We start from the raw sequence: 284,458 nt of genomic DNA, 5'->3' as shown, positions 1-284,458 counted from the left end.
AATCATAAGATTGTATAACTCATCAATATTCAATAATGCTTTATCTTACATATAAGCAAATGGGCAACTCCATATGCGGTGAAATATAGAAAAGTATCTTCCAGTATTCTTTCCCTCACTAACAAACCACAGCATGCGACATTTTCTCCCAACCACGAAGTCTCAGCTTTAGGGTTAGCAGGGCTAAGAACTGCATTTTTACTGGAAGTAATTTTAACTTAATAAAGTGGAAAGGAATAGTTTAACTTTTCTTCTAAGTGGAAAGGAAGGCTCCTGGGAGGAGAAAGCAAAGGACCTTCCATCAGTCTGTCACAACAATTGACTGGATTAGTTAATTATCAGAAGAAGCCCGGATTCTAGTAAGAAGGAAGGAGAAATGAGGGGCAATTGACAACAAACAGAAAAAAGCCAAAGAGAGGAAAAAGGCAAAGACAAACTTGCCTCTCACATTTTCACAAAAGAATCTCTTCATCATCTTTAGTGGGAAACTGAATCTGTTGGCAAATACAGGGATACTTCCACTGGTAGCTGCCCAAGAACTCGGTTAGTTGTAATAAATTCTGCCTGCACAGGGAGTTATTCAGAATGGAACAGAGGCGTTCAGAATTCCAGCATCAAACAGCAGGGCCCGGATCTGAACCAAAGCCAAAGCACACTAGTACGTTTTAAACGGGACTGCTGAAGTGTGGGTAGGAAGAAATCTGCACATTTACTACATCATTGTGCTGTCTTTTCCAATTCCAGCTGGCAAGAAAAAGCCCTAGAATGCTGAGCCCTTGGTTACTAAGACGGGTGTGTCTGACCAAGTCCCTGTATCCTGAGGACACACACAAGGCATCTTCTCTGAAGGAATAAAGAGCCCCACAGGGCACAGACACTTAAATGTTAAGTAAGTAGAACATGCACATTTATCATCCAATTGAATCTTTTCATTGGTAAACTGATCATATTTATTTTTTTCATCTGAGATAGACCCAACCAGGACCCTGGAGAACAGTGGCCCACATTTCTATCATCAACTTTCTACTTCAAAGCACTACTTCTCAGGTGGTTCATGGAAAAGGTCCATGTAAATAGTACACATGAAGTAAAGGAGCTGGAATTTTAGCCACTTTTCAATTATGTCAAGTAGGAAATGCAATCAACTGTGTATGTGAAAAAAAAAAAAAAAAAAAAAAAACTACGTATATATTCAAAAACTTGTCAAGCTCTTCTATAGCCGTGGCACTCATATTTATAAATCAAAAAGTAGGACATAACATACAACAAATTTACCTATATAGGGAAAATGAGATTGAACACTTAAAATTCAGACAGAATGGGAAAAATTTTAGATACCAGAAAATCTTTGACTTGATTTATTTTTAGTATGACAAAGTAGAAAAGGTCAATAGCATTTACTATACATTTATTCACAGCACATGTTTTACTAAAATTTTAAATCTGTGCTAGAGTCAAATTCAGGGTGTTTTCAAAGGAGAATTTTTGAAACCTGGATTATTGGCTGAAACTCAGAAATATGCCTAGAAATACTATTTATACATATATGGTATTACATATGTATAAATTTTAACTGTTTTAAAAATAAATTAAAATAATGGGTGACTTGTAATAAGAGCACTTGTTCAAATTTTCTGTAGTAAACTTAAAATTCCCATAACTACTTAGTTCATATGATACTTTTTGTTAGATAGCAAAATTGTACATACACATATATTAATTTACCTTTACCCTACAGGTATACTTAAAATTCCCAGCTGTATTAACATATTTTAATTATTATTTCTATTTGCTTAATATATTCAAAGGGAGGAACAGATGTGTAAAAATAAATTTATTCTATGATCATCATAATTAGTTGCAGCAACCTTTCTAATTCCTTAAGATAAAGAATTGCATAGTTTTGCAAGCTTTGGAGACTGTTTTAAATCACTGTTTATAATATGAAAGCCTAAGGACAAATCAGATCCCTCCCCAAGTGTTTATTAAAATAATTTATCATAAAATTCCAATTAAAATAAAAATTTAATATCTTAAATAGTTATTGTTGTGCATATTTACTCACTTGATTATAATCACCCCTTTCTGACAAACTCATTAACAGATTATGCTGATTACATAAAGCACCATATTTTTTATACAAGTTAACAGTGAATTGCTATTTTAAGCATATATAAACAGAAATCCTAATATGCTGTATCTCTCATTTTTCACATTGACATATAGATCAAAAACATCCATCAATTTCTAGGGCTCAGCATATTTAAGTAGGAAAACCTGCTGGTGAGAGCATTCTGGATATTAAAACTAAATAAGCAAGATATTGAAGTGAAATATTCAGGAGCTAGTCTAATGAGGAAAATAGCTGGATGTCATCATACATCCAATATGGGAAAGAAGGTCAGAGCTAAATCAGTAATTGCTTCAAACTTTTCCCTTAATATCCCAGTGATTTGGTGATGGAGGAATGAGAAAGCGGACAGGTGACAGCATTTTATTTATCACGTTCATGTAAATAATATAATCAATCTGGGATATGCGTGAACTTGCACACACATTTCTCTTTTCCAGAACCTTATGCAATTCGAAGATCCTCTTCAAAACATTTATATACAGATTCCATTATGGATGCTCCCTAAGGATGTAGTTTCTACTCAGAAAACAAATTTCTGAAAGGTACATTTAGTCATTCAAGAAATATTTACTAAGCGCCTACTATGGGCCGCATGCAGCCTAGATCCTGGGGACACAACACAATTCCTGCCTTCACAGACCAAGTGCCATGAATGGGGACCTCCTGGGAGCAGTGGGAAGGCATAGAAGATCCACCCATTCATAAGGCATAGTTCTGTCCAGTAACACTCAGGGAGTTAATTGGGTTATAGTAACAAGACATCAACGTATGTCTAGTCTCAAGCTTTCATTTGGTACTTGGTGTTTTCCCATTACCTTTACATCTAAGTTTTAACAGCAGGCTAAAGCTGTTGTCTTCTTTGTATGTTGGTTGGATTTTCTTAAACATGTCAATTATTTTAGCAAAAAGGAAATGACATTGAAATTAAACTGTCCTCCTTTGTGAATTCCTAGATGAAGGAGGGCCTATATCACTAACACGGATTACAAATTTCATTCCAGATTCCCAATGTAGGGGAAAAAGACAGAGGAAAAAGATATGGAATATGCATCTAAGCAAGTACATATCCACAGCCTAACGCAGCTCACATTTGTCTTATACTGACCTGGTAAGGAGGTACTATTGAGCAGAAGAGACAAACCACACATCTGACTTTAAGGGTAGGGGAGGGGAGGGAATCTACTGCAATGTTTGTTCTGTTCTTTTATTTTTTAACACTTTTTCTGAAGTATAGCCTGTCAGTCACTCTCCTTTCTCCAAGAAAAGAGCATAACCAGAAGGAAAGCTCAAACTGGAAACCACCAGGACTTAGAATCCTGAGGAGAATCATCCTACAAGGTCCCATCGAGCATGTTCTACTACACCTTTCCAAACTCCACAGTGTCCTTTCTACACCTTATCTTTCAATATCCTGTCTATCATTTTCCAGCAGTAATAAATCTTTTATTCTACTTCCCAGGCATGGATATAATTAATAAACTTCACTGAGCTTCGGTCAAACTTTAACCAACAATCCTGATAACAGTCCCCTTTTCTTAGTCAAATCATTCACAAAACTCAATCAGGATCATTCTTCAAAAATAAAACAAAACAAAACAGAAAACCATTATATATCAGAGAGTCAAATGCTTTTTTAAGTCAAGATGTATTTGGTGACACCAGGAACAAGCAGCTATGAGAAAAGTGTATCTATCGGGTAATATTCCTCCCACCAAAACCATCTTGCAGTTTACCCATCTTATTATCTAAATGTTTACAAACTGATTGAGCATATTTATTTTTATTCATTTGAGTGGGAACGTAACACATGACAAACCAAACAAACATTTACTTTAACCTGCAGGTTAACTAATCCTAAAAATCAGGGCCATGATTACTAACAATTTATAATATTAAGAGGTAATAGAATTCAAGTTTAAAGTCTACTGGACATTCCAATCATTTACATCATAGTTGTTATAGTTTATTATGGTACTTTAATATGAATGATGATTTTGTTTTTAATATTATATTTGTGAACACATTTTAGTAACATGGGAAATATTTATAATACATCTTTAGCAAAAAGCATGATGTGAAATATTTTATAGCATCCCAAATTTGTAAATCTGTGTATGTGATTATCTCTGAATGCACATTTTAAAAACATATAAATTTATTTCTAATTTCTAGCCACAAAAAATAGAAGTCTTTTATTAAGAAAGTTACTTTGTTGTAGTAATTCTTTTACAAACTTTGGTTAGATATCCTAGAACAGTATAACTATCTATAATAATAAAAGCATAATATGCTAACTAGACCAGACAGCCAATTGACCCTCCAGACATCCTTCCAGATAAAGCCGCAGCAGCGGGGACCGAGGCAGAGATAGTTAGGGGTGATCAGACAGGCAGGCGAGCAGTTAGGGGCGATCGGGCAGCCAGGCGAGTGGTTAGGGGTGATCAGGCAGGCTGGTGGGCAGTTAGGAGTGATCAGGCAGACAGAGTGGTTAGGGATGATCAGGCAGGCAGGAAAGCAGTTAGGGGCATCAGTCAGGCAAGCAGAGTGGTTAGGGGTGATCAGGAAGGCAGGCAGAGTGGTTATGGGCAATCAGGCAGACAGGCGAGTGGTTAGGGGTGGTCAGGCAGGCAGGTGAGCAATTAGGGGTGATCAGGCAGGCAGACAAGTGGTTGGGGCCAATGAGGCAGGCAGGCAGAATGGTTAGGGGCAATGAGGCAGGCAGGCGAGCAGTTAGGGGTGATCAGGCAGGCAGACAAGTGGTTAGGGCCAATGAGGCAGGCAGGCAGAATGGTTAGGGGCAATGAGGCAGGCAGGCGAGCAGTTAAGGGTGATCAGGCAGGCAGGCAGGTGAGCGGTTAGGAGCCAGCGGTCCTGGATTGCAAGAGGGATGTCCAGGATTGCAAGAGGGTACAGACTGGGTTGAGGGACCCCCCCCTCCTGTGCACGGATTTCGTGCACCGAGCCTCTAGTTAGTATATATAAAGTACAATTGTAATAAATAAAAATAAATCCTTAAAAAGGAGGACTTGGCAAAGGCATTTATGTCCATGATCTTTGGCAAGGACTTTAAAAGGCAGACTTATTAGGTAAGGTGAAAGAGTTGCAGTGGGAAAAGTAAGGTCATTTTCTAGTCTGGTGAAAGTTCTAACAGCATTCAATGTTTTACAAAAAGGAATTGGCATTGGCAGCTTCATTAATTAAGCACTTTATTAGCTGGAGTGAGAACTTGATACTTCCAGGAGCATCCTTCAGTGAGATTTCTCACTAGGGCAGACAGCCCCTTGTTAGCAAATCATAGTTGTGGCAATTCTCACATATGTGTGAAAGTCAGGCTTGTCACCATTTAATGAGGTGAAAGTACCACCACAATAAACTAAGGAGACTGGAATTCAAACAAAGAATACTAGTTTAGCTAAGCAAACACAAAACACCAGACAAGCTGAATCTAGTGGCCCAAATAGATTTCCCTCATTAGAAAAGCTGAACATTCTTCACAATGCATGCTATAATTGTAGGTTATGGCATATACGAAGATATATTTCTCCCATAATGTTTAATGTATCATATCTGAAAGCTCTTAGTAAATTGGTTTTCTTAAAATATTCTTTAAGAAATTTAGATGTTGCCCTGTGCACCAAAAGGTTGCCGGTTTGATTCTTGATCAGGGCACATGGGCTCGTTTCTCTCTCCTCCCTTTCTCTTTCTCTCTAAAAATCAATTAAAAAATCTTTCAAAGAAAAACAAGAAAAAAATTTAGATGTTATTTTTTCCAACAAATGTATATTATTATATTTTATTATTTATACATGTGGAAATATATAGGTATATATTTCTGAAGTTCAGAAGATATCTTATGCCTGTAGCATCCTTGTGCCTTGGCCCCAGGGGGGAATAGGTGTCTTGATTACTTGAGTTTTCCAAACTCAATATTTTCAATTTGATTCAAAAACTTCCCTCAATAAATACAATTTAGCATGTGAGTCTATAAAAATTATGCATTCACATTAAAAGGAGTTTGCAAAATAAAATATTTATATTATTTTGTTTGAGAGATTATGAATTTTATTATTATTACCTAGAGGTCCAGTGCATGAAATTTGTGCATTGGTAGGGTCCCTAGCAGCTGCCAATTGCCAGCTGGGTACTCCCTCCCTCCCCCCAGCCAGCCCTGCCCCCTGGTCGAACTCCTGGACGAACTCCTCGTCGAGGGGACAACTTGCAAACTATGTTTTTATTATATAGGATTATTTTAATAAGAATAACTTTTCAAATAGTCAAGGATGCAATATAATGAATTCAATGCATATGCTATTTAATAAATCTTGAATATTGGTGTAAGATATGGTGAAAGGCTCTTATCTGATTTGAATGCTATTAAAATAGAAAGAAAAAGTAGTGAGTGGAAGTGAGCATGCAGTCAAGTTTGTAGTTCTAATCCTACATTACAAAATAAATACTTTTCAAAATTTCCAACATAGAGCCAAAAATGTAGACACTTGTTACCTGCCCATCCTGTTCAAAGTTATTTCTTCTTAGTTATTAATCTTTTTAAAATCTTTATTGTTGAACGTATTACAGATGTCCCCTTTTTCCCCATTGACCACTTCCACCCCGCATACCCCGCCCCCTCCCAGGCCTTCACCACACTATTTTCTGTGTCCATGGGTTATGCATATATGCATACAAGTTCTTTAGTTAATCTCCTCCCACCCACCCCTGCCTTTCCTCTGAGATTTGACAGGCTGTTACACGCTTCTATGTCTCTGGATCTATTTTATTCATCAGTTTATTTTGTTCATTAGATCCCACATATGAGTGAGGTCATGTGATACTTATCTTTCTCTGACTGGCTATTTAGCTTAGCGTAACACTCTCCAGGTTCATCCATGCTGTTGCAAGTGGCAAGAGTACCTTTTTATAGCTGCATAGTATTCCATTGTGTAAATATACCACAGCTTTTTTATACACTCACCTACTGATAGGCACTTGGGCTGTTTCCGGATCTTAGCTATTGTAAATAGCACTGCTATGAACATGGGGGTACATCTATCCTTTCTAATTGGTTTTTGGGGGGATTTTTATGATATATTTCTAGAAAGAGGATCACTGGGTTAAATGGAAGTTTCATTTTTAATTTTTTGAGGAAACTCCATACTGTTTTCCATAGTGTCTGCACCAGTCTGCATTCACACCAACAGTGTATTAGGGTTCCTTTTTCTTCACACCCTCACCTACGCTTGTCATTTGTTGATTTGTGGGTGTGTAGTTTTTTTTTTTTGGGGGGGGGGATGGTTTAGTCTTTATTTATTGTTAATTTTTTTTATTGTTGAAAGTATTACATATGTCCCCTTTTCCCCCATTGATCTCTCCCACCCTCCCCTGCCCCCCATCCCCAGCCCAGGCCTTCACCCACCGACATTGTCTGTGTCCATTGGTTATGCTTATATTCATACAAGTTTTTTTGGTTGATTGCTACCCCCTGCCCACTCTTCTCTGCCTTCCCCCTGAGGTTGGACGGTCTGTTCGATGCTTCTCTGTCTCTGGATCTATTTTTGCTCATCAGTTTATGTGGTTCATTATATTCCACAAATGAGTGTGATCATGTGATACTTCTCTTTCTCTGACTGGCATATTCCCCTTAGCATAATCCTCTTGATTTGTTGATGGTAGCCATTCTGACAGATGTGAGGTAACACCTCATTGTCGTTTTAATTTGCATCTCTTTGATGATTAGTGAAGCTGAGCATCTTTTGCCCATCTGTGTGTCCTCTTTGGAGAAGTGTCTGTTTAGGTCCTTTGCCATCATTACTAATCTTGTATGCTTTCTCTCCTGGAATGTTCTATAAGTTTCCAGGGAAACTTCACAAATAAGAAATAGTACTAACGGAAAGAAAAAAAAAACTCTCTCTCATCATAAAAAGAAAAAAAATATATTAATTGATCCCTGGCCTTTGATTCCTGAATATTTTCTGGAAATCCTAACATGAAATTAGAAAATGTTTTTTAAATGAGGGGATGTGACAGCAACAAATGCCTGTGAGGATGTGAATGGAACAGAAACTCTCTTTCATTGCTGGTGAGAATGCAATTTGTTTCAGCCACTTTGGAAGACACTTTGGCAGTTTCTTGCAAAACTAAACATACTCTTACCACAGGATCCAGCAATTATGCTCTGTGTTATTTACCCAAAGGAGTTGAAAATTTATGTTCACACAAAAGACGGCACATGAATGTTTATAGCAGCTTTACTCATAATTGCCAAACTTGGAAACAACCAAGATGTCCTTCAATCAGTTAGTGGATAAACTGTGGTTTATTTATTTCATCCAGAAAATGGAACATCATTCAGCGCTAAAAAGAAAGAAAGGAAGAAAAAAAATACCAAGCCACAAAAAGACAAAGAGTACCTTAAACATAGATTACTAGGTGAAGGAAGCCGAGCTAACATGGCTACCTACTGTATCAATCCTACTGTGCAGCATTCTGGGAAATTCAAAACTATAGAGATAATGAAAGGATCAGTGGTTGCCAGAGGTTTGATAGGAGAGAGGGACGAATAGGCAGAACACAAAATTTTTAGAGCAGTAAAACTTACTCTGCATGATGCTATAATGGTGGGTATATATCATTATACATTTGTCCAAACCCATTAAACATACAATACAAAGAGTAATGTAAACTATGTAATGTAAACTATGGACTTTGATAAGAATGTGTCAATGAAGTTTTCATAGATGATAACAAATGCCCCACTCTGGCATGGAATGTTGATGGTAGGATGGTATGGCAGGCTGTGTGTGTGTGTGTGTGTGTGTGTGTGTGTGTGTGTGTGTGTGTGTGTGTGTGTGCATGCACGCAGGGGGCAGGGGAGGAGGAAAGGGAGTATGTGGGAACTTTCCACTAATTTTGCTGTGAACCTAAAGCTAGTCTAAAAAATAAAGCCTCTTAATTGAAAGCGAATAAGCACTGGGCTGACCTACAGAACTTAAAGCCCATAAAGGATATTCAGAACATGATGTGGATGAACACACTGCCTAATCCACCTACTGACTAGGTTCTGACAGCGTGTAAAACGTGCAGTGACTGAGAGCAAGTCAGCAGGCAGTAACCCCACACCAGGTGGGTCATTCTTAATACAATTAAATTATCATATATACACAAAACCAAAACCACTAAACAAGCATTTAATGTGTTAAAAAGCTACAAATAAAAACTGGAAATAAGCCGAGGAAGTGAAAGAACAAACAGATTAAATCCAGTTCCTAAAAGCAATATCTATCTTAGAGAATTAACACTAATTCTTGAAGTGTCCTGCTGATTTCTATTGATTGGGGAAAACTTCAAACATAAGTAGAAAATTTTGATGGCAAAAAACCTCACCTGAGGACAATTTTTTTTTTTTTTTTTTTTTTTTTGGTATAGCAAAGGTGGAAATTTATTGAAGAACAAGTACAGACTCCCACATGGGGAGAGGGAAAGAGACCCACAGAACTGACTCCCATGTAGGGAGGGGGAAGAGTCCCCCTGAGGACATTTTTAAAAGGAGTTGAGGGGGCTTTTTCTTTCAAGAGCAAAATTCATTTTTTTCTGTAAGGCTATTGGAAGCCTTTATTTTTCACGTAGTTTCACTTTATTCAACCACACCAAACAATGCTTCTGAGCTCAACTTTTCCAACTTTAGTAAAGAAAAGCACATGCTGAGTCTTAGTCATAGCTTTGAATTCATGCTTGTATTCCTCCTGTATACCCCTTGGAGTGCAAAGGAAAGTTTTCTATTTCTTTGGAGAAAAGAAAAATTTGTTTTATTTTTTAAGCCAGTATCATCGAATAGAATCGTGAGGCAGCAAGCTGTATGAAAAGTATAAGGGAACAAAAGAAAGGCAAATAAAAAAGATAAAATCAATTTTTAAAAATTCTAAATAAAAATGTGGAACATAAAAGCAGTCAATGAAATTTCAACAAACATTTCATTCAAGGCTTGAACAAAAAAGAACAACCTTTAACTGGCCAATCTACACAGAAAAATGTGCTCTGGCACTGAAAGTTAAACGAAGCAATTGTTGTCATTTGGGGAATTTACAGAACTTTTAAGATTTTGAACCAAGATGAGTCAGTTCTTTGAAATTAACAAAGACTTATTGAAGCCACAGATGAGATTTACTGAGCTGAGGAAAATGTATAAAGAACAAATTTATTCACTCAGTAAGTGACTTCTGTAGCATCTTCTATTAAAGGCTTTAGGATTCATCAATGCACAGAGATTCCCATCCTGCTCACCAAAAAAAGATAGAGGTTATGTTCTATTTGGAGGGAGGCAGAAAAATGAACACTCAACATTAGTAACTATATGTAAGAAGTTGAAAATTCTACAGGAAACAATGAAGCAGAATAAGGGTGAGTGAGAAACAGGTATTGGGAGGAGAAAAAGGGTTGCAATTTCCATAAGTGAGTGGAGGGCAGGCCTCCTTAAGAAGGGGGCATGTGAGTACAGATCTGAAGCAAGAAGGAAGGGGGCATCCTTGTAAACAGCCAGTGCTAGAGGCCGAGGTTGGAGCATGCCTGATGTGTCCTGGGAGGGTCCCCGTTCAGGAAGTTTATGGTTACTAGGAAGGCCAGACGTGTACCCTGAAAATAAGAGATCAATCACGGACTAAATATAAAAACAAAAACAATCAAGTTTCAAGAATGAAATAGACTAACTCTCAGAGGATTTCTGAAAGCACCGAGAAAGAGATGAGACTTTAAATGGTCCTTGAAATGTTTCTCAGGATTTTCTTCCCACAGGAATAAAGTCAGTGATCATAAGCAGTTATAAAAGATACAAAGCAGTTACAAAGATGAGAGATCACATCCCACCAAATGTTTTAAAACAAAAATGTTAGGTGATGCTCAAGTCTCTTGCATTCTAAAATAATTCAGCCCTTTGGCATGCAACCTCACCTAGGGGTGGGCCCAGCCCTTCCTTCTAGAAAGTGAAATCTACTCTGCTGTTCTTTTCCAGCCTTCCACAGTTCCTCAAAAACCTCTTGTCATACATTTCAGTTATTTATCTTGCTCACTTTTTGTATTTGATCTGATTAAATATGGCCACCATGCAATTTTCTTCTCTGCTTGGTCTCTTGCTTCTCTCCTCCTACCATTTTGTTCTTTCTTCCTCCACCAGCTCCATAAACACCGGGCTGTGTTCTCAGCTACTAGTTTTCTTCAGTATTCACTGTCTCCAATGTGCCTTCTCCCATTCTTTCATTTATTAAAATACTAGTGGCCTGGTGCACGAAATTTGTGCATGGGGGGGGGGGGAGTGTCCCTCAGCCCGGTCTGCACCCTCTCCAATCTGGGACCCCTCGAAGGATGTCCTACTGCCAGTTTACAGGGATCGGGCCTAAACTGGCAGTTAGACATCCCTCTCACAATCTGGGACTGCTGACTCCTAACAGCTCACCTGCCTGCCTGCCTGATTGCCCTTAACCACTCTGCCTGCTGGCCTGCTCACCCCCAACTGTCCCCCACTGCCAGCCTGCTTGCCCCCAAATGCCCCCCACCAACCTGATCACCCCCAACTTCTCCCTGTGCCAGTGTGCTTGCCCCCAACTGACTCCCACTGACGTCCTGCTTGCCCCCAACTGGACCCCTGCTGGTCTGCTTACCCCCAACGGCCCCACCCCCCACCAGCCTAATCACAACTGCCGTCCCATCCTAGCCTGATCACCCACAACTGCCCTCCCCTCTTGGCCTCTAACCGCCTCTACCTCGGCCCCACCATCATGGCTTTGTCCAGAAGAATGTCCGGAAGGTCTCCTAGAAGGTCTCCCAGTCTAATTAGCATATTACCCTTTTATTAGTATAAATAGAGGCCTGGTGCACGGGTAGGGGCCGGCTGGTTTGTCCTGAAGGGTGTTCAGGATCAGGGTGGGGGTTTCCTTGGGGTGTGGGGTGGCCTGGGCAAGGGGCCTGTGGTGGTTTGCAGGCCAGCCACGCCCGCATGGGGTGAGGGTCCCTGCTGGGGGGTGTGGCCAGCCTGGGTGAGGGGCTGAGGGCCGTTTTCAAGCTGGCCACATCCCCTTCAGGGTGGGGGTCCCCGCTGGGGTGCCTGGCCAGCCTGGGTGAGGGGCTGATCGCTGTTTGCAGGCTGGCCAAACCTCCCAGCAGGGACACTTACTCCATGGGTGGGTGGCCAGCCTGGGTGAGGGGCTGATGGCTGCTTACAGGCTGGCCACAGCCACTTCATGGTGAGGAAGTCCCGCTGGGGTGCCTGGCCAGCCTGGGTGAGGGGCCGATGGCTGTTTGCAGGCTGGCCATGGCCCCCAGCGACCCAAGCTCCCAGCCCCTCCTTTTTTTCTTTCTTTTTTTTTTGTTTTCAGCGCCTCCTTGAGCGGAGTCCAGGGCCGGCTGGAAGCAGGATCTGGGATTTATTTATCTTCTATAATTGAAACTTTGTAACCTTGAGCGGAGGCCAGGGCTGGCTAGGGTGGGTGAGAAGCTTGGCTTCCTCCATCGCTGGGGGCAACCCAAGCCTCCTGCTTGCTCCAGCTCCATGGCCACAGCCATCTTTGTTGGGTTAATTTGCATACTTGCCCTGATTGGCTGGTGGGCATAGCAGAGGTACAGTCAACTTGCATGTTTCTCTTTTATTAGTGTAGATATTTTTATTGATTTCAGAGAGGAAGGGAGAGGGAGAAAGAGATAGAAACATCAATGATGAGAATTATTGATTGACTGCTTCTTGCACCCCCACAGTGGGGATCAAGCCCACAACCCAGGAATGTGCCCTGACCAAGAATTGAACCATGACCTCTTGGTTCATAGGTCAATGCTCAACCACTGAGCAACACCAGCCAGGACCATTCTTTCTTAAAGCCACTCAAACCAGGGTTTCACTCTGCTATTCCACCTAATTTACTAGCTAACTCAGGGGTGGGCAAACTTTTTGACTCGAGGGCCACAATGGGTTCTTAAACTGGACCAGAGGGCTGGAACAAAAGCATGGATGGAGTGTTTGTGTGAACTAATATAAATTCAAAGTAAAGGAGTGGAGGGGAGAGCAAGAGAATCCTCCGCTCTTTCGGCTCTGCGGGCCGGATAGAACAGCCGAAAGGGCCGGATCCGGCCCGCGGGCCGTAGTTTGCCCACGGCTGAGCTAACTAATAGTTTCCAGTTTCCCCAGACAACCTAAGTTGTCACAACTTAATAGCACCCCTTTTCATTTTCACATTTGCTATCTCTATTTGGACAATGAAATATATAGGCTCCCTATCTATGACTCCCACTGAAAACTCCCATAGCCATTTCTCAGTAATTTAGTTATCAATCTGTGTTCCAACACTTTCTAAAGCACCTCAGCAAACTCACAGGTTCCCAAGGGATATTTTAAAATTTTGAGGAAACACATCTGTCAAATACACACAAAGTACTAGCTCAAGTAGGTTTACAGTTCCAATGTTGGTTTACAATGCTTTTCTTTCAATGATGTCACATTTTTGCAAATCTTGGTTTTTTGCTGTTTGTTGTGATAAAAATGTAAAGACTGCAGAAATCATTGTGGACATGAGTGTGATGGTGTCCAAAGATATTCCAAAGTTAGAAGTTGTGTAGTACCCAACAGATACAGTCCATCAAAAAATAATTGCAGTTATTTAAGTATGAAACTAAGCATTACAGGTTTTTTCCTTGTGCTTGTGTGCATTAGGTTTTCAATTTTCCTAAGTTGATAAGACACAAATATTTATTAAGTAGCTTGGGCAAGACCACTTAAACTTAATAAGCATAACAGGTATTTCTTTTGGCCTAGGATGGCCATAAAAATGTACTGAGACTCTAGTCTGGCCAGTGTGGCTCAGTGACTGAGCATCAACCCAGGAACCAACAGGTCACTGGTTCGATTCCCAATTGGAGCACATGTCCAGGTTGTGAATTAATCCCCATTCTCTGGTTTTAAATACTTGCATGCATTTCTGAACATGCATTGACTTAATATTTTTAAATCAATTTTGCAATGTCCTAAGTATAAACATGCACCACTGATTTTGAACTTAATACACTACATTGAGGCTTATTAAAAATGTGAGTTTTGGCCTATTTATGTATTCAATCGAAAACTGTGTGCACCATTAAACATTTACTTAATCAAATTTTTGAAAGTTGTAAGAAGGCTAAAAATGACTAGTCTGTATGCAAGAACTCTAAAATATCATAAATATTAAAGAAACATCCTAGGATACATCAAATACACTACCAGTCTAAGGGAAATGCTAAAACAATTAAGAGGGATTATAGGTAGATAGAGAAAAATGATTAAAAATTAGAATACCAAAGTACTGTATGTAACACATATAGAACAAAAGTATCAGATTAAAGCATATAAACAAATTTCATTACATGTAAACACATATCATAGGAAATGTGTTAGAACTGTGAGTACTACAATGAATTGTCACACATTCTCATCACGATAATCAGACCATTTCAAGTGTTTATCATATTAGAAGAAAACTAATTCTTATATATTTTTTCAATGTATTTAGTCACAAGGACAGACTTTGACCAATCCTATATAATAAAAGGCTAATATGCAAATTGTCCCCTCAACTGGGAGTTCAACCAGGGGGCAGGGCCAGCAGGCCAACCGCTTGCAGCCCCTCCCCACCATCGGCCCCGCCCCCGACCTGCCGGCTGGCTGGACCCCACGTGTGCACGAATTCGTGCACCAGGCCTCTAGTCTATATCATAAAAGGCCTTGCAGCAGGCGGGGCAGGGTGCGAGCTAATCGTGCCGAGTGCTACTAGCAGCAGAGAGCTATGAGCAGCGATGGGCAGGGTGGCCTGCTGAGGCAAGCAGAAGCGAGCTACTTGCACACGCTGGGCCTCTAGTACTTTTATACTAGTCAGAATGGACTTATAAAAACAAAGCAAAAACAAGACAACCATCACTAAATCTTTTTTTCTTAAGGAATCATCACAGTCCAGTGTAGGTTACATTTAATGCCAGTGTGTGACATATAATAGGCAATGAATGTGTGTTTAAAGATTGAATGAATTAATAAAAGGAAAAGAGAAGGAAGGGAGGAAGGAAGTCCTGTCAGACTTTGCTCAAACTATTTAACCTATCCCACCTCAGTTCTCCCATCTGTAACATGGAACAATAGTGACCAGCCTCCAACCCAGTGTCTACAGTGATTAAAGTGTAATAACATAGGTATGGTATATAACATAAGAATCTGTTATTGTATGTGAGAATTGACTCATGCAATCAGGAGAGGCTTGAGGCACAACTCAAATTTTCCTTAGCTATTCAACTTCTCCCCTCTCTTACTGCTATTTTTCTCTCGTTTGCCTAACTAACAGCACACATGTAAAGTTCCAGTAAATCTACTCTATGTTGGCTTCCTATTAGGAAGAAACTTGTATCATCTGATACTGCGTTTCTCACCAGGTGAAGAAAAATTCAACCAAGCAGAATGGAGACAGCATTTGACTTGGGCATGAAAGAAAGATATCAACAGCTAGAAAATGGGGGCAAGGTGGATTTCTGCTTATTACAGGAGGTACCTGGCAATAGTGTATGGCCAGGCTGACACACATCAGCAAATTAGAATGAGTACTGGATTAAGTACTGGGATGAGATCCGAATTCTAGCTCTGCTACTAACTGTTCTGTGCAATTTTTAGTAGGTTACTTAATTACCTCGTCTTCACATTCCACATATGTAGAATAAGTAGGTTGTCCTGAGTAAGGTTTTGCTATTCTTCAGCTGTATAATTTTATGGAAGAACAAAACTATGATCATAGGGCAGAACTGCTCTTTAGGAAATTTGCATTGAACAAGGAGTCCTTTAGAATGACATGGCGGAAGCGCCTTTAGCAATTTTATCTGACATCCAAAAACTGACTTTAACTGTCAGAGTAGGAAAAGGCTTGTGTTAATCAGTTTGGGCTGCTATAATAAATTACCATAGCCTGGGTGGTTTAAATAATAAACATCTATTCCTCACAGTTCTGGAGGCTGGGAAGCCCAAGATCAAGGTGGCAATGAAATCTGTGTCTGATAAGAGCCATTTGCAGATGGCCATCTTCTTGCTGTATCCTCACATGCCTGAGAGAGGGGAGGGTATTGGAAGGGGGCGGGGGGAAGGGGAAAGAGTACTTGAGAGAGAGTTATAGTTCTTTCTCTTTTTATAAGGACACTAATCCCATCAAGGCATCCCCATCTCCATGACACCATCTAAACCTAATTAATTCCCAAATGCCCCACTTCCAAATACCATCACATTTAGGAACTGGGGTTTCAACATATGAGTTGGGAGGGACAAATATTTAGTCTATAGCAAGGTACCTTTGAGGTACTCACAGAGTTTCCAGCTCACAGTTCCTTCAGGATCTTCCTGAGCCCTTCCAATGGAGTTCACATCTATGACTGAGTGAGAGGAGGAGTATGAATGCTATTCAGTTCAGTATAACACAGAATACTGATGGGAAATTCTTGCCCCAGAGCTTCCAGCCAGGTTGGCCAAGGCTTTGCCAGGCCTGCATCACAATCAAACCTCATGCTCTGCCCAATCATGCTTTCTCCCCCTACCTTCCACAAGTGTTCTCCCTAATAAGCACTTTGCACCTCTGATACCATCTTAGTGTCTAATTCCACTAAGCTAATCTGCAATAGTTGAATGAGACAAGTGCAGTTAGAGACAGGAGACCTACCCCTTGCACAAGACAAAGTGATTTAGACATTTGAGTTCCTCAGAAGGAATGCGATATCGCTACTTCTTTATCTGATCTGAAAGATAATCTCACTATGGTTTTGCCCAATAACCAAAGATTATGCCCATTGAAGTCTCACTGAAGGCTGTTGAGAGCAGCTTCCAGGATTAACCATAGAAGTCTCACTGAAGGCTGTTGAGAGCAGCTTCCAGGATTAACCATACTTGGCATTTGGATACCATCCCATTTCAAAAAAAAACAATGGCAATTTATTGTATTTGTAACTTTGATTTAAAAATCCTTTGTAGCTCTATAATTGTTGCTATAATATTGCTACTCTGTCTTTTATTGGGCGTTCATACCAAATTCACCCTACAATCCAATTTTAGCAAGATTAATCCCTCTCTGCTCTATCAAACTAAGGAACATTTACCATCACTGAAGATAGTAGAGGATATTACTGCCCTCTAGTGGAAACACTGGAGACTATTCTAAGACTATCTCCCAAAGAATGGAATTTTCACAGGTGGACTCACAAGCAGCTTGAGGGGGAAAAAAAAGAATCCAGAAAACTATCCTCATTTCTGAGTCTTGACATTCAGTTGGCTGTATTTGCCTAATTTCTATTTTATCCCCTACTTTCTTATCTGTATCACAAATTCACCCATTGTCAAATCTCTAAATCATTGATCCATCAGGACATGGACCTCACCACCCAATGTATTTAACAACAAAACTTCCAATCTCCTTTTCCAATAAGAAAAGAAGATGCCCTGGCCGGTTTGGTTCAGTGGATAGAGTTTCAGCCTGTGGACCAAAAAGTCCCAGGTTCGATTCTGGTCAAGGGCATATACCTTGGTTGCGGCCTCCTCCCCACCCAGGCAATGGTCGGCTGGTGAGGGAGGCAACCAATCGATGTATTTCTTTCACATCGATATTTCTCTTTGTTTTTCCTTCTCTCTTCCACTATCTCTAAAAATCAATGGAAAAATATCCTTGGGTGAGGGTTAACAAAAAAATTTTAAAAACTTTTAATGAAAAGAAAAAAATACACGTAGAGATAGCAAAATATTAAAAATAAGTTGTATAGACAACCATTTCAACTTTAGTTCTTCAAATGAATTCTGTTTTCTTGGATATGCCAATAGATAAATATTTGAGTTGCTATTGCTTTCCCCCCTCTCTACTGTATAGTACCATTAAAATAGGGAATAAAAATAAATCACTTATGTAACTACTTGGTGTAAATTCTGAGTGCATATATTTTCTTTGTGTGGGGGTGAAACAGCATAAAAAGCCATGCTAATAATTCTATTTTAAAGAATTTCTGTTGATTTCTTCTGTGTACTCTGTCTTCTTAGTATAAAGAGAAGATTAGTAAGCAATCATCCCTTAAATTAAAAAGAAATCTACAAAAATGGTCAAATCAGACTACAGACTAAGGAGGCAGATGAACTTGGGTTTCAGCCTTGACTCTAGTTCTTAAACTTCTCTGAGCTTCAATTTCCTCTTTTGCAAACTGGGAACAATTGTACTTTAAGGAGTTGTGATGAGGATTGAATGAGATAATGTATGCAGAGCTTAAACCTGCTACATATTAAATGCTGAGACATTTGCTATTATTCTAGTCAACTAAAAAAAGAAAGCATTTATTTTAAGTAAGTCAAAAAGTTCTAACTCTGTTGGGTCTAGGCAAAATTCACCCTATCTGATTACCTATTAAGATCTCCTAAATAGGTCACTTTTCAAGGAGAACCCTCCACCTGCTCCAGTTCTTTTCCTTTTGAAACCAGTTGTTGTTGTCAAGTCCTTGGGGCACATGCCTATTCTCACTTCCAAGCCCCACCTCGAGCTTGACCTCTCAGAAGATTTCCCAGGCCATTTCCTTGATCTCCTCTCCTCTTCCAACCACCCATACGCAATGGTAGTCCATCTCCCTTTAACTGTACTAGTAAATTGTTTACAGTGAATATTGTGTCCATCCAGTCGTGAATGAATGAATGCAGTTTCCTATTCAGTGAAAACGTTTGCCTAAACCTCTCCATTAGGTAGAAAAAAATGTCAATTAGGTAGAAAAAAATTCCCAAAGGATTCAAATATGGAACTGAAGAGAACTTGATTTCTGAGTCACTGAACCTCCTCAGCCCACAAAGATGAATAGAATAATTTTATCTAAAATAATCAGTCAACTTAATCAGGGGTAATCCAATCAGAACCTCTTTGCTTAAGCTCCTGAGAAAGGCAATCCCATCCTTGGAGATTCTGAGACTTTGTCTCACCAGGTTATTATGATTTGTGTCACTCAAGAAAACAGAGTCATAACATATCAATTTTATCACAAGTTTACCTATCTCATGCCTAACTACAATCAACATATCATATTTCTACACTCTATCAGTTTGAAGAGCTATATTCTTTAAATAATTATTAGAAATCAAGTTTAAAAATAACTAAACATTTGAAGTAGCCTATTACAATAATAGTAAAAATAAAATCCTCAAAGGCTTCCAAATACTTAGGAATGTAATTTTTCTGCATTAAAACACCATAGGCCTTTAGACTATCATTATTTCTGATTATAGAAATTCAGCTTTTTACTCAAACAATGAATATTTGTACATGACAGATACTGAAATATTAAATGGGGGTTTAGGTGATAATTCCTAGAGATCTAGCAATAAAAGAAGGGAGGAAATTTTAAAAGAAAAGAAAAAAAAATAAGCCAAATTGTTCATGATCTTCCTTCTCTTAGACAAATACTTTTTTTCAAGCCCATTCCTTAGCCCAATTTACATAGCAAATAAAATGTATTTTTTTCCTGAAATGTCCTTAGTAAACCTAAAGATTTTCCTTGTTTACTTGTCTTTAAAGAAAAATATTATCCAACTTTGGGCAAAACACACTTGATTTTGAAAAGCCTTAAGAGAACAAAGTTACCATTTCTTGAGTATTTTGTATAAGTCAAGTAGGCTAAGAATTTTACAAGTATTATTTGCTTTAAACCCCAGAACAGGATTCAATCAAATAACATTTCTATTCTATTGCTATATTTATTTCACTATCTTAAGGAAGAAAACACTGAAAGACATAAAAAGTTGTAGCTAAACTCAAGTGTATATGATTTTATTTTATTTTTTTTAAATATATTTTATTGATATTTTACAGAGAGGAAGAGAGAGGGATAGAGAGTTAGAAACATCGATGAGAGAGAAACATCGATCAGTTGCCTCCTGCACACCCCCCACTGGGGATGTGCCCGCAACCAAGGTACATGCCCTTGACCGGAATCGAACCAGGGACCCTTCAGTCCTCAGGCCGAGGCTCTATCCACTGAGCCAAACCGGTTTCGGCAAGTGTATATGATTTTAAACACTAACGGAGAGCTTCCCAGAGTCAAGCTGTATGCCAAACAACCCACAAATTCTACCAATACCCAATGATCCAGCAGTAATGTCCATCCCATTTCCCCCTTTTAATGACCCTGAGTTATTTCCAAACAACAAAGACTGTATTTCACATTAGTCTGATTTACAGGTTTCAGAAAGAAAGATTCATAAAGTTTTAGGTAGAAGTGAAAGCAACCCTCTAAATCTCAGTTCAAAATGATTTTCTGGAGGAGCTTCCATTTAAGATCACCATTTAAAAAAACAAAACAATTTACAATATACAGGCAAAGACAAAAATTGAAATATAGATTTCCCATCTCCCCCATCTCCTACCTAGAGTTTCTAGACTTTAGAATCAAACATACAGAAGACCTTACATTTTAGGTAAATAAGAAATAATATTTTAATGTGAATATGTATACACATATATACCTATACTAAAAGAATCATTCATTTATATGAAACGCAAATTTAATTGGGAATTCTGTATTTTATTGGGTTACCTATTTCTACTCTACCCCCAGCCTCACATCAACTTGCTCAGCAGAGCTCTCCACCTGTTTGTCATTCGGGTTTCATTCAATAATGAGACTCACCTAATGACTCTTTTTCCTTTTCCCATCAGTGACAAAGGGCACATTTGGAGGAATATTTACAGATCGATCATGGTCTATTAGTTGACTTAGACAGCAGAACTAATACACCGACAGGGTTGGGAATCCCTGTATTTCATTAGTAAACTCTGGTAAGGAGAAAAACTATCCTATTTAATAAAGAGGGGATATGCTAATTGACCGTCACACCCTCACAAAGATGGTGGCGCTCACAGCCAATAATAAGGGAATATGCTAATTGACTGCCATGCCCTCAAAGATGGCAGTGCCCACAACCACAAGATGGTAGTGCCCAGTCCCCTCAGCTATGCTGGGGCGGCAGGCGTACGGTATGGCCGGGCCCGCCCCAAGGCAGGTCCGGCCACTCCACATGCCTGCCTTTGGAGTCCCCCAGTCCCCTCAGCCCCCCAGCCACCCAGAGCTGGCCTGAGGCGCAGGGAAACCTCAGATGGCAGCTACCCAGTTGACGCCTGAGATGCAAGCAAGCCTTGGATGGTAGCTGCCCAGCCGATGCCTGAGGTGCAGGCAAGCCTCGGATGTCAGCTGCCCAGCCATCCAAGGCCACCTAAAGCTCAGGTCACCAGGGCCAGCCAAGGCTTGTGCTGCCGGCAGTGGCAGCAGCAGAGGTGTGATGTGGGCATCACCTTGCCCTGATCGCCAGGTCACCTCCCACCCCTGAGGGCTCCCGGACTGTGAGAGGGGGGAGGCCGGGCTGAGGGACCCCCCCACTTCAGTGCATGAATTTTCATGTACTGGGCCTCTAGTTTTTTATAATATTCAAGTTGAACTTATTTATGTGTTCTACTATCACATCACCACAAATGTAATAAAATAAAGCCAATGTTTTATTGGAAGGTACACTCCAGTCTAATCAGAAAATACACTTTTAGTGGAAGGTACACTCCAGTCTAATCAGAAAATAAAGAAAAAAAAGGTTTGGTAAGTTGACTAAGCTACTCATATTTTTTAAAACAGTCTTTTAAACATAGATCTCAATACAAGTTTCTAAAAATGTAGCTGGTCCCTGACTGGTTTTGCTCAGTGGTTAGAGTGTCAGCATGCAGACCAAAGAGTCTTGAGTTCAATTCCCTGTCAAGGGCACATACTTTGGTTGCAGGTTCGATCTTGGGCCCTGATCAGGGCTCCAGCAGGAGGCAATCAATTGATCGCTCTCTCTCTCTCTCTCTCTCTCTCTCTCTCTCTCTCTCTCTCTGTCTCTCTCTCTCTGTCTCTCTCTCTCTCTTTTTCTCTCTGCCTCCTCCTGCCCTTCCACTCTGTCTAAAAATCAATGAAAAAAATACCCTTGGGTGAGGATTAAAAAATGTTGTCCAACACTGAAAGATGCGCTTTTATCTTGCAGTAGTGAAATGGTCATCCTGTATTTCATCTGGCTTTGTTGAATAACAATGCACAAAAACTCATCAAATCCAGATTTTTAAAAAATGACTAAAATTGACGTGATTTGTTTATTGAAGAAAAGGTAATTTTGGTTTCAGAAGATAACATTAATACAAATTTATATTACTCTTTTAGTGATAAACAATTCTCAAAGGAATCAAATTTCCTAAGTAAATGTCAAGTGTGTTCTCTAAAGCACTATTAATCAAATTATGTAATTAAATATATGCTGCACTTTGACATATTCGATGTTGGACCATTTTACAAACTGAAGCTCTCCTCCTGAAGAATATGAATGAGTAAATGCAAAGTAGCAAGACCATTTTGATGTGGTTTAATGTAAATGTCCTCAATGTTTTAAAGGGGCACCAGTAGCACATCACTTTTAATGCTTGTACTATTATATAGATCTGTGCTGCTCAGTTGAACAAGAATAGGGAGGACCTCAGTGAGACCTCCATCAGCTAGTAGGCTAGGATGTTAAATTAACTACAGCAGGTGTCCTAGTGAGGTTGAGCTGCTATAACAAAATATCATAGGTTTGGTGACTTAAACAGCAAACATTCATTTCTCACCGTTCTGGAGGCTGGGGTCTGCAATCGGGGTTCCAGAACGGTCAAGTTCTTGGCAAAGTCCCTCTTCCTGGTTTACAGATCATCATCTTCTCGCAGTGTTCTCATGTAGCCGAGACAGCTAGCTAGTGCTCTGGCCTCTTCTTATAAGAACTCTAACCCCTTCATGGGGTCTCTACTCTCATGATTTAATAATTACATCTCAAAGGCTCCCACCTCCAAATTGAGGACTATGGTTTCAGCATATGAATTTGGGGTGGTGGGGGGTGAGTAGGGGAGAAGGGAAGCACACAAAGATGCAGTCCATAGCAGCAGGTGTTATAAGCGTGATAACTTAAAATACTTCAGCACAGACAATGTGATATTCTTCATGTATTAGTTTACGTGACACTGTGGGAGTAGTTTATTGTCCTAATGAGGAAGGTACACTCCAGGCCTGACCAACTAGCATTTAATGAGAAATATCTGTGCTCCAGAGGTTGCTACTCCAAGCCTTTCTGATATCATTATCTCCAATCAATACCAAAGGCCTGGTAAATTAACATAATGAATGCTATGGTAGAAAAAAGGCTGGTGAAGATTTGTGTCCCTTTAATCAGATAACAGATATTCAAAATAGAGTTCTCAGTAATGAAATCAAATACATAAATTGGCTAAAACCATTTATATCTATTTGAACTCTCAAATAAATATGAAAATCTAGTGAGCCTTTCACTTTCCAGAAAGGCTTCCAAAGATTGATTCTATAACAGAACTGGGTCCAACCACTTTGTTTATAGAGTCATATTTCTTGATGTCCATTATAAATCTAACTTCTGCCTTTAAAATACTGTCACATTCGCCTTGAGTAAATATTTCATGCTAGGTCTTGTCAGAATACACAAAAGAACAGAGAGCTGCAAATTCATTAAGCCTATGGAATGAATTGTCTGAATTGTTTTATGTCTGCTTATTATTAAACTAGAGGCCCTCAGCCCAGCCTGCACCCTCTCCAATCTGGGACCCCTCAAGGACAGTCGGACATCCCTCTCACAATCCAGGACTGCTGGCTCCCAACCACTCGCCTGCATGCCTGCCTGATTGCCCCTAACTGCTTCTGCCTGCCATCCTGATCACCCCCTAACCACTCCCCTGCCAGCCTGATTAATGCCTAACTGCTCCCTTGCTGGCCCGATTGGCCCTAACTGCCCTCCCCTGCTGGCCCAGTCACCCCTAACTGCCCTCCCTTGCCAGCCTGGTCTCCCCTAACTGCCCTCCCCTGCAGGCCTGATTGCCCCCAACTGCCTTCCCTTGCAGGCCTGGTCCCTCCCAACTGCCCTCCCCTGCAGGCCTGGTTCTCCCAAACTGCCTGCCTTCCCCTGCAGGCCTGGTTGCCCCTAACTGCCCTCCCCTACTGTCCTGGTCACCCCCAACTGCCCTCCCCTGCAGGCCTAGTCACTCCCTACTGCCCTCCCCTGCAGGTCTGGTCCCCCCCCAATTGCCCTCCCCTGCAGGGCTGGTCTCCCCCAACTGCCCTCCCCTGCAGTCCTGGGTCCCTTCAAGTGCCCTCCCCTGCATGCCTGGTCCCCCCCCAACTGTCTTCCTCTGCCGCCTGGTCACCCGTAACTGCTCTCCCCTGCAGGCCTGATTGCCTCCAACTGCCTTCCCTTGCAGGCCTGGTCCCTCCCAACTGCCCTCCCCTGCTGGCTTGATCGCCAACAACTGCCCTCCCCTGCTGGCCATCTTGTGGTGGCCATCTTGTGTGTTGGAGTGATGGTCAATTTGCATATTACCTCTTTATTATATCAGATGTTTGTTTAGTGGGTGGCTGAAAGCATGACAGCATTTGGTCTGTTTGCTTCCTTTATAACTTGATAGGGAGGTGGGGAGGTGAAGGATTTAGTTAACCCTGGCAACCTCTAAATATTGTTAGGTACCATTGTTTACCAAAGAAGATCTCATGGTTGCATTTGACCAAATCGCTTAGGTCAAGTCATAGCAACAGACCTGTATACAGATAGGACATGTGGACTAGAATTTCTGGGATATAAGGAGATCCTAATTCAAACTATCAGTTTCCTTCTTTTCCCAGAAGGTCTGATAATCTGTCCTTGGATTGTAACCTAAATATCCCCTAGTCTCTGCTGGACTTCCCCAATAGCTTAAAAACAGGGAAGGAAAACCCCATGAAGACTTAAAGTCAGCATGGGTTCAATTTGCGTTAAGTCAGTACATAATGACTTAAGGCAGTACACAGTGAGACAACATAGTTAGGGTATGCAAAAGTTTGCATGAAAAGAATCATCACTCGCCCTTTCTATAATCTTTGTTCAGTGTTCTATTGGGTTTTGTCTTCTTTCTTATTTACTAAGAATTTGTAAACTCTTTCTGGTAACATTCCTCTGGTAATTTTACATTTATTTAAAGAAGAAGAAAAGAGAATGGGGGAAAAACTTAAAGCTCTCAGTTATCCATCATGAGCAGTAAAGCCATCCTTAGATGTAAAAAAGCAGGCGATTATGAGAAAAATCTTGCATTTTCCAGTATTCATCCCCAAAACATCATTTCACCCTTTGGAGTACTTCCCCTTCCTGCAGGTCCCCTGTAGAGGGTGCAGGGAAAGAGACGACTTATCAGGCTGTCTGTTCCCTTCAACTCTATTCTTAAAAAGATAAAATTGAGTAAAGCCAAAAAAAAAAAAAAAAAAAAAATCACAGCAGCTTTGGAAAGGAATGGAGGCTTCCCCAGCCACATTGGAGTCCTAGCCACGGAGAAAGAAAGGAAGGAGTGCCCTTTGTCTTCCTAACCAAGGACAAAAAGCTGTGCTGAACTCCTCTAACTCCGTCTTCTTTCTGTTTTTCTCAGTGGGAGCTGGGGGAGGTGAAGAGGAGTGTATCATAGCATCACCATTTTATGGATTCCTGTCACAGTCTTCTCCCAACCCAGAGACGATCCGTTATCTACTGAAAAATGCTACATTGAATTATTCTGCTCCACACCCAATGAACCCCTTGGCACATCATTCCTAATTTAGAGTCTTTCAATAACTTCTCAAGAATGTGCATAGTCTTAAGAATAAAAATGTAATTCCTTCATTCAGCACTCCATGCCTCTCACAATCTGGGCCCTAACTACCACGCCAATCCTGGCCTCTACTCCATCCATCCTCCTCCCCCATCAGAACATATTAGCCTTTGGTTCCGTAGAACCACCACAGACACCTAAAAATCACATTGATGCACATTTCTCTGTCTTCATGCATGGGTTTGTCTGCGCTGCTTGGAATGCCTTCTTTTTATGATAGCCTTCGTTCTTATTTATAATATCTAAGTGACTCTAAGTAACAGAATTTTGATCCTTGGGTCTTGGACATTTGAACTACCTACGCATCCATATTTATGGTTAATATGTAGTCACTACAGAGGGCCTTACAATTCCTAGAGTGTTGCTGAGCTCTTCCCAGTATTCCAAGTTCTCAGATAGCCTTTCTATTTCAGCATCAGGAACACGCTTCCAGGCCATGTTATTGCTCTGATGGGTCTGCCTGTCAGATCCAAGCAGCAGTTTATTTTCAAATTATTGTGTGAGGACAGGATGATAGAGGAGAAAGGGAGAGAAGGAAAAGTAATCAGACTAAGTACTCAGGGAACAAATTTACCTGGAGGCTTTTCAGGTTATGGTCAAAGTGGCTGAAAATTACCTCAAACTTTCTTAACCACGTTTTATTTCTCCTAACTTTTGAAATAAAGTTTCCCCATTTTTTACTTTGAATTATGCAATGTGTTTGGAAATACTTTTCATGGAAGGTGTAAAGAAACAGTGAGTGTGTGTGTGGACTTGCACACACACACACACATCACTACTTCTGAATGTAAGCTATGAACTATTGTATATTCAGAGATTTCCAGAACTGGGTCTCTGAGAAAGGAGATGGTGACCTATACAGTATAAAACCCTTACCGGTGGCTGACCTTACTGAGCCTTATCCCCGAAGGTATTACAGGTGCAGCCTGTGTGGGGAGGTCAGCACAGAACAGTGAATGCTTTGAAGGATGAGCTTCCCGAGGGCTCTGCTTGCTTCGCCTCTCTACCTAACACATAGAGGTACACAGTCATATCCGTAACATACAAATGTATGTTTGGGTGTATTAGATCCCATCAGGGCTCTAAAATTTGCTCTCAAAAGCATCTTACACTTTAATATTAGAGATCGTGTCTATTTTGTCCACCATTTTACCCCCAGGGACCTCCCACAATGCCCCCTGCCTGATGAGGATTTATTGGCTAAATGAATGAAATGGGGAGCACATTGATTGCTACCTCAGAATTCTAATCCCTTGTATTTTATTTGTCCTTTTTTATGCTATGATATCCATGAAGGATTTATTGATCATTGGGCAGTTGTTGGTATTTTTAAGCTGCATTGTTTTTATAAAAGCAACACAAACTCATTTAAAAAATTCAAACAAAACAAAAAACACAGGTAAGAAAATTTAAAATAACTTGAAATTTATCAAACCAGGTCTATTGGTGAGCATTTTTCCAGACATCTCCTTATGGAAATACATAAATATGTAATATATCTTATATACATGTTATAGTTATATCTGTACTTATAAAATGTACTAGAGGCCCAGTGCATTAATTTGTGCATGGGTGGGGTCCTTCTGGGTGGCCTGCAGGGATCAGGCGAAACCCGCAGTCAAATGCCACCTGCAGCTCCTACCTGCCACTCCCGCTCACTGTGCCTGCCACAGGCTCATGCCCAATCAGTCCCAATCAGGAGAGGCTCACACTGCTGCAGCAGTGCTTGCCAGCATGAGCCCTGCGTCTGGTGCTCTCCCAAGAGGAGTGGCCTGCGGGATCAGGCTGAAACCGGCTCTACGACATCCCCCGAGGGGTCCTGGATTGCAAGAGGGTGCAGGCCAGGCTGAGTGACCCCACTGGTGCATGATCAGGCCAGGGAGGGACTGTGGGAGGGCTCCAGGGCATGTCTGGCCCATCTTGCTCAGTCCCAATCAGCCGGACCCCAGCAGCAAACTAACCTACCTGTCGGAGCATCTGCCCCCTGATGGTCAGTGCATGTCATAACAACTGGTCGACCAGTAGACTGTCTGTCCCCTGGTGGTCAGTGAACGTCATAGAGAGCAGTTGAGCAACCTTAGCATATCATTAGCATATTACGCTTTGATTGGTTGTTTGGTTTTTCTGCCATTCAGTCTATTTGCATATTACACTTTTACTACATAGGATTAGAAAAAAAATAAGAAAAAATAAAATATAATGTATTAAAGAGCACTTACCTAGATACCTCTTTATAGAAAATATATAATTATATAAAATATGAATTGTATAAAAATACATAATTTTGTCTAGGTATCTATGGAAATACATAAATATTCTATATAATAAAGAGGTAATATGCACATTGACCCTCACATCCTCACAAGATGGCTGCCTACAACCAGGCCAACAGGGGGGTTAGTGAGGGACAACCAAATGACTGAACAAGCAGGCTGCATGGGGTGACCAGGCAAGCAGCGGTTGGGGCGACCTTGCCGGCAGTGGGGTCAGTTAGGGGCGACCAGGCAGGCAGACAAGTGAGCAATTAGGAGCCAGTGGTCCAGGATTGTGAAAGGGATGTCCGAGGGGCCTAAACCGGCAGTCAGACATCCCCCAACGGGTCCTGGATTGGAGAGGGTGCAGGCTGGGCTGAGGGGACCCCCCCCCCCCCCCCGTGCATGAATTTCGTACACTGGGCCTCTAGTATAATTATAAAAATACCATTTTTCTAAGAATCAATGGGATTCTTCTACTTTATATATTTGTTGTATATTTTTTTCTCAACACCATGACTGGACATATTTCCATGAAAATAAGCAGGACTTGTGGAGCATAATCATTAAGGACACTTCTCTGTGTGTCTTAGCCAGTTCAGGCTGCTGTGACAAAGTCTTCTATGGTGGCTTAGAAACCACATAAATGTATTTCTCACAGTTCTGGAGGCTAGAAAGCTTAATCAGAGTTCCAGCATGGTCCAGTTCTGGTGAAGCCCTTTTTGTGGTACCAACCTCTCATTGTGTCCTCACATGGCAGCAGCAAATGAGCTCTCTGATGTGTCTTTTATAAGACATAGCCCTAACTGGTTTGGCTCAGTGGATAAAGCGTCGGCCTGCGGACTGGGGGGTCCCGGGTTCGATTCCGGTCAAGGGCATGTACCTGTGTTGCGGGCACACCCCCAGTAGGGGGCGTGCAGGAGGCAGCTGATCGATGTCTCTCTCTCATCGATGTTTCTGGCTTTCTGTCCCTCTCTCTTCCTCTCTGTAAAAAATCAATGAAATATATTTGAAAAAAAAAGAGAAAAAAAAAAAAGACATAATTCCCATTTATAAGGACTCTACCCTTATGAGTTTATAATCTCCCAAGGCTAACCACCTAATACAGTCACATTGTGGTTCCAGGTTTCGACATATGAATTTGGGAGGCACACACATTCAGTCCATAGAACTGCCCTAACAGGCTTCCTTGCAAAACAGTGGAGGAGCCTGGGGTTGGTTTTAATCTCTCTGAGACTAAGTGTCCTCACTATGAAACAAAGCAGTCCTTGCATCTACCTCAGGATTTTTGTGAAAATCCAATGAGCTAATTCCTAAAAAGTTTCTAACACAAAGATGCACAGTTTTCACCAAAATAAATTATTAGCCTGCATTTTTAAAAATAATTTTTTATTGATTTTTAGAGAGAAAGGGAGAGAGATAGATAGAAATGTCGATGGGAGAGAAATGTGCCTCCCTCCTGGGGATTGGGCCAGCAACCCTGGCATGTGCCCTGACCAGGAATCAAACTGGTGACCTCTTAGTTCATGGGTTGATGCTCAACCATTGAGCCACACTGGCCAGGCAGCCTGCATTTTTTAAAAGGAATTAATGGTATCACAATACCTTTTAGATTAGTTCTCATTTTACAATTTTAATTTTTATAGATTTGAACTCCCAGCTATCAGCACAAAGAGCTTCAAATCTTATCCTATCTAATAAAAGAGTAATATGCAAATTAACCATCACTCTGTTACACCCCCAAGCCACGCCCACAAGCCACACCCACCAGACAATCAGGAGTGAATATGCAAATAAACCCAGCCAAGATGGCTACGGCCACAGAGAACAGGAGGGAAGCTTGGGTTTCCCCGGCAATGGAGGAAGCCAAGCTTTCCGCCTGCCCTTGTTGGCCTAGGCCTCCACTCAAGGCTACAAAGTTTCAATGATAGAAGATACATAAATCCAAACAGAAATGGCGGCAGCCACGGAGTTGGAAAGAGCAGGAGGCTAGGGTTGCCCCCAGTGATGGAGGAAGCCAAGCTTTCCGCACACCCTGGCCTGCCCAGGCCTCGCTTAAGGCTACAAAGTTTCAATTATAGAAGATACATAAATCCCAATAGAAATGGCTGCCACCACGAAGCAAGCAGAAGGCTTGACTCTGCTCCAGGCTACAAAGTTTCAATTGTAGAAGATAAATAAACCCCAGATACCAGGGCCTCTGCTTGGGTTGCCAGGGGGCATGGCCGGCCTGCAAACCACCACAGGCCCCTCACCCAGGCCCCCCCCACACCCCAAGGGAACCCCCACCCTGATCCAGGACACTCTTCAGAGCAAACCAGCTGGCCCCCACCTGTGCACCAGGCCTCTGTCCTATCTAATAAAAGGGTAATATGCAGATTGAACATCACTCCAACACACAAGATGGCTGCCCCCATGTGGTCAAAGATCCTGCCCCCATGTGGACACAAGATGGCCACCACAAGATGGCCAGCAGGGGAGGGCAGTTAGGGGTGACCAAGCCGGCAGAGAAGGGAAGTTGGGGGCGACCAGCCCTGTAGGGAAAGGCAGTTGGGAGGTACCCAGGCCTGCAGGGGAGAGCAGTTGGAGGGGACCAGGCCTGCAGGGGAGGGCAGTTGGGGGGGACCCAGGCCTGCAGGGGAGAGCAGTTGGGGGTGACCAGGCCTGCAGGGGAGGGCAGTTAGGGGAAAACAGGCTGGCAGGGGAGCAGTTAGGCATCAATCAGGCTGGCAGGGGAGTGGTTAGGGGGTGATCAGGCTGGCAGGCAGAAGCAGATAGGGGCAATCAGGAAGGCAGGCAGGCAAGCAGTTGGGAGCCAGCAGTCCTGGATTGTGAGAGGGATGTCCGACTGCCCGTTTAGGCTCGATCCCGGTGGGCAGTCGGACATCCCTCGAGGGGTCCCAGATTGGAGAGGGTGCAGGCTGGGCTGAGGGACACACACCCCCGTGCATGAATTTCGTGCACCGGGCCTCTAGTGTCTAATATAATGGCTACAAAAGAGAAAGCTTTGACAATGGTATTAAGTGTGAAATATGATAGGATTTTGAAATTAAAGGTTTTTTTGGTTGAAAATGAGAGATATCCAATTTGAAGTAAAAGATGAGAGAATTCTGGTTTGTGTGACTGGTAAGGTCTCCATTTTCTGTCTTACCTCTTTGTTGTCTTCATCCCCCCAAAAATGGAAGATGGCTACTAACATTTCTAGGTTTAGATTATCCTTACAGCTAACCACTAGAGTAGAAATAGTATTCAATGTAATGATGGTTCCAGGACCACTCAAAAGGAGGTTTCCAGTTAGCTTAATTTAATTCATGTGTCAGTTTCCTAAAAGGGAGTGTATGAGTGTTTTGTGGGCAAAAGTCAGCCTAACCTAACCCATGTGAATGGCCTAAGAATTGAAGAGAGGTGGTTTCCCAAAGACATAGGGGGCAGACAAAAACTTACCCACCTCAGAGGATCCACCCAAAGGTAATATACTTCAAAACACAGAAAAATTACTGAGACATTATGAGATAACGTGATGTATGTGTGTGTTATTTTTAATAAAAATGCAAGAGACCCAATAAAATAGGTAAAAATTGTATGGCACTTATCACGTGTCTGACTCTGCTCTAAGAATTTGCTTATCATAACTCATTTAAGCTTTTCAGCAACAACAGGTAAATTTCCATGTGTCAGATGGGGAACTAGAGGCACAAAGGGATTAAGTAAAGTGGTAAAGCAGGGATGTGAATCTAAGAAGTCTGGCTCCGGATGCATGCACTTCACCGGAGTGCTACATAGTACTTCTTTTCTGAAGTTGATAGGAAATCCTTAGGTGAAATTTAGCTAGATCTGCATTAATAGCTGTGCTGGTTGTCTTCCATTTGCCACTCACGGTAAAGGTCTCCATCTACTAGCTTTCTCTGGGTTCTTCCCCTTGACCCCTCCCTTTGCTCCTTCAAGTCTAGAAGTAACTTCTTGCTGGCACTAGCCTCAAGGTATTTCACTATCCCAGTTGCTGTCCTTAACTCCGCCTCACAGCTTTGTAGAGTCCCTTTATTAAACCTCTCAGCACTGAGCTTGATGATGCCATCTTTTTCTTTCTAGTTCCTGGCTGATACAATAGACAAAATTCTAATAATAATAATAATAATTCTTTAATAAGTTATTAATTACTTTTTTTAAAAAATATATTTTATTGGCTTTTTACAGAGAGGAAGGGAGAGGGATAGAGAGTTAGAAACATCGATGAGAGAGAAACATCGATCAGCTGCCTCCTGCACACCCCCCTCTGGGGATGTGCCCGCAACCAAGGTACATGCCCTTGACCGGAATTGAACCTGGGACCCTCCAGTCTGCAGGCCAACGTTCTATCCACTGAGCCAAACTGGTCAGGGCAAGATATTAATTACTTGCATTTGAAAAAGGATACATTACAGAGCTCAAACCTAACTTTTCTAATGAAAAGAGAAACCATTTTTATATAAAATGGGAGGAACCTAAATTTAAGTATCCAAAACACACATTTGTTACAAGAATTATTTTACTATTTTGTGATGGGCTTCCTGGGGTTAATAGACATCTTTTTTCAAAACACAGCCCTCCTTTGGGTGGGGTTGCTACATGCACAAATTAATTTAAATCGTATTAATCGTATTATACCATAACCTCTGACACTAACACTTTATGGTCAAACAGAAGAATGAAATGGACTCTTGCTTCTAAATTTTGTGTTTTGGTAAACCACAGGATGGACAGTTCTTAGAGCGATACTGAGAATGGACTTAAAGCAGTTGGTCATGCACAATTCTCAGCTTTTGTGTCAGAGAGAGCTAGCCACCAAAGATACGTGTTCCCCTTCTACAGGGTTATTGGTTATTGGAGGAGGTTATTGAAGGCATTATTCTGGCCGGAGACTACCTTCTTTAGCCCTTTTATATGTGGGTGGGTCACAGCTTATTTTTGACCAACAAAATGCAAACAGAGGAAACATTTGCCATTAAATACCTCCCACGCGATTCCTCTTTCTGCTCACTGAATGTTGACATCACTGCAACTTGAAAGCTAGGTGCTCTCAACCTTGTTACCAGGTTATAAGAAAAACAAATCTTAGACCAGATCCTGCCACATTTATTAAGCCAACATTCCTTGCAAGCAGGAACAAAAACAATTCATATAACTTGTTTTGTAAGCTCAAGAAAGTCCCAGATCTTTGTCCCTTTACATATTCCACATATTCCAACCCCCACGTCGTTGATTTTTTTCTATTCCAATTTATTTTTATCTCCTTTGACAATATATAATAGGTATGTCGCTCTTGTTGGTTTCGTTTTTTCCAAGGGTACACATCATCTGTATATTGTATTGTGTGTTCACCATCCCAAATCAAGTCTCCTTCCATCACCATTTATACCCCTTTACCTCCTCTACCTCCCCCACTCCCCTTTCCCTCTGGTAATCACCATGCTGTTGTCTATATCTATGAATTTTGGGTTTTGGTGTGGTTCTTTTGTGTTGTTTTTTGGTGTTTTTGTTTGTTTGTTTTGTTTTGTTTTGTTGTTGCTTTTGCTTAATCCCTTTACCTTTTCTACCTAGTCCCCAGCCCAACTCCCCTCTGACAATTGTCAGTCTGTTCTCTATCTATGAGTCTGTTTCTAATTTGTTAGTTATTTTGTTCATAGATTCCACATAGAAGTGAAATCATAAGGTACTTGTCTTTCTCTGACTGATTTATTTCACTTAGCACAACGCTCTCCAAGTCCCACTTTTCATGAAAATTTTATTCAAGGCAGTCACAACAACATTCCAGAGCAGAATTCTTTTTCCCTTAGGGGCAGCATCAGGTACTCAGAAATGCTCCCCATCAGTGGCTGGACACAGGACCACTCAGAGCTCAAACCTCCTACAGGTCTGGGTTATCAGATTTGCTGGATTACTGCTCTCTGTTTATGCATGAGTATATCTAAAACAGTTCAGCCAATCCTCATATGCACTTAACTTCACCAATTAGAGCTCATTTGCAACATTTACCTTTCTAATAACCAAGCCATCAATTTCACCAATTAAAAACTCATTTCTGACATTAGTATGCAAATGAGCAGAGCTTCAAATGTCAATCAACTTGCTTGATCAGCACCTCTAAAGTGTGGCCTTTTCTAATATTATTTTAGCTGATGAATCTTGGACTGAGCCCTCACATTTTGAAAGAGTTGTAGCTTAGCCTAAGTATTCCTAAGTAAACTGCCGATACCCTGACAGTGATGTAACCAAGCCTGAAGATGGAATGTAAGTCTGAATTCAGGCTCTGCCATAGATCCTTCTCTGGCACACTGCACTTGGCTTAGCATACTGCTTACAAGGCTATACCACAATTGTGTAATTGCTACTTTCTAACTAGACTGGAAGGAAAGCAAACACTGTGTCTATGCTGTTAAGATTGCTCTTCCCTGGGACCTACACCTGGCACATTTTTGAATGAAATTTCTGTGAACTGAAATAATACAGGAATGTCCTCCCGAGTAAGGGAGAAATTAGGGAAGTATGCACATATCTTTCCCTAAAATGTGCCTTTCCTGTACGTTTTCTTCTTAAATGGGGATACAGTACAAAGGATACCAGTCTGTGGTCTAACTATGGTTAAGTGTTCCTTAAATATTTAATGGAAGAATAGAATGGATTCTGCCTCTATTTTTGCCTCTATTTTTCTCTCCTTTCACCTTCATTGAAATAAAGCTGCAAATTTTACTCACAGCATACTGAAGCATGCAAAAAACATGGTAAGGTGGTGGGGCAATGGCCTGCGGCCTTGAAGTTCTCACTTCCTGTGGTCTGGAGTCTCCATGGCTCCCCTCATGCTCTCAGCACTTCTCCATGCTTCCCACTAGAGAAGCGATTGTCAACAGTGTGCTGCAAGCATTTGTAATACCTAACTGTAACATGCAATACCTGACTATTTAGGCAGGGGCTCTGACCTCCTTTCCCTTCTTAGAATGACAGATAAAAAAGGTAACAACAGCCATCTGGTGTGAATGAATCAAAATTATTCCTATTTTTCGGTGTGCCGCGGGATTTTAGTAATTAGTTTATGTGTGCCATGAGATGAACAAGGACGAAAATGGCTGCACTAGAGTAAAAGGCACTTCTCAGTCTCCTGCATGCCATTTGCAGGCCGTGGGGAGCAGGTATAGCCTCGGGGAGGATAGCCTTAGTCTCCCTTCTCCTCAGATCTGCACTCTCACTCCATCGATGTTGGATATGGTACATCATGGATATGGTACAAATGCACAAATTCTCCCGCAGGCCTGCCTCCTCCCTCAGGCTAGGCTTGGGAAAATCTGCCCTCATTCCTAGTGTTCCTGACTTCCCAGGGCTTTTCTGACACTTCTACCTCTCAGACTCATTCAAGGTTGGACCTGACAGAGGGAACAATGCCGACAGGAGGCCTGCCCTCTCGCCCTCACAGTCCACCGCTGGCAAAGGGAAGCTTTTCTCTCTCACAAAGGCATGCTGAGTTTTTCTTTCCTGTTTCCTTTCTGAGCTCACTTATTGCCTGGATTCATTTTTGGCATCATCACCCGGGAAAATTTTGAAAAACCGACGTGGACAAAAGATTACTGGATGTCTTTCCAGTGGAATGCTGAGCTGAACATTGGCTTGCACCCTTGTCTTTGGCTACTCTGCAACTTTGTCAATGGAAGAAAACTGAGATTAGTTATTCTTGCCCCTAGAATTACAAATTAATTTTGACCAGTTTGATTTCCATCCTGTAGACACAATTATTCCAAACATTGTATTTTATTGTCCTGGAGGTTATTATAAATCTTGCATCTCTTAGCAAATTCATTTCAGCATTACGATTATCTATGTCTTCAGTTTACCACTTGAGTCAATAGCATCGTACTATTTATCTAAAAAGTTAGTAAGTTAAACGAGCTAAGAAATTGATAAAGTATTTGACATGTGTGTATTTCATATTTGTATGGGAATTATTTTACCTATTGAAAGTTATATTTTTGCATTATCTCTTACCTTTTCCACATAAGTCAGCAACCTCAGTGTCAGTTTCTCTTTTCTTCAATCCCCCAAATTCAGAGTCACCAAGGCCAAACACACCTGCATGTCTAATATTTTCAGATATGCTTGTGGCCTCTCCATTATCTATTTTCACTGTCATATTGTTCATTCTAGCCCTCATCTTCTCAATTTAATTATGCGTATGTCCTCAACTCCAATCTTTCTGTTAAAAATCTAAATTTCTCACTACTGAAGTGATCAGTTTAATATGCAAATTAGATTCTACTACTCTGATGCATTAAACACTTCTTTGTTTCTTCTTTGCTCCAACATAAATAAGCTTCCCTGATCTGCTCTGTTCCCCCCCAGAAAGCTTTCTCTCTCCTGATATCAGCAACACTGAATTATGTTCATTTCTCTGGGAACACACTTCTACATTTTTACCAGTCTGACTTTTACCACACTCTGTTTCAAGCAACCATATTCTTTGTCTAGGTCACACATGAGACGGTAAGCTTCAGAAGTCAGTAATTGGACATAAATTTGTATTTGTTTTCTACTGCTGTGTAACAAAGGATAATAAATTTAGAGGCTTAAAACAACACACAGTTTTTAATCTAGCCATTTCTGTGGGTCAGGAATCCGAGCTTGACTTAACTCGATCCTCTGCTGAGTGGCTCACAAGGCGGCAATCAAGGTCTGAGATGGCCTGACTGGGAAGGACCTGCTCCCAGGAGAAAGTCTCCAGATGGAATCTGCTAGCAAGACGGAGCATCATATAACTAACGTAATCACTATATTGTATTGTTTGAAGCAAGTCTTGGAATGGGCACTGATGTTTTCCTAGGTTAGCTTTTGGTTGAAGACTATTTAAGGGAAGGGTGATGAGAGGAGATGGGTCGGAGATGACTTGGGTTTTTGTTTGTTTCCAGACATTTCCTTTAACACTGTCACCTTAGCACACAACAGAAAGTCTCCCTGACTAAGTGGAGTGCTTTTATAGGAGGCGCACACGTGTGTGTGCATTTTTGTGCGTGTGCGCGCGTGTGTGCCTGTGTTATTATTTAGCAGCAGGCCAGCCTCCCTAGCTGCACCACCCACCTTTTTTTTTTTTTTTTTTTTGCTCCACTCTGTCATACAAGTGCTTATTTGGGTTGGGACGATAAAAAGGATCTAGCTACACACTGCCTCGTGCATCTACCTTGCCAGCTAGTCTATGGGAGTGCCAAGTAGAGTTCAAAGATATTTTCATGGCCCTCCCACATTTCAGGACCTGGCTGTTTCCAAGGAAGTCTTGCTGCTATATCCCCTGAGGTTATGCAAACCACTTTTGGACATCTCCCAAGGTGCAACTTCCCTTCTCTCTACCTGCCTCGGTGTAGCTGTGTTAGAAGCCCTTCTTTATAGATTATAATTGAGTTCAATTCTTACAGCAGCACAAAGATGCCTTTACTCTGTCACTTTGAACTGAAAGTCATCCCCGAGGGTTTTTTGACACGTTACTACCCTGATGGACACCCAGTGGGCCTCCTCTCAGTCTTACACAGCCTTTTCAAAATCTGATCAATACCCTTTGGCCATATCTCCCTTTACTCCTCCAAACACACAGAGTTTATTTTAATTCCTATTCCACTTCCATTTTAATAGACATTTGATTGTACAGAGCTACTGGCTGATGCCTGACTGTGTGATGCTCTTCCCACTTCACTGCCTATGTCATGCTTGTGCATAGAATGTCTTTCTCCTGTCCTTCCAAATGGCCACTTCAACACCCAGCTCAAGTGTCACCATCTCTGAAAATTCCTTTTTGCATCCCCTCCACTCAGGCTAGCATGTCTTAAAAACAATTTCCTCCTAAGTCAATCATCAGCTTATGTATGTGTCTTTCCTAATAGACAGTGAGCTCCTGGAGGGGAGGGAATTGGTCTAGTATGTTTTATATCAGCAGAGCCTGGCATAGGGCCTGGCCATAAGATGTTCTTAGTAGAAGTATGTTTATCATATTCACTAAAAGCACTTACAAAAGCCATGTTTCACAGTGCAAAGACTCATTTTTAGAAAACACTACTAGAGACCCATGCCAGACTGACATTCAAATTAATAATTCATCAAAAAGTGTTGTCATTCAGTCTATAATACATAATTTATTCCCAAGGATATTGTGGACTTGGCCAAATAAGTTGAAATAAACATTTATCTGAGTCACTCCCTACTTTGTTACCTGGTTAACCCTAACAGTAAGGAAATGAACTTAATTTGGAAGTATTTTCCACATTGCACCCATGTAGAGCCCACGTAAAAATTGCATGTGATGGGTTTCTCTGTCTAGAATCACTTCCTACTGACTTGTGGTAATTTCTACTCGTTTATTTGGTAATAACTTCTCTCCCCTGCCCCAAGCATACTGCTTTTGTGGAGGCAGCCAGCCTGGCCCTTCATCTCCTTGTCATATGATTAGGTCATGTCACCTCACAGCGCAGTCCTAAGGCCCAATCACATGGCTCGGGTGGATCAGTCACCAGCCTTTGTGGGAACTGGCTGGGATGAGGCAGTTCCTGCGTCATAATCCTGCACTGAGGAAAAGCTCACAAACAGAAAGAAAACCAAAGCAGTAACAAAGGTAATATTTCAGTTCTCACTTCACGTTGCTGAGATCCAGGTTCCTGCAAGATTTCCTTCCTTCCTATGAGCCAGCCTCTGTGCTTCTTTAGAAGAAAAAAAAAAAAGCTATGTTTTCCTTAGGCTGGTACATATTGGATTTCTGTCACTAGCAATTAATTATTTCCCTGAAGGACAGCAGTGGAATTATTTTCCCAGATTTATCTTTTTCAGTCTGCCAATGAACTGCTCCTCTCAATTTCGACTCTACGGATATAGTCCCTAACATACATAACTTCTCCTTTGATTCACATTTTATAGTTTGAGAAATATAGACAAAAATCAAAATATGTACAATGACTTCAAAAGTAACTAGATATACTCCCATTAACGTTCTTCATATATAAGCAGGGAAAGTTGGGAATGAAGATTTACATCACAAATGATATTTTAATCTTACAAGACTATTATTGTAGTTAATTACTATTAATTCCTTTGAATAGCAGTTTCTGCTCAGATATCTAGCATATTTGGCTAACTCAAACTTTTCAGAAATACTTGAATATTTTAAATAAGCATGAAGAACACCTATGAATTGCTAGATAAGAACAAGAACCTTAGTCTTTCCTTGTATCATTCACAGATAAAGCAATATTTTACAGACTAAGCTCTCACCATGATCATATAACCAGGAGTAAAGTAAAATCAGAGATATTGACATAGTTTTTAAGCCATAATACAATTTCATGGAGAAAAAAATATTTCAGACAAAAATATTGCAATATTTCCAAATGTTTAATAAAATTTAATATTCAAGAATTTATTTTTTAAAATTCTAAAATAGGTGGAAAATTTTAAGATCCTATTTTAAAGTATACTCTTATTTATAATCTACATATTATATAGTTTTTTCCATTATTAGTGACAAAGTTCTACCAAGATTCACACATATAGTCCTGTTAAAATATGTCCAACAGCATATGAATAAGTTAAATAGAAAGGCAAGTACATCCTTCCATTAAAGGAAAATGAAAGTTAAAGATAAAACAGAAATAACTCCATTGGAAAGAAATATTAAACTATATTTCTATGAGAACATTAAAATTTTTCTTAGCATGAAAGGCATGCATAGAGTTAAAAATTAATTACATAATTAATTACTAAAATTTTAGCACAGATTATAGGCAGCTGCACAAGTTTGAAAATACAAGAAGTAACATTATCACAAATTGTTGTCTTTGCTAGAAGATTAAAGCCAACATTTCATTTTAAGAACATTGCACCCCCAAATACTTTCTTATCTCAATTTTGTCATTATAACATGAAAAGGAACTTGCAGAATCAGAAACCTATTTAAGGTTGATTTAAATGCTAGACAAGTGGGTTACAATTTGATCAATAGTCTCAAACTATTATAATATGCAAATCATCTGAACAAGCTTTTTTTTTTTTAAAGTTTCCAGTGCTTTTCATTGAACTCATTTGTCTTTTTTCACAAAAAGCAGACATCTTATAGTTCAAAAATTTTAAGATGCTTTTGATAGACTGAGACATACTCTAAAAAATGAAAGAAAAAGTGAGAAGTAGTATACCAAGAGTTAAATGTAGATGTAAAACCAGACATTCATATTAAGATTAGCATTGTATACAAGTATTCTAGATTATAATTTATAGTTAGGTACACTTTCATTTATTCATTCATGTCAGCCTCATAAGTAGAGCAAAGTGCTAAATGTCTTTGCATCAAGTACATAGGGTCAAACACTGAAAGGATTCAGAAGACTCCTGAAAGTTTCAGAACAGGTCTCCTAACATAGCCACTTAGGCATATGAGTTATTTTGAGCTGAAGTCAATTGAGACCCTGCAATCTCATAAGAAACATTTCCCTCCTCCCTTAAAGAATTTAAATTATGGGCCCTTGCCCTGAATAAGAGTTGTCACCAGAAATAACTTATGACCTATCTATAGTGCAGGGCATAGTTCTAATCACTAAGCATCTACTCTTCTTATTGTCTTGCCAATGATCTTCCTCCCATCTGAAGCCCATGGCATCTTACTTCATCCTTAGCTCTGAATGTCATATATACTTAAATTTCCCTTTCTGTCTCCAAGTCTCTAATGTCAGATCTCCAACTCTCTCCTGTAAATGGGATTCCCATATATATCTATGCAATTAAATGTGGTTATTATCTCTTGTTAATCTGTCTCAGGTCTATTTGATTTTGAGACCAGATAAAAGAACCAGGAAGAGAAAAGGAAAATTTCTTCCCCCCCGACACTCCATAGAGTTTATTCATGTAAGGCTTCAATAAAGGTAAAGAATATGGTACAGCAAGGGACACAGTGCCCAAGCCATCATCAAGGGTTCAGAGACCTGCAGGCACAGCCCTCTAGGGGGCCTTTCTCATTAGCACAGGACATAACTTGATTTCAGGGGAGCTTAGGCCCAAGTTTGCAATGGGATCTTTTATACCCTGCTGGTCACATAGCTAAGCCAGGCTGGCCAATGTTTACTCTAGGTAAAATCAATTCATACATCCCTCAACAGAGAAGATAAGCCAACCCAGATGCTTCCAGGGTTGTTTTCAACATTAAACCGCACATTATAAATCACTAACTAGTCTATATCATTCTTATCTTGCCTTATCAGTACCAGACTTCCACACATTCGAAGAGATAAGCAGAGAGTTGTCTCAGTCCTGCTATAAACCCAGCCAATCCTACTCAACACACATAGACTATTATCACAGCAGTCAGGACTACTTCCTTTAGAGTTTAATTAATATCTTTATTTGTGCCTCCTTTGACAGAGGTTTGAACATCTCACAAATGGTGAGTTTTCCAAATTTTTACAATTGGTCCTTTATAAAACAAGATATTAAGGATTCAATATTTGAAAATGGTGATTGTATCTGCCAGCTTTCTGACCATTTTAAATAAAGTTTTCATACATGTTTTTTAAAAAAGGTTTCAATATAAGCATATAAGCATATGATAAACAAGCAAATCCTATTTGAGAAAAATTCAAGTCTCAGTAACTGGAACATTTTAAAGAAAGTTCAAGAGTTACATAAACATCCCAATCCACAAAAAGAAAGCTTTATACATTAAATAAAAGTGTAACTTTTGGACTAAATCAACACAACAAAGTCATGACTTACACAATTTATTTCTAGACTCAGAATTATCTCCCCAATATTTTATAATCATTTTAACAAATGCTTATAAATAATCATTTATTTCTAGTACATAATATACAAAGAAACATTTCAAAAGATAAATTGAAAAATAACCCCATCATCTGTATTTTAAATTTCTGGTTATGTAAAACCTGACTTTTCTCATACTTTATTGCTTTTCTAAGTTAATGTACATATTCTATTCTTACCACCACCACCCAAAAAAAAAAAAGCAAATAAGAAGATGATTAGGTAATAAGCATTGATTGGGTAATAATCATAGACCAGTGATTTTCAACCTTTTTTATCTCATGACACATAAACTAATTACTAAAATTCTGCAGCACACAAAAAAAATATTTTGTAATTTTTGCCAACCTGACAAAAGATAGATATAATTTTGATTCATTCACACCAGACAACTATTGTTGTGTTGACTGTTGTCATTTTTTTATTTGACAATCTAAGGGAAAAGAAGTCAGTGTCCCTGACTAAATAGTCAGCTATTGCATATTTTAAGAATTTTTGTAGCAACACCACTGTACTGTGGCACATCAGTTGAAAATCGCTGTTCTAGACACATAGATATGAACTACAGACTGATAACTTCTTCTACTATATACTATTTCTGCAAATAAGTCAAAGTTAGTCATCTACCATCCCAGATTTGCTTATTTCAATGTTACCAGACATGCCCTAAATATAGATCCTCCTACACTTGCCCTGCAATCAGATGCAGTGGTCAAAGTCATCCATGTGAGGTTCAGACTGAAGCAAATAATTCTGTGTGCTCAGTGCTCCAAATTCCAGCCATCAAATTGTAGACAGGTGAGATCACATTTAACACAGAGAACTGACATGAGGAATCACAAAAAGGCACTATAAAGCTGGGTGTACAAATAGGAGACAAGGGACTATCCAACTCAGTGGTTACAAGTCTGGCTGAGCACTTAAAACACACACACACACACACACACACACAGCCTTTTAAAAATGGTGATGGCCAGGCCACTGCTTCTAGCTGCACTGAACAACTCCAAGGGGCACATGCGTATAATTTTGATGTGAACAGAGTGCCATGAGATTGTGCATCCCTACTGAGCCCCACAAGAACATTTCTGAGAATCGCGATGGAGCTTTAGCACTTTTTAAAAGATGATTCCAATACACAGCCAGAGTTGAAAGCTACCGTTCAAAGCCATTTTTTCCCATAAGCTAATTATATGCCTTTGAGACTCATGTTGAGATCATTATTACTTTCAATATATGCGTGCTGAGAAGCTTCTTTCTTCTCCATTAATAACCTGGGTAATTTTTTTTAATATGTCTAACAATCATCTTTCCCTTGCAATGCAAGAACATTTGCTTTCATTCCTACTTTCACTTACCTTATTCTATCATCCCCAAAGATTAAAGAAGCTAGTTGAACCACACATTCCTTTATGCAATTATATAATTTTAATTCATAACAATATTAGTCATAATTACTATGTGACTTTTACATAGACATGCATGCTATTTTTCTAGATACTCTGCACATCCCAACAATTCTATTTAGGAAATAAGCATAGCTGGTAACAAATGCATATTCTAAAACCAGTGTAGCCTGCTTAAAAATAAGAAAAGAAGATCTATAGGAGTGACCAAATTACTTGTTAACTAGTGGTCCAGTGCACGAAATTCGTGCATGGGGGGGTGTCCCTCAGCCCGGCCTGCACCCTTTTCAATCTGGGACTCCTCGGGGGATGTCCAACTGCCGGTTTAGGTCCGATCCCGGATTGGGCCTAAACCAGCAGTCGGACATCCCTCTTGTAATCTGGGACCGCTGGCTCCTAACCGCTCACTTGTCTGCCTGCCTGATGGCCCCTAACCACTCTGCCTGCCAGCCAGATAGCCCCCAACTGCCCACCTGCCAGCCTTCTTGCCCCCAACTTCCCCCCTTGCCAGCCTGATCACCCCCAACTGCCCTCCCCTCCTGGCCTGATTGCCCCTAACCACCTCTGCCTCAGCCATGACATCATGGCTTTGTCCAGAAGGACATCTGGAAGGTCTCCCGGTCTAATTAGCATATTACCCTTTTAGTAGTATAGATAGAGGCCTGGTGCACAGGTGGGGGCTGGCTGGTCTGCCCTGAAGGGGGTACTGGATCAGAATGGGGGTCCCCGTTGTGGGGCGTGGCTGTCCTGGGTGAGGGGCTGAGGGTGTTTTCAGGCTGGCCACACCCTCTTTAAGGTGGGGGTCCCCACTGAGGGCATGGACAGCCTGGGCAAGGGCCGTTTGCAGGCTGCCATGCCCCCATTGGGGTGAGGGCCCCCGCTGGGGCTCATGGCCAGCCTGGGTGAGGGGCTGAGGGCCGTTTGGGGGAAGTTTGCAGGCCAGCCAAGCCCCCGGCTTTGTCCAGAAGGACATCCAGAAGGTCTCCAGAAGGTCTCCTGGTCTAATTAGCATATTACTCTTTTATTACTGTAGATGGGTAATCTGGGTGTGTGTCTCTTTGTTCAATCTGCCTCAAAACCCTTCTTTGGAGACATGACCTATCCCCATACTATGTGTGTCTGCAGGGACTGCTCATCTCAGGACCATTTTCCTCCCACTCCTCCCCCACCATCACGAGGTGAGGATGTGACTCAATCAAGGCAGAGTTGAACCTTTAGCAAAGATTCATTAGGACAAAAGGCAGCTAGAGTTGAGTCAACTGAAGGAAATGCCCTAGACATAGTTTAAAAATCTCTGCCATTTGATCCCTTAAACTGCCCTGGCAGCTCAGAGTTCCTTCTTATTCTATGAGAAAACAAGTATGATTTGAACAAATTACTTTTTGCCTAAGTTAGCTAAAATTGATTTCTGTTCTTTATAACTAAAGGATCCAAAGTTAGAGAAATCGGTACCAGTGTAGAATTCAGGGAAAAGAACCCGAGGAGTGTATATAGCAATTGAATTTACTTATTGGGCTGAGTTGGGCCAGGTGTGAAGGGGAAATAGTAGCCATTGTTTCAAAGTGGCAAAACCACTGCTCTCATCTCAGACAATGACTCATTGAGTAGGAAGCTGTATCAGAACAAATAGCTCTACCATTAACCAAAATAAAGGGGATAAGGAGATTTTAGACTGCTGGGGGAAACGATGGACTGAACTTAAAGAAAAGAAAATGAAAAGTTCTGATCTTAAAACCCTCCCCTTGAGGCACAGAATAGAATTCAGGGCCTTATCATAATCTGCAAGTCTCTCACCAACTGCCTCTAAATATGAGGTGAAAGAAAACCAAACACACACACACACAAATAATGCTGAAGGTTTTCAAGTTGCCCTCAGGTAAACTAACACAATCTCAACAGATCACTTATATAAACATTTGAGCACTAGTCAGGAGAAGGGAGATACTAATGATTTTAACACCACATCTAAAAAGAATTAGAAGAAATGGAGAACTTCAAAATCACAAATCCCTCAGAAACACCACAGGGCTTTCTTTGCCTAAAGTGACCTTAACACTCTTTCAGGGGACATACATTTATAAATTCCACTGTGTCCCTCCTTTCACTACTGCTCTAGGACACAGCACAATCCCTCAACATAGATCTTCTTTTCTTATTTTTAACAAACTCACAGACAGAGAAAGGAAGAGAAACCTCATGCCTAGAAGGAGCTGAAGAACTACACTAACTGATATGGTTTTGATTTTGTCTTTATTTTTAATCTAGAGAATATTTGTGATAATGGTTTTCAAACGATCTTGACTATTTTGGATTGATCTTAATCCAAATATAATTTTGAATTGGTAGAGTTGAATTCATTAGTATTGATGTAAGTACCCACGGCTACACTCAATGTGCCAGCTAATGCATTGAGTCTGGTGTTATCAACTTGCCTAATACTGGTTCATGCCAAGTGACAGAGAGAGACCAGAATTTTATTTTGTTGCAATGAAAAAGCAATTCAATTATTTCAAAGACTGGAATGCTAGATTTATTGAGCAGTTCACCCATTTGCCCTTTAATCCTTGTCCATTAGAACCCAAATCAATCTCCATTCATTCTTGCTGTAGAAAGACATTGGGGAGCAAACACCAGTCTTTTAAATGTTAATTACTAGCTGTGATATTTAGACCAGTAATCTATTCAAGAAGTGCAGCAAATGAAAAGGATTTTCTAATATCATCAAGTTGCACAGGAGCCTGAAATGACTAAAACCAGGTGGCATCATCAACATAGTGGGCAGTGGGACAGGTACAGTAATCAGATGACAGCAAACATTAAGATGAGCTCCCTGACTTTGGCTAAAGTGGGAAGCACTAGGAAGGAAATCAATAAGCAATCACCAAGGTCATATTTAATTTGTTAAAAAACAAACAAACAAACAAACAAACAAACAAAACAGCCCTGGATGGTGTGGCTCAGTTGGTTGGGCATCATCCCATGCACCGAAATGTTGCCAGTTCGATTCTCGGTCAGGGCACATGCCTGGGTTGCAGGATCGATCCCTGGTAGGAGGCAGCCGATTGGCATTTTGCTCTCATATCAATGTTTCTGTCTCTCTCTCCCTCTTTTCCTCTCTCTCTAAATATCAATAACAATATTTTAAAAAAGAAAGAACCTACTCAACAGCAGCAGGATAAAGTTACCCTGATATGCCATTGCCCCTCCTCTCAAACTAAGCCCTGAGTCAATTCCCAGGCACAGAGGCCCTTACGTAAAGGGGACCTGGGTACACTGAGAGAAGACCACAAGTTAGCACCATTTTGTACGCTTGCATCTTCCTCCTAACCTTCTCCACAGGAATGTGTGGCCATTTTATCTGGGTAACTGTGTTTCAGAAAAAGGGGCCCATTCCAAACTCTTTTAAGGGTTATTGAATATAGGCTCTAAAATAACACTAATGTTTGGGGATCTATAGTGTCACTGTATGCCACACATCAGAATGGAGGACAAGTAGTATTCCAAACTGATTTTTGCCTCACAGTAGACCCAAGGATACCCTAACACCTTCACTAATTGTAAAGTTTGAATGGTATCTTCAGCAGTTAGTGCTACTTCAACATTGGCTCCCTGACCTGTAATAAGACCTAGTATAAAAGAAAAAGCTATGTGAAAGCCACTGTCGATTCTTTTTCCTATCACAAAAGCCCACACAACCACATTAATTGAAGAACTATAAAGGATTAATGCAATCATAAAAACTTAAAAGATGCCCAGGATTGTAAGTTATGTCATATGCTCCATTAATTATCCATTTTAGCACATGCAGAACATGTATGGGCGTGGAAAAACAGCAGCAACTTATCATAAGTGAAATTAGGCTGTGACACCAATTGCCAATTTGGTCTTTTTATTGCCAGCAACAGACTGAATATGTGGTATCTAACCTCCCATATGATGGTATTAGGAGTTAGAGCCTTTGGGAGATGATTAAGTCATGGAGATGAAGCACTCATGAATGGAATTAATTTCCTTATAAAAGAAACTCCAGCGCAGCTGGTGTGGCTCAATGGTTGAGGGTCTACCCATGAACCAGGAGGTCACAGTTCCAGGTTGCAGGGTCATCACTGATGTTTATATCTCTCTCTCCCTCTCCCTTCCTCTCTCTAAAATCAATAAAAACATATTAAAAAAAAAAAAAAAACTTCAGAGAGCACCTTGCCTCTTCCCCTATGTGAGGTTACAGTGAGAAGACAGCCATTCAGGAACCAGAACACCAAATCTGGCAGCAACTTAATCTTGGACTTCCCAACCTCTGGAACTCTGGGGAATAAATTTTTGTTGTTTTTGTTTGTTTATTTGTTTGTTTTCAGTTTTATTGAGATATAATTGACATATAACTTTATGTACGTTTAATGTGTACAACACGATGATTTGATACACTTACATATTGAGAATACCACAGTAGGATTAGTCAACACATACATCACTTCATATAATTATTATTATTTTTTATGGTGAGAACATTTAAGATTTACTCTATTAGGCACTTTCAAATATAAAATATAGCATTGTTAATAATAGTCATCATGCTGTACATTAGCTCTCTAGAACTTAATCATCTTATAACTGAAAGATTATACCCTTTGACTGATATGTCCCCATTTCTCCCACTCCCTAGCCTCTGGCAACCACCATGAGTTTCTCATTTTTTTAGGCTATAATATAAATGATATCATACAGTTTATGTCTTTTCCTGGCTGACTTATTTCACTTAGCATAATGCCCTCAAGTTTCATTCATGTTGTCACAAAGGCCTGGGTTTTCTTCTTTTTTGTGGCAGAAAAATATTCTAATATATATATATATATATATATATATATATATATATATATATTCTATATATATAATTATCACATCTTCTTTGCCCATTCATCTGTTTATAGGCAGTTAGACTGTTTTTATATCTTAGCTACTATGAATAATGCTGCAATAAAAAATGGGAGGGCAAATATCTCTTTGAGATTCTGCTTTCATTTCCTTTGGGTACATACCCAGAAACTAGATCACTGGATCATACAGCAGCTCTATTTTTTATTGTTTAAAGAGTGTCAATACTGTTTTCCATAGTGGCTGTACTAATAAATTTACATTTCCACCATAAAAGTTCCCTTTTTTCCACATCCTCACTTGTTATTACTTGTCTTTTGATGATAGCCATTCTAACAGTTGTGAGGTGATATCTCAATTGTGGTTTCGATTGCATTTCCCTTATAATTAGTGATGTTGAGAACCTCTGCATGTACGTTGGCCATATGTATGTCCTCTTTGGGGAAATGATTTTGCAGTTCTTTCTTTGGCCATTTTCTAATTGAATTGTTTTTTGTTAGTTTTTTTTTTTGGGGGGGGGGGGCTTTGCTATTGAGTTTCTATGAGTTCCTTATATATTTTGGGTGTTAACCCCTTATCAGATATATGATTTTTAACTATTTTCTTCCATTCCAGAGGTTGCATTTTCATTTTGTAAACTATTTATTACGCTGTGCAGAAACTTTGTAGTTTAACATAGTGCCACTTGTTTATTTTTGCTTTTGTCCCTTTTCCTTTTGATACCATATCCAAAATATCATTGCCAAGACCAATGTCAAATAGCTTTTTCTCTATCTTTACTTCTAGGACTTCTGTAGTTTCAGGTTTATTAATAAGTCATTAATCCATTTTGAATTAATTTTTGTAAATGTTGGAAATTAGGGGTCCAATTTCATTCTACTGCATGTGGTTATCCATTTTCTTATTGTATGCTCTTGGTTCCCTTGCCAAATATCAGTTGACTTTACATATGAAGACTTATATGTGTGCTCTTAATTCTGCCCCATTGGTCTAGTGTCCACTTTTATGCCAGTATCATACTGTTTTCATTACTATAACTTCGTAGTATAGCTTGAATTAGAGAAGTGTGATTCCTCCAGTTTTGATCTCCTTTCTCAGAATTGCTTTGGGTATTTGGGGACTTTTGTGATTCCATATGAATTTTAGGATTTTTTTTTCTATTTCTGTGAAAAATGTCATTGGAATTTTAATAGGGATTTCATTAAATCTATAGATGGCTTTGGGGTATATGAGTGTTTTAATAATATTAATTCTTCCAATCCATAAACACAAAATATTTTTCCATTTATTTGTGTTTCTTTCATTAATGTATTAAAGTTTTCAGTGTACCAGTCTTCCAACTCCATAGTTAAACTTATTTCTGAGTATTTTATTCTTTTTGAAGTAATTGTAAGTGGGATTGGTTTTTAATTTCTCTTTCTGATGATTCATTATTCATATGTAGAAATGCAACAGATTTTTGTATACCAATTTTGTATCCTACAACTTTACTGAATTTATTAGTTTTAACAATTTTTTGTTAGAGTTCTTAGGTTTCATTTCATATAAATTTATCTCATTTGCAAGTAGTGACACTTTTACTTCTTCCTTTCCAATTTGGATGATTTTTTTTCTTTCAAAAACAATTTTTAAATTTTATTTTAATTGCATAATAGCTCTGATTAGGATTTCCAATACTATGTTAAGTAAAAGTGAGAGCAGGCATCCATATCTTGTTCCTGTTATTAAAAGAAAAGCTTTCAACTTTTCACCATTGAGTAAGATGTTAGCTGTAGGCTTTTCATATTTGGCCTTTATTACATTAGGGTACATTTCTTTCATTATCAATTTGTTGAAATGTTTTTTTGTCATGAAGGGACATCTTATTCAGGCATGTTGCAGATGTCACTTTCATACATGTATGTTGTTTTATAAGCCACCCAGTCTATAATATTTTTGTTATAACAGCCTGAACAGACTAAGACACTGCTTTAAATTAACACATTGCCTAGCAATTGATATGTAGGAACAAACATACAGGATGCATATTTCCCTTTTTGAATAAATATTTTCAATAAAGGCTGGCTTTCACCTGCCAGAGACAGTAGTAGACTTTTACACACACACACAGATACACACACACACACACACACACACAATATGTATCTCAGTATATAATCTATTCATAAATAGGCACTACCTGATCCTCATAACCAATGTGGGACAAGTTCCTACAGGGCTTTAAAGCATATTTTTCCAAGTTAATATTCCCTATGCAAGGTATTTTGTTTATGTTACTTGCTCTCTGGCCCAATTTCAATTGGGACCCCTGATAGATACATGTCAGAGCTAGGGATAGTGTAGGTGAAAGCCAAGGGCTTTTCTCATACAACTTTGCATGATGATAAAGATTAATGGAAGTCTATAGCTACTCTCTACAAGAGAATTGCAAGTAAGTAACCCTGTTCAACTGCCTTCCTAGCTAAAGTCAAGGGGAATGTGAGAACGAGTAATAAAGGTCAGAGTCATTCATCCCAGCTCAGACCTCACAACCAGTTCCAGAAACAAGATCTGTAGGTTCCCCTTCCTTGTTTATCTGAGACTGAGCACATACTATTACACGGTTTTGCTTTTATCACACAGTATTTCTAATAAACCGATTTTAATTGAACAACACTCCCTTTCTCTCAAATATCTCTAAATTTCCTTTCTCGATTTCAAAAGTCATTTGCATTTTAATCTTATCTCCAAGACATTTGACAACCTTGTACGTAAAAACCCATAATAGTCTCCAGACAGATGATCTTGTAAATATCTAGAACCACCTTCATTCCATCTTACTTAAGCATAAAATTTGGGTGATGAATGCAATGAAATGTTCACAAGTAACACAGGACATTTAAAATTAGGACATTTTAAAATGTAACAGTATATCCTTAGTTAGACAAGACATTTGAAAATATATCTCTGTCCGAAAGGTTTCTGTTGATTAATGCAGATAAAATTTTAGCTAGGAATAATGCCATGAAAATGACTCAAGACATCTGCCCTTCAATGTTCATATTGACCTTCTTGGAGCACTAATAGAAAGTCTGTGAATAAGACAACTGAAGAAAAGAGTAGGAAACTTGTTTGGAGACCTCTTTTTCCACTAGCAGAAGATGCTGAGAGGGAGTCCCATCATGTCTTACAGGTTACGTTAAGGAGTTGCAATTGTAGCTATTGAAGCTGTGGAGCCGCAGAATACAGCATGAGTTATCTTGATCAGATTTTTGGCTTAGAAATATAACTCTACCAAAGCATTAAAAATAACTTGAGAAAGGAAAGCTAGAGGCAGGGAGAATAATTAGGAAGCTACTGAATTAGTTTAGCAAGAAGATTGGGGGCCTATGTCAGTGAAAGAAGTGGGGATGCAGAAAGGGCCAAATTTTTGCTACATGAAATAATGACTGTGAATTATCTTATAATAAACGTATTACTCTTATATGTCAAGATGTCAGAAAGTAGTGAACAAACTATATCCAACTTCTCAATAGCATTAACACTTTCAAAGTTATCAATCAAATCCCTCTATTGACACATCACTTTTAAAGGACTCAACTATCCAGAAACCTCATTGATCAGAAACTAGTTTGTAGTAAGAAAATATTACAAGTAATTTTTAAAGGCCTCTGAGTGGCCAAATGACATGGCACAAAGTCTATTTAGTAAAATGTATATACACAAAGGGAAAGTTTTCAGGCTTCACTTAGAAACTATTGACCCTTTTTATAGCTTTTCAAAAGAGCAGTTGCTATCTGGATTCCATGTCCAATTGAAATAGGAAGTCAGAAGCCCAAAACTAATACTTAGAGTAAAGGGTAAGGGTAGAATTAGGATTGGGGTTAGGGTTATGTAGGTAAATGACTGAAGGAAACCCGTATAAGTCAGTAAGAAGACTGTGACAAAATAGAGAACATGTGCCCCATCTAAAAGCAACAGCCACTGCTCAGCATCAGCCAATTGTAGTCAAGTGAAAGTAAAAGCTAAGTTCTATCTAGATCTCCTAATTTTTTAAAAGAAGTTAGAAATTTAGATTTGACAGAAATCTCACCAATTATAATGCACACAATGTGCTCAAATTGTTTTTAGTAAGCCAAACAGAATATCTCTGTGATATATTTGAGGGCTGTAGGCCCACAAAGTACCAAGCTGTCTAGAGTTATCTCATCTAAGGACAGAACACCAATCCCTTCAATAAGAATACCAGTGTGTCATAGTATTCCACAGTACTTTTTATTAGTTGATGTACAGATTTTCATAGCTACATATGTGACTTGTCAGTGAATAGTAGGATAAAAATATAAGAACAGTGCAGAAAAAATATCTGAAGGCATAATATCTAAAATATTATTCCCCCAAAAGACATTGAAACATTAATTCAGATATCCATGAAGTTCAATGAATAAATTAAATTAAATGGGATGAATTCAAAGAGATCCATGCCCAGACACATTATAACAAAAATGGTGAGCACCAATACAAAGAGAAAATCTTTGTTAACCACATTGTGGATCGGTACCCTTGAAATCCTGCTTTGACTACGCTGTTTTCTGCCTCAAGAGGCTATGAAACAAAACAGCTGAGCTCTAAGTCGGGTTATTGATTTTACCGATCTGATGCAGGGAGGAAACTCCATTCCCAAAACTCTGTTGGTACAAACTACCTCTAATTTGTCAAACTGTCCAACCCCAGATGTATGTTATAGAAAAGAAAGCTATATCAGACTTAGTTTGGATTGAGAAATCCATTTCTCTCTGTTCACTCATTTATTTTACTTCCCCGTGCCACTTATACATTTCAATTACATATATATATATATATATATATATATATATAATGTTGCTTTACAATTTATCTTATTTGTGTATGTTTCCACAAATTGATCAAAAGCTATTCCAAAGCAATAATCTATCTTGTATCTCCTCATAGCATTACTGTAAGGAAAATATTGAGGAAGAAACACCCAAAGTCAACTTCCTAGCGAAATACTGACAAATGCTTCTGCTTAGGATGAACAACTTGCTACATTCATTTTCTTTATCAAGATTTAATGCAGATTGTAAAGATAAACCACTTGTCTTTTTTTAAATCTAGAAAGTACAGGTAATTATTCTTTGATGTAAAGTTGCTATGGATTGTGGGCAGAGATTATAGCCATTAAGAGAAATAAACAGAGCAAAAATGTTCACCAAAAAAATAAAAATAAAAAAAAAGGCTGTCAAGATATGGAAGCAACTCAAGTGGCCATTGATAGATTAATGGATAAGAAAACTGTGGTACATAGAGATAATGGAATATTACTTGACCATAAAAAAGAATGAAATATTACCATTTCCAACAGCATAGATGGACCTATGCTAAGTGAAATAAGTCAGACAGAGAAATACAAATACCATATGATTTCACTTATATGTGTAATTTAAAGAACAATATAAACAAACAAAACATAAACAGACTCATAGATACAGAGATCAGACTGGTGACTGCCAGAGGGGAGGGAGGTTAGGGGCTGGCTGAAAAAGGTGAAGGAATTAAGAAGTACAAATTGGTCGTCACAACACAGGCATGGGATTGTAAAGTACAGCATCGGGAATACGGTCAATACCATTGTAATGACTATGTGGTGCCAGGTGGGTACTTGTAATATCAGGAAGGACCACTTTGTAAAGTACATTAGTGTCTAACCACTATGCTACACCTCAAACTAATACAAAATAATATTGAATGTAAAGTGTAATTGGGGGGAGGAGTGGAAAGAATGAGTAGGAATCTGGATCTGCACTACACTTCCAAGAAAACACTCCGACCCAGCTCCTCACAGTCACCCAGATACATAGTGCTTAAGGCCACCCCTCCCTTCTGCACAGGCCATATCCTCTGGAGCCTGCTCCCCAATGCTGGGGTCAGTTTCTACAACCCCCTCCGTCTTCCCCAGGTTCACGCCCCTATCTTCTTTGGCACACTCCAGGAAGGCACCATCCATCATAATCTCTTTCTTCCCCACTGTCATTCCTTTTGTCTGTAATTACACACTCGCATGTACTGTTCATCAGTTTCCATGGTACCTCTTGGCCAGATTTGCTTTTGTGCAAACGGATTTCGACCCCATCTTCCAAGGATTGTAACATAGGGAAGTCATTGCAATGCTCCGGGCGTCCATACACACCTTGGAAGATGCACCAGGAATAATGTTTTAATTGGAAGATTTGAAGTATATAGACCCACGATACTGGAGATGAGAAAGTCATGTAACTCATTAAAAATTTATCCTTGCATTGTGATAAGAATACTTAGCAATGAGATTTTCCCTCTTAACAAATGCTTTAGGTGTACAATACAGCATTAAGCACCAGATGTGGGATAGTTTAAAAGAGGACCCGAAGAGCTGGACAGGGAGGTTAAGCAGCAGGTTCCAGGGACTGTGTGAGGCTCTCAGGAACTTTATCAGATTCCAAAAACTGACCACCCACTCACGATCATTCTCGCCTTTGTCTCGGAGTAACTGAGGGCCAGCAGCTGTGGGGTCCCCACTCACCGCAGAGCTATTGGGGGGTGGAGGCTGACATGAGGTGAGGGTTGGGGTGCAGGCAGCCCTCTATCTGCCTGCCCTTCCTGCGGGAGGCACACAGGAGTAGGGAGAAGGACAGGAGTAAGGAGAAGGCAGCCAGGATCCCGGCACCTCACCGCGTGCCCTGGCTGTCAGGTTTCACCACCTCCACGGCCAGAGGCCCCAGACCCCCAGGACTTGGGGAGAGGTGGGTCTAGGTGACCAAACCAGTTTCCTAACCCCACGGGACAGCCTGGAGGACTGCTCCCCACCAACTCCAAGGCCTCCACCACCAAGGTCCTGGGTAAGGGTTTCTGGTTTGTTTGTTGTTTTCCCTCCAGGCCTGGACTCTGTTCAAGCTGGAGTGAAAGAGAAAGGCACCAGCCAACTGCAGTGAAGGGAGCTAGTACCCACCCACCTCCATCCCCAGCCCTAAGTCCAGAGCGGGCTGGAGTCAGACAGCCTCTGATGACCCCACCAGACTGGATGGAGGGAGTGCCACAGCTTTCTCTAGTTCATCCTGCAGCCTTGCTCCTGTCCAACCCCCATCCAAGTCTCACACAGGCGACCTCCTGGTCTCAGGGCTGGAAACACGGCCCAGCACCAGGGGGATCAGACAAAACACAAGGGGAGGTCGGATCCTGGTCTGCAGGTGGGCGCTGGGGACCAGCGCGGAGGACACACATTCAGAACAGTCCCCAGCTCACGAGTGTCGCCTTCTTACAGCTGCCTCCAGTGTCTGCTTTAATGCCAGGGGAAGAATGGATGTCTCTGAGGTCATCTATTATATTCCAACCATCTTGACCCAACGCTCTCAAACTACCGCTTGAAATGCACTATCAAAATTTGAAGGCCAGAGTTGTAAAAGTCTATGTTCTCCCTAGCCAGCTTGGCTCCGTGGAGAGAGCCTCTGCCCTGGGACTGAAGGTTGCCTGTTCGATTCCAGTCAAAGGCACATACAGCTGGATCCCTAGTGGGAAGCAACCAATGGATGTGTCTGTGCCTCTCTCACATCGATGCTTCTATGTGTCTCTCCCCCTCCCTTCCACTCCCTCTAAAAATCAATGGAAAAATATCCCCGGGTGAGGATTAATAAAATAAAATAAAATAATAAAATAAAATAAAGTATATGCTTTAGAGTAATATTTATAATCCACTCAGAGACACTCGCTTCTGTCCCACTTGCTACTCCACCTATAAGACCTTCTTCTACTTCTCTCCATTTCCCCCAATTTAGGCTTCTTATTTAAATTTGTTCTGTGACAAAAGTGCTGATGCACATGGCTCAAGATTGGTCATGAGAAACTGGGAAATTTATTTCCAGTCTTTGTGCTTCATTTTCCTTATCTAGGCAACATGGATAATAACAGTACTTAACTCAGAGGAGTGTCATGAAGATTTAGTTAGAGCTTGGTTAGAGCTAAAATTGCCTGGCACATAGCATGCACTCAGAGCTCACCTCCTCATAAAACTATAATGTACCACAATGAAATGAGCTTTAAAAATACTATTTTTTATTATACTGCCTAACTGTCTATTAGAGATGGGTGGAAACTAATGTTAGTGGATAGACACTGGCACTGGGAAATCTGGGTTACAATTGTGCCTTCACCTCTTTGGGGAGATGTGACCTTGGATAAGTCCCTTCACTTTCTATATCTCAATTATTTATTCTGTAAATTGAGAGAGTAACAGTTGTTGATGAGGACTACTAATAAATGAGTTAACACTTGCAATTAATTTACAATATTTACTATCAAAGGTATAAACATGTATAAAATGTAGAATTTTAGCATTTAACCAGATAGATTTTGTCACTCAAATTGTATGCACATTTGTCAGAAACTCAGTCTTCTTATAAACACTTCTAGCTACATTTACATTTTGCTGTATAAATTTTTGTGTTGTTTCCTTTCAAAATGCAATTTCAAGAACTTAAATATGATGGTTACTGATGTTTTCAATAACTGGAATGAATAATTTTGGGGAAAAATACTGAATATCAAATTATACTAGTTGAAAACTAATTGACAGTGTCAATTTTTTTCAAATTTTATCTATAAAATTTACATTTTACATCTTTGGGGAATCTATTCAATATGCAATGAATGTCTCCCTGTGCCTCATATTCACTTTCTTTAAGAAGGAATATCTTCTCCTTGCTCAATTTTATTACAGTCCATTGGGGTTTCATATTTATTATGAAATATTTCAGGCATATAAAGGAATATGAAAAATAAGACAAAGACCATGTTCACCCAACAGCCATTTTAAGAAATAATGTACTGCCCTAGCTGGTTTGGCTCAGTGGATAGAGCGTCAGCCTGTGGACTGAAAGGTCCCAGGTTCGATTCCATCCAAGGACACATGCCTGGGTTGTGGGCTCGATCCCCGGTAGGGGGCATGCAGGAGGCAGTCGATCAATGATTCTCTCTCATCATTGATGTTTCTATCTCTCTATCCCTTTCCCTTCCTCTCTAAAATCAATAAAAAAATATATTTTTTTAAAAAAGAAATAAAGTACTTCCATGAAGCCCCTGTGTAGCCTTCCTGGGTGGCTCCTACCCACTTACTCCCATCAACACCAAGAAAATATTACCTTGAATTTTTTGTTTACATAATCAAGTATTTGTTTATACTTTAGCATATTGTATGTCTCCCAAAGTATATATTTTATAAGTTTGGCAAGCTTTTAAACTTCATGTAATAGAATAATTTCTAGATATTCTTCTATAACTTAGTTTTCCTTCCTCAAAATTATATTTTGGAGGTTCATTAATGTTGAATGTATCACTAGGTCACCTGCTTTGACCACTGTATATAGGGTTCTGTCCAATGAATATTTAACACTTATCTATTCTCCTACTAGATGCTTCCACAGTATTTTGCTTTTTAAGAAAAAAGCTGAGAAGATCTTTGTGCTTGTTTTCTTGGGCCAAAAGTTCCTCGAAGAATTTCTGTTTATATTTTCTGAACTTGAAAATTATGTTGCCCAAAAAGAAAGTTTTCATTTTTCCATTCAAAAAATGTTCAGTGAATACCCTGAACATAGTGGGCCTGGACTCTGTCCTCATGGTGCTACTGTGGGATACCAGAGGAGATGCATACAATGGTAAAGTTTTGTGGTAAGAGATATCAAAGCCTTATTTGACTCTGAAATTATATGATTTGGAGATCAGAAAGATTCTATTAACCAAAACGGTCTTACAAACAAAACATTTTTCCCTTTCCTTCAGGAGCACTTAATTATTTTAAATGGAACCAGAAAATGAGTCAATGAGTCAGAACTTAATGAGACAAAGCAATACAGGATATTAAGCTCTTACTCTCCATTAAGAAAATAATATGCAATTCAGACAGAAAAAATATGCAATAGGGAGTAAGCAAATAATTGGTCCAAGAAAAATAACCTCCATGAAAGATAAATAATAATAATTTGAACAGAAGGAAACAATGTGGGTTGTACCAAAAGCTCTTACAAAAGAAAAAAAGAATGAAAAAAACAAGCTTGAAATTTTAAAGGGGAGAATAGGCAGCTAAAAGTAAAAAAAAAAATCTCATAAATTCATAAATCAGGTGGCATTACAAATAATGATTCTCCATAAATCAAAGCTATTAAAAAGTAGAGGCTCTCTGAAATGATAAATCAAAGACATGCTACGGGGGCTCAAAGGTAGATGTAGAACACTGTTACACATGGAACCATTTCCACTCACTGTGGGAGGCCAGCCCAGGAAAGGGGAAGCAGAGGTACCCATCTTTATAAGGTTTCAAAACCTTGGTTAGGGAAGGAGATGTGGGAGAATTCGTTTTTCCATCCCTTCAGGATCCTCACCATTTTCTTCCTCCTGGTACATAACCATCCATTTATTGAATATATATTTATTAAACCTCTCCTCTGTGCCAAGAGATGTACGATGAATACAGAAGTGAACGAAGCTGAAAACATACCTGCTCTATAAGCTTCCATTGTAGTGAAGTAAACAAACCTAAAAGTAAGTAAGTGCATAAATAAGTCAATTTTAGAATTTGCTAAGAATTATAAAGAGAACAAACAGTGTGGTGTGATAGTGTGATTAAGGGAGGTAGACACAGGAGAAAGGGTGATCAGAGAAAGACTCTTTGATTAACTTAAACTGAGACATTAGCTACAAGAATAGGCCAACCATACACAGAATTCAGGAAAACATTCCAAGCCAAAATAGATGAACATAAAATGCTTGGAGGGTATAGTGAATTTGACCATTTTGAGGAACAGAACAGACAGCATTGTGGGAGTCAAGGGAGATTTTTATTTTTTAAGATGGGTGATGATGTAGGATGTTTGTGTGCTGATGGGAATTACTCACTGCAGGGGTGATGTGGGGACTAGTGTAGATAACAGAAACCCCTGTGATAGGATCCAGAGCACAAGTAGAGAAATTTGATTTTAGTAGAATCTGGGGCCCTTATTGCAATCTAACAAGAAGAAAGGCTCAGAAGGTTTGTAAAATTGCATTTAACTTTATGAGTTTTGCATTGGACATAGGAGGGAACTCCCCTCTGATGTCTTCTTGTTTGTCCAAATCTCTGTAAGGCAAAACCAAGGCAGATTACAAGCTTTTGATGCTGCCTCTATCTCTCCTGGCCAGCAGGGTTTAGAGGCAGTGCTTGCCAAGATCCCAGAGTCTAATCACTAGCTGTGTGGTGTCAAGAGACAGAGAACAGGATACCCATTTTGCTGGTGTAAATCACAGCTGTTAAATTATGGGATCCTCTTACAGTAGCAGCTTTTAAAATCATGGTAGTGATGGTGTTATTCTGGAGCTGGTACTTTCCAAATCTGAGGACAACAGATCCTTTGCATTCAGCCCAGTTTTGGTAGTCAATGTTGAAAGTTTAATAAATTGTTTTTATTTCCAGACTCCCGATGATTCCTCAAATTATTTGTCACTCTAGAACAGTGGTCAGCAAACTCATTAGTCAACAGAGCCAATATCAACAGTACAATGATTGAAATTTCTTTTGAGAGCCAAATTTTTTAAACTTAAACTTCTTCTAATGCCACTTCTTCAAAATACTCGCCCAGGCGTGGTATTTTGTGGAAGAGCCACACTCAAGGGGCCAAAGAGCCACATGTGGCTCGCAAGCCGCATTTTGCCAACCACGGCCCTAGAATAAATTCCTCCTGCTTAAATGACCTAGCGGGGATTCTCTTCTCTGGCCAATATATTCAGAATCCAAGATCAGTCATTCACAAGATAATAAAGTCACTCAGAATATGATAGGGATGGGGAGCAGGGGAAGAAAAATGTCAGTATAAGAATGTAAGGAATGTGTTGGTTTGTGGATGGCAGCAATAAGGAATGTTTACAGCTGATCCCATGACATGATATGAATTTCAACAGACAATGGCAAACAAGTAGAACATTTATCCTGCTTCCTGCCTCTAAGTTACATAGGTTTCTCAGAGAGAAAACTTCCTTCGCTTGAAATGTATCAGAAGCTCTCATAAGGAAAGGGGCAAGAGGGATTTCAGAAAAGGACAAATACAGGAGACTTTACTGTTCCTGTACCCTACAGTTTAAGAGGTGATAGTGAAAGGATTTTAGAGGGAATAGGAGATATGGGGATTTAGTTATGAACAGGGGTACACAGAAATTATATTCTGTGGGGAATGGATGATCTAGGAGCCATGGACTTCTCCAGATAACCAAGCTAGATCTATGGTGAGGCATGAGGGGGTTAGTCTTGATCAGTCTCTCAAATGAAGAAGGAAAACCAGTTCAAACTCATCATCCTGCTGTCCTTGATGCTGAGGCTGTGAGAAGTGCAGCCTGTTCTTGATCTGGAATTTCCAATGTCTTAAATCAATAAATGTATTTTCACTGTAACTCCTTCCCTAATCATTAAAGGTAGACTAGACTTCCTTTAATCCTGTTTCCCAGATTAGCACAAGTCAACAAGGAGCAGAAGGCTTCTTCTGAGTGAGAATGCCTTTCACACATCAAGGGGCTCTACAGGAGCTCCCACTGCACTGTGAGCTTCCAGAGACCAGAGAACCTGCTCTGTTCATCTGAGTGTTCCTTTCCTACCCTTAGCAACCACTACCATATCTGACATAGAATGAATGTCCACTAGTTCTTTGTTGAATGAATGAATGAATGAATGAATGGGACAATGAACATATTAGCAGAAACTCCCATCTTAGAAAAAAATAAGGTTGATTAGCATTAGGCAAATCTATACTCTTTTTTTTTTTTTTCTTCCTCACCTGAGGATGTTTTATATTGATTTTAGAGAGAAGAAGGGAGAGGGAGAGAAACATTATTGTGAGAGAGAAACATTGATTGGTTGCCTCCTTTACACATCCCTACCAGGCATTGAACTGGCAACCTAGGAATTGAACCCATGACCTTCCAAGTATATGAAAAGATGCTCCAACCGAGTCATATCGGCCAGAGAAAAATTCTAAATTTTAAATAGACTCTTTCTCCATTTCCAAGTCACTCTCTTCTCAAAAGTTAGAGAATTAGATAAATAAATGCCAAAAGGCAACTAGAGAACAGGAAGCAAGGCAGGTAGGAGCAGGATCTTAAAACAGTGCTCTATACAGCTCGAGTCTAAATACCTAACTAACTTCTTACTGGGTTTTAGATTCCAAGGAGAACTCACATAAATGTTTTGGCTTATAAGAAAAGATCCCGAGACACTATTGCGTGAGACACCATTGCGTCGGAGACCGAGGCACGGCGGGTGACTACTTTCTTTTCATAAACTTCATTTCGTTTTAACTAGCAAGAAGAGAGTCCTCTTTCCGTGCCTAGCACAGCCATGGCTCGTGGTCCCAAGAAGCATCTGAAGCGTGTAGCAGCTCCAAAGCTTTGGATGCTGGATAAACTGACCGGTGTATTTGCTCCTCGTCCATCTACCGGTCCCCACAAGCTGAGAGAATGTCTCCCTCTCATCATTTTCCTAAGAAACAGACTTAAGTATGCCCTAACAGGAGATGAAGTAAAGAAAATCTGCATGCAGCGGTTCATTAAGATCGATGGCAAGGTCCGAACCGATGTAACCTACCCTGCTGGTTTTATGGATGTCATCAGCATTGATAAGACAGGAGAGAATTTCCGTCTGGTCTATGACACCAAGGGTCGCTTTGCTGTTCATCGTATAACACCTGAGGAGGCCAAGTACAAGCTGTGCAAAGTGAGGAAGATCTTTGTGGGCACAAAGGGAATCCCTCATCTGGTGACCCATGATGCTCGTACCATCCGCTACCCTGATCCCCTCATCAAGGTGAACGACACCATTCAGATTGATTTGGAATCTGGCAAAATTACCGATTTCATCAAGTTTGACACCGGTAACGTATGTATGATCACCGGAGGTGCCAACCTGGGAAGAATTGGTGTGATCACCAACACAGAGAAACACCCTGGTTCTTTTGACGTAGTTCATGTCAAAGATACCACTGGTAATAGCTTTGCCACCCGGCTCTCCAACATTTTTGTTATCGGCAAAGGCAACAAACCATGGATTTCCCTTCCCCGTGGAAAGGGTATTCACCTCACCATTGCTGAAGAGAGAGACAAGAGACTGGTGGCCAAACAGTTGGTGAAATGAGCTGACGTGACATTAGAAGAGTCTTTGTACTTAATTAAAGATAATGCAGCATGGGGGCGGAGAGGGGGGAAGAAGATGGGGGAAATGGACATGCCCACTAATATGATAATTCATAACCTAAATTTCATTCCCTTTTCCTGTGGGACTTAACAGCTAAATAAGTATGACAGTCCTTTATCCTAAAGTCATTTTCACTTCAACCTCTTCCTTTTTTAATATACCTGAGTTAGTTCATTGTACTTTTCAGTTTGTAACCAGCTATCTGCTCCTGAAAAGCTCTTATTTCATTTATTTGTTTATTCCCTTTTAGTCACATTTCTTACTTCCTATCTCATAGCTGCATAGGCAATTACTCTGATGTATTGTCAACATATATTTTAATTTGTAGGTTTCTAGCAAAATAAGGAGTTTTGTTTTGACTTTATGTAATTATAATTGAAATGCAAATACAGATTTTAGTTAATAATGTATTAATATTGGTTTATTAAATGTAACAAATACACCATACCACTGTAGGATGTTAGTAATTGGTGAAACTGTTGCCAGGTACATGACAGCTCTGTACTATCTTAATTTTTCTGTAAATGTAAAATTACTTAAAAAAAATAATAATAATAAAAAGAAAAGATCCCATCTCTTTTAAGCTTCCTTGACCTGTGCAGGAACATTATACTGAGACTGTTACTAGTTGTATAAAAAAAAATAATAATAATCTTGCCTTAACCGGTTTGGCTCAGTGGATAGAGCGTTGGCCTGCAGACTCAAGGGTCCCGGGTTCGGTTCTGGTCAAGGGCATGTCCCTTGGTTGCGGGCACATACCCAGTAGGGGGTGTGCAGGAGGCAGCTGATCGATGTTTCTCTCTCATCGATGTTTCTAACTCTCTATCCCTCTCCCTTCCTCTCTGTAAAAAATCAATAAAATATATTTTTTTAAAAAATCTGAATTATTCCAAGACTTCCCCTTAATACAAAATGGTGACAGAAGATGTCACTGCTCATTGTGCCTTATATAATGGCTGTCAAGTAATGATTAATAACATTCTTCCTAATAAGGTAAAGTACTTCTATTTTGAAAAGCATGAGCATTTGGCGCCTGGCGAGACTGTCACAGAGGATGTGAATTGAAAACACAGCCATCTTACAACTGCATTCCATGACACACTACAGAACTTCTGAGGGCCTCACGCTCTTGACTCAATGGGAATTCAGAAAGGTAGGCATATTGAACTAAGCTTAATGTTTAAATTTTAAAAATATTTTCTCAACAGGAAGAAGAGTTTCCATGGGAATAGATAGGAGTTGGTGAAATACTCTTCTAAGTAGTTTAGAAATGGAAAATCAAGCATAACTTTGGTGCTTCGAGAGAAGTTTAGAGCAAAAGGATAATTTTTCTCTTTTAGCATTCACTCAGATGCCCATAAATGTGAAGCACTTTGTCTGCCAAAGCCTCTGCTATTACTAAAGCAAAATACCATGAGCTGGGAGGCAGCAGGCCTGAGAACCATGGTTACAGGGGTGACTTGTGGCACATGCTTCAATGAAACAAAGGAAATCCTCATGGCGGTTAAATAGAACAGCACTGGTGGCTCTGTTGGCGCACATTTTGAGGATTACATTTGCTATCAGGGACCTATATTGGGGAGTTACCCACAGAAATTTCTTCCCCTGGCTCAACCCCTAAATATTCTGTTCTGCAATAGAGGTAAAAATCCTGGCGTAACTATAAATTTGATGTTGAAGTGTTTAAAAAAATGCCAAATTATAAAGGTAAAAAGCCATCCATGCCTGCCCAGCATTTCACATTGACAGTTTCTTGCCCTGTTTTTGTGAATAGAAGGCTAAAGAAAAAAAGAACATGTGGATTTTTTAGATCAATAGACCCATGGAGAATCACATGGTGGAATCATATACTGGATTCCAAAACCCCTGAAATCTAAAGAAGTTGCCCCTGGCAGACCCTCTGACACACACAAACAAAGGTCCATTAGGAGTAAACACTGCCTATGTGACTTTTTCTTCAGGAACACATATTTTTGGATACAAAATATGTTTTCCTATGCATCAAGGCAATTAGCAGCATGGCAACAGCACATACAGTGGATTAAAAAATGTCTATATATTGGCCTACCAGATCAAAGAAAGTTTTAGAAAAAATCAATCAGGCCCAGAAATATTAGAACAAACATAATTTGCCATTAATGAACAGAGACATGCAGAGGAAAAAGACCTTCATGCAAGAATTAGGATGCCTTGAGGGAATAGTAGTCCAAGAACACAGCAAAGGATTGTGAGCTCTATGGGATGAAAATGGGGTTATCAACTAAAACAAGCATTAAGACAACATGCTGAAACACGATGGTGGGAAGGGACTTGTACTCTAACTCAAGCTGGGCTTTTAGAGATATTTTTTCAAATGGAAGCTGAAGTAGCCCAGGCCCACACTGACTGCCAAGTCCCAGGGGATCTATTTCTGGAAAACATTTAGGCCCCTTAATCTATGGGAGTTTCTAAGTAGAGAATGTAATTTATATTGGTGCCCATTAACTGCTTTGCTACCACAAACAGCAGAATAAGACATACTCAACTGTACAATTTGTGGGGATAGGAAATAGATTCAAATTTTACTTGTGCACTCCTAATAGGAAGTTAATGGGCCATCATAAAAGGCCATCCCATTGGAAGCCCACTTCAATTCAGTCCTGTGATATGAAGGAAGGTATCTGGTTATGAGTTTGGGATACTTAGAATCCCAAACTCAACCAGACATGGCTTTGGTTTATACCTCACTACACAACCATATTTTGTATGGGAAAGGATCATATCTGCAGTGAGGAGGCAATAAATACTCCAATCTCAACTTATGAGTTGTTTTATAATATCTCCTATATCTGTAATCATATTGTAAATTATTGGTGAAGTCAATTTCATAGTTGTCAATAAGGCCTACAATAATACAGATAGTAATGGTCAGATGTGCCTGGAAATTGAGTTTAAACCTCTTTAGGAAGATAATTATCATGAAGAGGAGTTCGTTTTAATTATTAATCAGTTAATTGTGGTGTTGAATCTATCTGTTCAATCTTATTACAGAGTCCAAATTACAGTAGATAAAAGTAGTAAGAAAAATGCTAACTGATGTAAAAACATGAGGAAACTTGTAGGAATTTTAAGATGGTTTAGCTGTCTTTTTAAATAGGTACCCAAAATAAGGAGTCATTTGCATGTTACAGATTTAGCACTTTACTGGATTATTGATGTGCCTCTGGTTTTGTGGAGGCCCAGAGGTTTTCACAGGAACAAATGATTTCACAATAGAAATGTACCTACTTAACCAACTCACTATGAAAGACTCACTGTGAGAGGAAAAGGAGCCAACACAGGCAGATTTCAGGCCTCCTGGTTTTCAAAGTTTTGTAAACATGCTGGTGATCTTTCAAGAACTGGAGACAAAGAGCATCCTGTGTAATCCAGGAGTGTGAGGACAAAGACACCTGAACTTGAGATTGCTTCAGAACCTTTCAAGGCAGATTGTCTCCTGCTCTTGATGCATTATATCCCTAGCCATTAATAAAGTGTTGTGTGAGTGTAAACTGTTTAAGTCCTGCTCAGCAGTCAAACCCTTAAGGTAATTACTGTAGTGCACAATTAATGCATCACGGAAATAGGCTGTGACATTCTAACAATTGAAGTAGAAGCTGTAAATGTCAAACTTGTAAATATTTTTATTTAAACAAAGTAACAGAACTACAATATTTTTTAGACAAAGTTAATACTGAAAACCATACTTCAGTATAGCAACACTCACTGTATCTTTATCTGCCATCAATCAGGTAGATTATATTTTAAGCATTTGAAAAAAAATCAATACAACTGTCCTATAACGGTAAACCTCTAAATTTTGATTGCATTTCCAATGAGTTGTAAATCTTTAATGAAATTATTCATTGACGAGAGCACCAAAAACTCTTAGCTTCTGAAGTTTTTAGTGATTTTCAGTTCTTAGAACCAATGCTTGCAATAACAGTTTAAAATGTCTTCCTAAAAACAAAGAAGAACTAAACAAATTACACAATAATAGCTTGAATAGTGTGAAGATTTGATTTGGAACTTATATATTGGAATATTTCAACAGATGTGGAAAATCTTTGATAGAGTTCACTTTTATTGAATAAATTTACTTTCTGTACTGAACAGAACAAAAAAAAAAAAGACTCATGAATAAAAAAAAAATTATACTGTGGTGTTTTGACTCGTAAAAATATTCCATTAATCCAGATCACCCCGTCAAGTGAAAAGGAGCCCAATTCCTTACATGGCTGCCTGATACCTGAAATGCAACAGGGTTCCATTAAGAAGGAAGATGGCTGAGTACAGAGGTAATAGCTACACAGGAAATCAAGAGTGTCTGCTACATTTCTTAACTCCAAAGGAAGTACTCATGTAAGTCAGCACCAGGAATATTTGAGAGACCAAAATGGGGGAAACGTTAATATCAAACATTTTAGGAATTTTAATGACAAATGAATTCTTTCGGTCTCTGCTGGTACAGACTCAGGTACAGAAATTTAGCAATCTTTGCTCATATTTCTAAATCAGTGATTGCTTTCTCATCTGTGGTCTTTATTGCTGATTCATTAAATACACTAAATTTTTTCAGATGTCAATGATAATTTTCTACCTCCAAATGATTAAGGTTTTCATCTTTTTAAATTGCTTCATTATCTTGAGTATCATTTATTATGCTTCACTTATTCACATAAATTTATTTAAATATTTTCATAAATTATAAAAAGGTTTTAATATAACAAAAGCATGTGTTACTCTGGACATACTTTTCTCAAAACAAAAAGCTAAAGGTATTTTTAAAGAATTAAAATCTAATAAAATTCTGGTAATAATTATAACTCACTCATAGCATTTACTATATGCTATGCATTATTCAAAGTTTTTATACATATCAATTCATTTAATATTCCCCAAAACCACGTAAGATAAGTAATTTTACTATTATCATTTTCAAGTGAAAAAACTAAGAAACAGATTAAGTTACTTATCCAATGCCAAAACATTAACAAGGGTCAGAGGTAGGATTTAAATTCAGGTAGCCTGCTTGCAGAATCCTCTACTTAATTAGCATAATCGATAACAAATACTTCTTAACATATATGGTGGGGTCTTCTATGAACATTAAATAGTTTCTTCCATCTGAAAAGTTTTATTTAAATAAGTTTTAAATAGTCTGTTAGAAAATATCTTCAAGTGACTTGCCATCACCTAATAGTAACTTAATGACCATTCAACACATTATTTTAGAATCCCTTCATTGAATGGCTCTGTGATTAAGTTGGGAAAACTCTATTGGTCATAAGGAAATGGCTATATTTATCTCTTGTTGTAATAGAAATTCCCAGGTAATTAAAACATTAAAAACAGACATCAGTGAGATGGTGGTATAGGAAGTCTCAGCCCTTGTTCCCCTATAGAAACACTTATTTAACAAACATATACCAGCGAAAATATCTTTATGAGATTTCTAGAATTCAGTTAAGAAGTTGCAGCACCCCACACTAGCACAGAGCTAAGAATATCCACATTGAAATGGGTAAGTTAATAAAGGAATCTTTTCTATATAATTGATTTGGGATCCTTTTTATTTTTGCCCAAACAATTTTCCTTTGTCTTACTTAGACACCATGTGTGTTTTTCATGGGTGTCTTGCTGTTAGCATTACCAATGAAAATTAATTTTATAAAGTAAAAATTTTCTAGATGTAATTTACTTATAGGATATTTTTCCTTACATGATATTACCTTACTATCCCCCCTTTTTTAATTAATGGAGGCTTTTGTAAATTTTATAATGCAGTCTTGATAACTTTAAACTTTAATTTTTTGCACAAAAATATGACTGCTTTAGTTTCATTGCATGTTCAGGAATTTTACCATGAGATGAACTACCAATAGAAATTTTAGTTACCACTTTAGGAACAGCTTTTTGTCCAGTACAATGAAATTTTCTTGAATATTCACTTATTTCAATTAGCCTATTTAAATTAATCTGAAAACTTGATTATTATTTTACTGTCAAATTTAATACTCTACCAACAATCTTAGTTTACCCTGTAAATATTAGTGGAAAGGATTATTTGCATTCTTGAGTAGGCCCTGAGCATTCCTGGTGCTAGGCTGGATTTAGATATAGGGCAGCTGCTGTCGGCCAAGTCTCTGTCTGTTACCTGGGTCCCAATCTGAGCTGGGCCAAGTCACTGTCTGTCACCTGTGTCCTGATCTGAGCTGGGCGTGGGAAGCAAAGCAGCCATGGGGGCAGGAGACCTCCCTCAGATGGGGTGAGGGTTCAAATAAAAATAAATAAATAAATATTTAAAAAAATAAAAAAATAAAATGTAACAACAACAACAAAAAAGAAAAGGGTAAGAAGAGCAATTTCAGCCCCTTCACACGCCAACACAGCTCACAGCTCAGCATCAGGAAAGAATGCCTCTACTCATACTTCTCTGGCGGGGCAAGTATGGAGAGAGAACACCCCCATTCATAACCTCTCTGGGTGGGACATATACAGAGGGAAGCTTGCATCCAACATTTTGGCTTTTCAAAGGGCTTCGCAAGAGACTGATTTCTGGCTTGGTTCACTTAGACCACTGGTGAAACTAACATTGTTTGGGTGCCTGGGGCCACTGAGAACAAATACGAGTGGAGAACACCTGACTGCAGCTAGTACAGCCATTACAATGGGGAAAAGATAGTCGGTTCAACATATGGTATTGGGACAACTAGATATCCACAGGCAAAAGAATGCACTTGGACCCTTACCTTACACTATACACAAAAGTAATACTCAAAGGCTTAAACATAAGTCCTGAAACTATTAGACTCCTAAAAGAAAACATAGGAGAACAGCTGTATATTACTGATCTTGGCAATAATTTCTTGGATATGACAAAAAGCACAGGTAACAAAAGCAAAAGGAGACAAGTGGGACTATTTCAAATTAAAAGCTTTTTCACAGTAAAGGAAACAACAGAATGAAAAGGCAACCTATGGAACGGATCAAATTATTGAAAACCATCTATCTGATAAGGGGTTAATATCCAAAATATAAGAAAATGCCCAGCCAGCATAGCATTGACCTATGAACCAGGAGATCACAGTTTGATTCCTGGTCAAGGCACATGCCCAGTTGTGGACTCGATCCCCAGTGAGGGATGTGCAGGAGGCAGCCAATCAATGATTCTCTCTCATCATTGATGTTTCTCTCCCTCTGCCTTCTTCTCTGAAATCAGTAAAATTATATTTTTAAAATATATAAGAAACCCATACAACTCAAGAGCAATAATAATAATAACCTGAATTAAAAATAGGCAAAGGATTTGAATAACATTTCTTCAAAGAAGACATACAAATGGCCATCAGGTATATGAAAAGATGCTCAAGATCACTAATTATCATAGATATGGAAATAATTAAAATCACAATGAGGTATCACCTCACTCCTGTTAAGATACTCATTATCAAAAAAAAAAAAAAAAAAAAGAAAGAAAGAAAAGGAAGGAAAAAAGAAGGAAGGAAGGAAATTAGTGTTGGCAAGGATGTGAAGAAATTGGGACTCATGTTCACTGCTGGTGGAAATGTAAAATGGTAGGTCTGCTATGTAAAACAGTATTGAAGTTTAAAAAAATTAAAAATATAACCACCATATGATCCAGCAATTCCATTTCATGATATTTATGCAAAAGAATTGAAATCAGGTTCATGAAAAGATATTTGCTCCTCCCCCATGTTAATTACAGCATTATTTACAATAGCCAAGAAGTGGAAACCTAAATGTCTGCCAATGGATAAATAGATTAAAAAATGTGGTATATACAATGAAATACTTTCTTTCAGCCATAAAAAGAAAGAAATTGTGTCCTAAGCTACCATACAGCTGAACTTTGAGGACATTATGCTAAGTGTAATAAGCCATTCACAGAGGAGAAATACTGCATGAGTCAAATTACATAAAATATTGAAAATAGTAGAACTTACAGAAGCAGAAAGTAGGATGATGGTTGCAGGGCTAGGGCAGGAATGGGGAGTTGCTGTTCAGTGGGTATAGAGTCCCCTGTTGGCAGAATCACCCAAAAGAATGGAGAGATCAGTTAGCGTCAAAGCTGGTGTAATATTGAATTGTTTCAAAAGCAACATATAATTGATGCCAAGTAAAAGCACTATTTACCCATTAAAGTATGGCACTATTGAATAAATGAAGTACAACTGAAACATTAAAAACATAAAAGGAATAAAAGGAATGATTTATCAGAAATAAAACACTGAACTTATATTTGTTTTAATATATTTTTATTGATTTCAGAGAGGGAGAGAGAGGGAGAGAGAGATAGAAACATCAATGATGACAGGGAATCTCTGATCGGCTGCCTCCTGCACGCCCCCTACTGGGATTGAGCCGGCAACCCGGGCATGTGCCCTTGGCAGGAATCAAACCTGGGACCCTTCAGTCCGCAGGCCAGCATTTTATCCACGGAGCCAAACCGGCCAGGGCAAAACACTGAACTTTAAATCAAAAGCTGGGTTTTTGCAAGTAACTTGTCAAGTAATTTAATCTCTCAAAATCTAGTTCCTTAAAGTCACCTCGTCCCCCAGCCTCCGTGTTCAGTCTGGTTCTGGTCCGTTGGCTCCTCTGCCTGGGATGCCCCTCAACCCACTCCCTGGTCTGGGAAACCTTCCCTGCACCCAAAGCAGGGTATGTCAGCAGTCTCAGAGTTCATCCACATCCGTAATTCCTTCCCAAGTTTTTGGTCACATCTGTGTGATTTCATTCAACTTGAGAAGGAAAAAAACAAAACAAAAAAAAAACTAGGATTAAAAGGGCCTCTTCTCACAGTTTGCCTTAGGAAAGGTCAGCCTCTTCTCAAAATAGGCTAAACGCCTCTTAGGTTTAGCCCATGAAATCAAAGAGGAATTATGTATTCAAGGCACAGCTAAAATTAGATCTCAGAGTTCACCATACTGAAATGGTAAACAAACAGAAGACCAGAATCAAGAAATAGACATTAAGCAGGAACATGATTCGGCTGACCAAACAGATGGCCGACAGTTTTCACTCTCATTTCTTATTGGGGCACAGGGCAGAGATCCAATCAAACACTAAAGTAAAATGCAAGGGTTCCAGTACTCAGTGGTGTAGGATAAGGTGTGGGCCTGGGCTCTCCTGGACTGGAACTAATCCAGTGGAATTCAAGGGGCTGATTTGATGGAGGGCCAGGCATACTGGTTGATGCGTACAAACCTCAAAACGGACTTTCTCATTTAAGCTCCACAAGTGTCAGGGCTCCAGTCTTTTCTTGTTTTTCCTGTTGTATTTCTGGCTCTTATACTCTTACTACCTGGTCCCTTATTGATACTCAATAAATATTGGTTCAATAAATGTATATTTAACTTGCAAATAAGGTTTGAATATTGGCTCTTAATAAGTGTGTTCCTATGATTAATCACTTAATTTCTGAAGCCTTCATTCCCATATCCTTGAAAGGGGAATGATAATATACCTCTCAGATACATATGAGGTTGAGATAAGTACCTAGCAGACTACATAGCATATAGAAGTTGTTAAATAAAATTGATCTGTCTGCCCTTTGCCTTTAATGCACTGTTCTAATTATTGTGACTATTATTTAAAGCAATATTGTGATTTTTTAAAACATAAAGATGATCCTTTTTTAGGATATTTGCTTAGAGCAGTGAAAAATTCTCTCAATTCTTTCCCATTTAAATGAATTTCAGTTGTGGGAAATTTTAATATATTTATTTATTTACTTCTTTTTAAGGAAAAATAAAAATATACTATTTCTAGATAAGATTTCTTAGTTTGTTTAATTTTTAGCATTGATTTTATTTATTTTCATTTTTTAAAATATATTTTTATTGATTTCAGAGAGGAAGGGAGAGGGAGAGAGATAGAAACATTAATGATGAGAATAATTGATTGGCTGCCTCCTGCACGCCCCCTTACTGGGGATCCAGCCCGCAACCCAGGCAAGTTTCTTTGACTGGAATTGAACCTGAGACCTTTCAGTCTGTAGGCCAACGCTCATCCACTGAGCCAAACCAGCGAGGGCAGCATTATTTTTCTTATCCTTTGAATTCCTTGTAAAATCCCTTTTTGTGAGCAAAGAGGCCAAATCCAAGATACCCACTGGCTTCTGGCAAATGGTGTAAGTATAGGATTCCAGAACTGTCATCATCACTCTCAGATGAATCTAAATTTATCTACATATGCATATCTCTCAGTCACCTACAAACTGATCTTTGCCAGTGGCAATCATAACAGAATTCAGGATTGCTGACGATTATTTTGTCTGTGTGGCAGCTAACACTGTGTAAGTGTGCACTTTCAAAGTAATACTTGGGGGATTCAAAAACAATGATGAATTCACAGCTGTATTTCTTTTTGTACATAATTAGAGCCTTGAGAAATGATCCCTTTTCATATGAACAAGATTCTCTGCAAGAAAAGACAGATGGAGCCAAGAAGGCAAATAAGAATAGTGTGATTTGACAATGATCATTGCAACATGCATCATATAAATGTATACAAATCTTTCCCAGTGTGGGTTGTAAAGTAAAAGAACTATGTGTACTGTGGTAAAAAATTAAACTCCACATTTCCCAGAAAAATATTAGACTTGCATCATATTTTAAAATTTAAACAATGTTATTCAAGACATTAATAAACTTAAGAATAATTATTCTAAATATAAGAATGACTGCTCTGCTAATGATGGTCTTGTCTAGCCAATGCACTTGCCTCTACTACTTAGATTGTAACAGGGCTCTGCTTCTCTCCTTACATCAGAGAGCAGGTGCCTGGGCTAAGTATTTTTTACTGCAGAGGCTGGCTCAGGTGTGGTTGCTAACAAGGTGGACAAGTCAGAAGCCATCTCTGGCTTTTTCCTAAGTGTATTAGCAAAATAGAACCTCCTCTCCTTCTTGGGACACAGGTGTCATAGTCCCACCCATGAAATGGGATGAATACAGGACAAAATGTGAGAATTCTCGAGGTCAACTCCAATGTTCAAGTCCTGAGTCTTCCCAGTGCTGCAGGTTCCAGGGGCTCCACCATCAACAGTATGAGCTATCCCAATATCATTCTAATAAATCTTCCATTTTTGCTAAAACCCATTTGAGCTAGATTTCAGTGCTTACTAATAAAGCGTGTGTACAAGATTGCCACAGCTGTGCCCTGGCTCTTGGAACCAGTTACCTTTCAAATTAATGGGTCATTTTGTATTTATTGGTTTGAAAACTAAAGCGTGGTGGCTTTCTGTATTAGTAGTACACAGAAGCGAAGTAGATCATGCTGTCTTGCCAATCAAATGAAGAAAATTGGTTTGAAATATTTTTGCCATAGAAGAGACTATTTGAAATTTATCATGCATTACAGGAAATGGGACTAGAAATAACTCCAATTGATGTCATCTTTGTGTAATTTTCATTTCTGCTCCCATTTCTCTAGATACTATGTCAAGAAAAGAGAATAGCTGTAATCTTTCAGAATACAACAAAATGCCTGTATATTTTTATTTGGATGTGCAATCCCCTGTTTTCTTCTAAAGTGAGTTGCCCCTTGATAGAATGCCTTGCTTGCTGAACTGGATGATAAACAGAAAAATGCAGGAGAGGACAACCTAAAGAGAGATGGCACAAGAGCACATCTGGAATAAACAAATGGCTGTAAGCAACAAAGAAAGAGAGGCTAGGAGGCCATTGGTAGACCTGTGGTTAAGGTGGATTTGGGATAAAGAAGAATTGCTACAGGAGCTTGGAAATGTTGGATGGGACTTTGACCAGGCATTGTTAAGTATAATACAATATTGCACCTCTTTCTCATTTATTTATCCAAAACATTCTCAGTAAAATCCATATTCCTTGCTAATGCTTTGTGGAGTTGGATTTGCTTTGCAGGTTGTGACAAAGTGCCATTTCCTGATTCAGTGTGGTCACAGGGGTGGGGGGACGACCCAAAGGTTTCCCATAAAGACTTGGTCACATCTTTATTCAGTTGTAAATCATAATTATCCTATCTAATAAAGAGCAAATATGCAAATTGACCATCATGCTGTAACAAGATGGCTGCACCCACAGCAGAGGTGGGGATCCCGTCACAAAAGATGGCTGCGCCCACAGTGGAGGCTGAGTTCCCCTAACGAGCCTTAATGAGCAATCAGCAGGGACCTGAGGCTGTACCCCCCCCCCCCGGTAGGGCTTAACAGGGGACCTCAGGCCATGTCCCCCACCCACGGGGCTTGACGGGGGACCTCAAGGCATGCCCCCCGCCCCGGCCCGGGCCAGGGGACCTCAGGCCGTGCACCCAGCCCCAGCACTAGGCCGGGAGACCTAAGGCTATGCCCCCTGCCTGGAGGGGTTTCACAGGGGACCTCAGGCTGTGCATCCTGACCCAGGCCAGGGGACCTCAAGGCACGCCCCCTGGCCCGGGCCAGGGGAACTCAGGCCGCGCCCCCCACCCCAGTGCTAGGCCAGGCGACCTGAGGCCCTGCCCCCTCACCTGGCAGAGCTTGACAGGGGTGGGGCCAGCTGGGTCTGGATGTAGCCCAATGTGGGTAGGGCTGGCCAGGGCTGGGTCTTGCACGATTTTGTGGCGCATGTGGGTGGGCGGGGATTTGACTCTGGTTCCCATGGTGCGCCCCAGACTCTGACAGGAGGAAGCTTTTCATATACATTTTACTAATTTTCTTTCATTTCTGACACTTCTATTATAGAGAAAGGGCAGATAGCAATATTAAAATATTTCATCTAATTAATTCCCTTTTAATGTGCACGATTTTCATGCACCGGGTCACTAGTTCTTAATAATATAATAATCACTGCATAGGTCTGATCATAAGACACTTACAACACTTCCAACTTAAGCTCCACATTTTTGAACTGTTTGTATTAAGTATTGTCAATTTTTGAAGGGAGGAAAATTAAGTGACTGTTCTTTGGTTCTTTGAAATGGGGGGGAAAAAAACAACATGCTGAAGGCACCACCTACAATCTTGAAGTGAGAAATAATCTATAAAGGATTTTACCCTGGAGACTTTGTCAAAGGCTGTACTTCTTAAAGACACTAATTTAAATGATCATTACAGCAAAGTGCATTTAATTACATATGGTAGCAGTAGCTTGTGTCATTTATTTGTAAACAAGAACACCATTATGAAGGTGTCTTTTTGCCCCTTCTCTTTCCCGTGGAACTCAGCACACATTCACACAGTCACAGTATACTTAGCATCAATTCTATATACCAAGTGGTTTTTAACGTTTCTGGGAACAATTGTAGGGCCATATCCTAGCGATGAATGGTGTAACCATTCAGAAACTGGAAAATTTCACTTAGAATCAGGATCTTGAACAGGGAAGTTACAATAAGAGTCTTGGTCTTTGCCACAAATCTTTCTATCTCTGCCCTATTTTTCTCTGGTTTCTTTCACAAACTGGGGAAAATAAAGAACCAAACCAGGAGTTCCTGGAGGATAGAATGATAACTCAATTACCATTGCATCTTCTTTTTCAGGAATACTTTTTAAATATTACCTGACTAAATGTGTTGGTGATTCAGTAAAATTTGTGCACATTAAAAGGGAATTAATTAGATGAAATATTTTAATATTGCTATTTGCCCTTTCTCTATAATAGAAGTGTCAGAGATGAAAGAAAATTAGTAAAATGTATATGAAAACCTTCCTCCTATCAGAGTCTGGGGCACGCCATGGGCTCCAGGAATTACCCTACATTCTATTCAAACTAAGAGATGGACAGATAGATATGGAAAGAGAGAGGCTCATAATTTATATTATAGAATGAGTTGTGACAGGAAGCTTTAGATAGCATTGATATCTCTATGGAAAACCTGATTATCTTCTTTGAGAAGTTTAAAATATTAGCATTAGTTTTTTTCCCCTTTTCTCCTTTCTTCACCACAGTGAAAATATACCATAACCTGTGCCATAAAAGTACAGGGTTCTGAGTAATAATCAGTAATTTGAATACTAATGTTTCTCTATGCTATATTTATAGGATATATATATCCTTGGTTCAAATAATTCAACCCTGTAAGCAATCTAGATTTCAATAAGTTTCAGTAAAATTATGTAAACAGCTAGAAGCTCTCCAAATCCAATAAATAATGATATTTCTACAAGTGCTTTATACTATTAATAGGCTTAGCCTTAACTAGCCAATTGTTACAAGGACCATGCTGTTGTCATAGCAACTTTGGAGAAGGTCATGATGAATGGCAAACTGAGTTTGTGGTAAGCTAAAGAGATAATTTAATAGTGACTGCAGTGATGCCTGCTGGGAGGACAATGTCAAAACTTAGGAGACTGTGCTAATTTCCCAGGTGGTAGGCTTAATCTAATCAAGCTAAAACAGAATATATCTGAACATATATTCCTTTCATTCACTCCATTATTACCTACAGCTTTGTTTTAAATAGTTGAAGCTGGTAGTATATGAATAACATAAACTACATTTCTACACTTTCAAAAAATTTTTTTCACTTTCTTCCAAATGTGGGCCAATACATATCTTTATTTTTCCTATTTATAGTCACTGGTCTAGAGAAAGCCCATATCTTTCATTTATAACAAAAGTCTCCACTGAAACAATTATCTTACATGTGGCACATGGGAACTGAGCACAGAGTAGCTTCTCTTCAAATGTGTCTCCTTATTACTTCAGAAAATGAATATCCTTTAGCTTTTATTCAGCAAGAATTCAGACCAAGTGCACAAAAAGGTAGAATTATATTAGATGCAATAAATGTTTTAGTAATGATGATCTAATCATTAATAAATTGGCATTAAAAATGAGATCTCATTATTCCATAGGCCTTGCTTTTATCCTGGAAGTTATAGCTACTGACATTTACTGGAGTCGCCTACAGAATAATGGAAAACAATATAGAATATAACAACATAGTCCACTTTTCTCAACTAGAAGAGTCCCTTAAAAGAAGTTGTATGTCCCATTTGAATTATGTGAAATAAACAAAAATTCATATTTTGAAGTCCTAACCCCCACTACCTCAGAATGTAACCTTATTTGGAGATAGGTGGGAAAGGTAATTAAGTTACAGTGAAGTCTTAAGGTGAGTCCTAATTCAACACAACTGGCATCCTTAGAAGAGGAAATTTGGACACAGAAACAAAACTTAGACACAGGGAAAACAGCATGAAGACCCAGTGAGAAGGTGGCCGGCCATCTGTGAGCCAAGAAGAGAGACCTAAAAAAACAAACAAACAAAAAAAAAACAACAACAACTCAGCAGACACCTTGATCCTATAACAGCAAGAAAATAATTTTTTGTTGCTTTAGCCACCCCATCTGTGGTACTTTGGCAGCCCTAGCAAATGAATATACTTGGTAAATGCATTGTTGCCTTATAAAGGTGGATCCAATTTTTATGTGTTCCAGTAAACAATTTTCATAGTTTTAATGCATTAAGTCAGATTGCGAAAGTAATATTATTCTTACTCCTAAATTAGGAAAACAGTTAGAATTATATCTCTGCATATTGGAAAAAAACACATATCTAAAGAAGCGTTGTATTCTTATTTAAGGACTCCAACTGGCAACATAATTCAGATGCAATTAACAAGTTCTTGGAGAGCATAGATGTGGGTGGTGGTATCTAAAGGGAGGCTTTTTGATGCTGAGCTGGAACCAGGAATAGAATTCTTGTATCTCATTGTGAAACCGGAGACAGCAATATTAATGGAAAATTCTTGAAATAATTATGGGAGACATGGTTTTTTTATGTCTTATGTGAGTAGCTTAAAGTATTCATTTATTTCCATGTGATGAATCTCTCAAATACATAAAATCATTTTCACCCCAAAAAAGGACAGTCAACAGGTCTATTTCTATGTGCAGCATTTTTTGTTTTCACTAGTCAGAATATTGTTTAGTCAAAGTTTACAATCATTCCGTCTCAAGGTATATCAAAGCCAAATAGATGAAACAAAGTAAAATGTAAAATTATTTTAAAATGTAATGGTAGTTCCTTGCTACGAAGATGAAACTGTCTGAATCTACCATCACAGAGTCAGCCCTGCTAACTAACGCACCAGGCTAGAACAAGCTTCCACCTTCTCCATCTGATCCCCACAGCCCTCATGGGAGATCAGGAGTTTATCTCTTTGCCACAGGCTCCAGGGAACATTTAGAACTGGACTGAGGCAGCAAACTGAAAACAAAGGAATGGAGAGAATCCTATATAATGAAGAGCTAATATGCTAATTAGACCAAACAGCAGAACGACCATCCGGACGACATTCTGGACGACCGTCCTGACCACCTTCTGGATGAAGCCGGGCTGCGAGGGGCTGCGAGGGGCTGCGAGGGCTGGCTGAGGCAGCCGGGGCTGCAAGGGCCCAGCCCCTTGCATGCATTTAGTGCATCAGGCCTCTAGTATTTTCATAATGAACAATGAGTATCTCAGCCTTCTTCCCCAGACCTGCTCCCAGAACGACTGTGCAGGAGACCGTAGAGTTCTTTTTCGGAGAAACTGAACTGTCTCAGATGTGTGCTAGGCCCCATGGTGGGCAAGCTGCCTGATCACCTTGGAGTGAAGTGCACCAGTTAACAAGCCCCATCTCCACTCACAGGTCTTCCAAGGCGCATCTTAGTCGTTCACGCTTAAATATGAATGGTTAGCTACGGAGCTACCAGACAGACATTTGAGGAGGAGCTTCCAGTTGAAGGAGAAAGGCCAAAACAAAGAGGGGGAAGAAAGGACCTGAAGAAAATGATGACAATAAATGAAGGAAAAGAAAATTTCAAAAAGAGGAAAAACCTATAATCATATCCTTGGAGAAGAGAAGATGTCATGCCCGTAAAACCAAAACAGGGGTGAATAAGAAAGAAACCAACACTGGGCAAGAAAGAGCCCTGGTTTTAAAATATAAGAGAACTATTTCAATAGAAAGATTGATATATAAGATCAAGAGAAACACACTGACTGGAGTTCCTCGATGGTTACAGCATCAGCCCTCACACAGAAGGGCCACAGGTTCCATTCCCCATCAAGGGCACATACTTGGGTTGCTCCCCCACCCCACTCCCGCCCCTGCAACCAGTCATGCATCTCTCTCACATCAATGTTCCTCTCTCTTTCTTTCTCTCCTCCCTTCCGCCCCCTCCCACTCTCTCAGAAAAGAAATGGGGGGAAAATATCCTTGTGAAGATTAACAAAGAAAATCATCAATAAATAGAAAAGTAACAGAAATTAGAAAATTATACCAAGAGAGGCAACGTCTCAATATGACTTCCAGAACAGGAAAACAAAAGAGAAGAAAATTATCAAAAACAAAAGACAAGAAATACTTTCCAGGGCTCAGACCTGGGCTGGCAACCCCACACCCTCTCCCGTGAGCCTATTAGGGCAGGTGCTTTACCACTGTGTCCCTCAGTTTACCTCTGTAAAAGGAGGGCAATGACAACACTTGTTTGAACTGGGATGAGGATTCTTACATAGTCTGACACCCAATAGGCATTCAATGAAAGCAGCACAACACATAGATGCCTGAGGACTTTCGGGGTTGGGTAATTCAGAGGCAGATAATGAGCTAACCGGGTCATTTCTGCTTTGGATCTAGTTGAGAGGCTGAAAAGTATATGTCTACAGGTCAGCTGGCAGACTTAATGAGTTAGGAGGGATGGATGTTGGAATGAAGGCGTGCCCTGGCGGAATGACCAGGACTATGAAAACGTGCCACCTAAAAGGAGCAAAAACTTTTCAGCAAAAATTTGGCCATGCAGAAATATAAGCCTTCTAGATCAGATTCACTTTTTTTTTTTTTAAGATAACCTGATTTTCTAATCATCTAATTTAAGTCATAACAAATTTGCAAATCATTATGTAAGCAAAACAAGACCCATCTTCAGCAGTGTGCAGCCCACCGCTTCCGATTTAGCAGTCTCTGAGGATGTACAGCCTTGAGCAGCCATTATCCCTCAATCTTTCTCTGTGTGGCAATTAATAAAAGCATCATGCCCAGTAAAAACATCCTTATTACTGTCCATAAGAAGGACTATCGCATGAGCTGTTTATTTATTGGTACATGAAAGTAGCTCTATTTGAAGTTGATGGTATTAAAGAAAGGGACACAGAATCATTTTCAGGATTTGTAAGTACCAGGATTCTTTAATATGCCAAGCACTGCTTAATGCTTTTTAATAACTGAAGAGTTCATTGATAATCTTACTTCTTGGTATAATTTTCTCCTATAATTCTGACATTTACTGAAAAGCAAGATTTAAGCTTCTGTAATCATAGATAATCTTTTAAGTCCTCTTCTAAGGTCATTTTAATATGTTTTTGAGATGTTGCAGCTAGTTGTTGAAAATACTTAAAGTCACAGGCAATATGTACAACAGATGGTAAATAAAGTAAAACACTGAATAAGAAATAATTTTCCCTTGACCTTGTAAATTTAACTCATGAAAACGGAGAAAAATTGAATATCTAATTAAGAGCAATAAATTACCACTTCTCTGTCCACCATTAAATAAAAATATTAAAATAGTTAATACCGGCCCTGACCAGTTTGGCTCAGTGGATAGAGCATCGGCCTGCGGACTGAATGGTCCCAGGTTCGATTCCAGTCAAGGGCATGTACCTTGGTTGCAGGCGCATCCCCAGTTGGGGGTGTGCAGGAGGCAGCTGATCGATGTTTCTCTCTCATCTATGTTTCTAACTCTCTATCCCTCTCCCTTTCTCTCTGTAAAAAATCAATGAAATATATTTTAAAAAAATAGTTAATACTGTATGTCAACTATAACTTTAAAATAAATAAATAAAACAAATATAGTAAAAATGTATTTGAGCTGAATTATAAGGACCAATCTCTAGAAAATAGTTCTGTCTATGAAACATAAAAACTTTCTTTTTTCTTTTGTTAATCCTCACCTGAGGATATTTCTCCCATTGATTTTTAGAGAAAATGGAAGGGAGAGAGGGAGGTGGGGGAGAAAGACAGAAAGAAAGAAGGAGAGAGAGAGAGAGAGAGAGAGAGAGAGAGAGAGAGAGAGAGAGAGAGAGAGAGACGATGTGAGAGAGACACATCAATTGGTTGTCTCTTGCATGTGCCCCAACCAGGGTCAGGAATCAAACCTGCAACCCAGGTATGTGCCCTTGACCAGGAATCAAACCCGCAACTCTTTGGTGCATGGGCCTATGCTCTACCACTGAGCGACACCAGCTCATAGCTAAGGATGAAATGAAAGTGAATACCCATTCTAAAAATAATTTTAGAATCCTCAAATAGATAATTATCATGCAAAGTATTATGCAGACATGAAAAAGTATCTCTGAACACTTAAAAACATATAAACTAAAATCACAAGATAACCAAACATTAGCAGTAAGCTACTCTCTAAAATCCTAAGTGCATTCATAAAAATCTGTCTTCTAGCATTCTTTAAAAAGTATTATCACTCAATATGGCCACTTGTCTCCATTCAGACTTTTTAGAACAGAGATTGTCCATTTGCTTACTGTAGTCTAATAACTGCTTTCTCTTCCTCCTACTATGGTAGAGTTGAGTTGTTGTAATGGAAGCCACATGGCCAACAAAGCCCAAAATATTTACTATGTGGTTCTTTATAGGAAAAAATGCCGATCCTTACAACACTAGGAGCATATATTAGGGCAAAATTTATTATTTGTCCCTTTTGGTACATAGAATCCTAAAGAACAGGAACACTACTAATACTTCTTTCATATAATCCATGGCATTTAATTATTGGGCCAATAGCCTCTTTTTTTAGGACAAATGATGAAACTTCTAGGTACATGGGAAATGACTACTGTCATCTGTCTGTGGCCAATATATTTTTCAATGGGTTCCCTATGAAATACCATAATGATCTGGGAGATGTGATCTATAACAGTGGATTTCAGCATTTTCTTACTGTGGATTTCTTTTTTTCTCAAATAAAATCTCACTCTGGAATGCCAACGTACAGAACAGACAAGAGCAATACTGTCTGCAGTTCCTCTGAAGGGAACCAAAGGTCTGCCACCCCAAAATATACTTTTCAGGATACTGATTTTAAGCTGGTTTTTAAGAAACAAAAAGACTAAGAAAGAACCTTTGACCCTCCCTTTTCCTGCCTAAAAGAAAGGCCTACTTCAGGGAGTGAATCTTAGCGTATTTGCCTGAGCATTTTGAATGACATGTGGTAGACAAAAAGGATCCATGCTGAAGCCTGTTCTGGATCCCTCGACCCCCTCCATTCCCTATTGTTTCTGGGTTGCTTAGCAGGAATCTGTTTGAATTGCCTATTTCTCCTTCAAAATCCTGGATCCCTGCCCTCCTTCTCCTCTGTCCAGAACCTCAACTGCCCAATGCCTCTTTGGGCCTTAGTAGATCAGCCTAAAATGTACATTCATAAAATAAACTTTAGACATTTTCTCCTGTTAATCTGCTTCTGTTGAATCTAATTATTAGACCAGCTAGAAGAACTGAGAAGGTGGGAGGAAGAAAGTTATATATATATTTTTAGCCCTCATCCCTCCATGGTTTGGCAGAAAGAAAGGAAAAAAAAAAACAAAACTCCAGAAAGTCATGAATGTTAGAAAGCATTGCTTGCAATGGACTAGAAAATTGCGAAGTTATTATGGGCAATAGAACTAGATCATAAACAGAGAAAAATAATTAATTACTTTCTTTTAACTCATTGTCTTCTAATAAAACTTTACAACAGAAATTGTCACATAAGGAGGCAGTATATTTTAAAGGATATTCTCATGGAACTCAATATATTTCCCACTAACTAGGACATGGCCATGAGGGCCGAAATAACCTAAATCATTCTGCCTCATTAACCCTAATACCTAACAGGTCCCAGCATTTTGCAACTCAACTAGGCAGTGTTTATTGATTATAGGTAAACTCTAGTCACCACCAAAGAAGATAGCCACATTTGGTTTATAGTTTAAAGCAAACTTAATAAGCTAAAATAATCAAATCCTCAAGATTTGAGAAGTAAAACACTGACTATTGCAAAGGCAACCCTATATAATAAAAGGGTGATATGCAAATTGACCCTAATGGCCGAAGGACCAGGAACGACCTGTCGCTATGACACACACTGACCACCAGGGGGCAGATGCTCAATGCAGGAGCTGCCCCCTGTGGTCACTGTGCTCCCCAGGGGGAGCTCCGCTCAGCCACAAGCCAGGCTGATGGCTGCAAGCACAGCGGCAGTGGCGGGAGGGCTCACAGGCTGCCAGAGGGATGTCTGACTGACAGCTTAGGCCCAATCCCCTGGGGAGCGGGCTAAGCCGGAAGGTGGACATCCCCCGAGGGGTTCTGGACTGCGAGGGGGTGCAGGCTGGGCTGAGGGATCCCCCCTACCCCCCGAGTGCACAAATTTTCGTGCACTGGGCCTCTAGTCTTACTATAAGTGAGCACCTTGAAGCAATCACAAAAGTAATTATTTAGGATTTTTATCATTCTTTATTTAAATTTAGAGAGTCATTGCATTTTTTTGTTTGTTTTTTAATTTCTTTATTGATTTAGGTGTTACATATGTGTCCTGATTCCCCTATTACCCCCATCCCCCCCACTCATGCCCTCACCCCCCTGTTGTCTGTGTCCATTGGTTAGGCTTATATGCATACATACAAGTCTTTTGGTTGATCTCTCCCCCTTACTCCACCCTCCCCTACCTTCCCTCTGAGGTTTGATGGTCTTTTGCATTTTGAAAACTGTTTTCTTTCTATGCATACATATGCAAGCCATACATAGTCCTATCCCAATACACCTTGTTTAATCAAGTGCTATGTAATCAGGATGTATGTGTCTGTTACCGGAAAGGGGACCTGGCCCTGAGCAGGTCTGCCTAGGGCCAGCCAGTAATGTGTGGGTTCCTGACTTCGTGCAGAAAAGAATTCACAACACTAGGCTGGCTGACTATGAGGGTACGTTTATTAAAGCTGAGGACAGTGGAACAAAGGAAGGACTTTGCAAAGAACAGCAACAGGAGAGCCTAGGCTGGGCTGCTTTGGTTCTCTAGAAATGTTATAGGAAAGAAATGAGATGAGGCCTGACTGCTTTAGCTCAGTGGGAAGTCAGAGAAAAGGGGGCCTTGGAGACAAGGTCAGGGTATTAGCCCGGAACTTGCCCATTGCTCCCCTGGTTGCAAGTCTCATGGGGTCCCATAGAGTTTAGGAGATGCATGTCTGTAGGGAAGAAGAGGAAGGGAAAGGCATGGGCTTGCGAGAGAGAGAGAGAGAGAGAGAGAGACAGAGAGAGAGAGAGAGGACACTGGGTTTTTTGTCTTGAGGTTTTTTATCTCTCTCTCATAGGAAAGAATCTCAGAGATGGTCTCAGGGGAGGGTTTCAGCAAAATATTCATTAGTTTTCCAGTTGTGCCCTTTTAAGGTCATACTCTCCACTGATTGGTCAGCTCCAGGGCAGGGGTCATTAGTCATTGCCTGCGGTCCTGGTGTCGCCCACCTGGTTTTGCTGCTTTTCTGGGCCTGGAGCTGAAATACAACTGAGACCTAGATGTTATCTCCAGGGAGCTGACCTTCTGTCTCTGCTGTAAATTGCTCGGCCAGTTTGTTCAGCAGTCTGTCTCAGTTTCCCCATTCCACTCGCCAAGGAAATTTCTTAACTTCTTAAGCAGGAGTCTTATGTCTATCTTGCTTTTTCCTGCAATGTTTGAGTGAAAGGATAATATTCAAAAGAAGTATCCAATGTCTAAGGGGAAAAGAAAGTTTTGTCTAACCTAGAAGATAGATATGCTCTAATTACATAGAGTTGTCTGCCCATGTGTGCTGGATTTTGCAAGACAAATCCCAGCCACAGAGCCTGTTTCCTATACCCAGTCTACGTCTCTGGGTATTGGCTTGGCATATATTTTGGTTGTAGGCTGCATGACATACTCTAAAGTCAGATGTGGCTCTGAATCTAGGCTCTGCCATGAAGAAGTGAAGGAACCTCATGCTTCATGATTTTTATCTTGCTCATGTGGAAGGGGGAGTCTATGGGAAAACTTTTTTCATAGGGCTGATAAGAGGATGTGATGAAGCAGTGTGTGTAAGCACTTTGCATGACCCAGGAAAGGTAGACAAGGAGAAGGAGGTAAGCATCTTCTCCTTGACTCTCCTGCCCCATTTGCCCTCTGAATGCCACGCCTGGCGACCTGTTAGGGCTCTGGCTCTGTCCTACAGTCCAGTCTGGAACCTGACCATTCACATCTCAAAGCAAAGCTGCTGTTCACACTGAGTCAGAAAAAAGTCAAGACCTGTTGTGGAGAAAAGCGATTCAGAAGAACAAATAAACACCAGAATGGGTCTACTCGACGTTCTGGGACTTCCGTGAGGTAGAATCCCAAGTAAAAGAATCACTGAGACACTATAAAAATTATGAGATCCTAGAGGGCAAAAGTCAGAGTCCTTCATCATCAGATAAAGCAAAATGAGCACCAGAGGAGGAGAAACAGCAGATCGTTTTAGGGGATGAAAGGAAGCTTTAGGAACTCCACTATGCCCGGAGTAAAAGGTGGACATGGCGTCCTGCCCTTCTGAACTGGGTTGCTTCCACGGCACAGGGGAAACGCCTCTTCACATGCATTGCAACTCTTCTGGCGCTAGGTACTCTACAGGCAGCACTTATTCCAATTTAATCAGTAAGTACTGTAAGCTCCTTAGAGTGGGAGTCACATGTTCCCTGCCTCCTCCTTCCCTCTCCACTTCCTGAACTTGTTACAGAGCTCAACACTCAGAATAAAAGATACTTATCCAGTGGAACACGAAGTTCTTTAAATTCAGACATGAATTATGTCCCGCTGTGGATTTTGTACACAGGTAATAATGCCTATTAATCCTGAGATTTAAAAAACTAGCAAAGTCGGGATGGGTATAAAACCTGAAATGTGAAGTGGAGGGAATACACCAGGGAAGAGGATGTTTTAATCAGACAGGTACAAGTCCAAATGTCTTCTTGCAGTAGAAGAGCGGAAGTCAAGCACAGAAATGTCTTTCCAGGGCTACTGTTTTTTAATTGAGGGATAATCGACTATATTAACTTCAAGCATACAACACAAAGATTTGATATTTGTATATACTGTGAAATGACCACCATAATAAGTCTAGTTAACATCCGCCACCATACATGCTTTCTACCCCCGCTTGTGATGTTTCCAATGCTATTTTGACCCTTACACAGATCCAAGTTCAACAATGCCCAGTGCCAGCTCCACGGCCATCTCAACAATGCTGATTCTGGGAGCATGTGGTTCTAGTTTGTTATTCTGATACTTGAGGGAGAGTGTCAAAATTCTAAATCACACCCTTATGCAAAGTGGAAGACAAGCAGAGGAGAAACCTTCCTTTATCCCACAGACCAGATCATTTTCCCCAAGAACTTGATATACCGACTCCTCTTTAGCTTTTTGAAAATCTCATTAATAACGTTGATTTAGGCTTTCCCATAACTTCTTTTTTATCTGCCTTTTTCTCACTTTTCTAGACCAGTGGTTCTCAACTCCGGCTGCATATTTGCATTGCGTGGGGGGCTTTTAAGAAATACCAACATCAGGGCCCACCCCTGGAGGTGGTCTGAGTTAATTATTGGTCTAAGATAGAGCCTAAGCTTCCGAATTTTTTAAAGCTTCCTACATTATTCTTATATTTGACTAAGGATTAAGGAATACAGCTCCGGCCAACCTCCTTGGTACCTAGAGTTTCAATTACTATTTGTATTAACCCCCAAAACTGCGGTCCTCAGCCCCACCTTGCCTCTAAGCTCCAACCTATATTTGGCATCTCTTGCCCTGCTGGACCACAAGGTCCATGAGGATAAGGATCATGTTGGTTTCCTGCTTGCCTGTTTTATCCCAATGCCTGGCACATGGAAGATGCTTATTTAATATTTTCTGGTTAATTAATTTAACTTGTTGACCATCTTGTAGCATCAAGGAAGTTAACATCTTCTGGGGGAAAACAAAACTCACTTTTAGCTATAACAACATCCTTCATTGACAAGAGTGTGAGACAACCCAAAGGATCCAGGATGCAAATGTATCTAAATCTAATCCAGAATCTGCGGCCAGGGTAAATCTTTTCTCTCTCTTCTACATACACAAAACCAAGATATTAATGGCATTTCTCTAGTTGTATTCCAAATATGTTTTTTTTAATATCCTATCTAATAAAAGAGTAATATGCAAATTAACCATCACTCTGCTACACCCACAAGTCACGCCCACAAGCCACGCCCACCAGCCAATCAGGAGCGAATATGCAAATAAACCTAACCAAGATGGCTAGGGCCACAGAGAGCAGGAGGGAGGCTTGGGTTTCCACGGCAATGGAGGAAGCCAAGCTTTCCGCACACCCTGGCCCACCCAGGCCTCACTTAAGGCTACAAAGTTTCAATTATAGAAGATACATAAATCCCAGTAGAAATGGCTGTGGTCACGGAGCAAGCAGAAGGCTTGGCTCCACTCCAGGCTACAAAGTTTCAATTGTAGAAGATAAATAAACCCCAGATACCAGGGCCTCTGTTTGGGTCACTGGGGGGCGTGGCCGGCCTGCAAACCACCACAGGCCCCTCACCCAGGTTGCCCCATGCCCCAAGGGAACCCCCACCCTGATCCGGGACACCCTTCAGGGCAAACCAGCTGGCCCCCACCCATGTACCAGGCCTCTATCCTATCAAATAAAAGAGTAATATGCAGATTGACCATCACTCCAACACACAAGATGGCTGCCCCCATGTGGTCAAAGATCCTGCCCCCATGTGGACACAAGATGGCTGCCACAAGATGGCCAGCCGGGGAGGGCAGTTGGGGGCAATCAGGCCTGCAGAGGAGGGCAGTTAGGGGTGACCAGGCCTGCAGGGGAGGGCAGTTAGGGGAAAACAGGCTGGCAGGGGAGCAGTTAGGCATCAATCAGGCTGGCAGGGGAGTGGTTAGGGAGTGATCAGGCTGGCAGGCAGAAGCAGTTAGGGGCAATCAGGAAGGCAGGCAGGCAAGCAGTTGGGAGCCAGCAGTCCTGGATTGTGAGAGGGATGTCCGACTGCCTGTTTAAGCCCGATCCCACTGGGATCGGGCTTAAACAGGCAGTCGGACATCCCTCGAGGGGTCCCAGATTGGAGAGGGTGCAGGCTGGGCTAAGGGACACCCTCCCCCCCACCCCCGTGCACGAATTTCATGCACCGGGCCTCTAGTATATATATATTTTAAAATATTTTTATTGATTTCAGAGAGGAAGGGAGAGGGAGAGAGAGAGATAAGAATTATCAACAATGAGAGAGAATCATTGCTTGGCTGCCTCCTGCACATCCCCCACTGGGGATCAAGCACACAACCGGGCATGTGCCCTTGACCAGAATCCAACCTGAGACCCTTCAGTCCGCAGGCCGATGCTCTAACACAAAGCCAAACCAGCTAGGGCCAAATATGTTTTAAAGACAAATCATCACAATTATACAAAATTGCTTTGAACTATTTAGGAAAGCAGTGCCGTGTCATATTCATTAAAAACTTCGATTCTACTTCAAGATTATTTGTAAAGAAAATGAGTTCTCGACCTAGTTACATTTTTAAGATGAGCTATGTCTAGAAAGTTAAAGTTCAACCCATTATCATTTGGTTTTTAAAACTACCAGTCAAGGAAAGAAATACAACTGAACATTTTTTATGCATGCAACATCTCATCACTTTACCACATGCATCTTTTTTTGTTGTTGTAGTTGTTGCTATTAATCTTTACCTGAGGATATTTTTCCCATTGCTTTTCAGAAGGTGGGGAGGGAGAGGGAAAGAGGAAAACTGGGGGAGGGGGGAGCAGTGTGAGAAAGAGAGAGAGAAACATCGATGTGAGAGAGACCCCTAGACTGGTTCCTTCCTGAACTGGTCCCAAACGGGGGTTGAGGATAGAACCATAACCCTTCAGTGTGCAGGCCAATGCTCTAACCACTTAGCAACACTGGCCAGGGCATGTGCCTCTTTTTTAACTAAAATTTTCATCTGTTCACAAAGTCTTTAAGTTAAAGCCACTTGCAGGATGTGCACAGAAATGAAAAAAAAAATGACAGAGTGATCTGGACATTTTGTATTAATCTCCTACCTCCTCAGAGAAAGGGAGCAGGCCCCTTCATAGCCACTTCCTCCTGAGAAAACATTTTAAGCACTTACCATATCATAATAAGGCAGGCCTACTTGGCCACAGGGAAAAAGGCCCAGCATCAGTAATTACTGTGGAGTGCACTGGGTAATTACAGGACTCCTGTACTTTCACCAGAATAGAACTTCTAATTTTGTCAAAAGCCTAACTTTATAAAATCAGAAATGGTTACCAAAGAAATTACACCAAGTGGGTAAAACCTTAGGCTGTTGAAATGTAAAAGAGCTACAAAGAACTTTTGCAACGGAAAAATAGCCTTGAGACGCTGGTACTCTGTTGCTTCATTGGGTACTCTTAGCATGTCAGCACCACTCAGCCCGTTGGCAAGCCAATTTCCTTCATGCATTGCACACCAAGTTGTTGAAGAACACATCTGAAATCCTCGCTGGTTTCATTTCTTTGTTTTTAAAAATGACCAAGGTGATATTAATCGTAAAATCCTATCTTTTGTTTGTTTCATTTTTTTTTTCCTCTCTGACTCTATGTTATGCTCTATTAGTCCAGGAGAGAAACACACACACACACACACAAAAAAAAAAAAACAAAAAAAAAAAAACACAACAGAAATCTTTAGGTAGCTAAAGCAGTCACTCATTAAAAAATGAACCCAACAATGTAAATGAAAATTCAAGCTTCCTTAGCCCAACAATGTCACACTTGATAGAAATGTCCCTGGTGTCATTGCTCCTTGGCTTAAATTGGCAAAACATTTGAAGCTAATTAAAGGAAGAAAATTTTGTTCAACCATAATGCCACTTATTGAATGGCATTATGATGTACCAAGCACTGTGCTAGTTCGTTTACATATATTATTTATTATCAAAGCCACAATCACAGCCCTGACCGGTTTGGCTCAGTGGACAGAGTGTCAGCCTGCTGACTCAAGGGTCCCAGGTTCGATTCCAGTCAAGGGCATGTACCTTGGTTGCGGGCACAGGCCCAGTAGGAGGTGTGCAGGAGGCAGCTGATCGATGTTTCTCTCTCATCGATGTTTCTAACTCTCTATCCCTCTCCCTTCCTCTCTATAAAAAAATCAATAAAATATATATATTTTTTAAAAAGCCACAATCACAGAATTAGATACTGTTTTTCTAAATTTCAGAGGAAGTAATTGAAACTTGGAAATAAAGTCGATCCCTCTAGTCCCTTGTTTCTCAAGGGGGTGGGTCATGGATCAGCAGCATTGGCATTTTTAGGAGCTTATTAGAAATGTGAAATTTTGAGCTGCACCACAGAACTACTGATCAGAATCTGCATTTTTACAAGGGCCCCGGGTATACCTTAAATTTTGTGTATACCTTAAATGTTAAGGCCTGTTCTATCTCAAACACCTGGGGAGTGACTGAGACAAAAACCTAACCCAGGTACGTGTGTCTCCAAAGCCTGTGCTTTGCCTCTCATGCCACATTGCCCCTCTAAGTGCCATCTTCATGGTGCCAGCATCCCTGCTCGCCACCCTCCGCCTAGAAGCTGCTTCTTGGGAGAGAGCTGAAGGCACCTGGTAGGTTTCCATCAGCTCCCAGGGGCTTTAAGCACTTGGCCCCCAGTTAAGTGGACTTTCCATCTCTGCGCACCTCACTTCCGGCGCAGACCCGTGATTTCCCCTGGGAAAGTAAGAGGAGCTTTCATATCCCATTTCCTGTTGCCCAGAATCATCTGATGAGGACAGATGGGCATCCTTCCAGCCCCTCCGAAAGCCTGAGAGAAACAGGGTGGCTCGCCACTTTTAGATTTTTAGTTTTGCTCTTTTTCAGTTTCGTTTTCCTTGTCATCGTGGCTCAGTGGGAACTGAATCACTGTACACGCAAATGGCTGTGATTGCTTAGGAAATGCAAATGAAGAGCTATCGTCACTCAAACCAAGTGGTGGAAAGTTTCACAAGGAGAAACCTTTTATTTGCATAAAAATTTTCACTTCTTTATTCCATGACCATAATTTTTTAAACCTTACGGTAACTGTCACTACATTTGATTAGTTGTGAAAATAGCAAAATCAGGAGAAATACGAAGCTGGATTGGCGTAATTGCCGATCACACAGGTTTAAACATCTGAGAGTCATCTATAATGTAACACTGAGAAGTCTTCACTCGCTGCTCTATCCTCTCCTCTCAAAACAGAACAATTCCTTATCCAAGAGGGATGTAGTGAAGCATGCCCACCGTGAAGAAACCAAATTGAATACAAATAAGGGACTTTTCTTTCTGAAAGCAATCTTAGCAAAAATGAAAGTAAAGCTACCTTGTCTGGGTATTTAGAGCAAAGAAAATGTAGTCAATTAGGAGAAAAAAGTCAGCGATTCAAAAAATAAGCATATACTGGGAAAATAAAACTTCCCTATCCAGTTATTCATACAATTTTAGGGAGCCATCTGATGATAACCCATTTAATAAAACCCATTTAATAAATGGATTAAAAAAATGTGTGTGTGTGTGTGGGGGGGAGTTATCCAATATGGAACAGGTATGGTCTAATTACATAAGATCTATGGCTCAAAAGATAGAAGGAGGTGTGGTTGAGAACCTGGGAATACTGAACAGGACATGGGAAATATAATGCAAGGTCCTACACTTATCTGAAATACAGTGATCTTCCGATGATACTTTCTTTTCCACTATGATTCCCCAAATCCCACTGCCAGATGATGGCTAAAACTTCAAGGCTGGAGTTAGGACCACTTCTCCTAAATTATACCAGTCAGCTGCCTGCATGGGACCTAGAATGCAAAGCTGGTCAATGATTCAGAAGAATTGGACTCTGAATGGAAAAATGTTTTAGCAACCCCATTTATTTCCCTGTGTTCCTTTTTATGTATACACAGAGTGATATATGACCCCCCCAAAAAAGGTCTAAATAAGCCTAGAATATTTACTTTCAATTAGTACAAAGTACATATTCTATGAATAAGGTGTGCTATGGTTTAATGGGCTTTGTTGTTTCTTTCTTAACGCTGCATGTTACAATTCATGGCATTTTAATTTTGATGAAACGTGGTAAAAGGAGGATGTATCTCGCAGAATTGCGTTGAGGATAACACATGATATGAAAGGCCAAGCATGTAGATTGTTAAACAAATATTAGTTTTTAGTGATTTTTTTTATGGAAAGTATATAAATTGAAGGACTGCTTCACAAATGTGTGCTCCCTTGCAGTCTTATAATTCATGTTAAATACTGAAACATCTTTAATTAATTTGACTATTGTGGTTCTTTAATTAATTTGACTATTGTGGTTCTTTAATTAATTTGACTATTGTGTTAAAAATGTGTCCTTTATTCTTTGGAACTCCTCGCTACAAATGTTGGCTTACTTAGTGACTGGCTTCTTTGAATAAAATGTGGCAGAAGTGACTGTCTGTGACTTGGAGGCTAAATAACAAAAGACATTATGGTACCCTCTTGCTCTCTCTCTTTTGGATCAGTTGCTCCTGGAAGCCTGCTACCATGTCATGGGAACATGCTAGCAATCCTATAGAGAGGTCCAGGTGTGAGGAACTGGGGCTTCCTGCCAATAGTCATGTGATTGAGCCATTTTGAAAGTAAGTCCACCAAGCCCAGCCAAGCCTCAGATGACCGTAGTGCTGACCAATGCCTTCACTGTAACCTTGTGAGAACTGCTGAGTCAGACCACCCAGAGATGCCTCTCCCAGACTCGTGATTCTTAGAAACTACATCTATACTTATAATCTATACTTATAATAGGGTAATATGCAAATTGGTCTGGGACGCCATCACGTGACCGCTGAACAGCAGGAGGGTGGGGCAGTGAGCTACAAGCGGCGGAGAGCTACAGGAGGGCAGGGCAGCGAGTTACGTGCAGCAGAAAGCTACGAGCGGCAGTAGGCAGGGCTGCCAGCTGAGGCAAGTGGCAGAAAGCTGCACAGATTTCTGCGCAGGGCCACTAGTGTCATAATAAATGTTTGGCTTTTTAAAGCTAGGTTTGGAGATCATGTGTTTTACAGCAATAAATAGAAAATGCAATTATTTTATTCCCTTTATATCAAAACTGGAGGAGGAAAAGTTTCTGGCATCCCTAAATTGACATTTCTGTGCAAAGAGGTTGACTACATTTTCTAGATATATTGCATTCATGAAAATGAGTGTTACTGCTAAATCTTTTACTCAAGAAAATATACTATACATCTTGTGAGTCTCACTTTTCCATTTTAAATAGAAGCCTAAATCTTCCTGCTTCTTTCATTATAAAATAATCTCTCTTCCATTGCTGATATTTCACACAACATTTACTAAAAGATCTGCAATTCATAAAGTAATAAAGGCCATCAATCCTTTTCAAAATCTCAAACTACCCTTCAGAACATTCACTCAGCTCCTTTATTAATTTTGTAATCTTGGCTTTGAACATTTCTCAGTTTTCCACCTTTTCAACAAATTCTTCCAAGGTGGCAGAGCAAGCCACTGCTGACCCTCTCTTCTCTCTTCTCCCCGCTCCAGCCAAGGCCAGCATTAGGCTCCCCTGAGTATGTGATTGCATCCCTATGACTCACACCCTCAACACATTTAAGCCAAGAAAACATGACAGTGACAGTGACAGCAACAATAAAACAGTGGTAACCAGAGCACGCACTGACTCTACTTCCGAAAAAACACTCCATCCGTGAGTATTGAATACAGAGGATAGAGAGGGAGACAATGTCTCCTGCACCTTTGTCAGGTGGATTTGTCATTCACATTTATCGCTCCTCCTCCTCCTCGCTGTCTATCACCTGACAGGGATCAACTTAGAGGTCAGATCTTCAGGCAAAATCTTGAAGTCAAATCAGCACCCAAGTGGCAAAAACTGCCAATGCATAGTGCTGGCTGGCTTCCTGGAATCTGAATGAGAGATTGAAGCCTTAGTCAATTACAAAGTGAGGACAGGAAAAATTGTAATAATATATTTCATAACTGGGCTGTTAGGTGTCACAGGGACCTAGGAGCATCTGGATTGCATATTAGAAAACTGTCGCCCAGAGAGGTCTAATGACTCACCCAAAGTCACAAGCTGCTTAGTGGAGACCGACCTTAAGGACATAACTTTCTGACCCAGTGCACTTCCTCCAGCACAGCTGTATCACACAGTTTTGATAGACCTATTTTATTGATTTTGGTATGCTTCTTTTATTTCATTAAAAGAACAATAGACTTTGAGCATGTTTTCCTATGTCTCTGGGCCTTCTGTATGTCCTCTTTCGAAAAGTATTTATTTAGGTCCTTTGCCCATCTTTTGATTGGGGCGTTGATCTTCCTTTTGTTAAGTTGTATGAGTTCTCTGTAAATGTTGGAGATTAAATCCTTATCTGAAATATCATTTGCAAATATGTTCTCCCATGCAGCGGGCTTTCTTGTTGTTTTGTTGATGGTTTCTTTTGCTGTGCAGAAGCTTTTTATTTTGATGTAGTCCCATTTGTTTATTTTCTCCTTAGTCTCCATTGCCCTAGAAAAAGGAGACATATGTAAAACTTTAGACAATAAAGAAATAAAAAAAAACACGATAGGCTCATGTGGAAAACAATTTTAAAAATAAATATATGATCCCATTAATATAAAATTTTAAAACAAATCAAAGATATATGTTAAGGTTTCCTAAGCAATGAACCTATAAAAGTATGGATGGGGAAAATTCAGACCAACCTCAGGATGCTGGTAGTTTTGGAAAGTGGGACCAAAAGGGGTTAAACAAAAGCTTCAATTACTTCATCAACACAATATATGTTAAGGGAAAGAAAAGATTTGCAGAAAACATGGCTCCCCAAACTCTTTCTATCTTTGGGGAGTTCACTTTCCTTTTAAGGTTCTCTATGCATCTCCATATATTTTAAATAGTTCTTGATTAAAACAAAACAAATGTTGTTATATACCATAAAAGAACGTGTCCCTCCTACCCCAGACCTCACCGTCCCTCAAAAGTAATCTTGAGAGAGAAACCAAGATGGCGGCATAGGTAAACACCTAAACTGCTGCCTCGCACAACAATTTCAAAACTACAACTAAAAGACAGAACGGACACCATCCAGAACCACAGGAAAGCTGGCTGAGTGAAAATTCTACAACTAGAAGCAAAGAGAAAAGCTCACAGAGAATTGGAGGTACGGCAAAGGGGCTTTGTGCGCGCAGAGAGGAAGGGCGGCTGAGAGCCTGGCTGACTTTCTCTGGCAGAAGGGGGAAGGAAGCCTCCGACCACACTGAATCCCAGTTAGGTCTGAAGGCGCGCGCGGGCCAGTGCGCACAAAGGCTGCGGAAATTGCCACAGGCTTTCCCTAGTGGAAGGGAGTCAGAGGATTCTGACTGCACTGAGCCCCAGTTCTGACTGCAGTGAACCCCAGTTCCAGGCGAGCCCCTGGGGACCCACACTCTTGTGGGGGGAGTCTGGACTCTCGGGCGGAGACTCGGGAGCCGGGGAAGGCAGAGGACTGAAAGTGCGCATGCGCGTGCCAGTGCGCACAAAGGCTGCGGAAGTTGCCACAGGCTTTCCCTAGTGGAAGGGAGTCAGAGGATTCTGACTGCAGAGCCCCAGTTCTGACTGCAGTGAACCCCAGTTCCAGGCGAGCCCCTGGGGACCCACGCTCTTGTGGGGGGAGTCTGGACTCTCAGGCGGAGACTCGAGCTGGGGAAGGCGGAGGACTGAAAGCGCACATGCGCGCAAGGGCAAGGCTGACAGGAAGCCAAGACTGAGACTCCACCCCATCCAAGCTGAGCACAGAGGCTATTGCAATTGGGCAAGTCTAATCCTATAAGGCTGTCTCCAGCACCGAACTTCTCCCAGCATAGACACAGCTGATCCTTACAGCCAACTGGCCCGGAGGTCAATTCTTCCCAGTGATACCAACAACAATAAAGGCTTAATTACAACAAGGCTGTACACACAGTACACAAAGGGGTGCACCAAGAGTGTCCACCTCAGGTTAACTGGGGAAGCAGACCCACTGGGCCATATTGGAAACCTAGCACAAATATCTACCTTACCAACTCAGGGAATCAATGAAAATGCAAGGTCAAAGAATCAGATCACAAACGAAAGAAATGGAGGAAAACAAACGACTGGATATAGAATTCAAAACCACCGTTATAAGACTTTTTAAGAATATCCTAGAAAAGGCCGATAAATATAACGAGACCCTCGAAGATATGAAAAAGGACCAACTAGAAATTAAACATACACTGACTGAAATAAAAAATATTATACAGAGACCCAGAAACAGAATAGAGGAACACAAGAATCAAGTCAAAGAATTGAAATACAAAGAAGCAAAAAACACTCAACCGAAAAAGCAAAAAGCAAAAAAAAAAAAATCCAAAAAGTTGAAGATAATGTAAGAAGACTCTGGGACAACTTCAAGCGTACCAACATCAGAATTATGGGGGTGCCAGAAGAAGAGAGAGAGCAAGATACTGAAAACCTATTTGAAGAAATAATGACAGAAAACTTCCCCCACCTGGTGAAAGAAATAGACTTACAAGTCCAGGAAGCCCACAGAACCCCAAACAAAAGGAATCCAAAGAGGACCACACCAAGACACATCATAATTAAAATGCCAAGAGCAAAAGACAAAGAGAGAATATTAAAAGCAGCAAGAGAAAAACAGTTAATTACCTACAAGGGAGCACCCATACGACTGTCAGCTGACTTCTCAACAGAAACTATGCAGGCCAGACGGGAGTGGCAAGAAATTTTCAATGTGATGAATAGCAAGAACCTACAACCAAGATTACTCTACCCAGCAAAGCTATCATTCAGAATTGAAGGGCAGATAAAGAGCTTCACAGATAAGAAAAAGCTGAAGGAGTTCATCACCACCAAACCAGTATTATATGAAATGCTGAAAGGTATTCTTAAAGAAGAGGAAGAAGAAAAAAGTAAAGAGAAAAATTATGAACAACAAATACATATCTATCAACAAGCGAACCTAAAAATCAAGTGAATTAAAAACCTGAGGAACAGAATAATCTGGTGAATATAATAGAATCAGGGGCATATAAAGGGAGTGGACTGATAATTCTCAGGGGGAAAGGGGTATGGGGGGTTCATGAAGAGAATGGACAAAAATCATACACCTATGGATGAGGACAGTGGGGGGGAGGTAAGGGCAGAAGGTGGGGTGGGAGATGGGTGGAGGGGAGCTATGGAGGGAAAAAGGAGAAATAATTGTAATAATCTGAATAAAGATTTATAAAAAAAAAAATAAAAAAAATAAAGATTGTTTAATTAATACCAAAAAAAAAAACCAAACAAACAAAAAAAAAAGTAATCTTGAATTAAGTTTGTCATATATTCTTTTTTTAAAAAATATATTTTATTGATATTTTACAGAGAGGAAGGGAGAGGGATAGAGAGCCAGAAACATCGATGAGAGAGAAACATCGATGAGCTGCCTCCTGCACACCTCCCACTGGGGATGTGCCCGCAACCCAGGCACATGCCCTTGACCGGAATCGAACCTGGGACCCTTCAGTCCGCAGGCCGACGCTCTATCCACTGAGCCAAACCAGTCAGGGTGTCATATATTCTTTCAGAAGTTTTCTTTATATATGTAAATTCCCTTGAAAAGATGCAAATGAAATAATAAATATATACAGTTCTTCATTTTGCTTTTTTCATTTAAACAGTACATCTTGCAGATTTCTCCATTTGTAACCTCATCTTTTTAATCGCTTCAAAATATGCAACACTCTGTCTAGCACAAGTAAGAAAAGCTACAAAGGAAACAAATTATATGAGGCCTGTTCTGTTCACTTTACAAATTGAAATGTTATATTAACACAAATGGGTGCCATGACAACCCTTAGTGGTTAGGCACAAAATAGGGACAAACCATTGCATTCTGAAGAGATATAGATATTCAAGACACTTTCATTTGTACTAATTTTTGTTATTTTTAAGAAACTTATTTATTTAATCTAAATCATCAGTCCTGTGGGCCTAACGTTGTTCATAAAATCCTTTTAATGTCATGGGACCAGAAATAATGGGCTTCTTTCATTTCTGATATGTGTTTTCTTTCTTTTTTTCTTGGTTGGCCTGGCTAGAGGTTTACAGGTTATTTTTAAAGGAAAAAAAATCATCATAACATCTGTAATACGTTGCTACTTTCATTTAGCTATTTTACTAAAAACAGTCTCCCTTTCAAGATGAAATATGAACTTTTAAGTAATTTTGAGTTTCTATGTTAATAATTAATAAAAATTATAGGTGGTGAAAGGTAAAATTAAGAGAAATTTGCTTTTTTTCATTTTTACAAGACAATTATATCCCTCAGTATTGCTGTTGAAGAGAACACATATATGTATATTAAAATCTCTCTCATGTACATATGATAGGAGAGTTCTCAAATGTCTGCAACAACTGTATTAGTTGAGGGTTTATTATCATTTAAACATGCTTACAAATGAGATCTAGCAGCAATTCCAAAAATAGAAAGTATCTATTTGAATACCAGCTTTTAGTCAAACATAAAGAGCATAATTGTGTGGCCACAGTCAAGGACAGACCAGTGGAAAACATTAGTGAACTTTCCAAAATGCTTACCAAGGCTGCTGAAAGCTTAACAAATGCCTTCTGGCATTGAATTCCTGGCACCTTTTATAAACACATTTCCATCACTCACGCTGGATGCAGTTATTTTGCATGGCTTTTGCCATCAAGAGAGAGCAAACTGAGCAAAGATGGCTGGAATTATAAGTACCTTTATTGTTTATGAGAAATCTGGAGGTTGTTGGTTCTGGAGACAATTCCATGGCTTAAGGGAACACTGGCTCTTTCATTTGTTGGCTGTTGCCCTGTCAGGGCAAATGGCTACTCAAAATAGCAAGAAAGTGTCTGCAAATGAAAGCATCCCAGGCAGAAGGGACAAGGCAAGGGTGAGAGGGCTTTTCCTTGTACAGCTTATGCCTTTGTCGGGGACGAGAGGAGGGAAATCATTCTCAGAAGCACTTAGTAGGCTTCTTCTGATTGAGTACTGTCTAAAACAGGATCACATGCCCTCCTCTCAAATAGTCATGGGACTGCCATGTTACCACTCAAACAAGATTCAACTCTTAATGCTGTTGGGTGAGTAACCAACAGTGGGTGCCATATTTGCTCTTGTTAAAACTATAATTTAAAAAGTAGAGTTCCACCATAATGCTCTCCACTAAGTACATAACCATTAGTGATTAACCTCTGAAAAATTCTACATCTAATAAAATCCATGGGTTGCTTAAATGATGAACGTTCATGTTAATGGAATCCAAGTATAAGGGTAAATGGCACAACTTGGGCCGGTACTTCTCAGCTGGTTGAGTGTTGTCCTGTGCACCAAAAGGTCATCAGTTTGATCCCAGGTCACCAGTTGGATTTCCAGTCAGGGCACATACTCTGATTATTGGTTTGCTCCCCAGTCAGGGTGCATAAGGAAGACAGCCAATCGATGTTTCTCTCACACATTGATGTTTCTCTCTCTCACTCTCACTCCCTCCACCTTTCTCTCTCTCTCAAATCAATAATAACATATCTTTTTTATAAAAAGAGTAAATGGTACAGGATTCATCATTTCTACAAGATGCCTAGAAAAAAAAAAAGCCAATCATCCAATAAATGTACCAAGTACCAAAATAATAAGAAATTGATCATGTGAATCTCAAAAATGAGTCTTGTTATACAAACAAGTAAATACTTACATAGTCAAGTTTTACCATTGAGAAGACAAGCCTTCGTTCAAAGAATTTTTTGAATAGGATGATCAGAGATGAGTACAAAACTAGTATTTTCAGCACCTACTAACACTAGTAACTGTGATTGGCTCTTAGCAAGTGGTGCTCTTTTAATCCTCACCATAAACCACTGAAATTGGATTAGTTCATATATAGAGGAGAAACCTAAGGCTCAGAACCCTGAAGTAACTTATTCAAAGTCATCAGTAACAATGAAGCAAGGATTCAAACCTAGGTTTCTGCCTACTGCCCTACCCTGATCACATACACAAAGGATGTTATAGGTAGACCAGTGTTTCTTGCATATGTCTAGACAGAATGGCTTCCAACGTTTTATAATTCAGAAGGGAATTGTGTCAAATAAAACGTCACTGCCATTTGCTCCTGAACATGACAGAACGTGAACACTGAACACCAACACAAACATGACTCAAGCTCCATTTGACTGAAAGAAGCTGGGAAGTAGCTGGTGACCACAATAGCACAGTGTGCTCCGCCAGGACCTTCTTCAAAAGGTCAGGCAGCAGCTGAGGCCATAGTGGAAGTTGTTTGAATACTGAAAGTTAGGAGGCTTGAATCCTAAACCTGTTTCAACAGTTCACTGGACAAGGTGTCTTGGTGTTTCTGGGCTTGGTGTTTCTATCTGTGAACCTACATGGTTGAAGAGATGGTCTCTAAAGAAACTCTCTGACCCCAATTCTCTGTGATTCTCCGACGCCAACATGTGCAGCCGAGCAACAGAGGCTTCTACCTCCAGTGCACGAAACCCAATTCCGACGCCGTTATCAAATGGCAGGCAAGAGTGCTTTTTTTCTCATTCTCCAATTCAATGTTGTTCTATAAAGGGAATCAACCTGAACTTTAAAACTAGGTAGAGAAAACAACTAATCAATAGTAATATATTACTTATAATTTTTAGCAGCATTGTGGTAGAGTCATTTTATAGCTCTATTTTAAACCCATGATCCTATTGAAATATTGAATCGTCCTGGAAAAGATTTTTGTTTTTCAATAAAAAAGTTTCTGCTATAAACAAAGGATTTTTTGGTGAGGATAGGTTCTGCGTCAGTGCTGGCTGCCATGGAGACCACAGGACAAAAATACCACATACAATCTAAAGCAACAACTGGTAATCCCTGTTGGGAAGAATATTTTTCTTTCCTCTACAAGCAGTGATGCAGCAGTGGGGAAAGGGAGGCATGGTTCATAGAGGTGCTGCAAACAGGTCCCTGTGGGAGGCCCAGAGCATGAATTTGGAGTGTGGTACCTATCTTTCCAATTTTTTGCAATCACCAAGCAAAATAAAAGTTGACCATTACAGAAGGAAGCTGCATCACGGGGGAAAGCAGGTAGGTGCCCTTTGATACTGCACTGACCTCATTACAGAAATAATTGGTCCTTGGAATTTAAAAGAATGAAGGAGGAGGACATTCATTTCAGAAAACGAAGTTCCCCACGTTCCAGGTGCCATGCAACCCAGGTCTTCTCCCCAGTCCTCCCTGCATTAGTTCCTCCCCTTCTGTTAAAACCAAAGGGGAATAAAGTTCTGAGTTTCCTCTCCCCTCCAGATATAGCAATAGAACAAACCTGGCTGCATGTTGGACTTATCGGGGAGCCGTAAACGTTACTGACTGCTATCTGGGTCTCATCCCCAAAGACTCTAATTTACTCTCACTTTGAAAGTATGTAAATTTTAAAAAATATTCAAATACTCAGTCATTATAATAGAGTCCAAAATTTATTCACTGTGTCTCAGATGTGCAAAAGAAGCACCGTAGTTAATGTTTATTTCTACACCTGAGTTCACTTTGTTCTCAAGTCTCATTTTCACTAAAATATTGACAAAGTTATTTCTGTTTCTTTTGGTTTTAAATAACCACTTGGTTGGGGATGCTCTCTCTTCTGAGAAAAATTCTTAAAGTATCAAAGTTCAAATTTCTTCAAAGACTTTTTTCTTTTCTCTCAAAGTAGATCCATCCTACCTCTGTTTCTGCAAATGGCATCGAGTTTTGAGAGAGAGAGTTAGCCCAGTTTGGGAAGGGAGAGCGACGAGAAGGTGGCCACTAGTGTTATTATCCTCTTTAACATCCACCTGATTATGATTCCTGGATACCATTAAGTTGCATATGGTTACAAAACAATTCAAAACAAAGACTATAAAGTAGAATCCAAGAAACTTTCCAAGACACATAGCAAAAAGACAGTGCCTAGTAACGTGAAAAAAACAAATACAGGATTTGGTAAGAAGTTCCCAAAACTAAGGGAAGTCCCAGAGAGAACGCAAAATGGAGGGGAGATATTTTCCAAAGAATAACAGAAAAGGGATATGCCAGCAGCAACAAAAGTTAGCATATTCACATTAAAATAGCCTCTGAAAAGAAATGGAAGAATATACGTATATGTACTAGAGGCCCAATGCACGGATTTGTGCAACGGTGGGGTCCCTCGGCCTGGCATGTGCCCTCTCGCAATCCAAGACCCCTCGGGGGATGTCGGACTGCTGGTTTTGGCCCAATCCCCACAGGCCAGGCCGAGGGACTCCACTGGTACATAAATCTGTGCACCGGGCCTCTAGTATGCATATAAGATCTTTGGTTAATTTCTTCCCGCCCTTCCTCCTCCCCTCTTCCCTCTGAGATTCATCAGTCTGTTCCACATTTCCATGCCTGTGCATTGAGCGTCTGCCCCCTGGTGGTCAGTGCACATCATAGCTACCAGTCAAATGGTCAAATGGTCAAATGGTCACTTAGATTTTATATATATATATATATATATATATATATGGAATTTCAGACTATCAATAATAAAGTGAACATTTTAAAGAAAATACGTTATCTCCAGTAACAAGGAGAGGCATTAATATTTCTTGTCACCAATAAAATATGATAGAGAAAAGTTATGACAATACTTTCAAACTTTTGAGGAAAAAAAAGTATTTTCAACTAAAAATTCTACAGCAAGTCAATTCAATAATTAAGTGTTGTGATATTTGATAGCCATAGTTAGAATAGACTCAGAAGTTTTCCTTCAATCCATCTTCTCTTTAAAAATTTTCTTGAGGATTAACTCTAGCCAAAGAAGAGAGTAAAGCAGGGAATGAAAATATAGAGAATACTAGATGATAAAACTAGGGAAGGAAAGTCGCAAGATGACGAGGCCTAGAGAGCCACCCATCTATTTTGGAGAGGAAATAGGACTCCGAGAGGAAGGATTCTAGGGAAAAAGAGGGCAGCTAGAAAAAATTAAGCATATGACAAAGGCAAAAGTAAGGGGGAAAGAATATTTAGAAACACCAGGAAAAACGAGGGGGGTGGGAGGAGGCACTACAAGAATATCAACGTCCAGATTAAAAATGAAATTAAAATTCAGTATTATTTTAAACAACTGGAACCAGATCTTTGCAAGAGGAGAAGAAATGTAATCTTAGCATCCTCTAGACATAAACTGAATTTTACTTATATTGTTATAATAATATTATTTTCTGAATCATTGTCCAGCATTAGATTTAACATGGGGACAAAACACAAAAGACTTGGGTGTAGTTTCTAAACAGAAAGCAAATTTTAGTAACCTTGATAACATAAAAGCAGAACCCTAGTTTATATCAAGTAGATCAAAGAGGAGAGAAGAAAAACAGACAAAAGGAGGATGCTGATGTTTTCATCTTATATAATTGGGGCTCCAGGACACACTATGGAAGGTAATAGAACAAGAAACAGGGGATTGAAGTTGCTATATAAAGTTACAAAGTTAAAGAGAGGAACAACGAGAAATATAACCATCGGACACAGGCAGGAGGAAGGGGGGCAGGACCAGAAGGCCAGTGAAATCAAAGCTCCATCGTTCACAGTGGAGACTCCTCAACATTATTGATTTTATATTTTTATCTAAATTGATAACCATCTATTGATAAAGTAAAAACAAAGATATAATCACACTTTTTTGGTTTACTGAAGTAATCACCAAAAGATAAAAAGAAGTTATCTAAAGGGTTTGCCTCTGGTGTATGTTTGGAGAATAGGCAGGGTCAAATAAGAGTTTATTGCTTTTCATTATATGATAAGAAATTAAATTTAAAAAAAAATTAGCTTTGGCTGGGTAGCTCAGTTGATTAGAGCATTATCCCTATACACCAAGGTTGTGGGTTCAATCCCCAATCAGGGCATTTATAAGAATCAATTAGTAGAACAACATCTCTCTCTCTCTCCCCTCCCCTATTCTCTTCTTTCCTCCCCCACTCCCTCCCTCCTTCCTCCTTCTCTCCCTTCCCCTCTCTCTCTAAAAATCAATTTTAAAAAATTAAATTAGTCAAAAGGAAAAAACAAAATGAAAATTAATAAGAGAAAATGAAGAGTTAAATGAACTTTCAAAAAAACAAACAACTAAGTGTTTTCTATGGAGTGGATGATAGAGTTTTGCCTTTTAATGCTAATTTCTTTAAGAGTTCCCTGCTGATTTCTAGTGATTGTTAGAAATATCAGTCTGAAGTAGAAAATGGTAAGGGTGAAAATAAACTTTGCTTACTTCCACTTCAAGCTATTTTAGGAATAAAGATGCAGGTTCCTTTTCCACGTGAAAGAACAAAATCCATCTGCTCCATAGGATTACTGACAGGCTTTCTCCTAACATACGGGGTTCATTTTACACAGCAGCATGAAACTAAAATTCTGAGGTTTATCAAGTTTTCTACCTTTTATTTATTTTCTTCTTTCTTTCTTTGGAGAAAAATACACGCTGATTCTTAACAAAGATTGAATTCCTCCGTGGGTTCCCCTCTATTCCTTGGAGGGCAATTTTTTTAAAATTTCCTTTGAGGATATGTTAGTGATTTTAAATTTTTCTATTATCTAGAATCATACTATCAAGAAGTACAGCATAGCACATACAAATGGGGTATTAGACATAAAAATTAAAAGACTAAGCAAAAAAAATATATGTCAGTTAAACTCTGCAATGAAAATATTATAGACCACAAAAGCAGCCTGATCTTATTTTAATACTAGAGGCCCAGTGCACGAAATTCGTGCACGGGTGTGTGTGTGTCCCTCAGCCCAGCCTGCACCCTCTCCAATCTGGGACCCCTCAAGGGATGTCCAACTGCCCGTTTAGGTTCGATCCTGGGGACTGCTGGCTCCCAACCACTTGCTTGCCTGCCTGACTGATTGCCCCTAACCGCTTTTGCCTGCCAGCCTGATCACCCCCTAACCACTCCCCTGCCAGCCTGATTGATACCTAACTGCTCCCCTGCCAGCCCAATTGCTCCTAACTGCCCTCCCCTGCAGGCCTGGTCACCCCTAACTGTCCTCCTCTGCCAGCCCGGTCACCCCTAACTGCCTTCCCCTGCAGGCCTGATCATCCCCAACTGCCCTCCCTTGCAGGCCTGGTCCCTTCCAACTGCCCTCCCCTGCAGGCCATCTTGTGTCCACATGGGGGTGGCCATCTTGTGTGTTGGAATGATGGTTAATTTGCATATTACATCTTTATTATACAGGACTAGAGGCCCGGTGCATGAAATTCATGCACAGGGGTGTGTGTCCCTCAGCCCAGCTTGCACCCTCTCCAATAACTGCCCTCCCCTGCTGGCCCGGTAACCCCTAATTGCCCTACCCTGCTGACCTGGTTGCCCCCAACTGCACTCCCCTGCAGGCCTGGTCACCGCTAACTGCTCTCCCCTGCAGGCCTGGTCACCACTAACTGCCCTCCCCTGCAGGCCTGGTCACCCCCCCACCTGGCCTCCCCTGCTAGCCAGGTCACCCCTAACTGCCCTCCCCTGCCAGCCTGGTCACAAGTAACTGCTCTTCCCTGCTGGCCTGGTTCCCCCAAACTGCCCTCCCCTGCCGGCCATCTTGTGGTGGCCATCTTGTGTCCACATGGGGGTGGCCATCTTTGACCACATGGGGGCGGCCATCTTGTGTGTTGGAGTGATGGTCAATTTGCATATTACTTTTATTAGATAGGATGCCTCTTGGTTTGTCAAGGCCAGAAAATGACTTTTAATGACCAATCTGGGAGGGGGAAAAGTACTCTGACATGAAAGATTGAAAAGCAATTGTCAGTAAGTAATGGATTTTATTTTATTTTTAATTTAGGTTCTTAGTCAACCCAACTTAAGTTCTTCAGTTCAAGGAAGAGCTCTAGAGGCAATTCACTAAGTCCTGACCAAAGAAAATCCTGAAGGAGCATAAGAATGAGTTTAAGAGGCTAACAATGTTATTGAGAAGACTAGAGGCCCAGTGCATGAAATTCATGCACGTGTAGGGTCCCTAGGCCTGGCCAGCATCAGGGCCTATCAGGTTCCCCACCTCCCCGCCTTCTTCCCTCACTCCCTCAGTGCCTCGCCGCCACTGCTGGTCGCCTGCCATGTCCCATGCCACTCCCTGGTGGTCAGCACACGTGATAGCGAGCTATCAAACTCCTGGTCTCCCGGTTGAACTCCCAAGGGGACACTTTGCATATTATCCTTCCTTTTATATATATAGATGATATTTATATGCTGATGAAAGGAGAGAACAATTGAAGACTAAAATACTATATTGACTAGAATTGAGCCTTAAAATGCCTGGGACTTAGGGATATATTTCTGAAATACTCAGCAAGAGACAGGAGTGACGTGGACCCTAGAAGCACTAGAAAATTCCACCCCACCTCACCTTACCATGGTAAAAAGTTAAAGAATATAGGCAATTATACAGTCCAGCACAATCAAAGCTAAGAGACCAATCTTGTTAGAGTAAGAAACATTAAGACCTCATATCTCTCATGTCCTCATGTTCTACTCTGCAACTCTCCAGCTATTGCCCTAATGTATCAGCTTGATTCACAGGCAAGGTCTGCAAGCCATATTTCTATTTCCTCACCTCTCTTCCTGATCCTGTTATTGCAGTGCAACAACCCCCACCCTTTCTGCTCCCACCAAGGTTACTAGTAGCATCTTGCTGGCCAAATACAAAATCCCTATTTGCCCTTATCTTACTTGATATTTCTGTTCATTTGGGATTATTAGCCACTCCTTCCTTGAAATTAAATTTCCCTTGACCTGGTTTCTTTTTTGCTGGTCCTAGGGGCTTAATCACAAGGAACAACAACAGCCTGTAATTAATTGGAATTGAGAGTCTGGGGCCCTATAGTCACTCATTTGAAAAATAATTATTAGGATCCTATGGTGTACCAGGCACTCTTACAGGCTCTGTGGACACAACAGTAAATGAAACAGTCAATACTATATCTCATGGAATTTACATTATAAAGAGGACATAGAAAAATAAGTAAAATATTTAGTAGACTAGAAAATGATACCTAGATGAATAAAAATAAAGCAGGGAAGGTGAAATAAGGAGTTTAAGCATTTGGGGTTGTAATTTTAGAGAAAGTAGTCAGAAGAACTTCTGGTTGGTTTAATAATCAAATTGACATGAGCCAGATTAACAGGAGGAAAAAAAAAACTAATTTATTTCATACGTACATCCAGGGGTTCCATAAGAATATGGAACCCAAGGACAAATGGGGCAGTTGAGGTTTAAATGACATTCTGGACTAAGAAGAGGGAGGCAGTGGTCTGGTATTTCAAGGTGAAAGTAGACAATTCACAGATGATGAGAAAAAGCAAACATTTTGTAAACAAATTTTTGCCTGGCCACACAGAAACAATGGGGCACAGAGGGAGGTCTAACAACAGACTTGGCTAAATTGCTCCCTGTCTGCCATACTTAGTTCATATTACGCTAAGCTGATTTTCCTTTCTGGAGCCAGTTTTTCTATCTGAATTCTTCTAGGCAGGTAAGAGGGAGATAAAAGGCTCCTCTTGAGTCTTTTATTCCTTAAAAAATAACCAGCTTAAAATAATCAATACCCCCAAAAGGCATATTTTGTGGTGGCAAACTCTGCTTCCCCTCAAAGGAAAATATTTACATTTGTTGAAAGAATGCATATGAGCCGCTCATTGATGACTCCCCAGTGTGTAATGTCAATCTGATTTCTTCCCTGAGCTTCAGAATTAATCGAACTGACTATGTTTCCGTTTAGATGTCCCACAGATACCTTAAAACTAAATCTATGCAAAAACAACTCTTGATATTGCTTTATAAACCAGTGCTGGCCCCTCATTTCTGTTTCAGTGACTGGAAAGATCATTTACCTAGGCATCCACATTAGAAAACTGTAAGTCACCCACACTCCTTTTTCCACAGTACTTATATTTCATTGGTTGCCAAGTCTTGCCATTCTCCTACATGCCCCTCAGCTTTATTCCTGCTACCTTTGTATTAAGTTCAGCGCCTCAATTTTTATTTCAAGAGCCTCATAATTACTCTTCTTGATTCTATCCTGGCTTCCTTCAATTTATTCTGTTCATTGCTTCCAGAATAATCCTCCTGAAAAGCAAAACTGACCCCATCGGCCATCCTATTAAGATTTCACATGGCCCCTTTCAACTTCCACAAGGATCAAAAACCAAAGACCAGTCCAGTCTGTGTTTAGTTTGGCCTATACATGTGTTACATACATTTGAATTTGTTTCCAACATTTAAAATTAAAATATTTTGTGTATAAATCTGCTTGAAAAAATCCAAAGCTCTGGTAACACTGGCCACAATTGTCCACATAGCAGCAATGTAGAGCTGAATACCACCTATTTCCTGTGAACTGGGAATGTCCTGAGCTTCACTTTACTACAGTCTACCCAGCTCACATGGTTCACATCGACTATAGGATTGGATCTACTGGGCAAAAAGGTAACTTAAAATACCTTAACATGGAAAATAAAGCTGTCTGGATATGCTTCCACGGGGAGACCTTTCTGGAATCTTTCCTTCCTAATGGTCCCTCACTTCCTAATGCCTATCTCCTACTGACCTCACAATATATATTTTAATCATGACAAAATAGCTGCAGTTCTCCAAACACACCATGACCTCTAGTTTCCCTCCAATTCCACACACTGTTCCTTCCATAAAGGACTGCCCTTTAAACTCCTACTCATCTGGACAACTCTTTATGTATATATTTGTATTGATTTCAGAGAGTAAGGGAGAGGGAGAGAAAGATAGAAACACCAATGATGAGAGAGAATCACCAACTGGCTGCCTCCTGCATACCCCACACTGAGGATCGAGCCCATACATGGGCATGTGACCTGATCAGGAATCAAAACATGACCTCTTGGTTCATAGGTCATTGCTCAACCACTGAGCCACACCATCCAGGCAAGAAGAGACAAATCTTGATGGGCCTGTAGGTTCATTTCCTCCAAATATGGGTAGATTATCAGGAAGCTGGCTCAACAGGGCTGAGTTAGCACAAAAAACTACCAGTTGCTAGGCTTTGGAAACTGCCTTTTACTAACAATGTTATTTTCTTACTATTGTTACATAGTCACGGGCACGCCCCCTGTTCCTTTGACCCTATAAATATGTAGATTTATGGGATTGGAACCCCTTTCAACTGGAATGTTGGCCTTCATATGTGTAGCCTAGCATTGACCTAAACCAGTGGTCGGCAAACTCATTAGTCAACAGGGCCAAATATCAACAGTACAACGATTGAAATTTCTTTTGAGAGCCAAATTTTTTAAACTTAAACTATATAGGTAGGTACATTGTTATTAACTTAATTAGGGTACTCCTAATTTTGTGGAAGAGCCAAACTCAAGGGGCCAAAGAGCCACATGTGGCTCGTGAGCCGCAGTTTGTCGACCACTGACCTAAACTATCTATATATACAAAAGCCTAAGCAACCTGTCAACCAAATGACCAGTCGACCGGTTGCTATGACGTGCCCTGACCACCAGGGGACAGACACCCAATGCAGTATATGCCCCCTGGTGATCAGTGCACTCCCACAGCGGGAGCGCTGCTCAGCCAGAAGCTGGGATCATGGCTGGTGCTGGTGAGCGCAGCTGCGGCAGTGCGAGCCTCTTCTGCCTCTGCAGCAGTGCTACCGAGCTGAGCGGCGGCAGCAGCAGGCACAGCAGGGCCAGGATGAGTGGGAGCAGCACCCAGCCCCAGCTCAGGCTCCTCCTAGGCTGCCTGACGCCTCACACACTTCCCTTGGGGTATGTTGGACTGCTGGTTTTGGCCCAATCCCCGCAGGGCCAAAACCAGAAGTCCAATATCCCCCAAGGGGTCCAGGATTGTGAGAGGGTACACAGGCTGAGGGACCCCACCAGTGCACGAATCCATGCACTGGGCCTCTAGTGGGTCAATAAAAGAACAGCCTATTGCATGTGCTCTATTAATTCTGCTTGTAAGTCCCCACCACCACCACTGATACACCCTTTAAAATATCTGCTCCATGCAGTGCTAATGGTGTATATCCATAACCCTTGGCATAACACCTTGAATTTCCTGCCCAGCCTTTCTTGATTTATAAAACTTTTCATGACTTCCCAGCTAGAATGGCACTTTGCTCATTCTGACTTCACTCTATACTTAGAAGAATTTTCACCACTATTGTAATTCTTTGTGTGAGTTAGTACTTTATTCATCTTTCTAACATTACACCAGGCACAAAACAGAAGCTCAATAAATGTTCACATAAATTAAATGAATAATATCAACGAAGTCACTCTGATAACTTATAAGACAAAGAATTATTCATAAGACAAAGAAGTGAGTCTTTCCGTCTAATTTAATAAGATCTGCAATAAATAATATTGTTTCACTTTTCTTCATCTTTTAGTACCACATATCTTTATTTCTCATGAAACAACTTCACTGAATTGTTTTTTAAGACTAATTTCAATGAGATGCCTATACAGTGCTCAGCAACAGGACACTATACCAAGGAGGCATCATTTAAAGTGTTGGAAAACCAATCCTAGAGCTGAAACAGTGCACAGTACAGGGTAGCACTGAGTATTAATTGAATGAATGAATGAATGAATGAATGAACCAGTGAATAAGTGAATTCTGGTTCTGCCTATTATTTCTGGGTTGCCTCTAAGCCTTTACATTCACTGTTTTATCTGAAACAATCTTTCCCCAGAAATCTTCCCTAGGGCTCTGCTCAAATGTCTTATCATTGAGAAGCCTTCCCAGAGAACCCAAATGAAATGGAATCCTGGCATGCCCTTTCCCTCTTACTATACTTCCGTCCTCCCATCTACCACACTGTACTGCTGGTTCTCCTCTAGCTGAAACTTAAGCTCAAGAGAACGGGGACTTTGCTTCATTTGCTTCTGTAGCTCCACTCAGAACAGTATCTACATAAATGATTCTTGAAGGATCTTGCCACATCTCCTCTTGCTCATTTGTAAAGTAATGGGGAGGAAAGAAAAGTACTAATGCCTTTTAGATGAAACTTGATAGGATCCATTTCTCCCAGCTCGCTGTCCATTGAATGCAATCATGAGCCTCCTTGTTTTGTATAACTAAGTCCAAATTCTGTGCTGCTGGATAAAGTTGGTTAAAGGTGCCCCCTCCATGTCATGCTGAAAACCTCTTCCATAGAACTACCCTGGACTGTCCAGGTGGTAGCTAAATCCTACAGTGGGAATGGATTTGTGTTTTCGTAGAATAAAGACTGTTGTAGCTGTGATGAATACTAAAGTTCACCTGGACCAACTGAGTCATTTTACAGATGTGGACTGTGAAGACCAAAGGGGCCAAGTGACTTAGCTAAGATGACACAGAGTTAGTGACGGGGCCAGGGGGCGGAAAAAGCCCAGATAACAGGATCCTAATCCACACCGGTCACATTCGTTGAAAGGGCAGAGCCAGAATTCAAATGTCGTCCCCTGATTCTGAGTCCTTCTACCATAACACCGTGATGGCTCGTCCATCTAGCTAAAGGCCAAGCCCATTAAACTTACCCAGTGGAAACAGTTTTATTCTTCCAGCAGCCAAATCTCTTCTGACAAGCTAAAGTGGAATTAGTGACAAAACAGCCAGAATTCATTAAGAGTCTGAGTTCTTCAGAAGCAATTCTCCTTTGTTCTCTGTTCAGCAATATTTGTTCCTTATGGTTTCATGGGACGTATAATTCTTGCCAAATCAAAGTCCTCAAACATCCTAAGGCTGCCAGACAGGAGACTGAAGAATTATGAATTTTCAGGCTTAAGATAGCTACTCAATTTAACCAACTGCAGCAGCTGATTTAATCAAGTGGTTGCTCTGGTTTAAAAGACTCTAGCTCTGTAGAGGCTATTTCACTCTCCCTGCTCTGTCATCTGCTAGAATTTGGCTCCAAATTTACCCTAATGTCCACTGGCAGTCAAAATTAATCAGTTCTTCCCACTCACACCCACTTCAAGTCCAAAAAAAGAATGATAAATTCTCATATTCACAGTACCAGCATTGTAAAGGACATTACTCTCCCCTGGTGGAAACACTAAAAAATGCTCCTGAAAATGTTCGCATAAAGATTAAAATATTTGCAGGACAAGAACACTCTTCACATCCATGAGCTTTTTATTTTCAAGGCTGCTGCCTCACTTCATGGCCTTGAAACCTCTCACCTGGGCTCCTCCCACACTCTCCCAGTTTTCCTGTGCACACCACCTGTTCCCCTTAAATCCTGACCTACCTCTACCGCCACCTCATGGCCAATAGACGCAACTGTGCTCTCCTTTGGTTCTCTCCATGCCATGGCCCGTCTATTTGAGCACTTATCACTTACAGCCTTCATTTTTCTATGTCTATCTTCTCCTGCTTCCCCGGGGACACCTGCTTGCACCTTGACTTTGCAGGGGGCCCTTCGCATCTGCAGACTCAACACAGGCTGAAAACAGCATTTTGGATTAGCGGCTGGGAATCTACGTTGGCAGTGCAAAAGCAGTTTTCACGCTGTGGTTAGTTGAATCCTGGGATGCGGAAGCCGTGGATAGGAAGCCACGTATTTATTGCGGGGGAAATCCCTTATACATGGACCCGCACATTTCAAAACCGCGTTGTTCAAGGGTCAACTGCACTTTGAAGACAGTTTTTAGCTTGACCACGCCTCAAATTCCTTCCAACTGCCTCTTACTTAATGCGTACAGAGAAGCCTATTTCCTGGGTAACATTGTTTCAATTAGGGTAGTTTCAAGGGCTGGAAAAGAAACCCCAGCTCAGACATGCTTATCAATAAGAGTAGCATCTCACAGAATGGGGAGGGAGTATCCCTGATATGGGCAGACCTCAGGTCAGCCTGCTCCGGCGTTCATGTCACTGCAATCCAAGCATGTCAAACTCAAAGGCTACCACAGACCAAACAAACAAGGTTTAAGTTTTGTGGGCCACAAAAACCCAAAAGATTCAATTTTCATAGAAATGTAAGTTTATTTCGATAGAGACATGCTGAATACAAAGGGCTGAAATAAATGAGTTAATCGTTAACATAAAATAATAGAACATTTTAATTAAAATTAATATTTTTTCTTGTACATTAACTTACCAGATACTGAATAGCTGCACAAATTAATAAACGTAATGCAAATAAACCTATATTTCTTGTTCTCCAAAAGGAAATATTTCCTGTTGTGCACACCAAATAATTCAGCACAAGACTAGTGACCTGGCAATCGGCTGCTAAAATATTCGCTGCTAGTATTAGTGGAGAGAAACGGTGCGCCTGCAAGGGATGCGTGTAAGGGAAATGAATGCAACACGATTATAGAAATCAGTCCTTAGCGAATGTTGTAGTTCGTTATTACTAATTATGTATAACAGGATATGGTAAAAATTAAGTTACAAAATTTTTATTAAAACGTTTCTAACATACCGTTATATTGGCTGGGCCGCAAAAATATTTGTTGTGGGCCGCATGCGGCCTACAGGCCTGGAGTTTGATGTGCTTGTTATAGTCATCCCTTTGTGGGCATAGGTGGCTTCCAGCAGCACCTGCAGCTACATTGCTTGCTAAATTGCTTGCTTATTAATTGCTGGGGCGGGGGTGGAGGGGGGGTGTGCCAGGAGCTCCTCCAGTCTCAGTGTAATGGACCCAGGAACTAAGTCCAGGTCCTTAGACCAATAATCACCGCCAGGAGAACACCTGGTTTTGATTTAGTTTAAACCGGATTTCTGACCCACACTACAAAGGGGAAGAGATCGGCTTAGACCTGTGCTTCTCAAAGCCCTTCACCAGGGGCATCAGCATCACCTGGGAACTTGTTAGAAATGCCAATTATTTCAAATCAGAAAGCCTAGGGGTGTGGCCAGGCAACCTGTGCCTTGACCAGATTGCATGCTGATGGAGAAGCACTGGCTTAGTCAAATTGGAACAATTCGTGGGGTTTCCCTGAGTCACATGGACTACGCAAGAGTAGAATGAACTCCTGAATTATAAAATCTGAGAAAAATGTACTGTGTCTTAGAGTCTACCCAACTTGAGACTACCTCTCCTCTCTAAGTTAGGTTGTACTTTAATACATTTTTATTGTATGTAATAAGATGAACTTTTCAGAACACTGAGACCAGTCCAATAGTTTTCATGTACTGGTTATTCCTTATCAAATGCAATGTAAAAAAAAAAAAAAAAACTTCCTAGCTATTAGTTTTTTGCTACCTGAAGATGGGAATCTTTAATTATTCAAATGACCTGCCAAGATGTTATTGCTCACACAATGAGGGGTCACTTGACCACTTCTCACCCCCCACCCTACAGTTAGCCCCTGCAAGGAACTACCAGACTTGTTGCAATAAACAAAGGCAGTGTTCCTGGCCTATGAAATACTCTCCCTGAGGCAGAAATGATGGGCTCAAGGAGAAATCCAATTACAGCCTTTGGCTTACTTAGGATACAAAAACATCCAAGATGTTTCTGACCCATTTCTGGAAAACTGCACATCAAATATAGCAAGGAAATAATAATAATATCAAATAAAGGCGCTTTAAGCACAGTATTGCAGGTGCATTTATACTCAATCCAAGCAGGTAGTCACCTAGTAAGGGCACAGTGATCTTTTTTTTTTTTTTTTTTTTTTTTTTTTTCAAATACTAATACTCTTTATTTTTTTTTTTCTTTTCAAATTTTTATTAAGGTATTATATGTGTACATATCTTACCATTGCCCCCCACCCCCACCCCACTCCCATACATGCCCTCACCCCCCAATGTTTTGCATCCGTTGGTTACTCTTATATACATGCATATAAGTCCTTCAGTTGATCTCTTATTTCCCCCACCTCTCCCTAACCTTACCCCTGTAATTTGACAGTCTGTTTGATGCTTTACTGCCTCTGTAACTATCTTTTTGTTCATCAGTTTATAATGTTTTTCATTATCCCCAAATGAGTGGGATCATGTGGTATTTTTCTTTCATTGACTGGCTTATTTCACTTAACATAATGTTCTCTAATTCCATCCAAGTGCCTACAAATGGTAGTAATTCCTTCTTTTTTACGGCAGCATAGTATTCCATTGTGTATATGTACCATAGTTTTCTGATCCAGTCATCTGCTGATGGGCACCTAGGCTGTTTCCAAATCTTAGCTATTGTAAATTGTGCTGCTATGAACATAGGGGTGCATATATCCTTTCTGATTGGTGTTTCTGGTTTCTTAGGATATATTCCTAGGAGTGGGATTACTGGGTCAAATGGGAGTTCCATTTTCAGTTTTTTGAGGAAACTCCATACTGTTCTCCACAGTGGCTGCACCAGTCTGCATTCCCACCAGCAGTGCACGAGGGTTCCTTTTTCTCCGCATCCTCGCCAACACTTGTCGTTTGTTGATTTGTTGATGATAGCCATTCTGACAGGTGTGAGATGGTATCGCATTGTTGTTTTGATTTGCATCTCTCGGATAATTAGTGACTTTGAGCATGTTTTCATGTGTCTCTTGGCCTTCCTTCTGTCTTCTTTCGAAAAGATTCTATTTAGGTCCGTTGCCCATTTTTTTATTGGATCCTTTATCTTCCTTTTATTAAGTTGTATAAGCTGCCTGTAGATGTTGGAAATTAAACCTTTATCAGTGATACCATTTGCAAATATGTTCTCCCATACAGTGGGGTTTCTTGTTGTTTTGTTGATGGTTTCTTTTGCTGTGCAAAAGCTTTTTATTTTGATGTAGTCCCATTTGTTTATTTTCTGTTTGGCTTCCATTGCCCTAGGGGCAGTATCACTGAAAAAGTTCTTTTGGCATATGTCTGAGATTTTGCTGCCTGTGGATTCCTCTAGTATTTTTATGGTTTCCCGTCTTATATTTAAGTCCTGTACCCATTTTGAGTTTATTTTTGTGTATGGTGTAAGTTGGTGATCTAGTTTCATTTTTTTGCATGTATCTGTCCAATTTTCCCAACACCATTTATTAAAGAGACTGTCTTGACTCCATTGTATGCTCATGCCTCCTTTGTCAAATATTAAATGCGCATATTGGTTTGGGTCGATATCTGGATTCTCTATTCTGTTCCATTGATCTATATGTCTGTTCTTGTGCCAGTACCAGGCTGTTTTGAGGACAGTGGCTTTGTAATACAGCTTGAAATCTGGTATTGAGATCCCTCCTACTTTATTCTTCTTTCTCAGGATTGCTGTGGCTATTCGGGGTCTTTTTTTATTCCAGATGAATTTTTGGAGAGTTCTTTCTAGGTCTGTGAAATATGCCGTTGGTATTTTAATGGGGAGTGCATTGAATCTATAGATTGCTTTGGGTAGTATGGACATTTTAATGATGTTGATTCTACCAATCCATGAACATGGTATGTTCTTCCATCAGTTTACATCTTCCTCTATCTCTTTTTTCAGTGTCCTGTAGTTTTCCGCATATAGGTCTTTTACCTCCTTGGTTAGGTTTATTCCTAAGTATCTTAATTTTTTTGGTGCGATGGAAAATGGGATTGCTTTTTTAGTCTCTCTTTCTGTAAGTTCATTGTTGGTGTATAGAAATGCCATAGATTTCTTGGTGTTAATTTTGTATCCTGCTACATTGCCGAATTCATTTATTAAGTCTGTTAGTTTTTTGATGGAGTCTTTCGGGTTTTTTATGTACAATATCATGTCATCTGCAAATAAGGACAGCTTTACTTCTTCTTTTCCAATTTGGATGCCTTTTATTTCTTCTTCTTGTCTAATTGCAGTGGCTAATACTTCCAGTACTATGTCAAACAGGAGTGGTGAGAGTGGGCATCCCTGTCTTGTTCCTGTTCTTAGGGGAAATGGTTTTAGTTTTTGCCCATTGAGTATGATGTTAGCTGTGGGTTTATCATATATAGCTTTTATTATGTTGAGGTATGATCCTTCTATTCCCACCTTGTTGAGAGTTTTTATCAAGAAAGGGTATTGGATTTTGTCAAATGCTTTTTCTGCATCAATTGATATGACTATGTGATTTTTATCTCTCAATTTGTTTATGTGATGTATCACATTTATTGATTTGCGGATATTGAACCATCCTTGCATTCCTGGAATAAATCCTACTTGGTCATGGTGTATGATCTTTCTGATGTACTGCTGGATCCTATTTGCTAGAATTTTATTGAGGATTTTGGCATCTACATTCATGAGGGATATTGGCCTGTAATTCTCCTTCATTGTGTTGTCTTTATCTGGTTTTGGTATTAGGGTGATGCTGGCTTCATAGAAGGAGCTTGGAAGTGTTCCTTCCTCTTGAATTTTTTGGAATAGTCTGAGGAGGATAGGTTTTAGTTCTTCCTTGAATGTTTGGTAGAACTCTCCTGTGAAGCCGTCTGGCCCCGGGCTTTTGTTTGCTGGAAGCTCTTTGATGACTGCTTCAATTTCTTCCATAGTTACTGGCATGTTGAGATGTTTAGATTCTTCCTGATTGAGTTTTGGAAGGTTATATTTTTCTAGGAATATGTCCATTTCCTCCAGGTTGTCCAGTTTGTTGGAATAGAGTTGTTCGTAGTATTTTTTAACAATCCTTTGTATTTCGGCGGGATCTGTTGTTATTTCACCTCTTTCATTTCTGATCTTGTTTATTTGGGTCCTCTCTCTTTGCTTCTTGGTGAGCCTGGCTAGAGGTTCATCAATCTTGTTTATCCTTTCAAAGAACCAGCTCTTGGTTTTGTTGATCTTTTGTATTGTTTCTTTGGTCTCTATGTCGTTTATCTGTGCTCTGATCTTTATTATTTCCTTCCTTCTGCTTACCCTGGGCTTTTCTTGTTGCTCTTTTTCTAACTCTTTGAGTTGTTGGGTTAGGTAATTTATTACCCCTGTTTCTTGTTTTTTGCAGTAGGCTTGTAGAGCTATGAACTTCCCTCTCAGGACTGCTTTCGCTGTGTCCCATAGATTTTGGATTGTAGTGTTTTCATTGTCATTTGTTGTCATGATGTTTTTTATTTCTTCTTTGGTCTCTCTGGTAACCCAGTCATGGTTTAATAGCATGCTGTTTAGTCTCCATGTGTTTGATTTCTTTGGGTTGTTTTTATTGTAGTTGATTTCCAGTTTTATGCCACTGTGGTCTGAGAAGATGCTTGATATGATTTCTATCTTCTTGAATTTGAAGAGACTTTGCCTATGTCCCAACATATGGTCTATCTTTGAAAATGACCCATGTGCACTTGAGAAGAATGTATATTCTGTGGCTTTGGGGTGAAATGTTCTGAAGATGTCAATTAATTCCATCTGGTCTAGTGAGTCATTTAGGATTGATGTTTCTTTGCTGATGTTTTGTTTAGAGGATTTGTCCAGTGGTGATAGTGGGGTATTAAAGTCCCCTACTATGATTGTATTGCTGTCAATCTCTCCCTTGATATCCTCCAGGAGTTTTTTTATGTATTTGGGTGCTCCTGTATTGGGTGCATATATGTTTACCAGAGTTATTTCTTCTTGTTGGATTGCTCCCTTTAGTATTATGAAATGGCCTTCCTTATCTCTTGTTATGTCCTTCAGTTTGAGATCTAATTTGTCAGAAATAAGTATTGCTACCCCAGCTTTTTTTTCAGTTCCATTTGCCTGGAAAACCTTTTTCCATCCCTTCACCCTCAGTCTGTGTGCGTCTTTTTTTCTGAGGTGGGTTTCTTGTAGACAGCAGATATATGGGTCGTGTTTTCTTATCCAATCCGTTACCCTATGTCTTTTGATTGGGGCATTTAATCCATTTACATTTAAAGTTATTATTGATAGGTACTTATTTGTCGCCATTCCTATTCTTTACCCCTGTGTTACTTCTTCGCTTCCTGTTTCTTTCTTTCTTTCTTTTTTTTTTTTACAGCAGACCCTTTAGCATTTCTTGCATTGCTGGTTTGGTGGTAATAAATTCCCTTAGTCCTTTTTTGTCTGTGAAGCTCCTGATTTCACCTTCAATTTTGATTGACAGCCTTGCTGGGTACAGTATTCTTGGATTCAGACCCTTCCTTTGCATGACTTTGTATATTTCATTCCATTCCCTTCTGGCCTGATGAGTTTCTGTTGAGAAATCAGTTGCTAGTCTGATGGGGGTTCCTTTGTATGTAACTTTCTGTCTCTCTCTTGCTGCTTTTAAGATTCTTACTTTGTCATTGGTGTTTGCCAATTTAATTATAATGTGCCTTGGTGTCGGTCTTTTGGGGTTCATTTTGCTTGGGACTCTGTGAGCTTCTTGGATTTGTGTGTGTTTTTTCTTCCCTATATCTGGGAAATTTTCTGTCATTATTTCTTCAAAGAGGTTTTCTATTCCTTGCTCAGCTTCCTTTCCTTCTGGAACCCCTATTATGCGGATGTTGTTTTGTTTCGTGTTGTCCCAAAGTTCCCTTAGACTCTCCTCCTGCCTTTTAATTTTTTTTTCTAGAAGTTGCTTTTCTTGGGTATTTTTTTCCATCTTGTCTTCTAGCTCACTGATGCGGTCCTCTGCTTCTTCTAGTCTACTCTTGATGCTTTCTATTGAGTTCTTTACGGCAGCGATGTCATTTTTCATTTCTTCTTGGTTCTTCTTCATTTCCTCTTGGTTCTTGCTCATATTGTCGAATTTGTCTTCCATTCTTTTCAGCCACCTTATGACCATTTCTCTGAATTCTTTTTCTGGAAGGTTGCTTGCCTCCATTTCGTTTACTTCCTTTTCTGGTGATGCCTGCTTTTCTTTCATATGCGGGCTGCTTCTTTGTCTCCCCATGGTCTCTCTTCTCGGGGTGTCTGGTTATGTAGTTCTCTCTCTCCTGGGTTGATTTAAAGGCACAAAATACAGCACTACCAGGTACAACTCACAAGGCACTGAACAGGAATGTATTCACGATATTAATAACCTCCAATAAAGGTGACCACCATAGAAAGGCAAATTAGGTGATAGGAGAGAAAGAAGAAGAGGAAAAAGGAAAGAAAGAAAGAAAGAAAGAAAGAAAGAAAGAAAGAAAGAAAGAAAGAAAGAAAGAAAGAAAGAAAAAAGGAGTGTGAAAATGAAATTAGGAAAAGGGAAAGTAAAGAGAAAAAAAAAAAGTAAGAGAGACAAGAAAGTGACTAAGAGAGAAAGGGGAACAGACTATATATATTGGGGATAAAACTCCAATAGAACAATCACTAATCCCAGAAAATGCCAGCAACAAGTGCCTGGGGATTAGTACAAACTACCACACCAACTAATATGGAGTGAGGCAAGGGAAAGCTGAAGCACAAAACAAACAAAAAAATAAACAAAAGAAGAATAAGCAAAACAATCTCACAAAAGAGCATAAAAATTGGATATAATCTACATTCAAGCAAACAACAACAAAAGGACAGAGAGAAGGACAAGTTTATGGATAGCTCAGACAGCGAAGGGAGAGGTGTATGTGGACTTGGAGCAGAGGGTTGGAGATTAGATATGTAAGTAGGGTGAAATTTTAACAAGGGGTAAACAGAAAGAATAGGGAAAATCTAAAGCAGTAAAAGGGTAATATAAACAGGACACTGAAAAGGGGGAGGTTAGGAAGAGAGTGATGGCCTAAAGGTAGAGTTGAGATAGAGTAAAACGATGCTAAAGGAAAGATAAAAATAGAATGTAGAACCCTAATCCCAAAATAAAATGAAGAGAAAATAAAATGACACTTTAAAAAAAAAAAAAAAAAGATAAAATAGCAGTAGTAATAATACGGATTGAAAATAAAAATGTAATCATTAAAAAGGTAAAATCAAGTGATGAAAAAAGAAAAAAAAAGTTTCTTGATTAAAAGATGCAAAAAATGAAAGTAAAAAAAAAAATAAAAAAAATAAAAAAATAAAAGGTAAAAATAAAATGTGAAGTAGTGAAGGTCATTCACTTCCTCTGTTTTTCTGTTTGGCATGCCTGTTTCTCAGTCCAGACAGTATTGCAGTTCCCTGCGATCCACTGCTCTTCGGTGTTGTAAGCCAGTCCTGATTTTAAGCAGGCGGTGTGTCTTAATTTCTCCTATTCCTTTATTTTTGATTACACAAGAGTCGATTTGTGATTCAGCCCCTGGGTGGCAGTGTTTCTGGATTAACTTCCGGGTCTATCTATGGCCTCTCTAGGCAGTGTTAGAGCCTTCTTTCTCTGTGGCACTCGTCACCGGCCTGTGGGAGTGGTCTGCCTCAGAGCTGACTCTCTGATGGTCACTCCCCGCTCCGATCCCCAGGTTCCAGAAAAACAACCTTCCCCTGCAGTCTCCCAGGGTGTCCCCAACTGGGTGATCCTATGTATTGGGCTTAGTAATCAGAAGCAAGAATTTCAAGAGGAAAAAGCCCAGTTGTGCGAACTCCGGGACTCCGCGTAAGCCCAGGCACCCAGGGAACGCAGGGGCTGCGCGTAAGTCTGGACTGCCTGAAATTCTTAGGGTGTCCCTGCACTTCAGATCAAAATGGGTTGCTTTTTAGAGTGCCCTTCTCTTAGCAGCTCTGAGGACCCCTTTCCACAATCACAGATCACGCCAGCCCCTACAGCCACGGATTTTTCTAGGCACAGACTTCCCTGGTCCTCCAGCTCCCGCAAAACGTGCGTTCCTCTCTCCCGCTGGGACCAGAGACCTCACCTTATCCCAGGCGAAATCTGACCTTTCCGTGGTGGAGTGTAGAGCTCCTCTGAACCCGTGAGGGCACAGTGATCTTGACATGCTTTGGAAGGACCTGTAATTTCAGACACTTCTGGAGATTTTTCTGAGTCTCTCACAGGAATGTAAAACAGATAAAGCTACGTTAATCCAAGGAGATGTTTAAACTGAACATGTCAGAAAAAGAAAATGGTCTCCAGTCATTGTTATTTGTTGCTGAAACTCAGTTTCCAACAGATCGTCCTCATTTGTCTTGAGCTTTGATCCAGTTTATAAGCGGCTCTTCTTAGCTACAAATAACACTCTGCCAGGTCAAACAGAAAAAAAAAATTTATTGGAGGTTATCAGGTAATGTATACAGTTTCCGGAGTGGCCAGAGAATGAGATTTGGCAGCTCTGCAACCAGGAACAATGTCCAGAATCGTATTTCACAACTGGTTGCTTCTTCCTGCACTAGGCACAAGCCTCCATGGCTTGTACACCTATACTGACACTCAGACTTCTTCCACTGTGTCCATGCAAAATGGCATTAGCTCCCACCCCCATCACAGGGATTCAATGAAGTGCCAACATTTCTGTGTCCCTAGCTTCCAATTCAAAGTCTGTTGCCAGTGGCTCTAATGGACCAAATCTAAGTCCCCTGACAGGTGCAGAAATGAGAAACTGGCACCTACAGTGAGAGGTGTAATTCAAAAATGGGACTACTCTTAACATAGAAAATTGTTCAAAGGTGCTAAGAAATCCAAGAGTGGTAAATACCTTCTAGATCCAGACTTGGGATCCTCTAAAAGTTTACACTCATCTTTCATTCTACTTTCTCACCATCAGGTGCGGGAGGAGGAGGCAAACACAGCAGTTACACATTGCCCAAGTGCTCACTTATGGACTGCTCACCGACTTAGTGGAAATCATAGAAGGTGGTACCCTCAGTGCCCTGCCCAATGGCTGCATGCTACCCTCTTGAATCCCAGAGATGACATAAGGAAACCTCCAGGAAGCAAAATTCTTTACAGAAAGTTCAGTTATTCATAGAACAGTGAGTTATTAGTCTGAGAGAAATAGTTAATATGCCATCTTGTCCAAATCCTTCCATTTAAATAGCTGACTTTTTGTCATTTTTATTTAAGAGGCATATGTGACAGAAAAACATTGTGGTGCTTCAAATTTAGAATTTTTAATGAAAATTACATGCAGCCAGAATTTCCTGAACAACTAACATTTTTAAGGAAAGAAATGTATTGGTTTTGAATTGACCTTACTTAATGAAGAATGTGTTCATCTTGGGCAGTGGAGATCGAAGAGTCAAACAGCAGGGCTGGCTTTTACTCCCCCATAGGCATCCTCGTTCAAATTAGAAAGCATGCCGCCCTGCCCAGTGTGGCTCACTTGGTTGGTTGAGCATCATCCCATGCACCAAGAGGTCTCTGGTTCTGTTCCTTGCCAGGGCATATGCCTGGGTTGTGTGCTCAATCCCCAGTAGGGGGCGTGCAAGAGGCAGCCAGTCAATGTTTCTCTCTCCCACTGATGTTTCACTCTCTCTCCCTCTTCCTTCCTCTCTAAAATATCAATAAAAACATATTTTTTAAAAAAATTAGAAAAAAAATGTCTTTCTGAATACACTTTTTGCTTCTATATGTTGAAAATTATCATTGTAGTCTTATATTTTTAAGAACAAGATATTTACTGCCATGCACCCTAAACTTGTTTGAATAAATATGTAAGTTTATAATGTCTGGTAACCACTCTCTCTTTGCAGAAAGCCTTTTCTAGAACATATTTTGTTAAATCATTAACTATATGGATATGTATCATTTAATTAGACTGCTCTAACAAGGATCTTAAAATGTAGTAGCTAAAAAAAATAAGTTTTCTCTTCCATGTAACAATCTTGAACAAGGATTGGCAAATTATAGCCTGTGGGATTGTGGGCTTGGTGGAAACCAGGTTAAAAGTGGAACCCAAGCTGAAAGCAAGACTGAGAAAGGTGGACCATACTTTTCCTAAATCTAACACACACAAAGACACAGTACAAGGGCTTGGAGTAATCTGTCACATATGATGTAGTGGACATTTGTCACTGTCTGTCTGGCAGAATCCCCCATAATACTGTACTTTTCCAGTTCTAGGATCTATTTCACCCGTTCTAGGATGTCATTTCTTTTTTGCACTTAACCATCACTGAAATGGGGTGTTTCTGACCATTAGTGACACCTTAGATTTCCCCTATTTCAGGGGACGTGGAGTCAAAAACAAAGCGGGGGAGTAAATGTTCAGCAAATGTTAGCTATTACAATTATGAACCTCATCAAAAAAGAGGGAGCTTAATGGCAGCTGTTACATTTTAAAATTGGTTGAGCATCTCATTATGGTTAGAAACTGGAAAGATAACTCTTACTTTTGTACCATAATGCTCAAATTTAGAAATCTGTACAATTTGTTATGCCTGTAATTTGCAAATACAAAATTCCAGCTACCAGCATCTGCACAATAGTTGGAAAATGAACTCCTCAGCAACATAGCAGAAATGCAACCTATTTATTCTGAGGCTAAAAACAGAATTTAAAATGATTTTGAGGTAAGGTATAGGTGATGCTTAATGAAAATTACTAACAACAGCAAGAAACAACTTTGTTACATGTTGACATTCATTTAAATTTTTATAGAAGAGTCCACATCAGCTGGGAATTAAATAAATAAATATGGACATAATAGACAAAACTTTGTCATTACTCTTTAGATAAAATGCAGAGATTTGAATTTGTAAGAAGAAATGTATCTTCAAAAAAAAGATGCTATCCTGGGCAGATAAGGTATACTGTATGTTTAATACGTAGTGTGGAATAACCCATTTTTAAGTTTTAGAGGCACTATTTTAACTATTTTGAGTTATTGTTAACCATCCTGAGTGGGATCTTCAGGGGTTAAGGCTATATTTTGTTGGTTCGTAAATTAGTCCCTTCTCCCACATGTAGGGCAAGGAATGACTGAAGAAAGGGACAGACCACTGACCCTTCAGTGGGTGGCAAGCTTAATAAGCAAAGGAACTTACATGAGCCTTGTCTCAGGTGATCGCAAGACGAGCAGATCTCTGCCCCAGCCAGCCATAACCTTAACAATTTATACTGAGGTCTTAACTGGGTTCAGTCACCTAACCAGTCTCCATGCTCTCAGCACCTTACTCTCTCCAGGCCACCTCCTTTAACAGCTCCGCTAAGGGAACAGTGGGCAGACCGTTGGGGTGGGCAGACTTACATTGCAAGGGTAGGGGGGCGTGGTGGGGGGGCCACGCTGATTGTCCAGGTCCAGCTGGCAGGTCAACCACTGATCATGTCCTCTCCGTGACTTCTCCAGCATCTTTCAAAATTTAAGTCTTAAGAGGATTGACTCTTTTACATATTCATTTTATTTATTTATTAAATATTTTTATTGATTTCAGAGAGGAAGGGAGAGATAGAAACATCAATGATGAGAGAGAATCATTGATTGGCTGCCTCCTGCATGACCCCTACTAGGGATCAAGCCCACAAGCCTAGCATGTGCCCTAATGGGAATCGAACCATGACCTCCTGTTTCATAGGTTGACACTCAACCACTGAGTCACTGGTCCGGCTACGTATTCTTTTTAATTACATGAATCAAATCAACTCTAACTGGGCCTCCAGCATGTTAAAAGGTAAAATAGACGCAAGCTTTGTGTTCTGCACAAGCAAACCCAGTGCTCAGGACCCCCTAACAGACCTCTAATTGGACTCAAAGGCAGGCTCAGATGCCTCTCATAGGTTCTAAGGCCCCAGATTTTCCCCGTCCGAGAACTTACCTAGCTGTTCTGTACATGCTGGATTTATTCTCTTTCCACTCAAGAGGTCAAGCCTCATTTCAGTCTTGTAATTTTTTCATCCCCATTACCTGGCTCAGTATATGATCACTAAACATTCATTTAATAAAGTAATCGTCAAATGAGTGACTTGTTGAACAGTAGTCCTGTGAAAAGAAAGATTCTGAGAGTACTGAATTTCAAAGTAGCCCTGATAGTGACTCTCAGGTGTAGGCATAGTATCTCCCTTCAGGGGAGGAGGCAAAGTTACAAAGTAGCTGAGTTTCTCTTTTTAGGAAAATCTTTTCTTTAAAACGTTTTTTAAAAAACATTTCACTCTGAAGTGTAACACAATACATAAAAGATGAAAGAAATATATGTGCAGTTTAATATGTCACATGGGACCCAGGTCAAGCATTAAACATTGCTGGTACCCCAGGAATACCTCTACACCCCAACTCACTTCCTGCAGCACCTCCAGTTACCATTCCCTCCACTTCTTCAAGTAACCAAATTCACTATTGTCCTAAATTTATGGGAATAATTTTTATTTGTTTTACCATCTATGTTTAAATGCCTAAATTCTATAGTTTGATTTAATTCCCCCAAATAGTGAGCTTCCTTGGTTCACCAAGATTCATTTATTGTTTAATTTTTTAAGAATATTTCATGTCTAGTGAGCAAAGAAAGGAATGCATATGAAGTGCTAGACAATAACAACAAAAAATGCCTTTTCTTATATCACACACAAGTAAAATAACCTATACAAATATTGGCCATTTTCATCCTATATAATAAAAGGCTAATATGCAAATCGACTGAATGGCTGAACAACTGGTTGCTATGACATGCACTGACCACCAGGGGGCAGACACTCAATGCAGGGGGAGCGCTGCTTAGTTAGAAGTCGAGCTCACGACTGGTGAGCACAGAGGTGGTGGTGGGAGCCTCTCCCACCTCTGTGGCAGCACTAAGGATGTCCAACTTCAGGCTTAGGCCCCACTCCCCAGTTAGACATCCCCCGAGGGCTCCCGGACTGCGAGAGGGCACAAATTTCATGCACCGGACCTTTAGTATAATTAGAAAAAACAATAGAACAAAAATAATTCATAGCAATGTGTTTATTTAAGCCCTAGCTAAGCTTTCATTTACAAGCAAATATTTTCAGGGCGGGGGGGCAGGATTCACAAGACAATATTTTCAAATGTTATACCATCTACATAAAAATTAAACTTGCAGAATTTACAAATTAATATTCTGAACAGACATAAATTATACATCCTTTTGCAAAATCCAATCTACAACATTTAAAAATTCATACAGTTACAATGTAAGACATTCTCTCTTTACATTCTACCTATTTACATAGCTTTTCCCACCACAGATGATACAGTTTTCATCATAGCTACCAAGTTTGCAAACATAGTGTATTTAAAATATATTTAGCAGCATATAAAAAAATTAGATAAAAGGGGAGGAAATACTACTATTAAATAAAAATGAAATTAAAAGGTAATCATAGAAACAACTCCATAGGAAAATAGATCAAAATATATTTCTGTTAGGACATCAAAAATGTTTCCCATCACAGAATATATGCACAGCACTAATACAACAATTAACGGCATTTTAGTCCTGAGCACAGGATATATATAGCACAGCTGCAAAACTTTGGTCAATACAAGTAAACGTCAACATTTAACACAAACTGTTTAACATTCTTTGTTAGTAGATTAAGGTCAATTCCACCTTATGAAAAATCATCAACACTATTCATGTTATTTTTTGGGAACTTTGAAATTTGGGAACCCTCCATAGACTGATATATATATCAGACAAACAGACCACAATTTGACTACATTTCCAATATATTTAAATACGTAAGTCATCTGAACAGACTATAAATGAGTAAACCATCAGTGAGTTGCATAATATTCCAAGTGTATTTTCTCACTGTCACAAAAGCAGACATTTTGTAATTCAAATAATTTGAAAGCGTGTGTTTTTTTAATAGCTAGTCACAAAAATCCAGCCACAATAAAAGTGCGAATCAGGCAGTATTATCAATTATTAGGACATACATGTATTCAGAGATGTTACTATTAAGCACACAGGATTGTACACAATTTTACTAGAATACATTTACATTCAGAAGTTGGATTCAGATATATAGTTTCCTGTTAATCCCATTCATAAGTTTTTGCCTAATAAATGTAGTGTAATATTTTCCATGAAGAATATACAGAGTATTATCACAGTATTCAGTTTATGACTATCTTCATTCATGTTTAATTACTGGCAACATCTTCCCCCAGATCTCCTGTGTCGGAGATCTGACCATCTTGCAAATTGCGAGCCTTCCAAATTCTCACAGTTCGATCACTACAAAATAATAAATTAAAAATGAACATGAGAAAAGAGGCAGAAAGATAAAGAAATAGCTCTTACAATTACTTATCATGGAAACATTTTCTAAATAGGTCTTTAATAGATGTAAGTAAAAATATAGCTTGTGCCATAAGTATATCTAACAGGGCATCATAATAATGATATTAAAAATAGCTCATATTCAATGGACACAGACAGTAGGGGGGTGAGGGCACATGCTGAGAGGTGGAAGTGGCTGGGGAGAGGTCAATGGGGGGAAAAAGAAGACTTATGTAGTACTTTAAACAATAAAGAATTTAAATAAAATAAAAAAGCTGAGTAGAAAACGGAAAAAAAAAATAGCTCATATTATCAAGACTATGTGCCAGGCATTGTTACATGTGCCCTTTAAATACATTAATGCACTTAATTCTCTTTAACTAACATAAGAAATAGATAATGCTATTATTCCCTTCTTATTGATGAGCAAATTGAGGTCCAAGGTTTTCATGTTCTACATTTCCAGATATTTACAACCTACAATATTTATTAAATCTGAACACAAGTAGCTAACATGGAAAAAAATCACATAGGAAAAACTTACTCAGATGCAGTAAAAATGTGGGTGGAATTAACACATATGGCATTGATAGGACTATCATGACCCTTCATCTCTCCAACTGGCACAAAAGTATCCACATTCCAGAGTTTCAGAATGCCCCCTCTGCAGCCACTGAGCAAAACCGGATGGCCTGGCACCACTCCCAGGGCACAGACCCAATCCTTGTGTGCGTTTGGAACTTGCTGAGAGAAATAAGAGAAATCTAAAGCTTAAGGGGACATACATTTTCACACGCAAAAAAGTTACAAACATTTTTATTGATAAAACTCAATTTTTGGAATGCTGAATGGCCTGGAGACTGTAAAAATCATTTTCTATGCAATCACTCTTAGGGACTTAAAGAAATCTATAATTTGCCTCACTAATTATCATCAGTAATATCAGTATTAAAGGCTTATAATGTTAAAAATCTATAGAATCTAAAGGACTTAGAAAGTATACAAAATTTGTCAAACGTTACATCCTCTTCATAGGCAGTAAATATCTCACCTTTCCCAAAATGTATTTAATAAAACAAATTTAAAAACTACAACCTGGCATGTAGACTCTAAGGATTGTCTCATAAAATCACTGACTTAAACTTTTGTAGAAGACAGGAGCTAACCCATCCTTCCTATATAATAAGAGCCTAATATGCTATGTGTCCCATCATCCGGTTGTCATTCAACCAATCAAAGCATAATATGCTAACAATATGCTAAGGCTGCTCAACTGCTTGCTATGATATGCACAGACCACCAGGGGGCAGACATCAACCGGTTAACCAGTCACTATGATGTGTACTGATCAACAGGAGGTAGACACTCTGACCAACAGGTTAGCTTGCTGCTGAGGTCCAGCTGATTGGGACTGAGCGAGACAGGCCGGACTGGCTGGCCAACCTCCCACATCCCTCCCTGACCCCAATCGTGCACCGGTGGGGTGTCTTGGCCTGGCCTGCGCCCTCTCGCAATCTGGGCTAAGGGACCCCCCCACCCCCCGCCAAGTGCATGAATTTCGTGCACCAAGCCTCTAGAATATTATAATAAGCAAACAATAATTACAAGATCAGACTGTACGACTATATTTTATGCATAAATATTTTTATATACACAATATAAATGTCACACCATGAATGTGTGTCTATAAGAGCTTTTGAATGCAATATATCCATCTGTTACTGTTTTTTCTATTAATATTCCATGCTACTTATTTATTTTATTTTGTCTAGTCACAGGCAATAGCAACTGCAATACATACACACCTGTACATATACAGGAGAAAGCTTGAAACTGAGAACAATTTTATCTGTTAGCTAATTTCTTCCCTTGGGAATTAGGGAAATAGAACAATATTTGATTGTAATGACACAACATTTCAATCCAACTAGTGTTCTATAGGAAATGAGAGAACCAACACTTTTAGATGCATGAAGATGTTCCTGTAAGTTGAGAAATCATTTATACTACTTTGACTTTAGCTAAACTCGTTACTCTGTGGAATATGTGTACATAAAACAAAACAAAACAAAACAAAATGAGAAACTATAACAGCTCTACACCAAGACTGATTTTATTCAATAAGCACATACATGAGACAATCCCAGATCTTTTAGTGCCTAGTCTCCTCTTGTTGATGAGGTATTTAACAAATGTCGAATGTTGCCCTTCTCATAATTAGTAACTCAGGTGGGTGAAAGGAAATACTCCTTAAGAGGAAGCCCTTATTAATATTATTCCTAAACAATGAAGATTTACAAAGAGGCTCTTCACATTCTTATATAGACTGCTGAGTGGCTCTGAAATACCCACTCCATTCTGTGAAAAGGTTTTACATTACCTGCAGAAGATCTTTTTGTGCTAAGTCCCATTTCTTGATTCCATTATCTCTGGACCCACTAAATAGGTTATCCCCTTGTATGGTTAGCGCCTCAATGCCATCGTAATGAGGGGGTTCAAAATTGTGGGTGGGACTCACAGTTCCAAGAGCCCCTTCAGTTACATCAAACATCTAAAAAATAGCAAAAAGAAAGCAGTCATCATATTTAACTTAAAATAAGCACAGAAATGCATACACATGTATATTCATTAGACATTTGTTTTGTTAGAATATCTTGCTAAGTTAACTAAATTACCTGGTCTGTTCCACTCAGGATGAACCTGAGTCCCACTTTCACACTATTTTGCTTATGTGTCTCATGCTTACATGCCTTTTAAGAAAGACAATCAATTTTTTTTATGTATAATCCAGTTGAAGGTCAAATAAATAACATAATGGTTATTTAAACACTATTAGAAAGCTCTGGAGTCCTGGTAGCCATTTCAAATTCCCTTAACCATTTATTTTAAAACCTTACTTTTATTTCAAAACCTTTCATTCCCCTCAGTTGCCCTCACCTCTATAAACTGCTGACCTTGTGATTTCCTGAAAAGGCCAGCATGATTAAAAATATATTTTTGGACCCTTTCCTCCATTCCAAAGTTTCCTTTTATCTTCAAACATTCTCTTACCCTTCCTTTCTTTTCAGATGCTAGAGTGTACTTCTTCCCAAGGTTCACATCTTTGATCTGGTTCTAACTCCTCCTACCACCTCCATCAATTGCCACTTCACTCTTCTCCTTACACTTTTCTTCTCCACTAAGCCCATTTCCTAAGCATATAGACATGCTCAAGTCTACTGAATACAAAATCCTCTCCCCTTATTCATTTGATTTTCAAGTCACTAGCCCATTTTTTGTGTCTTACTCAGAGCTACACTCTCTCTTACCATACCCTCTTTTTATTCCTATTGGCTCTTACAGAGCTTTCCCAAGGCTGAGTCCTATCAACTCCTCTCCTTCGGCCATGTCATCTACTTGAACTCCTTGAACATCTGCTTCCATATGAATGGCTTCCAAACCTACATCTCCAATTATAACTCATCATGAACTCTGGGCTTGCCTTTCTAATAGTCTGCTGGCTTACATAAGGATGTCCTCTGTTATTACCTCAAATTTAACATTTCCAAAATCAAACTATACATCTTTCCTTAGCTTATCTGCTAATTTTATAAAATCTGAAGACATAATATGCTCAGTATAAAAGATGGTGACAATGAGACTCAAGTATTAGTTGGATGACTGAATTAAAATCTTTAAAATCCCTCTCAACCTATCTTCTGTCAAAAATGGGAAGATATGATTAAATAAGATGTAAAATCAGGAACTCTGAGTGAGGAAAAGATCAGGAAGAAAAAGCAAAGGCTAGAAATAGGAAAAACGAAAATTGATTAAGAGAAAGGGTGAATGAGTTTGAATACTTCAAACTACAATTCAACAATTCTATTATACACACTTTGATGTAATGATCCTTGGAGCCAGTGATGATTAGATCTTGTCCATTGGAAATCTGATCTACAGTAAGGCACATCACAGGGCCTAGGTGTCCCGTTAACTTTCCTGTAGATTGGAACCTTTAAAAAGAAAGAAAAATAATTTTCTTTGAAAATATTCCTTAGCATGCTGATGCCAACCTTCAATATAAATAATCTATATTCTTTGATAAAATAGTTCACTAATATTTTTATTTTAGCTCCACCTCTATTCAACTCTGTTCAAAATTAGTTTTTTAAAAATAGCCAAAAGAAGTGAAAAGAATCCTAATGATGGTATTCCAAAGCTGATAAATGTCATTTAGGTAGTAAACAAAGAGAAAGCAAAAGTCCAAAAAAATTGCTTATGACTAATTTTAACTCCCAACCCAAGTCCAGAAAAACATTAATCTGTTAAATATCTAAACATGTGATAGACATATTACTGATGTTATTAGATCCAATTTGAAATTTGATTAAAACAACTATATCACTAAAATAATTTGTCTAATAAATAAGAATATAGAGAAAATAAGATTATTTTATTAAACACACACAAATACCCTCACATATACAAAAACACAGATAGGCACTCAAGTATACACATACATACATCTATGCACACATATTTATGTATATATGTACATCAGAAAATAGCTGGTACATGTTATCAGTTATTATAAAGATATGAAAATGACCAGAACATATATCGGGCTGGTAGAAAAATGTATGGTGTCAATCAATAGGAGTGACTGTAAACCTTCATTTCATAGTTCTATCTTAAATCCCACTGCCAGAATGCAGACATGAATTTGGCTTTCGAATATCAGTTTCTTGAAAACTATTCTGTTAGTTACTTTATTAATATGAATCAGTATTTAATCATGTTGCTGAAATCAACCAGGTCTCACAGGATCTAACTCTTCTGCAAAATAAAATGTATGAAGATTTTCAAAACCTGATGTCTTTTCTGCCTTATGTCATGATTTGTGTATCTTCCTCTCTGGTGTTCCTAATATGAGTCAAATGTATTCTCTTCAAGAATAAACTAACTCCTCGCTTTTCTAAGTTTCTTAAACATTTTATTTCTAAAACAGCACTGAGGATGGTGCTGCCCCTCTTTCTTTCTCGATCATCTATCTATAAATTATGCTTGTTATACTTTCTCAGCCGTCTGTTTAAATGTTATAACTAGTTATTCTGAAAGTTTCTCAAATAACTATCCCTTTGATTTACCAGTGACAAAGCCCAACTAGAGGGGAGGTACCCAAATTGCAAACTTTACTCAGTGCCCTGTAACAGCCTGTTTAATGGCCTTTATCCTCCGTTATAACACAAGGTCTCCAAAGGCAGATGCCACATTTGTCTGGTGTCATCTATATTCCCAGGACCCAACACAATGCTGGGCACTGCTTGCTTTAGCTGATGTTGAGTAAGTATTTAACTAACAAGTGAATGTTCTCTTGCTGCCAACATTTTAAGAACTAGAAAAGAAACTAAAATAAATACTCAACTAAAGGATAAAAGCTCCTATTTCACGGCAAATGAAAATCAAATCAAAGATGTATTGCCTTACATTTCAATGTATCAATCTTTTTACTTTTTAACCACTTTATCTTCTTGATATTCACAGAAACCCTTTAAGGTTTTATGCCCACATTTGTTCATTTAAGTCTATAAACTGAAAAATTAGAGATATAAGATGTTTAAATAATATTGCAAAACATAATCCTTTCAAATGTACTGGTAAAACTAGGATGAGAATGCTGGCCTCTTCCTAGAAAACAACACAATTTGTAGACAAATATTAAGAAAAGCTAAGGTTTTAATCCTATTTTTCTTCATATGCTTTTTTCCCCATCAATGGTACTTAAAAGAAAGAAAAAATTGTAAGTTTGCTAAAGAGAACAGAAGAGACCTTTGGGGGTGTTGGGCTGAATAGAAAATCCTATGATTTTCCTATTAACTTCTGGGGTTATAAAATTTAGATTTCAGATGCACTAGTAATGTCTGAATGCTGTATTTTCCATGTGTAAGAAGTACATTGTCTTCTACATTCTACCTTTTAAGATCCCACATTCTGACAGCATTTCCAGAAGCCGCATAAAGGAAAGTGCCAGTTGGGTTCAGTGCAATTTGATTGATCTGGTTCTCTCCGGAAGGAATAGCTACCGTCCGGCTGGTACTGGTAGAACAAACATCTCCAAGAGTAACTTGACCTGAAGATCTTAACAGAGACAGAACAAAACAAAAACAAAAAGTCACCGTTTCTGCTCATGAGTTCAGCTTCAAGTTCCATGAATTCTTGGAAACCTGCTATAAGCAACAACAGCATCAGTGCCCTTTTTGGTCACTGTACACACAGAACCTAGCACTGCACACACACATAGTTGGCACCTTAAATGATTTGAATGAATAAAACAAAATGACATGCTTAAGACTCTTAAAATGCAATTTTATTATTAAGTTAAGAATTACAAGCCCTGAGTCAAGAATGATTAAAATATCACTCAGAAAAGATGAGGTGACAAAAATTAAAAATCAAACAAACAAACAAACAACAAAATCCCTCAGCAAATGAGAGTGTCAAAAAGGTGATTGATTCATTTTTTCTGCAGCTTCCAGAAGCCCCCTGAGGGCCAGGCCAACCAATATTGCTTTTAAAATTTGCCCTTTTGAATTAAAGCCTCTGAGGACTTTTAAAATTATTTTCCATTTTTGTTTACTTTAGCCCATTCATACATGAATTATTTACTATGTGCTAAAAACTCAAACATAACTTATTTTTATTTCCTCTGGTAAATTCTAAAGGGTAAGCATATTTTTAAATTTTAAAACACTCTCTTAGCTAACTTCTAAAAATCAAGTTATAATTAATCTTTTCAAATTTGACTTTAGGGAATCAATTGGATTGGTAAATTTCTAACATCTTTTTTAATAAAATTTCCCTCAGGAGACTTGTATTCAGTACAAAAATTAGTAGTTCTCCAAATACAAATTAGCAATTAAAGGTTAATAATCCCTACCCTACATATTATTAACTCCTACTCTAAATCCCTAATTTTAGTAAAAATTAATCTTTCCTATGCTCCCTTCTCTTATTTATGCCATCAAAGTTCACCCTCAATTTCAATTATAAAACAGTTCATCAATCTTACGGCAAAAAAAAATCATTATTTGCTCCACATTTTATAGACATATATGATAAACATAGAAAACAAACTCATCCTCTAATTGTCCACTATAACCTGCAGTTATGAAATACCAAAGCTAATACTGTAAGTCCCTCCCCAACCCAATAAACCTATCAATTAATCAATACTTGCCAATTAAAGATTACAAACACTTCTTAACTCTCTACAATGGTGATTTATGCCATTTTCCAAGAAGTGTTATTCAGTTGAAGCAAGCAATGTAAGCCATTTAACTACAACACACAGTAAATACTATGAAATGTGATACCTTGTTATTTGGGAGCATGGAAATATAAAATGTATACTTAGTCAGAGATCAAATTATTTACCCCTTCCTGTTTAATACTAAGCTATCATATTTTATTTTCTCCATAGCATTTTTCTCTTTACTTTATCTGTGTTCTTATTATAAACATTTTACCATCCTTTGGAAGTAGGCAGATATCCTCTATAATAAAAGGCTAATATGCAAATCAACCAAACGACAGAACGACCAGTCATCGCACTGACCACCAGGGGGCAGACGCTCAACACAGGAGCTGCCCCCTGGTGGTCAGTGCATTCCCACAGCAGGAGCGCCGCTCAGCCAGAAGTGGGGCTCTCGGCTGGTGAGTGCAGCGGCGGCGGTGGCTGAAGCCTCTCCTGCCTCCACAGCAGCTGGAACCTCTTCTGCCTCCACAGCAGCACAGACAGTCGGACACCCCCTGAGGGCTCCCATACTGCAAGAGGGCACAGGCCGGGCTGAGGGACCCCTCTCCCCTCCCCCCCCCCCCCCAGGCCTCTAGTAAGTAAATAAAAACGCATTTATAGTGCTATCTTTTCTCATATTTTGTAAACAAGAACTGTTCACCCTTTATGCTACTTATCTTTAAGTTACTTACGTCAGTGTTCGAACACATTTTGCTGAATCTCTGATATCCCACACCTTAATATAAGATGTTGACACAGTGAAGACCAGGCTTGTATAATTACAGTATTTTACAGACACGACATTGTTGGGATGACCTCCCAGCGACATTATCTCCTGCCCGGTCACCAGATTCCATACTTTACAAGTACGATCTAAAACAAACAAATAAACAAGGGGAAATACTGTCAATATGAACTAAGTTAGGTTCTCTTAACAAAAATTATTTAAACAATTTCTCTCCTATGAGAAAGAAATGGGATAAGAAAACAGTAATTATCCCATTAATCTGCCACAGGCATCCTGACTCCATCCCTGACCCTCTGAAGCAGGTTCAAGGACAAAGTAGGAGTAAAGGATTAGATGAGAGCCAGGGATGTCTGGTGCATGCATTACGTGGGTATTAAAAAATAATTACATAACATTTTGAAAGTCATATCAAATAAATCAGCCTCTTCAAAACATTCTGCTTTGATCACGTCCCTACCTCCTCACAACACACCGCATGCATAAGCACAGGCACCTTTCTTTTCCAGGGGTCACTGTGTGATTAACTTTATTTTTGACGCACAAACATAAGCCTAAAACTATTCTATGTTGTTTTGTATGTTTTTGGTATGATGACAATCTAATTATCCTGGAGAGATCAATTTAATTGGAGTCATTAGGAAAGTATATTTTCACAGAGCAGATTATTTCTAAAATGGGAACTGTTTGCCATTATTTACAGTTCATAAGTTCTAGCAAGATTCTTATATGTCAGTCATAGATAATGAGCAATAAATGTTTGCTGATTAAACTGAATCTTATAATATCCCTAAATACTAAATAACTTTTACTAGATCCCCAAATTCCTGAACAGGCTTCCTTCTTCCCTTCCTAGCCTCATTGCCTACTACTTCTCTTATGTATATTCTACTATTGAACCCAACTGGATTTCATTTCCAAACATACCCCACTTTTACCTCCATGTCTCTGCTCATGCTATTCTCTAATCTTGGTTGCCAATCCTCACCTGTCAATATGCAAACCATCCTATAAGGTTCATTTTAAATTCCCCCTTGTCAAAGCCTTCCTGTTTCTCACAGATTGCCAAATCTCTCCCTTTTCTGAAACCCCAAAACTCTTGGTGTATAATTCTTTAAAGTGTATACAGTTGAGTTCTAGCTACCCGCAATTGTTCCAAAGGGGTTAAGATTGCAGGTCTGGAGACGAATAGACCTAGATTTCCAATCCTGGCTCTTCCACTTCCTAGCTAAGTTTTTCTGGGGAAATTATTTAATATCTTGAATCCTCAGTTTCTTCATTTGTAAAATTAGGATGTAACATGTATCTCACTGGGGCTGTAGTGAGAATTAAATGAGATAAAATTTTTGTAGTGTCTAGCATAGTCTCTGAAGTATAGTAAGTGTTCAAGAAATGGTGGTTGCCACCCACCTTATTTTCTTTAGCACGCTTTGCACTGTAATGGCCTCTGGTACATCGTTATATAAACTGCACTACTAAGCTCGGGGCCCTGCATGCATTCGGTACCCAATTACCAAACAGAGATGTAGTCTCTCAATATTCTATTTACATAACATCAACAGAGACTTTACTTTCTTCCCAAATATGAGATGATTTTATAGTTTATACGATTCAGTGGCTAAATTAGATGATCTTTCATATCCTTAGGGGTCTTAAGCGGTTTCACTTATTTTTGGTCAAAGCTTGTTAAAAATTCAGTCATTTCAAAAAATCTTAAGTACCCCCATGAAACCACTCCTAGCACCTTTTGATCCGGTGAAGAGGAGGTCATCGGTGGAATCCACACAGAGCACGGCTTTCGTGTGCCCCTCAGCTATGTGAACGCACTGAAGGGCAGAAGCTCTGATTCCTTTTGCAGCAGGAAATGGGTTGATTATGCCTCTGAGTTGGGGGGTGGGGTGGGAACAAAAACAAAGAAATAAAACTGACTTCAGTAGCTATACCATGAGACTAATTTTAGTTTTTCCCTGACTTTAAGAAGTCTTTCTAAATAATTAGTAATAAAATTCAGGCTGCTCCCTCATCTCTTTTTTAAGCCAAAGGACAGAGACAACGTGTGAAGTAGCAATAGTAGCAATGGAATACATCAACTCATTAGGCACCAGCTAACAGCTGCGCTCTATAAAGAGCAAAGCCTATGACACATTTGGATTTTCTTATTAACAATTTCATCTCTTCAGAATTTAATGAAGCAATATTGGGAGCTGTTTGAGTGCTGTGAATTCTGACAAATAAGAAAGTATATAGGGTAGCACTTGGAAGATGTGACTCTGTATCAAAAAGGACATTCTTGAGAAAGTATAACACATACCACCTAAAATACTGAGAAAGCAAATTTCAAACAAATTTGAAAAAAGACAAGATTGCATGGACAGAAATTCTAAAGGGTGAATGGTTTAAAAATACCCAAAACTTAAAACACTAACAATATCAAACAAGATAAAAAGACTGAGAATTAAAAAAAAAAAAAAAACAGTGAGATTCTGTAGGGATCTATCCCATGAGTTTTAATGTTTCTGGAGTTTCTGCTTTATGCTACTGATCTATGCACTATAGAAATGCACAGCTTATCAAAACATCATTCCTATCCTAAAGGAGTTTAATGCAGGATCTGAATTGAAATAATTGTGTCAGGAAGACTAAAGAGAGAATGAATTAAGACATGATAAATATATCAGTCAGAAGTTTCTTTGTTTAGAGCAGGAAGAAAAATTATATTGAAGTATGTCTATTATATAAGACAGATGGCATAATATTAGGACAAATACAGGGGTAAAACAATACTGTTTCTACTTCCCGATGGAAAAAAAAAAAAAAAACAACAATCTTCAAGAGATACAAGCGGCAGAAATGACCAAGAAGAAATACAAGCCCAGACTAAGTAGAACTAGCAAATGGAGACATCTGATGAATTCGGATTTTAAATCACTATATCATAGGTTTTTCAACGTATACGCCTGTGGGGACAAAAATCAATGGAGTACCTCCATTGGTACTCTAAGAAGATCAATAAAGGGGAAATCATGCAGACCCAATTCCAGAAAAGAGGGGAAAAGTGGATTTCAGAAATTAGAGATCAATAAAATTATTATAAACACTTAAAAATAAAGGCTCATCAATAATAGATAAACAAGCTCATTGATCTCATGAAGGAAGTTATTTATAGGGCTACGAGGCAGCAACATAGGGGAAAGTCATATTCACAAGATATGTTGACTTCAACAAGGCTCATGCAGTAAGCCTTTCAAAGGAAATCCTTGTGGAAATGGGTTAGAACAAAACTGTTGTAGTAAGGTAGTTTCAGCAGTGCTTGGAGTCACACCTAATGAGTCAATGATCCTGTCAGTCTAAATGGAGGTCTTCAAAATCTAGTCATGTTTTTTCTAGCCCTAAAGACAGAAATGGTATGTTTACTGCACTGAAATATTAAAAAGTTGGCTACTGTGTTGTATTGCCTAGAAAAAATGACTGAAACAAAATTCATTTATTGTTAAGTATGTATTTAGCATGAAAATAATCACTGAATGATATCCTATATAATAAAAGGCTAATATGCAAATTGACCAAACTGTGAAATGATCGGTTGCTATGACACGCACTGACCACCAGGGGGCAGATGCTCAACCCAGGAGCTGCCTCCTGGTGGTCAGTGCCCTCCCACAGGGGGAGTGCCACTCAGCCAGAAGCTGGGCTCACGGTTGGGGAGTGCAGTGGCAGTGATGGGAGCCTCTCCCACCTCCATGGCAGCACTAAGGATGTCCTACTGCAGGCTTAGGCCCTCTCCCCACGGGGAACGGGCCTAAGCCATCAGTCAAACATCCCCTGAGGGCTCCCAGACTACAAGAGGGCTCAGGCCAGGCTGAGGGACCCCCCTGAGTGCACAAATTTCATGCACAGGCCTCCAGTTTAGACATAAAACTTAAGTCAAAGATATAATGGAATGTTCAAAGTAGGAAAGTGGTGTAAGTGATTTAGTTATTGAATACATGATTAATGGATTGACAATTAATGGTTCCTCTCCCAACATTTTCAGGAGAAAGTAATATAACTGCTATATTCTACCAAGGCCACATCTGGAATGGAGTTCAGTTCTAGTTGCCACATATTCAGCACACTGAAAAACTGGGCACTTTCCAAAACAGTGGAAGCAGAATGAAGGGTCTATAGACTCTATCACATAAGGAACAGATGATGAAACTAGGCCTATTCAGATGATAAAAGAACATTCACTGGAGAGGACACAATAGCACAGTGAAAGGGCTGGATATTTAAAGAATTGTCATGTACACAGAAGAGGAACTATTGGGCTAATTCTGGTATAACTCAGGCGGGCTGATGAAAAACCAATGAATAGAAATTTAAAGGAGGTAAATTTAGGCTCAGAATTTTTAAAAAACTTTATTTTTAGGATCTAGCTAAAATGATTTAAAAAAATAAAAGAAGCACCTCATCACCAGAAATAATACCAGGAATTGTTATCACTAGATATATAAGTACATGGTCTAATGCTTTTAATTGCACACATGTGTCAATCTGAGATTCTTTAAATTAATGCTCAGTAACTTGTTTGTAACATAAGAATTTATGCAGATTAAAACTGAAATGGGAGCAAAACGTCTTCAAACGTCTGACTCTGGCATTTGAATCTCTCTGTTGCTGTTAGGTTGTTAGCTATGAACTGAAGCCATCAAAGTATTGCTTCACAAGTTCACAAATGTGATCTAATGCACAGTCAACTGCTACTGTTACATCTTAAATAGAAAATATATGTGTGCATATTCCAACAAGCTGACTATAAAGATGGGAACAGTCTAAGAGCTGTTTCTGATTTGCATGTAATGACACAAACCATCCTTAGGAAAAAAATCAGTAGCCTCAATTATGTGACACTATGTCTCCAAAAGATTTCCTTCCTTCAAATTATCAGCTTTATCAAAAGAATTTACTAAAGCTTCCCCAATGATATAACACCCAACACAACTCAATATTATCCTTCTTTTTCTAGCATACCTTTTTTTAAAATCACAAAACCTCCCATAAACTCTTTATTTAAAATGCTAAACAAACAAGAAAAGATAACCATACTGACCTCCCACATTTTTTATTGGAAATAAAGAAAAATAATCTCAATGTTAAATATAGCATTTTATTAATTAGACACTGAAAAATGCTCTCAGATATTCATAGTATTAGGGTTAATATATTATATATAACATACATATATACCTTTATATATATTACCTTAACACCAAAGATAATAGAAAAAGATATAGAAATTGGAAACATACATCCATGGTATTTTTTTCCTATTAGAATTAATCTATTCACATTCTGAAATATAGAAATCAACTTTAAAATAATTTCTTTAAGTTAAGGTTAAATGTTGCAAACTTTTAAAACAAACCTGATTTGAAGGAGAGAAAAAAAGTTTATTGTTGTTCCATGCAAACCAGTAAAGTTTGTAATACCGTGAATGAGATTAATTTCATCTCCCTCCCCCTGCCTACCTTTTGGAGGATCTACTGCTGATCAGCAAAATGGCCATAAACAGGGGAAACGAGTGCAAAAAGAGAGAAGACAAATGATAAGTGGGAAGAAGAAATGATAGCAAAGATGAAAGAGAAATTAAGGGTCCAAAAAAAAGAAATCCTTAACATGAAAAAATGCAACATTGTTATTTTTAAAATACCATCAATCAATAGGGAAAAAAATTTTAAAAAGCTCTTCTACATTCTATTTCTTTCTCTCTTTTTTCATACCATAGTATCCTTCTTTTTCTAGCATACCTTTTTTTAAAGTCACAAAACCTCCCATGAACTCTGTATTTAAAATGCTAAACAAATAAGAAAAGATAACCATACTGACCTCTCACATTTTTTATTGGAAATAAAAAAATCACTGAGGAGCAAAATTTCTTGAAATCAGTATTCATAGAACTTAATTACTTAAAAAAAATCTAGGTTACAAATAGAAAACAAATATCACAAGTTTTTATGTTATTATACAAAAAAACTTTGCCACTACTTTTGTCTTAAAGGTGCATCATTAAAATGAGTATGTTAAAAAATATTAGTGCATCTAGCTGGTTTACAACAAGTTATACATGCAACAAAAATGAGATTTGCTTAGTTACTAGGAAGGCATTTTAGAACACCATGAAATGCCAGAATATAGAAAAGATAGAAAGAAAGTACCTGTATACCTCCGACAGAGAGGAATCACTTTCATCAGACCTACAGCGAAAGAGTTAGAATTATGAGGAGAAAGAATACAGATGTCAACAGATAAAGACACTGAGATTGAAATGAAAATCAATAGTATTATTGAAATATAGTAAACACTTCCTTTATTGTGCCCTGCTTCTCTATTTGTATCGGATAACAGCAAATTCAATGTCTAGCTAAGTCAGACAAGCTATTCGATTCTTATGTTTTCTACCAAGACTTTGGGGGGGGGGGGGGGAGGTGGATATTTCTATTACTGATCCACAGAGCCTATCTATCCTTATTTCTAAAATTTAGGTCCTGAAGAGGGACAGTATCAAGTAAGTAAAATACATCACTTCAAGATTCTTCCTATTTAATTGACTAGTACCAGAAAATGTTTTCCATTTTAATAACTATTCAAGAATTTTATTCATCTTGATAATTACTTTAGATTTGGACTCTTTACTACGGCTGTTGCACAAATACATTACATGTTTGAAAGGAAAGCAAATCACTCAATTTAATAATTTTTCGTTTTAACTTATCTTAACAATATGGAATTCTGACCAGGGAGTCCCTCCCTAATAACTGGGGAACTTTAGTAGGATTTTTATAATAGATGACCCACTCCTGTCAGCAGTGGGTCCTATCCCAAAACCTCCATGTCTGGCAGTGAGTCTGGCTATTATGAAAATCTATTTACCTGTAAATAAGTTTGGGGAGGATGAGGGGAGGGTGAGTGCTGCTGGCATGGAATGTAACCAGAAACAATGTGTAGCTGGTGAAACATGCTAGTCTCAAAAAGGAGTCCCCCAAAAAAGTGATCCAGAAGGTGGCTGAGCTTTTGAAAGTGTAGAGTTCAATTATTCTAAGTGACAACTTTCAGAGATGACAACACAGTCAAATTGTTGGTAGCTGATAAAACATTTCAGTACAAAATGTGGAACTATGATGAGATTGTCAAGATCATCAAAAGACTGGCAGAAAATTTTATGACTGTGAATGCATGGTAAAGAAAATTTAGTAATTTTTCATATCATTAGTGAAAATGGACTTCCCAAAAGCATTCCTAATGTTCTTCTACTCTTTTCTCAGTTAAATAAGAGATATGATGTAACAATATTAGAGTCTTTTCAGTAACAGATAACAATTGCATATCTAGATCAATTTAAAAGACATGTCATCAGCTGATTAAACCATATTAAATGTGATCAAGAATTGTATCCATAAATTAGGTAGATTAAAGTTTTTTCAACATGTTATTGTGTTTCTCTAAGTCTACATAGCCATTCAGCATCAACTAAACATGCCGGACATCTTAAACAAAATCCTATAAATTTCAGAAATTGTTGAATTATACAGAGAAATTATAGCATAGAAAACAAATAATTGGGGTGGGAAACTGGATATCAAGTACATCCACATACAATGCTATCATTCAAAATCAAAGCAGATAAGTCAGAGTTAACAAACACTTTATGGCAGCATTGTTAGTATTGAATTCTTGCAAGAGAGATTCTGGCTCAATGTGAGAATACTTTTTCAATGAATATTTAATGAAAATAATATTTTCCACATTCCTCCAACTACCCTTTCCCCAGAACACACCCTCAAACCTACCCCCTTCACCCGTAAGGGTACTTTTTTATTCCAAAAACTATTATTGAAATTTACTAGTGGATTTGTATAGAACAGCCAAGTAATAATAACATGTTCCACATGTAACAGTGATATTGTAATCTGTTCTATCCACCAAAGGTAAAATAATTTGCATCTTTTCAACCCAAGAAGTCTGGATTAGAGACTTTTGTATGCTCACAGAAGCGGAAGAATCCCACAAAATTTAAACTTGAGGTAGTCTCAAAGATATTTCAAAGCTAATGTACTTGTAAAAGAAAGAGCAAGACAAGTGCTGAAAGTGTAGCGATGCAAATCTACAACAGGGAATAATGTTCAGCAGGAAAATAATTTTCTGTAATATTGTCTCTATGGTTCATTTCCTGTTGGAACAACACACAAGCGTTCACAAGTCAGACTCCATCTCCCACACAAAGAGATGGTTACGTGTTTTCTACAGACTGTATTGACAGGTTCAGAATATTGTAATAAATCGTTGGGGCTCTTTTCCATAATGACTTACTTATCCTGCTGAACTGATGTGTTTCCCTGAGAAACAGTAAGACGATTAAACACATTCAGTTCATTACGGGGCCGGCTTGGTGGGGAAGAAGGAGGTGAAAGACTAGCCTCTGAGGTTCCAGAATCTGAGCTACAAGAAAAAAAGAGGTGGCTTTAATTGGTTATGCTTTGTTAGGAATGTTATATGAAACATGCTTTTCTAAAAAAGCTTTTAATTAGAGAAATCCTTCCTTCTTCCCTCCCTTCCTTCCTCTTTTCCTTTATAGTAAGAAAATGCACTCTGAACAATTTAATTTTTTCCCATTGAATTTTGTAACATTGGCCACAAGATGGCACTAAAGAAAGAGTGCTATCTGCTGAACTCTAAAGTCGGTACAAATAAAGCAAGCCAAATTTAAAACTATACAGTTTTAGAACTGAGACCAAGATGTTCATTTTACAGACAAGGAAACAGACCCAGAAAGTTTAAGAGTGATTTGCCTACTCAATTGATTCATTCATTTATATTTAAATTACTTATTTGCTCCATTCCCCCATCTCCCAATCATTCTTGAGAGGTCTGATTCAGTAGCAACAAATTACATCTTTAAACACAGGAAGCAAGGATGATTAGAAGGATAATTTCCATGACATTCACGTCAGCTAAGCCAGTGGTCAAGGCAGAGCGTGTGCATGCTGGCACAGGGAAGGGGGTGGTACAACACCGTCCACTCAGGTACAGAAAAATGTATAAAAACTTATTTTAATATTTACTTTTGTGGTAAAGGAATTCGCTTTACCAACATTTAAATGTAGATTGGCATCGATATTCTCACTCGAGGCTGAGTCAAAGATCCACCTGCCACGTGCAGCGCATTAGGCCACACACAAGGTGGAAGGGTGACAGTGGCCCTCACCCACTCATTCACCTTTCTGCAGGTGGAGGTATTGCAATTACCCAGTGGGTCATCAGGTTATCTTATGTATTGTTCAGTAAATAAACCTTCTCAAAACACACAAACAGCTTTTAAAAGACGCTAGCAGGCGCTCTCTCCCCAGGGAGCACCTGCCTGCCTGCCGTTCCCTTCCCCTCCTCCTTCCCCCACCCCTTATCCCTTCACCTCCAAGGGACCCCAGGAGACTTGCAACCAGAGGGGCACTGGGCAGTGGCAGCTCGTCCTGAGCTCACCCAGGACCTGTCTCCAAGGCCCCCTTTTCTCTGACTTCCCAGGGAGCCAAAGCAGCCCGGCTCTCCTATTGCTTCTTCAAATATGCCCTTCCTTGGCTCCTTGTCTCACTCTCCCGTGTATATTTTGGCTGTGGTCAATAAATTCTTGCTTGTTTTTCCACAAAAAAAAAAAAAAAAAACGATTTTAGCAAAAAAAAAAAACACAAAAAAATTGGGGATAATATCGATTTAAACATAAAAGAACAGCAAGAAAATGGCACAACTCAGACACCCTCCAACACTAGTTTTCTGTCAACCCTGTTAAAGTGGTGAAGTCAAAGTGGTTTTGTCAGATGACAACCAAGATTAATTTCAAATTTTTCTAGAGGACTCATATTTAATAAGTATCTCCTCAAGTGTATATCAATTCTTACAATAATAGGCGTGAATAATTGGAAAATATATGTGTACACATGATCAGGCACAAGTGCTCAATATTTTCACAGGTGTGTGTGAACAAGGAATTTAAAGACCATTTAGCCAAGCCAATAGCTGACTTGATTGTCATGATTAGTCAAATCTGTCATAACCACAGAACCAGCCTAAAATCTGGAAAATAATTTCACTGTTGTCCCTTAGCATCTAAGTGTCGCAGACATTTTATACAATCTAATAGATACAAAGCATGAGTAACTTACTGTTTTTGTTCCTTGGCCTTTGATTTTTCTGCTTTCTCATATGCCTTTCTCCTGGTTACAGGGGAAGGCTCTGGTAGTTTTTTCTCTGATAGAGATGACGATCTGGTACTAAAAATAGAAAAAGATTCCATAGTCATCTAATTTTAAGTATGTACATATAGCTTTATTTGGTAGACATTTAACCTAAATTTTTAAAATACATTAATAACTAGAACTCAAGAAAGATTACTTGGAAACAAAAAATAAAAACTAAAACTAGGATAGGAAAATATTATGAGTTATTTTTAGTTAATGGAAGCTTAACAAGTATATATTTAATTTTTAAATTGGCTACCATTTCAAATATGTGCAAACCGATTATCTTTTAATATAAAAAAATCAATATTATATTGCCAAATAAAATATTTTATTTTAAACATAAGTGTTTAAGTTTGATCAGAATTGCTTTAGTTAAAGAAAATTTGTCATTACAGTTTTGTAAGAACAAAAATATTAGACTATCAGAATATGAAAAACAAGAGATTTAATGAATTACATTTAGACATGGTCACACAAAAAATGCACAATTATTTAAATTAACTACAGTACTTAATTTGTAACTCAGAAATGTTTGTAATTAATATATTCTTGCCTTATAAATTTTAAATGTTAAATAGTAGTTATGTAAGACTATAATTTTTTTATATGGTGTAATACATTTTAATTGAAAAAAAGAATTTCTGCTATTCTTCGCTAGTTATATTAATAAAAAAATACAAATTCACTAAAGAATTAGAAAGCAATATCCCCAGAAAGGGTTGCACGATTCCTATTTGAAAGCAAAAATTAAGTATAAACTTTTTTCTAATTGGAGGAAATCAATTTTTAGAACTTCTGCATCCTTTAAATCATAAGGGCCACTTGAGTAAATTATTTCATCTATATATATAAAAGCCTAAGAGAGCATTACAGCCAAATGACCGGAACAACTGGTTGACCAGTCACTATGGCGCGCACTGACCACCAAGGGGCAGACACTCAATGCAGGAACTGCCCTCTGGTGTTCAGTGCGCTCCCACAGCTAACCTCCCATGGCCAACCAACCATCCCCGGTCCCTCCCCTCTGGCCGCAAACCTCCTGCAGCCCTTCTCCCTATCCTCCCCCCATCTGGCAGGCCCCAGCTGGCAGGCCCTGGCCAGCAGCAGGCAGGCCCAGGCCAGCCCAGCCCCTATTGGGACTGGGCAAAATGGCCCCGATAGGCTCTGATCTCCGGCCAGGCCTAGGGACCCCACCTGTGCACAAATTTCGTGCACCGGCCCTCTAGTTTATGTAATAAAAGTCATGCAGTAATGGTTCATAAAAGTTACTGCACCAAGCACAAGACCAGCTCTTAAATTTGTGCAGGATTACACAAGCATCCGCATTCATGAAAACGTGAAAATAAATCATGCAAAAAGAGAGATTCCAAAAGGTATTGTCTACCACCTGTCACAAAGGATACATTTTTAAAATTTAAAAAAGAAAGGCAAAAAGAAGATATTACCTGAATCTGGATTCCAGGTCATAGATTTAGTCTTGAAGTTCCAAAAGTCTCTACTCATCTGACAGACTACGCTGAACACATGTGGGTTCCTAGAATCTGTTATCACTTCTATCTCACTACCTTCACCCAAAGCATTTCTGCTACTATCATCTTATTAAAAAGCAATGGAGCCATAAGCTATCTACTGGTTAGCAATCTGTAGTAGCAAATCCAATAGTTAATTACATAGGCCTCAAGCACATGCAAGGAAGTTCTGTCATCATTAAAATTAATTTTGGAACTAAAGGTTGCAGATGGGCTTACTGAATGTAAGACAACAAAAATGTCTTCATACAATGCATGAAGTTATGGGAAATAGAGATATTCAAGGGGGGAAGTTTGTTATTTTTTATTATTTGCAGAGTCACATGGAGTGTGCTGCTTTTTGGGCAGTATATCTCAATGCTGGCATGTATTCATCCCATAAATCATTGGCCAGAGTATATGTGAGGGTTTGTTTGAAAAATATCATTTAAATCTTTAGCAGTGAATGATTGATCTAATTTTAATATAACTTTCAAAACACACACAAACACACAAAGTACACACACACACAAACACACACACACACACACACACACACACACGGACCTGTATAGGGAAATCTTTCTTTTTCCTCCAGAAAATAATTTTTAAAATCTCTAAATAAGATTTGTTTTGAGTAGAATGTTTTTTGTTCAGAACAACATAGATGGAAGAGAGAATATGTCTTCCTTCAAATCTGTAATAATATCAATGCAAATATTTTGTGCAAACACTCATGTCAGATATGCAATGTGCTTTAAGGCAAAAAGTGAGGAAAGCCCCAAGTGTTTTATGTTTGTATGTCATGTTTCATTTTTCTTTAGAAAGGTCAGCAAGGTTTAGTATCCTGACCAGGCTCTTAGAACTAGGACACACATAATTTAGAGCCAATTTAAGAGACTTTCAGGTTGTTGTTTTATATAAGGGCTTTATAGGTATACCATTAACCTAATTTAGCAATTGCCAAATAAATTTTATCTGCAGTTCACAGCTCAGTCTTTATAAAAATTATAATCCTCTAAGAAGGACCCTAAAACTGAGAAACAAGATAATGCAATTCAACAAAGAACATTTCCCATCTCAAGTCATTTTGAATGTCCAAAAAATTAGGTGAGATAATACCTAACAGAAGTTACATTGAAAACCAGAGATCTTATTCACATAAATTTTAAAAAAAATAGAAATAAGAAATTAGCAACATGCATATTAAAAAAGAAAAGCCAAAAGAAAGGAAGTTAGTGTAGCTGGGCCAGACTTACATGCTGCCTATCTTAGAAGGGAAGCCAGATGGGGGAGGGAGTTCTTTTTCCCTAGCAGAAGTAGCACTTGTCTCTGTATTCATTCCACTCTCTTGCCCTTCTGCAACAGCTGTAAGAGGGCCAGGCAAGGAAGCATCTCCTGTACTAGTGTCTGAAGCTAGTTCACTGCTATCTGCATACAGCAATTCCATCTGAGTGGTGGTCCTCCTTCGAGCCTAGTCAGAAAATGGGAGGAAAAGCAATCAGGAGCAAACTTTTGTACAGAAGATGATTAGAGAGTAGAGATTTAATATTAGTTTGAAATAGGTAAAACAAACAAACAAAAGACATTTAGTGTGTCTTTTCCTAGCAAGTGTGTCAAATGTAGCAGTAAGAGAGTGACAAGCCAGAGCTATAGCCAGATAAGATCTTTACAAGACACAGTAGTAACCAACATTTGTATTGTACATATTGTATGACAAGGCATTGTTCTAAACACTCTACTATCTTAGCATGTGCTATTATTATCCTAATTCATAAGTGAAGCACAGAGAAGCTAAGCAATTTGCCCAAAGTCGCACAGCTGGGAAGTGGCAAAGCCAAGGTTCAACACGAAGCAATCTGCCTGCAATATTACTGTGCTATCCTGACACTCATGGCCAGCTCCCTCAGCATATAATTTAAAAAGAAGAAAAAAAAATAAAGAAATTAAACCAAAATATAATTCTGTTAGGGAAGCTCGACTAAATTCAAAATTTTTCCCTTGCTGAGATGCTTTATTTAATATCAATTTTTACACATGTTCCTCAACTTTCATTACCCTGCTCCCTTGAAGCTTTTAATCTACCTGCTGGATAATTCAGCATCAGCTTGCACCGGTTTTTGGCAGCCTGTGAGGCAGGCGAAGATTATTTCCCTAGAGCCTAAACTCACCATAAGCATTTCCTTCTTTACTCTTGAAAACCAAATGACTACCCTGTAGTTGCTCAGAGTCGCTGTTATCACTAAGGAATTAACAAATAACCATTGTGTCTACCAGACTGTAAGACTCTAAAGGGCAGGCACCCTGTTTTAGTCAACTTTATATCCCCAACTTCACAGAATGCTGGTACATACCGATTTAAAATATAAGGTCAACTTCATTTTTTCAGTGAGGAAAAATAAATGATTTGAGATTTCTCCAGGCATTTTTGCAGTTCAAAGGGAAAAGTAGATAGCACTTCAGAGAATTTAGGAAGAGAAAGTCCTGTAGTCAGTTTTATACGCTGTCAATTCTCCGCACAGCCAAGGGACCAGGGCAGAGGGAAATCACTTTGCTGGGAATTCCTAACTAAAGTGGATCTTTTAGGAGATGACCTTTAGACCACCACTTTACAGCTCTTTTCTGGTATCCTAAGAGCAGGAATAACTAGGCTGTCACAGGGCCTGAAAGATGAAAGTTACCTTAACAGATTCTCTCCTCTGCTTAAGGCTGGATCCAAACTACACTAGAATGTTTTGAGTGTTGGTAACTTCTGCTTAGTCACTTAGAATAATAAGACACAAACTACATGTGGCACAAGGACCACACCTAGAGCCTGAAGTTGTTTTTTTGATCGGTTTGCCCAATGTTTTTAAGATAAGGAAATTCTACCTAAAAAATCCATATTCAAGGCTTTTCTTAAAAAACCGAAGGATCTGTTAGCCTTAGGCCCATATTCCATCATGGCAAAAATGAGCAAGAGTTGAGTGCTGGCTATTTGCTTTAATTGGGCAGGTCCTCTTTAGGTAATCATAATGACTCCGACTCATGATTTTACATCCAGCCAAATTACTCACTGACCTTACCTGACTAACCACTGGGGCCTTATATCTGTGCTGTCCATTTGCATTATTCTTTCTGGTTCTGATTCTATCCATTCATTCAACAAATATTTACTAAGAATTCTTTGTTTTTAAACATCTTAAGATGGTTAGTTAATTCATCTAGTATCAAATGTTACCAACTCTCAATCTGAAAAGTTCCACGTGTTTCTTACACATTTAACAGCATGTATTATTTATATTTTTTGAAAAACTTTACGAATATATATTGTAGCCTATTTGCTTTTAATACAAGATAATGATTAGGAGTTGGCTTATTATTCAAACCACTTCAGGATATAATTAAACAAAGTAAGAAAGAAATACTTAAAAACATACCAGAATGTTAAAACTTCAAAAATCTCTCACCAATCAAAATGATTTATTTTATATGCCAACTACAGGTCTACAACTTCTTTAGCCAACTGCTTTAAATTACTGTTTTCTAGTAATTTGTGACAATCTTCTATATTATTAGGAAATTTAGGCAACTTTAATAGATTAACACACAACTTCCTTAATGGGTAATAAACCTTTAGGAGAAATATGGGGGAATAATGGGAAAAAAATCGGTCTCCATAATCATATCTAGTGAGAAAAGTGTGAGAATACAGTAAAATGCAAATTTCACAAGAGAGAAATTTTCAATAGAACTTTTGTCAAAGGGGAATATGATAAAAGACTACTTTTCTGATACATGGAAGCTTTGGTAGAAGCATGCCTACTTGATAACCTACCCAGGGTCAAGCCTGAGGCCTTCGATGTGTTTAATAGTTATAACAAAGAACAGAGGGAGAAAGAATATTCACCCAGCATTTTCAATCCCCCATACCTTGCTTTTAGATTTCACGTCACCACAAAGCTTCATCAGGTCTGAAGACAGTGTGCTATATGCAAATATATAACCACAAGATTAAAAGGGACTTACTATACAAAACTGCATGTCCTCTATGTTTACAACTATGGGAAGAATTGTATATGCCTAGCTATGGAAAACAAAGAAAGACAATATTTAAAATCAAAATAAACTAATATAAATGTTTTTCATTTTCCTTACTTAAATATTCCAGTATTTTTATTTTAAAATGTGTGGTAGTTAAGCTTAACTGAGTTTGGTTTCCATATTACTGTTTCCAGTGCTATTCACTCAGCCATAAAATTCAAAATTATTTGTTTTATAAGGGTAATTATTTGAAGCATCAAGATAAAGTATTAAAAATATAGAAACAAGTAAAATCTATTAAGTTTCCAAAGATTCTCTTACCTTCCTTCTGATCCTGGGCTGTTTAAAGGTGCATCCTCATCAGTACTATCCTCTACATTTTCTATAAAGTAAAAAAATGTCCAAAATGTATTATCCATGTTGCAATTTGAATGATGATTGTAACCCCTATACTACCATAACTATCAGCCCAAGTGTTCAATATGGTCACTTTGGTTTTAGTAACTGAATCAAAATAGAAATGTAGAAAAACATTTCTAAGAAAACCCTTTGACTACATGTCCTAGGATGAGGAAAAACATGTTTAAAATAGGAAAACCACAGGCTTGATAAACCACAGAACAATATTCATAGGATAGAATTGAAATCATGTACTTATCAGAGCATGTGTAATTATATTATATTAGTGGCCCGGTGCACAAAATTTGTACACATTAAAAGGGAATTAATTAGAGGAAATATTTTAATATTACTATTTGCCTTTTATAATAGAAGTGTCAGAGATGAAAGAAAATTAGTAAAATGTATATGAAAATCTTCCTCCTGTCAGAGTTTGATAAACCATAGAACAACATTCATAGGATAGAATTGAAATCATGTACTTAAAAGAGCATGTGTAATTATATTATTTATTTTTTCATAGTATGCATTTGTCCCATGCCATCCAAATTTTTGAAAACCCACTGAATAAAATATAAGAGTAAAGAAAATGCTTATGAGCTCCCTTTATTTTTGTTTTCAAGCAGAGGGAGTATGTGTGTGTTTAGGTATCTGGAGATTATACATCAGCATGCAGCTCATTCATGTGTACACGAAAGACAAAAACAATAGGTTTGCATGCAATGGTTTCATAAACGAACACAAATAAACCACTGCTATTTCAGAACAACTCTAGCAGGCTATTAAAAAAAAGAAGAAGAAGAAGAAGAAGAAAAAGCAAACAAAACTATCAGGAAGTCAGTAAATAAAACAGCCACTGAAAGTGAACTATTTAAAATGTCAGTGAGCCCGTAACATAGGTTCAGGTTTCAAAAACATACACATTGTACTATAAAATCATTCCACGAAACTAAAGACAGAATTATAAATAACATATATTAATAAAATATATGAGTCAGCCCCTTTTAGCTTTTAAATTTATATCATACAAGTACGTAAGTCAACTAATCTCTTTCTCTGATGTTCCCTTTCTTTTTTCACTGTTTAGCAGGTAGAATAGAATATCCAGTAATACTTGATACTTGATAGTATTATCTAAAAAGGAGCCCATCACCTGGCCAGTGTGGCTCAGTGGTAGAGTGTTGACCTATGAACCAGGAGGTCACGGGCACATGCCCAGGTTGTGGGCTTGATGCCCAGTGTGGGTGTGCAGGAGGCAGCCAATCAATGATTCTCATCATTGATGTTTCTATCTCTCCCTCTCCCTTCTTCTCTGAAACCAATAAAAATATTAAAAAATAAAAAGGAGCCCATCTGGGACCCATACAAGGGAGTTTACTTTTTGAAATGGAGAAAACGGTAGTCTTGAAGGCAATGTGTATCTCAAAGCTCACCATTAGAGGAAGGCTCAAGGACCTGCTTCACAACAGGATTCTTGAGTACTAAGGTGACTGAATTAATTGATAACATAGAAAATGGGGTTAAACGAAATGACAAACTACCCTTTATTTTCTCATGTATAAAAGCAGACTAAGATTGGCTAGTATTCTTGTAGGGAGAAATCAGTTAGTATGGTAAATATCATATGAGTGCTTGGTAAAAACTATTTAGTTCCTGCTGATGCACGTATGCCTAATCTAGAGATAATTATATTTTGACATAACCAACCTAGCCAGAGGTCAGAGGCGCCACCCATTCAGTCACCAAATCAGACCCTTCTTCCGGACTGAGCTTAGTATGAGCACTACAGTCATCTGAGCTGCAGGACATACCGTCACCTCACTGTCACACTCTCAACTCCCAAAACATAAATCCAGCCCACTGCCAGCTTCTTTTCCCAACACCATGGAATTAAAGCTAAGGGCAGAGATTTATAACTCCCGAATGCCAAGTTCATTCATGTAAGTGCAAAGTTGCACAATCTCACTTCACTGGAAGTTAACTAGCGAAGTTATTTTTTAAGCTATTTTTTTTAAGTTATATAAAACAGCCCCAGCCCAGCCAACATGGCTCAGTGGTTGAGCATTGACCTGAACCAGGAGGTCATAGTTCAATTCCAGGTCAGGGCACATGTCCGGGTTGCGGGCTCCATCCCCAGTGTGGGGTGTGCAGGAGGCAGCCAATAGATGATTCTCTCTCATCATTGATGTTTCTATATCTCCATCTCCCTTCCTCTATGAAATCAATAAAAATATATTTTTTAAAATCTATACTAATGAAAGGTAATATGCTAATTAGACTGGACATCTTCCCTTCCAGACAAAGCTATGATGGTGGGGGCTGAGGCAGAGGCGGTTAGGGGCTATCAGGCCAGCAGGGGAGGGCAGTTAGGGGAGATCAGGCTGGCAGGGGAGGGCAGTTAGGGGCAATCAGGCCAGCAGGCAGAGGCCGTTAGGGGTGATCAGGCAGGCAGGCAGGTGAGTGGTTAGGAGCCAGGGTCCTGGATTGCGAGAGGGATGTCCAACTGCCGCTTTAGGCCCGATCCCTGTGGGCCTAAACTGGCAGTTGGACATCTCCCAAAGGATCCCGGATTGGAGAGGGTGCAGGCCGGGCTGAGGGACCCCCCCTATGCACAAATTTCACACACTGGGCCTCTAGTAATAAAATAATAAAAGAGCCCAGTTGGTGTTGCTTAGTGGTTGAGCACTGTCTCATGCACCAGGAGGTTGCCGGTTCAATTTCTGGTCAGGGAACATGCCTGGGTTGAGGGCTTGATCCCCCAGTGGGGGACATGCAGGAGGCAGCCAATCAATGTTTCTCTCTAATCAATGTTCAATCTCTCTCTCCCTGTCCCTTCCTCTCTCTAAAATTAATAAAAACTTTTTTTCAAAGTAGTGTACAGAAAAGAATTAGACTGGCAGCCCAGAGACTGCTATCCTTAGACAGGCCTGCTTGCAAAGTCCAACTTTGTCTAGCATCTGCAAAGTTGCTGGCAGAGGGGCTGCCAGGAACCAATTCCAGCATGTAATAATTATAAGAGTTCTGTCAAAAGGTTGATGGGACTTGGTGGGCTCAACAAGGGTGAGCCACATATGTAGTGTACCTGATGGAAATGGCTAAATGGCACTTCCCCAAAACCTGAATAGCATAATCATTTGCTGCCAGACAGCTCAGGGCATTTTATTGCCTCCTGTTGGCCAAACACCTGAACAGCTGTAGGCTATTCCCCAAACTGAAAATACCCTTTGATACCTTACCCTTTGAAGTGTATATCTCCACCTTGCCTTAGGATAAATCCTGTGAATAAAAGCAGGGTCCTGAGTGAAGGAGGAGAGTCTTTAGCTCCTTTAGCTGAAGCTCCTCTGACCCCCAATGCCTTTCAAAATTATCTTTCATCTCCAGACTCTTTAATCATCTATGCACAGCCCCTTTCTCCAGAATGCTGAACCCTTTGTAAGGCTGGGAAAAGAACCCTGGCAAGGGGCCCCAGTCACCAATGAACTAATGAGAATGGCTCATTGTACCTAGAATTTGAACAAACAATCTGGCTTCTACCAAACGCCTGCTTTCCTCTGAGAGTCTGGGATCCAGGTATATACTGGAAGAGGGTATCTGTGTGAGCAGTCCCCAGTAAAAACCTCGGGTGATGACTCTAACGGATTTCCCTGAGTATAAACATCACAAAATGTCACTTTCATTCCAGGGAGAAAAGGACATTCTGTGCAATCCCTCCTGGGAGGGTGAAACATAAGGAAGCCTGGACATGGACTCCTTTGTGTATCCTTCCTATTCTCATGAAACTTTGCTGTAGATACAATACTGTGAGCCCCAGAGTCTTCCAGCAAATATACAAAGTTTGGGATGCTAACGTAGGTAGGAAAAAGAGAAGGGAAAATAAAGGTGTTCTTCAAAAACTACAAGCCTGTGAGCATGAGGTGCTGGCCCTGGCTCACCCTCTAACCTTGTTCCCTCATTCTGTGCCATGTACTTGTTGCTCTAGGATACCAATCTGCTTGAACACCTTGTGTACACAATACTGGGGCTAACTTATGCTTTCACTTAGTCATTGCGTAGATTCACTCTGTTCAGGCCCCCCTTCCAACCTTGTCTTTGGCCTGGCTAATTCTTTTTCTTCCACTTGGCTAACTCTTTTTCCTTCTTTATGTTTCAGCTCAAATGTCACCTCCTTTGGAAAGCCTTCATGGACTCCTCCATTCCTGTTGGGTGGTCCCATTCTGTGCTCTCACAATCCCCATACTGAATATATTTCAATCACTGACCTCACTACAATGTATCACAATCTGTTCACGGTCTGTCAACCTCAGCATCAAGACCACAAGGGCAAAATTTTGTGTCTTATATATCTTTGAATCCCAGCACTACGCCCAATGCTTGAAATAACATTGGTGCTAATGCGGTTTTGTTTTTAGCAATGTATATATGAATGCCCAGCTTTTGTGGATTTCACTTCCATTTTTTCCTTCTTCCATACTTTTCCCCCAAGCACCTCTGGGCTACATTTATGGCCCCAATACCTGGGGCAAATTTCTGCAATAAGACATAAGTTACATCAGTCAAATGGGTTCCAACTCTCTGCTTCTGACCCTTCTTCCAGCCTCAGATAATTGAAAGTAGTTTGAAAGTTGTGAAAAAGTAACACTGTTCATGAAATTAGCAGCTTAACATTTTCTGCACAGAAGGATATCAAAGAGGGCATTGCACTTTTCTTCCAAAGTAAAAGAGATCATGGACTTAAATGAGAATTTACTTATTGCTATAAGGTGAGCCACTAAGAAAACGAAGAAGGAAGAGAAAGAAGAATAGAAGGAGGAAAAGAAATGCACTGATAACACATGGAATTGCAAATTTTCTGGTTATAATCCAGAAACTTGGTTAGGATATAACCAATCCTACTTTTCATTTTTTTACTTTTACTTGTTATAGCAGGAACAGTGTAAAAGAATTAGCCTTTCTATCCCTATATTATGCAGCTGATATAAAAGAAATACTACTTTGAGAGTAACATGAAGTATAAACATTATAAAAGTCATATAGCTCATGTATTTTATTTGTGTGACATTATTTTAAATAAATTCAGGCCTGGCCAGCATGGCTCAATAGTTGAGCATCCACCTATGAACCAGGAGGTCACAGTTCGATTCCTAGTCAGGGCACATGCCAGGGTTTTGGACTCGAGGCAGCTGCTCAATGAATCTCTCATCATTGATATTTCTATCTCTCTCTCCCTTCCTCTCTGAGATAAATAAAAATATATTTAAAATAAATAAATAAATAAAAATGAAATAAATTCAGATTCATAGAGTATGTTTATTCTAGTGACACAGAGAGGTAATTACATTTAATCTTTTGGTTACATTCCTCTCCTTAAAGTAAAAAGCATTTTAAAAACTTGGACAACTATATGATTAGAAAAAAGAAAGTTCAGACCAGGTTGTGAAATAATTTTGATTAAATAAAAACTGCTCCAAAATAAGGATTCAGAAAAATTGCAAGTAATAAAATTGCCCTGATATTCTTGGTTCTTCATGTGTATGATCACCAAGAGGAGTAGAAACAATACTGACAGGTGGGGGTAGTTCATGTGAATGCTGTAATGGCAACAGAAAAAGGTTGAAAATCTCTACATGCAATAATCACTAAAGCCTCTTCTAACTTAAAAATGTTATGATCTTAAATATTGTTTCAATTTGTTCATATAAGATCCCGGATAGTTTTATTTAATTTACAATATTAAAATATATGTGCTTAATTTTACAAAACATAGCTGAGAATCTAGCAAATATATACTAAAGATAAATGTACACCAAAGATATATACCAAAGAAAGTTATTTATGATGTTAACAGATGTAAGTTAATAGATATATTTAAAAATTAAAAAGAAATATGTACTCTTTTTTTTTTTTTTTTTTTTTTGCCTTTTACAGGAAAGAGAAAAAAGGGCTTACAAAACGGGAGCCACAATTGCAGTTCAAGTGATAAAAGAAAAAAGTTCACTAAAGTATACTTCTTTAAACATTTTAAGAATTTTAAAATCAAGCATGTATGAGAAAGACAAAAGACTTAGTATGTTTGTGGTTGTGGATACATTTCAAAAAGGATCATGCAAAACAGTGGTTGCCAATAAACATTTTAAAAATAAGATGTACCACAATTAGTGCACATGAACAATTAGTAATTCATGCAGCTTGTAGGGTACACAGAAAGCTAAACATACTTACCTAAAGGTACGCTATCTAGATCTGTGTAAATAATAGCAAAAAGGAAACAAAAAGCAATACTCCAATCAAAACAGATCCAATGTTAAAAACTCCCACATAAAACAAGATTATGGTACCATTTGTAAGATATGTAGAATAGATGCCATAACAAAAACATTAATTTTTTTAAGGCAGTTAGATATGCAGAGTCAAGTAATGACAGTAGGCTAATGTTATAAATAATTTAAATAACCAATTCAGAAACTTGGTTGTTCTTCTTTATCCATGAAAACTAACTCCTTAATAAGGTTAAGTAAGCCTTTTTACTAGTAAGTTGGTAATCATTTCTTGGGATGACAATAATGAATTACATCCCCCCAAATTTATACATGCAAATTAAAGAAGGAGCAACTAATAAAAATATAAGTAAATATAGCATCTATTCAGTCAAGCTCAAGGGGGAAAGAGTATAGTACAGCACACTGAAAAGATCAAAGCTCCCCTGCAATTATTTAGCTAAAATTCGGTTAGATTACCTTGTAAAGCATGGCCCAGTAAAGCATCCAGCTCAGGATTTAACTCTGCTTTCTCTTTCAACATGTGGAATAAGAGCTGGTTTTGTGTCGCACTGGTTATTTCCGTTTGCTTAAGCCGACCTTCAAGTACTTTAATTTGAGCCTCTTTCTGGGCAGCCTGAAGACCCTGTAACACCACCAAAAATATAAATAAAATTATGTTAGGTCATACAAAACAGAATCTACCAAACAAAGATGTGAATCAAATAGCAAGTGTATATGGATTTCGACATCAAATAGACCTTACCTTGATTCATCTCCGTGCCTCCACTTACTAGCTTCGCGCCCTTGAACAGGTTACCTTATCTTCCTGATTCTCAGGTTTCTCATAGGCAAAGTTATATGAATAATACCTACTTCCTAGCACTAGTGAAAATTAATTAAGAAAACATAGCATAAAGGGTCTAGGCACAACCGCAACATGAGGGGGAAAAATGAGTCAGAAATCATTATCACCTTCAACATTTAGGCAGAAGTTTCTTACAGGTGGCATTCCTATTCAAAGAGGATGGGAATGAAACTGTTTTTTCCTTTCTAATTTTATGTTTTTGAGCTGTAAAGAATTAGTATGCAACCAATGTTATGATACCAAATTTGTATGCAACCCAAGAGATTTTCTTTTCATTCTTCCTTTGTTAAAGCAAAAGAGGAATTAATTATTCCCTAAGTTGTTTATCTGTTCTAATATACAAACACAATAGGTGGACTTGATCTAAATATTGCTGATGCTTCTTAACTCTAAAAAACAGGTAAAAGGGCCCGGCTGATATAGCTCAGTGGATTGAGTGTCGTCCCATGGACCAAGAGGTCTCGGGTTCAGTGGGTTCAATTCCCAGTCAGGGCACATGCCCAGGTTTCGGGCTTGATCCCCAGTTGGGGGCATGCAGGAAGCAGCCGATCAATGTGTCTCTCTCTTTGATGTTTCTGTCTCTCTCCTTCTCCCTTCCTGTCTGAAATCAATAAAAATATATTTAAAAAAAATAAATAAAAGGTAAAAGGAATATTTTCTAATTTAAAAAAATCTTCTTCCTTATCATAAAGGAAGGGGTCACTGGGGAAAGATATAAAAACTACAATGAATTAATCAAAACTTGGATTTTCAATAACAGTGTTGATCTTACCTTATTGATGCCCATTGACAAGAAGTGACCTAGCAGGTACCGGGCTTCTGTAAGTGTGCAAGCATTAATGACTGCGGTGACATCCAGGGTTTCTCCTTCTTCCTACATCAAACCAGCAGATGATGTAATATTACTTTGAGCTAATTGTATTTAAACAGAGGGCAAAAGCCTATTGCTTCATTAGGTTAACTAACTGGACTCCTCAGAATAGTGTAAACTATAATCCCCACACCAAAAATATATAGTCTAGTTGAAAAGATGAGGCACAAGGTAGATTAATAAATGATATATGTCTTTTACAAGTAACAAATAATACAAAATGAGCAGAGATAGCTAGAGAGCAAGCAGGGAGTGGTATACATACAAAACCTAAGAAGAATATTAAATAATTTTTAAAAATTCCTTCACATAAAACTTAAAACTGCTTTTAATAATTAAAAAATACTTTTTACTAAGGCATTGCACATTTTTTTAAATTACAAACCTTTGCTTCTTCCATCTGCATGATGTTGGCTTGACAATCAGAAATGCTGTCATTGATATAATCTATATTCGCAGTTAATGACTCCATCTCCTCATTGATGTTGACCACATTTTTATCTCCCTCTCCACTCTCCTTGACTATTTTTTCCCTTCTTCTGGAAAGTTTCTCTCTTCTTTTTGTGAGTTCTTCCCGTTGCTGTTGAGGAAACAGTTGGATTTTAAGACATTATGCTCATCTAGGACATTGTGCTAAGTGAAATAAGTGAGTCACAGAAGGACAAGTACTGAAGGGTTCCACTTATGTGATGTACGTAAAAGAGTCAAACTCATAGAAGCAGTAAGTAGAATGGCGATTGTCAGGGGCTGGGGGAAGAGGGAAATGGGGAGTTGCTATTCAATGGGTGTGAAGTTTCAGTTATACAAGACGAGTAAGTTCTAGAGATCTGCTATACAACACAGTGCTTATAGTTAACAATACTATACTATACATTTAAAGTGTTGAGTACAGATCTCATGTTACCTGTTCTTACCACAACTTTTTTAATAGAGGATGTTCATTTATTCATACACAATGCAATCAAAACTCACTAGGGGGAAAATCCTTAGTAAATATTACATTTACCCAGGGAACAAACTTGAAAAACTGAAAATTCACAGCCAGCTAAGGGAAAGCATATCTGCTTTCTATTTTCCACACCTTGAGGAGTCTATTCATGTCAGCCTCCATATTGGAAATTGTCATCTTTTGCATGATGATGTCCGTGACCCTACGTTCAAGAAGCTGCCACTTCATGCGTGCCGTCTTGGAAGTAAACACCCGGCCAGTCAACCCTTTTCTCTGATATATTTTTCTATAATCATATATAAACAGACAAACATAATTACTTATGTGCTTATTAGATTGTGCACTAGCACATAATATGCTGTTTTTCATTTAAGTCCAACATTCAGTAATAATGCCACACAGATTCTGTTAGGAGGAACAGAAGAATCATGTTGACCTTGTTCCATTGGTTGCAGGCGTGGGTAAGGCCTGGACTCTTGCCACAGGAATTCTCATTTTCTGCTGAGCTCCTGCCCTTGACGCATCTGTTTCTACAGCAGCTACACTGGAACCTGTGTCCTGAACGGGGGTGTCAGATGAGCTCAGCTTCCGTGTGACTTTCCCAGCCACTTTATCTGACATGGGTCTTACTTGCCGACGGAGAGCTGTAACCTGAAATAGCGACAGAGACTGACTCATTCTCTTCATCGATAGAAATACATCATTTATCTCAAAGCCAGAATGTTTCCTCTAAATGGCCAACTTGCCTCTTCAGTTTTGCGACGAAGAACCACTTCTTGGTTTCTTTTTTGGGCTTCCAGAAGTCTAAGTTGATGCTATAAAAGAATATTGAGTAAGTTAAAATAGTAAACTGGAAAATACAATACTTCCTCCTCCTACATTAATATATTCCCCATCCTGCTGGGAACTATAAGAGTTCTTAGCAAAATCTGAGCTAACAACAACCTTGCATCCATTATTGCAGATACAGGTATTTTATTCCAATAAACACAAATGCATATGGATACAGCCACCTCTCTCTGAAAGGCTATCTCTGTGACACATACTTTTAGTTAACAAACACTCAAATAGTGCTTACTATATACAAATACTTTTCTAAATGCTTCACAAATAATCTCATTTTCTTTTTGTTAGACATTTTGTTTTGCTGGCTGAGGCACACACAAGAAGAAACACAGTTTAGACCAGTTTCAGTAAATGTACCTTACAATATATACAGTAATTTCAAACTCTGTTTTAAACATGGGGAGAATATAAATTAATTGGATTAGCACTGTATAATAACTTTTAAAAATATTGGGTAAAGTAAATGGACAATGAAACATGTTAGTATTGCCTATCAATTTGTTTCTAGATACTCTATGATAAAGACAATTAATTATGGATTACTTTAAGCCAGTGGTCGGCAAACTGCGGCTTGCGAGCCATATGCAGCTCTTTGGCCCCTTGAGTGTGGCTTTTCCACAAAATACTACGGCCTGGGCGAGTCTATTTTGAAGAAGTGGTGTTAGAAGAAGTTTAAGTTTAAAAAATTTGGCTATCAAAAGAAATTTCAATCATTATACTGTTGATATTTGGCTCTGTTGACTAATGACTTTGCTGACCACTGCTTTAAGCCATTTCACAGGACTATAATTTAGGGAAGAATGTTGGATTAAAAAAACATAGATCCTAATTATGGTTCTCTCTTTTATTCAACTCTATGATCTTGGGCAAAGCTTAGGAATTAAACTTGACCAAAAACATTCCTTCTAGGACTTAAATTTTGTGATATAAAAAATAACTCTTTATGTTTTGGATCCCAAATTTAAACAGGTCATTCATCTCATGCTTAGGCATATTCCTATGCCATCAGCTGAGAATTTTTAGAGAAAAGGATTCTATCTTACCCCAAGCATATTTTATCCTATCTAATAAAAGATTAATATGCAAATTGACCATACCTCCACTACACCAACAAGCCACACCCACCAGCCAATCAATCAGGAGCGAGTATGAAAATTAACCCAACCAGGATAGCTGTGGCCACAGAGTGAGCAGGAGGCTTGGGTTTCCCCGGCAATGGAGGAAGCCAAGCTTTCTGCCTGCCCTGGACTGCCTTGGCCTCCGCTCAAGGCTACAAAGTTTCAATTATAAAAGATAAATAAATCCCAGATACCAGGCCTCTGCTTGGGTTGCCTGGGGGCGTGGCTGGCCTGCAAACCACCACAGGCCCCTGGCCCAGGCCACCCCACACCCCAAGGGAACCTTCACCCTGATCCGGGGCACCCTTCAGGGCAAACCAGCCAGCCCCCACCCATGCACCAGGCCTCTATCCTATCTAATAAAAGAGTAATATGCAAATTGACTGTCACTCCAACACACAATATGGCTGCCCCCTTGTGGACACAAGATGGCCGCCACAAGATGGCCAGCAGGGGAGGGCAATTGGGAGGGACCAGGCCTGCAAGGGAGGGCAGTTGTGGGCGATCAGGCCAGCAGGGGAGGGCAGTTAGGAGGGACCAGGCCTGCAAGGGAGGGCAGTTGGGGGAAACCAGGCCTACAGGGGAGGGCAGTTAGGGGTGACCAGGCCTGCAGGGGAGGGCAGTTAGGGGCAATCAGGCTGGCAGGGGAGCAGTTAGGCATCAATCAGGCTGGCAGGGGAGTGGTTAGGGGGTGATCAGGCTGACAGGCAGAGCGGTTAGTGGCAATCAGGAAGGCAGGCAGGTGAGCAGTTGGGAACCAGCAGTCCTGGATTGTGAGAGGGATGTCCAACTGCCCATTTAGGCCCAATCCTACCTGGATCGGGCCTAAACAGGCAGTCGCACATCTCTCGAGGGGTCCCAGATTGGACAGGGTGCAGGCTGGGCTGAGGGACACACCCCCCACCCTATGCACGAATTTCGTGCACCAGGCCTCTAGTTGACTATAATAATGATTGACATAGAAGCAAAGTTAATAAATCTTTTTTAAATGAATAAATTACCAGAAGTTAAAATTTACATATAGTTTGAAACTTATTATTACATTACATTTCTTCCTATTAAAAGTCAAATTTCAAGCTCATTAATATGTTTCTGCGTGGTGTACAAATGTACTTGATTCCCTAACGGTGCAGAGATTAATATGACAAGAAAGAAAATGGGTCAATATATACACAAAGCAGCAAATAAAAAAGGAAGGAGTTTGAATGTTAGTTTTGTATGTGATTAGCCAGCCTCACATCTGTAAAATAGAACTAGAAGCCCGATGCACAAAGATTCGTGCTAGAATGGGCCTTCCTTTCCCTGGCTGCCGGCACCACCTTTGCACTCCAGCCCAGCCCCTTTCTGCTCATGCCCCTCCTTCCCACACTGCCAGAGGCCCTGAGAGACCGAGGGTGAGGCAGGACGCCTTGGCGACAACGCAAGCATCCCGCCCCCATCAGTCGGCAGCTGAGTATGCATGTTAACCGCCATCTTTGTTGAGTTAATTTGCATATCACTCCTGATTGGCTGGTGGCATAGCAGAGGTATGGTCAATTTACATGTTTGTCTATTATTAGGTAAGATAGTATATAATTTATGATCATTTGTGGCAGATAATATTCCCAAGAGTTAATTGTTCAATACTGATCTCTCTATATCTAATATGAATTGGTAATAAATAAATATTGGAAGGCAACTGTTCCTGTCATCCCAAAGTTTTCACGAAAAACAAAATAAATAGCCAAAAAGTGTAAATAACACAAAGGTCTGTCAGTTGAGGAATGGGTAAACAAAATGTGCTCTATGCATACAGCCATGAAAAGAAATGAACTACTGATACATGCTTACCAGGAATGAACCTTGAAAACATCATGCTACATGAAAGCCAGAAACAAGAGGCTACATACTGCATTATCCCATTTGGATGAAATGCCCTAAGTAGATAATAAAGTGGGTCAGCGGTTATCGGGGGCCAGGGAGAGGGCAGAATGGAAAGTGACTGCTGTGGGGTATAAGTTTCTTTTTGAAGTGACAAAATGTTCTGGAATTAGATGGTAGTGATTGTTGCACAATTTTGTGAATATATTTAAAACTTGAATTGTACAGTTTAAAAGAGTGAATTTAACTCAATCTTTTTTTTTTAAAAAAAGTACCAGATAAGGAAACAAAGAATAGGCAAAATATGAGCATGCCCTTCTACTTGATTTTAGTAATAAAATAATAGTATAAACAAGTTCTAAAATGCCCAGGAATTGAAAGTGACAAAGTATACTGATTATTAAAATCCATTGATATGTTAGAAAAAAAAATAAATGAAATAAATAAAGCTATAATTATGGGAGTCATCTGGCTAAAATATCTACTTTTCAACCTCATTACTCTGTCTTCTCTACCTCCTTAAATTTCCTTTTACCTCCCAAAGTAGATTTCTATTTTCTGAAATATGCTCTATGCTCAGTTTTCTCCAGGGAAAACTTAGAAAATGTTGAGAGAAAAAGGACCAAAGGCTGAAACTAACCAACAACTGGGGGAAAGAAGGTGATAACCTCTTCTTATAAGGAAAAATTTCATAAATGAAATAACTATATTGCCAAGAAATTTGGAAAGAAGAAAAACCCAATCAACTATAACCTATAACCCTAATACAACTACAGTTAGCATGTTGGGATATATCCTTCAAAATTTTCCCTGATTTGAATCAGGCATGCATATATGAAATGTTATTTTACACTTAATGTTAAATCATAGTCATTTTTCATTTTACTATGTGATTTCCAAACCCTAATTATTCATGGATGAATAATAACGTATTAACTTAGATGAGCTATAATTTATTTATATATTCCTCCTATTGTCAGCATCTTGGTTGTTTTTACCTTTTTCACTATTATAAATATCCTTAAAGTGAAGATGTTAACATACAGCAATTTTTCTTATTTTAGAATATTTTCTTAGTCTTAGTTCATGGAAGTAGAATTCTTGAGTCGAAGAATATGAACATTTTTGTATATCTTAAAGGCCTCTTCTGGTAAAACCTGGTTGTCATTCCAAGAACTTTTCAAAGAATCTGTACTGATGAAACTATCTTTAGAACCATCCTAAAATTGCTCTCTTATATAATAGTTCCCTGATCTCCCTAGAGATAACCAGTTGTTCTTTGACATTTTCTTCCATCTCATTGTGTAGAAAATAAGCCTTCAATAAAATTTATAATAATATTATAGTATTTTTCATAAACTTTTATATTAAACTATAATCCACATACTATATAATAAACATCACATAAAACTAGTGTTTATTGTCCTTAGCCTGTCTTTAATAGTTACAGTTATCAGAAACTTTTCTTCATTTATTAAATAATTTTGTCCCATGCACAACATTCGTACATAAAGAAGGCCACTCACATCTCTTTTACGTTGGTCTTTTTTCAATTGAGCAATCTCTCTGTTTCTTCTAGACTCTGTCAATCTGGCTTTTTCTTGTTCCTCTTTCATTTGTTTCATTAGGCGAACCTAAAAAAAAAATAGGTAAATATATCTATTGGAATTATTCTATCAAAACATTCACTAAATAAACCACATGTGTGGAACGAATTACTGAGAATTCAGAAATTTAACATGGAAATGTGGAGTCTTGCTGCATTTCAAATGGTCAATTCTTACTTTAGTGAAATACATTTCTATTTCTAATACATTGGTAATATGTTTCTATCAAATTGCTTATGCTTCTTATACTAGTATTCAGCATTCAGTTGCTATATGAATGAATTTTTGGTACTTATTACCAGGCGCTGTGTCACCTTGAGCGAGTTACTTAACCTTTTTAGGTTTTGGCTTTCTCTCATACAAAATGGAGATAATAGTTCTATGGCGCTGAACTGTTAAGACAATTCAATGAGTTAATATCTGTGCAGTGTTTATAACAGTATCTGGCATATAGCAAGCACCCAATAATTTTAGCTACTGTTGTTGTCATCAGCAAATACACAACATAATAACCTACTTCCTAAGTCATTTCCACATTTGCTATTTTAAGGAAATGCATTAATTGGTATGCCAAATGTTAATAACTGATCCTACAACTAAAGCAGGTAACAGATCAGGATTCAAATACTCCCTTCAGTCAGGGAAGACAATTTGTACTTTTCTATGCATGGGAATGATACACATCAAATTCAAGATAGTTGTTACTCTCAGGGAGAGAAGAATATGATCATGAACTTAATATAAAGGAAGCTTTGTGTAAATCTTTAATATTTAATATCTTAAACTAGGATATTAGATATAGTGTTCATTGTATTATTATCTATTTTTTTTTTGAATGTTTGAAATATTTTATATTCTTGTTAACCTTGTGTAAGGGTTTTAAGAAGAGAAATACCATCAAGGTCTCAGAAGCCATGTTGACCACATGCTTTTCAGCTACTCTGAAGAAAGGCTTTGATAATGGATGACAACAGGAAACAACTTCTAATTGCCCAAAGAAGTGCATCATTTGGAAGACAGAGTTAACTTTTATTGAATATGAAAAGAACCACAATCATATTTTTGTCCCAAATGACACAAGCATCTTCAACATCAGACTTTAATGGAAAATAGAATCAATACCTTTGTTTTTTTCATTTCCATCACATCCTGCTGCAATTTCTTCAATTGCTTTTCATATTGAGACTGGTTTTTAAGCAACCTTGCATGCTCTTTCTGAGCTGTCTGAAGTCTCTGCAATTCTTTATTCATGGCTTGGAGTTTCTTTTCATATTCAGATTTAACTTTTTTGGCTTTTTCTTCTGAGTAAGATTCCACTGAGCCTAAATGATCAAAGGATATCTGAATCTGAGTCGAAGATTTTTATTTTACAGATTTACAAGTCATGACCTTAGAGAAGAACATCCTCCCAAACTCAAACCAGGGTGTCTTTGAATCACTTTCCCTTTTATTATCTACTCTTAGCTTGTTTAACAATTATTGAAGTTTTTTTAGTTTAAAAAATGTTTCCAGCATAAATCAAAGACATTAAAACCACAATGTCAGACAAAATAATTAAGTAGCCTAAACAGGTACCAAAGGGAAATAAACAAAATAAAAAATATTTAACTTATGAGAAACATTGATATTTAATGTGGCTTCTAATATAATTTTCTTTTCTAAAGGAAGAGATGATAAAAATCCATTTTGATGACTTAGTTTGAACTTTAATTTGGATTAGAGATAATTCTTACCTAAGTTTTGAAGCACCTGGTCTCTTTCAAGCTGAGTGTCCCGAATTTTATGTTGTAACATCATTAGCTTCTCTTCATATTGCTTTTTCAGTGTCTGCAGTCTTTTCTGGCTATTTTCTAGTTCATCAATCAGCTTTTGCTTGATTGCAATTTCACAAGTAATGTTTGCTAAGTCTGCTTGATAATTGGCTATTTATAGAAGAAGAAAATAAAAATGCTGGGATAAACCAATGTATCATAATTCTATCTTTCAAGCATCATAATTCTATCTTTCAAGCAAGAGTGTGAAAACCATGATATCCAGGTATCCACTTAGCAGTTATAAAAAAACATGTTCTACATAAAACTAAAACAGGTGAACAAGATAAAAAGTGTTCACATAGATCAGGGACAACAGATATATTTGTACTAAATAAGAATGGAAATCACACAATGACTAAATCCAATAAAGGAAGAAGCATGAGCCTTAAAGGGCATACATAGGTCAACAGTCATAAAAGCTGTTTCATCAAGAATGAAGATGAGAAAATTAAGACTTTTTTGTCATGCTTTAATCAAATTCCCAAGTGAATTTTTGTCCTTGTACCAAAAGGCAAGTACCTTTTTCATCTGACTCCGAATCTGATTCATCAGAGCTTTCACCCCCTTCGATGTCGTCGTCTTCCTCCTCCTCCTCCTCTTCCTCATCCTCATGGTCACTCACTTCTTGATTTTCTTCCTAAAATGTGGTTTGTGACCACAATATGGCAAAGCAAACTGATTACCTCATTAAGAGAGACTACGGGAGTACAAAGTGCAAAGTACACAAATTTCCCTTTCCATTAGTTCAAAAATCATTCCACAATTTTAAGGTTATTTACCTAACAACTTCGTGCTAAATCAAAGAGTACTTCATCTCTCATGGTATTCTATCTCCCCACACACAATGTTTTCACAAGGCACAAAAATGAGAGCTGCCAATATTTATAGTTCATGTATCTAAAGCAAGGAGGTTCTAAAAAAAACAACAGTCTAAAATGGATGCATGATAGCCATCTCTCTTTTCCACACAAGTTAGTATAGCCAAGGACAACCTAATTCAGGTTCTAAAATTCACAAGTTCATTTTTCCATACTTACCATGTCTAATTCATTGTTTTCTCTTTCTGAAATACCCTTTTCTTCTTTTTTCTCTTGGTCAGTGTCTGCATTATCCTCTTTACCAGCCACACTTTTGAAAAAAGGAACAAAAAGATATGGTATTAAAGTAGAGAGAAAAATGGTTCACTTTTTTCTTTCTGATTTTTAAAAATCATCAATTATTTGGGAAAACATACTAGAAGAATTGACCATTTTACTGACCAAAGTTATCGTGTCTGATGCTTCAGAGGAAAATAGAAATTGCCATTCAACCCATAATACAGTGATTAATATTAATGAAGGAGAAACTTATTTTCCAGAAACATGGAGGAACCGATCATGCCCTGAGAGCGTGAGAACTGATGAAACAGCTAAGAACTAGTCACAGGAACAGCCACTTAACTAGAAGGTAGGCAATTTAAATGAAAAGGAAATAAAAATAAATGTTTTTGTTCTCTCACCTTAACATGTACAACTTCTCTCATCTAAATGCAAAGATACAAAAACTGCATTTTTATCTAATACATTTAAGATTAATTTGAAGATCCAGAGTAAATCTGCCCACAGTAAATTTGTCTAGACTGGCTGTACACATCAGCGTTCAGGTCTCCTCCCATAACACAGCACGTGATGCTTTTTCCAAGGCCATACCTACAGCGCAGGTCTGTTTCTGATAATCTCCCAGAAATGGGTCTTGGCACATCAAAACTGTCAGAAGGCCAGCCTGACCTCTGAGTGAACAGAAAGTTTCAGGGTCTGCCACAAGATGCACCATACAAATAGAAGCCTTCTCTTCAGTCATTGAGTACTAACTACACACTTAACTACACACTGCTGTCAGTTAATGGTTATAACTAAACTAGGTCAGCCCTGGTAGCCCTGAGAAAAAGAGAGACTCTATAGTGAGCAAAGTTTTTGCATACTTAAATCACTTCACCCTTTTAGGGGTTTAGCAATCGTAATCAATTATGCACAGATGTTATACTTCTGCACACTAGACTTGTACATTTAATCAAGCTGAGTAATATCAAGAAAGTGAACTTTACGTGAATCTACATGTGAAAAAGTTTATCTTGTGCTACAGTAACATTTTCAAAATATTAAAAAAGAGTACTCGAATAAGGCAATATTCTCCAAATAAAATACCCCCTAGCATGAGCTTAAAAACTCTATCAGAATAACTTTATAACAGCTAGCATTTCTTTCAGATATTCTGCTATAGTAAATAGTTGCCTTATGGATTTATTTTCAGAATCTAGACTAAAAATTCAATCTTTTTAGGTTTTGTTATTATGATTAAACTTCAATTTTTAACTCTAAGTCCCAAATGCTCACCAATATTTTTGTACTCAGACAACAGAAATTATAAATATTTTTCCTTTGTATGCATTTTTCAGAGTTCTTAATTTATGTTTATTTATGGATTATCTCTAATTTCTTTCTTCTCCACTAGACTATAAGCCTAATGAGGGCAGGGATCATGTCAGTATTATATTCCCAGTACCCAGAGGATGTACATAATAAATGTGCAGCAAGTGTTAAATACGTTGATCCTATGACTGTGCATGAATACCTCCATTTTGCACCTATGCCTAAGGGTCACACACACTAATTATGTTGGAGTTCAACTGAAAGATGCATAGAGATGCATGGAAGACAGATGTCTAGAATGAGAAGAAACTAGCAGTAGCAATATAAATAAAACAATCTTAACTGTAGAGGAACCAAGTAAGTTTAACAGGGTTCCATGAATGTTGTTAAATCATTCTGTGAGAGGGAACGGTAAATATACTGAATGCCTGTCTGGCATCACTTCTACTATCTATAGTAGGACTGCTGATTTTCCACCATCATGCAGTTCAAGCTGAAAATCTGGAAAAAAAACTCATCCAGTCATTCCATTCAAAGGTCAGTACCATAACACTGTTGTGTTATAGTTGAGAGATGGACTAGAGTTAAGGGCTAGGAAAGGAGAATGTCTTAGGAAAGATATTTCCCATCAGCATTCCCCTTTCCCTCACCTATGCAGTCTCCTTTCCTCACCTACAACTGTTGCAGCATATGTTATTACTGTTATTGTTGGTTCCTTCGTTACTTCAAATTCTAACCCCAATTCTCTTTTCCTCAGGTATAGCCATAAAACCACTTTATTCCAAACTCTTGACCCAACACAACCTCTCACTTCCTCCAGTATCCAGTTTAACAAATGTTACTTTTTACTTAATATAAAGTTAACTCATATTATTCGCTGTTTGTGCCAATTCTGATGCAGAAAAATCGACTGTAACTTAACATTATTAATTTACCCTTATAAATAGTTTAAGGCTTAAACTTTTAAAATACAAGTTGATGCTTTATAATTATTGCACTTCAAATATTCCAGTTTTCCTCAATAAAATGGGCAAATTATATGTAAAATGACGATCTAAACAGCAATGGAGGATATTTAAATCTGCACTTTACATAGAATCAGAATCTTAGAGCTAGAAGGAACACAAGTGCTCATGTGGTTGAACCCCTTTAATATTTGACAACCAGTGTCAACATTTTTATTGACAACCAAAGAAGAAATTGTGGCCTGGGTAAACTAATCCACTCAAGGGGACCCAAACCAGGTGTTGAGTCTCCCAGGCCCATATTCTAATCTAGATCCTGCACTCAAGGTTCGGTCCACAGTCGGGGAAGCATTAGCATCATCTAGGAGCCTTTAGAAACGCAGAATCTCAGCTCCACCTCAGTCCTACAGAACCAGAACCTTCATTTCATCACCCTCCCCAGGTGATCTGTATGCTTGTGCATGTTCGAGAAGCTCTGTCCTAGAACATCAACTGCTCTGCTTTTGCTCTCCTTTATGGATGACATAAAAGTTGGAAGCAAACACTCCACTAAGTACATTTAAAGGGCTTAAATATTCTCAGGTGGGAAAATGCTTCCACACACTACTTGCACTATGCATCTTATTTGCAAAAATAGAAGAAATTTGACATTTTTAAGCCCTTAGTTTAATTCCAATGATAAACATCATGTCCTAGATATATACTAATCAAGTGAGTTCTAGTGTGACTCATTTTAGAATACTTTAAATAAGTTACAGAATTATAGAATAGAATTACAGAAACGTTAGAAAAATATATAATGTGTAGGATATAATGGTTAAATGTAAATTATCAAATAATTTCAAGGGATTATAATTTTTAAGCTCTCATTTTAAAGTAAGATATTCATTTACCTCATTATTACAAAGCAAATGTTCTCAAAAGGCTTATTTTAAGAGATGACATTTCTAGAGTGGTGCTTCTAAAATACATAAATATTATTAAAACCAGTTTATTTTCTTAATTGTTTTGATTATATAGTATGGGAATTTATTTAGAAAAATCTATGAAGAGAAGTTCTTCTAAGAAGTAAAAATCGACTTTAACCATAATTCTGAATGAGTTAAAATGCAAGTGTTTATTATATAGAGAAATGCACTTCTAAATGTTGCTCACATTCCAAGTGGAAAAAAACAGAGATTTCTTGTCTTCGATGCTCACTTCAAATACATTTTAAAACATGTTTTCTTAATTCAACCTTAAAAATGTTTTGTAATTTTAATCTGTCATAAGGCCACAGTTTCCTTTTGCTTTGTTGACATTTTAATATTTTTTTTCAACAAAGATTAGACTAAATAAGGAAGAGATCCCACCCATGACTTAGCATGGGCTGCAACAAAATGACAATTCCCACCCAAATAATAATTCCCAGTCTGCTCATAAGTTTCTGAAAAGATACATTTGGAAGCCAAATGAGGTTTGAGGGTCATTTCTTAACCTAAAAAAGTAAGTCTCCTTCATAATTATGATAGTTTATTCTGAAATCACATGAAATTGCCTGAATTTTAATTAATGTAAATACTTAAAAACTATTTTCAAAAATATATTTGGTATTTTTAATTTTACAAAATCAACATCACTTTTAGAAGCACCAAGCTAATCGGGTCTGAAACAATTTATAATTCTATAATACATTTCCTTTTGAACGGCAACTAAGAATTTAAATGACATTTTAATTAAAAAAAAAAACAACAAAAAACCTGGGAAATATTCCAACCTTCTTTCTTCTCGATTGCTTTCCTCAAGTTTCTGTAGCCTTCAAAACCACGAGGCACAGTATTGGAAGGCCAAGCCAATGAAGGACAAACCAGACAGTAAAAAGCGAGAGTGATAAGGAGGTAAAAATGAAACATGAGCTTGAAGACTTTAAAATAAATTTTAAAGATATTATCAAAGGACAATACACAGTAAAAAGGCAATACATTTTGTAAGAATAAAAAGTAAGTAGAAAAACAAGCAGCATTATATCTAAGAAGAATATGTAGACTATCAGTTGAAATTATTTAGTAATAAAATATAAAGTCTCAATTTATATAAATAGTAGGAGTGTTTGGATGCCATTGCTCTTTTAAATCTGAAATGGATCCATTTTCTCAGTTTCCCACAAAGGCCTACTTTCAATGATATCCTCTGCCTTTTAAATCTTTACAGAAGCACTTTTTATGGCATCATTAAAAAAACTTCAAAAAGTAATGCCTTTATACCATACTATGAAATTACCATTAATACTACATACTAGAATACTACTTTCAAAACTTGATTTCTGTTTTAATATACTACATGTGCACATCACTACATCCAAAAAAATCCTATTTCAAAATTATACATGAAATGTATTATGGTCAAATGAATATGATTGTTATGATATTAGTGAAAAACTTTAATTTTATTAATTAAAATTAAAATCTCATAAACTCACTGTACTAATTATTAAAAGCTAACTATAAAAGGACGTCTAACGCAAAGGTGGCAATAAAATGGGAAATGTAGTACTTTCCATTAGTAAGATTATATTTCAATCAGAAAACTATAAAAAAACTATATGTACTTAAAGGCTTTGAAATAAATGTAAAGAATATTGAATATGCATAATTGGGCATCTTTACTCAATGGAATGTACTGAATAGCAAAATTTGTCATGTAGACAAAAGGATAGATGTACTAGGCTCTGCAGAAGCATATAGCAACCTTGATACATCCCCCTTCTGCCCAGATTTCCAAAAGCATCTTCCAGAGTCATCAATATTTTACAATAAGGAGACTGAGTCTTAGATATGAATTATCAAGCCAGTTCTCATTTTAATTTTGTAACATATGTGCTCACATGTGATTTTTGCTTTTGGGCCTGTGATTGTTTTTTCTTATATACTTATATTACTGCTATTACAAGAAGAGACTAGCAATCTTTCTGAGAAAAAAAATCAACAGAGTGATAGTCACCAGGGTTCAAAGGTCCAGTATAATGGCTAAAATAGAAAAGGAAAGTAATTGCTAAGAAAACTGTTTCTAGAATTTCAACCTGACACCACAAAATACAAATATAATACAGTCTGATGAGTAAATTAAAGTTTTTGGGTTTTTTTGCATTGCAAGTCATTTAAAGCTAGATATCCAAAAACATGGGGATAAATGTGTGAATCAGACTTTTTTTATCCAAATACACAAAAAAATGCAAAATACTTTATTTCTCATCTAGGCTTATACTGATGATAATGAGCTATAATGGCTCAAAAGATATGGTTCATTGGCAAACAGACCAAATTTTCTATTTTCAATAGGAAGAATTTTTGTTTGCCTTAGACAAGAGGGTTATATTTAAAATCTATGGATGAAACGAGCTAAGAAGTAGTTAAACTTTAGATACTTTCCCAATTGCCTTTTTAGAAAAGCTTTGCAATAGTTCAAAAAGACAATGGAGGGTCAGAGAATAAGCTAATAATCTGGTACTTCTCCATAACTTAAAGGAATTTTGTTTTTTATTTTATTTAGTTCCATTACAATATTTCTATATGAGAGGGCAGTGGGGCACGCAGAGAGGCAGGAGCAAATCTTGTTAACCATTCTAAAATGGTTATGTAACGGAAAAGCAGGCAACATAGTCTATTCAATTATTCTCCCTTCTTTTTTTTTTTTTTTTTTTTTTTAGAGTATGTTTTTATTGATTTCAGGGAGGAAGGGACAGGAAGAGAGATAGAAACATCAATGATGAGAGAGAATCATTGATCGGCTGCCTCCTGTACAACTCCTGCTGGGGATCGAGCCTGCAATCCGGGCATGTGCACTTGACTGGAATCGAACCCAGGACCCTTGAGTCCACAGGCCAACACTCTATCTACTGAGCCAAATCGACTAGGGCTCCCTTATTTTCTTATATGCCCTTATTTTCTTACAATCTTCACCTACTTTACAGATCAACACAAAGGTAGAAGAGCAATCCTTAAAACACTACATATCAACTATTGGTTGTAGCTTTGACAAAGACTCTGATGCTGAAGAGGGTGAAACTTGCATGTAAAACCTTGAACACAAATGCCACTCAGCTAAAAATGACCCAGTTGCTGCTCTTTCTACCAGCCCTTACAATGTCAGAGGCCCCGTAGCCACTGAATCCAAAAGGTAACAGCACAAAACAAAGTAAAAGACATGGAGCTTCTAAAGAACGTGTGGATTCAGTGGGGAGGGAAGAAAGGAGCTATGAGAACCCAAAGGTTGGGCCCCGGACAGGTTTGGGAACTCTCCGCCAAAAGGTGTTAATAAAACAATTCTTTCCTGCATGACTGGATTTTTTTTTTTCTTCTTGATGGGGTTGCTGCCCCAAAGTCTAGTGTTTGGATTGTTTCCTCTTGCAAAATTACAGACATCCCTAAGAAAAGAAACTTACTGGTTATAAGTCATTTCCACTGGCATGAATTCCTTTTGTCAGATGGCTTTGCTCCCAAGTATGAGTTTAAAGAAATCAGAAGAGCCCTAGCCGGTATGGCTCAGTGGATAGAGCGTCGGCCTGAGGACTCAAGGGTCCCAGGTTTGAGTCCGGTCAAGGGCATGTACCTTGGTTGTGGGTACATACCCAATAGGGAGGGTGCAGGAGGCAGCTGATCGATGTTTCTCTCTCATCAATGATTCTAGCTCTCTATCACTCTCCCTTCCTCTCTGTAAAAAAATCAATAAAATATATTTAAAAATAAAAAAATAAAGAAATCAGAAGAAAGCAGATGATTTTTAAACTGGGAGGCGTCGGGAGACTTGCATGAGAACTGATCGTGGAATGGACGAAGGGACTAAGGCAGCAGGAGGACATAAAGCCAGTAGATGGGAATAAGAAAAAACAAGGCAGAAATTCACACCCCCACCCCAGCCAAAGGTTGGCTACACCCATGAAAGTGAAAGTTTCTTTCCCCTCTTTTGTCTTTCCCTATTCCCTTCTGACTTGCTTGTACCACACTATAAAATGGGTAAAAATCATTTTGTGGGAGTTGGGAAACCTGGACACTAGGAATTTATAACACTTTCTAGAGAAAAATTAGTCCAGTTCCAAACAATTTTTAATTGAACTTTACTGTATATGTAAGATTGAGGCAGAACTCAGATTTTGTAATATCTCTCTGACAAATAAAATAAATAAATCTGAGGCATGTAACACAACTCGACCAAAATCAACATAGCCAAGGAGGAGCTATCACCTCCATCAAGTTCCTATGGAAGACTATCACTCACTTCAGTAAACCTGATGTCCTTCTCAACATTTCTGGAAATCTTTATTACTTGTTTTAACCTGCAGCAAACCCTTTGGCTAAAATGAGAGCTTAACCTGCATTTTAAAAATAGGAACATTACATGCAGCTAAAAGTTATTTGGACCTATAGCTAAAAGTTATTGATGGTGAACAAAAATCTTTATCAAACCTAGTAAAATAGTATTGGTTTTCATTTTTTTAATCCACAACAACGTTTGAATAGTGTGGTAAAGAAAAATTCTATTAAATTTAACAAATTTATATTTGTGGTTAAATAAATTCATAAACTGGTTCTAAAGGCTTTTACAGTTATACAGTCTACGGTACCCAAAATTCTCCTGGGTTCACACTACATTATATAGGTTTCTGTTTTACAAAGACACACTAACGTGCGTGAAAATGATTGATAAAGCATTTTTAAAAACACTTATAGGAGTTATTAATCTTTAGTAAGTATTCATTTATTTTTCTAATTCTAAGCTATCTTCCACTTTTTTCACAGATTAAAATAATATCTCTCAATTTATCTGGCTTATTTTTCTTCTCAAAAATTTTTTAAATATCATATCACTTTTTGTTAGGAAATAATTTTTCCCCCACTTGTATTTTTATGTTTAAAACCAGTTGTTTGGTGAGTTCTTCCTAGTATTAAGTCTGCTATTATTTTTACCTTAATAATTATTACATCTAAAAGAATCACTGAAATTATTAAATATTTTTTATCTTGAAGTGGTTACGAGTTCCAGAGTAAAGCAACAGAGACAAATCTTAATAATAAGATGTTTTTCCTTTAATTTTATTTACCAGTCAAAATGCTTAAAACTCTTTGTTGTCACAAAAATAATCAGCATCAGAGGTATTGATTTGAGATTATCTATGATCACTGCAAGAATGTCAAAAAAACCTATGTTTCTATTGGGATTCCTGTCTCTTTTCATTTATTTATATCCAACAGGTGATACAGTAACATTTCTAAATTTAACCCAAAAGAACAGAGGAGAACCTTGGGAAATGTACCCTTTGTTGTACTTATTCATGAACACAAACCACCTAACCCTTTAAAAATAAGTCATAACCTTTGACATTGTGACCAACTACAGAATTAGATTTTGTAAGTAAATCATAAGTCATGTGCATAAGTCTCATTTTGTTGGGTCACAGTGGTTTTGATAATTCTGTGATCATTATTAATTGCTCTGAATAAGAGGGAATCATTATATATATATATACTTTTAATTGATTTCGGAGAAGAAGGGAGAGGGAGAGAGAGAAAAACATCAATGATGAGAGAGATCATTGATTGGCTGCCTCCTTAACAGCCCCTACTGGGGATCGAGCTACAATCAGGGCATGTGCCCTCGACTGGAATTGAAACCGGACCTTTCAATCCGCAGGCTGATGATCTATCCACTGAGCCAAACCGGCTAGGCCTGCTAGGGCATTATTATATATTTCTTAATGCTGCCATAATCGGCCTCCATGAAAAACACCTGCTAAGATATCAGTATCTTAAGAATGCAACTTCAATTGCAATGCCTTCTAACTACAGGTGTGTAACTCCTTGTTTTAATTATTTTAGTAATTCCTTTTTAACTCAAGGACACAAGCAGAATTAATATGAAGAATTTTACCTCCAATAACTTTGACCAACTGTTTTTTTCATGGAAGAAATGCTGGTTGCCTAAATAAATTTCTAAATAAACTGAGCAAAGCAGTAGGTAGACTACATGTCAATAATAATTCTACAAAGTGCATCCCCTGTAACAAACATTTGATAAATAAGATAGCTGTGCTTCCTTTTGAATATCTAGCCAAAAATGCTTAAAATTGTTTTGACTGGCAAGTTCAAAATATATTTGTCTGCACCACAGAATCCATACGTAAACATGTCAAGAATTTATGAGTATTTAACCACTCACACACTATCAACGGTCAAATTTTGATTTTTCTCCTCTTCTTTGCACCCAATTGATTTCAGGAGGGAATATTATCAGGATGCAAGGGAAAGAAAACCTAGAACAGTGGTGAAAGGTGAATAATTCCTTGTGGGAAGATTTAGGTAATAAATAACTGTCATATAATCAAATTGGAAGCCCGGCAGAAAATATTTAAGAAACCAAATAATATTAAGTGACAGCCTGATGGATAGGTTTAGCCTTTAGTTAAACTAATCTAGACAGGAACTAGAATGTATCCATTAGACTATTTAATCGCATTAGAAAATGGGGGGGGGGCGGTGGCGGGGGATGAAAACAGTGAGTCATAATGGTACAGCAAGCTTTGCAGAAAAGAAAGATGAATGGAATGCAAAAGCAGCTATCTGAAGAAATAATAAAATAGTCTCTAATAGTAATTTTACCTTGTCATAGTCTAAATAAAATTCATTACTATAATATCATAATTTAACTTTTTTACATATAAGTAGAGATAAACTATTAGAAGCATAATTATAATTGTCAGCTAATTTAAATGGCATTTTATTTACTAATATACTTATGAGATTATGTATACTCACTGTAATCACAAATTAAAATATCCTGAAAAGTAAAGAAAAAAAAATAGGGATTCATAAACCAGTGATTTTAAAACACTACCTTTTTTTCTTCTTCTTTTCTTTCCTTTTCAGCTTCTCTAAATCTTTCTTAGCTAGGTCTATAATTTCAATGGTCTCCTTGTCTGAGGATAGTATAGCGGGAGAGAAAGATGATGGTCCACTGAAATACGGTGATCTTGCTGTGGCTCTTGTCAAGTTCTTCCGAAGGTTCTCATTTACTGCTTCACTTTCTAATAATTTTGCCCTAGTGAATAAAAACATATTTTAATAGGAAACATTTTTTATTGTTGCAAAAATACATAACATAAAATGTTCCACCCTAACCAGTTCTGCACCACCAAGTATATTAACACTGTTGTTGCAACCACTGTCATCATCTATCTCCAGAAAGTCATCTTCTCCAACTGAAACTCTGTACCCATGAAGCACGAACCCCTCATTCCCCTCTCCTCCCAGCCCCTGGCAGCCACCATTCTACTTTCTGCCTCTGCGAAGTTGACTACAGCAGGAATACATAGGCATTTTAAATGAGTTGTTTTGCATGCTGAAAAATATTTCCAAAATGTCTTTCAACATGGCTACAAGGTAGGTTTTGTTTTTAAATAAATGTGTTCACAAACATTAATGTGTAGGACATTTTTTAATTCCCTGGTTATAGCATTACAAATTTGAAATCACACTCTTCATGCTCAAAAGTGCCAAGAGCAATTAGATTGCTTGCATTCTGGCCACTAGGCATTAGTTATCCTTGCTTTGCAAAGCCATCATTTAAACTTAACCTATGCAAGCAGCATGGTTCCCAACCTTTCAGTTCCTCATTCATCCAGCTATAATAGCATTCCCAAATCTTTGCAAAGATCAGTTAGTCAAAGTTGCCCCTAACTGTCTGAGAGACATCTGGCTCCTGAATATGTCATGGGAAAAGATGCTATCTCCAAGGAAACCTGAGTCTGATAATTGAAAGAATTCTTTTGTTTGCTCAAGTCATTCTACTAACCACAGAAGAATAATGAATGTCCTGTCAGTAATATGCAAAACTACAGAATGACCCTGGATTTGAGACTAAGAGATTCAGAGAGCCCTCCAGGCCAGTCCCTTTATTTTGATTTGATTGAAATCATCAAGAACACAGTTCTCTACTTCAATATAATAGATTTCCAAGGACAACTGAGACAGGGCTGTAAAAAGAAAACTTACTACACTCTACCTCAAAACTGTAATACTAAGCACTTTTGCCATATGTACAAATATTTCAGAGAAAAATGCTAGATTATTTGCAACTATTAAGCTCTCAAAGTCATAGTCAGCTCTGTGCTTTTTCATTATCTACAGAAATTATTCATGACACTGTTGAAACCGGCTAGAGACGGAGTATATAGAAATCAATGAATATATGTTTCAAGTTAGTGTCCTACTAACTTTTAATGAAATTGTTTAATTATATATCTGGTGTCATTATGTGAGCAGAACAATAATTATAATATTTTTAACTGGTTAAATAGCTGTGTACAAACTTCTAGGTTAAGTGACTTCAAAAATTCTTTTAAAGAAATCATAAATATAATAATGTCATTTTTAAAACAAGAAGGCAATTGAAGCCCTGACTGGTACTGCTAAGTGGTTAGAGCATCACCTTGCACATCAAAAGGTTGTGGGTTCGATTTCTAGTCAATGGCACATACCTGGGTTGCAGGTTCGATCCCCCAGCCTCAGTCAGGGTATGTGTGGGAGTCAACCAATCAATGTGTCTTTCTCACATTGATGTTTCTCTCTCCTCTCTCCCTCACCTTCCACTCTCTCTAAACAATCTTTTTCAAAATCAATGAAAAGAATATCCTCAGGTGAGGATTGACAAGAAAATACAAAAAATGAAGGCAACTAAAGTATAAAAACTCAGCATAGCTATAAAAACTCGAAGTCAAAATTTATAATTTTCTTTATTTTCAATATCTATCACAAAGCGTGGGTGGATAATGATGAATATTAATAATAAATAAAATATAATAAATGAACTGTCAATAATGACCTGTATTTTAATTGGCTGATTTATATAATAGACAATTTGTGTTTTTATTTTAAACTAGAGGCTTGGTGCACGAAATTCGTGCATTCGGGGTGGGGGTGGGGGGTCCCTCAGCCTGGATTGTGAGAGGGCACAGGCCAGGCCTAGGGACTCCACCGGTGCATGATGGGGCCAGGGGAGGGATGTGGGAGGTTGGCCAGCCAGGGAGGGCTCCAGGGCGTGTCCAGCCTGTCTTGCTTAGTCCTGATGGGCCGAACCCCAACAGCAAGCTAACCTACTGGTCGGAGTGTCTGTCTCCTGGTCAGTGCACGTCATAGGAAGTGGTTGAGTGGCCTTAGCATATCATTAGCATATTATGCTTTGATTGGTTGAATGAAGGACTGGATGACCAGACACTTAGCATATTAGGCTTTTATTATATAGGAAGCTTGCATTTGGTAGGGGCATAGTCAATGTTTCTTCCATCTTGGTGCTGATTAAGGCTAAAACCTTTAGGGCTCATCTCCACAAATCCCATGCTACATTAGCAGAACCTGCTTTTTTTTTTTTTTTTTATGGGCTGTGAGAGTCTCTCTTTCCCTTCACTCTCACCCACCCACCCACTAGTTGCTGCCTGCATTTCATTTAACAGGAGACTAAGCAGTGAGGCATGAAAGGAAGTACCCAGACTTCCCTGGGAAGGAGCTTACTGAGGGCTTGCCTCTCAGCTCTGTTATTCACTAAAACTTGGACCATTCATCTCTAAAAGCCTCCACTGTTTCCTCTGTAAAATGGAGATGAAAAATATATACTTTCCTAGAATTACTGTGAGGATCAATGATACAATGAATTTAAAACTCACCTGACTGATAATGTATTTAACAAATAATAACTATTCTATCAAAAAGTTGCTAACAACAATATAATCATCTAACATAGGGGATTTGTTAAATCAATTAAAAACATAAGAGAGTACTATATAAAACCATGCAAAAATCATGTTAGAAAAAGAGTTAGTAACATTTTTAAATAGCTCATAATAGCTTGTCAAATTTCAAAGAGTAGATAGCAAAGCAATATATACACCCTGGTATCAATTTTGCTAAAGTATATGTTGAAAAAATATTGAAGAGATATACCAAAAGTTAACATCAGTTATAGAAATGGTGGGAATATGGTTTTAATTTTGTTTATACTGTCTTTTATTTTCAAAAATTTCTACAAAAAATATAAATCCCACAAAAATAAGAGTTAATTAACTAGTGACTATTACTGTTTCACAAAAATATAATATGACATATAAGTTATTAAAAGATAACTGGTATTTTTTTAAATATATTTTATTAATTTTTTACAGAGAGGAAGGGAGAGGGATAGAGAGCTAGAAACATCGATGAGAGAGAAACATCGATCAGCTGCCTCCTGCACACCCCCCACTGGGAATGCGCCAGCAACCAAGGTACATGCCCTTGCCCGGAATCAAACCTGGGACTCTTCAGTCCGCAGGCCGATGCTCTATCCACTGAGCCAAATCAGTCAGGGCAACTGGTATTATTTTACAACTAGAATGATAAGACTTGAAATATAAACATTTCCAAGTGACAATATATAAATTTGTGTAAGTTTAAGAAACTGTGAATAAATGTCTTCCTAAGACCAAGTTTTGATAGAAATATGAATTGGAGCAGGATTTAGTAAATAAAAACAGAATGTGAGAACTTGGACATAAATAATGATAACATGTCAGATCTTTACAGTACTTTTGAATTTAAGAACTTTTATATCCAGTACTTTTATTTGAGCCCCATAGTAACTCTTGGAAACTAGCAGGTATTACTTTATTCTTACAGATGAATCAAAGCTCAGAGATGTTAGGTAACTTTCCCAAGGGCACACACTTCTTAAAAAATAGAAGCTTGCATTTCAAACCAGGGAATCCAATTTAAATTCAAAGCTCATTTATGCTTATCCCATGTGTAAATCATGTTTACGTTGTAAATTACAGTGCTGGGACTCTACAAGCCTACTCCTCAGGAGGGGGACACCCCTAATTAAAGAACCATCAAAGAGGAGTTGGGAAAATGGAACAAGCTGCTAACCTACACCAAGAAAGATTTGATCGCTGATTGATCTCTGTTCGCTAAATGGCTTAAAGAATGGTCTTGTCCTAGCCGGTTTTCTCAGTGGTTAGCATTGGCTCCTGGACCGAAAGGTCCTGGGTTTTATTCTGGTCGAGGGCAGGTTCCTGGTCTGGGAGCCAATCCATGTGTCCCTCTCACATCCATGTTTCTCTCTCTCTCTCTCTCTCTCTGTCTCTCCCCCTCCCTTCCACTCTCTCTAAAAATCAATGGGAAAAACATCCTCCGGTGAGGATTAACAAAAAACAAAGAATGGTCCTAACTTGAGAACTAGAAGGAAGATATTTAATGCTGCTTCAGTCACTAGGAGGAGTGGAAATGACCGCATCAGTCTACAGGAAAGAGTACCACTGGTGAAGCCATTTGTCCAAAGGACAGATCAAGCTTAGGTAAGGCCTTAGAATAACAGGGTGGGAGACAGCGAACAGGGCACAATAACCAGAGCAGGGGATCAGCCTTCCTTGTTGGCCAGTGCCGAGGAAATGAAAGAAAAGCAGGTAGGAGCAGGAGGAGAATCTTCAGGAACTGAAAGGCAGACGTCAGGTGTCTCTCAGGGAATGGGAAAGACGGGTGCTACAGAATGAAGAAAGACAAGTTTGGGGCAGTGGGCAGGATGGAAATGCAAGCCCAACGTGGCTGCTGACCAGAACCAGTACCCAGTGGCCCAATGGTCTCTGCCAAAAAGGTAAAGCTTGGAGACATGTATAAGAAAAAAAGTAACAGTTAATAGAGTCACTCTATCTATTGCCACATCAGATGTCTGCTCATTTGTTTTTTGCTTTTGAAACAATTAAGGGATCCAATATGCCTAGCAGAGGCAAGAACAGTGGAAACATTACTCATCTCTGTTTAAGAATTGTTAGAAAAGCCCAGCCGGTGTGGCTCAGTGGTTGAACGTTGACCTATGAACGAGGGGGGGGCACATCTCGATTCCCAGTTAGGGCACATGCCCAGGTTGTGGGCTCCATCCCCAGTAGGGGGCGTGCAGGAGGCAGCCAATTGGTGATTCTCTGTCATCACTGATGTTTCTATCTTTCTCTCCCTCTCCCTGCCTCTGTGAAATCAATTAAAAATATTTTTTAAAGTTAAAAAAAAATAATCTCTAGAACAGTCAGAGGAAGAGAAAGGGAAAGAGAACACAAATACAAGATGAAGACGTGCTAGGGTAGCTGTGAAACATTTCCCGCTTGGTTATTTTCTGCAAATGTGTACAGAAATGAGATCTGAGCTACTTCGATGCTCCCCATGGAGCTGACGGTGGTTTTACTGCAAGAGAAAGTAGCTGAGCCATCAGGACAAACCATGAAACCTGAACATATTATAGAAACAATTAGTGTCCCTGACCTTCTTTTCAATCCCTATTCCCACAGTCTGGGCTCAGGTGATGACTTTCCTTTTAAGGTTTTCTATCATTCCATTTACTGTTTGTAAGTTCTCCACCTAGACTGTGAACTCCTTGTTTATGTCACACTTGCTCAGTCATGGCATGGTGCCTGGCACATAGTGAGCATTTGTAGTATGTGTGTGAAATGTGAGTGATGAATGAGCCTCTGTACCACAGAGGCAGGCAAAGTGGTAGGGATGCAATGATTCACACATAAGGTATAGCTGGAAAAGCAGAAGGAAACCGGAGTGATCAGAGATTTTTAAAATTAGAGATGAGCCCTAGCTGATTTGGTTCAGTGGCTAGAGGTCAGCCGCGGACTAAAGGGTCCCGGGTTCAATTCCGGTCAAGAGCATGTACCTCTCTCCCTCCTTTTCACCTTCTCTAAAAAAAAAAAAATCAATGAAAAAATATCCTTGGGTGAGGATTAACAATAACAATAAAAAATTAGAGATGGCCGAAACCGGTTTGGCTCAGTGGATAGAGCGTCGGCCTGCGGACTGAAGGGTCCTAGGTTCGATTCCGGTCAAGGGCATGTACCCTGGTTGCGGGCACATCCCCAGTGGGAGGTGTGCAGGAGGCAGCTGATCAATGTCTCTCTCTCATCGGTGTTTCTAGCTCTCTATCCCTCTCTCTTCCTCTCTGTAAAATATCAATAAAATATATTTAAAAAAATTAGAGATGACTTATTGATGTTGACCATTCCCAAATGGTGAGGGAAGGCACTAAAGGTCAATCCACATGCCTGTCCTGTGTGTCAGGGTAGGTAAGTTCCCATGAGGGGTATGACAACCAGAGTAGGAAGATAACATGGGAACATAATATGGGAAGAGACAGAAGGAAAGCTGTTTGGGAAGTAACATTATGGAAAGGCAAGTACCTATTCCCCTAAAGTTAACCTGACCAAAGGGCAGAAATATCACCGTGAACAATGACTAAACAATAAACCCAACAGATAACAATATTACTGCACTGAAAACCCCAAATGTGCATTACATCTTACAGACCATGAACTGTACCTGAGATCTTCAATTTCTTTGATATAACTGTGAATCATATTACTGATCTCCTCATTCCCTTCCCCTGCAAGATAAAACACAAAGTTAATAATTTCCTTCAAATTAAAATTTCAACAAAACAGAATGGGAGAAAAACACTAAGTTACAGAAACAAAATAATAATGCTTTAAAACACAAGCCCTACAGCAAATTTTCCACCCTTAACTACACAAGCAGACAGCAAGATAAAATAGCAAAGTAAAGGGCACATTTTGTTCCTGTAAGAATGTATTATTTACAAATTAAGCATTTAACTGAAAATCATGGACTGTACATTTCTATTTCATTGTACACAGATTGACATTTCTACTTCAAATGTTCAAGATGATTAATGAACACAAAGAATGTGCCCTGCTCTCCTGAGGTGAATCCCTTACTCACCCCACCCTACACGCTTACCTGCTCTGGCAAGAACCTGGTTGGCCTGATCACTAACAAGTTGGGTGATTCTGGTCCTCAGTGCATCAACCGTCTCCTGCATGGCTTTAATTCTTACACGCAGGTTGTTATTCTCAGTCTGTAGCATAGCATTCTCATGAAACATGTCATTGATGCTTTCCACTCCCTCCTCATCAATTATTCTTTTACCCTAGGAAAGAAAAAGATTTCCCTGTTGGTTGAGGAGCCTTAAATACACAAGAGATTTGTTTAAGGGTATTACAGGACTATGCAGTTCTACAACCAGGAGCCCTTTGTCTTAACAGACTCAAGGCAAAAGTGATCCTTTTACTCTATAGCATCCCTCCATGGCAGTTCTGTCACTAAAGAAATTGATTGAGCACTGGCCGGTGTCTCAGTTGGTTGGAGTGTTGTCTGAGGCACTGGAAGGTTGTGGGTTCCATTCCGAGTCAGGGCACATACCTCGGTTGTGATCAGGCCTGTACAGGAGGCAACTGATGGATGTTTCTCTCTCTCTCTCTCTCTCTCTCTCTCTTTCTCTCTCTCCCCGCCCCTTCTTCCCTCTCTAAAATCAATTTAAAAATAATAAATAAATGGATTAAATAGGAAGCCTTTTGAAACAGGTTGATAGATAGACTAAACACTGTTAAAGGCTACCCACAAGGAAAACTAGAGAATTCTGCCTTCAAAAGGAGGAAGACCACTATCATGACAGACAGAGGCTCCAGAGAAACACGTGTGCAAGCCATCACAAAAGGCATCATTGTGTTCACAAAATGTATCACGAAATGCCAAGTCAAACCCAGTAGCTTACTGTTTTGTACTCCATGAGCTCCATCTGAAGTCGTGTGATCTCACTGCGGAGTGCATTGATCTGCTGACTAGCTCTGTCCTGATTGACCATCACCTTGTTCTTGATATTTCTAGCTCGATTGGCGTATTTGAGGGTATTTAAAGTTTCCATAAAATCCCTGTCTGAAGGGCTGACACATGCTATCATGATTGTTTGGCTGAAAGTGACAAAGAAGAATTAGGTTTACAGATAAAAGCAAATAAAACACTGCAATAATCACTTTTAAACTCCTGCCTTTTGAATAATACCTTCTCGTTGAGATACCATAAGACTGACTCTGATAACTTAAAAGTAAAAGCAAATGTAAAAGTCCCTATGCTTTACAACTATCTTAAAGAAAATGAATTTATGTTATCCTTCTTTGATCCATAATGTTTTGAGAAAGTATAATAAGTACATATATTTATTTCTCACCTCTTTACAAAAAGGAGTTGAGGCAATACACACAGAATAATTCTAAGACAATCTACCTATGTCCAAATTGAAATTCAAAAATCATTTCTTTCATTATCTACTTAATATTTGAGGATTTAAACTTTTTTCTTTTTATTTAATCATTTACAACCTGATTTTTGTTGTTAGCAAAAAAATTTGTACTAAAAGCCTATCACCTGAACAAGTGTATAGTATATCCATATGTTATAAAAAACATCATTTGTGATTCATTGGTCTAAGTTCAGGCCAGATTACACAGGAGAGATGGGAAACATTACTTTACAGTAATGATGAATTGCTTTACCAACCAAAGAATAGAATAGTAAAATGCTTAGTATGCCCCAGCTATTATGTCTGTCAATGAAACAGACAAGGACATTCTAATCGGCAGTGACACTGAAAGAGCGAATTTACCCACCCCAGTAGGGAATTCATGCCCATCAATTCTAATCAATCACCTCTTAGTCTCCTGCTTCCACTCCTGCCTTATGCCTTCCCCCAATAATTTCAACAGAGCACTCCTAGTAACCCTTTTAAAAGACATCCCATTCCACCCATCTTTTTCCCTTTATTGACTGTTGCTCATCCTTATTTATCCTCATTCTTATTATTATTCAAGGCTCAACTCAGGTATCATCTCGTCCAAGAATCCAACCCTCATCTGACTGTACTTATTCTCTCTGCTTCCTCATACCCCCCTGCATATCTTTTTTTTTAATTGGTTATATTATTATTATTATTATTTTGAAATTTTATAGATGCCAGCTCTTACACCCTAAACTCTAGGGGTCAAGAATCATCAACTTTTATTTATCAGTATATTTTGCAAAACACAATATTTGGAACATACTAGGCCATTAATAGTTGTTTATGGAGTATGTCATGTATAAATAATATTTATTGGACATCTGAAAGTTAAGATAATTCATGAACCTCTAGTTCTCTTTTGATGAAGAAGATAAGGTAATCAAGTAAGAGTAATGATTATAGACACTGATTAGAGAACAGGACTACTCAAAGTATAGACCCCAGTCCAATGCCAGTCTGCAAACTATTTGTAAGTTCATAGTAAGTATAGAAATGAAAAATAAGCATCTTAAAATTTTGTAACATTTGAGATTGCTATAATCAATGAACTCACTGAATAAAGTATAGATCAGTTCCAGTGTTTTTGAATTCACATGGTAAGTCACAAATGGGGTAAGCTGAGTACAGTCATGCACAATATTAACCCACTACAAATTTGGGGTGGAGGAGGAAAAGAACTTGTCCTTGAAAAGCATTGGGATCAAGTGCTTAAAGAGAATGGGGAGAGTCAAGAATGAGAAGTGCTAAGATACAGGGAAATGGTCATTAAAATCCAAAAGATACATATTCAAAAATGGTTGTGTTTATGAAAAGCTCAAAAGAAAACATTAAAGTTGTTTACTTTTAAAGTTTATATAAAACCACATATCTATCTTAAATGAGACCATACCATTTATATTATTATGTTATATATCATATATTATTATATCATATATCATATTATATTATACATACATTAGGGAGGAAATGCATTGCAATGTTAGCAGTAGTCACTTGTAAGTAATCCTATTTAATAAAAGAGTAATATGCAGATTGACCATCACTCCAACACACAAGATGGCTGCCCACATGTGGACACAAGATGGCCACCACAAGATGGCCAGCAGGGGAGGGCAGTTAGGAGTAACCAGGCCGGCAGAGGAGGGAAGTTGGGGTGACTGGGCCTGCAGGGAAGGGCAGTTGGGGGGGACCAGGCCTGTAGGGAGGGCAGTTAGGGGTAGGTAACCAGGCCTGCAGGGGAGGGCAGTTAGGGGTGACCAGGCCTGCAGGGGAGGGCAGTTAGGGGCAAACAGGCTGGCAGGGGAGCAGTTAGGCATCAATCAGGCTGGCAGGGGAGTGGTTAGGGGGTGATCAGGCTGGCAGGCAGAAGCAGTTAGGGGCAATCAGGAAGGCAGGCAGGCAATCAGTTGGGAGCCAGCAGTCCTGGATTGTGAGAGGGATGTCCCAGATTGGAGAGGGTGCAGGCTGGGATGAGGGACACACACCCTCCCATGCACAAATTTCATGCATCGGGCCTCTAGTAGAAATATAATTGATTTTTCTCATGCTTTATATTTTTCTGCACTTTTCAAAATTTTTGGTATAATCTTGTTATAACTTTATAAATGTATAAAATCCAGTTTCACTTTTAAAAATAAAAGTCACTGCATTATGCATAAAAATATATGCAGCTTGTGTACAAAAATATCTTTGATCTAATTTTTCTTTTAAGAATAATATATACAAACATCACAAAATGAAGGTCTTCTATTCCCCAAAGCTTATACAAAATGCAATGCTTTTAAATTGAGTTCAGTCTTAAAATTTTAAGCAGGAATTGCTGCTCACTAAAGAGGTCTTCTTGTTTGAAGAGTTACCAACTAGTAAGGAAATAGATGAGAAGTACCTGAGATTCTTTACCTTGAAAACACTAAAATAGACTCTGTTAACTGTAAAAGAATAAATAAAAATGTAACGGCTATCTGTAACTTGCTGAATTGTACTGTTTGAATTTAAATGACAAAAATGTTTCTACTCATAAAGCCAACATGTTGATGTTTATAAAAAGGAATGCATTACAAAATAATGTGTTTAGCTGATGAAACATCAGAATAATTCAAAATATGAAAAGGGAGGAATATCAGTGATGCTGACAAAGTTCATAAACAGCAAATACCCTGTATTTCATTCAACTGACATTTTTAAAAGTTTTCCCACATGCAAAAAAAAAATGTTTAATTTTTAGGAGACTTTGTAAAATAGTATAAAGCATATTTAAATTACTTTGTGTTTACTTAGTCAGCATTTATTTTTCAACAAAATTTTATTAGGCATATGCTAGGTGACAAGCACTTAAGCAGAACAACAATAAAGTAGAAAGAGCACGGGCAATGGACTTCATTTACAAGCCAAGTGACTGAATCAATGACTCTCTGGATTTCAATGTTCTTATCTTCAAAATAGGAATAATAATACCTACTTCAAGGGAGAGTGTAAGGACTATGTGAAGTAACAACATACAGAAAGCCGCCCACATTTCCGGTCATGGATAATTATGAGTTCCTCATCCTGTCAATTTGCTTTATAATAAAACCAGTTTTTATAAGTCGCTTTGCAAACTTACATTAATAATAATGGATAACTGAAGTTCACAAATAAGGATAATCACGCATGCATACCTGTTACCCCCGAGGGAATCCTGGAGCAGTCTTGTCAGCTTAGAATCTCGGTAGGGGACATGGGTGGCCCTCTTGCTCTTGTCTCCCAGTGCACTGATTACATTGCCAAGTGCCAACTAAAAGAGCGAGAAAGAAAAATGATAAAAATGCACTAATTATAACACTTTTAAGTAACAAAGGCTTATAGAGAATAGTATGGAGACATGACAGAATTGAAAACATTCAGGTCTCGGCTTTTTTGTTTTTGTGGGTTTTTTTTACATTTATATTTTGAAGTATGACCTAAACTTCAAAGTTTTCTCTATTAACTTTTAAAAACTGACATGAAATTTGACTAAAACTGACTCAAAATTTAGTACTTATATATATTCATAACTCACAAATACTTAAACTTCTATTCAGAAATTTTCTTGAGAAATAAATAAAAGATTGGTGACTTTTAACCATCCCTAGAATTATCAGACCATCAGGCTGTGTCCCCAGAAAACTGTCAATTCATATTGCAAATTCTTCCCCTCAACTCAATAAAGAAATAAAATGTTTAAGTGGCTCAATAGTTTCATGACACTATCTGGTTGAAATATAGCTACCTTATGGGAAAACAAACTCTCCCTTAACCAACATAAACATATCACTATGATTCCTCTGAAAAAGGTATTCCTAATGTAAGTACGGCTGTCTTTAGAAACACAATGCCTCTGAGAGCTAAGCATCCAATATTGAAAGGAAGTAAGTCAAATCACAGAACTCTTTAGTCACTCCTCCTGCCACCCTTACTGCTTTTCTTGCTGTCACTGAACTAGCCCCCACAGCATAGCATTAGCCTAAATGTGGGTCACACTTCCCTTCAGTGATGCAAACATCTCTACCCATGTCTTTGTTAGGGCCAACGGAGATGCAGAGAGCGGCATCAGCATCACACTGTCTCCTTGCCCCTCTCTCCAGAGAGGCTAAAGTTTGGACTACTGGCCGCACTGAAACTTGACCAGATATATCTGAACATGCTTCAATAGCCTAACCAGGAAAACAGACCAACAGCTTTTGTCTTTTCCTGATAGAACCAATGTAAATACCACCATAATTTTATCTCCTAAAAAATTCAGAACAATACACAAAATTCAGGTCCCAGGTCACTCCCTTAAACACAAAACTCAACCATACGGTGGAGCATCAAGATGGGTATCAAGATGGCGTTGGGAGGTCTGGCTCTGTCTAATCAGCCTCAATTGTTAATTCCCCCACAGAAGGGTTGTCATCATACAGGAGCAAATATTGGGCAATGGCAAAACAGGGACATGTGATTGGAGGCCCAGCTCCAGGGAGGGAAGCAAAGTAGAAAACACTGCCCTGATGCTGTGAGCATCACAGAAGTATGTCATTACTTTTATGTGGGAACAAAGGTCCAATGTTATAATGGAGTCAATAAGAAGAAAAGATTTATTACACAAGAAGTTACTCTAAACATTTTTTCTTCCAACCCTGGCCCATGTGGCTCAGTCGTCATGCATCAAAAGATTGCCAGTTGATTCCCAGTCAGGGCACATGACCGGGTTGCAGGCTCGATCCCCAGTAGGGAGCGTGCAGGAAGGACCCCTTTCCTCTCCTTTCCTTCCATAAAACATAAACTTTATGCTAATAAACACAAGGTGTTTTCCAATAAAAAGCACCACTAGGTGGCAGGGTATTAAAGTTAATTCCTATTACAATCTAAAAAGTTCTCATTTTGAAAAAAATCCACTAAAAACATTGATTATAATTCCTAAAATAAAGTGACTGTAACAAAATGTGAGGGGAAACAATGCTACTTTGAAAGTCACCCTGTGCCATAATAAGAATTAAATGTTGATATTGACAAAATGTTTTTAAATGTGGAATTTTGTAACTCCCTTCCACAATATATACTATTTTCTGAACATATCATAAAATTTAATCCAACTAAATTTACATACATGAAGAAAATCTGAAATGTGAAAGACTAAAAAAAAGTGAGGAGATCAAAATTCAGGGCATTATGCCTAAGCTTACAAGTTTATTATAACTCATTTCTCAGCTTAGTGCAAGAAGGCTTTCCACTTGGGTATTAAGTATCACAAAAGAGAAAAGAACAATGGAACATCTCAGTCTTAGTCTTAGTCTTACAAGTCCACAGTTGATGGAAATGCCTTCTTTTGCCCTCTCGCCTGTGGCTCCAGTTCGCTTCAGTCTTTCTGATCCTGCCAGATCAACAAAATGGAACTTTGCAGTCAGGGTTTCAAATTCATTCATCTGTGATGATTCAGAAATCACCTTGTTATCAGTAGCATTTTCCTGCATTTGAGGACAATAATTGAAAATATTTTTATTAATGTGACACTAAATATCTTCAAACCCCTTCCCCCTTGTGTGTGTGTGTGTGTGTGTGTGCGCGCGCGCGCCCACACACACAGGCATATAGCCAAATAATTATAAATGCAGAAATATCTGCTGGCAATTAGATGCTTACAACAAAGTCAGCAAGAAACTTGATAGTCAGAACCCAGCTGTTATTGCTTTTATTAATATAAGCAAAGTGATGAACTAAGACTTCGCTTATATTAATAAAAGAACACCTATAGCACCCAGTCCTCAAAAGCAAAGCATCTCGGGTGACTACCTCCATCACCACATGGCCACAGCTTACTTTCCAGTTGCCGTGGACACATATCCAAATGTTTATTTCAAAACCTTACACAGTTAGCCAGCTTCAGCTTAAACAGGATCAGAGGCATCTCATTGGGAAAATAAATAATTAAACAAACTAAATGTGGTTCATATGTACTCTTCTCCCGGGATTTATGAGATTTTAGGGAAAGGATGACCGAAAGTTTAAGAAATCAGAGCTAGTAACTCACAGCATCTATTTGGGGACACATTCTGGTTTGACACAAGTGGATGGTAAAAATGGCATGTGAGCGAGAGCTCTGAACATTCATCTGCGTGCTAGCTGTGGTCCGGGATAAAGCACCCAGCTTCAAACACTGCATCATCTGGAAAACGGGAAGAAAGAACAATGTTTAAGCAAGATACCATACAATCGGAAGTCTGAGCTAATGCTAAAACCCACCACGTTGAGGGATGGGAAGGATGTGGAATTTCATATTATTTTAGTTACATGCACTTTTTGAGCTGAACTTCTTAGTATAATAGCGTATTATCTTTTAAATAGGAGAAAGCACTGAGATTCCATTGTTTGCCTTTTGCTGACATTTGCAGCTTTTATTCCAAACTGTAAGAGTGGAACACTTGGGAACAAAATGAGCAAAATCTTGTATTACTCAGGCTACTCTGTATCGTCTGTCAAAATACTTTTGTAACTTTCCTTAACAGTCTCCCTTTAGGAGCCATGGTACAACTGTATATATGTGACCGCAAAAGGTGCACAAGGATTGTGGTCCCAGCCTTCACCTTTAATGACCTAACTCTCGTTTTCTAGCTGTGAAAGAAAACTATATATACATTGCCTTGGACTCTTTTGATGCTACAATAAATGAACTGACTTTATCATAGCTGTGACATTTTTTAAGAATAAAATCCTGATATAAAATATATGAGGAAAAAAGGCAAGATTTCTACAAGATGTTACACTTAAAAATACAAATTTCAGAATTTGATCTTACGCAAACTATAAGCAAAGCTGAATATTAAATAAAGCCAAATATGCCTTATTTTAACTATAATATGAATGTCACCTCTGATTCTGTATTCACAGTACGTGTTGTGACTCCCACAGTATAAATTCCTCCAGTCGAATCTTCATGAATTCTTATATTTGATTTTTTATTTTTTGCATCAATATCACGTGTGGTATCAAATAAGTCAAGGACCTCTTCATTGTACAGCTATCAAAAAAAAATATTGCAAATTTAAATTTAGAAGAAATTGCTTCATGGCTTAACAACATGTAGTGCATAATGTTATCTTTCAAATGTATCTTAAAGTTCTTCAAAATGACATATATTTCTTCAAAATAGATAAAAAATGAATGAGGCAATTATTATTACAAATTCAAATGAATGTCAGGTTTCTTTATAAGAATAAGAACAGTAAAGGATGTAATCATGACTGATAAGTTGAGAGCTAGCTAAAATGATCTATTAATCCTTTGCAAGTGATAAATATCTATATCTATCTATCTATATATATATATATAAAAAGCCAGCAACCAAAACGCCATAATGACCCTAACAACCATTATGACACCCACTGCAGCCAGTGAACCAGCCTGATCAAGAGAGAGAAGTGGGGCCAGCCGACCAACCTCCTGCAGCCCCTCACCCCGTTCGGCCCCCCCCATCCCCCTCTACCCCAATAGGGGGTGGAGCCGGCCAACCTCCTGCAGTCCCTCCCCCCACCCAGCCCCACCCCAGATCCGCCGCCCCTCCCCCCAGCCAGCTCCACCACTAATCGCCCCCCCACACACACCAATCGGAGGTGGGGCTGGCCAGCCAACCTCCCACAGCCCCTCCCTCAGCTGCTGACCCCTGATTGGCCCCCCACCCCACTCAGGGGCAAGGCCCACCAGCCAATCACCTGCGGCCCCTCCCCCCAGCCAGTCAGGGTGGGCTGGCTGGCCAGCCTCCCACCATCTCCTCCTCCTGACAGGCCTGGCCTCGATCTGCCCAGATTGGGGCTGGGCCATCCGGACCCCCCACCTGTGCATGAATTCGTGCACTGGGCCTCTAGTATATAAATACAAGCAAACTCTAAGAAATATGTACCAAATGTAGACAAATCCTAATTAAGATTTTAAGAGGTTTTACTACTTAAACTAAAAATGTATTTCCTATTGCCCTACAGCCTTCCTTAATGTATCTAAAAATTAATACTTAATATTCTACAAGGTGGGCAATGATGTTAGTGTTTCTGTGTCAACAGAGGCTGACAGACTTGAGCTACTCCCTGGAAGACGATGCACACACCATTTTTCTATCAGTATGCTTCAAAGTCTCAATGCCCAACAACATTTTGGAGAGTAAAAGGGAAGATGGGAGAACACTTTTTTTTTTTCTTTTTCCATCAGTTACTTACCTTGCTTTTGGTTTTTACTAAACTGGGATAGCTATTAAAATCAGCAGCAAGATAACGTATGTTAATTTGAATTGTTTTCTATTTTGTGCTGTATAATGTCAAATAAAATGTTTCATCAATGACCAAATATTAGTTCAGGTTATTCAGATTAGAATTAAACTAGAACATTCTTTGAACAAAGCACCCAGAACTATAATGTCACCCACCATTCACCTAACTCCAATATTGCTCATATCCAACATGTCCTCTGACTGTAATGTCCCTCCCACCGGACTACACTGACCTAAATTAATCCAAACCTGCCCCAACCTTTGGACTTTGCATCAAAACATCTGCCAATCCTTGCAGGAATACCAGCTTCTGCAGCCAGATTAGTGCTGCAGCCTTCGTCCTATTACTCCTCATGTTCTCTCCCTCCCTTTTGGTCTTAATCACTGAGTTTCCAGCACTTTGTGAGCCTGCCTACATTGTAACAGTAATTATAGATAGGGTCCAGAGAGATTCTGAAATAAACAATATTCTTTTACTCTATGGACACTGGCCAAGTGTTTATAATCTTAAAAGCCAACAAGTAAGAAATACTTATTATCTATTGTCTATTCTTCCTGCTACCTATGACCTAATGTTCATTTACTCAAACATTTATTGAGCACTCTGTGCAAAACACTGTACTAGAAGCCAGAAGTATAAAATCATAAAGTCTACGGTCTCAAGGACAAAATTTAAAATAAACCAACGACACAATTAGTCCTTTACCTCTAAGAACTGTGCATTCACTTTAAAATCTGGAGGAGGAAGACCATTTTTCATTGCGGTGTGTTTTTTTTCTTCGATGCTCTTGAAAAGGTGTTTAACAGCACGAGAAATAATACCCTGCTCCTCCTCGATGATGTTAACATCAAATCCTGTTCCCATGGTGTATGTTTTACCAGCTCCAGTCTGAATAAAGCAACAGAGAAAAATATGTGCTTGCTCGCAATAACATCACCTCCAAGAGCAAAAACGGAAGTGCAACTGAATTGACACTTCTGAACAGTTACAACTCTATGAAAATAATTTGGTACTTACTTGTCCATAAGCAAAAACTGTAGCATTGTATCCTTCAAAACAACCTTCTATTAGTTTCTCTATGCAATCAGTGTAGATCTGTTCTTGTTGGGAGTCAATGTCAAACACATAATCGAAAGTAAAGGCTTTGTCTTTCCCTAGGAAGACCTGAGGTTCTCCCGGTGTGACCGATGTACAAATATGGCATCCTTCAATCTTTTCTTTGGCAAGTTGTGGTCTTATTCTGTGAGAAATAGTCAAGAAAAAATAAAAGAAGATATAATAAATTTAAAAAAAACTAATAAATAGGATAAAAATTCCTGGCCAAATTTTTTAAAAGCACTAATGCCTGCTCCTTCTGTTGAAAAGTTTAAATAAATTATACTGAGTCCATTTCAGTGTCAGTTAGTTAGCAATACCAAAAAATCATGAACAGGAGTAAATTAAATAAATATTTTTTGAGGTGAATATGTTTCCTCAACTCTGTAAGAGGTAAAAGACTCAGTTAAATAATTCTGCTACCAAAATGCTCTTTGTTGCTATTTTTGTTTTAGAGTTATTTTTCTTATTTCCAAAAAGGATGATACCTTGATGCCCTTTACTCACCTGTTGTTGTTTTTTAAATAAATTCATGACATTGGTTCACAAAACCATACAGGTTTCAAGTGTACAACTCAATAACACATCATCTGCACACTCTTCCGTGCACCCATCGCCCCAAGCAAGGTCTCTTCACCAGTGGTTTCCAAACTTGTTTGCACATATCCTTCTGTCAGCTTAATGTGTTTACACATATTCCCACAACATATGTGTATGTGTATTCATTTGTAAATGATATGCATGTATAATATTGATTTACCATATATTATGGCAAACACAAAAGCAGATTTTACTTAAAATTAAAAATAAATACAAATTTCTCAAATTTATTATGAAATACAGTATTTTCTCTCCGAAACCCATGAATCACCAGGTTTCCTGTCTGTGCTTGGAAGACCATAGCACCCAATCCCCACCCCCATCTACTCCAGAGTCTTCCTCTTCTGCCTCTCTTCCTAACGCCAAGGTCTATTTTTATTTTCAAAGAAGGACAGTAAATACAATGATATGTGAACAGAATAACCCAGAATCTGGCCCTATTCTATTCGTGCTGTAAACAGGACCATCCTAAACACACCCATCACTGACGTTCCTGTACCTGGGTTTTTAAGAAGTTTCTATTTGCCACGGAGGAGAAGCAGTTTAAGGAAGAAAGGAAAGACAACCAGTGATGGAAAATATGAAATGATAAAGACAGAGTAAAGAAAGTATTTTAAAGGATTCTGGTCCCACATTTTAATTTTTTCAGATACGGAAACAGGCCTATGGAAGTAGAACCAGTTCACCTATTTTTCAGAATTAAAGTCAAGCTTACGCCCAGATCTCCCGAGTTTCAGCCTCTTCTGCTTCATCAGGATGAATGGTCAATGGAAGGATAGGAAAGACAATACTGAGAAGGGACTAGACATCTGCGACCCTGGTTATCTAAAAGAGTATTCTATACTGCCAAAAAAATGTGTTAATGAATATATTTGTTAATGCTATTTTTTCTTTCCTCTATGATAATGGTGTTTTTCTTTTATAAGGTCTTTAACTTCGTGTATTTGTTGTAATGGGATGCAATGCTCATTGTGGAGCTAGCTAGGTACAATGGAAAGAGCAATGGAGTGGCCGCAAGGAGACCTTGGTTCCGTTACTTCTGTTCCTCTAAAGATAACACATGGTCTTCTCTCAGAGTTCCAGTCTCCTCACTTTTGAAGAGAAAGGGTCATTTCCAAGGTTCCTTTTAGATCTAACACAATTTGACTACAGGATAGTTTATTATAAAAAGGAGAGAAAAATAATATTTATGTACTGTTATACAGATTGACTATTTAAATACACACACACATATATATATATGCATACACACACACACACACACACACACACACATATATATATAACTAATAAAACAAAGGGTTTCTTATAAGGAGCTATGTTGTGAACTATAAAAACAGCCCATGGTAGTAGCAACTTTAGCTTTCTGGTTCCACATTTCCTGTCTTTCTCAAAATTAATATTCTCTTCTTTCCAAGCTCCTCTTTTCCTATCTCACTTCATCCAGCCAAGGGGAGGAAACCCAAACAAACCCCATCTCCTCAGGGGAATCACTGTTCCGACTGTTGCCAAGTCAGAAACAGGAGAGTCAACCTCAATGACTCCCTCTTCCCTGCTCCATCTATCTAATCTGTCTGCAAGAGCTATTAATTATCTCTGGAATAGTTCTTGAGCCCACACATTTCTCTCCTTCCTCACCAACACCACCATTATCAAAGCTACTATTATCTCTTACTAGTACTTAGATTATTGCAAAAGTCTCCTCAATAGCCATCTAGTCTTGGCCCCCTGACCTGTTCCACACCCTGTGATATTAGTGATATTTATAAAATATGAAGTTGATCAGATAGCTACCTGACTTAAAACCCTCCAGTAAGTCCCTAAATCTCTCTGCAGCGTCTCCTCTTGCCATGCTCCATGCTTGCATGACAGGATTTTTGGTGGTGGTGATTTCTTTTAAACCAGTTTCACTAACAAGGTATGCCCTCTTTGGCCTCTATGTCTTAAAATACGCTGTTCTCTTTTCCTGGCTTACTCTTCTCCACCCTGAACATCTCCTGTTTTCAATTTCTGTTTAGATTTCACTTCTTTGAGAAGATACCACGAATAGTTTGCATTCCAACATAAAGTCATATCTGAGCCCAGGCTGTTCTCTTTCCTGAAAGCTACCACATTTACCCCAGGATTCTGCTTTCTCCCTGCTTGACAGATAGCTTTACTACGAAGCCTTAATAAATCTCATGTAATAAGACAGATAAAAATAAATACACTATCTAAATGAAAACTTTGAAATCAATTCCATATTAATTTTAAGTAGTTATAACCACAGGCTAACTTATTTGGCTAAGATACTTTCTTTTTTGTTGTTGCTAAATTATCACCTGAGGATATTTTTTTCCATTGAATTTTAGAGAGCATGGAAGGGAGAGGGGGAAAGAGGGAGGAGAAAAGAAAGGAGGGAAATAGAGAGGGAAACATCGATGAGAGAGAGATACATCGATTGGTTGCCTCCTCCACTCAACCAGGGCCAGGATGGAACCTGCAACCCAGGTACGTGTCCCCTTGACCAGGAATCAAACCTAAGACACTTTGGTGTGCAGGCCACCACTCTGACCATTGAGCAACACAGGCCAGGGTTTGGCTGAGATATTTTCAATTTCATTTCAATAGAACAAAGAATAGTTGCCACTTATACTGCAGATATAACAGCCAATTTTAGAATTCCAGTGTCACTCAGAACTTAATCTCCTAACCTCCATTCATCTGATTTATAATCCTTGCTAATGGGGAGGAGTTTGTGTTTGAAGCAATGATGTACAATTCCATCCATTTGCATGGGCAGGGAGAGAGAATGGCTTTAAAAACTAACAAGATGGGCAGAATCCTTTTCTACCACAACCAGGCAATGGCAGTTTCCCAGCAGGTCTGAGACACTCCCACCTAAGAATGGATGGTCTCCCCTACATGCATATAATTGGAAGCTGACTTTACTTCAAAGTTTAGGAATATATTCACCTTTTCAATTCCCCTTCAAAAATTGGCATGTTAAACTCTCCAAATACCTAAATTTATAGTCCAGTCAATAATTCTCCAATGAAATTCTAACCCAACACAAATCACCTGCTTTAATAATGTAAAGAGTTTGTACAGCTACAAACCTCAATTTCAAAACTATAATTTGAGCTTATGTGTAGACAAAATACACCAACCCTTCTCGGAAAGAGAAGACTAAAAATAGAATCAGACATTATTCCTCTAAATACTTTGAGATACACTCTTTCTTAATATTTTTACATAAAAATAAGAACATTAAACACACTCACCTAATCCCAACACTAAGAAATAATCAGTGTTAACATTTTGGTTGGCATCAACACCAAGAAAGAAAAATCCTTGCAGGCTTTTTAAATGTATAATCATACAACTAGGTATATTTGACTGTTCCTTTAAAAAAATTATGCATAAAATTTACGTCATAAATATTTAGGATAACATTCTAATATTACATAGAAAAATTATATTATCACCTGGCCAGTGTTGTTCAGTGGTTGAGCATCGACCCATGCACCACTAGGTCACTGGTTCAATTCTCAGTCAGAGTACATGCCTGGGTTGTGGGCTCAATTCCCAGCAGGGAGTGTATAGGAGGCAGCCGATCAATGTGTTTTTTGTTGTTGTTGTTTTGTTTTTTAATTTCTTTATTGATTAAGGTGTTACATATGTGTCCTTCTTCCTCCATTACCCCCCATCCCCCCACTCATGCCCTCACCCCCCTGTTGTCTGTGTCTATTGGTTAGGCCCATATGCATGCATACAAGTCCTTTGGTTGATCTCTCTCCCTTACCCCCACCCTCCCCTACCTTCCCTCCGAGGATTGATGGTCTGATCGATGTCAATGTTGATGTTTCTCTCTCATCGATGTTTCTGTATCTCTCCCTCCTCTCCCTTTCTTTCTCTTTAAGAATCAATAAAAATATATTTTTAAAAAAGTATATTATAAAGGACAACAACAATGGGGGTTCTATCTATAATATGAACTTGCTAATGGAGATGGGTTTTTGAAAAATGCCGCTTTGGAAATGAATGTAATCAGGGTGAGGCTATTATGGAAAATAGTGACAGTTTTGCTAGAGAATGTGCTTTTTTTTTATTAGCATGAGGTATGGAACCTTTTATCCTTTGTGGGCCGTTGACCAATGGGGTGGGATCTGAAAGGGAAAGCCCATGGCGAGCCACACAGGAAAAAAAAATCTGTTAAAACAGTTTGTGAAGGTTGAAAGTTTGAAACAGAACATGACATGAGCTGTCAATTATTCAGTTTTATGATGAGAGGAGATGAACAAAGGTTGTGTCCGTTTCCTCACATCTGCATCATTCCCTCAGTCTATAGCAACCATTCCACCTGCTCTCATCGTCCAGCGAAACTGCTCAGGCAGAAGGCACCAATGACCTTTCTATCTCCAAACAGAGTAGACCCTTTTTAGGGTTTGTCCTACCTGATCTCTCCTAAGCATTTGATCCTATTTACAACTTGTAAAGGAGAAAAGACTTTTCCCTCTACCCGCCTAGGTTCTCCTGTAAATTAGACTGACAAAAGATTAACAAACAAAAAACATGGAGGTTTATTAACATGAAGTTTATGATGAGCAACTCAGAGGGTGGTTAGAACTTGGACTTTTATAACATCTTAACAAAAGGGAGAAGAACTGAGTTTCTAGGACAGCACATTGTGGGAAAATACATAAATGTAGAGAGAAACTAATGGAAGATCAGAGCTAGTTAGTAGAGTTTGTTAGGTAGGTTCCTCTGATGCCATGTCCAGTGATTAACTTCTGTGTTCCGGAGAGAGGGGGGAGGGCTAACACCTTTACAAATACATGTCCTGCTTTTAGGCAAATAGGGGGAGGACAGATATTTTCTTATTGCTGCTTTTTAATTGCCTTTCACTCAAAATATGTCCCAGTGGCATACTTGGGGATGGCATATACTAGTACTGCTGCCCTTCAAACATCATATTTCTCAATTCTTTATAACCAGTTGGTTTTTGTGACATGCCTTTTTTAACTGATTCTGATTTATGAGCCCATCTTTTCCCCCCAAAATGCTCTTATTGTTTAGCATGGTCTCTAAGATTTTCCTAATCAGGATTCTACCTGCTAGTCCATTCTCAAGTCTAGTCACACCCAGCTACACCAAACCACTGACCATGTCTTGGTCAACTTGTACATATCATTCATCATTGCAATGGTTTTCTCTCTGCTTGGAATGCTCTCGCTCCATTTCTCTTTCTAGAAACCTCTTTGTAATTATTTAATACTTAGCTCACACATCTCTACATACTTTTCTAAAGTGCTGCCTCCTTCCCCTAAGCTTGAATTAATCTATGCAATTTGCACATGATTTTAGAGTAGTATATATCAATTTGAATTCTTGCTGTTACACTAGTAAATAAATTCTTTGAAGACAGAGAATATATTTATTCATTCATAAGACAAAGTAATTCAACAAGTTTTTATTGACTGAATCTTATAACCTGCTCTAGTTAAACGGGGGGGGGGGGGTAGGGGGGGACATTCCATTATCAAGTATGCAGTCATCACAATAATGTACTAGTAACTTGGGATCCATCACTTTACTCTGTTACTAGAAACTTGATTTTGAGCAATCATTTAACTGTTTTATGTCTCAATTTTCTAATCTATAAGATAAGGAGCCTGGATTTAACATTCCTAAGGTTCCTAAGGTTCTTTCTAACTTCAAATTCTATTATGATTATTCTTTTAAGAACAGCTAAATTCTAACTTAAAAGAAGCATCAATAATTGACCTTTTTCCCCTTCATACCATTTATCTACTATTAGTGACATCACTTGTTCTTTATTTCTCCGTGGTTTTTATTATGCCCTCCAATTTTTATAGCAAATGTTTCTAGGGCCAGAGGCACAAGGAACTTCATTGGTGAAAACATTATCTGGGATCCTTGCAGTGGCAGTAGCTGTAAAGGTTAGAGGAGATTGTGGGATTGAGACCAGTTCTTAAATTGGGCCCTCTTTTCTGTTCTCCGCCTTCATCATAACCATAACTGGTTTTAGTGATCGAGAATATCAAATAAGCCAAAGGACTACTTTCAAGATGTTTTGGATAGGACAGAGAAATATGAAGCTAAACATTTTTTTTGGGGGAATGGCTTATAGTTGCTACCGTTGCAGCTAGAGTTTTAGTCACAAAAGTCAGCAAAACTGCATTTAACCTTTAATTGTTGGAAGAGACCTGAGCATTCCTGCACATTCTTGCTGTGCATCCCAAGAATGCAGGACCCAACCCAGCTGGCGTGGCTCAATGGTTGAGCATTGACCTATGAACAAGATGGTCCCAGTTCGATCCCCAGAGTAGGGTGTGCAGCAGGGGGCTAGTCAATGATTCTCTCTCATTATTGATGTTTCTATCTCTCTCTCCCTCTCCCTTCTTCTCTGGAATCAATAAAAATATATATTTTTTTAAAAGAATGCAAGCCCCTGACTGCTCTCTTCATGGATCCTTTCTCAAGATTACATTTGCAGCCAGCAACCTTCAGAGATAATGCCTTCCACTTGACCAAGAGTTGGCATGCTTCTGCTTTCCATAAAAACAGTGAATTCCCAAGCTCAGTGTTTCTTCATATCCCACTGCCTGCACAGCATCCATACAAGAATTGGTCTACCTGCACTGCCTCTATTGGACTGGGGGCAAGGGAGAGGGGGGAAAGCCATTCAAATCAACATGAAGTTCACAATGCTTATTGTACTGTGAGTAATAAAAGTCCTTCGCCTGTTACTCAGGAGTCTGTGTCTTCTGCCACTATACATGAAACAGTAATAAGCTCGCTTGTGTAAAATCTCAGGTTCTTCACAGTCTTACCTAATGTGTACTAACTGTCCTTCAGCAAGTCACTCTTCACCTGTTTCCCATTTATACAGTGGTAATGTGATTTCTGCCACATCCACATCACAGCATCTTGAACAAATGAGAAAATGTGTGGCAATAAAAGCCTATGTAGGTATAAAGTGTTGTTGTTTCAGCACCACTTGAAAATTCTCCAAGTCAATTCCTTCATGAGGCACCTTAACATCTTAAATCCATTTGGGCCTTCCACCTTGTTAAGGAATGCATAATTTACTCTTTGCCTTCCCCACACTATAGACAGTTTTTCAAAATGCCTTTGGATGCCCTGAATCTTCAAAGCAATTAAAGGTAAAACTATTATGTCAGGAATAGAAGGATAGCACAAGAGTGAATATTGTCACTTGGATATATGTGTACATACATATACATATAAATATGCACACATATGTTGCTGTGCAAAGATAATCAAACTGAATAATATTACACCTCCATTTTCAATGAAAAGTCATAATCCTAAAGCTAACCTTTTCATAGTAATAAATAACAAACCCCCATTCATCCTGCTATTCATATCAGAAGAGAATATTATAAAAGCCAAAATGGGAATTCTTTCAATATTATTATGTTCACTATCTCCATATAGCCAGTAAAGAAATTTCTTTCAGAATGGAAGACCAAGTTCCTGAGTAACAGATTATTTTAAAAGGGAATTAAATTGTTAATAGTACAATTTTTCCTTATACTGAATTAAATTTGATTAAATGCTAGTCACTAGAACGTTGACAAATGACTAATCAATGATTTGTAGTTACTGAAGAGATACTGACTTCAGAAACATAAATAATTGCACGCATTATAATTTATAACCTCTCGGGACTTGTATGCCCCCTTCCCCCCCTTAAATTAGAAGAGTAGCACTAACATCACTCATTGACCTAAATCCAAGGATGCTGGTAGTCAAACATATTTTTAAACACGTAGTTCTGTAGTACCTCCCAGACTTTCTCACACACCCTCACCTCCCCTATTCCTGTTCCCCATTTCATTAAAAGCTTCACAAGGGATAAAGCCTTTTTTTGCTAAAGGGTTGGACACGTTGTTTTTATTTTCCCCACAAAGAAGAGGAATGACATACAAAATATCTTGCTTTTTGCTGGTCATTGCTAATTACTTGTCCTGTTAGAAAACACTGTTGTCCTTAACCTATGGTTCATAAATGTGACCAATTTTTCCATTACCTCAATGTCTTTATACACTGTCTCTTCTTTCTTTTGCTTGAGTTATTCTGACTTCATCCCCACGCGATTGTTGTAGTTCTCCAGTTCACTCAATAACCTGACCTGATTCCCACTTTGTGTGGCTCTTACTTACAGCTATCTGTAACTAGCCCACTTGGCACCCTGCTAACACCTTTGTTCTTCCTACACAGACACCAATAAGTCCATCCCCTGTAAAGATTCTTTGCCTTTCTCATTTATCACCGTTTTTGGATGGTCATTATATTGGATGCTACTTACTAGTGTCCAATTAGATATCTTCATGTTAATTATATCTTCCTAATTTCCTCCCTTCCATTTCTTACAAAATAGGACAGCTATCATTTTGTCACTATCACTGAGCCACCGGAGTTTCATCAGGTCCCTATTTTGATCCTCCCCAGTTCACTCCAGTTAGTAGACACACATTAGGTAAGGATCTGCCCCACTTTAACCCTCTCCACCTGCTGCTCTAGAAAACCATTTCTGACGCACCACAGGAACTGGCTAGACCATGTGTGGACTTACTGAATTGTTTTCCTAAGAGACCGGGCACTGCCTAAGTAAGTAACACAGGTCCACAAAGAGAAACTCCCCTCCCAGAAATGGATCTTTAATTACAAGGATGATTGATGGACAGAAAGGTATTTCTTCAAGACATTCAAGGGGGAAAAGAAAATCTCGGTAATTGCATTCAGTCTGTAAAAAGCCTGAGAACAATAAAGCACAGCAGCCTGGCCAGCTTGGCTCAGTGGTTGAGTGTTGACCTATGAACCAGGAGGTAATGGTTTGATTCCCAGTCAGGGCACGCCCAGGTTGCAGGCTTGATCCCCAGTATGGGGCATGCAGGAGGCAGCCAATCAAGGATTCTCTCTCATCATTGGTGTTTCTATCTCTCTCCCCCTCTCCCTTCCTCTCTGAAACCAATAAAAATATTTTTTTAAAAAATAAATAAGTTAAGCACAGCAGTGTATACTAGGGATCAGGAAGTATACACGTCTATGAATAACAGAGATGGAGAGGAGAACTTCACTTCTTAATCCATTAATAATGAATCACTTTTTAAAAATTACCCCAAAATCTTATTCTAATCTGTAAAACCAACTCTATTCTGCCTTATCTCTGTATAGTCCACCTGATTCAAGATTATTCTAACCCAATAACACCAAAAGATATTCATAGTCATACCTGTTTTCAATTAAAATATTTAATTTACAGTGTGCACGGTTAATATTTGGGGCTGTGATTCTATACTAAGCTACTCAGTCTCTGGTATGCAACTCCACTTGCAAAAAGATCTGTTTTCCTCAAGCGCAGTTCTCTGCTAACCAGGGAAAGGAAGTGGGGTTAAGAAGATGAAGGCCACTGTGCCACCTTCCTCTGACATCCACACTCATGTCTCATACCTTTTGGTCCCTATGTTCCACCTGAGGTGCAGCACAGTGAGAGAAGCTCTCTCTTAGGTGAGGAAACTAGTATCTTTCATTGAGGATCGCATCGTGCCACTCTCTCTGTTGAATACCGGAAGTTCAGAAAACTACAATGAAATAGTACACATAAGCTGACAAAATAAAGAAGAAAGTAGCCAAAAATAAATAAAAAATAATTCAAAAATAAATTCTGGATTTAGAGAAAAGTGACATTCTCTGTGTCACTAATTAATCCTTTTGGAAACTCTGGGGCTTTCCTCTTTAGCCTCTCTCCCAGAAATACAAGAGCTTCCACTCAAAAAAAAGAAAAAGAAACAAAAGGGATTAGGAAACAGGGAACTTTAAGTGACAGCATGACCTATTTGCCTATTGTCCAAAGTGCTCAGAAAATGTCTATTGTTGCTGGTGGCTGTATGTGGTGGCCATCAGAAAACTTGAGTCAACAAATTCCTATGGCACACCTATAAATGTCAAACAATGTAGTACCTAAAAAGCCAAAGCAAAAAAACTTGAGTAGGGGAGCCATGGGAGGCTGGTGAGGGGGCGGGGAGAGGGGGGAAGAAAGGGGGGCAGCAGGGAGAAGCTAGAAGAAAATTAAACATGTGCTCAAAAGAATATTATATACAAAGGAGAAATAGAATAATGATTAGTCAGAAGAAAATGGCATTGGTACAGAAAAACCTTAAATGGGAAATTTAATCTAGATGTGGAACGGTGATTAGAATTCTCCAGGCTGGCCAGGGAGAAAAGGTCAGTTCAGGCAAAACAGGCAAAGACACCTGAAGTGTATTTGTTCCTGATTGGAACATAGTCCTTTGGGGCAGAAGCACCAGGATAGCAAGAGTTGTTAAAATTTAGGAGCATTTTAGGGATGTGATATCACCTAAGTAGGCATCCTACCTAAGACATTATTCTCTAAAATATACACCCTGGTGCCCTGGCCAATGTGGCTCAGTTGGTTGGAGCATCATCCCAGGCACCTAAGGATCATAGGTTGGGGTGTGTTGGGAGGCAACTGATCAATGTTTCTATCTAACTTTGATGTTTCTCTCTCTTTCTCTCCCTCTCCCTTCTTCTCTCTCTCTAAAAATCAATAAAAAATAAATTAATAAAAATAAAATAAGCATCCTGGTCTCTACAAAATGAAAGATGCAACCAAAAGGCATACAAGAGCCATACTAGAGATCTCAGCCAAATATTTTTTGTTTTCCTCTAGATCAATTCTTCACCCATCTTCACCTTCCCCTGTGCTCTAGGAGACTGACCTTCATTGGCTACAATGAGCTCCTACAGCTTCCAGTGGGGCTCTCTGGCCTCCGCTTTCAGTAGATCATTGTAAGACAGAAGTGGAATGATTTTCCTGGTTCCTTCCCCACCAGGTCCTTTTGTGGGTTGTGTCCCTCTACCAAAGGCCACAGCTGTGTCAGGACATTTACAACAGGAGAGTACTAACACCACAGTACTGCCTCATCCCTTCGAGTTTCCCTTAATGCTGCCCATCCTCTACCACACTCTCCCCAATCATCCTGTGTGAAGGTACCATCTGCTACCTACCTGTTCACGATCCTGACAGAATCAGGGTTAGTCTCAGAAAATGACAACACTACCATTTTTAGCACTACCATTGTCACCACCCCATTTCTGATATCAATATTTACCTAGAATACTGAGCCACCAAGGTCCCTCCAGTTCTCTAGCCCTTCACAAGCAAGCTGTTGAGCCATTCTCTTTCCTGGGAAGAGCTGGAGTTTTGAGGTACTGGATTTTATTGTTAAATATGTAATAACACCAAGATTAAAAAGCATTCTCTTTGTCGAGAGAATTCGTTTTTTAAATTCTTTCAATAAAAAAATTAACACTTCAGTTTTGTTTTCCAAACTTAAAGAAAAGGTGAAAGAAGATTTAAGAGAGAAGGAGTAAAGAGAAAAAAAGTAATTTCAGAATGAGAATTATAACTAGATGATATTTCGGCTCTCATTCTGAAATCAATAAGTTTCTAATACCTCCTTTTTTTATTATACTCCATCCCATTTATATACAAATTTTTTTAAAATATTCATATAAAGCCCCTTCTAAATGCAACCACTTATCTTCCTGGGGGAAAGAAAGGGATCCCTTTCTATGCTAAATAATACTATATATTTATTAAATTATTTTATCATGAGAAAAACTGGCATTATGACTATATATAACAACAGTTCCACATCCTTGGTCGCAGGTGTACATTATCTATGTTTACAATCATTCCATAGAAGGGGAAAGACCTATCATTTCAGCTATTTCTTAGAAATGAAAGTAATATTTTATAAGTATGGGTGATATTGTGCAGATTAAGATTCTGGTTCTAAACTAATGAACACAAGTTATTGATACCAAACTTTACCATCAAGAAAATATCATTTTACCACAAACACTAAAATAAGCCATAATTCTGTCATCTCCCAATAAACCCAAAGTGACAGGTCAAAGCAAAGGCAGGGAACACATTTTTTAAGTGTAGTAGGTCAAATTTTAAGATGATCCCCAATTACCCACACCGATATATAATTCTTGCCCCTTTCAGTGTGATGAAACCTGTGAATATGACGGAATATCACTTCCAATTCAATTACTGACCAGTTGGTTTGATGTTTTTTAAAAAAAGGAAATCAACCTGTGTCGGCCTGACTTAACCAGGCAGCTGAGCTAAAGGAAGGTTCAAGTATCAAGAGACTTGCTCCTGCTGGACTGCAGAAAGAAAACAATCATGTCATGAGCTGCATGTGGAGAGGGATGCCTTCAGAAGACCAGAGATGTCTCCAGACAACAGTTAGTATGAAAACGGGGCCTCAGTCATACAGCCACAAGGAACTGAATTCTGTCACCAAACTGAATGAGCTTAGAAAATAGGTATTGCGACCCAGATGAAATCTGCAGTCCCAACTGACACTGTGGTTACAGCCTTGTGGGAGCTGAGCAGAGAATTCATGACCAAAAAACTTACTGTACAAACCAGGATACTTTTGAAAGTGAAAGAGGTACCCTTAATAACCATCCCAGGACAATAGTCAGAGTTAGGACTGTCCCAGGAAAACTGGAATCAGCTTACTCATAGTGCACCCATAGAGAGAATTCCACCAAATTGTAAAGATGTGTATTTAAACAATTAATCCATAAAAAAAAAGAAAATATGGATTGCTGTAGGAGGTAGACAGGTACCTACAATGGCTGGCTACTGACAACAGATAACATGGTACAAAATCTCCAACCAGGCTGCATGGAGAATCACCTCGTATGTTTCAGTGTATTGATTTTGTTTTGTTGTTTTTAATTCATATTCCCAGGGCCTACTGCAGACATACTGAATCAGAATTCCTAGGGGGTGGGGAAGAAGGGATGTAGAATATATATGCTTAATTAGTTCTCCGAGTGATTCTAACACAGTGCCAGCTCAGTGATGAGCAGTGATATTTGCACTTTATTTTGGTAATGAACCCCTACCACCTTAGGGTCCTCATACACACTTACATATAATAATGACACTACTTCCACAACCTGCTTCTCTCCCAAACACAATCCGCAAAAAATATAAAACTGGAGTCACTCTTACTGGAAGAACCCCAGGAATCCCTCACCACTGGACTCTCTGCCCCCAGCAGGCCACTGGGCTCCCCTGTGAAACCCAGGGCCCCTCAGAGAACAGGCCTATGAAAACTACGCCTCCATCATTGCAAGTAGGCATATTCAGGCCACAGTTTACTGTAACTACTCAGAGAAGCTACTGTCTTTAAAATTTGTGTATTTGGAGTTTGTCCCAATTAATATAATAAGTTGGGCCTTGTCATCCACCTTTGTAATAAATTACCTTTCTTCGGTATTCAGTTCTTCTGCCTGAGGATACTTCAGGTGAAGGTGCAGGTGAAGGGTGAAGAATCTATTCGTTTTTCATCATTCCCTTTAAAGCATGGCAGATTCAGCCCCTTATTTACTTGTAGAATTTTATTTTTAAAAGGAGACAATTTGGAGTTCATAAAAGTTTGAAAACCATTATTATCAAGTAAATTCCTGCATAGGGTAAGAGATGAACTAGATGACCCTAAAATCCCCTTACACATTAGCTGTAAAACTCTGAAAACTTCATATTGTGATGATTCTAAGAACAACTACAGGTAATATGATGGCCAATAAAATAAAAACATGGATCATGTTTCAGAGGGCAGAGATGCCCATGTTTCTTAACTTCCCAGGTCAACTTTATGTAATAAAAAAGATTTCACTCCAAGGGGATATGTAACAGATTCTGCAGACCTAGATTTTTAAAAATTATTTTCATATCTATGGACTGAATGCATTCTTCCAAATGTTGAAGCCCTGCCTCTCAATGTGATGGTGTTTTGATGCGGGGCCTTTGAGAGGCGATTAGGATTAGATGGGCTCCTGAGGGTGGGCCTTCCATGATGTGATTAGTGTCCTCATAAAAGGAAGAGAGACCAGAGCTCACTCTCTTTCTCTCTCCCAATCCTGTGACAACACAGAGAGAAGGCTGCCATCTGCAAGCCAGGACCTGGGCCCTCACCACAAACTGGATCTGCCAGCACCCGGATCTTTGACTTTCCAGCCTCCAGAATTGTAAGGTATAAATGTCTGCTGTTTAAACACCTCATCTATGGTATTTTGTTACAGCAGCCTGCGCTGACTAAAACACTGTTTTGGGGTTTACTCTCTGAGACAACTCTTCTATCTTCCACAATCATGCCTCAGTGGGACTCAGGGTACAGATACATTAAAAAACAAAAAACCCCAATCTTGGCAGCCTCTCCAAACAAACAATTAACAAACCGTATTTTTCTAAACACACACACACACACACACACACACACACACACACACTGTACAGCATGTGGAGTGAAATTAACCATCAATGAAGTTTTTTTTCTAATAGTTAAACTTCCACCCTTGCTTCATTTTTTACAGTTTGTTTATATTTTAGAAGGTCACCCAGATATCATCCAGGCAGCTTTATAGTAGTTCAGGAAGAATCAAGAATGGAACATAAAAATTAGCATTCCCCATAAAATTCTCATCAGTTGTATTTAGCCTATTACCTTAAGGTGTGGGGGGTTTTTTATATAAAAAAAATTTGAGAAGAAAAAGAACAAGTGATTGAAAAAGAACAAGATCAGAAGGAAGTGAAAAGATCCCTGACAAGTGGGCATAGGCAGATATCACAAAAAGCTGGCTGTGGCTCAGACGTTTTAGGCTGTCAATGTAATAAAGAAACATCAGAGAACAAAGTATCATTGATACATGCACAGAATGCACTTTAATCCTCTTCTTGAATTGAAGGTCAGAGGAAATAGATAAATCTCATCCATTAGTGTGGATACTAAAAGAGTTAGAAACCACATTTGTACATTCTGAGAAAACAAGCTGAGTGTCAGGAATTGAATAAAAATGTCATTCGAGATTTCTGAGCCTCAATGAGCTCCCCAGGCCATTAGCTTTCCCTTTCTGGCAAATGCCTAATAGATTCTAGAAGTACATAATGAAGGTTCCTGCATTACCAACAACAAAATGAAGTCCTAAGTAACAGACATTTTAGCTTAATTATAAGAATGAAAGAAAATAGGAATCTTCCTTCAGTCAATTCAATTTAATAAACCATTTATTGTGTGAATTATTTTTATACCCCTATATGTAAGATACAATGCTAGACACAGCTGGAGAAATAAAGATGAATAAAATGAACTTTCTGACTCCTGGGAATTTATCATCCAATGCAGGAAATACGGCAAACACAAAAATAACTGTAATTCAACAAGATATATTAGTAATCAGCATAGAGGTTTAGAACAGGACTTCTCAAACTTCAACGTCCATATGGATTACATAGGGATCTTATAATGATGCAGAATCTGATACTGAGGGTCTGAGTAAGAGCTGAGGAGCTGCATTTCTAGGAGCCTACAGGTGATGCTGAGATGGAAGACATCACGCTACATTAGAAAAGGGAAGAAAGAGGCCTCTGAAGTAGGATTTTGTGGAAAAAGAAATAAAATGTAAAACAAACAAAAATGTGCTTTTTTACTGATAGTGTGTTTTCACCTAAGATAAATTCTGATAATTATTATTAGTTCTATTATTTTAAAAGAGCTATCTTCTATTACCTGTAGAAACATAATGGACAGAATTCTGTTACAGTGCCATTCCTAACAACTAAGGGATCTAGACATTGTAAAGTCCAGCAGCTTAGCACTATGGTATTGTAAGTGATATTTCACAGGACGAGCTCAACAAGAAAGCTCAACAGCCCATAACGCTGACCCTGGATAGTAGGTCTGACCCCAACACCCTTGGACAGGGCTGCCCCAAATGTTGACAGCCACACCCATGCGGAAGGATTGTAGAATGTAGATTTTCTTTTTTCCTCAAGCAACACAGGACTCTCAGCATTTATATTCATTTTCTGTTGCTGGGTAACAATTTATTATAAACTCAGGAGCCTAAAACAAGACCCATTGACTTTCCCCCACAGCGCAGGACAAAGATATTCTTAATAATCCTTCTCAAAATATGTGAATACTCAGAATCCTTATGAAATGTAGACAGCAACTCTGATTTCACAGAACATAAGTGGTTTATACAAATGTAAACTCCCGTACCCATCAAGGTAACTGTCCTTGATTTAGAAACTGAAGGATTTACAGAGCACAGAGGCCAACCATAAACCCCACAAAACTATGTCTCGATCAATGTTTGGCTATGTTTCCTTGCACGTGGAACTAATCAGTGAAAATACTCAGGAAATCCACTAAATTCTTGTATTACACACGTGGGGACTGTGAAAGCCTATAAATGCTCAACTCAAAGACAACCCCCTCTGGCTCCTTTACCTGCTCCAGCAGGAGGCCAGCTGTGAAGGCTCTCTCTCCACAAGAAGGGGGTATATTTCCCACATCCACTTTAGATCTGGCCACAGAATATAATAGACAATGAAGAACCTCCCAAAGGACACAGCCAGGAAGCGTGGAGCACAGGTGATTTCCTCCCTGAGGGCAAGGGGGCACGCTTGCCAGGAGGGATAACAAAGAACTTTTTCTACTTCCAGGATAAAAATCTTCATGATTCCTACACACAGGATTTGGCCGTTGCTGAGTGACGATTGGATTTCCTATCGTCCCCTTTTCCAAATGGAGTGTCTTGTCCAGCTTCTCCTCTGCCACTGCCTTTTGGATGTGTTACCTGCCTCAACCTTACCGTTGTGTATTGGATGTGCATTTAGGGGACTTGGGGAGCGAGCAGATGGCAGATCAGCTGGCTTTCAGATTGAAAGTGTCAGACGTGAGAAGTAGTATCAGGGCTTGGGAGAAAGAACTGACTTCGCAGCACCCAGGTACAATAAACTACGAGATGAATAAAACCTTGGAGAGGGAATGGGTATGTTTCATGGTTGGGAGACAGACTGCACATGGCAGAAACTGTCAAATGTCTTCCCAACTCCGTGTTCTCCTTTTACAGTAATAGGAATTTTAGCTAGGTAAATGGCGTCCTACATTTCTTAGCCTCCTTTGTTACTACATATAGTGACATGATTGAGTTCTGAATAAAAATATGCAAGAAAAGTGATGTGTGCTACTTTTAGGTCAGTCTCTTAAAAGAAAGGGGGAGCTTTTTGCTGGGATATAAACATGGTGGTCTCCATTCATATGCGAGATCAATATCCTGACAGCTAAGCCAAAAGGTAAAAGGTGCCTTGGTCCCCAACACTGTCAGAGTCCTTATTACCCCTGGATTAGCATAATAATTCCCATCTTATTTAAGTAACTGATGTTTTAGATCTCTGTTAGAGCCAACAAGTAATATCAGGGCTTGATATTCCATCATTGGTGGCTAATAAATGTAGCAGCCAAGCCTACGATATAACTTATACATGCTTACAAAAATATGTCAGGGAACTTTTCAGTCTAATGAAGAGATATATGTAGAGACATAGTAAATGGCTTAAAACTCATATTTCAACTAAACTGCTCATTAGGACTGTGACTCACTATGGTAATTCTGTGTTTTATAAAACCATTTGCTACAAGATAATAATAGTAGTTAAAACACAGTGCTAAATTACCACTTATTAAAAAAAATTAGGAAACCGCTAAACATACTGAAATGAAAGGCATTCTTATAGAAGAAACTTGTAAACACAGTAAAAAATGCCTTGAATTACAAAAGTTGGGTTTAAACTCATTTGTGAAGGTGGCATTTCTTAAAATGTAAACTTTGTATTAGCCCATATGTGTTACAGAGTTGTTTAGAATTAAGAGTTCATCAATTTGTTTTCTCCAATTTTTAAAAAAGTAATTTCAAATAAAAAATCTATCATACAGGTTAATATTAACTTAATATTAACTCAACATTTAGTTACTAAATATTTAGTCAATAAAAACATATACACTGAGTGGCCAGATTATTATGATCTCTGAACGCATAATAATCTGGCCACTCAGTGTGTGTGTGTGTGTGCACGTGTGTGTGTGTGTGTGTGTGTGTGTGTGTGTGTATTAGAGGCCCGTGCATGGGTGGGTCTGGCCAGCCTGGCCAGGGGGAGGGGACATGGGTTGTTGGCCAGCCTGCCTGCTGGTCGAACTCCTGGTTGAGGGGACAATTTGCATAATAGCCTTTTATTATATAGGATATACACTGAGTGGCCAGATTATTATGCGTTCAAAGATCATAATAATCTGGCCACTCATTGTATATATTGATGTCTTCTGAAAGTCCGAGAACAAAATAGGTAATAACCTGTGCTTAATGTTGTTCACATAATGCTTTTCATGTATCTTCACATATAGAAATTTTTTCATTCAAAAGTTAGATATAAATAAAAAGATACCGTATTGTATCATCCATAGCACAGCCTTCAAAAGAGAAATTGGGACATAACTTGATAAAGAATGACTTCCATGGCACACTAGCTGGATGCCCTAATTGGCAACTAAAATATTAGCTCCCCACAGATTTCTTTTCTATGGGGTCTGCTTCACATTGCCACAGTGAGAATCCTCATAAGCTAAATAGCATTTGTAAGGATTTAAACCTTGAAAGAGCTTTAGGGAAGACATGTTTACCATAATCAGGTGTCTTACGTTAGTCTTCAGGCCATGCCCAGGTTTTGGGGCAACTGGGAGAATGACCACCCTCTGCTAAGAGCAGATCATTCCCAGTACACCCGTACCTATTATTATTCTCTTGGAGTGCAAGCACTTTTTCCTCAGGTATCTATAGTTAGAAAGATGACATCCTTTAAATTTTTAATTCACAGCTGTTTAAATAAATTATTTCAATTTCCATTACTCACTACATGTTGTAGAGATTTGTGAGTAGTTTCCAACACACAGCCTATCTCTCTGTCCCTAGATTTGCTGAGATGTCATGCTGGGATTTGAAGGCTTAACACCTTTCTCTTCTCTGCCACGCCCACAACCACTTCACACCTTACCTTTACATGGGACATCTGTCTCTCTCCCACACATACTTCCACTCACATTGTGTTTTAGGGGGCTGTAAAAATTTCTCTGATTCATCTCTTTTTATCTCTCCTCCCATTTAACACTATGCTTTCCATCTGGCAGATTCTTAGGAACTACCCACTAGGGAGAGAGACTTAGGAAACAATTCAAAATGGTAGCAAAATAAAAAATAAAAATCACCTGAGCTCTCTCCCAGCAGTGCAGTCCACTTACTGTACAACTTTTACGCATTCAGGTCATTCCTACTACATTTTCCTATGAGTGAATGATTTAAATAAGAATTTGTAATAGCCAAGAAAATTCCAGTTTAATTAGACAAAAGCAGACAACATATGCTAACAAGGAAGAAGGTAAAGACTCAAGTTTCTGAGAAAAACTGGAGATAGGCAGGATTATTAAACACTAGATTTACTTTTCTTAAAGGTACCCTTTACTTAAAAGACTAATTTGTTCAAATTTTAAAAAATTAAAGACAAAGAAGACCCAAGATGTACACCTTGTACATTTTGTTCAACCACAAAATGTTGGTATAATTTCATTTTATCTTACACCAACCTACATAAAAAGAGTATCAAAACAATAAGATCATTTGCAAAGTCAGAACATTTTAGTGTCTAACACAGAAGTTATTCAATACATATTAGCTGACTAGTTGCTTTAAAGAAGAGAATAAAAGCAATTTGTCAGGATTGAATGAGATGATTAATAATATGGACATGGCAATGATATCTGTGATTCAGCAACAGCCTACTATAAATACCAATCATTTTATAGACATAATTTTTATTCTGTATAAAAATACATATAATTTTTACCATGTTATAGGAGAGGAGAGTAATGCATAGAGAATTAAGTGCCAAAACCAAAATTGAGGTCAAAAGCTATGCATATTCCTGCCTGGTCGAGCACCCATAACAATAACAGTATGATTATTATATTTGTGTACTGTAGTCAGGGTAGAAGGAGCAGTGGCTAAAGTCTCAGTATAACTGCTGATCCCATCACTGAAACACATGAATCCGGAAGGACAGGTATCCTCTGTTATCTAAATCCATTTGGTTCCTTGGGTAGAAAGAGTTCTGATTGCAAACACTGATAGTAAGAAATTACATATCTATGTGGTTCTTAAGTTTGGGATGGCAAATAGCAACAGTGTGAATGCTAAAGGATTCATTTGAAATTTTTCAGAATTATTTCAGTTCCTGAGTTCAGGTAGCTAGAGGTCAGTTGACAAGAGAAGCCTTCTGAATAGGTTTCTGGTCTGCTTACTATGGGTCCTGCGCTAAATGCAATGGGGCAAACCGGCAGTTTAAACATGAACTCTGATGCACAAGGCATTATAAGGTACTTGGAGAAATAAGTCTGTCACACCTGTGTGTAAGTAAATGTCAAGTCTACTAGTGTAATAATGTACAAAGTAAAATCTGAATCAAATGGTAGAAGAGCAATAATTTTAAAAGCAAAGATTGATCAAGATGATCATCACAAAAGGACAAGTCTGGGGCTAAGATACAATGGCTCTGATTGTGGGAGGAAAGGAAGAATTGGCAGGATCTGGGCACTAAAAAAAAAAAAAAAAAAAAAAGGATATTTCCAGCCAAAGGGAAGAGTCGTGAATTAGGAGATGGGAATTAAAAGAGCGTATTCATAGAAGAATGAAGAGAACAGTCTGACATACATAGTCTGGCATTTCATGCTGCCTCTATCACCACTCCCCCAGCTCCTGTTCACCCAGCTGCTGGCCAGTCCTCCAGTGGCAGGTGTGTATGGTGCTTTTTGTTGTGCAGAAAGGAGGTCACCCTCCACTTGCTTAGCATTTCCTTGAAGTGTCTCTCACGGATCACCTGCATTTACAATCCAGTGGTTAGTCCTTTGTTTCTTTGTGGAAAACCCAGCACTTTCACACCTTGGGGCCATGTCAGTGGAAAGGACAAAGTGAAGCGCCTTACATTTGGCAGAACCCCCTCAGCCCGAGGAGGCAATCGTGCTCACCTCAGCTGAGAGCATTAGTAGTATTGTGCACTGTAAAAATTCAACACCATCTGCAGTGCTGGCTCTTGCTCGTAATAATGTAAAATAAAATTCAGATCATCAGGAACTGTATTAAATGTTACATACAAAAGAATTAACATTTTAAAGGGAGATGTTTCCAGAACAGCAGCATTATAAAGAACCTGCTGTGTACTGAAGCCAGTTTTGGATGGTCTGCAGATATCTCAGCCCCACCTGCATCACCTCCTGGCACTGTCAGCTGTCTCAGGCCTCATTGCAGAGAGGGCGGGGCTCCCGGTGCAGCACGGCGACTGCCTGCAGCAAGTTGGCACCAGACCTGGTCTGACTAGACTCACAGAGGCCCTGGCACCTTCCACTGCTTCCAGACTCAAATGAAGCAGTGGAAGGTGCCAGGGGGCAAAATCTGGCTTCCCCACAGCTGCCCAGAAGGCTGAGCAGCAGAACACAGTAGGCCAGGGGTACACACTGACCACTGAAAGATAATAGGAAAGAAAAAAAAAAAAACAAATTATTCCCCTTTCCTCCCTCCAACAGACTGTTCTGAAATGGGTGTTTCCATATGGCTTATCCAGAGACATCCCAGTGACATGCTGTGTTTACAGCTCAGTGATGTGCTCTTTGTGTTTGCTCTCCCATCTTCTCTGCCTGGCTTCATTCCCCCTCACTCTGCTGCTCTAGGATTGTACTCCCGGTAGGGCATTGGCTCCTCGGCTTTGCCTCGGGCTCTGCTGTCTAGGAAACCCAGGCTAAAACAGTCAGTATTAAACTAACTGAGGCAACTTCCCCCAAAGGAATGCCATTGTAATTAGCTAGTTATTAATAATGGAAAAGAAGCAAAAGGGAGGCCAGATATTATAGGCATATCACTTGGGCAGCTTCAACGGGAAGATGCAATATCACACTCCCCAGGGAACCACTGGCCCATTCCCTGCAGATCCCTGGGGGAAGGGTCCAACAAAGGGGAGATGAACGCATGCACAGTGAGTCAGAATGACTAGGGAAAGTGCCGTAGGTAAGCCTGGGGAACCAAGGATTGGCTAAAGTAGGCAGGCCCACAGCAGGCTGGCCAAAATTTGGGGAATACATAATCCCCCAAACAAAGGAGTTGGCTCTCTCGTTCTGCTTCCTTGTTATTTGCCCATGTTCCCACCATAGCCATGTGGCCCTGCGAGCCCCACCTGAAATGGACTGGTGGACGGCAGCTGGAAACAAAAACTAAGCTAGCCTGCTGCTGTCCTGGACTGCTCCAACATGGAGTGGAAGCTCTAGACACTGGCTCTGATGTTAGCTCTGTTAAAGGCAAAATGGAGCTTCTTCCTCGGGGGGCGGAGGGGCAAAGGAAAGGGGAACGTGGCAGCTCAGGGATTTGATTCCACACAAAAATAAAGCTCTCTACAACATCTCATTCTCCCATGCGAGTTTCGGAAAATTCTTTTTCTTGGGGTATCACATGAATTCCACTCCCACAAGCAACAGGTGGGCATGAAGACCTCTCCCCACCAGTAACACATTCCCCACAGGAATCAAAGAGAAAGGATAGTTTTTAAGCATCACTGTGCTGGCAGTGGAGTGCGGAGAACAAGGACTAACACGGGGTTAGCATTTATGGTATGCCTGGCACAGTACCGGGGTTTTTGTTGTTGTTATTTCATTTAATCTCACTTAATCCTCACCATAAACCATCCTAATTTATCAAGGGAAAACAAGGAAATATAGGAAAAGTGGTTAAGCTTTTAACATGTGTCATACTGAGCACAGCACTGCAATACAAGCTAACAGCTGGGATGCAGTGTAGCAGTCAGCCAGATCAGGGCAGGCATATTCCAGAACTTGAGTACCTACAATAATGAACCAATCGGCAGGAAATCCTTTAGTCCTCTCCTCCTATTTCTGAATGCTTGATTTCATCTTTGTCATTGCTCCATTCAGATGCTAATCAAAGCCCCAGGGCAGCCGGAAAACACTTTTTCCTAAACTGATGCCTCTGTAAATTGGGCAGAGTATTCAATACGGATGCCATCTTCCAGTCAACTGTCACAGTCTTTGTTTGCCTTTTTGAAAACAGAAAACCTATTGAATTTCAGCTAATGCAAACTTAATTTTCTTTCATTTTCCAGGTCATTACAGAAACTGCATGTGGTTCTAGCCAAGCAATCACCCTTATTGCTTTTGGCAAACCTATTTACAAATGATTAGACATAAATAAAACAATGAATTGCATTTTAGTTAATTTCGCTATTTCTGTGGACATTTTACAATCAAACAGTATTGATATCTAGATATATAAAAAGCCAGCAACCATAACGACCGGTCACTATGATGCCCACTGTGGCCAGCAAACTGGCAGATCAGGGGGTGGGGCTGGCCAGCCAACCTCATGGCCCCTAACCCCTGCCACCTGGATCAAGAACTGGCAGCTGGCCAAACGCCCCCTCCCTTCCCCCTGCCCAGCCCCACCAGCATCAGCCCACCCCACTACAATAGGCCCACAGCTCCTCTCCCCCCCCCTACCTGTCCGCCCCTTATTGCAACCCCCCACCCCAATAGGGGGCAGGGCTGAGCGGCCAACCTCCTGCAGCCCCTCCTCCCGGCTGGCCACGCCCTTGATGGGCTCCCACCACCCTGATCAGCATGCAGCCCCTCCCCTCTGCCGGCCCCAACCCTGATCGCCCTCCCACCCAGCCACGATCCGCTCTGATTGGGGCCGGGCCAGCCAGACCCCACCCATGCACAAATTCGTGCACTGGGCCTCTAGTTTATAATAATAAAAGCATAATATGCTAATTAGACCAGACATCCTTCCAGACGACCTTCCAGATGAAGCCAGGGCTGCGAGGGAAGCCCAGGTCCCAGGTGCCAGAAGGAAGCTGGTGCTGGCAGCCGGGGGAAGGAAGGCGTACTCTTACACAATTTCATGCATCGAGCCTGTAGTACCTAAATAGTGCTGGTATCCAAATGAACAGAAACCACAAAGATTCTACAGATTTACAGAATAACCACAAACACTTATGCAACACATATTATGTGCCAGACACTGTTTTATTGCCTCTCCATTATTAAGTCATTCAACCCTAGAACTTGGAAAACTCAAAAACTTAAAGATCTTGTAAGTTTGTCCTGGCTGGGTAGCTCAGCAGTGTCCCCATACACCAAAATTGTGGGTTCAACCCCCAGCCAGGACACATATAGAAGTCCACCAGTGAATGCATGGGTGAGTGGAGCAAGACATTGATGTTTCTCTCTCTCTTTCTCTCTCTCTCAAATCAATAAATAAATTAGTTTTGAAAAAATAGATGATAGATAGATAGATAGATAGATAGATAGATAGATAGACAGATAGACGGATATAGATATTTCATGTAAATTCAACCCCCAACTACTACTTAAACATCCTCCATTATATTGTCATGGGAATATACTTCATTGAGAGGAAGAACTCACATGCTGAAGTTCAGGAGAGCTTGGTCTACCATTTATTCGTCAGGTAAAAAATCAGGTAATATCTGTATGGCACTTTCAGATGTCATTTCCTTTGATACTTACAATGACCTTATACATAGTTGCAGCTCCCAAGTCTTCATCTCTATCCTAATTTCTTTCCCAGTCCTACAGTCATCTCAAACTCAACATGCCCAATTCTGATCATACTGTCTTTTTATCATACCTTTGCTTTTCTCACACCAATCCCTAGTTCTATTAATGAAAAATCCCAGTCATCCTAGACTCATTCTCTCTCACTCATCTCACATCTAATCCATTATCAAGATCTGTTCATTTTGTCTGGGTAAGACCTCTTAAACTGATACCATTAATAACCTGATTATTATTAATAGGAAAAGAGTAAAGAGAAGACTAGATAATATAGGCATGCCATTTATACTACAAGTTAATACTCTCCAAGTCTATTCCCTGCAGATCAATGGGGAAATGGACTGGACAAAGGCAGTTTAGATGTATGCCCAGTAAGGTTTGGGTGATGTGGGAAGATGCTTACTTGTCAGTCACACCTGGGAGCAATTCAGTGGCCGGAATAGGCACGGCTACTGCAAGGGTGTGACATCTGAAATACTTAATTCCTGAACAAAGCATCTCTGTCTGCCTCTTCCTCTCTGTATCTCTAGCTCTCTCTCTCTACTCATGCTAGACTCCTGGTTTGCGAGTCAGGCTTGCAGGCCTCGCATGCTCGGTACTTGCCAACATGGCCCAAAGCCATGGATGACCCACACAATGAACTAATGGACTGAATATAGCCTGATGCTACATCAGACTCAACTACACCATGGAATGGAAATTCTGGACACTGGCTTTGCTTTTAGCTCTACTGAACCCCCAGCTGCATATTTTCCAGGACGGGTTTAAGGGACATGGGACTTCACTGATAAATATAATTCCTGGCAAATAAAAACCATTCATTCTCCTGTGTGAGTCTTAGAAAATTCCTTTTCTGAAGATATCGCAAGAACCCCACTCCCACTAGTGACGGAGGAATTCCACCCACCAATCCTCTGGCAGCAAAACCGTCTTCTCCATTCTAACTGTTCCTGCCACAGTTCAAGTCCATGTCATTTCTCACCTAGTCAAAAGCAACAGTCTTTTCACTGTTCTCACTACCTCCAGTCTGCCCATCTCCCTGGCCTCTACCTTTCACCACTTCAAACTCTTTCCACACACGTCTTTTAAAAACATCAGTGTAAAAATGCTAATTTTTCTATTTAAAATCTCTTAATAGCCCCCATCACCTTCAAAGCGAGGCTGCCTAGTTTCTACCCTCAAACACTCCGACTCTCTTCTTCTCTGTTGCTTTAGGGTTGTTCTGTCCTCTGCCTGAAATGTCCACCTTCAGCCCACCCATCCTACCCACTCCCTTCTTGACCAGCACCATTTCCTTTAGGAGGTCAGTCCTGATAATAAGCACATAGGGGTAAATCTTTATAACTTCAGAGTTGGCAATGGATTCTTAGATAGGATACCAAAAAGCACAAGCAACAAAAGAAAAATATAGATAAATTGGACTTGATCAAAATTGAAAACTTTCACACATCAAAGGACATTATAATGAAGGTAAGAAGAAAGCCTACAGAATGGGATAAAATATTTTTAAACCATATAACAGAAAAAGGTCTCATATCCAGGATATAGTAAAAACACCACTCAATAATAAACAAACAAATAAATCAATTTAAAAATAAGCAAAGAATCTGAATAGGTATTTTCCAAAGAAGAAATACAAATGGTCAATAGCACATGAAAGGCTCGACATTCTTGGTCATTGGGGAAACCCAAATTAAGACCACAAAAAGGTACCATTACACATCGAAAAGCATGGGCTATAATAAAAGACTAATATTACCAACTGTTGGCAAGGATGTTGAGTAACTGGAACCTCACAGGTGAGAATATTAAATGGTACAAATACTCTGGGAAACTGACACTGTCTTTAAAAAGTTAAATATCGCTTACCATAGACCTAATAAATCCACTCCTACATATCTACCCAACAAAAATAAAAGCAATGTGCACACAAAGAAATGTGTGAAAAAATTCAGAGCAGCATTACTTCAAATAGCCAAAACCTAAGAACAATCCAAACATTCACCAACTAGTGAAGAGATAAAGTGAAATAAACTACTAATACATACAACCACTTGGATGAATATCGAAAACAGAATACTAAGTGAAAGACATCAGACTCAAAAGACAGTATTATATGATTCCACTTACTTAAAAAAATTCTCTAGAAAAGGCAAAACTATAGAGGCAGAAAGCAGAATAGTGACTGCCTAGGACTGGGAATGGAAAGAGGGAGTGAAGCAAAAAAAAAAAAACACACAGAAAGACTTGGAGTAATAGAAGTCTTTTAAAACGATATTGTGGTGATAGTTGCACAACTGCATAAATACACTAAAATTTACTGAACTAAACACAACAAAACTATAAATGATGTTTCCTTCAGTCCTTTATAATTCACTACATAATGTTTGGGCTTAATATTAAGATGGTTTGTTTGTTTGTTTGTGTTTTGTGTGTGTGTGTGTTTTTTGTTAATCCTCACCCAAGAATATTTTTCCATTGATTTTGTTTGTTTGTTTGTTTATAGAGAGTGAAATGGAAGGGGGATAGGAGAGAGAGAGAGAGAGAGAGAGAGAGAGAGAGAGAGAGAGAGAGAGAGAGAGAGGAACATCAACATGAGAGAGAGAGAGAGAAACATCAATGTGAGAGAGACACATGGGTTGGTTGCCTACCTGAACCAGGGCGGGGTTCGAGCCTGCAACCGAGACCCTGCAGTTCGCAGGCTGATGCTCTATCCACTGAGCCAAACCAGGTAGGGCAATATTAAGATTTTTTTTTTTTAAATTTTAAGTACCACATTGATGAGAAATCATATTAAATTAGCATTTTAAATTATAATGTTGACAGCAGTGTTTCTCAAAGTGTGTTCAAACCACATAATCAAAATAATATTGAGAGCTGCTAAAACTGCACTCCCACCTCCATCTCCAAACCCTAACCCCCACAAATACCATTCCCTACGCTGCTAATCCACCTCCACCAACTCCATTTTTTCCACAGTGTTTTATCACCCTCTAACACAGCATATAATTGACTTATTTATTATGTTATTGCATTTTTCCAGCAGTGATACCCGCACTCCCACACACATACACATACAATAGCAAGAAGGCTCCAAGAGAGAACATATTGACATATCCCCATAACCTAGAACGGTTCCTGATACTCAAATACTTACTGAATGAGTGAAATTTAGGTTCCTGAGCCTCACTGCAAACTACCAAATAGACCCTTGGAGTGGGGCCCTGGAAGCTACATATTCACCAGTTCTCCTAAATAATGGCAAGTTAACTTGTAGGATCCACTGGCCCACAGCCCTTCACACATGGCCATAGCAACTTGAGTGGTGGCAAAAATAGTCTAATGGCAAGCACTGTCCACAAAGATATAAATAGCTTTATGCTGAGCTTACAGACTTAGCACAATGTTAGATGAAGTGAGGATCAAATTCCTCAGATTTTGAGTATGACCTAACAAAGTTTTGCCTCAACCACAGCCACCCACACAAATTTAACACAATACTCTTAGCCAGACTTTTAAATTGAATCCCCAGAGGCTTTTATGTAACCACAGGTTCAAATTAACAACCAAAAAGGATTCTTATAACTGAAATGTTCACTGCAAACTCAAAATAACCGACATATTCTTATCTCTGGTGCCAACAATGCTATACACCCTATTCAAAATATGCACTTTAGACTGTTTGGGGAAATTTACACTCTACATTTAAAAAACCATCATAAGGAGAGGTCATGAATTTTGGTTTAGTGTAGCCATGTTTGATATCAAATGGTAGTTCATGAAGAGGTTCTTTTACAAGAGATCATGCACAGAGACATAAGGAAATAAGGAAAAAAACGGGTTGCTGATGGGAGATAACACCACATTTTCTCATCTGCCAAACTGAAATAAATGGTATCTAATCTGCTTATTGCTCAGGTTGTAATGAGGCTGGGGAAAAAAATCACTAAAAGGTAATTAAAGAGCCCAAAATAATATATACAGTACACTAAAAAGTTTTTTTTTTCTCTCTGCAAGATGCTTACCTTTACCCCATTATATTTAAACATTAAATCTAATGTGTTGCTCATCTTAGGACTCTCTATATATGAATGTTTTCATTTAATTTGATAACCAAGATGAAGGGAATGGAATCAGAACAGAATGCCTGAGGGAGTTGAAATGTGGGGAATATGTCTTTTACAGGCACTGTCAAGATGCAAATGTTTTAAATTTTGTGCCAACCACGTGAACTACTTTAACGTATTTTTGTGAACAGCCTTTGCCCATCCCCCACTTTAAGACTGGAATCTTTAAACATTGTGAGAGTTAAATTTAAGAAGGTAACCAGCTTAGATGCATCCCATGCTAACAAACAGCTTATCAGTTCATTAAACTCACGTATATGTCCTACAGTTTGTGAGCAGTGAGTGAGCTACATGTCTGGGACACAAGATGACTATGAACCAGCAGAGGAGAGAAGCATGAAAATAAATAATTGCAATATTGTGTATCATGTAGAATAACCGAAACCTATATGAAAGTCATCATAAACCTGGTAAGAAAGAGAGAGTAATAAACTGCACAAACAATATTAAGAAAGGGTAACCAAAAAAAAACCACCTTTGACTCTACTTGAGTTCAGAACACCATCATCTCTCTTAAAGTACTACAACAGGCTTCTCTATTTTCCTTCATTGCATTCGTTTCACCATCTCTTCCCCTATGCATGCTCTATACAACACCAAGTACTGTATTTCTAAAATAGTCATCTGATCATGTTACCCCCTAATTTTAAAACTTTCAATTCAAATTCTTGTGATCACGTGTTCATGTTATATAAGCCTTCAGCATATTGTTTTCCTTACTGCCATCAGGTATAGACTTCCCCTATCTACAAATCCAGTCCATCTTCCAAGGCCCAGATGGTGACCTCCCTAGCATTCTAACAAACACTGATTGGCCTTTTCATTCTCTGAACTCCTGCATCTTTAATTGGCTCTGACTCATTTTATGCTAAATCTTACCTTGCCATACATTACCCTTTCCTGTTTCTTGAATGTATCTTTTTCCCCATATAGAAAGTAAAATTTTAATCCCCAAATCCATTCTTTGTACTTGTTTGGAAAGAGCATATATTCCATAAATATTTGTTAAAATGCATGCCAATTATTGTAAAAATTTATTTTTAGTTAATTTATCATAGAACCACAGGTTCAAAAATGGTAACCAAAGTTAGCCATCCTTCTGCTCTCAGATAAACTTTAAGAAAGTTATCATTGCCCTGAGGAAGAAGTCAGTGTATAGTATGTTCAATGGTGATAAGTGCAACGGAGAAAATTAAGCAGAAAGGGAAGTCGAGTGTCAGGGCTGAGGGAACAAGTAGGTTGCTATTTTATATGGAGTGGTCAGAGAAGGTCTCAGTATCAATGGTATGGTCTCTGAAATAACATTTGAGCAACAGGTTTGAAGAAAGAGAAGTCATGCAGATATGTGGAGGAGTGTTACAGACAAAAGTGGCAACAGCAAGTGTAAAGCTCCAATAATGTGCATTTGCTTTTCAGAATATTTAATTCTGCAATAGAAGATGGGCACGTGTGTAGCTAATAAGACACGTGTGAAACTTTTAAGATGTGTTACGCACAGAAAAGTAGCAAGTGAGTAATTTGTCAGACATACACAGAATTCATAAGACATATTAAACATATAAATGGAAGAAGTTAGTAAGTAAAGCATGTGTCACTAAGCAGATAGAAATGGGAGGACTGAGAGAAACCTAAATTCAAAAGGCACCTAATATTCAACAAGCTGTAAACATAAGACACCTGACACATTAAATATTCATGAGCACTAAATAAACATGAGGTAGATGAGGCGCTCCCTATGTATGAGATCTTAAGTTAGTTATCCCACATGTTCTCTGCTCAAGGAACACAAACAAAACCCATAGCTGCTCAGCAAGCTAATTGACAAGCTACAGGTAAGGCCAGGCTTACCAGGACTTGCCCCTGTTTCTCTGATAGAGCAACTCTGTGTCACTGGTATTACCAGGCATCTTCTATCAGGACCCCTCACTGCAATTCTGGTCCTCTCTGCCGAAGCAGAGAGAAAAAACATGAAAACTGTGTAACCCAAGATTCCTGGATCATGGTCCTTCACTCTCTTACGCCCTCTCCTAAGTGTGTTAACTTTACCCCATTTCTTTCCCCTCCCTTCTCATAGTGGGTTTTAAACACAGGGTAGGGCGAAAGTCGGTTTACAGTTGTGAGTAGCGAAACACAGTCTACTCTTGTATTTGTTATTCATTAATTATTGCATTATTTTCCATACAAACAACTGTAAACCTACTTTTGCCTCACCCTATATATTTAATAAAGCATGTGTTTGAGCATCTTCATTCACCCTGGGAGTCCTCTCCCATGACCTCTGTGATAGACTGCCTGGTATCACACTTGGAGACTACCATTTCCCACACAACAGGCCCTCAGGCAGAGCACTCCTGGCAGGTTAAAAGAACAGTCTGGGTGCCAGTGGGGCATGGACAGAGTAAGAGAGAGAAAAGGAGAGAGTAGGAATTCAAATCTTTAGACTGCATCGGGTAGTGCCTTGTAAGCTATTGTAAACACTTTGACTTTACACCCTCAGTAAGATGGGCAGCTATGGTAGTGTTTTGAGCAGGAGAGTCAGATGCTCTAACTTCTATCTTTAAAGTATCACTGTATAAATAGCAGACTTGTAAAGTTCAGAAAGCCTGGGATGATTGGCCTGAGCAACTAGTGAATAGAAGGAATGGAAAGACACATGTCATAAAGACTAAACAGGAAAATTTGGTCTGAGTCATGACACCACCAACAATAAGCTATCAAATCTATTTACGATATTGTCCATGTAAATGGAAATAACCTTCTTTTTAAAAGAACAGCATAGCCCGACCAGCGTAGCTCAGTGGTTGAGTGTTGACCTATGAACCAGGAGGTCACAGTTCAGTTCTGTAGTAAGGCACCTGTCCAGGTTGCGGGTTCAATTCCCATTGGGGGGTGGGGTGGTGCAGGAGACAGCCAATCAATAATTCTCATCATTAATGTTTCTATCTCTTCCTTCCTCTCTGAAATCAATAAAAATATATTTTAAAAAATAAAAGAACAGTATAAAATAGTATAACTGCTTAATTAACCTCATTGAATTAAAAATATGGAATAGAAATTATATACATGGCATATACACTGAGTGGCCAGACTACTATGACCACCCCATCAGTACTTCATTGGGCCACCTTTTACCTTCAATACTGCGGCGATTCTTCTTGGCATTGACTCCGATGTTGAAAGGTGATGCGAGGAATCTGACACCATGCCTGATGAATAGCACTGTCCAGTTCTGTGAGATTTGATGGTTGTGGAACCAGCTGCCTGATGGCTCTTTTAACTTCGTCCCACAAATGCTCAATTGGAGTGAGATCTGGTGATTGTGAGGGCCACCTAAGCAAGGTAAAGTCTCCCTCATGTTCTTGAAACCACTCCTGCACAATACGAGCACCGTGGCATGGCGCATTGTCTTGTTGGAAGAAGCCATCTCCATTGGGATACGCCATCAACATGATAGGATGAACTTGATCAGCAACAATACTTAGGTATGTTGTGCTATTCAGACATTGTTCCACACGAATTAAAGGGCCCAAATCATGCCAGAAAAACATGCCCTGAACCATAACACTGCCCCCACCAGCTTGAAGGGTTGTACTCATGTATGTGGAGTGCATGCTTTCATGCTGTTTCCACGAAATTCTCACTCTGCCATCTGCATGATGCAACTGGAAACGTGATTCATCGGACCACATGACTTTTTTCCAATGTTCGACTGTCCAATACTTGTGTTCCTGTGCGAATTGGAGATGTTTTATGTTGGTAACTGCAGATAGCAAAGGTGTTTGAACAGGCCTTCGGCTTCCATATCCCATATGATGCAGTGTACGGCTAATTTGCCTACAAACGTCAGGTGGTCATAATAATCTGGCCACTCAGTGTATATGTGTGTGTGTGTGTGTACTTGTCTAAAGTCTAAAGAAAGTACGTATTAACAAGCAGTATTCTCTGGGGTGGAATATATACACTTATTATCTTCTTTTTTATTTTTTTATTTTTTTAAATATATATTATTAATTTTTTACAGAGAGGAAGGGAGAGGGATAGAGAGCTAGAAACATCGATGAGAGAGAGACATCGATCAGCTGCCTCCTGCACACCCCCCACTGGGGATGTGCCCGCAACCAAGGTACATGCCCTTGACCAGAATCGAACCTGGGACCCTTCAGTCCGCAGGCCGATGCTCTATCCACTGAGCCAAACCGGTCAGGGCTATCTTCTTTTTTTATTTCATATATTTTTCTTAAGATTTTAAATACATATAATAACAAGTTTTAAAGAGAGAATAGAATTATACATTTTTGTATAGTATATTCTATATTCCTTAAAACAAAAATTGATGGGCATCTTGGCCTCAAACTCCAGATGATGTGCCTCAATAACCACAGCAAAGATAAGGACCTAAAGTCAGACAGGAGAAAACTACAATTATGAGATTGCTCTCTACGAAGGTAATTAGGTCCTTCAGCAGTCCCTCAAGAAATACTAGAGACTCAATCAAAATTCAGGTATTGATATGCATTAGGTTACGTAATCAGGAGGTGAGGAAAAGCCACTGGAAACCCATATACAGACTTGCCTGCATAAAGGAAGACATGAGCTCTGTGTATAGAAAATGTTGGTATAAGGAAGTGGTAAAGAACATGGACCCTGGTATCAGATTAAATAATCAGAATTTGAAATGTGGCTCTGCCACTCCATAGTTCAGTGCACTTGGGCAGGTAATAGACTCTCCCTGTGCCTCCGTTTCCTTGTTCCAAAAATAAGGATAAAGGTACCTACCTTCTATGGTTGTCAAGAGAATTAGTTACATGTGCATATTCACTAGGAAGAAGGCTTAGATTCAGGGCCCTGGATCAGGAGCATCCTGAAACAATGTATAAAGCAGGGGAGGAAAATAAGGAATGTTGAGACCCTCGACTGCAAAGGCAGCCAGGTCAGTCCTAATTCTGGGTCTAATAAAGAGCAAAGGCTCCATAGGAGGGTTCCAGGGGAGCTAAGCCAGCCTTGGGCAAACTACGGCCCGCGGGCCGGATCCGGCTGTTCAATCTGGTTCTCTTGCTCTCCCCTCCGCTCCTTTACTTTGAATTTATATTAGTTCACACAAACACTCCATCCATGCTTTTGTTCCGGCCCTCCGGTTCAGTTTAAGAACCCATTGTGGCCCTCAAGTCAAAAAGTTTGCCCACCCCTGCCTCAATCACAGGATGCTTTAATCCCAACCTGCTCTGGACAGGAGGGGAATGGGACAAGATAAACAGGAAACTTGGAGGCATCGCTGGAGCCAAGCAAGAGGGAAATTAATCTAGGCTAGGAAAAGAAGGCAGGTCCTATGAGAGGACCCTGAGCTGGGTGCCCCCAACTTACTAATGAGAAAACAGTAGCTCTGAGGTCATTTATCCTGGGTCATATGGTCAGCAAGAATATTGTCTGCAATGTAGAAATATGCTTCTTGAAAACTGTGATAACTTCAGCAATGAGCATCAAATTTTCCATTAGGGCAGAATTAGGTTGAGATGATTGATGCATAGAAGGAAGAGGAAGCACATTGTTGTTCTTAACAATTATCTGTAAGTCACTAATTGGCTCTTCTCAAAGACGGATTTCATATCTGACAACCAAAAGTAAAAAGCTTTGATTTAATGGAAGTTAAAGGATTTTAGATATGCTCTTATGTGACTCCACTCCAATTAACTTATTCCAAATCTTACTGGCAGCAAAGGCAAAGAATAGGAATGATGTGCATCATTGATCACTTCTGTATATATTGCATTTACTATTTGTGCTTCCTGTCTACAGTACTGGCTTAAAGCTCTTTGGCTATTAAGTGAAAACAGCAGTAGAGAAACAAAGCAGAGTTAATGTGATACAACAAGTGCTTTTCCTGATGGCTTGATTGTAGTGAAAAGCCCCAACTCAAGGCTTTAAAACTATTTCCCACTGTTCCCAACTTTCCTTACCCATGGCTGAATGCTCAGCCTACTTTCAGTGATGTAGAAGGAGAGGAGAGTGCAGGATCTTTTTAATGCTACAAGGGGAGGGTCTCCAACTGCTGCTACTTTCTTGCTAATCACTGCGGTTTGCTAATAGTACCATGCAGTATTAACTAGGTACACAAATAGAGAAAGGATGTTTCCGAATGAAGCTCTGAAGGCTCTCCTATCCCTAAGGAAAACAAGGTACCACCAAAGATATGTAGTTCTGATGGTGTATCTGAAGTCAGAACCAACAAATCTAGAAGAAAATGGCTAATTACACCAAAGGAGAAAACCATCTGCTGCCTGGGTTGTCAGAGGCTCCTGGAGACATGTGGTTTTTATAGAATTACATTCATGGAAACCAGACTAAAAGATTAATTTAATTTATAAGAATAAATATTTATTGAGCATGCACTTCTTGAAAATCTCTATGTTTGGCACAGGTGACGAAGATGATTAAGATAATAGTTTACCCTCACAAAACTTGCATTTCAAAGAATTCAGACATGTTCCTTTTTTTTAAAAAAAAAAAAGAAAGAAACAGGATAAAATAAGTACTGCAAAAAGGAATACCAAAAAAATGCTCTGGGAACCCAAAGTGAACCACTGTCAAAAGAAAATCAGGAAAACATTAGAAAGTATAGCATGGAAGAAAAAACAGAACATTTGTAAGGAATAGTTGCTATAATAGGAAGCTGTAGTTTTCAGAAGAGCTAAAGGATGAAAGAATTATATTGGAAAATAAACTTCTTTCTAGGTGGAAAAAAAAAAACAATAATAGATGGGAAAGTAGAGTGCTTAAAAAGCAAAATTTTCAAAGTAAATCCTTTGCCCAACTGTTTTATTTGTAAATGCCAATTTTGAAAAGCATTTCTTATACTGGAAAAAAAATGCTTTAGATAAAAGTTCAGTATACCAAGGATTAAAGGGTGTTATCAACAACAGTAAAGGCCAAGTTCCCATGATTCTACAGATACTTACCGAGGCAACTCAAAGAACTTGAGAGGGCAGGGGAGGAACACCTGGCCAGGTGCCAAACACTGAATCAAAACCAGTGCCCAGAATATCAATCAGAAGCATGTCTTCTTGCGGCATGTTTAAAGTGTTTCCTCTTCTTACATTCTCAACACTTTTTTTTCCCCCAAGAAAGATATTTTGATAGACACCTTTTAGGAATGGGATTTCAGGATTAGTAACAAATGAATGCACTTACTAATTATATGTAATATTTTAAAATAGGAACTGTAGAAATACATGAAAACCACAGTTTATCCAAAGTGTCTTTTAGAACCACTGATTCAGTATACTTCCTTGCCAAGCTAGTTATGAATCGCAACTATGCAGAGAAATACACTGAGTATATTTGATTCTTTCCTCCAACCTACTACTCCTATAAAAAGAAAAGCATATATATTAACAAAACAAAATCAAAACTAGCGGCCCACAAAAACTGCCTATTTGGACATTCTGAATAATTGGCATAAGAAATAATCTGGTCCAAGAAAAAGAAAGGTGACTGCCTTTTAGGAGATAATACACACTTAGGAAGAGACACTACAGACATTTTATTTTGTACAACCCAAGAAGAGCTCCACTAGACATATACCTCAATATGAGAAATCTTCCTCAACTACCAAAACCATCTGAGTAGAGCAGAAGGTGGGTCAATGCCTTTCTGGAAAGGCAAGGAAGAAGTTATAATGGCAGTGTAAAGGTTTGTTAGGTTTAGAAGTACTTTCTTTAGATGTTCTCTAAGGGGTTCTGATATATTTCTAAGACAAATGGAACCCCTTTCATCTCTCCTGAGAATTTAGTTCTACCATGGTAACATACATTTTATTACTGGGGGGAGGGAGTGTGTATAGGGCCTAGACCTATAAAATATTCTACAATGCATTACAAAAAACAGCAACACCCTTCTTATTGTTGTGCAAAGCACTATTTGGCATCTGCTTGTGAGAACTGGCACTACATGTGTATTCAGGATCCAGGAATGTGTCATCCCCATTTAAATATCAAGAGCCCAATAGTGAGCCTTTTCCATTTTAAGACAAGAATATACATCAAAAAACTGCAAACACTCCCCGTTGACACAAAAGCCTAAAGGTCGTTAATTTATCCATTTGTTCATGCATCAAACAGTTGTGGAATACCTGGGAATACTGTGCAAAAGATTAGGCTAGCTAGGCAATTAGAACACAGATTTATAACACATAATCCATGCCCTTGCATAACTCACAGTCTAGAGTTTGTAAGATAAAGCATATTTACTATCTAAAAAATATACTAAAATCTAAGAGACATATGTACTACTATTTGTAATACCTTAAACAATAAAATTTAAAAAAAAAATAAAAATATACTAAAATCTAATCAAGCATGCTAACTTTTCTCATTGGAAAATTTGACTCGTGTCTTATGGTGTAGATGTATGTGAATATATATATACACACACACACACATACTTTTTTAACTTAATTTTTAGGTAGCTTATATGATGTGATACCATAGGAAAAGCACTAGTGAAGACTTACATTCTAGTCAAGTTCTGCTGCTTATTAGCTACGTGACATAGGGCAGGTCACTTTAACTTTCATTAGCCTATTTCCCAAGGCATAAAATGAAGATAATAATACCTGTTTTACTTACTTCACAGGCTTATTATGGAGATAAAGTGGCAAAAAGATGTAATAGTGTCTATTAAATTGTAGACGTCTACAAATATACAATGTTATTACAATCCAAAACATGAGAACTTATTTTAACTTCTAAAGCTATTAAAGTAGCTAAAATACTTTCATGTTTTTGAAACAAGTTCAGCTCAACTGCAAAGGCAGTTGATAATTTTTTAAGACTAGTGTTGACAATTTAATAAAAATTGACATAATGTTGAAATTAACACTGAATTAATATTAGTGAGAATTAAGTTAATGTTGAAGAATAGTCACCTGGCCAGTTTCTCAGTAGACCAGCTCTAGCCTAATCACCTAGGAGCCTGTTAAACATGCTGAGTTGTAAATTTGAATTTCTAGAGGGCTGCATTTGCATATCTACCAATTTATCAAACACCCAGGAGACTTTTACACATAATAAATCTAAGAGCCACTAACCTATGGCAAACGACCACCTCATTCTTCTGACCTTACTAGCAAATAAGATCAAGAAAAAATGTCTTGATTAGAAAATAAAAGATCTCATAGAATATTTTCTCCATTTCCCAGCTCATTTAAAAATATTTTTAAATTAAGAAAGGATAAAACGTTCTAGATATTAGTTTCCCTATCATATGTGGTGCTAAAAATAATCTAAGTTGTTATTCTTTGTCATAACTAACAAACACATCCAAAATCAGTTGGGAAATATGCAATAAACACTTTGAGCCATTAATCCAAAAATTCTCTTTTCTCTTGAATAACACAACTTGGCATAAATGTCTCCTATTCCATGCAATGTGATACTACCATCATGTTTCATAATATAGATAATATAAAAATACATAGTCAATAGTTCTGCAACAATTTCAAGTGCACACTATTACACAAATTATGCCTATGTAATTAAATTTTCATAAGGCTTTTTTTCTTGAATTTAAAAATATATAATGAATGCTATTAAAATATTTAATGTAAAGCTATTTATGTGATAAAATTATAGTTGAGAATTTACTTTTTAAATTCTTTAATATTAAATGTTATTTTAAAAAGTAAAATTTAATTTAAAAATACACAGAATTCATTGTCCAAAATGTATCTTTACCAAAATAACTGCACCATTTTAGAGAATATGTAAAAATATATTTGTTTAGATAATAAAAATACCTAGGGTCTTACGTAAAATTACAGCCATCTAATAAAACTGAAATGCAAAAGTAAAAAACCTTAAAAGAGTAACAGTCAAATAAAGGACTGTTGAAAAGCTTCATATAGTTCTATAAATATTCCTTACATTAACATTTAAGAAACAAAAACCTACACACACTTTTCCTTGCAGCTGCTTTATAAAAGTGTATATAAAGTTCCAAAACAAACTACTAAGAAAAGCCACACATTATTGTTGCATGTTTCTTACTAACAGACGTTTCTCTGTTTGAAACAGAAGGCCGCCTGTTCACTGAAATGACTGAAAACATGGATTTGGTCACACTTAACTAGGCCATAAGAAAAAAAAATATGCAGTAAGAAAAAATAAATTCACTCAATAATGAACAAAATAGTAACAGAACAGTTACAAACACATCATTATATCAATTTTGTGACAAATTAGCATTTTATATTGTATACAAAGTATCTCCTCTTTAGTTCATATGTAAAGCATGTTTTTATATATTTCTTTCCTGACCACTTTTCATGTTCCAGTCAAGAAAGCTCAGAATACTTAAAAAAAAAACAAAAAACTTCTGTAAATTCTAACAGAAATTTGAGGTTATAGAACATAGTGTGTAAAAAAAATTACACAAATGACATATGTAATAAACATATACACTGAATGGCCAGATTATGATCTCTGAACGCATAATAATCTGGCCACTCAGTATATATATATATATTAGAGGCCCGGTGCATGAATTCGTGCATGGGTGGGGTCCGGTCAGCCTGGCCAGGGGGAGGGGACAAGGGCAATTGGCCGGCCTGCCTGCTGGTTGAACCCCTGGTCAGGGGGACAATTTGCATATTAGCCTTTTATTATATAGGATAAACACTGAGAGGCCAGATTATTATGCATTCAGAGATCATAATAATCTGGTCACTCAGTGTATATCACCAAAGAGATGCTAAATGATTATCCTTTTGGCATCTTCAAACACTTTATTGCCCAATCAATGCTCATGTTTTACGTAAGCCACCCATGTTGCCCAAAGTGTTCACTCTCTCCTTTGAAGGGACAAAGCCTGTGGTTAGGTTATTCAATTGGCATCTATCATTTGCTCACTAACATACCCTTTTCAGGTGAGCACCACTTTACATAGCAGGTAGGCTTTAAGATATTCCAGGGCAAAGACTGTTTTTATTCCTTTCTTACCTTTTCCATATTAATTCATCTTTTATTCCTTCTCAAAGACATTGAGCCTCAGTAACCCCATTTTAAATTTATGATCACAATCTTCAAATGGGCCCTTAGCAGTACCAAAAAGCTCATCCATCTCCCAAGTTGTTTTCCTCTCCAAAATGATGACTTCACTGCTTCTTTTGTAACAGCTCCAACCCCACTCCCAGCTGACCCCCTTGCTTCTTACCTCAATGAGAAAGGACAAACCATCAGAATAAAACTTTTTTCCCCCACTTTAATTCTACTCATATACTTTGTTTTCAATACTGTTAAAATGAATACACATTCCCTGATCCTCCACTTGTGGCTGCATTCCATCATTTCTCACCCACTTGAAACTTTACTCCCGGCATTATCCCTCAGCTCTTGCATTCTTCCCTCTCTGCTAGACCATTCTCAGTGTACAAACATTTTATAATTACATTCCTCTCTTTATGCCTCAGATTCCTCATTTTTACAGTAGGGTAAAAATACTGTAGTACCTACTTTATAGAGTTGCTGTGAAGATTACTATAATTATAATTATTATCATGTTTTAAATCCATCACTTAACCTCATGACCCCCTCTGGCTACACATTTTCTAATACCTGTTATAGCTATGTCAAAATAGTGGCCTATTCTTCCTATGTCTAATTCCTTATTCTCTCCTGAACCTCCTCCACTCAGGTTTGTCATCACCAAATTCTAAATACCCACCTGACAAAGACCAGTAATGGACTATCCCAGTCCTCAAATAGATAATACATATTGAACACTCCCTATATTGCCCAACATAATCTCTTAATCCTCATGGTAACTCTTCATTTTAAAGAAGAAACTTAGATAACAAGAGGTTAAATAAATTGCTCAAGATCACAAAACTTAATTATTGTCAAGCCACAATGCTATATGCCTGACACTAATCCTATCTAATAAAAGAGTAATATGCAAATTAACCTTCACTCCGCTACACGCACAAGCCATGCCCACAAGCCACGCCCACAAGCCAATCAGGAGCGAATATGCAAATAAACCCAACCAAGATGGCTACTGCCACAGAGAGCAGGAGGGAGGCTTGGGTTTCCCCGGCAATGGAGGAAGCCAAGCTTTCCGCCTGCCCTTGCCGGCCTCGACCTCCACTCAAGGCTACAAAGTTTCAATGATAGAAGATACATAAACCCAAACAGAAATGGCGGCAGCCACGGAGCTGGAAAGAGCAGGAGGCTAGGGTTGCCCCCGGCGATGGAGGAAGCCAAGCTTTCCCGCACACCCTGGCCGGCCCAGGACTTGCTTAAGGCTACAAAGTTTCAATTATAAAAGATACATAAATCCCAACAGAAATGGCTGCCGCCACCGAGCAAGCAGAAGGCTTGGCTCCGCTCCAGGCTACAAAGTTTCAATTGTAGAAGATAAATAAACCCCAGATACCAGGGCCTCCACTTGGGTCGCCAGGGGGCGTGGCCAGCCTGCAAACCACCACAGGCCCCTCACCCAGGCCGCCCCACACCCCAAGGGAACCCCCACCCTGATCCGGGACACCCTTCAGGGCAAACCAGCTGGCCCCCACCTGTGCACCAGGCCTCTATCCTACCTAATAAAAGAGTAATATGCAGATTGACCATCACTCCAACACACAAGATGGCTGCCCCCATGTGGTCAAAGATGGCTGCCCACATGTGGACACAAGATGGCCAGCAGGGGAGGGCAGTTGGGAGGGACCAGGCCTGCAAGGGAGGGCAGTTGGGGGCGATTAAGCCTGCAGGGGAGGGCAGTTAGGGGTGACCAAGCCGGCAGAGGAGGGAAGTTGGGGGCAACCAGGCCTGCAGGGAAAGGCAGTTGGGAGGGACCCAGGCCTGCATGGGAGGGCAGTTGGGGGTGACTAGGCCTGCAGCGGAGGGCAGTTGGGGGGGACTCAGGCCTGCATGGGAGAGCAGTTGGGGGGACAAGGCCTGCAGGAGAGGGCAGTTAGGGGTGACCAGGCCTGCAGGGGAGGGCAGTTAGGGGTGACCAGGCCTGCAGGGGAGGGCAATTAGGGGAAAACAGGCTGGCAGGGGAGCAGTTAGGCATCAATCAGGCTGGCAGGGGAGTGGTTAGAGGGTGATCTGGCTGGCAGGCAGAAACGGTTAGGGGCAATCAGGAAGGCAGGCAGGAGAGCAGTTGGGAGCCAGCAGTCCTGGATTGTGAGAGGGATGTCCCAGTTTGGAGAGGGTGCAGGCTGGACTGAGGAACACACAACCCCGTGCACAAATTTCGTGCACCGGGCCTCTAGTATAAAATAATACTGAATGTCAACTGTAATTAAAAAATAATTTTTTTTTTTTTAAAAAAAGAAGATAAGTTCTGTTTGGGCTATAAATAAAATACTGACATTAAAAATAAATATTTTAAATAAAAAATAAATAAGGAAATATGAGAGAAAATGATCTCAATAAATTTTCTAAGTATAAATGTTTTTTTAAAAATCACACAGCTTAATCTCTCAGCAAGTTCTAGAGAAAACCCTGTAATTTGGCTCTACTCTACCAATCATTGTATCAAATCTGTTTCCCAGTTCCTTCACAAGCAACAAGAGGTGTGTCCTTATGTCCCTACTATACTATTCAGAATGATTCCTAATCTCTTTTAACCCATGCCTCACCCTCCCTCCCCCCAAAAAACACACAAAAATCTCCCTCTATTGGTCATTTACACATTATATCTGGCATAAAAATCAGTAAAGTGAAGATATATGTAATAGAAGGAAAATGTAACCTGTCATTAAGAAAGGAAAAAAAACAACAACAGCAGATAATGGAAACAAATCCACAGATGATCAAGATATTGGAGTTAGCAAAGTTATAAAGTAACTATTATAATATATTAAATAAAAGATGAACAAATGGATAAAACAAGAATTTTAATCGAATCTAGAAAAATAGATGGATATTCTAGAACTGAAAAATACAATATCTGAATTAAGAACTAGTTGAATAGGTTTAACAATAGTTTAGACAAAGAAGACATGTTTGGCTCAAAAGATCAATGGAAAATATCCAATTTGAAGTACAAGAAGGAAAAATAATGAGAAGAGAAAGAGCATAAGGGAGATGTGAGAAACTCTCACCAAACAACATACATGTAATTGGAGTCTCAAGAGAAGACCAGAAAATGAGGTAGAAGCACTTTGAAAAAATAATGAGCAAGAAACTTCCAAACCTGCTGAAAGACATAAACTCAATGAACCTGATAAGCAAATAAAATTGAGTTTATGGCAAGAAATATTACCAAAGATACAGAGGAATATTTCATAATGATAACAGAATAATGAGAGACAGAATTATTCCTAACCCAAGATGTCCATGTCCTAATTCCTGAAACTTGTGAAAATGTTACCTGATATGGCAAAAGAGAATTTGCAAGTGTGAATTAATTAAGAATCTTGTGTTGGAGGATCATCCTGCATTATCAGATATCAGGTATCTACATTAGATATATGATTTAATCACAAAGGTCTGTATAAAGAAAAGGCATTGTGAAGGTGAAAACCGAGAGATTAAAGATGCCACTCTGGTGATTTTGAAGATGGAGGAAGGACCAAAAGCCAAGGAAGAAAGGACTATAGTAGCGGAAGCTAGAAAAGGCAAGGAAAGAGATTTTCCCCTGGAACCTCTGCAGTACCTTGGTTTCAGCTCCATGAAACCCATTTTGGACTTTTGACCTACACAAAAGGGGGATAATCAATTTGTGTTGTTTTAAATTTTGGCAACTTGTTATAGCAGCAGTAAAAAACTGATACAAGGATCAATAAAACAAAAAATATGAATCAATTCTGAATCTCTACCAGGGTGCTGAAAACTCTAATACATTTACAAAATGAGAAAAAATAATATCTCATGTAAAACAAACCTATGAATTTATCTTTCTGTCATTTTGGAGAACCTACATAATGGTTTTGAAATTTAAATTTGAAAGCATTCATATATTGTAGATCTTTCTTGACCTACCTGAATTTCTTGAAAAAAATTAATATGGCACCTGAAAAGATACCATAAAGTAAAATTTCATTGACACTGTGGTATCTAAAAATCAGTTTCTAGTATAAACAAATAAATTAGTAGCTTACATTGCATGTTCAGTTTCTTACCCCCATTTGGAAACAACTGGTTGATTCTTCCTTCCTGATCCTACCTATTTAATGCTATTCCAATTAAGCAAAACATCAACATCTAAACCTTGAGTCCCTCTAACCAGACAGAACACTTCAAAGAGGTTCCTCAGGGAGAATAAGAAAGTGTGTACAGACAGATGCCCATTGTCACACCTCACTTCTTTGTTCTAAGAAAACAAAAGCAGTTCTGATGAATAATAATTTTGAAGTCCTACAAGAAATCACTAATTTGAATTACTTCAAAACTGGTTGTGGCCCTAGCTGGTTTGGCTCAGTGGATAAAGCGTCAGCCTGTGGACTGAAGGGTCCGGGTTCGATTCCAGTCAAGGGCCTGTGCCTGGTTTGGGGCTTGATCCCCAGTAGGGGGCGTGCAGGAGGCAGCCAATCAATGATTCTCTCTCATCATTGATGTTTCTATCTCTCTCCCCCTCTCCCTTCCTCTCTGAATCAATTAAAATATATTTTTTAAAAAAACTGGTTGTGAAATAGAAACTAAAAATACCATATATATGTAACATAGAATAAAAAAATATATAAATATATTTAGCAAAATTATTTTCCCATAGGGCAAATGTAATATTTGACAGTCTGACACATATGACCAACAAAATGCCATACAACAAAAATAAACCTATTTGTACTACTATTTGTAATACTTCAAACAATAAAAAAATAAAAATAAATAAACATAAAAAAATAAAAATAAAGTTTTATTGGAACACAAAAAATAAAAAATAATAAATTAAAATCAATGGAAAAATATCCTTGGGTGAGGATTAAGAGAACCAAAAAACAGTACCTAGTAAAAATAAGAAAAAAAAAATAAGCCTATTTGTTGAAGTTAATTACTAAACCTATTTTGTTGGAGCTAATAAAAGTACTGCACCAACACCCACAAAATGGGCATAAATGTAATATATGCTTTGATTTCACAAAGATTCAGATGTACTCTAAAATAAATAAAGCTCTACCATACAAGAAACTTTAAAGCACACTAACATGATATATATAACAAATTGACTTGATATTTCCTTTTTCTTTAAATCATTGTATATACTTAACATGTTTCACTCAAAAATTTAGAGATCATCACCCCACAATTTATTCAATAACAGAAGTGCGGCTGTACAGGAAGCAGACCAAACACGATCACTATGAGGCCAGTAACGGCTGTTACATCACTGTCTCTGTATGATCTGTCAAAAGATCTAGCTGATATCTGGTTGACAACTATGTACTGCAAATATAGTCAGAAAACCCTTTTTTAAAACTAATTAAAAGGCTTTAAAACAGCTCTTAAAAAATTCTACTCAGGCTAAATGTTAAGATCTAAAGCCAAAATAGACTCATAGGGTCTTGACAATCAGGGGGTATTATGCAACAGTAAGAAACCCATGCATGCAGGCAGGTGACAATAGGTAGGCCTACCAGGAGGCAGAAAACAACAACAGGAATGCTTAAAGCAGGAGGCAGATGTCTAAGCAGATATAACTGGTATCAGGGAGAGTATGTTGGCAGGTATGAGAAACTTAATAACAATGATTTACTTGATAATAGAAATGAATAGTCAATCAACAAATATTTATTGAAAGTCTCTTCTGAATTAATCACTGTTCTAGTTTCCAGCAATCCAATTATGAATAAAACAAAGAAGGTTATTTACTATTTACAAGGGTCTGTGCTAAACAGTCTGTGAATACAAGTGTTGTTTTTGTTGTGGATGTTAGTTCACAGGAAAGTTTAATGATGAACTAAGCAGTAAACAAAGGCAGTAACTAAGGCACATGGAGCAACAAGACAGAGAACAAATTATCGGAATAGTAATACAAGGCAAGGCCAAAAGTTCAATTCCTAGAATTAAGCTATTAAAAGCCCAGTAATGGAGGTTTAATTCATTTAGCAAAAAAATAAAATAAAATAAATAAAACTGTTGTGTCTCCACTGAGAATTATAAATGAAAAAAATTAAAAATAAAAAACAAGACAATACTGACCTCTGAGCCACTGGAGCTCAGGGTAGCCTAGTATTTGAGAACAGGATCTGTCTGAGAGTCTGAGTTCAAGACAAATCTTCAAGTGTTAAGTAGACCCACTTCAAAGGGTAGAGATATGCAGCGGCAAGAAGACAAAGAGATCAGTACAGATGAGTTCAGAGCAATGCTTTAGGGGAAAATCATCTGATGGCAATGAAACAGAGAGATTGGAGAGAGACAAAATGAGGCAGAGGGCATAACAGAAAGAGCATGAGATCTGAAGTCAGCAAATTTGGTTCCAGTCCCTGCTCTTAACATTTTCTGATACTTTCAGAGTCTAAATTTGTCACCTTAAAAATTGGAATAACAATAATTTGATTAGGAGGCTCAAGTAAGAAAACATGAGGATTCACTCTCTGTTCTGCCAGGAGCCATACAAATGTGAGTTATTACTATTATTAGTAAAGAGACTACAGCAAAAAGGTCAGTCATTAAATAGTAAACAACAGAACTAGAGTGAAGGCAGTGTGAAATATTAGGGTCGGGGCCAGGAGAAAAATACAATATAAGAGACATTTAGAAGAAAGAAGCAACTGGATTTGGCAACAACTAGGAGTAAGTTTTTTAAAAGAGAGAGAGAGAAAAAAATTTTTAAAACGTAAGTACCAGGAAAAAGTGTTATGGGAGAGAGTGATAAAAAAAATATATATAGAGTATTGAGTTGTGGAAAAAAAAATTAAGCGTGACATCTAATAGTACTAAGACCATGTAAAGATGGTATAAAATGCTCAAGTGGGTACAACTTTGTTCAGTCATTATTATACTTTCAAATACCAATAACACTGGCAATTGCAGTTTTTCAGGTTTTAATAAATTTTTCTCTGTTTATATTATGAAACAAATAATTTTTTTAAAGAATCAGCTGGTTACTTTTAACTTGTAAAGGAAAAGTGCTGTGAGGCTTCTTTGTATTACTTTGCAAATGTAGTAGACCAGGAAAAGGTATTGCTTCCTTCACTTGTCACCTATGGAGTTCTGTAAAGGCTACAGTCAACAAAACCAATCCTTAGTGACTCTAGAGTTGCTCATCCTGGAGGAAGGTTTTGCAAATGTCATATCACACTGGTCCACATCATTAATTAAAACACTATTGCAATTGTTCAGGCATTGAATAATTTAAAACCTGAACTAGGGAGGTGGCAAAAAAAAAAAATGGGGAAAAATGCTGTAGACACAAAAGACAGTAACAAAAACACATCTCTACATGAATATGGAATGACAAGGGTTCCATGACCTCAATTATACTGGTGAGAATCCAATTGGCTCCTTTTCTGAGCAACTTCTAATTCTGTCATTGAAATGATCAAAGGATAAGCTATGAAATAGTATCCAAAAAACACTGGTTTAGTCTAGTCTAGTCTATATCTGGACAAAGATGATTAGTACATTTTGAGGTCTGCCACTTTAGTAATTCAGTAAGAATGATCCACACATAAAGTAACATATTGATAAGAAACATAGCACATCTTGTTGACCAGTCTCCTCCAACAATCCAAATGCTTCTTCACGTGGACATCTGATATATGAAAACAATATAGGGTTTCCTGGAGTCCTCTAAGAGGTCATTACGTGTTGATCCTAAAACCTTATTATGATACCTCACCTGAACACATACTGTGATATCAGTGCTTGGAAAATACTGTAAATCTACAGAGGCAACGGAATTGATGAACCAAAGCCATTTACTACAGAATGTTCTTCAATGAGTGATGAATACTCAAGCATCTATAGTAGCATCAGTAAGAATTACCCAATACATACAGGAATACCTCAAAGACATTTCAGGTTCAGTTCCAGATCACCCCAATAAAGCAAATATCACAATACAGCAAGTTCCACATCTTTTTTTTATTTCCCAATGCATATAAAAAGTATGTTTCCACTACAGTCTATTAAGTGTACATCTCCATCAGAGACCTTGGATGACCAGGTGCATTGTCAATTACCACAAATATTTTGAAAGGAATCTTCTTTTCTGAGCAATAAGTATCAATGATGGGCTTAAAATATTCAGTATAACAGGGGTACTGTCATTCAGGCTTTATTCTTCCAGTTATAAAGCACAGGCAGGGTAGACTTAGCATACTTTTTAAGGGCCCTTGGATTTTGGGCAGAGTAAATGAGCATTGACTTCAACTTAAAAATCACCAGCCACCTTAGCTCCTAACAAGAGAATCAGCCTGTCATCCGAAGCTTTGCATCAGGAATTGATTTCTCTCTTCTAGCTATAAAAGTCCGAGATGGCATCTTATTCCAATAGAAGGCTGTTTCATCTACATTAGAAGTCTGTTGTTTGGTGCAGCCACCTTCATTAATTATATTAGCTAGATCTTCTGGATAGCTTCTACATGAGCACTTGCTGCTCCATCTCACATTTTTATGTTATGGAAATTACTTCTTTCCCTAGACGTCATGAACCAACAACCTCTGCTGGCTTTAAACTTTTCTCCTATCGCTTTCTCACCTCTCTCAGTCTTCATAAAATTGAAAAGGGTTAGGGTCTTGCTCTGGGTTAGGCTTTAGCTTACAGGAATGTTTTGTGTGCTTTGATCTTCTATTCGGACCACTAAAACTTTCTCCATGTCAGCAAGAAGGCTGTTTCTTATCATTTGTATAAAATGTTCACTACAGTAGCACTTTTAATGGCTTTCAAGAACTTTCCCTTTGCATCAGCAACTTGGCTGTCAACAAATAGGCTATTTTTCAGCTTCTTTCAGCTTTTGACATGCCTTCCACACTAAGCTTAACCATTTCTAGCTTTTGATGTAAATGGGACTCTTCCTTTTACCTGAGCACTTAGAGACCATTGTAGGGTTATTAATTGGCCTATATTCTTGTGTCTCAGGAATTAGGGAGATCCAAGGAGAGAAAGAAAGATAGAAACAGCTGGCCAGTGGAGCAATAGCATTCAACATTTATTTAATAATTAATTATCACCATCGTATATGGGCATCTTGCATGGTTCATGGCACCCCCTGCACCCCCAAAAAACAATTACAATAGTAATATCAACAAAGACTGATAACAGATTATCATAACAAGTATAATAAAAAAGTCTTAAATATTGCAAGAATTACTAAAATATGACATAGAAACATGAAGTGAGCAATTTCAATCGATTTGCTCCAGGCAGGGTTGCCACAATTTGTAAAAAAAAACAAAACAAAACAGTATCTACAGAACACAATGAAGCAGAGCTCAATAAACGAGGTATGCCTGTGAAAGGACAATTTGGTATTGCAACAAGAGCAAGTTGCTAAATGCCTGTCATGATGATGATGTAACATAATTATTAATAAAGTACTTAGGGTACCCACAAATCACCAAGAATTTAGCAATAAGGTGGCACAATTAGTGGAGCCCCCAGGATATGTTCAACTGGCTTAATTGCCCATTGTACTTATTAAGCAACTACTGTGTACCAGAAACTATACTTAGAAGCTCCATCTATTATTTTATTTACTATTTTCTCAAACTGTGATTATTTCTCCTCTATTTAGAGAAAAAAGTATATTACTTACCTTGTATGTGAAATTGGTGCATGAACTAGATCCATGAGAGTAAATACAGTAGCATTTGTTAAATAAATCAACTGATGAAAAAAATAAATTAAGGAAATGAATGGCGTGACGTGGAAAAGAATGAGATGGCCTGGTATGATATGGCACTGGCTCTATTCTGAGAGTTCCTCTTTTTTGCCACTCCTTTGGGGATTGATGGGAGCACAAGAGGCCATATTGGCCAGCAATGTTTGCTAAGAAATCATTTGAACTAACAATTCATATAATAAAATACTAGCAGTTACAGCAAGATTAAGGAATGGGACTTTTCTTGTTGCCTTTTAATTTAACTACAAGCCTCAAGAGAAGTTTCTAGACACATCCTCACATTTACCAAGAATTGGCCAAACTGGCTCTTCAACTATCAATCCTTATCTCTCATCTTCAGGCTATAACAGATAAGGCTAAAAATTCACGTTGGGGATACTTTGAAGATAATTCATAGGTATAAAGCATACCTTTTTTTTCTTTATCTTATTCTCTACAAAGTATAGGGAAGTAAAATGTCTCTCCTCTATCAAGCCAAGTGAGGGCGTGGTCTGTTTTCTTTTTTTTTTTTTCTTTTTAAATCCCCACCTAAGGATATTTTCCCACTGATTTTTAAAGCAGTGAAGAGAGAGGGAAAGACAGAGGGAAATATCAATGTGAGAGAAACACATCAATTGGTTGCCTCCTGCACATGCCCTGACCAGGGCCTGGGCCAGGGAGGAGCCTGCAACCAAGGGACCTTCAGTCCACAGTGCAAGCCAACACTATTCACTGAGCCAAACCGGCTAGGGCTATTTACTTTAAATATTGAAGAGCTTTAAGAAGGGGATTGTGGCATTTCACTTCCACAGAACACAGTGTCCCACCTCAAAATGACCATTTCACAGAGGACAGGCCCAGCTCAGAGTGTCCACCCAGGAGGGGTGAGACTCCCTGGGAAAATATGATGTGCTTTCTGGAGTCCAGTATATATATATATGTGTGTGTGTGTGTGTGTGTGTGTGTGTGTGTGTGTGTGTGTGTGTGTGTGTACACCTTTGGAAATGTCTGAAGATAGGAAGTAAAAAAAAAAAAAGTTAGAGGGCAATTAACTAAGCAAGCAAGCTGCACTTTTGATGTTTCACAAGTCACATATATGTTATGTTTCCCCTTGTCCAAGTGGACAAAGATAAGAGTGGCCAGACAATAAGCCATTTCACAGGAATTTGGGCAAGGAAAGGTAACTACCATCGGGGTAAATGGACATTCATTGTAAGAGGCTACAGAACTTGTGAGGAGAGTAAGGAGCTGCTAGAGCATTCCCAAGAGGTCAGCAGAGTGCCACTCTTACAGATGTAGCAAGCCTCAGGAGGCTCTTCAAAGAATCCAACAGCCAGCTAGTAAAAGCCACGAGAGACCTGCCAAAGAGCACCACGTACACAAAGAACATGAAGTAAAAAGAAATTTTGCTCTGCTTCTTACATGTCTCCCCACTCCCTCTGGAAGACCCAGAAGAGGTAGAGTGAGACTAGAAGGAGAAATGAAAGAGGTCAGGACTGAGCTGGATGGAAAGAGAAGAATAATGAATTGAATGTTTTAGATTTAAATTGGGCAGTACTTTAATTCCTAAAAATGAAGTCATTCTTACAGCTGAAAATACCCTTAAAGTAATGAGACCTACCCAAGCGTTTGGAAAGAAAAGCTAGACAAATTTTGATAAAGCTTAGCTAGATTTAAGCTACCAAATTCAGCCCACTCAACCAGTTATACAACCTTTAGGAATCATATCTGAGAGGACACCTTAAATACTTATGAAATAAAAAATGCAAAGTGGAAAAAAACATAATGGAAATCTGTATATGCAATAGGATTCAATTTTTTATTATATCACATAAATGAGATTATGTTAATATATATTAGGCAGAAATACAATGTTTCTACTTATCTGGTGTGAAATTCTTATAAATTTTTTAAATGAACAGATAACACTTTTATAATCAGAAAAAATATACTACTAAAATTTTTTTCTTTGCATTGGCAACTGGACTGTCACAAGCTGTGACAAAAATACAAAAATTTTGACTCTTACATCAAATCAACTTCTATCTTCTTTTTAGTGTCACTAATATTGTTTCAAATCTTGCAACTAAAAGCAATTTCCTTAATAATATCAGATGATGAGAACTACAACATGCTTGAGTTTCAAGGACAGAAAGATAAACTGGTCAATAGAATGTTCACTCAGAACTGTCAAATGAGTTCTCTATAAAGATGATAAGATGGCAGGGCACTGCTACCTGAATTTAGATCAATCACCCTTCTACCCGCTCTCAGTAATGTCACCAGCCACCTCAAAAGTTTCATTCCCCACTTTCTCCCAGTTAGCAGGACATCTCCAGCCCCCAGCAAAACCAGCCATCTAAGATCTTCAAGTTGCTCTTTGGTCTAAAATATAGAAAAAGCTCATCAAACTCCTGTTCACCAAAGTCACCATCAGAAGTCCAAACTTCCCAGATCATCCTTTAAAATAAAAATATTCACTCAAAAAAAAATATTCATTCAATACTACTCTCTAGATAGCCTCACATTTGGCCCCATCATCTATTTCTCACTTCCTTCCTAAACACTCTCTGCTGTCAGTTAGAAATTGTGGTCCAAAAGCAGCAGGATAGACAAGTGGTTCAACCTGGAACAGTGGCTGGAATCAAATTTGCCAGAATTCAAATCCAGCCCTTTCACTTATAGATGTAGGTGTGAGCCCAAGAAAATTGCTCAACTTCTCATTTCCTCATTCATAAAGTGGGACTAATAATAGTACAGTCATGCCGCTTAACAACAGAGATACATTCTGAGGAATGTGTCATTAGGGCGACGTTCACAAACCTCGATGGTCTAATCTACTACACACAAAGGCTATATGGCAGAACCTATTGCTCCTAGGTTACAAGCCTGCACAGCATGTTACTGTACCAAACAAGATGAGATTAAATCAAGCACAAGAGAAAAGTATGCAAAGAAGAGATGCAGTAAACATGAGATGTATGAGGCTGCTACCAGCATAACACGGCATACTGTTTTATAGCAAATTTTTTTTTAGTAAGTAGAAAGAATACACTGTAAAGTAACAATTCAAAGTATAGTATGGTAAATACATCAATCAGTACACTGTCATTGATTGTCGTTATCAAGTATCATATGCTGGACATAGTTGTATGTGCAATACTTTTATATTACTGGCAGCAGAGTAGGTTTGTTTATAACCTACATCAGCATCGCTAGCATCACCAAAAATATGTGAGTAAATGCACTGTGCTACAACCTGACGATGTCACTAGGCAACAGGAATTCTTCAGCTCCATCATAATATATGGGACCATGGTCATATATGTGGTCCGTCATTGACTGAAATGTCATTATGCAGCACATGACTATTTCTATATTATAGGATTATTGTGAGGACCGTGTGAGTTACTATATGGTTTAGAGTTTAGAACTTTTGCTTCCGCTATAGAATGAGTGTTGGTAGTTCATTTATTCTGATTAGAAATTCACCTATTCCCTCAACCTAAATGTGACCAGCCCATCCCCTGAGGACATGGCTTTTACTGAAATAGTCTTGAGTAAGGCTATTTTTTTTTTCTTTCACATCACATATAAGTCATTGCCTGGAGCTAAGTTTCCTTCTTGCTCCTTAGTGCAGTTTCCAACTTGTCTCTCCTCATTCTTCTTCCAAAGATTCCATCTTATTTGAAGCATATGTCATCATACCTCACCACCTTCAATGTCCTTTATTGCTGTCCTTCTCACACTGCCTCATACATTGAGCTCACTTACAGTATCCGCTTCGCCACAACTTCTATGATCATTTTTGGCAATTTCAAATCCCTTCGGTGATACACCCAACACCATTATCTCACAGTTTGACCTCAAGAAACATTCTTATTTTTGGTGTGTGTTTTTTAAATGTAGTCAGATGAGAACTACTTCATTTTTTAGACTCCCAGTTCCAAACCACATGCATCTACACCCAAAAATTCTCTGTATCTTGTTAAAACAGAAGTCTCCTTGCTTATACCTAAGGCTACTTCTCTCTACTTTCTCTCTTCACTTAACCCTAGTCGCCTTCTCAAGGTTAAGTCCTACAACTATCTCCTCTTTACCACCATCAATTTCTCCCTGTCCTGGAGCATTCCAGTCAGGCATAAGTATTGCTCATTATCATCCATTAAAACAATCTCCCCTAACCTTGTTCTTCTTCATCTCATTTATCTGCTCCTCTTCACAGCAAAATCTTCTAAAAGCATTATTGATTTTACTGTCTCGGCTTTCTCATCTCACCAGTCTTTCCTTAATCCACACCAAATGACCACTCCACTAAAACAGCTCAAATCTGTGTCATCAATACACTCTCACCAAAGCAAATGGTCAATTTTTGTTCACATCTCACTTGACTTCCCAGCAACATTTAAAACAGTTGACCAGCTTCTAAGACAACATAATCCTCCTAATTTTTTTTTTCTAACTTCACTGGATACTCTTATCCAGTCTCATTGGGTGATTTTTTTTTCTTTTATTGGCCTCCTAATTTTAGTGTCCCGGGGCTTTCTCCCCACAAGTCTTCTTTAAATGTTTTCCCTTTATGGGTGACCTCATACAGCCCCATTCTTCAACCACATAAATGTTGTTGCCTCTCAAAAGTTTCTCTTCAGCCCAGATATATTCCCTGTGATCCAAACTCATATATACAATAGCCAACTTGATATCTTTAGTAGGATGCCCCAAAAGCCTAGCAATCACAACACAGTCAAAGCAGAACTATAGATCCCCTTTCCCAAAAAAAGCAAGTTCTTCACTCAAAACTGAGTATCTACTTGATTCTTCTCTTGTCATCACATGCTTTATCAGCAAGTCCTAACAGCTCTATCTCCAAAACCTTCTGTTCACCATCCGTACCGCTATTGTTCAGTCCAAGCCTCCTCCATCTCTTTTCTGGAACACAGTAATAGAATTCTCACTGGCCTCCCACTTCCGTTTTGAACTCTTATAACACAGTCCATCTTCTATATAGCAACCAACCAGTTATCATTCTAAGATGTAAATCAGATCGTGTCATATCCCCACTTAAAGCTCCCTAAAAGCCTTCCCACTGAAATAAAAGTCCAAAATTTCCATTCTAGACTAAAAGGCCCTAAATGATCTGGCTCCTGCCTACCTTTGTTTTTACCGCCATCCTCCTTTTTATTTGCTATATTTGGCTGTACTGTTCTTCATACCATTCCACTAACAGGCTAGCTTATTTTCATGACTTTTGGACTTGTTTTTGTTTAGAATGCCCTCCTCTGAGATCTTCTCATGGTTCACTTCTCAATATCCAGGTCTCAACTGAAATGTCTCCTCCCAGCCAGAACCAATTACTCTCAAGCATATTGTTACATCTTCTCCATAGTACTTATCAACACCTGAAATTATTATTTTATGTTTATGCTCTCTATCCTTACCCAATGTTAGCTCTTTGAAAGTGAAAACTCATCTTGCTCACATCTATATCCTCCAGATCCAGAACACCCTTCCTGCAACATCAATAGTAATCAAATATTTTTTTGACAGATTGACTAAAGTCTCCATAAGAATAATCAGGAGTATACTATATTTTCCCCTCTGGTGTGGAGAACCAGATCTGACACGCTTATTGATGTATTGATCACTTCACAGAGAAGGACAAAGAAGAAATGAAAGTCTACCTGTGCTCTTAAATAATTAAAAATTGAGGAGGAAGAAAAAAAAAAAAAACATAAACCCAAGACACTAAAGACAACTATTTACAAAGCATTGCCATATACTCTAAATTATACTTACACATGTGAACATGATAGAATTAATCAGGAAAGGCGCTGTTAGGAGAGAATAATCTATGAATTACATATTACAATACTTTTTTAGAGATGAGTAAATTGAAGCTTAGCTAGCTTTAATAATTCACCCAAGGTTAAAAACTAGAAGTCAGTTTCAAACAACTCTCTTGATGTCAAAGCCCATTTTCCTCTTAGGAAATCATTTCCTCCATTTCCTTATAACCAAAGTTGGTTACTTTGAAAGGTACATCTATCAAAAGTTTGGATAATCACAAACGAAGCTGTCAAAGACATCTGGAAGCTCATAACTCTACCAATATCACATGTTCAAAGTGCCTAGGGTCTTTGGGGATTGAAAGATGAAATAGATCATTAGTCTCCTGAGAAAAAACACAGCGTATTACCCATAGGACCTTGGGATTGATGAAGTAGATATAAGAAATAGATATGCAGTTAACAAAAGGATTTTAAATTTTATTCAAACTATTCTTAGAAATGGAATATTTTAGAGAACTTTCCATGGAAGCTTCCTGACTCACTCAGATCCAAGCTGGCCGTTCTGAAGGAATTAGTTATTAATGATGTGGGAAAAGAATATGTCTTTAATTGTGCTCACATATGTATGTGTGTGTGTATACTCATGTCCTTATATGAGTGGATGAGCAATTGTCAATAAATCTTTGCAAATAACATCTGATGAAAAGAGAATGAAATTTATGGACAGGGATTGTTTTTTCATGGAATGAGCATGAAAATCAGGAGAGGATGAGTACAGAGGAAAAGAATAAAAGCAAATAAACAAATAGGGCTATGTTATAGATGAGGAGATTGGAAAGATTAGGTGTCATAAGACAAATTATTAAGAACAGTTTACATTACTATTTTGGAAAATAAGGAGTCATTATTTTGTCTTTAGAAGTGGACTAATATGAGCCCTAACTGGTTTGGCTCAGTGGATAGAGCGTCAGCCTGCAGACTCAAGGGTCCCAGGTTTGATTCCGGTCAAGGGCATGTACCTTGGTTGCGGGCACATCCCAAGTAGGGGGTGTGCAGGAGGCAGCTGATTGATGTTTCTCTCTCATCAATGTTTCTAACTCTCTCTCCCTCTCCCTTCCTCTCTGTAAAAAATCAATAAAATATATTTTAAAAAAAAAGAAGTGGACTAATATGATTACAATGGCTATAGAGGTAGACTATTCCAATAACATGTACATATGTGTTCATATTACATTTATGGCATATTTCATGGGATAGTTATCAGGTCCTGCAAGGACATTGAACGACTCTCACAAATGGACTGAGTTCCTCAAGGGCAAGAGTCATATCTATTCATCTTGCATTTCCCTGTGCTGAGCAAAGTGTTTGGAGTGCACTTGATTTTAGTGGGCCTCAATAACTAATAAATGGAATTGAATTAAATTGAAATATATTAAATTGATCTGAGGCAAGATGAATTGCAATGGTCAGGGATAAGAACTACTTATTATCCTCACAAATTCATTTTTTATTTTAACTCCATTTAAGAGACCAAAATATCTAAAAGTTACCTATTTAAGTAACTTTTGCTTTCTTTTTACACTTTTATAGCCCTTTACAAAGAGGCTATAAAGTACTCAGCAGAAGTGTAATCCACTTTCCATGTAGAAGGACTTGAGTCATAGAGGTGTCACGTTATTTTCCACAGGCTTACTTTTATACCACAGCCACCCCAAAGTGACTCAGTGAAACAGAAGAGAGCTGCACTCAGAGTCCAAAAGCACTACTTTCACCACCAAAGTTCATTTTCTAAATATTCAATCATAAAAGAAAAAGTATGTAATGTGCAAATAAACTTATTTGATAGTCAGAAAAAAGGCACAAAGATGACTGGTTTTGAAACACGTGTTCCTGTTACTGTATTCGTTTTTTGAGTAAACAGATACTTGAAAAAAGTATCTGGTTCTCATCAAAATATACAGAAAAAAACTCAGATCTGTTTTAAGTATCTGTTTTTTAGATATGAGGAGAGGGAAACTGATGATTAATTTTGAAGGATATTCATACTGTTACATTACTTTATTTCTACCACTGTGCTTATTCATTTAATAGCTAATATTGGGAGCGTTCTTCTGCTTGTAATAGACAGCAAGTAGTATTATGTTAGGCATCTTCAACGGTCCACTTAATTTTCTACCACATATTTTCTAAGTTCATCTGTCTTCACGGTGTTTCATCTCACTGTAAACCAATTTGTGAAGGACACAAAAAGTATTTATTTTACCAGTTCAGTCAAGTTTGTTTTCTAAACAGGTTTTAAAAAGTAGTTTGTTTTCAGAATAATTTCAGTTTCAGACTTTATTGATGTCATGTCACTCAGAAACTTGTTTTTCAATGCAAGTAAAACTAGTCAAAGATTTCAGCAGCTACTATTTTATAAACAAGGAAGACCTAATTATTGAGTAAGGTCTTATAAAAAAAAGTCACAAATTTATTTTTTATTTAATCATGGTAATTAATTTTAAAAATATGCAAAATGACATATGAACTACAAAAGGAAGGACAACATTAATCAGATGACTATTCTAAGTTAGCAAAAAAACTCAACTCTATCAAATCTTTTAATTTTTTCATGTTAATCATGAAAATTGTGTGTGAGTGTGAGTATGAGTGTGTGTGTATGTGTTTCACATCATTTCTGGAGTCTTGGTTGAAAACTCTGTTGGTATAAGTAGAAGTGTGCTCAGCTTAATGATACATCAAGCAATATATTTAAGAGGTTTAAGGATTAACATGTCAGTCAGCTCACCCTGCTAGGTAAGCAGTTGCAAATCAATAAGTTTTCCCATGCCCTTAAAGATACACAGAAAGGAATGTAATACCATTAGTATACATACCAACAGAGGACAAAGATTTTAAAAATGTTATTCAATGTGGTCAAGAAAGTATAATTTTCTCAATCTTGACTTTCACAAATTGTATGTATATGGACAAACCAAGACATCAATTTTATCATATAAATACAATACTGATAACTTTGGTAATATCATGGTCTTATATTATCTAATATAAAATGCACTATTATCATTCTTCTTTTCAACTTTATTGAGATATAATTGACAAATAAAATTATATGATATTTAAAGTGTACATTGTGATAATTTCATGTAATATACCTTGTGAAAGGATTCCCCTCTCCAAGTTACTTAACACATCCTTCCCCTCACATATTTTTCTTTTTTTTTCTTTAATGAGAACATTTAATTCCTACTCTCAGCAAATTTCAATTACACAATATTGTGTTATCAACTATAGTCACTATATTATTTATTAGATCCTCAAACTATGTTCCTCTTATACCTGAAAGTTTATACCCTTTTATCAATCTCTTCCTAATTCTCTCATCCCCCATCTTCCCTCTTCTTCATCATTACAGACATACATAATAAATTGTAAAAAGGGGCCTCAAGTGATGACTTGAGAGAATCCTTGTTTAAAAATGAATAAATGTTTGCAAGTTAATGACTACAACTAACATTTATTGAGGACTGCTATATGTCAAGCATTATGCTGAGTGCTTTATAAATATACCAATTAATTCTCATGACAATCCTATGAGATTAGTACTCTTAATCTTCACCTTGTAGATAGAAGAGCCAAGATGAAGGTGAAATTTTATTTTTTAAAAAAAAAAACTCACCAAAGAAATGATCCCTACCTTGAGGTGATTAGGAAAAAAAGTATGGTTAGTCACTGCAAGTCTTACCTAGAAGAGGGAAAATACAAATTTTAAAAAGACAGAGATAAATGGAGAGGGGGGAAAGGGGTAATAGAAAAAGGGGAGGAAGAGAGAGGGGAAACTAAAAAAGGAAAAAGAATCTAACATTTCTCAAACACTTCTAAATGCAAGGCATTTACAACATTCATATAATCTTAACAATCCTACAAGATAGGTATTAACTCCATTTACAGATAAGAAAACTAAGGTCCATAAAGTTTAAGGGACTGTCCTAAAATTTTGAACTCAAATGTATGTAACTCTAAAGTAAATACTTTAAAAAAAAAAAAATATATATATATATATATATATATATATATATATATATATATATATTTATATTTTAATTGATTTCAGAGAGAAAGGGAGAGGGAGAGATAGGAACATCAATGATGAGAGAGTCATTGATGGGCTGCCTCCTATTGGGGATCAAGCCCGCAATCCAGGCAAGTGCTCTGACTGGAAATTGAATCATGACCTCCTGGTTCATAGGTCAACGCTCAACCACTGAGCCACACTGACTGGGCTATTTACATTAATTTATTTTATACCATTCTGTCCAGATTCATCTACTCCTTTTTGTGTGTGTGTGCACCCGTACGCACACGTATTTCATGTTAATCCCATACGAAAATCACAGTGTCTTGATCTCAGGTAAAATCTTTTTCAAAACATATTGGAAGTGAAGGGAGGTCCAGAGTGACCCATATTTGGTCAGTGCCAACATATGTGTACAAGTGGATTCAATCTGATGGCAGCTTCCAGTTCTTTTCATTTTTTTTTTATTGATTTCATAGAGGAAGGGAGAGAGAAATAGAAACATCAATGATAAGGGAGAATCATTGATTAGCTGCCTCCTACACACCCTGCACTGGGGATGGAGCCCACAATCCAGGCATGTGCGCTGACCAAGAATTGAACCATGACCTCCTGGTTCACAGGTCAATGCTCAACTACTGAACCACACCATCTAGGCAGCTTCCAGTTCTGAGTGGCCCACATGAGTTGAAGGAGATCCCAGTTGGAAAAATAAGGGGATAAGTTTCCTCCTCCACAGAAAAGGGACTTTCAATAATTTCACTTAAGCAAGTGGATTTGTATTCAAGATGGGCGGGAGGGGGAGGTACATATCAGGAAACTAAGACATAAGCCAAGTCTGGACAAATAAGATAGGAGGGGACAGGAAAAGTTATGATCCTAAAAGCATATGCATGTAAGTTTGAAGCAGCAAAACAAATTTCAGACTAATGGGCTGGCGAGGAAAACAACAGTGCTCTGATTTACTAGTGACTTTATTTAGGACTGACCCAGGAACTCAGAGATACAAAGCAGACAAAAATCCTATCTAATAAAAGAGTAATATGCAAATTGACCCTCACTCCAACACACAAGATGGCCACCCCCATGTGGACACAAGATGGCCACCACAAGATGGCCAGCAGGGGAGGGCAGTTGTGGGCAATCAGGCCTGCAGGGGAGGGCAGTTAGGGGTGACCAGGCCAGCAGAGGAGGGCAGTTGGAGGAGACCAGGCCTGCAAGGGAGGGCAGTTGGGGGGGACCAGGCCTGCAGGGAAGGGCAGTTGGGGGGGATCAGGCCTGCAGGGGAGGGCAGTTGGGAGGGCCCAGACGTGCAAGGGAAGAGAGTTGGGGGGGGACCAGGCCAGCAGGGGAGGGCAGTTAGGGGGGACCAGGCTGGCAGGGGAGGGCAGTTAGGGGTGATAAGGCCAGCATGGGAGGGCAGTTATGGGCAATCGGGCCGGCAAGGGAGCAGTTAGGTGTTGATCAGGCTGGCAGGGGAGTGGTTAGGGGTTGATCATGCTGGCAGGCAGAAGTGGTTAGGGTCAATCAAGCAAATCAAGCAGAAAGGCAGGCAGGCGGTTGGGAGCCAGCAGTCCTGAATTGTGAGAGAGATGTCCGACTGCCCTTTTAGGCCCAATCCCGGTGGGGTCCCAGATTGGAGAGGGTGCAGGCTGGGCTGAGGGACACCCCCCCATGCAAGAATTTCATGCACCAAGCCTCTAGTCTATATATATAAAAAGCCAGCAACCAGAACACCGTAACGACCGGAACAACTGGTTGCTATGACGCCCACTGCACCAGCGAGCCAGCCCGATCATGGGTATGGCCAGCAGCCAACCCCCTGCAGCCCCTCCCTCCGGCTGGCCCTGCCCCCAATGGGCCCCCACCACCCTGACCGGTCCACAGCCCCTCTCCCCAGCCAGCTTCACCCCCAATCAGTCCCCCACTCTGATCAAGGGCAGGCTAGCTGGCCAACCACACATGGTCCCTCCCCCAGGCCACTGGCCCCCAATTGGCCCCCCCACCCATTTGAGGGTAGGGCTGGCCAGCCCACTGCCTACAGCCCCTCCCCACGGCCAGCTCCACCCCTGATCAACCTCCACCACCCCAATTGACTCACAGCCCCTCCCCCCATCCAGCTCCACCCCCTATCGGCCCCCCACACACCAATCGTGGGCCTTGCCCTGATCATGTCCTGATTGGGGCAGGCCTGCCAGTCAACCTCCCACCATCTCCTCCTCCCAACAGGCCTGGCCCTGATCTGTTGATCGGGGCCAGGCCGGCCAGACCCCACCCATGCACGAATTCGTGCAACTATTCTTTTTTTCTTATTTTTTAATTGAATCGATTAGGGTGACACTGGTTAATGAAATTATATAGGTTTCAGGTATACAATTCTATAATACATCATCTATATATTGTATTTTGTGTTTATCACCCCAAGTCAAGTCTCCTTCCACCATCATCTGTCCCCCCTATGCCCTCTTTACCTCCTCCTACCCCTCAGTAGCAACTATTCTTTTTTTTTTTTTAATGTGTTTTTATTGATTTTTTAGAGAGAGAGGAAGGGAGAGGGAGAGAAGATAGAAACATCAATGATAGAGAAACATAGATGAGCTGCCCCCTGCACGCCCCCTACTGGGGATAGAGCCCACAACCCAGGCATATGCCCTGACCAGGAATCAAACCAGCAACCTCTTGGTGCATAGGATGATGCTCAATCCACTGAGCCACACTGGATGGGTGCAACTATACTTTATAAAACATTTACTAATGCTAGTACTATGATAAGATTTATGTACATTATCTTACTTAATTTCACAACAAACATCTAAGGTATCTTTTTCTCTAATTGAGCCCCCTGTAAACTTTGAGTATAAAAATATTTTCATGAATAATCTACACTAATAAAAGAGAAACATGCAAATTAAGCATCACTCTGCTATGCCAAGCCATGACCACCAGCCAATCAGGAGTGAGTATGCAAATTAACCCAACCAAGATGGTGGCCGGCCACAGACCTGGAGCAAGCAGGAGGCTTGGGTTGCCCCAGCAATGGAGGAAGCCAAGCTTCCCGCCCGCCCTGGCCAGCCCTAGCCTCTGCTTAAGGCTACAAAGTTTCAATTATAGAAGATAAATAAATCCCAACAAAAATGGCGGCAGCCACAGAGCTGAAGCAAGCAGGAGTTTTGGGTTGCCCCCGGTGATGGAGGAAGACAAGCTTCCCACCCACCCTGGCCAGCCCTGGCCTCCACTCAAGGCTACAAAGTTTCAATTATAGAAGATAAATAAATCCTAGATACTTGCTTCCAGCCAGCCCTGGCCTCTGCTCAAAAAGGCGCTGAAAAAAACAACAAAAGAAAAAAAGGAGGGGCTGGGACCCTGGGTCTCCGGGGGGTGATCAGGCCAGGGTGGGATGGCAGGGGCCGTTGAGGGTAAGCAGACCAGCAGGGGGGCCAGTTGGGGGTGAGCAGGCCATCAGTGGTGGTCAGTTGGAGGTGATCAGGACAGCAGGGAGGGGGCAGTTTGGAGTGAGCAGGCCAGCAGGGGGGCAGTTGGGGGTGATTAGGCCAGTGGGGAGGAAGGTGGGGGTGAGCAGGCCAGCAGGGAGGGCAGTTGAGGGTGATCAGGCTGGCGGGGGGGCACTTGGGGGCGAGCAGGCCGGAGGCGGGGGCAGTTGGGGGCGAGCAGGCCGGCAGGCAGAGTGCTTAGGGGCAATCAGGCAGGCAGGCAGGCAGGCAGGTGAGCGGCTGGAGCCAGCAGTCCCAGATTGTGAGAGGGATGTCCGACTGCCAGTTTAGGCCCAATCCCTGTAAACCGGCAGTAGGACATCCTTCAAGGGGTCCCAGATTGGAGAGAGTGCAGGCCGGGCTGAGGAACACTCACCCCGCCACCCCCCCCACCTGCCCTGCCGTGCACAAATTTCATGCACCAGGCCTCTAGTGATCTAATAAAGGGAATGAGAATTCTAGAATATGGTTAGAGATATTTTCACCAGTGTTGACTGATTTGTACTGATTCATCCTTACTATTATCCAGTCACTGCTTCAAACAACAGTTTGTGTTGTGATTGCAAAGGTTACATTAAAAAGACGCAAAGCTACCAAGTCCATCCAGGGATCAAACTCATAATCTTGGCTTTATTATTAGACATCACACTGAAATCACTGGACTTAAAAATCACCAATACCCACAGCTCTCAATACCACATAATCTCTTTTTGCCTATTTTTAAGGAGAATGAGGTAGAATTCTAACATTGAAATATATAAAATGAAACCACAAAATTGGTATCAAAAATATGCTCAAATTTAAATTTGTGAAATCATCAAGTCTGGGTTACTCTATGTTAAGAACTACAGTCATAGAACACTTGAACAAGAGAAATGAAAAATTATGTCGAATGATACCAAGTTAATACAAAATTCAGAATCAAAGATAACTAAAGAAACCCTATACTCAAAAGACAAGAACCAAATCTGCTACAAGGGTAATGCAAGGTCCAGTTACACTTATGAAACAAAATAGATAAGAACATAATCAAGGACAGAGAGAATGTGTTGTCAATTTAAGGCCAAGTTGGCCAACTAAAATTCAAAAGCATCATATTGTATTGCCTGAATGGAGACTTGAAAATGTCACAGATGTCACATTTGGATTAAGGAACCTTAAATGGGAGGTCAAATAATGAAGAATGAAATCTGTACTCTCATGTTTAATCAATCAGCAGTTGACAACTTCCATTTTAGGACAGAACAGATGCAGACTGGGTGACCAATGATCTTGTGATCACTAGCCTAGGCTTGAAAGATCTATTTCCTGCTTCTAAGTATCAATCTTCTTTTAAAATGCTTTCAGCTAAGTCTTCCCTTAGCTCCACCAATGAATACTACAGGCACATTGCCCCATCAGCTCCAGGTGGTAGAAAACAGTTTTTATAAAAAAATGTAAATTTATTTTTCAATCCAGTGTTATTTCTAGTATTTTTACTCAGTTTACTCCTTGCAGATCTCTTTAATCTATACCCTGATTTAGTGTATTATTGCCACACTTGATGAGAGGAAGCAAGGAAAGCATTAGCAACATTTTCAAAAATCTGGTGCAAGACAATTCAGAAGGAAAATTCACATTTTAATTAACTAATTTAATCATGTTCCTCTTACAACAGGATAAGAAACTAGTGGGAAATATAACTCCATCCTATTGTTAATCTCACAAAGTATAAGGTAGTAACTTTACCAAACACTAAAAACCATAACAACTGAAAGTCTTTGCGGAAAGAGAAAGGTAGGAATAAAAATAGTGGATTTTACTAAATTATAAAAGGAATTTGGTAAGATAGAGCAACAAGGCATGTGATTTACATATTGAAAACAAAAAAAGCAGAGGAGACTAGATAAGGTAAGATTTTTTTAAAGTATTTAAAAACATTTTTGTTTCATTCATAGTAATGCAAGTAATAGACACTCAAAAACAAAAAATACAAACAGCTCCAAGCACTTTGCAAATTCAAGTTATGGGTTACATATTAGAGAATGACTAATCCAATTGCTAGAGTTTGGAATATAACCAACACGCCCATTGCTGGTTATCTCAAACTCATCTCTAATAATATTACTGCCTATGTTTGTGTAAAAACTGTTTTCCGAATGTTTTCACGTGGTTATTTCTTTTGATCCTCTCCAAAGTCCACTGAGGTTAAGTGGATAACGCCTACTCAATGACAAGTTTGTCACTGGTGAGAGTCCAGACCAAAAAAGGTTCTTAACCATCCAATGTTCATCCCATCATTCACCTCCTATGGCTTTAATGCCTCCAACTTCTGTGATTCCAGAGCACAGTAAACATTCAACAATTATGTAATAAACAAAAAAAAATTATCTAAAAAAAAGTACATAAAATTAGAAGAATACAATTGAGGGTAGAAATGCCCTGTGCCTCATTAGTACACCATGTGATCAACATACCGCATCGTAATGAATAACTACAGCTTGACCCTCTCCAAGGTTTCTTGTTCCTGCTTGCTGAAAGAAAAAGTCTCTTATTTAGAACTCCAAACTGACTGTGCAGCTGTGTCAAAGAATGTGAATATCTACTCTGAAAAAATACATACTTTATCCTATTTAGAGAACTGATACTGTCGTGCCTCAGGGACAGACACAGCTTCCCAAAGTTGAGAATAATTTCAAAAACTAAAATGTTACTATACACTAAGAGATCCAAAGAGTAGGGAATAAACCTGGAGCGGACCTTGTTTCAGTCCCTGGGCACATGCTGCCCACCTCTCCACAACCAACTGTGAATTAATTAATTAATTAATTTATCTATCTATTTATTTATCTATCTATTTATTTATTTATTTATTTATTTATTTATTTATTTATTTTGCTTTCTCGCTCTTACTGAAGAAGCAGATGGAGGACAGTTACACAAATTAAATGATCCTGGAATTAAATCCTGAATGACCTCCATTCCAAACTAGATTTGTAGATATCAGTTTGTTTCGATTCAATAACCCCAAAGCCCTTCAAATATTCTTTTGTAATAATGATGTCAATACTGTTAGCATCTTCTACAAAAAATGAACAACAACAACAAGAAAGCATTAAATGTTCTCTGAGTTTGGGGAATATTTTAAGCCAAACAGTAAAAATCACTACATTGTGTGTATCCCTCCCATTGGGGTTTTAGAGAGAGTGGAGGAAGAATCATACAAAGATCAATCACATCAAAAGGCAGAAATGTCCCTGCATGGGAGCAGTCTAGACAGGCTTTGTGAAGAGGTGAGATTTAGGATATTTTTTGGATGGTGGGTCTCCATTATGGTCAAATTGTGTTGTATTCTTTATTTCCTTTTAAAATAAGGATGGGAAGGGCTGATGTATTATTTAGAAGTTTAGAACCACCTATCTAGTAAAGTAATACTCAAAAGGGGTCTTTTTAAACCACTCAGATTTCTACCTCCATTTCCAATTCCAGATCCCAATAAATACAACTCACCTCACCCCATTTGACCTCTACCTCAACCCCACCTCCAGCCACCTCCTTTGCAGTGAGGCTGCCATTTTTGCTGCAATGTGGTATAATCCTCAAGTCTACAGAAGTAGGGGGAAAGTTGAAAGAATCAAGGTGAGGGGAGGAGGAGAGGCCACACATTCCAGGCAAAGCATTTACAAAATCCTGCTATTTACCAGTACATGTTTATCATTATTTCAAAATTAGACTACTCCCACATTGTCCTTTTGGAGCTGCTGTTAACGCCTCCATGTGTTACATGCCAATGTTGAAAACTGTCTATATTATTTTTATTACTCAGTTTTGGCAATTTCTTCACATTTGAATATAACAGGAATATAAAGTTGGGTATCTACTCCAGGGTCCCTCCGCTCGCTAGAATCACTGGTCTAGTTTCTAGAAGCCAAAATAATGGGCATTGAGATGGGAGAACTCACCTAAATGTCAAATTAAACTTTTATAGGGAGTGTTTAAAGGATTAAAACTGCAGTTTTTTAGGTTTATTCTACTTCTGGGATGTCTGCCAGCAAAATCCACAGCACAAAGAAGACTTGAGCTGCTAGTTGTGGGTCCTCAAGCAATTCTCTCAACTTGTCTGGGCTGCTATTGCCTCAACTGTCTTTAAAAAAAAAAAAAGTTTCAAACAGCTGGCCCTGTCAAAGTCCCCTTCAAGTTTTAAAAACAATTTTGTCAATAATTATAGAAGTACTAAAAATTATGTTCTCTATATAAAATGCCTAGTAATTTCAAAAAACAAAGGACAAAGGAACCTCAAATATAATTCTTAAACATTCAGAAAGACTTCATAATAATTGTGAGATGTCATGAAAATTGCCCCTTTGGCTTGGCTGTCATTTGCTTCAAATAAGCCTGAGCCACAGGAAAACTATTTTAACACTCTGAGAAGATTAAGTAGTTAATCCACTGGGGAAACCATGTTGAAACACAGAATTCAGAAATCCGCTTCCCAGAGACAAGCATTGAAAATAGCAAACATTTGTTTTATTTTGCATAAAATTATTCAAATGATATACTGTATACAAATACTTTCTATTATTTGGCATGCATTTTCATGGTTGTGTTTTTTTCTTTCTGATCTAAAACTCCGATGAAGGTCATGTCTAATGTTGACAGAAAACCACCATTTATAAGTCAGAGTCTCACAGGTGAGTTGTAACTTGTCTTGGGGGAAAACATCCATAATAATGAAAATTCCAAGTTCCCTTCTTTGAGGAGAAATTGATGTGAAATGGAAGATTGGGTAGATTATGGAATTAACTGCCAAGATAATTTCTGCTTTCATGGCTTCACTAAACTGGAATTTCTAGTGCATCATTCACTACCCCATAATTATGCATCAAAATATTAACCAATTAGCAGGAAAGATGTAAGAGCTCAAGGGGTAGTGATAATTAGACATGAAATCTGAACTACGGAGTTCGAAACAAACAGGTCTATCATACTTCATAAACTTAATAAACCTAAAGAAAATGTATCAACTCATTTGGTAAATAAAATAATTTCATTGTTTTTCAGCTCACACCATCCGCTAGTTTTTACTCCTCTCTTTCCTTACTTCCTGATTCAAAAATAAATAAATACAAGTAGGGCATATATATCAAGTGGGACATGATATAAATAAAATCCTTCTAATGCACAGGCTTTGGAGTTCAATTTTTATATGAAATATGTTTGGAAGCGGTACACCCTTTCATTTTTAACCACTGTTCTTGAGAAATGAATAAACTAATATATGCTATTGAAAAAAATAAGGGAGAAATAAAAACTAAACTGCAACAATTGTTGTTCATGTCTAGTTTGTGCTGCTGACTATATTTTGTTAGTTCAACATAGTTTGTGCATTTGAAAAGCTTCATATTGCTAGGTCTAAGCTCCATCAGGCAGGCATCATGCTGTAATATGTGTGTATCCTCAGTGGTAGGAAAGCATCCAACATCCAACACATAGTAGGCACTTTATAAATATTTGTTGCATTAAGGAAGGAATAAACAAATGACCAAACACCAGATAACCATCTATTTCAATCAGGTAAATATTTCTGAGAGCCTTGCTTATCTACCTCCACATTTTCTAAATATTAAATTGTTTCAGATAATTTTCCCCATATGTATATTCATGTGTCAGCTTGAAAGATCTTTATTACATTGAAATCAGTATGTGAAAATGTCTTGAAAACATTTGGAAATATGTTTAAGAACACAGAAGTAGATATCAGAAACCTGAGTTTGAGTTCCAGTTCTCCTACAGAGTGGCTGAGAAATCTTGAAGAGGTCGCCAGTGTGCCTGAGACTCATTTTACTCATCTGTATATTTTATTTATCTGTCCAGCCTACCTCATAGGGTCTCTATGTAGATGAAATAAAATACCGTACGTTTATATTATAACCAGAATGAAACAAAGAGACTACAAAAGCCTACTAGCAAATGTTTCCTCTTCAGTAACCAGAGCAAACATATTGTTGGAAAAGTCAAGATTGAAATGGTAAAATAGTGCCTTCCTGTCAACAGGCATGCAACAACAAAAGTCACATATTTAATAGACTGCATATGGAAAGTTTGCACAACCCTAATGCCGTTACATGGCCACCTCAGCATGAGGAAAGAGAAGAGTTCAGGGAGTTCACTTTGCAAATCAGTGCCAGTGACAGACCTCCTAACAGAGGTTTTGACTGTCCAATGAGCGTTTGAGCCTGCTGAGCAATGCTACTTCTTACAAGTGCTTCAGTAAGGTGAAACACAGGAAATCAGACAACAACCAACCTCACTGTCAAGGATATGTACTGTTCTCTGCCAAAGCCAAGCAAAGAAATTTTAGCTCACAACTACACAGGCCAACGATTTTCAACCTTTTTCATCTCACGGCACATGGAGTAATTACTACAATTCTGCAGCACAACAAAAAATATATTTTTTGCCAATCTGACCAAAAAAAAAACAGTATAATTTTGATTCATTCACGTTGGAGGGCTTGTGTTGGCTGTTGTCATTTTTTAATTTGACAATCTAAGGGAAAAGAGGTCAGTGCCCCTGACTAAATAGTCGGGAATTGCATGTTTTAACAATTCTTGCGGCACACCAGTTGAAAAATCACTGACATACTGTCTATTAACAATGATGTGAAAACACGATGGTTCTGTGTCTCCATTTTCATTCAGCTCTTAATACCTTTTGCAAGCTGAAGTTCTTGTAAAGGAAAAAGGTTTCCAATGTTATGTTAGCATTACAATAGGGAAAGGGAAAGGACACACCATCTCATGATGTCTTAGATTTAGAATCAGCTACCATATGGAGTAATTAGTATCTTTAATTGGTAACTTTCTACACCTATGCACTGGGAGGAAAAAATGTTGCTAATAAATCAAATCCTGTGTGGGTGTGTGTGTGTGTATGTGTGTGTGTGTATGTGTAACCACTCTAAAAACAGGCACCTAATATTTTGGTATTTTCCTGATCTTAGTCTATGATAGGATGGCTTGAATAGTTTTATTCTATATTTATTCACCTTGTTTAAATTATAGAGCACTATCCAATAGAAATATAATGTGAACAACACTATATTTGATTTTAAAATTTCTGGTAGCCACATTTTTAAAAAGGAAAATTAAAAAGATGAAATTAATTTTAACAATATTTTTCAAAATATATTTTTATTGAGTTTAGAGGAAGGGGAGAGGGATAGAAAGATAGAAACATCTATGAGAGAGCAACATCAATCAGCTGGCCCCTGCATGCCCCCTACCGGGGATCAAGCCCGAAATCCAGGCATGTGCCCTAACCATGACCTCCTGGTTCATGGGCTGACGCTCAAACACTGAGCAACACCAGCCGGCCTTAACAATATTTTATTTAACTCCATATATTAAAATATTCAATACAAAGATTATTGGTATATTTACATCCTTTCTTTTCATACTTTTGCATAAGTCTTTGAAATCCAATGCATACATTACACTTATACACATGTCAATTAGAACACTAACTCTTCATCTAAAATACTACATCGGTTTTTAGATTTCATCAACTTGACAGTCAAAAAGTAGATCCACATACCAAGTTGTTCCAAGCGTACATAAAATTTTTCCAAAAACTAAATCAAGGACCAATGTTTAGAATCCTTTAGAATTTAGGTCCTCGGTAGCATTCAAGGGCTCATCAGCAACATGGGGTGCGGCTGTCACCTGAATCCACATCTACCACAATGAAAGATACCTTGCAGAACAGCTCGGATATACTCTGTCAAAAGGCATTTTCAGAAATTGAATTAAAAATGTTCTCCCTAAATGAGAAACTTTCTGTTCAACTTCTGTTCCCCAAAGCTTTATATGACCCATGCGCTTATTTTGAGAAACCTAAAATAGAGTCATTAGCTTTGGCATACTGGTAACTCTCTATATCCAATAAAACACAAGAATCTCTATGTCATTTTTGTTTACTTACACAGGTAGAGTCAACCCTATTTATTACCTGTTATTACATTATACATTGAAGGGGGAAAGCAGGTTAAATGCCCTGCTGATGTGTGTCTATTTGTTGATTTTATTTACCCTGTTGATGAAGCTTATCACAAACCGGAGGTAGGCTAGGAGGACAGTGGGAAGATTAAAGACTTTGAGGAAATATTTTAGCCTTAAGTTCAGGTCCTCTCTGACCTCTGTCTTTTCTAGCAACGTCTGGGTATGCATAACCTGTCAGAGCCATTCTTTTGTAGTTGAACTAGTACAGAACCAGGAAGAGGCAACTGACCTTATGCTAAGTAAAGCTTTGCAAAGCATGTCTTTGCCTCTCACCTCTGGAGGCTTAATGGTTAACCATTTGAGTTAGGGAGAGTCAAGCTGTCTGGGTTGGAACTCTTGTTCTGCCACTTGCTCTCAGGTTAATCTTTCTGTGTCTCATCTGTAAAATGGCTATAATAATAACAGGACTGGACCTAAGTCAAAGATTGTTATGAGGAACAAATGAGATTTCACAGGATATAAAACATTTGAACACACAGCACTGATCCTAGAACATGGTAGTTGTCCAACCATTATTGCTATGCTTAGCTCAGAAGTCTGGATAATAGAGATGGGAATATATGCTGAATAAATATTTGTTGTAAATAAAAACATATGGTCAAGAACTTTATTAATACCAAAGTGCTATATAAGCTATTTCTATCCTATGCAAAATAAGTTTAGAGAGCGGATCTATTCAATGTATTTAATGAAGAAGAGAAAAAAAAACAAATCTTCACAATGTGGCTTACTAAAGTGCTAATGTTTTATAAAGCCTTTACCAACAATCAGAACCACATTTATTCACTTGCAAAATGCTATTATGCATGTCAAAACCACTTTAGGGTGACCCATAGCTCTGCTCACCTCCACTGCCAAGCAGCATCACATTTAATAGGACGGCCAACACATTGCCCTATGGTGGTTCTAGAGAATTCACAGATAAAAATCTTAAATCTGTAAAAATGGCTTCTCTCGCAGCCAAAGTTTATGTTTCCATCACTACTGTATGCTCCTTGGTCATGTTGCTTGACCAGATCAGCTAACTAACAAAATTATCTTACTGGGTTTCCTTTTCCTTCCTCTGCCAGGGTACCATCACCAATAAGTATGAAAAGACCAAAAGAGACATAATCGCAGTAAAAAGGAGAAACAAACTAATCCAACAATTGGATAAGTACGTGTAGAATAACCAAGAAGGCCAAATTCAAACTTCAAAAGCTTTATAACAGGCAATTCTAACTCATAAAACTGTCACTTCCATGGGTGGTCATTTCCTGGTCTTGTAAAGGGCATGTAAAAAGATCTTTAAAATTCATTTCTGCTTAAAGATACAAAGTATATATAAAACTACCATTTCTATGCCTAGTCAAGATTTGTCACTAAAATAACTTAGAAATGCGGACATGATAGTTTGCAAAATGACTTTCCAGAAAGACCACAAGAGTGGAGCATTTTAAAGCATAATTTCCCAGAAAACAGATTATTTTTATAATCCTGAAAGTACCCATAGAGAGAAGTGAATTCACAGTAGCAGTCTGTCCCAGCTGTGTAAGCAACGCACTTATTCCACCATGAATGCTTCATTAATATTTCAGGGATGATGTTGCAATTTTCCATGGGCAACTGTCAGGGCTCTGCTTCTTGACACATATCAAAACGGTCTAAATTACATTCAATACTCGTGTGTCTGTCATTGACCAAAATGCAGTTTTGAGGGATCCAGTGTTTCCAAATTCACACCCAGGCATGTCTAATTTCATCCTGTATCCACCCGGCTTAACCTTGGGATGTTTCACTCAGCCACGCGTGTTAAACCCTTCCACTGGCTGAAGGGTTTCCTTTCTTCTACGGACCTATCCCCAGTGATTTTTATCTTAAAAATAATTCCCATTCCAACGCGTAAGAAGCCAGATGTGTCTCCTACACGCTCACGCTTGTGCCATTATCCACTTCGCAGTGATGCTTAAGGAGGCTTCCATTTGCATAGACATCCCCAACCTGCTGGTGGAAACGTTGTCAGTCCGATGCTTTGTCTCCTGCCTCAGGAGGCCAGGGTTGCATGGACACGTATGACAGACGCTCTCGAAATAAATAATAATAATAATAATAATAATAATAATAATAATAATAATAAAGCACCCAGCCCAGCAGAGAGGGTGCTCCTGCAGGCAAAGCCCAACGGGCGATCGATCGCCCCGGGCGGGTGCGGGACCCGGAGGAGTCAGAGCCCCCGGGACCTGGCGCCGCGCAGCAGCCGGCCACCTGCAAACGCCGAAGACTTGGGGACCGCTAGGGTCTCCCCGCTAGCGTCCGGCCATTCGTGCCAAGCCGGCGGTGACCCGCTGCCTGAGTTTCCCCCGCCGGGCCGCCCCTCAGGTCCCCGCAACGCGGCTGCCGGTGCCCCGGACCCGAGCAGTTCCCAGCCGCGCCCTCACCCCGCAGCCCGCCCGCCGCCGCCGCCGCCGCCGCCGCCGCGTCCGTCCTCACCTGACAGCCACCCGCACCGAGCTCTCGTCCGGGGCGCCCCACATGCTGGCGGCGGGCGACAGCCGGGCCCCTGGGCCTTGGCACCGCAGAGCGGAGGCGCTGCCCGAGGCGCGGCGCTGGGGCGCTGGGGCGCAGGGGCTGGAGCGGCAGGGCGGCCGGCTCACCTCCGCCGCGCTCCAGCCATGTTGGGCGACTGAATGGAAAGGTGGTGGCGGCGCTGAGGCGGGCGCAGAGGGGAGGTGATTCAGCGGCCGGGCGCCCGCCCCCTCCCCCGCTCACCCCCCAGGATCTGGGGCGGGGACACGGCGCGCTTGAATGGCGAGCGCGGCGGCGGCGGAGCCAGCAGGCCGCCCGCGGCCTCCAGACGGCGGTGTGCGCGCGCCCTGCCCCCCGCGCGGACGCGGCCTGCGGTGGCCGGGCTCACGCCTGCCGCCCGGGCGATCGGGGCTGGTGGCCCGCACTGCGTCAGCGGCGGCCGGCCCCTCGGCGCCCGCCCCTGTCGGCGGCGCGCCCAGCCCTGGGCTGGCACTGCCTGGCGCTGCTGGCCAGGAGGCGCGGGGGAGGGTGCCCGGCCGCCGCTGCCCACGCCCGAGGGCCACCAGCCTGCGCGCCCTTCTAGGCTCTGCAGGGAGAACGCAGCAGCGGCGCTCGCCCTGTGGCCTGCGTCTTTTCTAAAACCAAAGCTTCTTCACCTATGTAACGCTGGGAATCAGCCATCTGCGCTGCTACTCGGCTTTGTTGCCACACTCAGCCTTATTGTCCTCTCTCCGGCCTGGACTTTGACCCCCTTCCCCTGCCCCCCGCTGAATGCCCTCCCTCCCTGGAATCGGTCACTCGTGCTAACTGCCTCTCGCTTGGGCCACTGGCTCTGGGCAGCTGGCCTGTTCCGCAGCGCATCGCCCATGTGCCAGCCGTGGTGGGATGTGGAAATGATTGACTGCTGAGACTCTGAACGCGTTTCTGTTCAATCACTTGTAGCCTGGTAAATGAACTGCACCCTGGTACTGCCAAGTGTTCCCAGATCTGAATATCCACCAGGACCTGCTGTGTAGCAAGTCCTTCCAAACTGACTTTCTTTCCCTCTGTCCTTCAAAAGCTCCTGCCAAAGCCAGGCTTCTATCCACATTGACCCACCGTGGTTTCTGCTTTTGACTGTTGTGCTCCCACATGCCTTGACATAGCTCTGGGGAAACGGCCTTTATCAGTATCTTTTGTGGACTGCCCATACAGTTTTCTAAATAAACATGTGGGGACACACAAAGCAGTAGAACAAATTAAATGTCACCATCCAAATAAAAGCACTACGCCGAGTACCTACAATCGAAAATCGCGCACCTAATAATCCTACCCAGGAGAGATAGGGCAGCACACCCCGGGACAAAGGAGAAGCGTTTTCTTAAGTGAATGCCCACGTGATGTATAATTACAGGTTTAAACTTACTCTGTCCCTTCACCTGGATACCCCTGAGTCTTAAGGTATAACATAGCTGGGAAATAGAGAGAGCAGGGATGGTGTGTATCCTTCTGTAGAACAAATCGCACCAATGCCACCAGGAGCCTGACAGGTAACTTCAGTGAGTGGAGCAGGAGGGTGAGGACCAAAGTAGAACAGAAAACACAGGCCCCTTCCGCAGGTGGCCACCCCCCAGCTCGGACTGCTGGGATGCAGGCCCTTTGCTGCCAAGCTTTGCGTATGCTTGCATGTTTGTTACTTCTCAAGAGATAGAGAAAAACCAGACCTATATGCGAAAACTCCTTAGATTTTTTTAATAAACTTCAATAACTAATTCAGCACCATATTTACATACCATGTAAACCAATCAAAATATGTCTTGGGCCCACTTCAGTCCCACGCCATCAGTTTTGGAACTTCTGACCAAAACATTGGCACCAATACAGCGGTGTCTTTGAGTACATTACACATGGGTTCAGGAAGAGGAAGTGTAAAAATTCAAATTCCCATTGATGACCGAGTCAGTAATTTTCTTCCAAATTTCAAAATTTGTAAATTAATTATCTATTTGTGTATTTACTTCAGATTCCTTTACAGCTGCTATAATCCTTTTCCTTATGGCTCATCTAATAAGTATCTGAGGTTGAAGAAACCCCCAAGGGAAAACCTCTTACCACAAGAGGGGTTTAAATCCGATTGCAATTAGTCACTCAGTTAATATTTCATAAGCAACTGCTATATGCAGACAGTGCTACACACTGGTGATATGAAGAGGATTAGGACTGTCAGTGTCAGCCCGGCCAGGGTTGCTCAGTGGTTGAGCATCAACCTATATAGTTAGATTCTAAGTCAGGGCACATGCCTGGTTGCAGGCTCAACCCCCAGTGGGGTGCATGTAGGAGGCAGCTGATTAATAATTCTCTCTCATCATTGATGTCCTTTCTCTCTTCCCCTCTCCCTTTCTCTCTGAAATCAATAAAATATATTTTTTTTTAAAAAAAAAAAGGCTGTCAGTGTCTACAAGGTGATTTCAGTCTAGTTCAGGGAGAAATTTTTGAAAATCTGTAGTTGCAGTAATAGAATTTGTGAAAAGAGTGTGATGAATTCCATAGGGAAAGGTGCGGAATTCTTCAGGTATAGACCACTCAGGATGATCTCCCTGAAATCACTCTTGCCTCTACACTGCAGTAAGGGTGACCTTTGAAAACGTCATTTATGTCATTCTCCTGCCTGAAACCTTCCAAGGGCCATCTAACAGAAATAGAATACATTCTTCTAGACTTGTAGGCCCTTCACACTCTAGCCTCTCCAAACTCTAATCTTATCTTTTGCCACTCCAAGTCTTAACCACTATTTTTTGGTGACACTGCCCTTCTTTCTCTTCCTGAACACATCAAGTTCTTTTCTGCCTTAGGACCTTTGAACTAGCTATTCCTCCTACCTGGAATGTTCTTTCCCCAGATTTTCCCATGGTTAGCTCCTCTTGGTCTGTTAGGTGTCAGCTTAAGTGCTATCTCCTCAGAGAGACCTCTCCTAATCAATCTAACAGAGCACCCCCCCATGATTTGTATGGCCCAGTGCAAAGTGAAAATGCAGTGTCTTGTTAGAAAAGTAATATAAAAAATGCTGTTAAAGATGCTGATGTATAAAGCTTTTTTTCTTTCTTCTGAGCTCTCTTGTTCAGCTTGTCACGGTGTTTCCTTATTTGCTATTTAATGTCATTTTCCATAAAGAAAAATTAAAAAATATTAATTATTAGCATGATTTTACCATTCACCATTATATTGTGCAATGCCAGTTTTAAGTATGTATAGAAGAGCATTTGATTCATATGTGGAATTATCATAATTACACAATTCCTATTGTGTACTTCATACACACATGTGAATTTCATTCTTAACTGAACCGTAAAAACATTGCACAAAACTAACTCAACTGTTTTTATTTCACTTCTTGATACACCTACATCCTACTAACACTTTCTACCTTTGGCTTTCAGATGAGTCAGGAAGAACTGAAAGGAAGAGGAACCACCATTTCCTGTCTTTGCCTTCTTTTTACATCATCATTCTCAGAGCAAGTAGTTGGCAGCTACAGGGCAGTAATGAGTAGGAAAGTATAAGATAAGGTTCTTTGGTCATTGTGTTTCTTAAAATGTTGTTGTCTTCTCTTTGTATTTGAAATTAAGTTCTGGTTTGAGGGAAACATAGCCTCTCGAGTTGTCGGCATCCCCTGTTTAGTTAGCTGTAGACATAACACATTTACCCAGTTCGTGTACTGGCTTTGAATCTCACTTAAATCCCGCACATCATGAGTCAACCAGAATGCAATGCTCATAGGACATCAAGAAAGCCATATGAGAAAGAAGGGAGGACGTGTATCCTCTGCTTACCCACATACTCCAGTGTTCTATCAGACCTGCTTACAAAACACAAATCTAAAGATAAATGTATTGAGAATTTCAAGACAGTGATAACAGGATTAAAACAAGAGGAAGGCCCTCTAAGCACAGAGGGTTGTGACTGTATTGACAACTCACCCACTATATCCCCAGTTACTCACTATCCCATCACTATTTTATTTTTAATATTTTCATTGACTTTTAGAGAGAGAGGAAGGGAGAGGGAGAGAGAAAGAGAAACACTGATGTGAGAGCAGAACCTAATGGGGATCAAGCCTGCAACCCAGGCATATGCCCTGACCAGGAATCGAATCAGCAACGTTTTGGTGCACTGGAGGACATCCAACCTACTGAGCCACATGGGCCAGAGCACTATTTTATTTCATCACAGTCCTGTTCCTAGCTGATATTCTCTTGTTTTTTGTTTGTTTGTTTGTTTGTTTGTTTGTTTTGTTATTCTTTGCCTCCTTTCATTTGAATGTGAGTTCCAAGATAGTAGGGATCTTTTCTGTTTCATTCACTAATGGAAATCTGTAGGTCCCACAACAGTATCAGACACATAGTATGGATCATTAAATATTACCTAAATGACTATGTGACTTTGGGCAAGATCTGAGACCTAAATCTTATATGTAAGTAATGTATCTTCTACCTTATAGAATTGTTTTGGAGCTTGAAAGAGCTTTGCTTATCAAATGCTAATCACAGCACTAACTCGCAGTAAGTACACAGTAAAATTAGCTGATTTTATTATCAATATCTCTGTAAGTACAAAGTGTTTTAAAAAACAGTTACTCATGCCATAGCTGCACCTGTCTGAGGTACATTTGGAAGAAAGGTACATTCTAGCACACCCTAAACAGGCAGCCAAAAAGAAGCTACAGCTTGCATTAGGGCAACTATCTCACCAGTTTTTCCCTCTAGGCAATCTACCCTGTGCTTTCTGTTCTCCACATTCTAATCAGTCATTAAAACTTATTTGCCTCTTCCTTTTTGCTGCCAGCAGAAAGATTAAAAGAAAAAGTTCTGATTACAACTCCATGTGCAAACAACTGGCTTTGGACGAGCATGCCTAGACAAACACCTCCTCAGAAATCTTTCTGGAAAAAAAAAATCATTAGGAAACTAACCCTTCATACCTCAATCAGAAATACCAATTTTCCTTCAGTGATTCTTTTTGTTTTATACATTTTCCTCATTAATAACAATGAAAGTTATTTTTAGGGCTCTTCTGTGACTCCAGTGCAATATACTAACATGCATTATTTCACTTAATTCTTTCTCTCAATGACTCTAGAAGGTGGGCACAATTACTATTATTTGTTTCACATCTGAGGAAACAGAAGCCTTCCCAACAACCTCTATCGGTTAAAATCATTTCTATATTTCAGGCCTACCTCAAAAATCACCTCTTTCTTCAACCTTTTCCTGATTTCAGATGTGTAATTTTTTCTTCTGCCAAATCTCTGTTACATTTCATTTATGTCTTTGTTATTGTTGTAATGATCACTTTTTAACTTGAGTAGATTATAAATTCCTAAAAAGCAGAATTGGTGGAAAATGAAGGAGTGCAGTCAGTATTTGTTTACTGAATAAATCAGTGATTTCCCAGAAGGCCATGCTATGCTTAGATTTCAACACAAAACAAATTTTCATTGTAGGTAATCTGTTCCCCCTGGTTATAGCTCTCAGAGAGACTGTTTCTATACCATAGTGTCTATGAAAGGTGGTGTTCAAACTATCAGGAAGGAAAACCAAAGCACCTGAGATTCTGTAAAACAGAAAATGTAAGCAAGTCTCCTTTGGAGATGGCAGACATACTACAATTGTAGTCCATCCTTTTCATTTGACACATAAGGATAGAGTTCCTAAGAGGGGAACTGACCACCAGCACCAGGTATCCGCCCAGCACATACATGCACACACATATTTACACGCACAGTCAATCAGTGGCACAGCTAAATTAAAATCTAGGTATCTTGACTCTGTGTTCAAGGCTCTTTGTTCTTCACTGTTCACTTTACAAAATGTTTTATTCTTTGGGCTTTAGAAAATGTCAGCCTACACTGCAAGTATTTGCATATGAAGAATATATACTGAAAAGGAACAGAAGGCAAGCATAGATACTTATCGTAGCAGTTTACCTTATGGTAAAAGCAGTTTGTTAACATCATGCAGATTTTTTAATGACTGAGAACATTACTAGAAAACCAAACTTTTAATGATATACACATTTTCTCATTTATGCTTATTTTTAATATTAGAGGCCTGGTGCACTAAAATTTGTGCACTGGGACAGGGAGTCCCTCAGCATGGCCTGCGCCCTCTTGAAGTCCGGGAGCCCTTGGGGGGGTTGGGCCTAAGCTGGCAGTCAGACATCCCTCTGGCAGCCCAGGAGCCCATTAGTCAGACATCCTTAGCACTGCTGGGGAGGCGGGAGAGGCTCCTGCCACCGCCACTGCCCTGACCAGCCATGAGCCAGCTTCTGGCTGAGCGGCACTCCCCCTGTGGAAGCACACTGACCACTAGGGTGCAGCTCCTGCATTGAGTGTCTGTCACCTGGTGGTCAGTGCACATCATAGTGACCGGTCATTCCAGGTCCTTTTGTCATTAGGGTCAATTTGCATATTGTCCTTTTATTATATAGGATAGGTGGGAGTTATTTCTGGGTGGAAATTTAGGGTTTGAGAAATTTTCTTTTTTCGTTCTTTGGATGTTTTTATATTGCTTGAAAATTTTTTAAATAATATAAATCACTTTTACAAAAACAAGGAAAATTTTCCTCTCAGGAAAAAATGGCAAGCAGTTCTACTTTTCTATATTAAGAATAAACAATTAGGTAAAAGTTACATTTCATGCTTCATCATTAAAATCAGAGTTTGAAATAAAAAATTACATGTAGAGTCTTGGACCTGAGTTACAAATCTATGGGAAATTCAAAGAATAAAGACCTTCTCTCCAGTTGAGTTTGTAGCATATGGGTATGGCTCACAGCTTGATTACCCCAAAATACTGGCCCAGTTAATTGCATTCAAATGCAAATTACAGCTATTAAGTCACGCTGGTCTTGTGCCAAAGGCTTGAGCCAAGTTTGTAAGAGAAGTGTGGTGTTTTTTTCTAACTGTGCAGGACTGAACTTGATAAGCAGTTGGAACACTCATTCATTAGAACTTCAGTGTGTGTGTGTGTGTGTGTGTGTGTGTGTGTGGAATGTTATAGAACTGAATCACCGAAAAACAACTTTATTAGTTATTTTAACTGAGAACATTTCACCATTTACTATCCTTCCTCTTTTATTTATTCATCAATACCACCATTCTTTTTCCATATGTTGATTGAAGTTCTTGCCTTCATTTTCACTTTTCTAACCTTTTTCTTTTCTTGTTCCTCCAAAGAATATTTTTCAAATTCTGATGGCTCGTGATACCCTGGAACCAAAAAATTAATGAAGCTCTTTAAGGACTTTTTTCATTCTTACTTAATTTCAGAAAACTTATAGCAATTAATAATATGAAGTTAATTATAATTTATAATAATATTGATACGTGGAGTTTGGGGGCTTCGGGCTTTCTCTGTAGGTTCTTGTTCTACGAAGTTTGAAGACTAAAATTCGCGGACTAAAAGACTTTAAATAAAAATGTGGAAGTTTATTACAAGCATATACAAACTCCCCCTGGGGAGGGGTCCCCTGGAGGGGTCCCTAAATGAAAAAGCCTGCTCTCTCTCTCTCTCTCTCTCTCTCTCTCTCTCTCTCTCTCTCTCTCTCTCTCTCTCTTCCTATTGGGAAAAATCTAGTTCAGTTTCTGAGTTTCTTTATCTATGGGTTTATAAGGGCTGGCAGCTCTTTGTCTGAACATGAGCCTTTCTAATTGGAACCTTCCTTAATGTATGACCCCAGCCCTTACTTTCCTAATTGGTCACTCTCCTAATTGGTATCAGTTTCAAAGTTCAAAGCCCACCTGGTGCCCCCCTCCTCCTCTTCCCCTTATCTTGTAACATTCCTCTATCCTCTGTGAAATAAGCATTATGACTTGGAGCTGTCTGCCCATCACATATGCCTTCCTCTCCCATGGACTCCCCCCACCCGCCCCCAGTTTTCTCTAACTGCCTGTCCTGTCTCTAAAATTTCTTGCAATATGGTAACTATTTAACTATTTCACCAGCTTCCACAATGCACATGTGCTTAGATTTATCCCCCCCCCCCCCACACACACACATAAAAAAAGCTACAGTAAAAAACAGAATATAAAGCCCTAACATCTAGATCCCTAATTTTCCTTACAGAGATACCCATGAGGTGGAATCAGTGCTTTTTGGACAAAAAAACACATAGCTTATGTTTGTAAGATGCTTTACCTATATCAGTATACAACTTACTATCTCTCATTCACTGCTCTGACCTGTTACTTTGCAGTAGACTACCAAAAAAGGCTTCCCGACAGGAGAAACTGGTGACATTTGTATTTATTTTATGATCCCAAGTCACTCCTCCAATTTTTGCAGAAGTGCAAAGGGAAAAACCATTTCTGACAGAAAAATTCTTAAATTCCCTTTTTAGTCCAATTATCTATCAAAATGATTACTTAAAGGACTTCTTTCCACTTCTGATTTTGACAGCAAAGGTAAAAACAGAGATATGGACACAATAAGATGTCCATGTGTAGTAAATGACCAACAAGACAATAATAGCAACACTTAAACACACTTTCTTATGCATGCACCACAACAAAGAAGGTGTGTTTTGCTACAACTTTCAAAAACAATCAGTTTTTTTAAATATTTATTTTAACCTGATAAGGATTCTACAGAATAGTTTGGTTTCCAAGTTAAAAATCAAAGAATAGTTTGATGTCTATGTTTCTGAGACACTATTTGCCATCTCCATACCTAAAGATTTCCATGTCCTTTTCAGAATTTCTCTAACAGTTTAAGCCTCCTGCTCAAACGTACCTCAATTGCATCACATTCATAATCCTTGTTCTTTATCAAATCCATATCTTAATATAGGCTGTTTTTTCTTTCCTATTTGGCTGAAATCTTCACTCACCTGACCGTAACCTCCAATAAGGCATGGATCAAATGTCTTGTTCACTACTTTGTGCCCAGTGTCTGCTATGATACAGTGACACAAGTAGATGTTTAATAAATATTTACTGAATAAAAGGATGAATGAACAGGACTTTCTGCAAGTCCAAATGTTAACTAAGGTGAACTTTAGTTAAAGAAACACTAGCTACTCCTTGTGGGTACAGCGTCATCAATAAAACTGCAGCACCTTTTACTGCACATACAGGGTGTATGGATGGGCCCAGGGGTTTTCTTCTGAAACTGCTGTTTTTAAATCTGGGAGAAAAATAATAGGGTAACAGCTCAGGATCACATGCAAAGAAGAGATGGGAAATTTCATCACACCAACTATCTATCATATTCTGGACTAAGAGTTTAGACTGAAAAGTAAATGATAAATATAAATAAGATTTTATGCATTTGCACAGAAAAAAGTACTGACCTGTGAACTATAATGTGTTATTATTTTTTGTTGCTTCCCACACCTTCGCATACCCCTCATTGATGCATATCTGATGCTTTTATTTGGCAAAATCATACATTGATAATAACATTTTCTAATTATTTTAATTTCTTAATTAATCTAAGTACCAAATTGTTTTGTTTTGTTTGTACTGGTGGGTGGAGTGCTTTAAAAATGTCATGTCTTTACCAGCTGCCCCACCACCACCACTTCCCATGTGGGACTCCAATCCTGATGTGGAGGCCAAGGCAGTGCCCAGGGCATATGCTTGAGGCCCCTATAGCTGTTGCCAGAGTGTGCTACATACAGCATGCATCAGATGCTGGAGGAGATGGACCTGGAGAGGCGAATGCAGCTGGTGACCTTGAATGACAGTGGTTATAATGCTCCTTTCTATCCCAGCCATAATGGGTACTTCATGCCATTTCTGCTGGAAAGTGGACCAAAGGGGTATGCTCAAACCCACTGGGGTGCTACCGCCTAAACTGGACCAGCAGTGGTGGGCACACTGAAGTGGCACAGATTCTGCTTTCTTATGGGCTAACCTCAGAGTGGCAGATGATGATGGCAGTCTGCGTGAGGTTGCTGGGAAGTGTCAGGAAGATTTTTATTCCCTCTTTTGAATCTCAGTTCTGAAGGCTGTCTGGGATGGAAAGCATGACCAACAGGTGACCTACTGCCCTGTGATTGAGACTACTATGGACCAAATGTTTGTGTCTCCCCAAAATTCTATGTTCAAGTCCTAGCACCCAATGTGACAGTATACAGAGATGGGGCCTTGGAAGATAGTAAGGTTTAGATGAGGTCATGGGGGTGGGCCCCACGAGATGTGATTAGTGCCCTTATAAGAAGAGGCACCAGAGAGCTTCTCTTTCTCCCAGTGTGCACAAAGCAGTGTCAGGAGAGCACACAGCAACAAGGGAGCCATCTGCAAGCAGGAAGAGAGTTCTCACCAAGCACCTGAATTGGCTGGCACCTTGATCTTGGTCTTCCCAGCTACCGGGACTATGAGAAATAAATTTCTGTTGTTTAAGCCTCCTAGTCTATGGCATTTGTTTTGGCAGCCAAGCTAAAAGAGCGACCTTTAAGACCTACTTATAGGCTGAATTGCCACCCTCCCATCTCAAGCCACTTCTCAATGGTACTTAGCCCGTGTTTTTCCCCATGGTCAACTTCCGTATGCAAGGTGGAAAACTAAGATTTGGCCCAGAAAGAGTTGATCAGACTATTCATACCCCTTTTTCTTTTTCTTTTTATTAAAAAATTAAAAGTCATTATCGCAGCAAGAAAGTAGATTTGGGGGGATGGAAGTACAAGTGCTCAAGACTAGACAATAATTAAATTCTAAATTATTCATGTGGTGAGGCCTACTCATTTGGGGGGGGGGGGTGGGCAGGAAAACCCCGCCTCACTTCATACACAAAAATAAATTTCTTGGGTATTAAATACCCACATACAAAAACAAAAACTATATAAATATTAGAATAATATGTAAAATATATGACATAAATAAAAAACCATGAAGGAAAAGCTTGATAGACTTGAGTACATAAAAATTAAAACTGCAGCAAGAAAGAAAAATTGAATGTAAAAAAGATATGTAACAACTAAAGAAAAATACTTATATATTTACTACAAAGGATTATTATTCAGAATACACACTGAGTGGCCAGATTATTATGACCTCTGAATCCATAACAATCTGGCCACTCAGTGTGTGTGCATGAATATTAGAGGCCCGGTGCATGAATTTGTGCATGGGTGGGGTCCGGCCAGCCTGGCAAGGGGGAGGGGCCATGGGTGGTTGGCTGGCCTGCCTGCTGGTCGAACTCCTGGTTGAGAGGACGATTTGCATATTAGCCTTTTATTATATAGGATATACACTGAGTGGCCAGATTATTATGCGTTCAGAGATCATAATAATCTGGCCAGTTAGTGTATATAAAGCTCCTACAATATAATATGAAAACATAAAACAAATTTTACAAAATAAGCAAAGGATATAAACTGACCATTCAGAAGAGATAATACAAAATAAATAAAACAAAAAAAAGAAGAAAACAAACATAGAAAAATGCTCAATTTTACTGATAATTGGGAAAATGCAAATTAGAACAAATCAATAGTAGGAACCACATTCCGATAGAATCCCAGTGCCAGAAAAGGCTTGGTGCCCCTTTATACTTCTTGCAATGTGCCAAGAACTCTTCTCAGTGCCTTATATATATTAACTCATTTAATCCTCACAATAGCTCAGTGGGTATGTACTATATTGTCAGTTGAATTTTACAGTTGAACTGAAGGTCCTGGTTTAGTGACTTAGACCAAGGTGCCACAGTTAGTGGCTCCCAAGTCAACACTTTTAACCATTATACAATATGGTCTGTAAATTGGGAGCAACAGCTCCTAATGGTAATGTGGTTGTGATGAAAATTTTTAAATGACCACACATACAGATGAGTCTTGGGTAGTCAGAAATCTGGAATCGGAAGACTTAGGTTGGAATGTGAATCCTACTAATTACTACCATCTGAGTCTCATCATTTTCATCTTCAAAATGGTTATGTAATTTTCCTATGTAGGCATGTTGTGAGAATTACCATAGATAATGTATATTAAAAACACTTAGCAAACTGAAAACACTACGTGATAGTCTCATCTTTTTGCTGACGTTTTGTACTTTAAGGGACCACTTCTTCCTGGTGCTTGACTTTTCCATTCACTGAATAAAAATATTTCTGTGGGAAGCTAGTAGTCTTTGAAATGGACAAGCCCTTTAAAAAATTAATTTTGGAGTTAGTCATCAATATTTGTTCAGGACTAAATCCTAGACTAAGAATTCGTTGAAACAGAGAAAAAGGACTCAGTGCTTTCCCTCCAGAGTTTTCCCTTTCCTTGTGGTTACACAGCATGCACACAGACAAGAACTTAGTCACAAAATAGTGCAGCAGTGTGTAAGAGGTTCACATTGAAATAGTGCAAACCAAACACAAAAGCATAGTAAAGTCTTTGAAACCAGAAGGCTATTTGGTGTCTGACAAGACCTAATGTATAATAAAATAAAACTGAAGCCAACTCTCTTCAGTTTTATTAAAATAGAAATCACACCACCTCCTAGGAAGGGTTATCTTGGAGATTAAATAGATGTAAGTGCTTAGCACACACACCATCTGGCATAAAGTGTTTATGCAATTATTGCTAGATGCAAAGAGAAGTCAGAAATAAGAGTTGAAGAGTGAGCACTCTTCAGAAAATCTGAGTGATTCACAAGTTTTTGTAGTGTAGTAAAGTGTAGTATCAGAAGTTTTGTGTGTGTTGTGTGTTTTTGTTTTTTTAAGAAGAAATGTGTTTTAAACAGATTTTAAGAGAGAAAGACTAGAAATACTGTCTTTTAGAATGGGAATCTTTACATGCTGGGATAAATGAATCAGGGAATGTAGTGACCACACCAGCAGCC

General features: G+C 38.9%; 2 protein-coding genes across 8 annotated transcripts; one reads left to right on the top strand and one right to left on the bottom strand.

Moving 5' to 3' along the window:
* Positions 1–61,451: 61,451 nt before the first annotated feature.
* Positions 61,452–62,616, top strand: LOC308244826 (small ribosomal subunit protein eS4-like). Its single transcript, XM_080661109.1, has one exon. It carries the CDS (start codon positions 61,572–61,574, stop codon positions 62,361–62,363), a length of 792 nt encoding a protein of 263 aa, XP_080517235.1. The 5' UTR covers positions 61,452–61,571; the 3' UTR covers positions 62,364–62,616.
* Positions 62,617–127,018: 64,402 nt separating this feature from the next.
* KIF21A (kinesin family member 21A) lies at positions 127,019–272,375 on the bottom strand. Of its 7 annotated transcripts, none has more exons than XM_080661273.1 (38): positions 271,618–272,375; positions 197,572–197,794; positions 197,260–197,442; positions 195,165–195,314; positions 194,328–194,462; positions 193,597–193,764; positions 191,458–191,573; positions 187,739–187,934; positions 186,925–187,114; positions 186,487–186,550; positions 179,984–180,187; positions 173,874–173,912; positions 169,782–169,872; positions 169,264–169,381; positions 168,664–168,852; positions 168,053–168,252; positions 166,850–166,957; positions 162,246–162,314; positions 161,936–162,150; positions 161,632–161,785; positions 160,936–161,130; positions 160,452–160,553; positions 159,292–159,457; positions 158,777–158,797; positions 152,480–152,540; positions 152,048–152,102; positions 149,395–149,609; positions 146,550–146,657; positions 144,706–144,834; positions 142,554–142,592; positions 141,867–141,884; positions 138,104–138,240; positions 136,307–136,487; positions 134,294–134,458; positions 132,216–132,333; positions 130,722–130,892; positions 128,886–129,085; positions 127,021–128,296 (listed from the first exon to the last, which is right to left on the bottom strand). In XM_080661273.1, the coding sequence occupies exons 1-38, from the start codon at positions 271,659–271,661 to the stop codon at positions 128,203–128,205; spliced, it is 5,031 nt and encodes a 1,676-aa protein (XP_080517399.1). In that variant the 5' UTR covers positions 271,662–272,375; the 3' UTR covers positions 127,021–128,202. The 7 variants fall into 7 exon arrangements, with proteins under 7 accessions (XP_080517405.1, XP_080517399.1, XP_080517400.1 ...); XM_080661274.1 differs by having other exon boundaries at positions 141,867–141,881; XM_080661277.1 differs by lacking the exon at positions 144,706–144,834.
* Between the last annotated feature and the right edge of the window lie 12,083 nt (positions 272,376–284,458).

Source organism: Plecotus auritus, assembly GCF_963455305.1.
Source record: "Plecotus auritus genome assembly, chromosome: 3".
In the NCBI taxonomy this organism is placed as follows: Eukaryota; Metazoa; Chordata; class Mammalia; order Chiroptera; family Vespertilionidae; genus Plecotus; species Plecotus auritus.
The sequence above is the reverse complement of the archived record's forward strand: the minus strand, read 5'-3'. Positions and strand labels throughout refer to the sequence as shown.

Coding starts and splice junctions, on each gene's coding strand:
- LOC308244826 (XM_080661109.1), top strand. CDS start 61,572: ATGGCTCGTGGTCCCAAGAAGCATCTGAAGCGTGTAGCAGCTCCAAAG.
- KIF21A (XM_080661273.1), bottom strand. CDS start 271,661: ATGTGGGGCGCCCCGGACGAGAGCTCGGTGCGGGTGGCTGTCAG. Junction 187,935..191,457: donor GATTCCCTCGGGGGTAACAG/GTATGCATGCGT, acceptor TGTCACTTTCAG/CCAAACAATCATGATAGCAT. Junction 152,103..152,479: donor AGCCCAGGATCAGAAGGAAG/GTAAGAGAATCT, acceptor ATTTGCATATAG/CACACTGTCTTCAGACCTGA.